The sequence below is a fragment of the Anomalospiza imberbis genome, chromosome 3, assembly GCF_031753505.1.
Source record: "Anomalospiza imberbis isolate Cuckoo-Finch-1a 21T00152 chromosome 3, ASM3175350v1, whole genome shotgun sequence".
Taxonomy (NCBI): Eukaryota; Metazoa; Chordata; class Aves; order Passeriformes; family Viduidae; genus Anomalospiza; species Anomalospiza imberbis.
In genome coordinates this window covers 46,952,996-47,241,353 of record NC_089683.1, presented here as the reverse complement: position 1 = coordinate 47,241,353, position 288,358 = coordinate 46,952,996, and the positions used below count along the sequence as shown (strand labels likewise).

The window sequence follows — 288,358 nt, the reverse complement described above, 5'->3', positions numbered from 1 at the left end:
ATTAAAATATCAAATGTCAGAGCTATTTTAGGACTGATTATTATCACTTTTTTGACTTAGTTATCAAATTCTGGAGGGTAGGCCCATCTTTGGCCATCTATTAGAAAACAAACAATATTTTTGTTCTCACTGCCCCATTTTTTATTCTTTTTCTCCAGATTCCTGTTCCATTACAATTGCAAAAATGCTAGGCATTGGTTTAAGGTAAGCGGGCCTCCCAAGTCATGTCAAATCAATGGGTGAAAATCTTGAACTCGTATTTAAATACTGAGAGTCATGAGATTAATTGTAAATGGTTTCAAGACTTTTGGTGATCTGTGACCATTTGGAAAAGAGAGGAAACACAAAAATACACATTTCAAAAGTGCTTCTGTGCTGATTTGTACATCTGTAGAATTAAAGACATGCTAAATCCCATAGCCACACTTACACTTTTTGCTCTTCTGGGAGAAATCTCTCAAAAACCTCAGTCCCCTTGTCCTTTTAAAAATATCTGATTTTAGGCAGTAATGATGTCCCACGCTTCTCCAGATTTTTTCTGAAACTCTAAATAAAAATGAAGATAGTAGGAAATCATTATTTCAATTACTACTCCTGCTGTGAGTGTAAGGCTCTGTCTGACAAACAGTGCTTGACTTCCATTCACATCAACTTCTCTTGGAGTGAAAAATAATAAATCAATACACATAGAGGCACTTTTGATCATAATTGAAGCAATAAAGTATTAATTACTAATTAAATCTCTTCAGTCTTTCTTACTGTTTTCTCACCCAGATGTGCTATGAACCCAGGTGTGCCATTTGCATTAGGGTAAAAAATAATCAGTTACTTATTTTTTTGCCAAGTGATTTTTCTGCAAGAGCCATACTTGATTCCAGTAACAGTGTGGCTGTACAGATTGTCAAGGATCAACTGCTGGAGCAGTCAAAGGCATGGGAACATGTGCAGTATTGTCACCAAACCCACTGTCATACCCACTGTTATGTCAAATCACAGCCTCGGGCAAAAGGGTGGAAGATCTGATTGGGGACCCGGCTCTCTCTCATCATGGATGAGATTTCCAAGAAGTATGGAGCACACTGCATGACTTCCTCCAGTACCTTTGTGAATTGAACCTAGTATATTCCTTTCATATATGTAATAATGAAAAAGAAATCATGATCAGCTATTTTTGGCTGGGATTTTTTTTTTTTTTTGTTTTTAAATTACATACATTTTGGTCAGTCTTGGCAGATGATTTTCTCACATTTTGTTTCCTTCAGTCACCAAAAATCTTTGTTTATCATATCAAAAATACATGTGAACGCTTCTCTGAAAAATCTCTTTACCTCTGTGGTAGTTCCCACAGCTCATTAATTTTTCTGTGCAAATATGAAGTAGAAACTATTCTCCCCTCCCATAAGTTCTCTTCAGAAAGCAGGGGAGAAGAGACTTACTCTGGAAGGACTCATTGCATGAATGATTGCCCTCTATTTATAGTCTGCAGAAATATAACCTGCATGTTTGTGCTGTCCTCATTCACCTGAGAAACCTTCCTTTGTGCTAATAATTCTGTTGAAGTAATTACTGTTTGAGGAGCGAAAGTGTGTTATGCAGCCAATTCCCTTCACAAGGCATAATGCACAGCTGCAAAGCTCTAGGAGACACCTGAAAGGCATCCTGAAACTTCATGGTAGTGGCAGGAGGGAAAGGGAGGACACCTGGTCCTTCTGGCATTCACCTAGAACTGCACTGTTATGTGCAGAGGGAAAAGGGAGGAGAGAGTCAGTCATAGTCAATCTGGTTATTCTTCCAATTTAATCTTTAATCACCTCAAAGGGTTTTTTGTGATTTGGTAACTTTTTAGTTGTTGGAGATGACAGGGTAGCCAAGAGTTATTTGTTCTCTGGATCCTGTAACGGATGCCACACCACAATTCTGCTTTCCTAGATCCTTCCCAGAGCTTATTCCTGTTCCTTACCCTTTGAAAGGAGACTTCTCTACAAAAGGACCAGTTTATCCAGCTTTTCATAAAGACTGTTCTCATTACCCAAACTAGTTCAGGCAGAGGTAGCTCAGCTGCCCACAGCACACAATGCTGTGATGTGCTGCGGAAATCAATGTTGCTCCCAAAGATCTGAAAGCTATTCATGTATCTTCCTGGCATTCCTAGAACTTTATCCCACAAATGCCTTCTAAAAGAGTCTGTCCACACCAAGGATTACACAGAGTTAGGATAACCTAGCAGAGCAAGCCACACACCTGCAGAGCTCATTACCAGCTTTCCCAACTCGTGACTAGGTAGGACTGCTGTACAATTGCTCCTTAGTCTCTTAAGGACTGTCTGGGAGCACTGCATGCAAGCACAGGCAGGGTCCCTGCTGACACATCCACAGGTTCAGTGCTTCCCAGACATGCTGAAGAAGATGATCCAAGAGCTCTGGTTCAGGTTGTAGAAGACCAGTGATCATAGGGGACAGTCACAGACCTTGCAACTGAAGAGTAAGGGAGGAAAAATATCTCCAGAAGCACAAAGCTAAACATGCAGCTTCAGTTCTGGCCTTCCCTAACATTTTAGTGCATGCCCTTTAAACATAACCATCCTTTTATCTAGTTCATGTACACTTGAAGAAAATGGTTGCAAATAATATGGCAGGGAGGGGAAAGAGGTGTTTAAGCATCTCCTGTCACAGTTTTAAGCAGCATCTCTAAGGAGACAATATAACTGAATCTTACAATAAGCTTTAACTTTCTAACTCCTGAAGTATTGACAGACATATGTAATTCAGTAAGTAAACGGATCTCTGACGAGGCTCTGTCTGTAGCACACACTTTATGGGGAAAACACTTGTAGAAAGACCATTTGACACACTATACACAAAAATACCAATAAACATCAGTCCAGAGACCTCTGCTAAGAAAACAGCATTGACACAATTTCTTAAAAAGCTAGAAGAATCCATGTAGTGAACACATCATTTACATTGATTGATTTAACCATTATCTCACTTGAGAAACAAGGCTCTATCCGGGATGTTTCAATCTCTATTTGACATGAAAGGCAAGAGGCACAAGTTTAAATCTACCAGTGTAAATCTGGAGGGCTTTTTCTTGCTTACTGCTTTAGCAACTAATGGAATACGGTTGTTACTGTGTTCTACAGAGCCCTGGGAAGAGATCAGAGAGCATGTACTGTCCCACCAGTACAGATGTTGTGTTCAGTCAGTGGAAATTCAGTCAAATACTTGTAATTGCTAAAGTAATTAAAGCTCATTACTGAAAGTAAACATAACTGCCAAAGTTAGTGCTCCTGAAGGAGTAAGTGGCATTCCTCATTTATTCGCACTAGAACCAGAGGAGATCATTAGGACACAGATAAACTCTGGGCTGACAGGGGAGGAGTACTTTAATGGGGAAATAGTCACAAGAGATGTTAATATGTTTATATGTGTACATTGTGAATTTTTAAAAAATAATGAGGAGAGGAGAGGAGAGGAGAGAGAGGAGAGGAGAGGAGAGGAGAGGAGAGGAGAGGAGAGGAGAGGAGAGGAGAGGAGAGGAGAGGAGAGGAGAGGAGAGGAGAGGAGAGGAGAGGAGAGGAGAGGAGAGGAGAGGAGAGGAGAGGAGAGGAGAGGAGAGGAGAGGAGAGGAGAGGAGAGGAGAGGAGAGGAGAGGAGAGGAGAGGAGAGGAGAGGAGAGGAGAGGAGAGGAGAGGAGAGGAGAGGAGAGGAGAGGAGAGGAGAGGAGAGTCTTTCATGGCAGCAGAAATTAATTGATATTGTAACGGAATATAAACAGTCCCACTGGACTGCCCATTCATGCTGCACATGTAAAATACTAAAGTGGAGAGCAGGGAGAAAAGTCTGATGGATCTATAAGGCACTGAGCAGCAGGAAGCTGGGCTGCCAATTTCAAAAATGTGCATTGATACAATCCAACATCACAGCTTCCAAACTGATTTCAAAGTAGTTCAACTAGAAATCTTTTTACTTTATTTGTTAAACCACAACTACTAGCTCTTTAGGCAACCCCACTGCTACCAAGTGAGAAAAGGGGGCATTAGATGGGATTTTTTTTCTGTATACCATTGGTTTCATTTGGGAAACTGTGTTTCCATGAAAGCAAAAGAAAACAGCTTTTTAGGTTCAGCATCTGCTCTTGATCAAGTAGCAAAATTTAAGCATCACATTTAGAGGCAAAGCAATACACTATATGTACACCTATATATAGCCCCATATAGGTACACAAATAAGCACCTACAGGTTTGTATAAATGTATATTATCAAACTACATACAGAGGGAAGCCTTCATAGATACACATACACGTCCATCTCTATCTCTAGAATTATACCTCTACGTGCCGATATACACATCTACACTTTATGTTATGTGCATTGATGCCCGTGTGTGAAGGGATGTGTATAGTCAGGAATAAAATGTGAGGTACACTTGTAAGTTCCTGTTGTGGTCACTGGAGTTAGGACAGGTGCCTGAACACAGCTGTCCACAATGAGCTGAGATATCCTCTGCTCTCCAAGGGAGCCACACAGGTTTGGCAGATGTGACACAGATCTGGCAGATTCATGGCTCTGTGAATTGATCCTTCTGGAGGTCGTGGATGATGATTTTGTTGAGTTCCAAATTGTATTGCATGCATATGTTTAGACAACTAAAACCAGCTCCCAGCCAATGCCTTCTCCAATGCTGCTCAGCTGACCCAGAGTGAGCAGCATTTGTTCATCTGAAGAGCTCTTGAATGTCCATTGACTGTCCTGACTAAATTCCCATTGACTGGTAAGGAAGCTTAAGCAGCCAGCACACATATTGACATCTATATGAAAATAGCAACATTTAGCAGTCCTAACCCCAAAAAGAATCCCAGCTGTTAATGCAGATGTATGAATTCTCTCATAAATTTAACTTGGAAAAAGTTGTAGTTGTTCACCCAGCTCATGGCATTGAAAGCACATAGTGGAGTGCATACCACTTCAGCTCTACAAAAACTGTGCCTGCTCCAGCTGTAAGTGGAAAAACAATTTTGGGTATTTTTACATGTTTTTCAGTGATTGACCAGTTGTATACCTTGACTGATTTATGTTTACCTATTGCAACATGCAGGCAAAAGGCAATCATCTTGTCACAGCCAAATTTATCCCACTATTTCCCTGTTCTGGATTACTATTTCTTTCACACTTGAGTACTTCTATTATGCCTCAGAGAAAAGAACCATTTTCATTTCTGAGAGAAAATGAAGTGTTTTCTCAACACTTTGTTTATAGTAGTCTATAACACTGTTGACATTTTTGTATTGAATATTTTATTGTATTTAAATTCCTTCTCAACCTCAGAAAGCTCTCTTTAAAAACAAGGAAAATTCATCTGAAATTGATCCATTCAGACCATTTATCAAATTTACCGCTTAGGATTTTTTGTGCTTAATGCTTTAACATAGTTCAGAAATGTGTTGTCCCTACACAGGCTGGAAATGCTGGGCTCACTTTGGCAGCTGTTCCAGGAGGAAGCAATTTCCAATGCACATGGGGCTGGTCTGATCACAATGGCTGCATAACACACCTCTATTGAGTGGCAGGAATTCCTATTGCTACAATTTCTCTGTTGTATCTCTGCAATAGCTCACACTGTCAGGCTCAGGGAATAAGAATTTTCCTTTCTGTGCACAGTCATTTTCCCACTTTCATGTAAAAAGATCTGCCATCTACTTTATAAAAAAAAAACCTTCAAAAAGTACAAATTCTCCATGAGACTAAGATGAATCTGGCCTTGAACACCTTCAAGGATGGGGCATCCACCGTTTCTCTGGGCAACCTTTTCCAGTGCCTCACAACTCTCAGAGCAAAGAATTTTTTTCCCACTATCTAAACTAAACCTACTCACTTTCAAATAGAAACTATTCCCCATTGCAAGTGACCACCAAAGCACAAGGGAAAAGTGATTAAAAACCATTTAATCAGTTCTTTCAGCATTTTTTCTAAATGCACAGTTCCTCAGAAAACAATTTTTCAAATGAATCATGCTGAATTTAGATATTCTCCAAGAAGAGCAGCAGATGTGAAGGAGGGTGACATAATCTTGTTTTACCACTCAGCCAGGGCCTCTGTGGAAGTGCTGCAGCCAAGGACTGATTGAAACCCAGGTTAGCAAATGGTTTTGGGACTGCAAATGTAACATATGTTGTACTCACAGATCCTGTAAAATCACTTCATGTATGAAGATAGTGTCTGCTCCCTGCCTGTCAGTCCAGCTATCTGGTCATTTTTCATTTGTAACCAAGGATGGCTTTATGAGCCAGTGATTTCAGGTCATTATTCAGAGCACAGATTTTAAAGCATTCAGGTTACTATGCTCAAGAAACAGGCCTTGTTTTAGGAGGAAAATATAGGAAAGGGACAGGAAAGGGTCTCATTCTTGATTTGGTCCTTGCCTTTTAGTCTGACAGGACTTGTAAGAACCTCTTTAGTAAGGTGGCAAGTGTTGAAGTGAAAGCATGGATACCTGCCCCTGCCAAGACTGGTACTCTCTCTCTCCTCTGGTGAGAACATCAACTTGCTTCTCTTTCACTGCTTCATTTCTTTTCTCTGCATCCATTGAAAAGCCTCAAAATATAAAAATCACACCTCATTATTTTTTAATTATTATTTTTCTTTACACCTTTAAAAAATAAAGTTTTAAGAGCTAATTTAGGCTTGGATTCTACTTCTAGCAATACAATAATTCTGTGTAAACATTCTCATGTCCAAACTATGAAAGGGTTGTAAAGTATCATATCTCACTGACTTCAGGAGAAGTTCAGATACCAAATAGCTCCAAAGGTTTGGGGCTTTGTCTCTGCACTCCTTTTATATTTGTCTGCCTCTGCCCTAAAGCTGCTCCAGAAATAGGAAAAGCACTTTCAAGAGGTGGAGAGGCACCTCTGGAGAGACAGGCATTGAGAGAATGCACCATATCCTCAAATCACAGAGCCTAAGCAATGTCCTTGACCCATCTGCACATCTCTCCTTATAAACTTGTTCCCAAGCATCTCCTCTGGGAGCCATACTCCTGCTGGCTGACTTCATTTGCAGCTGCAGAACCTCAACCCTGGGAAGGGTTTTGGTGAGTTACCAGCTGCTGGGCTTTCCTGTTGTTAATTCTCAGGGTAGCCAAGAGACTGTCAACAATGACCTGAGTTGAATAGTCCATAAACATCATCTGTCCTCCATAACAATGTCCTTCTCCAACCTAGAATACCCAGGGATGGACAGATAGGATGGAGCAGTAGGAGGGCTGCTCCAGGAAACCGAGCAGAGGAGAATGGCTCAGTCCCAGGGTAGGTTTGTAAAACTTAGATGGTTGAGTTCCATTCCACATGCCATGCATGTAGGTCTGTGCCTCACACACCAAGCAATCCTGGGGCTTCCCTCAAGATCAATACAGTGTTTGCGATCCCTGGCCCACTTCACTTTGAAGCTGGGGCTCACAGAGCCAGGGGGTCACTGATTTTCAGAGGATCCTACTAAGGAAGACCCACCTCACATCAGGTGACGTTCCACATCCACCCACTTCCACTCTCATATGGCCAGACCTCCTTCTATCTTCCAAAACATATCCTGCCACCACAGTAAGAGGCATAGGAAAAAAGCCTTTGTGTGATCTGCCTGGGAATCAGAATTTTTTTTTTTCACAGAAACAGAGTAAAACAACGATAAAAAATGTGCAGGACTTCTTGTTGCTTGCTGTAGCACACTTAAGATATTTTTAGATGCAACACAGGCCTCAGTGTCCCTGGTTGGTTCATTTGTTTAAAAAATAGAAATAAAAAACCTCATCTGAGAAAAGCAATTTGGCTTAAAAATCTCAGAAAACAGAAGGAGAAGAAAATGCACCAGAACCCTTGTTTCATTTTTGTCCATTGACCTTATTGATTGCAATAAGAATATCTGATTCTAATGCAGAGATTTTTATCTATGAAGTTAAAGCACTTCATGAAAATATAGCCTTACATGAGATGAAAATACCTTTTTCTTTTGGTGGTAGATGGCTTAAAACCTACTTAATTCCTATCCTAGGTCCTATTCCTTAGGAATCATTCTAAGAGAAGTACAATTCAGCCCCACGTCCATGAAGCTGAAAAGATTGCCTAGCTTGGTTTCTACAAGGCTTGTTTCACTCTGCCCCAAGCTGTCAGGCACTGCAGTTGTCTATCATCATCTAACCAGGCAGGATATGCTCAGTTATGCATTTGGAGCATTGTATCTGAATTTCTCTGCATTGAAAACAGACTTTCTCATGATCTGAGGGGCGGAGTGACCCTGAAAGAGTTGGATGATCTTCTTTATTTATATAGAAATGTAGTAAGCTGCTTACCAGATGGACTTGTTCACAAGCTTGCCCACTTCTGACATGAATCAATTAATTTACAAGGACATTTTCTGGAAAGCAGCAAGTCCCCAAAAAAGAAAACCAATGTGATACCAGTACTGCCACCTCGTGTAGGCTCTGACCATTGCAGTTATTTTTTCTACAGGAGCTTTACATTTTAGTAGCACTGAGTGACACAAAAGTTATCAATGGAGCAGATCTTTTACAAAGGATACAAAGGATATTGTTATCCTGTTACCCTTCCAGATCCCATCCTTCAAAGTCAACATCTACAGCAACAAAAAGTACTCTTGGATCTGATTCATAAGTGGACTTCCATATCATGTACTGTAACTTGAATGGTTAATCATGATTCCTTACTGGAAGTTAAGAAATTAAAGGAAACACTGCAGAAAAGTGGCGAAGACAATGTGCTTTATGGAATGATTCTTTCCACCTGAGGAGATTGACCAAGGGAAAAGGAGTCAAAAGGTAAAGCAACAGGCAAGATCACCAGGCGAATATAAAAGAAAGATTGGCAAGTTAAAAACGAAAAAAATATTGTAGAAAAGAGAAATGAAAAAAAGCTTGAAAATTGCTTTACGTTACTTTTTGCCAACTTGGCAGTCAACCTAGGCATTTTTTTCTGAACTCAAGTAACACCCCTAATTTTTTTTTGCATCATCTCCAAAAGAGGAGATGGTCATCGGCAGACTGTTGAACTTCCAGTTGTAATGCCTGCAGGTTGTTTGTAGGGCTGAGTGCTGCTGAGGGAGACAAGAGGGCTGTGTCAGTGTGTGACCAAGGACGCCCCACAGCAGTGTAAAGGTCTGGAACATTCCCACCCTCTCCCTGCCATCTTTGCCCACCTCACATGCACCCAGAGTGGAGAGAACCATAAGAACACTGAAGCAAGGCCTGCTGCCAGTGTGGAGCTCTCCGGAATGTAATCCTCTGTTTTGGACATATGTCACCAAAAATAAAGCAATAACCAATTCAAGAACTAGGGAACATCAGACCATGTTAGTAGGATTGGTGAAAAGAGTAGCCAAGAAACAGGAGAGCAAAGAATCACTCTGCCAAAGAATGTTCAAAGTTTACAGGAGCTCAAGGGCAGATGGCAAAAGAAATCCCCAGAAATGACCAGAGACACACAAAATAAGTAAGACATAGCTAACTCAGCAAAGCAAGTAATTCCACATTCTCCATGTCACCCAGTCAGCAGTCAGACACCCTGACTCCAGAATTGTACAGGTGCCTTAAAGAGAACTCCCAGAAATCCTAGCAGAAACTAGAAAGCAGAATAAAGCTAGTCAGTCCTCTAAAAAATTATTATAAATTTAAATTTCATTTGACTTAACAGAGGCATGCTTTGTTCATGGGATAACCTTTCCCATAACATAACCACAGTATTAGAAGGACTTCTTTTTTCACTATGCTGACAAATACTATGTGTGAACAGAAATGGTGATTGATTTTTTTTTTTAAGTGAACACTTTACCACAATTTCACAAAGCCTGGTTTAGGTAAGGTTTCCCAAAACTTTATAAGAATTGTGCCTGGAACCATCTTATTGTCCTTCCTCCAAGGAAAATGCCATGCACATAACATCCCTTGTTCACCTTTCCATCCACCAGTCAAACCTGAGTGGCAGAGTTGGGTCAGAAATTGACTTTCACTGCAGTGACACATGTAGTGCAATTCTCCTGCTCACTATAAGAATGACAACATAGAAAGAAAGAGTGAGACCCATGACACCTGCAGTCATACAAAATGCTCAGACACTCAACAGTCACTATTCTGCATGTCCATGGATAACTGCAAAAAAGCTCAGGCTCAGCTTTCAAGCCTGCTTTTCATCTTGTCATTATGGAATAAATTCCTTTCTCTTTCACAAAGGGTCTTTTCTTTTTTTTTTTTTTTTTTTTTTTTTTTTTTTTTTTTTTTTCTTACTGCATCCAGCATAATAATCAACCCCATCACTTCAGTTTTGATTGATTGATGTTTCTATATCATAGTGAGGAATTTAATTTAAACAAAGTTGTCGCATTTTGTTTGTCTGTTTAGAAAATGGGACAAGACTAACTGTCTGGAAAGCCTTAAACTTTTTTAAAAATTTTGGTTGATTATACATTTCTGTGGAAAGCAACAGAAATATTTTATCAGATAATTTATGGAAAATAGAATCTTGGATAGACAGAAAAACAGACACACTTATTAAATATCATATGGCTTTTATCTCAGTCCTTAATTATGTTTTTCTCCCTTATCTATATACCTGTAATTTCTGTTTGAGAATAAAAGAAAAAACTCTTCCGTAAAATATGAAAAATCACACTCCAGACACAAATTGTACTTGATAAACATGAAAGTGCTGTCCTGGGATACATGTTTGAATGACTCTTTAAAATTAGAGAATTATGGAAATTGACATATTTGCTGCAAATGCGTATTTGTTGAGGACTATTTGACATGTAGAATTATAGTTCACATCAATTTGTTCAGTGTCACTAATGTGTCCTGTATATACATTACCTGCAGAGCTTTTAGATCCCTATAACATGGCTGCATCAGTGGGCAGTGGTTTAAGGAAATAAGATTAGATGGATTCTAAGTCCCAGTGTCTAAATAAATGACTTCAGCTTCAAGACATGAGATGAGATGACATCCCAGACAAAATACATCATATTAAAGTATCTGGCAAGCTTTTTATTGTAGGATACAAAATGAAATAGACAAATATAGTAATGCAATCTAAAAATCTCCGAACATTTACTTTTGAAAAATTGAATTAGTTTCTCATTCTCGCATTAATCAGTAGACCACATCTCTTTCTGATCCTATAAATCCAATGTAGAGTGAGACACATTTCCAGATGTCTCTAGCACAAACACCTTATTCTGTGGAAATTGCAGAAATACTTTTCTCTCCATGACAGTCTCCATTTAGAAATACCCTTACACCATGTGGAGTTACTTTTATTTAAAATAGATGTGCCAGTGCAGGGAAATACAAACACTACAAGCATTCCCTGTGTAGCAACTAAATCTGATAGAACCATCATGATCAAAATGAGAAAGTCATTCTCTGCAGATCTCCATAATGTAAATCAAAAACATATTTAGGGGCATGGCTTAAAGCGAGAGCTTCACACAGACTGTGCAGACTGAACATAATATATAAGATTTCTCCTCTATTCTTTGTTGTTTCATCCAAAGAGTTAAGGTTACTGAGAGAAGAGGTAAAATTCAATCATTACAGTACCATATTTGCATTATCCTTTCATCTCTCTGTCTCCAGTTCTCAGACACCTTTTGTGCCTCCTGATGCAATTTAAAACCCTATTAACACAAACAATTGCTGCAGCTTTATCGGGGGGGTGGTGGTGTGTGCCTGTGAACCCGCTGCTGCACCTGTATTATAATCAGCAAGCCAGCAGGCTGTGTCTAAAGCCAGTCCCCTGAGAAAGGGGCCTGAATGTGGGTCCATAGCCCAGAGCTTCCAGCAGGAACAACTGGAGCTCTGTGCCTGTGCAGCCAGGGCTGAAGAACACCCTGAGTTCCCCTGCTCTTGCCCAATATATATTGTTGTGAAGGAAGTCATTCAGATTGAAGTTACTCTCCCAGATTTCTTTTATAACTAGCGGGGGTTCTTTTATAACCATTAAAGGATGCCTCACCTCACCCTAAAGTGCAGGCCTGCAGTAGGTGTCATCAAAAGCTCTTCAGTTACTAATCTGACAACAGGAGAAGATGAAGTCATTGCCTCTAACTCCTAAGAGATAAGGGGATGAGAAAAACTTTCTTTCCCCTTAATAACTGTCCCCAGCACCTGCTTCTCATGAACAGAAAAATTATTTACAAAGCAAAATTATCTACAAAGTAGACTAAAAATAATTACAACCATGCTAGAACTGCAGAGACATATAGCTTCCATCAGAAATGTTTTACTGATTTCCTCTAGCTAAGCTTGGTGGTATGTGCTTGACTGAGGTATGGCACTGCATCACACGACTGCTTAAAAATGATCACAGTATTTATCTGTCAATCTGCCATTTGGTTCCCTTTGGAATTGTTCATTTATTTATGCACTGTAATACTCTGTACAATGGATGGAAATAAAAACTCCCATTCCAATCCTCCAAAACATCCCAATAGTTGTAGATTCCCAAAGTATTGTAGCCACACCTGTGTTGTTCTACACCAAATTGACTTTCTCCATGGAAGAGCAGGGCTTATTAGTGGAGTCATAATGCTAGTCAGAAACAATGACTTTATATTTTGGATTAAGATGACATGTCTTTGTCTTGCACTGGATGGTTGAACACATGCTTCATATTAGGTCTGGTATGAATATGTTTTGATTTTTTATAAGATGCAGATTTGTCCACTGAAAGACAATGTTTCCTCAGGAAAAAACACAACAAATCAGAACTTGAGGCCAAGAATTGCCATATTTTTGCATCTCTCTTCTCTAGGAGCACAGACAAGAAAATAATGAAATTGTGAAGAAGGGAACAGAAGAATTTTTGCGCCTCACAGGAAACAATTTTAGGGTTCAGTCATCCCACTGAGTTTAAGCATGTGCTTTGATTTTTAACAGTTATGAAAGTTATGCAAAACTGAATGTAAATTAATGGCAGGAGAACAAGATTAATATTAATACAAGAGGGCAGAGAGGCAAAGGAGAGGACAGGGAAGCAGCGCATTATGGCAGGTCAAAGGCACTGCTCTGTTAGCCAGCTGCCAAAAGGGTAAAGTGGGGACATGCTGTTTCTGGCCCATCAAACCACCAAGAAAAAGCATGCCTGTGTAAGACAAGTGCAAAAAAATCTGATGCTATAGGCACATTGTTAAAGTGTTATTAACTAACATGTCCACTGTTAAATCCACATAATCTGAAAAGGGGAACAAAAACTCTAATTTGTGTCCTGTGAAGATAGCTAGTGACAACTACATAACTCTTTCTCCTTATTCAGCCCTTTTCCAGGCTGCACTGGATTTGTTGTTGTGATTGAGCAAATGCAGGGCCAGTGGCAAATAAATATAATCAATAGGTGAAGTCTTGAAAAATCAACATCAGAAGTTGACATTTGGAGTTAGAACCTGTGTTTATATGTGACAGCCTTGAGACAGTAATGTCTATAGTTTAACACAAAGGATTCAGCATAGACCTCCCAAGGCATTTAATCATTTACATCCTCCTATCATTCAAAATTCCAGATTCAACCCTCTACTCATCTGCTGTACCAAACCCAGCACCATCCTGTATGGACATACTATGGGAGAGCAAAGGCTCAGACTCCCTTGGCATAACATGGAACAGTTTATGAGAATATAGAATTTAAAAAATACTAGAGAAAGGCTTCAAGAGGTAATTTGGCTCACAGAGCAAATCTATTTGCCTTCTGGACTATATGTTTCACAAACTTGTCAGCCTGTCCACAAGATTTGAAAACACAGCCATTGATTTTGTAAGCTGCTTCTGGCACTTGCACAAATATTGGAGTAGCTTTTCAAAAAGTTGAGCATCTTGTAGTCAAAAGAACAGTTTCTAAGTGAACTTATCTGCTCTTACTAAATCTGCTTTGCTGAAATAATCATGGTTATTCCAGGAATGGTAGCTACATACTGATCTACTGAATCAGGTCTTTCTGTTTGAGATTTAGGTCAGAGATAGCATATGTTGCATTTTATTCATGTGGCAGCATGATATTGTGGAAGACCTATTAATATTACTATTTGGTATAATTCATATAGAGATTGTAAGTCATGATATTAGGGCATAATCAATGCCCTTACAGGGTTGTCCAAGCCCTTGGCACACAAATTTGAAATTCACCTCTACATCCCACACAACATCCTACATGATGTTGGTGCATCTAACAGATGTTAAGCTATTAAAGAGTTGACATGGTTAGTTACATCGCACAAGATTGATAATTATTGCTTGCTCTGTCAGTGAAATACAAGGGAGAGGAAATGACAAATTCGAATTCAAATATCATGTGCATTATACGTGTCTGGGAAGGAGTCAGAGCAAATTCCCCTTCAGGCAGGGATGCTGCTCAGGTTCTGTTATTTAGATTGTGTTACCTCTTAATCTCAGCAGAACAATCCTTCTGTGTCAGATTATTTTAAAAATATTTAAAAAAATATTTTTAACTTCTTTTGGCTCTTGACCCTCCTCTTCACCTTTGTTTCCATCCATTATTGAATAAGCATATCTGAGCTACAATTGTCCTGGATATGACAACAGGGAGAAACACAGCAGACTGGAGAGATGCTGTCCTGGTGGGAATAGGGCTGTGCCAGCCTGTAGACCATCACACATGGCTCTGGCTGACAGGAATTACACAGTCACAGTAACATAGGTGCTAAAAAGGAATTGTTTTGGCCTCTAAACCCACAGGTTAAAATAAAACAAAAACATTTAGCCACCAATATTCCAAGGACAAAGAACATTTACTCCAGTGCATTTTGGGAAATATTGAGAGAATTAAGCTTCCATAAGACAGGTTAGAATCATCAATGAATTAACATATGACAGTGATGCAGTCACTCCTCCCACCAAGAATATTTACAAGACCATTATTTCAGCATTATTTCACAGAGACTGAGCAAAACCCAAATTCAGATCCACACATTGCTTGACTACCTAAAGCCTACAAGAGCATGTTGGAGGTCCAAGATTAGAGACCTAAATAACTTTGCAGATTCAACTTTTCATCTTGTTCTCTAACTTTCCTTTTCCTTTGTAGATTTTGATTGAGGATATCATGTATATATTGACTGTTGTTTTTTCTTTGGTGCAAGAGAGTGTGTGATATCTAGATTCAGATATCTAGAAAATGCAGTATTTTGATCATTGTCTAAATATCATAGGTGAAAATTTGCTTTTGTTCTCACTACAGGACCACAGTGAAAAAATGTCCTTGGAAGAGATGTAATTCCAGAAGCACTTAGACTGCTTTCCTAAAATAACTAAAAATGCATCTATGGGCATCCCAGAATTATAAACTAGTAATAATACATGAGTTACTTTTTTGTAGTAGGTGCAAATACACACTACATTTATATCCATGAAATCCAGCAAAATGTATGTTCCTTGTCTGGATATTCATGCTGAAGAAATAAAAAAGGGCTTTTACATAGCCTGCAGCCTGCTGAATCAAATTCTTACTTTTTTCCTTAAAGAAAGGATATTCCTTGAATATCTTGATTTTGCTGTGAACAAGTGTCTTTCACACCTGCTCTGAAAAAGAGCCCATACACTGCACAGTTTAAAAGTAATTTCTCACCTTGAACTGCGGTGACATTTTTGGAGAATTGAGAGAAGTTCTTTTTGGGCCTTTCTCCAGAGTTCAGCAGCTCCCAGGTTTTTTACCAAGTTCATCCCAGAACCCACAGTCATTTTTACCTCATTTTTTTACCCCGTCTTAGCAGAAGCTGTGGCTCTTAGCTCCTGAACAGCTTTCTCTGAACTTCCTGGTGAAAGCACACAGTTAGGGGCAGAATAATGCCATTGCTTGCATTGTAGAATACAGATAATTCTGGAATATAGGTTGTTATTGCATGAAGCCATCTTGTCTTCTCAAATGTGCCTTATTTCTGTTTTTCAGGATGCAGAGAGCTCTCAGTTGTCTAAAGGTGACAACAGGTAGAATCAGGTACTTCTAGTGGATATTTGTGAAGGAGTATTAGGTTTAGTAGCAAGATGAGAGGGTTCAGAGGCATTGCAGGGGATTTCTGTGGGTTCCAGGAATACACAAGCAGAAATTGCTCCATGTGCATGCAGCAGTTCTCTCTCACTCATCTATGCATGTCAAACTGCAATGCTGTGCACAAGAGAAGAGGGAACTCATGAGTATTTCGGCTGAAAGAAAATTCAAATTGACCTAGACCTGCACGATTGTGAGCAGGATGGTGATACTTATGTGTGTTTACTTTGTCTGACAACACTTTGTTAGTTACAGAGTTCATGGGCAGCTCAGTCAAGAAGAAATTAAGCACTATTTTAAAAAGAAAATAAATCTGCAAGCAATATTGACTCTGGATGTTAGTAGTATTTCTCAAGTTCATATTATGTTTAGAGTGTATTGTCCAAACCTACATAAATTATGTTTTGATAGTGGTAATGGGAGAAATATTGAATGAGTTTTGAATTAATGTCTGTGTATTAATTGCTAAATGCGTCAGGCTTCTAGTTTCCCTAGCTATAAATTTTTATATGGTTGAGAGAGTACAGATTGGTTATTTTTTTTAGTGTAGTGTTGATGACTAAGATGGACTGGAAACATATAATTTTTTATATCTGTATGTATTTGTAAAATTAAAAAGAAAAACTGATGCTTCTTTTGGCACATTTGTTTCCCTTAATGGTTTGAGTATTACTCAGAAATAGTTTAATTATGTGACCTCATATTATGTTTGAATTACCTTTCCTCTGCTGATTAATCAAGCTCCATGATGACAAACAAAGCCCAGTACCATTCATATCTCCTGTTATCAAGGAAAAAGAAAGAGAATAGTGACAAATTAAATATCAGTTTTTATCAGTGAGAGACTTATATTTGCCATCAATAGAGGTGAATGTATCAGTCTACATGATCCTGTGAGTTTTTCCCTATGATTTTATCCCCATGAATCTTTATTGCTATTGATAGAAAATAGGAGCTCACATCCTGATTCACAGATCCTGATTTAACAGAGCTAGTAAACACTTCAGGTAATTGGATAAAGTCTCTCTTATACATGGTCCATGGCTGAAAAGTAGGGGCTTATATCATATGGTAAGCAGCAAGGCTGAATGTTCAAAATCAGATTTTTTCAACAAAGTGCAACCAAACAGATAAACTAGTGCCAAAGATTACAAAGATTAAAGCCTTTTTTTTTTTTTTCCAGGTTTCCATGGCACATGAAATTCAGTACCCTAAATGACAGGGGAGAGTAAGGGTTACTACACAACTGAACAGTTGCTCCAATCCATTTAAAAAAACACTTAGATGTCAGTGTAATTTTTCAAACACAACTGATTTTCATGCTCTTATTTTTATGTAGCATAGAGAACTAATATTTTATCTAAAACATTTCTCTTTCTTCAAGTCCCAAAAAATCTTCAGTGAAAGTAAGCAGTACAGAATGAAAAATTACTCTTTTTCTGAAAACATTCAATCCCAACTTTTGTAGATGCTGGTACAGTACTGTTACAAGGTGTTGCCTTCTCTTCATTTTCTCTTCTAAAGTCCTATTCTGGAACTGCTTTCCAAACCTAAAGATATGACACGTTCCTTAGTAATTTTAAGAGTGATTGGAAGGGAATGAGGATTATAAAGGGTGCACTGATTTCATATAAGTATTGTTGTATGTGTTTATACTGGATATATTAATCACTCCAGGTTGTAGATAGATTAAATATTACTTAAATAATAAAAGCATGTGTAAATTTCATTTTAGGAAATATAAATTAGTAATAGATTGGGCTAAAATTGCAAAGCTTAAGAGTATTAATAAAAGGAAGGGTGATACCCACACTTCCTCCCAGTTCACGAATCATTCCGAGTTTATTTCTAACTCAGGCATGTGGAGCCATACACTAGGGCTCACTGAGTTCACTGAGTAGTTTGAGTGGTTGTTTGTCAGACAGCAGCACAGCAGGAGTGGTGGTGCTTGAGGAATGCTCTGTGTTCCTCAGCTGGAAAACTGATGTAGTAATGGGAGAGAGGAATAGCAAAGAAACTCATAAATTTAGCCACTGCACCTCAATGGATCAAATAGGGACCTCTTATAGGGTTCAGTGCTGCTGGACTTGAGCATCCGTCATTCACCCTGTTCTGATCTCATCAGATTATATGAGGTAGGAAAATGTGTACAGGGAGAAAAATGATTTCTCATGCTGGATTCCACAAATGTAACACACTGCACCCTAGTAATGAAAAATAGATAAAAATCTCACTCACATCCTAGGAAAACTTTGTCAGTAAAGTTGGTGGAACATTTTGACTTATGAGAGAGTTATGACACAGGCTCACAGTAGCTTGAAGGAGAGCTCAGATGCACACAATGAATCAAGCACCACAGAGTCCTCCCCTGCTCAATGCAAGGTGATAGATCCGAGTAGTACCTTGATCCTTTCAATCCCATCATGATTTGCCATTGAAAAGACTTCCTTGTAGAGAGCTGACAGAAGTCCAGCTTTGTATGCAGGGGGAGCTGCAAGGACCGAGTCATTATATTTCTGTCATTGTCTAAGAAGCCTCTGTGTGCCAGTAGATATTTATAATCTGGTATGCTTTTTAATAAATGTGTTATCTCCCAGAGAACAGCATGTTTGATATAATTCTAGTGGGATATATTAAACACAAGTTTCGTGTGAATGATGGAGCTTCCAAGGGAGGTATGTGACAAGCTGCATTTGCAAGGCTCTGTCCTCTCAGGAACACACTAGAAAAAACAACCAAGCTACCACTTTGATTGGATCTCTTCCTGCTAATAAATTAAACAAATAAAGATGAGAACTTTAAATAAAGATTTCTGGATGGCATTAATTGAGAGAGGACCAGTGCACCTGTACATGAAAATGAGTGTTTGCAGTAGAAAAATCAAGGCAGTTTAGTCAGGGCAGCAACACTTGCCCTACACAAATTTAATTTGGTCCAACTCATATAACACATAGAGCTACCAAGCATAAAAAGATCCCTTTGCAGAAATTTTCTTACGGCTTTGCACATGCAGTGCCACAATCTTACTCGGTGTAAAATATCACACAAAAGCAGGGGATAAAATTACCTGAACATTTCTAACAAAATTGAAGGAACTATAAACCTTGTAAAGAGGAAATACTTCTCATTTTCTTCCTTACCCCTTCCCCCAAACCTCTGGCTTTTCATGACATAATATATATGTAAGGCTTTTGTTTGAAAAGCCATATTTATACTTCCTCCAATAAACAAATATGAGATCATGCTGTGTTGCTGGAAACATGATAATTAGCTTTGCTGCAATATGAGAGCCTGAGGTGATTTAGTGGTAGATTAGGGCACACAAACCATATCTCTAAGCATTTTTCAGCAATCAGATGAGGAAATTATGAGATTTACAATTGGAACAGCTACAGAAATAAAATATCTCTTTATAGCTCTCTAATTACAACTAGAGCTCTGTGTGTTTTACTGTATAGTGATGCTAGATTTCCTTATTCATGTTACTAAAACAACGGGTAGGTCATTGATCCTGCATTTGGAGAGTATTCTTGAAATGTTTCTCTTTCAGTTAAAGCCCATACGTACTTTCAGGTAAAGAGGAATAGACACAGCAGCGAGCATCAGCTGAATATTTGAGCTGCATGTCAAAGCAACAGAATTAAATCAGTATCACTTTTTTTGCAGGTCAGCATAAGAACCAAAGACAAATACAGCACTGAATTGAAAGATAAAGTTCAGACCAGCTGGATGATTCAAAAATTAAAACACAGAAATCAGCATGATGAGACATTTTTCCATTTAACTTTGTTAGCGAAAGGAATGATCTACCCTGCCATAGTTTTGTGGCTTCTGAAAAACTTGTTTATTAAAACACACAACAGTGAAGAGGTATTGACTAATATTTTCTTTAAAGGTTTTGTAAGAATCCCATTAAGATATAACATAACATCAAAGAGACTTTTCAAAGGGTAGATGGAGTAAGTCAAATTTTGCCCAACAAAACTAATGGTATCATACTATAGTCCAGCTACTGGGACTGTAAACTGCATAGGTCCATGATGATAATTTTGTTGTAAAACAGCAGTATTTCCTAGCAATCTTATATGGATATGAATAAAATTACCTTCAGTAAATACTAAGCTTCATGATACCTTTTCATCTGGTGCCCAGGTAACTGAAAAGATAACAGTCTGTGCAGCTATGAAGGAGATACAGAAACTGTTGGCTAATGCAGAAGAGTTGAGTATTTCAGAGCACATTCTCAGGAAATATTCCTCAGATTTGAGAGCAGGTCTTGACTCTTCAGAGGAGTAAAAAGCCTTTCTGGTGACACTTAAGTAAAATAAGATCCAGCTGAGATAAAACCAGAGGTATAGTCACCACATTTCACTGGCTTCCTAAAATGAAATATTTTGCTCAACTACTCCATTCTTCTGTGGAAGTGTTTCCTCCTCCAAGAATGACTAATAACATTTTTCTGTCTGCTCCAGGGAGATTTTACTCGTTGAGTGTAGGATGAAAACCAACTAAGCCTGGTCATTTTATTGTCTAAGGAGTAGGTATGGTTTGACTCAGTGGTCTTCAAAGAGCTGTTTTTATACCTTTCAGAACAGTTAGATTACAGGTCCATGAAAAGCAAATAAAAAAATTAAGCTTGCTCTAAATGGAATCTATTTGGTTACCAACTCTAATAAAAAGTTTCTTAAAATAAATGAAAATAAAAGAAAAAAATTAAATTCACAATTTTCTGTTTGGTTGGTTTTTTTTAAAAAGGTTTGCTAACATAATTAGTATCACATTATTATTCCAGAGCTATCCAAAGGCACATCAACACACATCAACTTCAGCTCTGCTCCCTGTGTTTCCTTACAAGATTTTGGCAACAGGACCTGTCTGACTACCCAACAGGAGCCCACTTTCTCAAGTGGGGCTCCTCCTGCCACTGCTGTGGCCTGTGGGAAGAGAGGAGTGCCAGGGGGCAGCAGGCAGATCTTTTTCCTCTGGGATGGGGATACACATGATGGAGTATAGAATGGTGAGGAGAGCTCTGAAGCTGCCAGCAACCTCCATCATGTCTGCACACAGTGGCAGAAAGGGGCAAGAAATGCACCCCTTCTATTCCCAGCCACCACCATACAGGGTGACAGGGACACTAGCAGCTCCCGCTCCTGCTGACTTCTCCCTACCATAAGCTGGAGCACATACACTCACTGAACACATCACCACCATCTGCTCAAGGACAGGAATGGGACATGTTGTTCAAACAATCTCCTTTGATGAGGCAATTTTTGTTTTCCTGCTTGCTTTATTTTTAAATAGGCTTTTTGGTGGTGAGAACTGGAAGAGATTGGAAATACTCATCATTTCTGATTTCACAAACCTGTAGGAACCAACAGTTGGCGTTTGAGAGACAGAGAAAGAAGGCACCAAGACAACACAACATTACAAGACAACATCTTTATAGCCTTTTTTCCATGTTCACTACTCTTTCCTACTAAATCCTGCTCATTGCTCTCCCAGCTAGAGGCCCCATGGAAAGCCTTCTATGCTAGTCAGCTGGAAGATGTGCTCAAAAGCTTTTTCCTTCCCTGCAGAGAAAGCACCCTAGGCATCAGTTTGGAGAGGGGAGGAGGTGACAAATGAGGCAGAAATAGCTCAGCTGCTCTTCCATGGCTCACGAAGAAGAAATCATTTTCTCCTTGTCCAGCAGAGATCCCTTCCTGCTCTGAGTGGATGAAGGACAGTCTGTTTTCCCTTGGGAAAGGGGAAAAGGCTGGGCACTGTACCTCTACACTTGTGTAGATTCTAAACTTTGTTAATGCAGTTACTGCTTTGCTGCCAATCTCTGCAGCAATCTATGCTGGCCTAAAGAATGGATCACAGATACAAAACATATTTTCCAACTTCAGTGGTAAAAGGTAAAAATATTTACATGCAGTAGGTGTCCACATACATAAAAAACAATAAAAGCCAAACTTTGGCCTGCAGGAAGGAAAGAGTTATAGCACCACTATAGGAAACGGGTGGCCATGGCTTGTATCCAAGCTTGGCCAGTGTCATTTTCCTCAGCTCGCTACTTCAGTTGAACTGTGTCTTGTCAAGAGCTGAGGAAAATAGGGACAAAGTTTATCCATTTCAAAACATGAAAAATAAGATGTGGTTAAAGCATGTATTTTGAACTGATTTAAATTCCTATTAAACATCTTTTATTTACATACATCTTATTTAAAGCAATGTAAACTTGGAAATAGCAATTTTGTTATAGAAAATAAGCATAACCTAAAAGAGTAGTTTCATCTGCCTTTTCTGTTTCCACTTTCTGTCAAAACCATTTCCTTTTATTCCTTATCTTACACTACTAAAATCTAAACAGGGATGAAATACCCAGTGCTGGAGCTTGGAAGACACAAGGGCAAACAAAGTCCACTCCACAAAGGTGTACCCAGCCTGGCTACTCCTGGCTTCAATCCAGGCTCAGCTGTGCAGGGCAGTTAAAGCAGTTGTGCCTTCAGAGTCATACAGCTACATCCCAGGCTCCCATACTGAGGGACTGGCTCCTCATCTTTGCTTGGACTGAAGGCTCACATCTCATTTGTTTCTTTCCCCTACCATAACTACTCCAGGACAGGACAGGACAGGTATTCCAAGCAGATCTCTTAACACAAGAAGACCAAAAGTGTGTTTTCCCATCTCAATCAGGAAATGGCCTACCCTCCTCCATATGCCCCCCACCTCTTCCCCATCCACTCAGTTGCTCCCACGTCCATCCCATTTAATTTCCAACTGGAAAAGTGCTGGTCAGTGTCTTTTCCAAAAGGGATCACACAACATCCCTTTGGCAATGGCACCGATGAGTGTGAAGGAAAGTAATATAAGGAACAAGGTACATAGAGCCTAAATTCTTCTAAGGTAATTTGGAGCTGGAAATGATGAAACAAGCCTGATTGAAGTTTGCTGCCAGCTGTTCATGAACCAGCAGCCAGGGCTCCCAGGAGCTTTGCTCAGGAACTGGTGTCCAAAGGACAGGAGATGGAAGGAGAGAGATGGCAAGGGCTTTGGAAAAGATTACAGTATGCACAGGAACTGACTTTCCAGCCCGAGAGCAACCTTACTGGTGCCAAAGGAAGAAGTAATGAAAGGGATTTGTACTGACACAAAGAGGAAGGAGATGACAAAATGATATTCTGAATCCAACCTCAAGGAAAGCATTTAATAAAAAGAACAAAAATATGTGTTGAGGCCAAAAGGTCAGGAAGCCAAACCAGGAAAGCTGAATGGATCTATCATGTCCAAATCATCAGTACACCCAGACACTTTTGTAATCCTACTTACAAAACCAGAAGACATTAGTACCTTACACAAGACCTCTACAAACATAAATGAATAGAACACAATTGTCTCTATCAGTAACAAGCATACGGATGGAATAAAGATGAGTAAAAAATGTCAGGTTAGAAATAGCTATGCAAATATTGCTACAGTTAGCAGAGAATGGTGCATACAGAAAAGACTGTACCCAGAATTCAGTACCAGGTAGTACCTTGTATTGGTCAGTAATAACTAAAAAGTTAAGTGAGTCTGAACTTGATCACAGAAAGACCCTCAGGTGAAGTAAGCTAGGCCTGGAGACTTGACATCAAAAAGGGTGCTATTTTTATGCACCTTTCCTTTAGGGTGCCAGCACAACGGTGTGCAGAGAATGTGTTGATCCACAGGAAAAAATATTTTGGTAAATGCATTTTTCCAGTGTCTGTAGCCAGCAGAAGTCATGGGCACATATTTTCTCAAATGATCTTTAGGAAAAGACTTCTCTTCAATGGTAGTGTATGGCTTTGGTCAGTAACTACAAGTATTTGTAAAATCGGGTAATTCCCCCTAACAAAATTTTAATATCAGCCAGCTACTGAGAGGTCATTACTCATAATGCTCTGCAGCATTACTCATAATGGCTGTAGCCATGACAAATATTAACATATACACCAGACAAATTTTTCTTTAGATGTTTAGATGTTTTTGTTGCAAGAAAGGCTAAGGCATGCAGTTATTTCCTATGAAACATCACAGTTTTCTGTGGTAAATTATCTGGGTTTCATAGCCAAGGCTTCTGCTTCCAGCATTGAGCAGAAACATTAGAAGTAAAACTTAAAAAAATAGTGGAAATAAATTTTCAGCTGGACTCAATGAGCTTAAAGCCCTTTCCAACCTAAATGTTTCTGCAATTCTGCAATTCTATGACTGATTCTTTGGCTAGCTTTGCTTTTTGTTTGGTGGGTTTTTTTTGTTTTTTTTGGTTTGTTTTTTTTTTTTTTTTTTTCTGGGAGACAGAGGAACTGAAAATATTGATTTCTACTCCTAAACATGTGCTTAGGACAAGGCTGATTTCTGAGGTCTTACTGAGACAAATGAAGTCAGCTTCAATGTGACAGATTTTGAATGGGAAAAGCTGAGTCAAGTCTATAAGTCCATTAACATCTGTATTTTTTCTCTTTTCAAAGTTGGGGAAAAAGTTGATTTTTCCTCTCTGTATGGGATGCTTTCCATGAGATGGGATGGTACATTTAAGATCAGTATAAAATGGTTAGTCAAGTCCAGCACAGAAGCTAGACAACACTCTCTCACTACCCCAAAAGCAGTCTTTGTCCTTTTAAGTCTATTCAGCTTCTTCAGCTTGGCCCCACTTCGATCCATGTACTTTAACACCAGGCTGCTATTGGAGGTCATGCTGCTGCAAGAAACATGACACACAGTAACAAAAAATCCAGAAAAGCAAGATGTTTCTTGGTGGAAAGTTCTGCTTCTTTTATCCTTTTTGCCACTGCCCAAATTGCAGTCCTGAGGCATCTCCCCTAAAAGAGACCAAGGGATCAGTTATAGAAGAAACCTGTGCCATTTCATTACCAAAGTTTCTGTGCAACATTCACCTATTTTTTTTTTCAGAATTCCAATCTCCATTTCACAATTTTCTGTAAATGTACTGATAAGTAATATTAATTCATATGATCTTTTGAGGCAGGGAATTCAGCAGCAGATAGACACTGAGCTCAGAAGTCACCTCACATGAATATGAATTTTTTTCCTTTTTCAATACCTTTTCACAACCAATCACAGTTACTTTAAATCTCTTTGTCATTATTCACGCCTGATGCAACTCAGTTTCATAAATTCCTTGCAGTAGAAACAACAATTTGACATTCATAAGCATCATTATATATATACAGAGAGAGAGAGTGAAAATTAATTTATTATCCTGAAGTAATACAAATGTATGATTGGAAGCAGGATGAGCTGTAATAACTTCTGAATAAAATATTGTAACACTGTGTAGTCCATGTTTGTCAGCTTATATTTGCTCTGCTTGAACTGGATTTTATTAAGGTTAAGTAGCAGCAAGATGGGGATTCATACTTCAGAATTTTGTGCCATTCTCCCACATGAAATCAGAATATAAGTGTATCATTGAAGCTGTTTACTCCCACCACTGCTTTCTGCAGTTTCACTGATTTCCCACCCAGCTGAGAAAACATTTTGCTTTGAGACATCTGGCTATGGAACGCTCAGAGCTCTGAAAAGGCTGGTGCATCCTCTGAAGTAGACAGCCTTGAAGAAACATAACATTGTTTAAACAATTCCAATAGACTGAAAAAAAAAAAAATATTTAACAAAAGCTCACCAAAGACTATCTGAGATCCCGTAGCTGTTGTCATGGGTTTCTCCGGGTATGTTGCCCTGGCACACGCTGATGTAACTGAGACAGTGAATATATTATGGGCATAAAAGTACAACCCCAGCAGAAAAGTTGTGAGGGAATGCACACTCGAGCAAAGAAGGAATTGTAAAGTAGAAAGAAGTGGAAAATCAAAAGTAAAGAGATCTGTTTTTTCCAGCTTTAAGTTTTTCTCTCATGAGTGATTCTCAGGGATAAGAGCTACCCAACTCTACTGAGGTTACCCCTTCCTGTACATAGTTAGTTTGGCCTGACTGAAAGAGAGCACTCATATTTCCTTGAATTAAAAATTGTTACTCTGGTTGTTACTCAGAAAAAAATGAAGGTTTTCTACCATCATTCTGACACAGCTGTCATTAATATAAAGGACCAACCATTGTAGCAACAGATCCTGCAGAAATATTTGTGGTGCAGGGGAATGATGATACAGAAAAACCACAAAGTAAACAAAAAATTCATAAAACTGTCTTGTGAGGTCTATGAAAGTATAAGTAATGAAGAAAAGGGGTTGAAAAGCAGGGGTCTCCTGGAAAAGGACACCCGCATAAATTACACCGCTGTGAAAGAAAGATATGAAGCTTTGCAAGGAATTATTTTTGCTAAATGAGGTGTCCATGTATCATAAACATCACAGCAAAATATACAGGAAAGAGAAATAGATTATTTAGATTACTAAGGACAAGCTTAAAAGTACAACATGCTGTGCCAAGAGTAACAGGTAGGGGTATGGATAATCTTCCACTAGTGGCTGAATTTATAAATATGTTTATAGAAAAGAGACAATGAAATAATTGATCTACGAGGCAACTGAGATGAAAAGTATTGAGATATTGCTCAAAGAAAGTATGAAAGTCATATCTAAAATGGCATGTCTTGACACACTGTCATCATAAATAATTTTAAAGAGCAGCTTTGTTGAATCACCAAGTCATTTGCAGTTACATTTTAAAAGGCATGGGAAAAGGTGAAAAGTCTGAAGAGGGCAGGTGTGGCATCTATTTTCAAGGAAGAGGAAAAAAAAGGCATAGGGAACCACATACATACCTACTTTGTTTCATTTTCAAGAGAAGTATTGGAACAGCTAAATGAATAAATTATTACGAGCATATAAATTAAATCAAAGTCATGAATAATAATATATATGGATTTTTCAAGACCAAATTCTGTCAAGTCAATATCAGTATTTTCTCTGACAGGGCAGCAGATCTGGCAAATAAAGGAGATACAATAGATGTGATTTATCTTGACATTAGATTTTGATTAGCTTGACAATGATTTTGACTATTTTATACAATTTTCCCGTAATCAGACAAGGGAAGTATACCTTAAAAGCTCTATTCTGACAGTACTTCCATGCACTGAAAACAAAAAAAATACAGTCAGCCACATTTCATCTATAAAAGTGGTCAAAGATAGAACCCGAGGAAAGAATAGTTTAAAAAAAATAAAAAAACAGATTATGTTTCAAGGCATGTCTAAGCAGAGGGTGATCTCTTTATACTTTTCTTTGTGAATTGTTTGGTTGCCTTTCTGAACCAGCATATTTTTTTCTGCCATCCAAAACATACTGAGGCAAGAAATACTAGGAGCTCTACTTCACAGTACATTACAAACAACATCTAGTGATTTTGAATCTGATTCTTGCGATTTAATTTGATTTTCACTGGTTCTTACTCTGGAAAAGAGAAAAATAAGTCTGTGTTCTCCTTTTCTATGGTACTTGTGATATGACAGACCTCAACTCTAGGCTTTTCCTAGATACACTCATCCTATCATCCCAGTTTCCTAATAGGATTAGTTGATTTTCCCAGAGAAGCTACTTTAGATCATTTTTCCTCAAACTTTTACAGTTGTGCTGTACCTTCATTTTGATGGGCGATTAGACTGCTCTCAGTGCATTGAAGTACTCTTAAAATGTGTGCAGTTCTAAGAAAAGGTTTTGTGTTGTTGTTATTTAGGATCTGAGCATAAGTCAAAAAGAGCATTTTAGTGCAGAAAAAAACAAACCCATATCAATATTGTATTGGTATGGTACCAAAGAGAGATGCTGCCTGAAAATCATTTGAAGTGGTCTATCCATTTACTGATGATATTAGTGATGGAGAAGAACAAGACAAAATATGAACCCTTTGGACAAGAAGAATTCACTAAGAATTATTAGGGACTGCACAAATAAACAACCTAGGAGGCAAGAGTAGGGAAACTGGACTGGGTAATAGTAATAAGCACAATCCAGGTTAGATAGACAAAAATTCCCCCCTTCAAATAGGGGACAGAGTAAAGAACTATTCCTGTGTCTATTTTGTTTCAGGCAGGACAAGAGCTAGTGCCATTGCCAAAGAGCAAGGAGGAGCCCAGGGACACTGTAGGAAAACCTTGTGGGTTGCAAGGTAAATGAAGCATTGGTGCCTGAAGTGGCTGAGCTACTCTATGAAGAAGGACCATAAAATGACCTAGACAGATGTCTGTGGGAATGATAACACCTGGACTGGTGATGGAGAAAATAAACCTCTTTAAATTCCGCCCATCTATGGATTTTTCTGAATCCCTGAAAAGTAGTGAATTTGGAGAACGCCTAATTCTTTAAAGTTCTTTTCTATAAAACATTGCTAGATTACCTTTACATAAAAATTTTCTGTATTTGTTGAGGGTTTATTTTTACCTTAGCAAAGATCACTGAAAAATTCACTGACCTAAATGGACACTTTCCTTATTTTGGATAGCAAAGTCAAATAAAATCTTTTAAGATAAGTACTATTGCTTCACTTAACATTTTCTTTCTTAAATCTTTAATATCTGTTAGATTATACCTTGCTCAGTACTATTTATGGAACTTTGTGTGACTTGTAGTTTCTGCAGATGACAATTGGGACTGATCCAACTCTGATAGCATGTCTTGCAAAGCCACCAGTTTTTGGGGAGAAGGCTCAAAAGCTCATTATCAGATTTCCAGCTCATATCTGCCTCTACTAATGCAAAATTGGTTTTGTTGTTTATCTGCCAAAGAGATAAAGCAGTTTAGAGATGTTTAGTAAATCTGTTCTTATTTTTACTTCTAACTTCCTCTCCTAAATTTGATTTTCCCCGAGGAAATCTGGTACAGGATATGTTTATGCTTGCTTTTCACTTTTCAGGCTGCTCAGCAAATGAATGGGTTTTTTTCTCTTCTACAGGATTTCCCACATTGTATATAGTTCATTAATAACATTTTTCAAGAAACAGAAAAGAAATTTTAAAAATTTCACTCTTAAATTCAGCAGTTGCTAAGAAGCAAGGGTAAAAAATACAACCTGGTTTAACATTTCTTTTTTTAGCACTTACACATCCTTGACTGGAGAAAATTACAGCTTCATCTAGAAAATAAACAATATTCATGGTTATATAATGTTTTAAACATCCAGAATGAAGCAGTATTAAAAGGAAGAACTAGGGGAGGGCACAAAGGTTTAATGGCCTTTCTTGGGAAAAGCACTGCCTTGAGCTTTTCCCACAGTGTTTGCCAGCAGTGACAAATCTGGAGGAAGGGGCCTTCCTGCAGGATGAGGAGAGAGTGGCGAATGTAGACAAGAAGGCAGGAGAAGCGTCAGAAAGGAGTCAGAGGTTTTTCTGGTTTAAGGGGCTGCACGAAAGGCGGTGGGACTGCAAGCAGAGCTGCTCGTGTGTCACACAGCCTTATCTCGGGGGTACAGTACCAGCAGCGCTGAGCAGCAGTGGATGTGCCCTGTCACACCTGCCGCATTAACCCACAGATAGCAAATCTCTGCTTTCAAGCCCCTTATCTGGTTCAGGTTCGCTTCCAAGAATTTCTAAAGTTAGTCATAGTCCCTCCAGGCATATTTTTATCTTCTGAAAAGATGGTAGTGGGGGAGACATTTAACCTCCCTCTTGGGTTTATCATCCTGACAGGCATGTGTCAGTCAGGCGTTTGACTCCGCACCAGCCGCCGCTGTGGGAGCTGCTGCTGCTCTGGAGGTGATCCTCCAAAGGGATCCAAAGGCTTTGCAGTGCTTTCCTCCCCGGGGCCTTGAGCAGCAGGGCACTCGAGGTCAGCGCAGATAAACACTGCCTACTCGCTTTTATGTGTTTGTTTGTTTTATATGTCTGTTGGTTTGTTTGTTTTAATTTTTGTTTTTTTGTTTTTCAGTTGGGAAGGAAGGCTCTACCTCTCCCTCAGCAGACAGCAGCTGATTTGCCTTTATTGATACATACCCATCCCTACACCTGCCCCAAACTGAAGACTGCTCCCATTTCTGATGTCTGTGCCAATAAGTTCTTCATGAGATTTTCTATACTATCTTTACATGATATGCCCACTTTGCTTTGTCAGACAGGCTTAGCCTTCTCTATCCCTAAGGTAGGCTTTTGAGGACATATATTTGTAGGGCTTTCACCCAGAAGCAAGGAAGCTAAAGGAGACATTACCTGCCTATTATTGAATCACACCACATTATTGTGAAACTCACCCATTACACAGCATCCATTCAAAGCATGATTAATTTTCAGCAGCTATTCACTGAACTTCATAAATGTTTGAGCAGTCAAGCAGGCCTTAAAGGGAGAGATGAAGCCTATAAAGCTAATAGCCAGACTTAAAAAACAGCTTACTCTAGAGTGTTTTTTCCAAGTACTAAAGGAAAAAAAGGTCAGCCTCTCAGAATTAGAAGATTATATTTCTGCTTTTCATGGTTAAATTTGAAATTACTTGCTCCAATTAAACATCTGAACTTCATCTGTGTTTGAACTGAAAAAAATTATATGTGTATCCATTTAGGTGATGAAGAACAAGTAAACTGTGCTCTTGCTAAAGGTTATAGGTTTGGATTAATGTCTGAATTTTAAATTATTAGCCTTCAGACTGAAAATAATCTCTTTTGAAAAATTAGCAGTATTTTTCTTTTGATTCTTTCAAGTCACTTTAGTTCTGGTGAAAGCTGCTTGATTGACAGCCCTGGAAACCAACACTCTGAGCTCATAAGCAGTCTGGACAGAGGGATGTAACACGCATAGCAATAGCATGAGTTTCCACAAATTGCTGGTACATCTCAAACATCTGGCTCCATGGGACACGGCCGCACTACCCAGGCAGATGTTGACTTTTTGGGCCTGAAGAGAATGGTGCCCTTCAAGCAAATCCCACTTTGGAGGATTTTTGTGAGAAGTCACATGAAAATACTATTGAGAAATTTGTCCTCCCAGGGATTAGAGATGAAAAAGAAGCAAACCCAGTTCTGAAGAATTTTTCACAAGCTCTCCAAATTCCATTTATTCAAACTAGTGACAACTTTCAGCTCTGTCCACCCACCAGTATTTCCTGTTTGGCAGAAGAGTGGAGGGAAGGATGAGACAGGCAAAGTTTATTTCCCATTTGCATCACTAGTGAATAAATTATCGTGCAGCTTTTATTATTTTCATATGTATGTGCTGTAAATTTCAAAGGCAGATTAATCTCTTCTGAATACATTTAATTTACAAAGTTGCACTGCTTCAACTAATAGGAATGGATGGTCCAATCACACTATAAGGTATTATGTATAATTGCCAAATCTTTCTGAAGAAATTTGCAGTGTCCCAGAGCAGCATTGTGCTGACAAACGCAAAACAGGAAGGAGATTCTTTACATGTCCAAATTTCTATTGCTGTTCCAAAGGTGTATTTGCCTGCACTAGGGCTAATGCCAGTGAATTATTCCACGGGAACTGTGAGCTGGTCTTTATGTCCACAAAGAGCCTTGCAAGCAATGTCAGACGCTGTTGTAGAAAAGAACATGTGAGGGAGTCAAAAGATCTGAAAATGACCCTCTCTTGCCATGAGAGCAGTCACATGTTCACTCTATCAAAAACCCCCTGGTCTATACCAGAAGAGGTTTTTACAGTGAAGTCCAAACCCTTTATATGTTTAGTACTTGAAACACTGCTCAGAGAGCAGGCAAACCCATCCTACCCAACACAACTTTTAAGGTAAGAGGAAAAGCCAGGGCAGAGCCAGGCTCTGTATTCTCTTATCTCCTCCAAATGTCCAGAAATCATGTTATGATGTGAGCAGCTCTTGTAATGCCCTAAGCCCCTTACTTCAAGCCTTTAAGGATGTGATTATAATAATAATAAAACAGAGTATATAATTTTCAAGATTTTATATATATATATATATATATATATATATATATATATACATTTTGTTGCTGGTAAAACTAAATGTACTATTTTGATCTCATACCAATTCACATTTAAAAGCAATAAATGGGAGGAAAAATTCAGTATGAGATTATTAGTTTAAAGTGTTTTGTTTGAAAAATTTCAAAATCAAAATTTTCAAGTATCTTTTCTTTCGAAATTAATCACCAATTTCATGCCAAAGAGACATACATTTGGGAAGCTTGAGTTCCATATTTTTTCCATTTATATTAACAAATATCTTACATTTTTTCTGGATTACACTTGACAGTCAAAGCACATTCTTCAAAAATATCTGTACTCTGGCCCCATCAATGTCCACTTTTATACTAACGCTTAAAGGAAATTGCCAGTTAGGAATAACAAGAATCTTTGGTAAGAATTGTGGAGACTGATGAAATTCTGACCTATTTAAATCAGTGCCAATGCTTTCATTAACTTCAACAGAATTATAATTTCATCCATGACATTTCTCTTGTTTCCAATGCATCAGTCCATGCTTTTATCATTGACTCCCTTCTCACATCACTCACTGCATTGTTTTACTGCTTTTTACCTAGACATGGGTTGTGTGCCAGAAGTGTCTTTAGAGTCTCACTTGAATAGCAGAGGCACCAGAACAGATGAACTTACAGGATGAGTGTTTGACTTGAAAGCGGTCCAGAATAGGAAACCTTTATTTGTTCCTGAACCGCACTCAGCATTAAGGTTGTCAGACCTCATCAGGGCTTGGTTACCACATAAGAAATCATTTAGAAAAGCTGGTTTGAATAGATGAGTAGGGTAACACATAATGCACCATGGGCAGTGTGTTCTAAGAGCAGGGACTTAACAAAAGCAAGTTTATGCCACAAACTTACTGGGTATTCCTCATTCTTGGGGAATAATTTCAATTCCCCAGTCCAAATCACAAATGCACATGGATTTACAATGCATGATGTATTGAGTTTCATTTAATCCAAATGCCCCACAAATTAGACCCTTTGCAGCATAGTAAGCAGCTTGTTACACAAATGGCCTGAATGTTTTTCAATTATGTGTCTGATGTCATTGGAATTTTCCTCCATTAAAATTATTCTTTGATATAATTAAGCACTTTAATTGTCAGAACCAACAAGCAAAAGTAAATAACAGTTCTAGATCTGATAATGCTTAATGCTTTACTTGCTTCTTCTTGTAATGCTTTGCAACTGTCAGCTCTCGTTTTTCACTAGAGGACTACTTAATATAATTGTTTTCCTCTGCAATATTAAGCCTCAGTGTAAAATAACCTGCCATTACTTATGATTTCCACTTGACACCTCAGCTGGCTGCCAGCAGGGCTTGGGTGTCAGGCTGTGTACCAGAGTGAATTTCTGTGGGGACATGGGAGAGCAAATCAGAAATCATCCCTCGTTCCTTTTAGAGTAAACTAGATCAATAGGGTCAGCCATCATTTCAGACTCACCCACCTGAGGCCTGAGGAATTCTGCAGTGAGGAGGGTGCACTTACCACTCTACAAGAAGACAGCTTCACATCTGTTGAACTTTGCTGAGGTTCAGTAGAGAGAAGCTTAATTAGTAGCAGTATCAGGTCATACTACTTTGATCAAGAGCAAATCTTAACAGAAAGACTTCACTGGTTTCAGTGGAATAATTTGTTCCAGTGAGGTGAAAGGGATTTGGCCCCGGAATTGCAAAATAGATTTAGATTGACAGCCACTCCTGTATTTTCTTTCGGCCTTAATGAAAGCTAAATGATACTTTAATGAGATCACGACACAGCAGGTCTAGGAGGACTGGCACGTAGACAGTCAGCACAGTTTATTCATAAGGGTACTTGCCTTCAGGTATCTAAATAACCACCACACATTGTGCAAACAGCCAGAAGTGTTGGCTCCACATGCATTTCCATAGAAGATATTCTCAATTTTCAAAATCCAGGAGGGAAAACAAGCTACTTTGGCCAACAGCTATCCATCCTATGCCCACTTTATTGCAAAAAGACTGGTGTAGTAACTTAATCTGAATGGTTATTTTCTGGGGCCATGCAATTGGCATACCTAGGCTATTACATGGGAAGTTCAGGCATTTTTAGTGAAAAATGAAGAAAGTAGAGGCCTGACTGAGGCCGGGGAAGACTATGAAAACTTGGAGTGGCACATAGAACATAAAAAGCAGCCGGATTCACTATTCACGTATTGTAAAATGCAGGCAAACCCAGTGGGAAGAAATGATGATGTCCAACTCCAGTTCAGAAGGCTGAATGATTTCTTTATCATAACTATGCTATAATACATTAATATACTATATAAAGGAAGATACTAAAACTACATACTTACTTTTCTAACTACCATATCTAACTCTAACAACATGTGACCCTGTTCTCAAGAGTCCAGCCACAGGTGGTTTGGACTGGCCATCAGGCTCAAACAATCCTCACCAGAATCCAATCAAGCAATCACCCCAGGTAAACAATTCACCAAACACATTCCACATAGGAAAAACAAGGAGCAGAAATAGAAACTGTTTTCTCTTTCTTTCTCTCTGTGCACCTCTATGAAAAATCCTGAGAAATGTGCTTGCCACACTCATGCACTGACACGGCATTTTTCTAAGGATCTCATTGGACTGTCTCCTAACAGGTAATGTACCTGAATGTCAGACAGTGTCAGAAACAATGTCTTTAGAAGCAGATTGATAATGCAGTGTAAAATGCTGTGCTACTGCAAAGTAACTGTTTCTTACTAAGCTTGTCATTGCTATGTGCTTTTCCTCAGATACTGCCATGGAAAAGAGGGTTTTCTATCTCAGTTTCATATACCAGCCTAAAATGTGTTGTGAAAGCAAACCTCTTCCCTGACATACTTCCAGGGTTCATTTTCTCACTTGTACAAGTGAATTGAAAAGATAAAATCTGTGAATCAGCAGAACAAATAAGATCTAAAAATCATTAACTAACTAGATTTGAAGTCAAAGATTGGTACAGCATGCTGGTTTGGAGATTAACCAATGCCTCTTTCCACTATAGTCTCATTTTCCCTCTATCAGTCCATGCCAGTGCAAGTTCTCACAAGTTGTCTCTCTCTGAAAAGACAATTTTCTACAGGGAGTGACCCACCTTGGATTATGGTAACGTCTTTAATTCCCTCTGACCTATACCTTTGAGTATTCATTTCCTTCATCTTTGTGTTTGGGTCACAGAATGGGTCAAGTTGGAAGGGACCACAGAAGATGTTCTGGTCCAATCTCCCTGCTCCAGCAGGGTCATCCCAGAGCACAAAACACAGGATTGTGTCCAGGCAAGTCTTCAATATCTCCAGTGAGGGAGACTCCATATCATCTCTGGGCAACCTGTTCCACAAGTCACCTGCACAGTAAAGTTCTTCCTCATATTCAGGTGGAACTATTTTCTTTAGGTCTTCCATGACATGAGTCGTAATGCTGAAAATATCTTGCGTCTTTCAAGGCCTTAAAAAATATCAAGTTCACCACAACAGTTTACTTTCAATACCTCACAAAGAAAGCTCTTTCTCTGCCTACTCATTTTCCCATCAGCTACCATTTCCTTTCCACTTTGCAACCGGCTTCAAATATGTAATTTGCCTCCATACAATTCTTTTTGCTTTCTGACATGACTGTGTGAAATATTTTGCTTGTACCTAGTATAACTCTTCTGTTCCTACAAAACCTTTTTCAGCCCTTCCAGTCTAAAATAGGAATTCCTTTCTCATTTTAGCAGATTTTTTTCATCAAAGTCAAAGAAAATTTTTGAAATTAAAAATGAACCACTTAAAAACCATTGCAAGACAGTAGAAAAAATACATCTCATATTCCCTGTGGGAAAAGTATTTAAAAAGAGAGATAAAGTGAAGCAAGGGATTTTTCCTTTTTTTCATTTTGTACTGGAAAAAGAATTTTAAAATTTCTGTGTCTTCAGAAAAAGGAAGTAAATTTTCTGAAACTAACTTGGATACTCCTTCATTAACTCCTTCATTAACTCCTTCATTAACTCCTTCATTGTGTGGATTTAAAGACTTGATAGTAATCCATATTTTTTTAATAAAAGCAAAAGAATCTTGTATTGCCAAGCCATGGCCATCCCCAACACTCCATTTATAATTGCTGTGGTGAGCAATGGGTGACAGTCCCCATATTCTGCAAGTGCTTTTATCTTCTCACAGCCATCAGTGGGAGCAGCCACACAACTGCACAGACCTTTCTACTCACCTGTATATTTTGTTTTTTCATCCTGTAGTACCAAAGTCTTTTTCAGAAGATGGTGTCTATTTCCCATGCATTTGAACAATGTTTAATGCCTCCAATAAAACACAGTTCGTTAAATTTCATCAGATGATAGGTTAACATGAAAATTTTTGAATTATATGTTTGACTCTAACCCAACAAATTTTTCTGTCTTTGCAAAGATTGATTTTGTCCGAATCCCATGCCCCTTGAGGCAGGCACAGACCAATGAGGAACCTTGCCTCACATCTCACCCCTTCTCTCTCCTATTATTATCACATTGAAATAATGAAGCAATTTTCCCTGCTGTGTAACCTTACAAATTTGTACCTTTCTTACAAACTGAGGGCAAAGGTTCACAGAAAAACCCTCTCAAGCCTTACAGAGTCAGAAATTACACGGTGAGGTGGGGAGGGGTGGTGCAGGAAATGCTGTGCACTCTCACAATGAGTAAAAATGTCTGTGGACCAGCTCACAGTAGTCCCGAACTTAGGTCTTAGTTTCAGTACAGAGCTCACCAACCACTTGAAACTGAGAAGATGGTTTTTGGAAGTTTGGGTGCTCTATCAGCCTCACAGTTCCTTTGTCCCACTACCCAACCCAAAACTCACAGTTCAATTTCCCCATCTTCTGTGAGGAAAACAGTGGGGAAAAAAAAAAAAAAAAAAAAAAAAAAAAAAAAAAAAAAAAAAGGCTGCTATTTCATTCAGAAAATCTGAATCACATCTAAGCCGCAGCAATGCAATGCGATTTATGGGTTAGTCTGTCTGATTGTTATGCTCTGCACTAGCCAACACTGTAGCAACATAGAGCGACAGAATCATTGGCTAATTTACAAGGTTCAGAGCCTTAAGTAGTAAAATTTCCATTGATTATTCAAACATAGTCTCTCTGAAAAAGGACAGAAATGACTTGCAAGGAATTTCTATCCATAGATGGGCCCAGAAATAGACAACATACCTAGTCCAGGAGAAACCACATCCTTACAAGCCTGTAGAACTATTTTCACTTGAACACGTTTTAATAAGTTGAGTTAGCATTTGAGATTGACACATGCTAAATGGCAGGAAGATTTTCACATGACCACAGCTACACACAGCTGCAGTGTGGTCAGGGATGGGCAGTGGTTTGCTCTTCTGTGCTATTCTGTGCCACTGAGTATCACATTGTACAAAATGAAAACATATGTGCTCACTGTTATCAGAGATACTGCACAACAACCAACCTGCTCATATTTAAGATAATGTGCCATGAGCACTGTTAATTAAACAAACACATGCTCTTTACAAGCCACAGCACCACAAAATATTGATGTGCAGATATCAAAGTTTAAGTCTTGTTCAAAAATCCCAAACCCTTTTAGTCATCTTCTTTCTGTCTGTGTACTTTACTTTGATTGCATTTGCTCTGGCATATTTCAACTAATCATTGTGCCTGTATCTGAATGGAATATAAAGTTAAAATTACATTCAAGGATTTTTGACATGAAAAATACTGTATATTTGCTTTCAGCTAATATTTCAGAGAATTCTGCATCTAATTTGTTAGCACTGATATCACTGCAATATCAATATATAAAAAAAGAAAGCACTCAAAAATTACATAGAGTTTGCAGCCACAATTGACAAGGCATATCTTTCAGAGACAGACTGTATCTCTGTTTAAAATATATTCATAACTGTCATGATGTATGCTAGTAAATCAAGCTCATGTGCATGCTAAGATTTGAAATGCTTCCATGAATAAATTTATATTCTGTCTGTCTTACAGTCTAGCTGCCTTAAAAAAAAAACCAAAAAAAACACCCAACCTCAGTGAGCTGAACATATATTCTTAGTATGAATTTGCTGAGGGGATAAACATTTTGGCCTGTGCCTTGCTGTACTGAAACAAGTGGGTACATCCCACACATTCACGAGCAGTGAACGAATGTGTGAAGCTGCCTACTGACAACAAAAACCTGGAAATTTTTCTTTATGCCATTGTTCTCCAGTCCAATCCAGACAGAATGGGAGGTCTGGAAAAAGAGAATTGATGGAGATTTCAAGATGTAAACTTCTGCTTCGTTGCCATGTAAAATCATGTGCATTCAAAGTGTTTAACCTAGTATGTAAACTTTCACTAAGGTCAAAAGTTTCTGCATAGCACATTTTGAGTTTGACCAAAATATGGTTTTTTGCTTCTTTCCATTTACTTAATTCTGGTTAATAATTCACAGCTACAACTGCCTCTAGAATCATGCATATTGAGAGAAATGCTGATTAGTAGACTATCACTGCAACAGAATCCCAAGTGCAGATTTCCTGGTGTGAAAGAGTGTGATTTTGCTCAAACCAAAGCTTGGAGTTGATTTAGTCCTGCAAGCAGAGGAAATGTTCCTCTAAGGGCTGGGGCAAGTTTGGGCTGGGAGTAATGAAAGAGCAGAATAAGAGGTGCTTATTCCTGCCAGTGCCTTAGCCCCAGGGAGCTGGCTTGGTCTGTCCCTGGCCAGCGCTCCTGCACAAGAAATAAAGCAGTGTGAAACAAGCAGAAAACCCCTGAGCCTCAGCAGGGGCAATCTCCCTGCCTCCTCCCCACGGCCTCTCATCCACATTTTGAAGAAACCTGGAGCCACATTTGTGATGTGACAATGGTCATGACAACAGCTGGTCATTTGGATGCATTTACTTCTGAGGAAGCCCTAATGTCCCAAATAATATAGCTCTGTAGTCACTCCTGACTTCCATGTCAAGTCAGCTCAGCTTTCTTCTGGGAATAAATAATCTGTAGCAGTTCTCATCAGCAGGCAGCCAGCCTCTGTCTCAGGAAAAGTCCAATGTCTTTGAGGTTTTGTATCCTGTCAGGCACTAAGGTTGGTTACATTTTGTAGCAGGAGGATGACAACGGTCAGTATAGCACGATTAATTAAAGGGACTTGCAGAAAAACTATCCAGAAGCCAACTTTTAACAGAGCTGGGATTTTTCTGCAAGGGTGAAAGAGGTCATTTTGAGTACAGTTCTGTAAATTCGGAGAGTGATGCCCTCTCTGCAGCTAAATAGGCTCACTGTAGTCATAAGAGGCGGTATAAGATTTAGGAATCGGTTTTGTTAATTTCTTACATTAATTAAACTTCATGAGTTAGGTACTCTGAAGGACAGATGTAGTGCTGGCTGCCACTGCCAGAATTCTTGGGATTGTGTGCAGGGATTCACATTTCCAATATGGACTTAAACATGAAGCTGCACAACCTCAATTTCCAGACATGAGCATACACAAGATGCACTTTAGTTACCTGACAAGTGTCTCCCTTTGTATTTTTCAAGCCAAAACACCCCTAGCCGCTAGTCACCTAGGGAAATGGTATGTCCTGGACCTTCAGGTGGATTGTTGGGCAAATGCCCAAGGAGTGAGGACAGTGTAAACAATTGGCTTAGACAAATAAGCATTAAGGAAAATCTCTTAATGAGGCATCATCACTCACATTAAATTCTAGAATGGTAAAGCACAGCTCAGAAAGATCCACAGTGAATCATGTCTGATGACTTTCATTTCTCTTTTCACATAGCTTCTCCATACAGATCTCCATTTTCTCCACTGTATTTGTTACTTTGAATGGTTTATTTTGTGCCCAATACCTGACACTATAAAGGAGAAATCTCTTCATCATTGTCTTCCTGGGCTCTCTAGTTCAAAGGAAAATATATTTATCCCTAGGTTTTTGGAAACATTGCATTTAATAAATAAGCTCATTTTCCCCAAGTCACATAAGTCACATTTTCCCTATAGTCATGTGAGCATAAAACTTGCTTTCTATGATCATTCATGCTCACAAAATTCAGTCACAAAATGCTTGAAAGCAGAAAATATTAAATGAGTGGAGAAATAGGCCTTACAAACTCTCATTTACTTGCAAACAAATATTGGCAGAAAGGCTTTGTGTTAGAACTTCCATGACAGTATGAATATAAATTACTAGAATTGAACACATTTAATTGAATTTCCTTTTGACCATAAATATGCCTTGTATATTATACTTTCATGAGCCTGTAAAATGATAGTTTGTGTGAGCACAAAAATTCTTCCGTATGTCGTACAAAGCTGAAAGAAAACATTAACATATATGGTAATCATAGAATGAATTGTGTTGGAAGGGACCCTAAAGATCACCTAGTTCCAACCCCTTTGCTATGGACAGGGACACCTTCCACTAGACCAGGTTGCTCAGAGCCCCATCCAACTGGTCTTGAACACTGGCAGGGATGGGGCATCTACAACTTCTCTGTGTGACCTGCTCCAGTTACTCACCCACCTCACAATAAAGAATTTCTTCCTAATATCCTGCATAAACCTAACTCTGTTTGAGTTTAAAGACATCATCCCTTGTCCTACCACATGCCCTTGTAAAAAGTCTCTCTCCAGCTCTCTTGTATGCTCCCTGTAGGTACCAAAAGGTTCTGCAAGGTTTTCCCAGAGCCTTCTCTTGTCCAGGCTGAACAGACCTAGCTCTCCCAGTCTTTCTCCATAGGAGAGGTGCTCCACCCTCTGACCATCTTCATGGCCTCCTCTGAACTCACTTCAGCAGGTCCACATCCTTCCTGTGTTGGGGATCCCAGAGCTGGACACAGCACTCCCAATGGGGTGTCCTGAGGGCAGAGCAGAGGGGGAGGATCATGTCCCTCACTCTCCTGGCCATGCTTCTCTTGATGCAGCCTAGGATATGGTTCACTTTCTGGGCTGCAAGCGCACATTGCAGGGTCACCTCAAGCTTAAGGAACTTAAATAAAGATTTTCAGCTCTTACCTTTACATTTATTTTTTTTTTAACTACTTAGTCCCTATAGAGATAGCAGCTTCCCCAAGACATTAGGCTGTAGTCAAATTCTCATTCATTTAAACCGGAAAACTTTAGGCTCCTGAACCTTGGTTTGGGGATTGAAACAATACAATATTTGACTGCAAGATACACTGCTAATTCTTAAATGTGTATGTCGTAAATTTACTGCTGTTCTGTACTTGTTAATTCAATTCCTACTGAGAAAACAAGAACTCTGCCTCTCTGGCAAATCGCTGCAAGGAATAATCAAATACTTTGCTTATAAAGCCGTATCTCTTATTGATTCCTCTCTGGCCTGGCTTGATCTTATTTCCTGTTCTGTATTCATGTTTAACTGCCTTCACACATTACACATACTTATTAAAAAATGAAGGCTACAGATTTCCCTTATCATTTGTTTGCATTAACTGCACATTAACAGATAAAGAGGAAAATATCCCCCACTCTGCATGCATCTGAGGCAACAACCAATCGTGAGCTGCCTCTGGGCTCAGTGACCTAGAAACCAGCAATAAGACTCATAAAAATCAGATGCTGAAGAACAGCATCAGGGACAGCTTCAGAAAGAGGATGATAAATCATTTGACAAGTCCATAAGATGTAAGTGCTTCTGAAATAATAATAATAATTTTAAAAAATCTTTTAAAAAAACTTAAAGGTAACACCTCAAAAATATTTTCCAGCTCTATATTTTCTCTCATTCTTTGTCTCTTTGAACATTCTCAGAGACCCCATCCTGTGCATAACACCACACTGAATGTCCCTGTTTTTATTACAGAATTAGGCATTCTTCTTTCTTCAATAGAACATGGAATGGTGGTTGTTAAGGTTCAAAATCCATGAACAAATGAAGATTGTGGAAGTACTCAGAAAACACATAGCTGTTTTGATTCAAGACACCATAAGTGGCTCAAAAGTCAGCTTTCAGTCAATGAGAGACCCATGTATGGAAATAAGCATACACCTATCAAAATCCCTGGAAAATAGAGAAAGAAAGTCACTTTAACAGGAACAACTGTATTTTAGCTTTCACATAAAATCCTGTTGCTCTTAATTTGTTTCATCCTCTGACTTGGGTAAATTAGAGACATGGTGTCCATAGCATATGACCTATAGCATCCAAACAGTCATGAATGTCAACTAAAGTAAAAGTGAAAAATTATACAACTTTGGTCCATAATTCAGAATTGGGCATTTCTGCAAATATACAGGAGACCTGAGGAGAGTGATTTGGAGTTATAGGCTGGTTATAACTCTGACAAATACTTACTTCTAAGCTCATCTGGCATTTTTGCAGATGGAAGGTGTTCTATGACTCCAAGATTTTACACAATTTTAGGTGACAAGCAAAGAGACAATGAGGTAAAGGCATTATGTCAATAAATTGTGTGGATACTTACTGATAACGGATTATCTCTACTTTAAATTGCTTAGACCTATTGTGCATAGGTCATTGTTAGTACTATCAAAAACTAAAAAGCAATAGCTGGCAGACAAGACACAGAAATTATGTGGTAATGACAACAACATTACTTGCCAAAGAGAATAGCTAAGCAGACACACATCATAATGTTGTAGATGTTTCACAAGTGATGGTGGTGATGATGCTCATTACCAGAAACCCCAGGTACAGCCCAAGACCCTGCTGCACTGAGTGCTGCACAAGCACAGAATATAGGGAATTAAGACATCACACAGGAGGTGAAACATAGCAAAGCCAGCTTTGTACCAGATTTTAGGCATGCGCATTTCTTTCCACATCTGTGAAAGCAAAAAAAAAAAAAAAATACAGGCAAGAAATATCCAAGGATTTGGTGCTTTCAGTTTTAACAGCTTAACAAGCCAATTAGGTAGGAGCAAACCTCAGGCTTCTGGCACTTTCTCAGTGTGATTTGCATTTCTCACCAGCGTGTGCTGCCCTCAGCCTGAAAGAGTTGAGTGCACTAGACCATTTTTAAAATGCCTTCTTTCCTGCCTGTTTTCCTGTGTGCTTTGTTTCTCTCCTACCCAGAACAAGCTCTGCACCACAGGAGGTAAGCAGATAAAGGCTAAGGCAAGGTACTGGATAAAGGCTCCAGCTGTCCCAGGAGATTTGTTTTCTTCCTCACACACCACCTTCATCTCAAGGAAGGTCTCAAGAGTACAAACACAGCAAGTACATTTCATCCATTTTTTATGATTCACATTTTCATCTGTTTAATAGTTGCATTTTCTTTTCCTGGAATTTTTTTATGTAGACACTACTGTCTGTCAATAGGATGGAGTGGGAAGTCATCCAGCAAGTTGAATTAATGTCGCCTTGCCTTGACTACCTCGAATTTAAAATAGATAAATGCAAATAAGAGGAGATAGGTGTCAAGTGCAATATTTTCTCTTCTTTATTGAAATTTTTGAATAGCAGTTTTTCTATGACCCAGCCTGTCTGAGACCAAGTTCTATGCCAATGGCTGAGAAGGATAATGAAAAATATCTTGTCTGGCTTTCCCAGCCAGTGCAGACAAGGAATAGGCCTCTGGAAAGAAACTCAACATTTCTCTGCTGATGTCTTGTCTTTGTAACTGGTAGTGACATGGATGAAAGAGGGGAAAGCAGGAGGGAGAACTGGAATGAAAGGTCACTTCACTCTTCACTTCCTTTTGCAGCTCCTGGCTTCTGTAACATTACATACAGAAGTGTTTGCATTTCACAGGTGGGTTTTTCATGTGTTAGTTCTGTATTGACCAAAATCAGCAACTTTTCCATTTTCATAAGCAGATTGTTTCAGGTTTTTCAGCTTGTTTTGCAGACAAAAGAATCAAAACCATTTGAAAGGGGGTCAGTAGGAGTTAAGTACATAATCCGTTTAGGATTTAGCAAATCCTACCCAGACCTTTTTGCATTTCTGGGCACCTAACTACTGCTGTAAACTGGACCCTGTATAAATTTCTGAATTTTCAGTGCCTAAGAGAATGAAACCACTAACTTGTCCAAGTTTGTTTTAACATTCCTGCCTCTGCAGACTGGGGTATCTGGTGGGCCCTTATGGGGAAGAGTCAGGGAGACAGAAGAGACCAGGACTCTGGTTGAAGAGACCAGGTTGTTTTTAATGAAGAAGCTGAAGCACCTGTCTCATTCCACACGCATAGGATAGCACAAGCTACAGCAGAGTATCATAATGTAAAAGAAAGAAGGATTTTGTAAGACATGTTTGAGAAATAGGATGTTGTCACCAGTTCTACTAATCTCAATGTGTCCTCAAGTCTTTTTTATAAGGTATGGGACTTACTTGATGCATTTGAAGAAAATGAACATCTGGTCAAAACAGCAGCAGTTTGCTACATTAGAATCACTAAGGCACACTGCTCACAGCTGTTGAATACAGATGGCACTTTTGTAATAGCTATGACAGCATAACAATAAGTTGTGACAGTAGCTCAAACAGCACAACCAGGCAAGCATTTAATCACATTACAGGACATACAGGATGACAAAAGTAATAATTCCAGGCCAAAAGGAAACCATTTCCACATTTTCTAAAAATTAAAAGCACTTGTACCAAGAACTTGGTTATTACAGAGAAGTTATTTTAGTGAAACAGCAGCACTGCCCAAGAGCACTGAGGAAATCACACCCCCTGAGCTAGCACCATGCTGTTGCAGAGGGCCGATGGGATCTGCTCTTGAAGCCACTGGCAGCTCTTTCATTTGGGTGAAAAAAGATTGGCATCATGTTTCCCATTCTGGGTAACCATAGCCCAGACTTCAGAGAGGAAGGCACCCATCTCACCATAGCCCAAGTGAGCAGGCAGGTGTACAGCCAGCTCTTTCTTTTCTCTTAGGGCCATATTCGTGCATGCACTGAGTATCCCCAAGCTGCTCCAAGATGAGAGAAGGGCTCCTTCTAGTAGGTACAGGTGGAACAGAGGAGCAAAAGAGCTGTGGTTACACCTCTTCTGCCAGTCCTCCTGTTCAAGCTTGACAGATATCTTCAGTCCTCCCACAAAGGCTCATGCTTTATCACAGCACAACAAACAAAATCTCTGTAAAGGTTTTTTTAGGATGGAGACTGAGCAGAGCCACAGATCCAAGGCTTGGGTGGGTGAGACACAGCAGCATGGTGAAGGCACACTCATCCAAGATCTTAGCCTGACTACAGCCCTTGTCTCTGAGGAGAAGCTGCAGTTTATAACATGCAAGCAAAATGAGTAATTTGGTACTTTTAGATGGAGGTTACAAAATTATAATGTGCAGCTCCTTTTCTTGAGTGAGATTAAAAGGCAGATTCTGTTGGCGCTCCCATGCTCACACAGTGGAACACCAGTCAGAAGATAAAAATATTGTTAAAATGGTTGTTTCCACTGTACACTTAAGTTACCTTGAAGAGTGATTTATATTTTATTTCAACCTTCCTCCCCCCCAAAAAAAAGAAACCAAGGTTCCGTTATTTAAAACTGCTTTTAACCTTGTACAGTTAATGTACGCATAAAAAGTTTGCCTCGCTTGTTGCTTGGACACTGATAAAGGCATATAACTCAACATACATATGACATTTTTGAATGATGGAAGACAACCCACACAGCTGAAGTGGGTCAGACAGGAATCACAATAAATTGGAGCAGCACCTCCATGGTATTTGATTAAGTGAACATTGCTACTTTGCTAGCTTTGGCAATATATCTTTCTTTGCAATACTATACCCAGAAAAATAATCTGAGCTTTTAGTTGGCCCCATAATACTCTGTAATTGCTTTGGTCAAACAGCAGAAATTAGGACAAATGCAATATGAACAACAGTCTCTAATCTGGCTCAGTTTTTTCTTTTTTACATGGTAACACTGAATATAACTCTGTGACACCTTCTCTGTCATTACTGTCATCCATCCTTAATTACTGCTCTGAAGTGAAAACAGGAGCCACAATGGGAGCATATAGAAATGACCACTGCATTCCAGGGGAAATATCCCACATTTCCTAGAAATGCCAGGGGCTCCAGGCTTTGCTGTGGACCCACAAACTTCACTATGTTCCAATTAAGAGAACAAGATTTTGTCTTTGATAACATTTGTACTGGGTTTCCATGTCAAGGTTTTGGAGGAGGAGGGTACAGGAGTGAAATCTATAAGAAGCTGCTAGAAGCTTCCCCTGTGTCCAGCAGGATCAATGACTCTGAGACTGACCTGCTGCTGGCCAAGGCAGAGCCCATCAATGACTGTGGTAGTGCTTCTGGGATGACATATTTAAGAAGGGGGAAGTTAAACTCTGCAAAACATCAGCAGCTGCCAGAAGAGAGGAGTGAGAATATGTGAGAGAAAAAACACTGTGAACACCAATATCAATGAAGAAGGAAAGGAAGGAGGTGCTCCAGGTGCCAGAGCAGACATTTCCCTAAAGCCTCTGGAGGACCCCATGCCAGACCAGGTGGATGCACCCAAAGGATGTTGTGATCACCTGGAGAGAGGAGCCTATGCTGGAGCAGGTTTGCTGGCAGGATTTGTGACTCCACAGGGGACCCATACTGGGGCAGCCTGTTCCTGTAGGACTGCACCCCATGGAAGGGACACACACTGGAGCAGTTTGTTTAGATCTGCAGCCTGTGGGAAGGACACAGGTTGGACAAGTTCATGAAGGATGGTTTCCCATGGGAGGGACCCCATAGTGGTGAAGAAGAGTGTGAGTAGTCCTGGCTCTGAAGAGGAACGAGTAGCAGAGACAGTATGTGATAAACAGACCTCATTCCCATACCCCTGCACTACTGGGGGGAATGAGGTAGAGAAGTTAGGATTAAAATTAGGCCCATGAAGAAGGGAGGGGTGGGAGAAAGTGTTTTTAAGGTACGGGGTTTTTTTCTATATTACCCTATTCTTGATTGGATTGGCAATAAATTAAATTCATTTCATTGAATCATAAAATTATTTGGGTTGGAAGGGACTTTAAAGGTCATCTATTTCCAACTCCATGCCATGCACAGAGATGGGACCCACTAGACCAGTTTGCTAAAAGCCCCTTTAACATGGCCTTGGACACTGCCAGTGGCGGGGCATCCAAAATTTCTCTGGGCAACCTGGTCCAGTGTGTCACCAACTTCACAATAAAGTATCTCTTTCTAATATCTGATCTAAACCTATCCTCTTTCAGTTTAAAGCCATCCCCCCCTTGTTCTATCACTACATGCCTTTGTAGAATGTCCCTCTCCACCTCTCTTGTAGGCTCCCTGTAGGTACTGAAGGTCTATTAGGGCACCCTGGAGCCTTCTCTTCTGAGGCTGAATAACCTCAATTGTCTCTTCCTGGGAGGGGTGCCCCAGACCTCTTATCATTTTTGTTGCACTCACCTCAACCTGTACTAACAGGTGAGTGAATATTTTTCTTACACAAAAGCAAGCAAGTCCTAATTTAGCCCAAACTTTTTCTGCTTCCAAAGCCCTTCTCAGAGATTTGTGCTGGTCTGCTGGTAACCAGGGTCTGTTGGCCTAGAGGTTCAAATTTCTACAGCATCTACATAGCAATTTGACTTCAAGATGCAGCTGGATATATTTGCATTGAATAGTAAAATAGTTAGCACATGCTTATGTTTTGGACATGCCATTCCTTGAACAAAACCTCTTGATAAATGGATAAAGGGAATTCACACCCAAATGCTGGTGACATTTCTTCTTTTACACATATACTGCATTTACAGCCTAATCAAATTACTTCTCTCAGGCCATGCTTTTTCAACAGCCAGTCCTTCAGAAATAAGATCACTGAAATACAGAAGGAATTACAGCTCACATGCAACACAAGGAGAGATCCTGGTAGAGTGAAAAAAGTTTATCTTCAACAAAGAGAAGAAAGACATAAACACTTCTTTTGCTACCAACAGCTAATCAGATAAATTTTTTAGTGACAGTCTTTGAAAGGAAAGACACTAAGTTTGCTAGAAATCAAGGGCAAGCACAACAGCTAAATTGTCTATCCACCCACATCTTTGCATAAAATTTCTACTTGAACATTATTAATCATTCATGTCATTGTTAACTTCTCTATGGTGTGTTTGCTTTTTCCCTATCAATATATGCATAAATCTATCTAATTAATACTAATATAAATGTTTACTATGGGAAGGCAGAGATTGTCTACACCGAATTTCTACTTCAGCTAAACCAAGTACAGACATCATTCAAAAAGAAAAAAAAATCCAACATTTTAGTCCCCAAAATTTTAGAAATATTTTTAGCAAACCAATTGTGGGATCTTGAGCATTACAATCATGGGGCTACCTAAGTTTTTTGACATCCTTGCTAAACTTTATTCCCTTTCAGATGGATATCAGCAAATACATTTAATCGATAATATAAAAACTTGTAAATGTTTAATGAATTCTTTTAAGACAGAAATAGTATGAATAGGAGAGAACCTCTCTGGGAGCTGAGTTCCATATATACTTCTTCTTTGAAAAGAACAGTAAAAACATATTCCATTTACTTAGATCAGTAATACTTAAAGATATTTTGGTTTTTAATGTAATATTAAAATTTTAGACCATTTAATGGAATAGGAACCCCTACTCAGACTCTAAAGTGCAATGGAGAATTTGTGTCTTTTTACAAATTTTATCTGAAGCTGCAACTTATAGGGGAGCTGCTTTGGCTTGAGGCAATATACAGATATTGCTACTTGCTTACTGCTAGTTGCTGTCCTTCTGCATCCTGCCATAATGATCGTGCTTCCCCTATAAGCAACACAATGCAGCTAGCACTGTGACATTAATCCAAATAGCAGTTTTGCACTGCCTGTAATAAAAAATTAATTATTAAATTTTTTATTGAAAGTGAAAAGTAGTAATTTATAAAATCTCATAAGAAATATTTGTATCTTATCTGAAAAAATAATTGAACTTCTGGCTTAATGGAAAGGAAAATATTTTAGTTTACTCACTAAGAAGATATTCAACAAAAGTATAAAAGTGTTAATTTTTAAGTCTGTGTGTTCAGCATCTGGAGCACATTTCAAGACTGCAATGAGGCTAAGAAAGTGAACAATCTAATTCTTTCTACTATTTTTAATTTAATTATGGATTTAAGAGGAAATAAATATATAGTTCACATAATCTCAGCAAAACTGTTCTTTTCAGCTAGAAAAGAAAGTAATAAAGTTCAGAGTTATTCAGTATAACAATATTGAATAAACATTTTTGCCCAAATAAGGGACAGATTATTCATTATTCACTAAAATGGACATTATGATCACTTTGAAACATTTCTGGTATTATCTGAGATGTATCTATTGCCTGGGAAAGCACATATATTAGTTGCCAGCATCATTAGCTCTTGTCACTGTTTTGATAAAACTTATTAGCATCTAGTTCTTCTGTTGTTCCTCTAATGAACATGAGAGAAAAAATATACTTTCCCTCCCCCTCTTTCCCATGTTTTTGTAGAGGATTTACACTATGTCATGATGTAGGATCCTCTCCACAGGTCACAGTAGAGCTGGGCTATCCCCCCCGCCCAATTTCTTCTCTGAAATCATCACAGCATTCAGCTGCAGCATTTCCTGAGTTTGATCAATCCTCCATGACTTTGGAGGATTAGTTCTATGGCTCAAATGCACAGTTTGGGCTCTGTCTGTTGTCAAAAGCAAGCGTAAGGACACAAGGGGGCAAATACAAGCTCTGGATGTCAAACAGCTTCTTTAGGTGATTGAGCAACATTCTTGAGGTACCTGTAAAGGACCCTGAGAACCTGCACAGGGTGGAAACTCTTGTTTTGGGCTGCTAAAGCTTCCAGCAGCATTTAATCAGGCTGCTCTTCATTCCCTCCCAGCTGCCAGCTCCTACCTAATAGGGCCAGTGGAGCAGCTAGGTCATGTACATGTAAACAGTGTTAACCTAATTCTATGTAAAGTAGAACAGCATTTATGCATTTCTCTAACTTGATGTCTGGTGGGGTTACATGCTACTCTCCAAATGAGTGCAACTGAAAGGCAATAAGGCAATGTATTTGGTATTTTATAATCTTGAAACACATCACTATACCACTTACAAAAACAATAATATTCTGACAGTTCTAGTCATATCAGCCCTGTCGGATCACCATGTGTGGCCACCCTGCACTGCAGTTTCTCATCTAACCAAAGCTTCTCACTCTGCCAAAACCAGGCTTCTGGGGCAAAGAATCTGCTGTGGAGCCCCTCCTATTCTACTGTCATCTCGGGGGTTGTTAACCAGCCCTTGTCCTGCCTGCAGACTTCAAAGTATATATGTGTAGACAGGCCAATATTCAAAGAGAGACCAATAAATAGAGTTCTGTAAGTTAACAATTCTACACCAGATGTTAACTGGTATATATCCAAGGAAGGGGAGTGCAGCCAAGACAGTTGTCTAGAAAGACATTCGCTCTGATGCTGTACCAAAACCTGCAGGGTGGACAAGGATCCAGACTGAGATGTATACCTTAACCACATTATGACCATAGGAAAAGGAATGATCCAGGCAGAGATCAATCTTTTTTCCCTCATTTGCTATCTCCCTAAACTGCTACCATAGCAGGAGCTTGGACACCTGGATTAGAAAGAAATTATGGCACATCCCAGCTCTACTCCCAGTTCAGAGCACCAGGACAGCAGGGTGAGCTGAGGAGGCTGTAACCTAGATTGCAATCTCCTGGGTGCAATCTCCTGGCCACCTCTCAATCACCAGAAAATGACTACTATATTTCAGATAAACAAGCCACCAATCCTGTCCTCAAAATGAAAGTCAGTGAGGGCAGTAGCTTGCATTTTTGGGAGCACTAACATCAAAGTCAAGCAATTGTTTTAACTACCTTGAAGAGAATGTGATAAATTTTCCAGCCCTTCAACTGCTTAACTCAGGAACATGTGTTTTCCTGAATGGGCAGTTCTTGCTCTTGTTCCCAAGTAACATTTTGAGTGAAAATCTATGAACCACACACTGCAAAAAATCATGTCCTGCCTGGCTCTACATTTATAAATTAAAATATAGCTCTAAGGGCTAATGTTCATACTGAGGAAAAGGAGACTGCAGATTTTTAAAGATAAAATAACATTTTTAAGGTTTTGATTTTTTTATCTGCTTTTTGCTTTCTCTCCACCTTCTGAAGTGTCCCAGACTGCTACGTATGGTTCAAGCAGATTATACATTTCATCAGGACAGGTGACAGAAATGAAAAACACACCTAGACACTTCAAGCCGCAGGAAAAATGAAATCAAGCTCTTTCAATAAATTTTACTTCTAGAAGACACCTCTATTAAAATGTAGAAGTGAAGCCATGAAATATTGAGGGAAAGGCAATGAAATGTGGAAATTGTCATAAATCAAGAGACATAAAAATCTTGGAAATACATGGTAAGAACAAAGTTCAAACCTTATTAATGCTTCTATTATGGTTTACTGCAGTCTAATTTGTAACATATACAACTACAGATCTTTTTCTGTCAAGCTTTTGAAGGCTGTCCTGGTAAATAAAATTCTCTACAGCTATAAGATTCTCTAAGTTATAGACAAAATTGTTTTCATAAAAACAAATACATTCTTACAAATATTTAGTCAAACCCTGGTATAAATGTAAAGATAATAAACACATTATGAATTCCTTTGACTGAACATATGGAAGCAAAAACTATTTGAAAGTAATTGTTATTATTTGATTCATTCAGAATAAGTCTTCATTTTAGTACTCCAGTGAATGATAACTATCTGATGACAAAAGTAAATGTTTCAGAAAACATAGATAACAACATAAACACTTGTTGTTTTGTCCACATTCTAGGACTTCACCACAAAGGACAAAAAAACAAACCCAAATAGATCATATTTGTAGAGCTTGTGTTCACAATTCCGTCATCACAATTTCTTCTCTGCAGGTTGCCACAAAGGCTGGTTACATGGGTACCACCCCTGCGAGACTTGTCCCTGACTGACAGTAAAGCACAGAGAACCTCCAGGGGCTCAAAGAGCCTGTGGGAGCTCTACCACTCTTCTTGTCAGGTGCATATGCTCTCCCACCAGCAATCTCATGTGACAATTAGACAGATTGATAACAGGCACTATTACCAGAATGACAGCCAACATCTCCTTTTATAATTACCTTCCATTTGCATTTTGCACTACATCTTTCCTTATATGATCTTAAGTGATTTCCCTGATAAAAACATGGCAAGTCATTGTTCTGAATTAGCCATTGTGCTATAAATCACAGATTTTATAATTTCTGATATTTTGACTACCTGAGTCCTCCCTAAAAAAAAATTGGAGGTTTCTCATCTCCTGCTGACACTTGCTTGTGAAATGCCAGTGCTTTCAGCATTTGATCACATTTGTGAGACGGGTTGTCTTGATAAGCAGTGGAACTCATCAGTCACCGAGGTTGTTGGTAAATGTCTCTTGGTATCATTATTTCTATTTCATCTGAAATTCTGTGGTAATCAGACTTTAAACACTGGCAACAGGGAGGTGAAATAACATCATTTGTGATTTAAAAACCGTGTAAAGTGGGACAAGTTGTAGAGTATTTGAGGAGATATTCTCATCTCAGTGCATAGGGCTAAAGCAGCTCCTGTGTTAGCACAGGGGAATGCAGAACACCCAGGGCTGAAAATGCAGCATTTGCATAATGCAGCTGTTCTCATCTGAAAGCGAAATGGCACCAGAAAGTAGAAGACAGAAACATCCTCAGTGGTGGCACTACTCTGTGTTGCAGTGGTGCCAGATTGTCCTGTCATCAGGGCAAAGGCACAAGCCCACAGAGACCCCAAAGAGCACACGGTAGTGGCCAGTGAGTTGGGCTGTCAATTCCCTCAGCTCCACACTCAGTTCACTGCACTCCACTTCTGGAGGTGTTCAGTGCGGATGGACTGCAAATCTGAAGGGATTTTTGTTGCATCATAATGGCCAGTTTCAACAACAGTAGAACCTGAGCCCATCACAAACCTACTGTTTCCAAATTGTGAAAGTATTTGTTGTCTGTTTTCATGTTCAACAGCTTGCTAACTGAGATGGTCAAAATAGTCATTGTTTGTTAGACATCAAATTAGTAAGGGGGAAAATGTCATCTAAAAGTTCTGGTTTTGATAAAAATGTCAAGACTTAAAATGAAAATTAATATGTGAAATTTCCCAGCCAAAACCAGAGTTTCCAGTCCTAGCTGGTAGTGATTGTATGCATGCAGGATAAATTGTTGTATCGTCTTCAATTAAAATTAAGAAATAAACTGAAAAATTTTTAATTAGCCTTAAATATATTCCACAGATGTCAACTTAGGAATAGCTGTAGTGATGAAGCTAGTAAACACTGTCTGATGGATTCCTTGATTCAAGATGGATTAAATACATTTGTAAAGTGTTCTTGTAAACTGAGATGCACTTTTCTGCAGTGCCTTTTTCTTTGTTTATTTTGAATATTAGAGGAAAAATACATGTGAAATATTCACCTAGACTATGCAGTTAAGGAAATGTTTAATTGTGTAATGGTTTAGTTTGGACTTGCTTTATTGTGTCATTGTTTAAAGCACCATACAACTTACTATTCATTAATATTCATGCATTCTTATCTCTTAAGGCTCATGAATATTTCAGCAATACTCTCTGAATGCCTGTTATGAACTAATTTGATTGTGGGAGAAACATCTGTTCAGTTTTGGATGCCCTTGCTCAAGAAAGATATAGTCAAGATTGAAAACCTCCAAACACACACTTCTATATATTTAAGTTGCAATTACTGAGTCTAAAGAAAAAAAAAAAGTCAAATCTGATCTATAAACAGGTGAATAGTTGACACCCCTCTTCTTCTCTGAGTGGACCTTCAAAACTCTGCCAAAGGCAAAAGAAAGGTAAAAATAAAAATAAAAATAAAAATAAAAATAAAAATAAAAATAAAAATAAAAATAAAAATAAAAGAGAAGGTGCTTGAAAATAGATCAGTGTAAGAAGGAACTATAATGAATGGAGGGCTCCAGCTTGCCAATTCAGGTCCCTCTTGGTGCAAAATTACCCCCCCACACACACCCCTTTAATTTTTTTAACCTATTCATTTTCTATGCAGTAGGACCAGGCAAGACTTTCTTGGAGAAGCAACATAGGCAGGCTAGCAGATCTACTGTCCTGGCTTAACAGTAAATCTACAGAGGTGGGAGCTTTACTTTCCCTGTTTATTTGCTTGTCTCCAGAATAACTATTCATTATAAAAATTAACCAGTGACAAAGTCTAGGAGCATTAGTGTCTACCATTAGTAGACAAATAGCAACCAATAGGAGCATGTTCCAGGAAAAACAGAGAAATTTCACATATTCTTTGGCTCAGTTTGGAAGGAAAAATCGCAGTTTTCTGTGAGGAAAAAATGAGATTCTGGAAAAATGAGATTCTGAAAGAATTTATCTGGCCTGGACGTCACAGAGCAACACACTCAGAGAAAACTGAATCAGAAGAGAAACAGGGCAGGAAAGAAAATGTAGCAGCTTAGCTAAGTGGGAGAAAAATTTGTATTTTCTTCTGTTCCCTAGCTGTATTGCAAGGTTTCAGGCTCTCAGGAGCTCAGTTTCTCTCACTGTAAGATAACCTGTTTTGTGGCACTATCAGTCCAGGTCTTTTCTATTGGTCACTCTGTTTCCAAAGGAGCCTAAGAAAGCAGCCTATCTTACTGGCAAAGGAAGTACATCCCTGTTCAAAGCTTGCAGATGCAGTGTCAGGGGTATTAAAATATGTCAGACAAAGTCCAACCTTGTTGAAATTCTAAGTGGGATAGTCTTGTGACTTTGCAGAAATCTCTCACTGATAGTGTTTTGTTTCTTCAGCATGAGATCTAGTGATCATCTGTTCTGGAAAATTCACAAGGGTGGTGACTAGTGGTGATATGAGGACTACTGAAAGTTAGATATTTTCTTTAATAGCTGCTTTTCTTCTGAGACAAGCTGTAGAAAGATTGCTGTCAAAATTTACCCTTAGTTTCTAAAAAAAGGATGAGGGTCTCTGAGTGCCAATGCTATACATTACAAAATCCTAAGCTAACTCTTTACAGAGAATTTGGAACAGGCATTAGCTGCAGTATCCTTGTTTCCCAAATCAGCTACTCTGACTGATGAGCTGCTTCACCAGTTCACAGATGTGCACGTGTCCCCACAGTGCTTTTGACACTTCCAAGCATCCAAGCCTCTTCTGGAGGAAAGGCATCTAGGGAAAAAGAAAAAAATGCAGTCTTTTTGTTCATTAATCTTTTGTCCTTTCAGAGACGAAAGTCAGAGCCTCTCTCTAAGTGGATGGTCATGACATGGACGTTTGTACCCCAGGAACATTGTCTCAACAGCACCTGGAGGAGCACAGGGTAAGCCTTTGATGCATGCATCTCTTTCTGGAGTGATTCCTCACCCAATTCCCAATCAGCACCCCCTGAACAGACCTATCTGAAAACAGACTTTTCTCCTATTTAGGAGAAATACCCAAAAGAGAGCATATGCTTAAAGAAGCAGGTCCTAAATGAATCTTCTGGTCTTTAACTGAAAGATCCTAAAGAAATATTCTTGCCTTGGAATAGAAAGAACCAAAATATTTTTTACACCTTCTTGTCCAAAATTATTCAGGATAGAGGGCAAAAAATCCATGCTGAATAAAAGAACCGACAAAAAATTGCTACTACTGGATGATTCCACAGACAAATCTTTACATATTGATCATGTCTTTACTTGAAAAAAAGTGATTTTTTCAAGAAGATTAATAAGACACTTGCCGATTTTTTTATTTTCTTAAATAGATTCTGTCAGCATCTCAGTTTATTGAAAAGAAAGATTAGTTTTTCCACAGATATGGCAATTAGATTTTTTTTCCATATTTTAGAATTTTCCATTTTTGGTATTTAGAAGTGCCATATTAACAAAATGTCTGTCTTTTATTTGAAGGGAGAGAATATTCAATCCAAGCAAAGATAACAAGATCATTCTTTCATTTGAATTCCAAATGACAAAAGGCTGATGTTACCTGTGACTCACCCAGGTGCAAAATTAGTAATAAACAGCAGAGACAACCTCTTGTACTATCCCATCATTTCCGTCACTTCATGATCCATTTCAAATATGTCATTCTGAAACAAATAGCACATGGCATATTTGCTGAGGTATTTTGGAAAGTAGCACTAGGGTAGTAACTTAGCAGATTCAGGAAATCCCCTGGAATTTGAATATTGAGACCATGTTTGGGCATTGCCTAACACTAGTTTTCCAACTGCAACTTCAAATATTGTTTTTTATCTAATAATGCTCCAAGCAATTTTCAATGAGACATTGGAAAATACCATGACTGTATAAGAGTACAGTTCAAGAGTTGGCATCTCTTTGGGTTCACAGCATCACAAAATGGTTGAGTGAGAAGGGACCTCTGGAAGTCATCTGGTCCGACCACTTTGCTCAAGCAGGGCTACCTACAGCTGGTTACCAAGGACTGTGTTCAGACAGATTTTGAAGATCTCCAGGGATGGAGACTTCTCAACTTGTACCAATGCTCACTCACCCTCCACTGAAAAATTGTTTCCTGATGTTCTGAATCTCCAGTGTTTCAATTTGTGCCCATTGCCTGGACCATTTCATCTGGGCACCACTGAAAAAAGGCTGGCTCCATCCTCTTTGTACCATTCCTTTAGGTATTTATATACATTGGAAATGTTCCCCTGAGTCCTCTCCAGGCTGAATAGTCCCAGCTCTCTCAATCTCTTCTCACAGGACATGTGATCCAACTCTTTCATCATCTTAGTGACACTGCACTAGGCTCTTCTTAAAAGCTCTATAATTAAACATTTTGGTTAAAAACAATGTTTTCCACTTAAAACTATAATTTGCAGAATTTTTTCCTTGTTTTCCCACTTGTTGTTACCAAAGCAGTCCTCTGTTGGCATTCAAGAAAATTCTGTTTCCTTCTTTTCCCCCCCATCTTCCTTTTTCTCCTATATTATTGTCCCTTACACCAGATCAAACTGATGAAACACATCACAACTTGGTAAGGAAATTTTCATTTAATGCCATCATTATTTCTGTGCCAAATATTAGTTCAAATGTCACAAAGCACCAAGAACAATCCCTCTAACATTCACCCAAAAACATAACTATGAGGATATATGGAAAAAAATCAATTTGACATGAAAATTGCCTAGATTTTGAAGCAGAAAAGCAATTAAGAACATGAATCATGATGTGGAAGATAAAAACATGGGTGAAAACAGAAATACCCTGGGACTGGCTTCTGCTGAAAGCTGCAATCTGTCTGTATGTAGGAGGCCTTTGGAATCTCTTTCTAGTGCTAAAGCTGCTTAAATCTGGGGGCAGGCTGATTCAGCAGTCTTTATCCACCTAGCAAAAGTGATGCCTCAGAGTGCACTGGTTCACAGAAGTGTCCTCCTCTCCTCCACATGGAGCCAGGGAGTGGGGGGTGCCCTCCAGTGTAATCTCACCGGCTCTGGACAATTACCGCTGGGAACAGGAGCGTGCAGCAGAGATAATTGATGTCATGCACTGCCATCTGCTGTGTCTCTTCTCACACTACCACACGAAACTCAAGCCTGGAAGATAAGGAGCTTGAAACAAAACTATTACTGCACGTCATTCTCATTGAGTTTCAAGAAGGGGTAGCCTAAGGGTATGGATGCAATGCACTAATGGATACAAAAGGCATATATGTCCTCTAAAGGTCTCAAGTTTTGCATAGCAAAGGAGACTGTCCATATCCTTCCTTTTTGAAAATAGGCATTTGATGTGTACTAGCACATTAATGAGTGAAAGCATATATAAACTAGAACAATCATCAGTGTTGTAAGATGCTTTAAGAATATTTGGATGTTCTGCTGACTTTTATCCTATCTGAAAATTTATGTTAACCCCCAAGAGTGAGGCTCAGAAAACCTGTCAAATCTATTTGCATATATTCCAGCTCAGAATCTCCCCAGGACAGTAGCTACACTCTATTTATAGATAAAAAGCTAGTTGAGGGAGCAGCTGGCCTTTTGAAGTGCTAAGAGCAGACCACAAAGTGTTACATGGCAATTGCAGAGTGAGAAAAGACATAGACTCAGGACAGTGCAGGACTTTGTGAAGAAAACAGGAGTTTCATCATGGAAAAGCTGGGAATATTGGCACCCATACCATACTTCTGCCAACTTTAATAGGAAAAGTCATGGCATCACATTCTTCTCTCTGTGAAATGGGTATAATCCCATGGTACCTTGGTGCATTACACTGCAGCTCTCCTTTTTCCCAAAAAAGGTATAACATTTGTTCATTTAAAACCTATTCCTGCTTTCTATCCAGGTCCTGTAACTTCTCCATACATACTACCATGGATCTATCCCATAACATATTTTGTAGTCCCACCTGTTTATTTTATTGTCTTCATTGTATTTTTCTCTAACTGAACATTGTAATGATATACAAAGCAGGAGAATTCCTATTGGAAAAGCAAAATTTCCTTACCTACACCTTTGCTTTCCTACTTACCTTACACAAAAATAAGATTGAAGTCTAGGGGAACCAACCACTTCAATCTTACTTTTGCATCAGAGTAGTGGAGGTTAAGTGATGAAAGTTTGGTCAGCATGTACTAAGAACAAGTGATAATTTTAAAGCTATCTTATTTTCATTATTCTTTCTAATATTTCTCTGTTATGCCTTGGTACCTTAATGCCTGAAATCTTCTACAGTCTGAAATTATTTGCCATTTTTACCAGGGTTTACACAGTTGGGTTTGTTTCCTCAGTCAAACACCAATGACTCTGTGTGGACAATAACAGCTCCTATGATGTTGGTACCATTTTCAGTTTGTGGGACATGGCATTATCACACCTAAATATTAACCTAAATATATATGAACTACAAGAAACTCTTATCCAAGGGTATAGAATGGCCTGGCAGACCACACCAGGGGAGTTATGTGCAGCTTTTATCAGAGTGGAGCTATGTATCATGTATAGTCCCACAGGGTATACGTGGAGTGCATCGCAACACAGTATTGTCATGACTGCTCTGGGATTATCACATTTGCAGATATGGAAACATATTGAAGGGCTGATATAGAACTCAAAATGATCATGATAAATCAGAGGCACAGTCCAACAGAAATAAAATATTCAAAGGAGACTTGCAGAATTTACTGTAGTTAGATAAGGACTGTCAGCTGCTCAGGTGCTGGATGGCAGATGACTAATCAGCTCTGAAAAAAAGGAGCTGGCAGTTACTATGGATCACAAGCTGAACATGAGTCAATAACATCATGCTACTACAAAAAAAGAGAAACATCACACTGAGGTGAAAAAATAGAAAATTAGTCTGCAGCACTGGCAGGATCATCTCTTCATCCTACACAGCACTGGCCAGACTTCAGCTGGGGAACTGCATTGAGTGATGCTCATAAAGAAAACTTTCAACTTCTGGGCAAGAGTCCCCAGAAGACTGCTGATTGAACGAGGTCTGGAACATAATCTGTGAAGAAGAAAAGATGATATTTGACCTGTTCATCCATAGCAGAAAAGAGTCAAAAGGAACATGAGAACACAACAACAGATTCTCAACAAAACTATAAAAATTGCTGTCTTTGAGGACTGGCAAAACCTGATTGAATGAGGTGTGATTCAGCCTGCAGTCCTAGCAACTTGAAAGTCGTGTAGGATAGGAACACCTCTACTGTGAAGACATGCTGAGAAATTAAGGGATATTCAGCCTGGAGAAGAGAAGGTTGTGAGACCTCACAGAAACCTTCCAATACCTTAAGGGGTACAAGGAAGAGAAAGAGAACCAGAAAGGAACATTTTATCAGCAACTGTAGTGATAAGACAAGGAGCAATGAGTTCAAACTGAAATAGGGGAAATTCAGGTTCGGTATACAGCAAAAATTCTTTACAGTGAGGATGCTGAACACTGGAACAGGTTACCCAGAGAAGTTGCGGATGCCCCATCCCTGGAAGTGTTGAAGGCCGGGTTGGATGGGGCTCTGAGCAACCGGGGCCCCATCTCATAGCAGGGGGGCTGGAATTATATCATCTTTTATGTCACTTCCAACCCAAACTATTATATGATTCTATGGCATTGGGAGGAAGGGCTCCATGTCTTTGAGTTTTCAGGTTGGGAATGTTTAGTTTAGTTTGGTTTTGCAGGGTAGAGGTCTGTTTGGATTTTGACTGCTGAAAAAAAGTCTCTGGTGGCAAGAACTCCCTTCCCACACAGAGGTATTTGCAATAGAGATTTATACCAAATTGCATAGAGTGAAATCTATGCAAACACCAGCTGCAGACACCCCCCAGAGAGGAGTTTTATTGAAAGTGCTGACTGCAATGCACATTAAATACTCCTTTGTTTCTACCTCAGTTTGTAACCAAACTTAGCAGTAATGGAACTTCTACTCTGATCTGTAGGCCATAGCCCTAGAAAGAATTCACCACACTGGGTTTTCCATTCGTTTCCCTTTTTTTTTCCTCAGGGTAAAAGCTCTATTTTATCTTGTTTACTGCTTATCATAACCTTTATCTTTAAATAAATCTGTTTCTTATAGTTAGGGTATTTATTTCTATTGTGTGTGTGTGCCACACACACAGTTGTTAAAAGTCTCTTTAAGAACCCAGTGGCTGGCATTGATTTTTTGTTGTTGTTGTTGGTTTTTTAAGATCATTACAAAAATATTTCTTTGAGGGCTGGGGAGTGAACATATGTAAAAATTTAAACTTTAGAAAACAATAAACTTTAGAAAAATATCCAAGAGCAGTGGTCACCCAGTGCTGGCATAATGCCAGCTTTGACACTATCTCTAACTCACTGGCAAGCTGTTTGCAAGGATATTTCTGATATAATTTCCTTACATCCATTGCAAATTTCTTTTTTATAAGGTGTTAGGTTCTATACTACAGCTCTGGGAGCTATATTAAAGGATCTTATTATAGGACAGAAACAACAAGATATCTAGAAAGCTGGAGTGGAAACTAAATATTTGTAGGAAATCCAAAGGGATTCCACAGATTGCCTTTCAGTGGTTTCATGTATTATGCATGTTAAAAAAAACCATCTGGAATCCCAATAAGCATACCAAATAATATAACAGAATTTGGTTAAATTAGAAAACCCCCAAGCGTACAGGGCAAATTCCTCTGTATAAAGATCCCTCTTGTCTTCAACAAGTCAACATCAAATACCATCCTAGCCCTCATTTGTTTTTGCCTAGATTTGTCTCTCTTACCAGAGACAGGTACACAGTCACCACAGAGTTGCTTAATAGGGATGGAAGGAGAAAGGCAACAAAACATGAACATTTTTTTCCAAATGGGATGAAGATGTGCATTTTCCTAGGTCACGTATAGAAAGATCTAAGAAAGACACTAAGCTCCTGCTCTAACAGTTGAATTCCATGCCTAGAGGTGGAGAGAATACATGCAGCCAACAGGGCTATCTACAACATGTGGAGCAGCCTTTAAAGAGGGTGGAGGTTTCACGCCTCACTTAATGCAGACTCTTGCAAAAGCCAAGCTCTCACCTAGGTTTTAATGGAACCTGAAGGAAGCAGATTAAGTCTTTAAGCCTGTGTAAATTCGTGACAGAGAAAATGAGAAACACATATTTTGGTTAACATAAGTAAAGCAACCTCCCATGCACCCACAAAAGATACAGACAGATATTGCTATAGATTCAAAACAAAATGCAAAGTGAAGTGTTTGCCTCTGGGTTGCCAGCATCCTTCTTCTGCTGTCCAGTTGTTTCATATCTGAATAAGAAAACCTCCATTTATTTATGTAGTCACACTGACACCAGGGCTTTCTACAAAATCTCTCCTCATGTTGCCTCTGCGTTCCACCTGGTTCCACTTAAGCTCATTAGTGAGGAATGATCCCCACAGGGTGGTTCCCAGCAGTGCTGGTCCTTTGCTCACAGAGCAGGGCCAGCTGCTCTCCTGCATCCTGCCATGTCAGGGCAGGCTGTTGCATGAGGTTGTGGTGCTGGACTCTGACAATAGGCAGGAACTACAGCTCATAGTTTTGCCACTGGCCTAATTTCAAACATCCTCAGTATGGACAGAGTAACCTGGCTGTTTACCTCTCTGAGGTAAAAAAGTTGCTTCCAACTTACCTAAACTTGTTTGGTGATGTTGAACTAATAAAACAAACCCTGAATACCCTATTTTTCAACACTGTTCATGTCTCTGTATGATGTAAATACTGTGATGTTTACTGCAGGGAAGCTGAAATTATGGAGACACCATCAGAAAAAATGAAAGGAAAATATCAAAGCATGCATTAAAAATATCCACTTGACATGTTTGCAAATAGACTTTCAAAACTTTTCAAACTTTTTGTTGCTGAAATTATGGTTGTTGATTATTATCAGCCAGCACATGTTTATCATAAGCAGTAAGATCAGAACAAAATAAGGCAGTTCCTAGAAAAGAAAATTAAATGTGACGACAAAATACACTAAGAGAGGTTGATCCTCTTTTCAGTGAGTGGTTTCTAAGAGTAAGGGCAATAATTTGCAACTGATTTTTCTTGTACATGCTCATCACCAGAGGGAAACTGTTATCTGATGGTTGGTCTGCAATGGAAGACAAAGGCAAGGCATAGACAAAGGGCACAGCTGGACAGGCACCACCCTTGCTCAGGTCAAGGCATTAGCCTGTGAGTGTGGGTCAACAAGGTGCAAGACCAGGTACAGGCACAAGTTTAATCCTACTCAGGCGAGGACCAGCTCAAACAGAGCTTCCAAAACAAGATGGGGGAAGCTGCAAATGAGAGTTGTCTTGAATGAAGCTGGACCATGTCCCCTGCAGCTGCCAGGCAGGATGCACACCATGAAAACCTGATGCAACTGCTGAAACCTCTGCTGTCGTGGCACACAGGGGTAGATTTTAGGGTGGAGCATTGTGTATTGTTAGCATTGAAGAAGCAACATGAGACGTAGCTCACAGGCTTCCTGGTGGCCAAACCTTCTCAACTTTTTTTTTTTTTTTAATCAAAAATACAGATATTTTGCATATGTCTGAGCTAGCATTCTTTTCCCTAGTTTCTCAAGCTTCAGCAAGAAATTCAAGTGTTCTAAGATACTGCAAGGAAAACTGCTCTTGTGCTTTGACAGCTGTGAAATATATCATGCTGTTTTCACAAATGGCTTGTCACAGCCTTTGCTCAGAAGATCTCCCAGCTAAATTTTGCAGACTCATGGGTACTTTGGTAGGTATCAAATTACATAAGAGCTTATCCCGAAGGAGTAGATGAGCCCTTTGATATCAGTGAGTTTATTACCTGATGCAGGATTTATTGAGTGCTTCCACAAGAGTTCTCCACCCCTCCTTACTCTCAGTGCATTTATATACATTTTAATATATAAAAACTGGAACATACTGCATACAAAGCGTTTGGCTGCTCCATTCTAGAGAAAAATTTTTACTCTTCCAGGAATCCTTCTGTCTATCCTTCATCTCTATCAAAAGCAAACAAACTTCCATAGTGACTGCTGCCCACCAGGAATCAAGTAGTTGCCTCCTTTTGTGTATAAACAACAGTCAACTTTAATCAGCCCTGAATCTGTCAGTAGCCTTTTGGTAAGAAAACTACCCATTTATACTTCATTAATCATATTTCAGCAGAGCAGGCCAGGATCTGCTAATTCTGTGAGCAGAAACAGACTCTCTTGGGGGTTTTGGTTTGGGGTGTTTTTTCAAGGCCACAAGGAAAAAGCATGAGTAGTGTATGAACATGTGAGTGTGTCAGTGAGTTCCATAGGAGTTTGCCAGCTGGAGGAGAGGCATTAATCTGCATTGCATGATATCAATGAGCAGATATTGGGAAGTACCACAGCTATTTTTTCTTAACCCTGCATTACATCTCTTCAGGCTGCACTGGACTTTACACTTTCAGAAAACCTCAAGACACAGAAACAGAACAAGAAAATAGAAAAGCTTTCAAGAACAAGTTTTAGAAAATTGATACATTGCCTATTCTCATGCCTGTCCAGTTAATGCTCCTACTTTGCTTTTAGGGACCTTAACATTTTGGGAAAAGGGAGTTTTAGTTGCTTCAAAAGACAGACATTACATTAGATAGCTAAGTTAAAACTGTTATTTAAAAGGCCAGGTGAAATTTTTCTACTAGCTTCTGATCATCTCAGTTTTTTACATTCATACCTAAAAATAGCCTGATCTCATTGAACACACGTATTGTAATCAGTGCAAAGTGCATGATTATCACAAGTATGTGTAATAACAAACCAGAAGGATCAAAAGGTGACACAGAAGATTAATTAAGAAGAGCAAATCTCTTGAAAGTTTATTAAACAAAAAAACAAACAAACAAAAAGCTAAAAAAAAATCTGGGCTTCTCTTCTCTCTTTTGATGTTCCACAGCTTCCACAAGAGCAAAACGAAGATTTACATGTAAGTACTGTTGTAGGTGACTTTTGAATTTTGGAAATACATTAAGTGTTCCTCATGCTTTTAGCTTGGTTTGTTCAGAAACACTGATGAGTCTTTCCCGAATTCCCACTTTTCACTTTTGTCTTGCTCTAGAAGCAAGTGTCACACAGCTCAGTAATCCTGTCTTTCTTTGTCTTTGCCTAGATAGAGCAGTAGCAGGCTGGGTAAACTGCAACAAATCTCATGTTGTTTTTTAAGATGCTGAGAGGTACCACTTTGGTGCCTGTGCCTGATTAACTGTAGACTTGGAGTCAACAGAGGAGAAAAATCTCATAAAACAGAGTGATGTATTTCACTGGAATCTGAAATAGCTACAGCAACAGGATGCAGACAGACTCAACAGGTCATTTCCACAGGTGGGTGGGAGGCAGGTTTCCTCCCTCTGAACACAGAGCGTACCAACATCAATGACAGGGATGCTCAATAAGACTCACACCCTGAAAAATACCTGTGTGCCTGCCAGAGAGGAACTCACCTGAATCAATTTACATGCTGGCCTTAGGATGAGATGACTCACTGCAGTTCAACAAGGTAAGTCCCACTTGGTACACCTGAAAACTTGTACTCTTTCCCCTGCAGGAATGCAGCTCCCTGTGAGCTGGTGGAGGATCCTAAGAACCCTTGAACCACCCCAGCCAGACCACTGTTTGACATGCAAATAGCACTTGACACATCACAAACACCTTCCCCTGTTTCTCTCACTGCCAGACAGAATCTAAGCTTGACAAAGGAGCGACAGAAGTGGAATCATCTCTAACCATGCCATCCCTGGCTATCAAAAGCATTCACTTCCCCTCTCCCTAGCAGCGAAGCCCTTCAAAACAAAGGCTCATCCACAGCCAACTCAATAGGCAGTCCTTTAAGTTGCAGGAATCATCAAAATCGTATTTGCAGAAGTCATGTCTCTGTGCTAGCTGTCCACAGGGTCCAGTTCAGAGGGATAGTCACCATTCTGGTGACTTCCTTGCAGGCAGTTTTGACAGTCCATCTCACTGCAGTTTCCCTGCCAGCACCGAAAGCTGTCAGCCCTCAGGGAGGTGAAGGATGGCAGCACTTTCAGGCTCAGGCTGCACAGGAGGAGCTCACTTTCAGGCATGCATGGCCTCATGCCTGGATGCCCTTGCAGCAGCATCAATCTCTCATCCCCAGTGTCACAACCCCCCTGCTCTTTTAATCTAAATGTTCACATCCTCACTCCCAAGAGTGGGAAACCGCTTATGCCTGGGAATCAGCAATTGAAATCACAGGACATTTCTCATCTGATGATTAATTCTGTTCCCAGCAAGATCCCTTCTTTTCCTCAAGCCCCCTACCCAGTCACCAACTCGGCAGGCACCGCTTACCTCTCGTTTTCCTCCAGAAAGGCAGGATCAGACCTCAAGGCCCTGCTGCCTCAGCCTTCCACCCCAAGCTCAGCCCTGGCATCCCCTAACCCTGCTCAGGCAGCCCAGCTCCAGCCTCCTCCCTTGTGCTGGTGACAGTGCAGAGGTAGAGCCCAAACACCCTGCTGGAACAAGCTGTGCTAGTGGCCTGTATCACAATCTAGCCATCAGTACCTGCTAGTGCTTGCCACTCACTTTCAGGCATCATTTCACATTAATTACTACTCTCTTATTTCATTAACAGCAGTAAAACACTTTGACACAAGTCTTTTCACACTGTGTCTCCATTTAAATTCACCACTAGTACTTCTGAGATGAACAGCTCAGAGTTTGCAGCAATGGGTCAGTGAGAGCTATAGACCTACAGATAGTAACATATTAATTTTGCATTATGGGAAATGGTGAAAAAGCTCTGACATTTGCTACTACTACATCTAAGAAAATATGTAAACTGATGGAAAGCCAAAGGAAACACAGATGGGTTCTGTTTAATATGATGCCATATTGCAATTTTAAAAGGTCTTGTGCTGTGCTGTCTGACATGCTTCACTTGGAAATGAAAACTTCTGGATTTCTCTCATTTCCTCTCCCTTAAGCTAACGGCACTGAACATTTGAAGCAATTGCTCCCCCTAAGCTTCACTCTCTACTAAATTACAGACAATTTACAATGCAGGTCAGAGCCATGAAAAGCTGTTTCCATGTAGATGTTCGGTCTGGCACCCTGCTGAAGTTAATGAATCAATAAAATTTTGTAAAATTTCCTTTTTTCTAGAGGAAAATAGGCTAAGTATCTGGAGATACTTTTCAAAGGGACTAAACCCTTGCTAAAATCATTCTGAGCTGTGTGAAAAAGAACAGAACAAACTTTCTAATAGGTATTTCAGAAGTGGTCAAAACACAAGAGCATTTGCCATGTTTAGAGATCTATTTCCTGTGTTCTGTGCAAACTATGCATGCTATTTCTCCTGATCTTAGGCAGGATGCACAAGGCAGATTAAAATCCTAATGATGTTTTAGTTGTCCATATCCAAGAATTCATAGTTACACTTATGTACTGCATAATCATCAAGATACTGAAACTGCCTTCTCAAAACAATTCCTAGTCAACACCTACCATGAAGTTTTTTTCATGGAGGATACATGCCTGGCTCTCACTGATGCTGTTTTTTGTAATTGAGTCTCAAAATATTTTCAGTGTTGGTGACCCCTCTTCTCTTTCCTGGGGTCCAACCTGCAGAGCACTTCCAGAGTTTGAGCAGTCACTTCAGACATGCCCAGATCACACAGCAGGTGCTGTAGACCATTATTTCCCCTGAGCACTGCTGTTGACACAGTACTGACATGTGTCAAGCAAAGCTCTAATGACTGTTTTGCAGAAGGGATTTTGATTAACAGCTCTGTCTCTCCATGGTATTTTCCACACAGCTCGTTATCTACCAGGTGTCTCATCGCCAGCCAGCCACCTGCACAATAGGTTAGCACTGACATTCATTGTCCAGATCTGCTGATAGCTGCAGCACTGAGATGTACTGAGTCGGCAGAGCTGACTCTAAGTAAGAGGTCACTTTCTAACAAATTTTATTAAGACTCCCTGAAGGACAACAATCACATTTGTGGATTTGTGTGAGTTTTGCAGGAAAATTGAGATGCTGGTATATCCAGACATTTATAAAAGGTCATTAAGAGTTTCCATTAGTGAGAAGTAATTTGATTATAAAAGTTTGAGGGCATTTCATGAGAGGCAAATAAAGAAGGAATATTTAATATCAGATTAAAATAATATGAGACCATTTTATACCACATGGTTAACACTTGACTGCACTCCTAAAGCATTGTTGCAGTCAGTTTACCTGTGAAGAATGTCCATAAACCCTAATTCCCTGAAAAAAACTCTATGCTGCTGAAAGAAAAGAATGGAATTTCACTCAGAAATGAGAATTATATGAGCAGCACCTCACAATGAGGAAAAGATAGCCCAACACAGAGCAAATGATACTGTAAAAATGGCACATTCGGAAAATATTGGAGGCAGAGAAGGGAAGGGTTACAATGGATTACATATGATAAATCAGAACAAACTGAATGACCTGGTCCTTTGCTAAATAAAATTAAAAAAAAAAGTGGTAGCAGATGGCTTTTGCAAGGGCAATTCATTTAATACCTTATTTTTTTCTCTATCTTTCTGCTTCTATCTTCATTAAGAAAGTAAACTGGGCTCAGGTGGCTGACACAATTAACATCAGTGATAAGGTGGTAACAGTTCAGGCTAGAACAAAGACAAGCTGGAGATTACTTACCTATGATACACAAACACTTAATCCCACTTCCACCATCTATAACAAACTCAGGGACCTGAATGAACTAATCTTTACACCTTTCAAAATTCATGGTGAAAAAGAGAAGTACCAGAACAACGCAAAACCCATTATAGTGCCTACATCTGAGAACGGAGAAAGGATGCAAAAAAAAAGTTATTGTAGAATGACTGACTTAAGTGTAATGCAAAGATAAATCCTGGAAAATTTTAACAAGATTTTTGAGACAATAGGGAGATAATCATCAAACTGATATAAATTCTTTCAAGCCCAAATTGTGAAAAATAATGGAACATGAATTCTCAATATGAAACTGGCAAAAGGAATGGATCTGATTCTTGTGATCCCTTTGTGTAAAGAGAGCAGTGAAAAATGTAGTAATGCTACCAACTGAAACAGCGAGATTTCATTTCCCATCATGAAACCATGAAATGAAATCTCAAAAGCAGGGAATGAAGTGAAATGAACAGACTATACATGACATGTGCTGAAATAAAATGCAATTGAAACGAATAAAGAAAATTTGAAAATGGAGTGCATACAATTAATTGTAATGGGATAACATAAAGTGCAGTGAAAAGTACCAAAGCATGCCAAAATGAGACTCACTGAAATCTTGAAATCTGGGAAAGAATTGAAACAAACAGGCAGGAGAAGACATATGATGAAAAAAATGCAACTATTAAAAACAAGAAACGAAAATTCAAAATTTAAAAAGTGAATACCATTACATGGAATGGGATGACAGGAACTATAGTGAAATGGACCTCCGAAATGGAAATTTGCCAAAATTATATTCATTTAAATTGCAAGATTTCAGTTTCTTTCATGAAAGGAATATTCATTAAAGGAGAGGAAATCTCGAAATCAGCTAATGAAGTGAAATGAACACAGGGAAGAGGAATTATAATGAAATGGAATACAATCAAAAATAAAAGAAAATTCTGAACTGGAGTAAAAACTATTCAGTTAAATGGGATGTCCTCTTCAAGTCACATACAGACTGCTCAGCCATTGTCAGCCTGAGTTGGTTTTGGATTGATAATCTGAATGTTCAGGGTGTCTGTCAAAGCTCATCATCAGTCTTCATTGTCCCTAAGAGAGATGCATGATCTAAGAGTTGTAAAGACACCAAACACAGTGGGTGGAGCTTGTAGGTATAGGAGGTCAATGTTTTATTCCTAGTTCAGACTTCATTGTGTGCAGACAGAAAGTAATACATGGAGAAAGCAAGTAGCAAATTCTGAACCATAATAGTGATTTCCACATTTTTAATTAGTGTTAATAAGGTAATTATAAATGTATTAGAGTGAAATTATGCCATTTGCATTAGGAGTTATGTAATGTTAGTTTTATGACTGATGTAAAACAGTCAGAGAACTGACTCGAAGTTTTCCATGTGGAAGGGTAATTGTTCTGCCCTGTTGTTACTGGTTATCTCTAGTAGTTACATGATCATTTACCCTGAAGTGCTAGCACTTCAGCATGGTGAAAAGGATTATTTTGCTAAATTCAAATTCCAATTAGAAACTGTGAGTGGTTTTATTCCCTTTCCACCCCTTTTCACAACAATCTCATTTCTTGGTCCACCCTACAGCTGGAACATATCTGTATGTCAGCAATGGGAGTTTGGCTTTATAAATTATTCTTTCCAGGCCCACTGCCTTACCAAAGCACCCTGGTACCTCTGACAATTGACATGGCTGTCAAGGAAAAGACCATGTTTCATTGCACCATAGAAAATAAACAAAGCATGCTGTTAATTTTTGGTTTATAGGTATTTTAGTAAGCAATTATATTTGTAGACCACTTCCTTGCTTCAGAGTTTGATGAGAGGAACATAACCTAATCCAGCATACAGGGTAATGCAGACAGAGCCTTAGCTCTGTCTAGAATTGGAGAAGCACACAAATAAGAAAGCTTATTTTCAGCAGGTTTTCCATTCTGCACAGACTAAAAACTTCTCTAATGGCTCTTCTCTAATGGCTCCTTCCAGCATGTTGTTGGACCAGTTGCTTTATCTTTTTCTAAAGCTGTTAAGAGTCATACCCATTTCTAGAAAAGAGTTTCCACCAAGTCCCCCATGTAAAGTGATTTATTTTCATATTAATACTGTTATATCTATCTAGTCAAAAGAGAAGGATACATGTCAGACCTTATATGTGACCCATAACCTTGAACCAAGGAGAAGAGGTGGTGACAGCGAGGCCTCAGCTGAGCATTTTTCTGTTTTGTCTCTCCACTCATTCATTCCTTTTGTGAAACCAATAAAATGCTTTAACCTGTCTTTCAAATTGCTTTTTCACACAGCTGAGAGGATGCTGTGGAAGCATTGCTAATGATGTGACTTGCCTGAAATTGCCTGAACAGATGATATATCATTTGGGGTAGTCTCAGATGAAGTAATATCAAAGATGATTCCTTAAATTGCAGTGAGAGAGAGAAATGTATTAACCCTTTGACACACTCCAGTAAACCTCCTTCTACAGGATTTTTGTTTAAAAATAGGGAAGCAGATTTAAGGGTGAGAGAGCAGGTGGTAGGGCAGGAGTTTGGGACTAAATGGGATACAAGCAAAAAAACTCTGGAGGATTAATTCTGACCTGGGAAAGAGCTACTGAAATCCAGTTGTAATAAGGAGAGCACACTAAGTAGAAAAAGGCACAAATTGAGAGTTAATAAAAATCTTAAGAATAGTCATGCTACAAAAATGTCACATGACACAGAAAGAGAGACAAAGTTCTTTTTCTAACTTAACCATTATCGCTTGGACATTCCCCTTGTCCAGAGCTGCCCATCTCCTCTTTCAAGGAAAATCTATAGGTATAAATTCAGAAACACACACAGAAATAACAGCTCAGCAGGAAAAAAAATGGTATTCCATTATTCACTTGGTTGGGTTACTCACTGGATCAGAAAACAAAAGAGAAAATATTTTTTAAACCCATATAACAAATTAAACAAATAAAAAATCCATTAATATTTGGTGGTTTTCAATTGAAATTCTTCACAGTTACAGAAGCAGTTTAAGGGGTTTAAAGAAGCTACAGTGCAAAGAAATTTTTGACAGGTCCATATCTGGGAGTTTTAAATAAAAATTCAGCCCTCAATAGCATAGAAATTTAAACATGCCAGCTGTTACAGGGATTTGACATAGTTCAATGAGGGTAAAGTTACAAGTTTATTAACTACAGCAGCTGGTATTGAAGGATTTGCAATTTTTTTATATAACATATATTTGGTGCATGCAAGCACACAGGAGACATGGAAAAATGTTGTGAAAGCCCAACAAAACGAGAACTCATTAAAAATTTGGAAAAAAATGTGAAGTGTAAGGGGGTGTAATAAATTAAACGAACAGCAGAGGTCCTTGTTAAACAGCCTGCAGCCATACAAAGATGAAGAGATGCAATAAAGGTTCATTTATATATTTTGCCAGCAAGGATTTTTAAGAGCTTTTCTGAGCTACAAAATCTTTTCAAATTATGCCATTTGTAATTAAATCCATCTCCTTTGAACTCAATAGAATATGGGCCCTGTAGAGCTGTCCCCAGCTCACACATCTCCACAGCAGAGGTCCTGCAATGAGTCTGAGCTGGAATCTGGCAGCACTGGGGAATGACTGCTCTCCAGACATGCTAGTGAGCCCATCCTGAAACCTATGAAGAAAACATTTACAAGGGTGATTAACTTATATTCAAGCAATTGTATTAATTAACAGGGCGGTTATAGAGGAGTTACATCTTTAGATTTCACAGCGATGTTTATCTAAAATAAAACCAAAATGCCTCATGACACCTATTAGTTTCTTTTTTTTTTCTTGAGCACTTGAGAAAAGGGGTAAGTAGAGTGGTTTTGTTTCAGAGTAGGCAGAGTTTTTCTATTAATAGCTTTTAGGAACAGCAGGCCTTGCTGAGGCATACTACTGTGCAGATGGTAGCATTCAAAATGCAATTTAACTTAAATGTAAAGGCAAAAAAGAAGAGCATGGGTTTGTTGATACTACATAAACTACATTGTATTCCATCTGTCTGCATTGCAGATAGATCACTTTTTCATGGAAAATTATATATAGATAAATACATTCCTGGCATAAAGACATCTAAAAGTAGCAAAGTACAGCAAATACATGAAAATAACATAGTAGAAGTGTGTAACAAAACTACATCAGCAGGCTGGAAGCCCAGACTGCTACCAGCTTAAGCTTCAAGTTCTGCAGACTGCATTTCATTTTATGGCATTCCCAAGCCATCACCGTTTGAGGTTCAAATTATACACACTTTAGGATTTATCCCTCCCAGCCTTTTACCAGCTCAAGAGGAGAAACAAATAATACTCAGTTCTGGTAAATTCTGGCAACATTTTCTTCAAAATCTGGAAGTTTAGAGCACACATGTCATAGACAGCAGTGATAGTGCAGCTTGTCTGTTAGTAATTGTTTTTCCTGCCCAGTGAAAATCTGACCAAATTCAGTCAAGTTACAGAACCTTCAAAAGTTCAGTTTGTGCATGTTCAACAGAAGCCATGTTTACCTTTGCAGCTGAAGAATCTGAAGACCACACAGTGAGGCATAAAACTGCACTATTGAGCTGCTCTAGGGTTGGTCCAGGAACCTCACCTGAGAGGCATATTTCTATATGTTTTCATTGGTCCTCCTACTGGCTCTACGTAGAGCAGGAGAAAATGCTTGACTCCATGATGCAAAGAGAGATTGGTACTATCCGTGTCTGACCAGCCACTCAGAATCACTGGCATTTCCAGCTCAGCCTCTGTAGCTGTTTCGCATTTACAGAGCTGGTTCATCTAGACAAGTTGTTACAAAAACACAGTCACTAACTCTGAAAAACCCAGATTCTTGAGTAATGAGTGTTACAGAAAGCCCTGGAGAAATAAAATGCTTCATAAACCTACAGCATGAACTTCAAAGGTGTAGGATTGCGTGTAGTGACTTCTATTAATGGTGGTGCTAAGTACCTATGGCTAAGTAGGTGCAGAGCTGCATTGTGCTGAGTTCTACGAGTGAGGTCCCCCCTCCCAGCTAGAGGTATCCATATGTCAATTTATAAACTGCTCATCATCCTGATTCCCTGAGAAAACACTGTCCCAGTCCATTCAGACAAATTTATGCCTACTTAGGAAATTATGCAAACTCAGTCCTGAAAAGTACAGTTCCACATATGAATTTGTTTTCAGGCACAGGTTCCATGACTAGACACTTCTGAATCACAAGCAATGATTATACCAAACTTTGCAGCAGCTTTTAATAGTCAAACAAACTCAGGAAACCACCTTTAGAAAAGGTGCTTTTGTGTACTAAATAGGAATATGAAATAGTTACAAATCAGTTTAGCTTTCTTTTTGTTTCATATCACTGTAGACAGAGAGAGAAGAGGCGTGTTAGAGTTGGAGTGGCATTACAAAGCTTTTAGAAAAAGTGTCTGTGACATTCTCAACTATCTCATTTACCATGTCTAAGTCTGCAGAGTGTTTTACATTCACCCACAGTGTGTGCTTTCCAGCATAGGAGTTGAAATGAGCTGTCTCTCTGAAGCACCAGCCTCATTGATTACCCAGTCAAATGAGGTTTAATTCAGCACATCTCCAGTATAACTGCATCTCTAGTAAACAAAAATATGTAATGATACTCCATCTTTCCACTCAGTTTGCATATGCTAAGCACTGCCATTTTTTATTCATTTTTATTTTCTGTTTCCAAAAATTCTGTCACTCTGCCCTTATATTAAAACCCCATTTAGAAGATTTCTCAAGCTTCAGAGTCCTCCCCTGACAATATGCAAATATAGAATTACCACATGAGAGCACTGCCAGTGAGTTTAGCCAGGAATACTTCAAACAGGATGCAGAGCATATACCTGAAAACAATCTCCCATCTATCAATGTTTTATTTAACCAAACAATCCACTGATTTTCCAGCGAGAAGCTAAAGACCAGTGAGTGAAGTTATGACCTTTGCTCCATATGCCATGCCTTTAGCAGTGACTTACCACCCCTATAACTGTGCATGCTCTGCCAACTAATCACTCAGTGATTTTTGGTTGCTACACTTAAATCTTGGAACCCTGCCACATATGTCCAGAAATTACATAGGAAATTACAAACAGCTTCCCATATACATTAGTGTCTATTCTCCCAAGTAGTTTGAGATTCTTGAGTTTGGAGAAAGCTGAAAAATTCCCAATTATCTCCATACACTAAGACCTTGCAGAAAAATTTCATTTGCAAGAAATAGCTTTTCTTTTGGATTTCAATATTGTCTAGCAGTGACACATTTCTGCGCAATACCATTTTCTGTATCCTTATTTATTTCTGAATGTTAAACATCACTCTAGCACCTCCCTCACTTAATGCGGTGTCACTTTTCCTGTTTCCAGGGTGACTGCTGGAATTTTCCCACAGCTGGACCAAGCGGAGGTGAGGCATGCACCCTTCCGGGAATTGAATTCCATCCTCCGAAACATTTGCTGCTCTTTGCTCTATATGTATGGCATCCTCCAGCCAAGGCTCTCTCCTGTAACTATATAACTGCCTCACAAATCAAGACATGAAGGTCTTCATTCAAGAGACTATATTTGCTGACAAGGAGGATCCCACACAAAGGCAGACAATTTAACTTGGCTTCTTTTGGTTTTGTTTTTTTCTTTTTAACCAGGTTAAAAAGCCACAGACATCAACAGCAAGAGCTGGATCAGAATTTCTCCTCTCTGTGTCATTTTCACCCTTAAAAAATATTAATCTGGTGCAGGAGTTCAACAAGAACAGAATTTAATTGTGCCAGAGGAATGATGGGAGACTATAATGTTTAACTAAACCCCAGATAATTAAGGGGGGAAGCTCTATTTTATCAAATAGCACCTCTCTCTTTCAAGCAACTGGGCATTTATTGGTATGGCTTCTTTTCCTGAACTTAATTAAATCAACAAGATCCCATATAAGCTTACACAGCTGTATTGCCTTCCTGCAGTTTCAAATATTTTTACAATCTTGGGTGGAGCGTGAGATACCAGGTGCTTCAGCACTAACTCTGAAAACAGAGTTAACAGATGTTATACTCCCAAAGTGGAAATAAACATCTCTGCATTCCCATGACTAAAGAATCCTCTTTTATTCTTTACCAAGCAGCAATCAGAATACAGATTATTAACAAAATAAAACAAAATGCACTGCAGGGTAGGATAAGGAATTTTTAATGTTTCCTGGAAATAAAGAAGATAACACTTCTTCCTTTCTTTTCCCTATCTGAATAAAAAGAATGCTGAAATAAAAAGTTTTAACATACAGCAGCTTCTCCCTCGATGTTAAGAAGTGACATAGGCCTTGTAAAGCAAGTAAATATGCTATTATTTTTAAGTAGATCACTCTTTGAAGTACTCAGTATTTTGGGAAGGGAGAGGAGGAGAAACAGTTGAAAGATTAGGGAAACGTTAAATTATTTTCAAGCTGTTTAAACCTAAAGGTTAATCACATATACCCAGATGGGTTGTAAAACCAGATAATACAATGGTAAAGCACCTCTAGAACTTTTTTTCACTTCTTGTTATTTTCTCAACAATCTAACACTAAATATAAATGAGTAGCCAAAAGTGAACGAAAAGAACTGCTAGGTACGAAGTAGCTTTCTGCACAGTGTGTGGTAAAATGGGTTTACTGCAATGATTGAAGAGCAGATGAAACCTTAGGTAACTACAACAAATCTCTGTTGTGAGTTAGTGCCTGTTTGCTACAGGTTTGATTCCCCCCTCAGCCAGGTATGAGACCATGCTGCCAGGGACCCCCACAGTGCAACATGTGACCTTGTGCCTAAGAATGCCCCTTCTGAGCAATTTCTAGCAACCCAAATATGCCCAAAGCTCAGCTACTAAAAGCTGGTCCTAAAGTGTCATGCTGGGACAACAACAGAGTCCTCAATAATTTATTTTCATATTATTCTTATCATCCATCTTTGACATTTTCTCTCTCAATGTCAAGAAAGATCTCTCATGACAAGAACACTCACCATTGCAATCAGAAGCAAGCTGCAGGTGAAAAAGGAGGCATTTCCTGCCCATGGGGGAGCAGGATAATGGACTGTTCCTGCAAGCTGGATTTGAGGATCAGCAGCCTGTTCTGGCTCCATGGCTTCACTCTCACATGCTGCAGGAAGCCAGAACGTTTGTATAAGCTATGGCTGTGCACCCCCAGGCCAGCCTTAGAGGGTTTTATAGTCTCATTTGAAGAAGCCACCAGTCACTGGCGATTCCAAGTTCTGCAGCTGCCATCAGCCCTCAGCCTTCCTCCACCTCCAAATACCCACAGAAAAATTAGTACTAAAGCACTGCCAAAACCAAATCCTCACTGACTGCTGCCATCAAAGCCAAGCAGTGGAAACTGCTGAGGGAGGCAACACTCTACATGTTTTGGTGCCAAAATTCAAGTATGTAATAACTAGGATTGGGAATGTAGTCTCCTTTTTCTACCACCTCTCAGAATTGGGCATCTCAGAAGAGCAACCCCAAGCACCTACCTACCCCTGGCTGGAGAGGATGCCTACCCAAGGACTGTAGTTTGCATTCCATTATCTCATTTTAGGTGAACAAAGAGACGAGGGGAAGGAGAAGATATGACCACATAAAAAACAGACAAGCAGATTTCCTTTCCCACTGGGCCCCCAAAGTTATACACTGCCAGGGATTTCTCCTTTTGGCGTCATGCACCCTCTCTTTCCTTCTGTAATGCAGAGCATCAGATGTACAGCTCAGCTCTGGAATGCCATGCACCAAAAATGCCACACATCAGAAATGCCACAGTATGGATAGAGGATACTTGGATAGAGGATACTTGGATAGAGGACTACTTGTGCTGCACTTCACTTTTGCCTCCCTCATGAGGCATGAGCAGAAGATTGCACCTCCTGCAAGAAAGAGGCTACAGGGCAATGGCTATTTGTATTAACAGCTAAAAAAACAACCTCGTGAGACTTTGCTTTGGCTCATATCGGGTTTTCCTCAGTGTGTTCCCTTCAGAAGGTCAGCTTCTGCAACCAAGAAATTAGCTATACCACATTTTCAGCTCCAGGTTGTGGCCTGAGAGTAACCACTGTAATTACTTCGGCTGTGATATCTTCTATTCTTCAGTTCTGCCATTCCAGACTTATGGCTGGCACATCTTTCTATGCCTGTGCTGGAAAGTAATGTCCACAAATAGTTTTATATCCAGAAAACTTGAAACTATTTAATTTTATCACAGTTTATATTTACTTAAGCTTGCTTCACCCACTCACTTTTTTATCTTTATAATTCCTTGGATTTTTTAAATTTTAAATTCAGAAACAGTTGTTTCCCATAACTTTTTCAGCATCGCAGCAGACCATGATGGAATATTTCTTAGTTGCCACAGGATATTAATTATAAGGCACAGGATTATTAAATTTTCACCTGCCTATGCATTTAGATTCCACCTTCACTAGCACTAACTCCCACTGCTATTCTTTTGCCAGGTCCTCTGGACACTGGTGAGACAGGAATACCCTGCTGTAACCACAGGAAAGCAAGATTTGGGGAAGAAAAAGGCAATCGTTCAAACCTTACCAGGAGGCTTATGTCAGCTCTAAACCAGAGGTAAAACAGCTGACAGAGCAAGGAGTGTTTAGTTTAGAAATCTACTTAGTTGTCTCCTGGATCTGTTCACTTCTAGTTCTTTGCTAAGACTGCTGGACAGCTGGCATCAGTATTTGACTCTTTCCCCAGTATTCACAAATAGATACATAAAAGTCAGAGGATGATGCTTTCAGAGATGTTTCTAAATCCCTTCTTTTTTGTATTTACCAGCCTGGACATCTTGCAAACATGTTTCCTTGTATAAAACAAAATTTAGTTGTATATGGGAGCTGATAGGCTATGAACAACTTGGTGTAACTGAAAAGCAGCTGGTTTTCATTACCAAGATAAGCCTGATAAACACTCCAGCTAAACCTAGCACATATGATATCTACAGGTCACAGTAGTCACCAGTAGTCTTTTTCATTTACAGAAATTATATTTGCACTGGCCTACCCATAATGCAATGGATAGGTTGGGAAATTAAATCCTCAGGAAAAAAAACCTGAGCTGCTGCTCTCAAAACTGAATCTCTTGTGTGTTTTAGAACTTAAAAAAAAAAAAAAGGAAAAATATAATACTCATTTGTAATGAATAGCTGTATCACTTTAAGTAAAAGGTGTTATCTCAGAGATGGGACATGAAAATGCACAAGCTACACTGAAACAATCCTTTAAGACAGCAAAGTCAAACGTGAGTCACTTGAATTTGGCACATTTCTGCACATCAATTAAGACACTGCTCCTAATTACAGAAATGGGTAACAAGCTTGTCTGTGCTTATCCAGTACACTAGAGGATCGCATTCATTTAATAAGCATCCCACTGATAATTTGTTTTCTTCTCATTATTCACTATCTGGGCCTCAGACTTATGTACAGCATGCTGTTCAGTTGTTCATTTTCCCAATGGGTTTTTCCACAGGCTTGGCACAGCATCAGAGTGATTCATAAGTGGCATCCTTACATGTTGTGAGAACGTGGCTGTATTTTACAAACAGGAATCTGAAACAGAGAGATATCTGCAGGAAAAGTGCACACTGATTTTGCAACACTTGTGATTGGAAAGTAGTTGTACGAATAAATTCTTGAGGAAGAAATACCCTAAGAATCAGGAGGTATCAAATGTCCCTGGCTGGTGGCAGCAGTCACTTGGAACAGGGCACTGGGGAAGCAAATAAGTGAGGCAAGTTCAAAATTTGACCAGAAAAACACAAGGAAAAAAAATCAGTTGAGGATTATATGATATAAAGATAACAACACTGGCTGCTGAACAGAAGACTGTTCAGCACTAATTTTTGGAGTCAAGAAAAATACCAGAGAGAAGTATTACTATGTGACACTCTTGTTCCTGTATGCTTTCCAGCAAGCCTGCTCTTGGCCACTGCCAAAGACAGGATGCAGGGGGAGATGGATTATTGGTCCTGGTCTGGCACAGCCGCTCCTATCTCTGCTATTAAACAAAACCTGGCTAAACAACACTTCTGGCTTTGGCCTGAGACTCCACATGGCTCCATAGAGCTTTATCAACTATTAGGATGTTTTTAGTATACCCAGTAGCAATATGTTTGTCAGAAGGCGGCTGGTGTATTTTAAGATCTTACTGGAATTCAAAGAGGCAACCAAATATTTCTGGTTGATAAGGTCTTGGCCTAAGTGATGCATGTGGTTAAGAGACTTTGGCTTTCAGAGCTCAGTTCTCTCAGTGACACCTCTGATCTTGAAAATATTGGCCTTTGGCTTCCTACAAAGTCCCATGAAAATGCAGTTACTTTTGATCACATAACTGGACAGTGAAATAAGAAAAGGTATACATTAAATCTTTGCACTTTTCATGCAACCTGACACATCTATTCAGTACTCCTAACAACAGAAAATTAATGGAGTTAATATATGCAACTTCTTTTAGGCAGGCCATGTATTCCTCTCAGAAGTCACTAGATTTTTCATATTGTTATATTTTATTTCTTACCTGGTATGCAGCAAAAATTTGACATCTAACTATCTTCATGAATCACACAAAGAACTGAGAATCCATCACCACATACTGGCAGAGGTATCTGTCGGCATTTTCTTGGAATGTCAGTCTGTCACCTTGTGTTTAGGGAAAGATGATTTTGATGCTATATCTCCTGTTCCACTCTAAAGCATATTTACTTAGGAAAAGTATTTTTGCCTTTCTTTGTCATACATTCTAAGAGCCTTTGGAAAACAGGAACATCAGCAAAATTTTCTACATTTAGTTCTCCACTCCCTGCAGATCTGTAAGTACAATGCAATAAAAGTCCAACCTTGGAGGGATTTTCTAATGAGTCAATGCTTTTTCTTTCATTGCTGAGAAATATTATTGTCAAAAACAAGTTGATGTAAGGATTTGTTTTGAAAAAAGGTAAGTCAGAAAAGGTTTATAAGACTCAGAATCAGATTTTAGGTATGAGAAGTCTCCATTCCAGAATAATACTCTTTTGGGAGTGAGGAAAGGACAGTAAGGAGTAACATGAAGGGTTCCACAGCTTGGGTAAGACCTTGAATGTGACTACTGCCTATGAATCCTTCTCTCCATACAGCAGCTCCATATTGTAGAAATCATAAAATATGCATGAGGCTGAGGAGGCAAACAGACTTTACACCTTGCTGGTCCCAACTTGGAGAACCCATAGCAAGTCCTATTTCCTTATCACAAAGGGAAAGATAGAAAGGTTCTAAACCCGGCATTTTGATGTTCCAGATGAGTGTCCTGACCAACAAACTGTTGTTGCCTTGGGTTGATCTAGTAAGGCAGAGAGGCTTTTTGGAAAGGGGCTTGGGAAGAGTTGATTTCTTCTAACTTTTGAAAACCTCTGAATAGTATCTGTTTCAATTTTCCTCTGAAAGGCAAAAGTTCAGAAACCACAGTAAGTCCTGCAAGACAAAAGAAGTGTCCCCCTTCTGCCAAATTTCCCCTTCTCTCCTGGGGTCCTGCATGGCAGCTCCATGCAGGTTTCTACCTACAGAAACATTTTCTTGCCTGGAGTTCAAATGCATGGGTACACACACTCCTTCCAGGTCAGATTTTGAAATAACACATAACTCAGCCCAGTATCTTCCACGCGATTTCTGCCTGAAAGGATTGAGACACCCCTTTCTCCATGAGTAGGAAGTCTCACTTTCTCATGTTGCAGCCAGCAACTGTTTCATGTATGGGGCTCTGGGACAAAGGCAAGAAGCCAGGTCTCTTCAGCTGGGAACACCATCCCCTAAGGACTCATATGTACAGGTAAAGCACATAGGGCAGCCTGTGTACCCAGCCTCTGTAGCTGATCATTCATTTTCTTAAATTATCATCACAGTTCATGGCCCAGTTTTGGCTCTTCTTGCCATGGTTTGGAGAATAGCACAGGATATATGTGGATATGACAGTATGGTCAGAGACAGAGAAAGCTAGATAAGCTTTCCCATTAATTGGTCAGGGAAGTTTTAGGGAGCTGAAGAGAAAGAATTGTAAACTATCTACAGGGGGTGTTTGTAATAAGTTGTTTTTCTCATAAGATGTTTATCCCAAAGGGTGTCTTCTTAATTAGCTAATCATGTGAAATGTGTTGATTAAATGACCAATCAGGTCCACCCGTGTCGACCAGGGTATAAAAGAAGGGGTTCCAATAAAGTCAGGGCTTCTAGTCTCTTAGCCTTCTGACCTAGAGTTTGTGTTATTCTTGACTCAATAGTGACTAATATAGACTTATTTCAACTAGGGTTTATGCCATTTTCTTATTTAAAGAGAAAATATAAGTCCATGAATACAAATCTCTTATTTTTCTTTTTTTTTCCTTTTTTTTTTCTTTTTTTCTTTCTTTTTTGTTTTTTTTTTTTTTTTTTTTTTTGCTAGATATAGGCCTTGACCAGTGTGATTTGGGATGGGGACAACAGTTGACCTACAAGGCACTAAACTCTCTGCACCATCTGATAATTAAGGCATTCTCCCACAAAATGACACTTTCAGATATGAATCCCATCAGGCACAGGAAAGATTTGAGCTTGGATCTGCTATAAAGACAAATTCACTTACCAGGGAGCCTGGGCACATACAGAGAGTGGCTTCATTTCAAATGTCCTGCAGGCACAACATTTGCATTGGATTGTGCCATGTTGAGCCTGAATGCAAAGGGATTTGACAAGTGCTCCTTCCCAGAGCAGGCAGCATGGATTAGTGCACACAGAGCTGGCACGAAGACAAGTCTAAGTCCAAGTACGCAAATCCCCAGGGACTCATCTGTACCAGTAAAGCAAGCAGGGCATGGACCCAGCCTCTGGAGCTGGATCATTCATTCTCATTATTAATATAATTATATTGCTATAGTGGTTACTGGTTCAATATAAATATGTTAATGCCACACTTTTACTGTCTAGGACAGTGAATATTTACTGCTGCTAGAGCCCAGTGCTGTACATTATGACCAGACAGCATCAGACAACCATTTAATTTTCTGCCCACATTAGAAACCAGAATGGATTCCTAAAATGGTGTATGTTGCAGCTCTGCTTATGAGTCCTGTAGTCATTCTTCCTCATCTTATCCTGGCACTTGAACATAGACTGAATAACCCATTACTTCTGAAATATAGCATGAATAATCTGAAGAGCCAAACTGAAAGCATAATTCCCCCATCTTCAATGCTTCCATACACGTGTTGGAGAAAAGCTTTCTTTGTGTTGGTACAATAATCCACTTCACGATTACCAACAGCACAGCAGGCTTGCATAATTGAAGAGATAATGTCAGTGGAATGCTTTCCTGCTGTAAAATATTGTAAACAGAACTGTGGAGAGAAAAATAGTCATTTTGACATTTTTTTAGGGGCAAGGTTCAATTTGAATAACTCATTGTTGCACGAAAGCATCAGCATAAAGAAACAAAGAGCAGATGATACTTGTTTCTTTTACAAATTAACAATTTGATGAAACGATGAATCTCTAAAAAAATATAACCAAATTGTGTCTCATGGTGTCCCTATCTCTCATATATTTCACCTGGAGCAATAAAAATTCAGCAAAATAAGACCTGGATCCTGCAGAGCTTAAATACATACACTTACCTTACTTCTTTGTTTTCAGTAGTGCTATTGAAATCAATAGCCATTAAGCTGAGCCCAGGCAAAAGCTTTTTCAGGGTTGAGAACAAAGTACAATTTAACATAGCTAGCAGTAGCAGTCTGATTCTGAAAGAACAAATGTCATCATTTTTTGTAAAGCCTCAGCAAATTGCCTCTCTGACATTTTTGGAAGTTATCATGACAATCTTCTCCTTAATTTCTGAATTATGTCAAGCTTGTGGAAACACACCATGATGCCATCACTTTATGAAATTTTGTCTTCCTGTGAAAGGCTCATGTAATCCTATTTTTACATATTACTCACTGCATTTCAAAAATAAATCAAGTTAATTCTACACCACAAAGGTGTGGATGTAAGCATCTGAAGCCCAAAATTCAGACAGCCTTCATTGCTGCAAAGACTGAATCATTATCAACATTTTGTATATCAGAACCCCAAGGTCTTTCACTGCTAAGCTGCTTTCCAGACAATAAGCTTCAATCCCATCTCCTTGCAGCTCCCTGAGGAGCTCAGCGTCGCTTGATGCTGATGGAGGTTTGAGTGACAGGCTCAAGGAGCAGGGTCAAGCTGAAAGACGTGTTTCCCTTCTCTCTGCACCATAAACAATATCACAGGAGAACCCAGGAAAAATTACTTACTCTGTAGATCTCTCTAGTTAACAGGGAAAGATGGAAATCCATGGGAAGAATTGGTAAAAAGATTTCCTTTCAAGTTGTCACCTGGCCATCTGTGCAAGCTTGGGAATAGACAGGAAAACCCAGTGTGTGGGCCTGTGGATTTGCTGCTTGCATGTGTACTTGCCATGCTAAACACAAGAAGGAAATAAAACTGAGGAAGATTTTGCTAAGTTATCCAGTCTGCCAGGGAAGGACCCTGCTATCCCCAAGGTAAGAGCCATACAGCTTTCCCAGCCTAAGGCATAATTCATTTCAACCTGCTCATACTTGCAATAATCAAAGAAATGTTACTGCACCAAAAAGGACAAAAGACACAAGTGATACAACTCATCTGAAGCCAAACAAAACCAGAAAGGACAAAAAGAGAACCAGTATGGTTGTACTAACAACATCTTTCCTCTCAGATCTTTCCTTTCACTTCTCTTCCACCAAGAAGAGAAGTGCCTCTTCTCTGTTTCATCACTTTTGTTTCTCAGGCAAAATAGTTGTATATGCTGATGGAAAAGTCAAGGAGATTTTGCCTTTTTTTTTCCTCACTAACATTCTTTGATCTTTTTCACCAGAAATAATAAAACTAAAACTCTCCTCTCATATCTGCCTCCAAACCTGGACAAGTTGAATTCAAATTGCGACTTGTAATGTTCCCAGCTTAATGCAGATCCTATTTCCATTCCTCTCTTTCTGTATAAAATCAATCTCTTTATAGCTTTTGACTTCTGTGCAACTTGAATTATCATCACTAACCAAGTACTGCAAATTTTAGAGTTGAAAGACACACAAAATGCTTCACAATATTCATTTCATTGCAGCTTTGATATTGTCTGATCCATTGAGCACTCACTTTCCTCAACAGAATATTAAAACATAAAGTTCCCAAAGCTGCTTTCTAGAGTTTATAACAAAATAAATAATGAAGGAGGGAAGTCTGAAGAACAAACAAGTCAGCTAGAGTATCTCTTAGAGCTTTTCTAAGTCTTGAATTCCCCTTGCAGGTCAGTAGACCAGAAATGCTGACCAATTATGACACTAACATCACTAGTTCAGAATCAACTGTTTCCAACTGCCTCAGAATGCTCATATACAGAGTAAGGGCTATTCCTCAGTAGTATCATTGTACTTAAGCTTAGTTTGTACTTCCAGAAAGCTTCCCAAGTTATAATAAGTTGCTAAAAACAAGGCACTAAATTTCTTTTCAAGTACTAGGTAGAGAGCTTTTGAGACATTCAAGAACAGAACCTATTTTGTTCCACATCTATGCATACACACCCCTCCGTGTCAGAGACCAGGATGTCTGACATCTGGCTGCCACAGAGCCAGGACTGAGCCCTTGGTGCTGTGGCTGAAGTCCTCTCAGGCTGTCTGGTGTGGTGGCAGGGTCAGCTTGTCTGCACACACTCAGCAGCAATGAAGGGAAGGTATCCTGGTGATCATTCACAGAGGTATGTTTCTCACAGGGACAGAGCAGGGTGCTACAGAGGCTGCTGCACAGTGCAGCAGGATCCTTGGCCAGTCAGTCACCCTGGCTGTTGCACTACCAAGTCACTTTTGCAGCACAAACATCTCACCTGAGCACCTTGGGCACCTCTCAGCAGCTGCCTGCAAGCACGCCTGCAAGACCAGTGCAGTCTTTGAATACTATATTTCTTGGTAGACAAACACAAGCAAAACCACAAAGAGGAAGCTTTCAGTTTATTGGAAAGTATTTGCCCTTTGACTAGGAGCACATCACATCCACAAAAGGAATGTACCCTTTGCCTGTCCGGGTGTGACCTCTGCCCATCCCCTTCATGGCTCCTCCCCACGCCCTGCAGAGGCAGGCAGCCCTTCCTCTGGGAGCAGAAAGGCATCTCAGTGCTGAAGTCTCCCTGTTTTGTGAAGCTAATGAAGTCCCTGTTCAGGTAATCTCTGGGGTCTGAATACCTGCCAAATGAGCAAGGAGCTTACTACTAACATAGAAAGAGAAGGGAGGAGCCTACATGAAGTCTGCTCACCTAAAAAAGGGAGACATACATTTAGCCTGAGAATACCTTTGTCACTACCTTTGGAGGAACAAGGGAAAGTGCAGATGCTCAGAGTTCATCCTCATGCATTTCTCCAGTTGAGAAAGTGTTACAAAAGCAGCAGTGTGCTGGTTAAGAAAGTGATTCAGCCTCCAAATATTTCATGGCCAGGCAGGAAGTAGTCTTTAGCCAAGGAAACTGAAGAGAGAGCACTTTATACAGACTTCATTTGTGACGGCAGTTTTGTTTTTTTTTTTTTTTCCGAAGGTGATACTGTGCTGCTTCTATATTCAAATAAAACTCTTTATATATATATATATATATATATATATATATATATATATATATATATATATATATACAGCGTGGTTTTGTGATTTAGGCAGACTCTGTATAAAATCAGGGAAACTTGCAAGTTAAGGGTAATCAGTAGCCATGGGGCTATTCTGGATAAAGTCTAAAATGGATGTAGTTTCCATTTTAGGAGTAAACACAAAATATCCTATACCAAACTCCTGATGCTGCTAGCACTTTCTACTGTCAGCATTAGACAAAGCAATAACATCTGCATTATACAAGGAAATAAACTTGTGAGTCCATGCTACCTTTGTTTGTGTGTGAGCCTTGGTTCCCTGCCTGTTTATCTCAGGAATGAAGCAAAGTATTCTAGCAAAGATTTACTCAAGAGATGTCTACAGTCAGTATATTTTGGTACAAAGATTCCAAAGTTGGCTTCTTACATGGCAAACCAACCCCCTTTTGTATCCTTTATTAGGATATATAAACAAACATATTAGAGAATACTATAAGTTTATAGTGGTTTTTCTCTCCCTCAGAATGCAAAGTAAATACTTAAGAAAATAGTTGTCAACACTTCCCTCATTTTGCTCTTCTTACTTTAGACCATTTGAAAGGAGGTTCTTGTAAAGGGTATTAAGAGACATTTGACAAGGAGAAACAAGAAAGAGGCAAACCACACTCGGTATCTAAAGGTCAAATTGGAATTGCATCTTCTTGGAGGCCAAAAATATTTACATTACCTACAATGCAATCACTTACAGATTATTTTAAAGCACTGGTATTTCTGTGAATCTAAGTCTTTCCCATGACTCAGGGTGTGTGATGGAATTAGTTTTGCTTGAGAGATGTAGGATAGATCTTTCCAGTCAGTTACTGCTGCTCATTACTGCTGAAAAGCATTCCAGCTCCTGTGACTGCAGTGAAGTCCCATATCCCAGGATCCCATGTACATTTGATGATGGTCATTGAGGAGAAGACCATCACTAAATGGTGGAAAATTCCAGTTTCTTGTCATACCTACTTTCTCCAAATTCATCAGGAACTAGAGAGAAGTAGCAGGAAAAAGCTAACAATGAAGCTGTCACTGCACTTGAAAATGCATTCCAATTCCAAGCCATAACATGGTCCCCCTTAAAAAACTTTGGCGATTGTTTCTAAGGTCTTCATACAAGCATAATTTTGGCCTTGAAAGAGCTATTGTGCTCCCAGACATGTGAAGTCTCTTTCTAGACCTAAATGAAACCCGTAACATTTTTACGTGTTGACATTTTCCTCTTCTTCTTCTTCCTCCTTCTCTTCATTTCCACTTTTTTCTTTTGTAAGAGAATTAAGTTGCAATACTGCTGAAAGGAAATTAATGCATTCAGGGGCAGGGGGTGGGGGAGGCCCAGAAGATGTAATCACAGTTCTCCATGATTCTGTACAAGAAAAACAGCTGCCAAACACTAGGCTTTTTAAAACAGCAGTGTTGTGCATTGGCACAGTCTCTGGAGCAGATTAATACAGGTTGAGCACCAACAATACACTCTGCTAAATACAGCCAGTGTTTAAAACCATCTTTTTCTTTTCTTTCTGTTGTTTTTCTTTTTAATATAATCAATCACATTTGCTGAGGCTCAGTTATGCTCTGGCTTTCAGTCTTGACTGCCAAGCTGCTCTGAATCTTCTTTTTATTCCACGTTGAAGCTTTGACCTTTGAGAATTTTTTTCCCAGATTAAGTGCTGAGAAACATTACTCATATTCAAATTGACATAGTTGTGTTGAAAAGGTTGTTTTTCCTCTGCCCAAAAAACTCAGTGCTGTGTCAGACTAACAGCCTGACCTTGACAGTGTTCTATCAGAGAAAGGGATCAGCTACAATATCTACTTGTCTCTGTCAGACAGTAGATATTGTCTGTTGTCTTGTAATCTCCTCAAACATTTTTGAATCTTTCAGTGATTTTTTTCAAATAAATGTAAGAATACAGGAATGCAAATTCTGGTCTTAGTCATCTGTATTGTGTTTTATCCCAACAAATCATCTGGTAAAGTGTTTCACTCATACAGACAATTATTTTAGTAGGTAAGAAGTAACATTCATTAAAATATTTTTATTAAGACCTATTAAAGTTAAACGAGTGTTTCCCAAAGCATTCCTTTCCTCCTAAACATCAACTGTTTTCTTGGACTACAGTAGCAGTGATCAACATGTATATATTTAGTGTCTTCTGATTTTAATTTAGAAGTTTAAGCCCTTTTTTTTTTAAATCCACATTTTTTTCTGCATCTGTGAGCCCCTTTTATACAGATATATTTGTATACTTAACTATGTGGCCACTGTAAATGCAGAGAGAGTAAATTCTGGTCTTCTGCTTTATGTTGTAAGAAAAAATCTTTGCAGTCAAATCCTGGTTCAAGTAAATAAAAAAATTCCTATGGATTCCAGAAGGGTCAAGACATCACCTTCTGTATGGAATTGGCAGAACTATTAAATGATCCACATGACCTGGTTAAAAGATTGCAGTCTTGTTATATTTTTTTTTAAATTTACTTACATTTTTTTACTGATATGTGGTTATCCATTAAGTCAGTTCAGCTACTTGGTTTGCATTTTATTTTATCAAAGTGTGTCTTAATGAGGCCAAACAAACTCTGCATTTGGGAAAAAGATAAGCAAGTTATTTGAGTAAAGAAATTGATGAATCCTGACCAATGTTTCTGAATAATCCCTTCATTTAGAAGCTGGGGATCAGGTAAGGTTTAGGATACCCTGCTCCTGAAATATATATTTTTTTGCCTAAACTATTCATTAAACTTGCACTAGCAGTAGTGCTTGCTGATCTCTTAGCAACCAAGTTCAGGGAGCCATACGGACTGAAAACAATTTGTGTGCTTTGCAGGGTTAGTCTTCTTTCCTCTTCAGCTTCCTGAACCAGCTCACTACAGCATCAGAAAAAGGCCAGTGCTAGCACATGGACTTAGAACAGCATAAATTCTCGGGGAGTTTGAAAATAAGGCTTAAAGGCAGTTAGGTAGAAAAGTGAGAGCAGCACAGCAAGAATCCGACTAAATTGACATTTGATTACTGCATTCAGTATATTCTGCTTATCACATTCATCATGCTGAACAGATCTATTGGACTAAAACACCATGAAATTGTCAGCAGATCTGTGTAAATATGTAGCAAGTTTTTTTTCAGAAACTACTTGTGAAAAGACCTGAAAGAACAAATTCCTTTTGTTTTCAAATTCTGGGGCTTTTATTATCCCATCCAATTCTATAAAAGAGGAACAGTTATATAAATAATGTTTAAGAAGTTCTACTAGGAAACCTATGGAAAGAGTCTTCTTTCATGACACAATTTTCTATTCCTGATAGCAATATTAAAGATGCATGGCAAATTTGTAATGAAAGTTTAAAACCCAGTTGTTTGTATTTTACTTGTTTTTTTCTCTTCTGACAAGAGCAATAAATTTAGGTTACCACAAGCAAATCCAGGTTAGCCTAAATTCACCATTAACCAACAACAGGTAGGCAACAAGACAGAGGTTCCAGAGTTGAAATTTCAGTGCAAATGCACAAGTCCAAGAACTGTGAAATCTAGCCTAAAGCATATAGCTTCAAAATGTAACCCCAAAAATTGGACATCTCATGCCAGATAATGGAAGTCAAAACTTCCTGCTCTTAAAATCTTTATTTAAACTTTCTGGTTTTGTTGCATCAAAGCTAACTAAGGGAGCATCTGAGCACAGAACATCCTCAGATCAAAGCAGTCACATGGTGATCCAGGAGAGGGTGTGAACCACTGACATAATAAGAAGGTAAAAGAATCAAAAAAGGAAAGGATATCTTGTATGATAAACAATGTTAAAATCAACTGCTCCAAGAGACGACTCAGGCTGGAGTGTCTCATGGAAACTGGCAAACAAAAGACTTTTAGATATCTTGATTTGATCCACAGGAAAACCTGGCTCTGTCCCAGCAAGCACGGAGAAATCACAGTATGAGGCCCGCAGCAATTATTTTGCCTTTCTGCAAATGCAGTCAAAATGGGAAGTTTCCTTTGTTAAATTTGATGGCCTGCATGAACAATCCAGTCTTTCATGCAAATCATAGGATTTGCATGAAAACACAGAGTTCATTTCTAAAGTAGCCAAGTGTGATGTTGGCTGCTATGGACACAATAACTGCAGCTACTTCAGCAGCCATGAATATTTCTGTCATACCAGTAAAATTTAAGAAACCACTCTATTGTCTGTTTCAAGCACTTGCAAACCCTGAAAAGATCTGGAGCTAGAGAAAGATCATGAGAGATTGTCACAGAAACAGAAAGCAATCTAAAGCTCTACCTGCACTCGTCAACTAAAAAACACAAAGAATAAGAAATAGAAATTTAAAGACAGCTTTTTGCACCTGCAAGAAAGAATAAAACCTAAGTGAGAATAAAGAAAACTTTTTTGGCAGCTAGAAGTAATTTCTCAGCTATGGAAACTAATGATAGTCACTAAAGAAAGTGTTGTTTTCCATGAAAACCACAATGGGAATGGCATCAAAGTGCTAGTGGGTTTACTGTTGTCTCCATACCAGGAATTTTGACAAGTGTATTAGATTTGTTGTAAGCAAAAATATATATTGTTTTGTATTCTGTAGCTTTGTCAGGAGTTATCAGAATGATGCTGGCTACACAAGCCTCATTTGAACTTTCCATCAATTATGAGGATAATGGCTGATGTTATGGAGATACAGAATGTGTGATGAAATGATGCAGTAGACACTGAATCAGGAGGACTAGGACACATCTACTGGTGTTGCTTTTAAAATCAATATAAAACCTGAAAAGTCTGGCTATACCACGTGGTGCAGAATGGAATCACTGGTGAAATTACTTCATTCTGTGCGGGTGAGTCTTCTGCTCCACACTACAGATGGTAGCTTGACTGGATTGCTCTGTTCACACAGCACATGGCAAAGAGCTCTATGGGGAGCAGAAGGGGAGCACTGAAACTGGAAAGCAAGTGGCATCCATCCACACTCATCAGAGGTTAAAGGCCGTTATTCCAGCTGGCCTGATAGCCTGCACTTACAGACTGGTTTAGAGTACAGACCCAATACAGACAAGGATGAGCCATTTATTAGACTTGTTAAATACTTTCAGCTCAGAAATTAGGTCTTGTCACATCCTTCACCTTTATTATGAAGAGCAGTTTCTCAAAAAGGTGTTGTCAGCCCAGCCCAGGAGAAGCACCTGAGCTCAGTGTAAAGCTTAGAGAAATCCAAAGAAATATTTTCAAAGGTATCTAAACCGTCCAGTGTTTCTCAAAATGTCAGATATCTAGCTGTGAGACCTTCCCAGCATGCCTAAACTTCCCATGCACTATTGAGGAGACAGGACAAATTGATCAAAAGGGCAGTTTCCCCCAAAAACAATAGCTTGTACCTTCATCAGTGTGTAGCAGATTTGCATTTAAAACTCACCACATCATGTTTGTAATCACCCTGGTTTAAGTTAATAACTTAGAAAAAGCCACAAAGTAAAACGTCTGATTCTTGTGAAAGGAAAACGATTTTCCTGTTACAGAGAAAATCTGCCTAAGCCACCAGAGGAGAATCAGCTGCCCCTGGTCATGTACACAGCCTGTGTACCTAAGGGCAGTTCCCTTGCAGCGCTGATCTGCTTGGAGGTTTACACAATGCCTATCCACATGCATATACATTCAGATCTCCAATAGCTTAATAAAAGTGGACAAAGCAACATGGATTTCCTCACAGCTATGAAAGCAAGTATCTAAAACTGAAGGGACTTACTTAATCTTGGAGCTGCCTGACTGCAATTGGCAATTAGGGAGCTACCAGGATTCGCTTGTACGTGTGGGTAAGCAACTAAATCAGCCAATTTTCAACATGCATGCACACTGCTGTCTGTTGGCTCCATCGTGGCTGGCTGCTGTCATAGCAAAGCACTCTGTGCCAGCTGAAAGGTGCTGGTGTCTCCTAAACCCTTTTTCATTCTGCTTTACCAGAAAATGCAGATTTGGTTGATTTCATTATGGCACCAAGCAAAGTCACTACGGGCAGAGCATGACCCACACATGTGAAGGAAACTTTCTGTGGTGCTGGGTCTCTCTCAAAACAGCCGACATCCCAAAGCTGCTGTTCTTTTTCCTCAGATCTGGACAGATCTGGGTAGTACTTACGCAATTCATTAGCCATCAAAACTTGCTATGGAGCCAGTTAGCAGCTGAAATGGTGTAGCTGTTGCTGTCAGCATTTCCTGGCAGTGGGACAGGGGACAGCTGCTCAGCCAGCTCTGTTGCTAACAGACAAGTTGGGTGAGCCGGTATTGTGCTTCCTGTCAAAGGGAATTGTTTTGTTACTCTATTGAATTTGTCAGTTGGCCAGGGTGAAAATAACAATAAAATACAAACAACTTTTTAAAAAATCTGAAAAACAGTATTTTACTGTACATGAAAATAGCTTTCATCACCCTTGCTTTTAAGAGAAAATATGAAATTCCTGCAAAACGTTGTGAAAATGTTTTGGGGGTTTTATTGTAGGTCTTAGTTTCAAACAAATACTTTCAGCTTATTATGCAAATTAAAACTGTTTTTGATTGCAGTGAAATCAGGAGTACAGTTATGTTCACTTGTGGTTGAGACTTAAATGTCAAGGCCAAATGGGAAGTATAATAAACACAACAATTAAAAAAAATCTAATTAACTGCCTTAGTTCTTTGCCTTTCTCATGTAGAGAGCTTCTATTATTCTGATGCCTTTGATTAAGCTCTTTCAGAAAAACTCAGAGAGCTCCAGCTGTCCATCATAATTGGTGAGCTCAGCTAATTGCATCATACTAGCCAGTGCCCTTCATCAGATAGTCAAGACTTTCATGCACATTCATTTAGTGCCAGCAGACCTGACATTAACAAATTAAGCTGTCAGGAGTACAGGTGGCAGAGTGCAATCAAAATTTATTCCTCCTCCTTGCTTACTGGACCATTCAGGGGAAGTAATTTTAGCATCTAAAACCAATAATCTAAGACAAAGCACTTTCACAGGTCCCTCCACTTAAAAAAAATCAGAACTAGAGAAACAAGGATTTTAAAACAGCCCCATCAGATTACACTGACAGGTAATAGGTGTGATACAACAATCAAGACATATAAGTCTGGATCTGCCTTGCTTAACTGTCCATGTTATAAGGAAACATTTCCTTTTCCCATCACAGTAAAAAAGTTTTTTTTTTGACTGCATTTTAGGCTTGGTATGCAAGGCAACTAAGGCTGATTTTCAGGCACTGCTGGCACAGAGCAATTTAAAAACCAGTGCAATGCTTAAAAAGGGAATGACTGAGCACACCCAGCTGGCTGGTGTTGGGATGCCCTCCTATGGGACATGCCAGGTTGGAAAAGAATGTTCTCGCGAGTCCGCTATCTCTCTGCTACATCTAGCACAAAGGGACATGTCAGGGGAAATTCAGAGTTTTGAAGAGGCTTTAAAACCCTCCAAACTTGCCAGAAAACAAGCTACACCAAGAGCTTTGCTGGCCAAGTTAAGCTGTTGGTGATGTCAGTATTGCTTCAGTTCTCTGTTAGATCATATTTTTGCCATCAGCTGCAGGCAACATACTCCTTTTTAGCCACCAGCATATCCTTGGAGTAAAGAGGATAAACTTGAAGGGATCTGAGACAATCTCTTCTTTGTGCTGACCTAGGAGGATCCATGGGAAGTATTTTGGCAGTGAGCCAGAATATGTACTCTTGTATGACTTCATATGCAAGACTAAGTTAAGCACTGTTGGATTTGGGACAGTTGTTAGCCACTTTTCCAGGATCTGGGCTTTTGGGTGGGGCTTATTTTTCAGTTTTGAAAAGCTGTTTTATGGGCACTTCTACAGGGGTTGTAAAGTTCAGTGTGGATTTTTATGCAATGATTTTCTTTTGCCAGTGTTCCATTATGATGATCAAACAACTGATGAGGAAGGGTGGAGAAGCTTCCCAGGAGGGAGAATGAATTAAAAAAAAAAAAAAAAAAAAAAAAAAAAAAGTAGTGATATGCAGCTTGAATTAGACATACAATTTGGGAGAGAAAGGGAAATGTTTAAAGACTCCAGACAGAGAGGAAAGAGGCCAGCTTAGGTCAAAGCATAATGCATGAGGAAACGCTGCACTGTGAAGGAGTGCACTCTGGCAGTTAATCAGAGTATGAGTACTACAAACCAGTTGAGAATATCTGCTTGTAAGTAAGATTATATAAAGTAAGTAGGGTTTTTTTTTTTTGCTTTAATCTTTTTTGGTCTTGTTGTTGTCAGAGTAAACCCTTCCTGTCTTGACCAGGAAGAGCAGCTAGCCCCTTGTGTCCAAGGTTTCAGTGAAGGAGACAAGACACAGTCAACAGGAGGAACCGTTGAACCAAGAGCAGCCTCACAAAGGAACTGCTGTAGATTTGGGGACACTCCAATAAATTCTCAGAAGCAGTAAGGACACGAGTGGCATCATGAAGAATTAAAAAGTTAAGAAGTACCTTCCTGAAGATTTGGAAAATATTTACAAGAGGAGCAAAAGGAAAAAATATAAGGAAATCTGAGTTTGGGACTTCCCTTTAAGAGAAGGATTTGTCTTAGCGGGATCATTGTTAGTCATGGACACCTATTCTCTTTTGTATGATGCGATGTGTTGCTTTTATCTATAAAATCTGTCAACAACTCAAATAAACTACACGCTATGCTAAAATGCCACTCTTTCTCCATCAATGTATCTACTGATACTGATATTTATACTGATATTAAGCATTGTCATTATCCACAAGCAAAATATACTTGTCCTATTCCTCCTAATCAAACTTCCCCCAGACTCATACAAACCTACAAGCATATTTGATAAAATTAGGGACAATTCTATTGTAAAAATAGGGTTTTTTTAAAAAAACCCTCTCATATAACATTTTGGTTTGTTCTACCAAAGGTATCACTTTACTGGCTATAGCAGACTGAATTGACTTTCTTGGCTAATTTTATCTTAACAGATGAGCAGACATGTCCAGAACTTATATGAGAGACCATCTGGAAATATTAGGTTCTGAATGTGCAAGCCAAAGTGTCAGAGATACTGGGACAAGAAACTGAATGATTGGAAGATTACAATGGTTCTCTTGCCACTGCAAGATGGCATGAGAATTGTAACAGGAAATGAAAAGATTCAACTGTTTATCTGCAAAAGACAAGAAGCATGGCTTCCATCCCTGCAAATAGCACCTTCATCTCACCAGCCTCACCTCTTCTAGCTCACTCTTTAACATCTGAGTGTCTTTGCTACTTATGCAACACTACGTATGATGGTGGTTTCTTTTCTCATGCACCCTCCTATAACTGAAGTTAGGCTAACACCTCTAACTAACCTCCAAGCAATTTGCTGGAAAAGCTGTCTCAGAAGTATACAGAATATTAGAATTCGTAAGGAATTAAGTAGATATTATCATTAATGGTAGCATAGCACATCTATAGTTCAGGCCATTCAACATGAATAATGATATAGCAAGAGTACCAGGTGGTTCAGATAAGACTGTTAAAAATTACCAGAAGTACTAAAAGACTTTCATATTGAAAAACTGTGAAAATATTATTATTACTTATTGGTTACCTCTGGGGAGAGGACACTGGATTGGGAAAACACTACTCTAAATCTGACTGATTTCTAACAACCAGTGTAGGTTGGGTTTTTCAAGTTATCCAGTATTACATATGTTGTGGTTCATTCCTAATCTTGCAAGGTCCATACAGTTCCCAAGGAGAAGGCTTTTAGCAAGAGAGAGAGGCAGCTCGTATCCTGCTACGCTCTGGAGATGGAAACCTTCAGACATCTTTCTTGGTAAACAAGGTTGTCTTTAATACTGTAGTACTAAGGAATTTAGTACTACATTTCCACCAGATTAGGAAGATTTTGGCATGCTTAACTGAAGATTTACAGTGGAGAAATTGGGCAGTGACAAGCATCATGGCACAGAAACACTACGAGGTTGGTTGTAAGCTATGTGGAATGAGCCACATCCCAGTGTTGCCAGTAATTAATAACACGAGGCATAAGAACTGTTGGCTTTAAAATGTCTTCATGTGGGAAAATAATTAGTTGATGCCCTTAAATAGTATGGCAAAGAAACAAAGAACATGCTTATGTCTCCCTGCACCAGGTGTACCGCTTGAAGTCTGACAGTATGACATCTTTGAACCCTACAGCATAAATTCTACCTTCTACCTGTCGTTGAGGCAGGATGGGAACAGAAGAACTCCAAGATCAAAAGGCAAAAGAGAACTCTTACTGATTTATTTCAAATGCACCACTCTATTTATAGAGAACATCGTGCAAACTAATTTCATTGGTCTAAAAGTAAAAACATCTCACACCATTGGTGTGCAGTGAATGACGCACAGTGCCAGAACCTATCTATAAACAATGTGAACAACAAGAGAGATAGAGAATTATTTACATTCTTTTCCAACTCTTTCCCAGGCTCTAGCCTGGTAGAAACTTTTCCTTTCTCTCTGACTGAACTGAGAATACTCATATCTACCTGCAAACTGAGACTTCTCCTAGTATGACATAATCCAAAACACATGAAATAAGTTTTAAAAAGTGATGTTTTGTTTGCATAGCTACAATTCTATTAGTATCTCTCTCTGGCACAAGTTGTGACAAAGAAATTCTTGCTTGATGCCCCTTGTTTGCCACAGGTTTCTGACTGTAGATAACTCATTTGATGATACAAAGATATGCTGCCAACACCTTCTAACCTTTAGAAAGGCACTTTGAACACTGGTTCCGAAATATTTTGGATGGCAAACATCACTCAACTGTCAACATTTCCATTGGACCACCATGCAACATTCTCAAATGTTCAACTGGTAACTTTTGGCACTAGAGTTCAACAGGCTGCTTGCAGATGTCCCACTGGGAACTGACAAACCACCAGTGGCCCACACACAAAAGCTTGAGATTGGTTAATTTGGAATATGTTGTTTGTAATAAGCCTTCCGCTGGATTCTTTCTATTGTCTTTCACCAGTTCTACTGTCTATCACAGTGAATCAAAACCAAATGTTAAAGATGGGGGAAAGAACTCATAAAAAGAACAGAAGATGATACAGTGAAACCAGAAGAAGAAACTCCTGTCTCTTCACCCTGCCATACTGAAGAAGTCCTGTGTCCTGTTCCAAATCTCAGGCTGCTTACGTAACACAGCCGCATCATCTCAGCCAAAGATTAAGAAACTGGAAGTCTATCACAGCATAAATTTATATTTAAAGGTTTATATTTCATAGGAACTCTATGCATATTTGTAACCTTTTTTTCAATTTTTACACAAATCTGCACTTCTTTTAAAAGGAATACAGTCTTGTAAGTATTTAAAATTAAATTAAGAAAACTGCTTTTTTTAAGCAGTTGGTTTTTAGCAAGCTATTCCACTGTATAGTGATATTTAGGGGAATATGTAATATTTTCTGCTCAAAAGACTTTGGTCAAATTTTTTATTGTATGGGATTAATATACCCGGGGAGACAGATCTTGTGAGCTGTGTTCTATTTTTTGTATATATTTAGAATAAATTATTCCCTATTTAATAATTCCACCATTTGAAGTTATCTGTATTTCCTTTGTTATATAGAATCACAACATGAAATTTTTCAAATTTTTAATGCCTTAGGCCAGTCTGGGATTTTACAAAGATATTAAGTAGACATCTTCCTCCTTTTAGGATTTTGATGCTGAGAATAATTACAGCATTTCCTCTCTCAAACTGCTGTAAATTAGCATGGTGAATTCTTCTACAGGGATATGAAAGTATTTGTTCAGATTTTACATAAGGAAATATTATGGGTTACAATTTTTGTTTACTTGGTAACTTCTGCCCATTTCAAGAATATATTTTCTCTTTTCTGTAAATGTATTTCCGGAATTTTGCATTATTATTAACCTACTAGGTGAGACACCTTCATCATACTCTGAAGTTCATTTGGTTACTTGCCGAGTGTGTGCAAAAAACACCAGACTTTATTTGAAGAATTTGTAATCTTAGCATCCTTAATAACATTTCTGATGGTATTTCTTGCTCTGGTGAAGATGAATACAGATGCAGATGATGAGGAGTGTCCCTCAATGGAATGTGCAGAGTGCAGATGATCAGTTGCCTGCACTGAGCAAGGCCCAGGATGCTGCTTCTTCCTGACCACGTGGCCTCTAGAAAACACCCACAACAGTGCCACTGAAGTAAATTCTTACTCGTAAGCTCTTGATTCATTCTTCCTCCACTCCTAGGCAGAGCTCCATCCATTCAATTTTCTCTCTCACATAAACAGCAATTCCACCACCTCACCTTGCAGGCCTGTCTTTCATTAAAATACATGCTCAGCCATGACAGCACTCCAGTCATGTGAGCTATCCCACTACGTCTCTAACTGCACCAAAGTCGTGGCCCTGCAAGTGCTCAAAGACCTCTAATTCCTCGTGTTTATTCCCCATGTTCTGTGCCTTGGTGCACAGGCATTTCAGAGAGGTAATGGACCATGCCAGTTTCCCAGGAGGAGTGCAGGAGGTATACACACACTCTGGTGGTTGGCCTTTTGGTTCTCAGCTTGAGAGGCAGCTAAGGAAAATTTGCCGCTGCTGTGGCTGGCCTGCTTATTCCCACCTGGATGTGATGCTGTGAGCACTGCCACTTTGGACATAATCCCCCAGGTCTTTCAGTTTAAAGCCTGTCTTATCAAGCTGGCCAGCCTGCTGCCAAATGCCTGGGAGCAGACATAGAAGATTGGTTGGTGGTTGGTTTTTCAAAAACCAAAAAATATCCAAAAAGTTTTCTCACATGTATTATGGCAATTTGCTGCACAATTCACTGGGTAGTTAAAAATCTCGACTGACACCATGTGGATTGTGATTCTATAATTTATTTTCAAGATGTTTTGTTCTCTTTCTTAGCCCTGCTTTAATGTTATCTTTACATCTCGAGGTTTCCCCTGTAGCAGGATGCCTAATGGGATACTCATGGAGTCCTTGCCTGGAGACTCCCTGGTCTTCTGCTTCCTGCTTCAGACCTGTTACAGGCCATTTCCTGGACTGCCATTACCAGAAAGAATTAGAAAAGTCCTGGCAGCCATGATATCTCACCCTCAGGCTCTGGGAGGACTATGTTCTTGCCACCAGGTCAGGTTCAGCTAGCAGAGAGATGCTTCTCTTCCTCTCAGAATGGAATAATCCTCAGCTGCCATTTATATCCTTTATTTCCTCCTCCTAACCTTGGTCCTGAACCTCACACCCTCGTGTCACACAGCATTTTCTTTTCTGCTGGGGGAATACTTTGTTCCACAAGCTTGAGTGGCCTTGCCTGCTCAGCTGCACCATTTCTGAATCAGGCAGGGTTTCTTCAGTGAACCTCCTTATGTCCCTCTGTACAGCATTTATGGGTCCAAAACTGTGCCTACAAGTGTATGGAAGTTAACAGATCACCAAAAGTCTTCATTTTAACCTTAAATCTCTACTGGCTGCTTCCTTGGTCGATAATACCTTCAGCCAGAAAGGAAAGGGTGAAGGGAGGGAAAAAGAAGGAATCCACTCTCAAAATGAAGCCTGGCAAGCCAATTTCTGCGAAGATTTAAGAAAGAAGCCTGACTGGTCAATGGTGCTACCACTCCCTGCATTCAGGACCACTGATGGACAGGGTGCTGACCTCTTGACTAGAGCAGTGCACATTAGTATAATTATACCCTGACTTCATCCCAAAACCTAGCAAGGATTACTGTCTTGTCTTTTTGAGATCGTAGTCACAAAATGAAGTGAGCTGTGGGCAACATATTCAGCTCACTTTCACATACACACTGCAAGCCTTGTTACCAGGGCCTCACAAAGCATCTCTTGAAAAAGGAATACAAGATGCTCTTTGTAAATAAAAGTTCATGAGTCTGAGGAATGAAGTCATTTTCCAAAATCGCAGTGAACGATATTCTTTTTCACGAGCCAGCAAGAAGCTGAGAACTGGGCTTGAGGGAAAGGAGCTGAATGAAGCATGTTAGAGAAACCACTTAGCCCTATTAGCCCATGGCACAGCCAGGCTGTCTCCCTCCTCCTCTTCCTCCTCCTCCTCCTCCTCCCGCCCACAGCCTCCCCTCCCCCATGACATAAGAAATGGCTAGTCTAGCGGGTTTTTATTTAATAAATTTGGCACCTTTCTGCCTTCCACTGAATAAACTGGAGATGTTAAAAAATAAACAGTCAGGAGAGTCAATGATTTGTTTGGAGCAGTCAGATGGAGTTGTGGGGGGTTGGCGTGGAAAGGGAGGAAAGGGTGACCTCACTTTCTGAACAGTAAAGTTTGAGTGGGAGGGTCTCCACACGAAAGGTAAAAGAAGGAATGATGTGAACATGTGAAGGAAGCCAGAGCACTGAACGGAGCGTCAGTCTGTATCCTGACAGGGGGAGATAAGGTGGCTGGAGAGCTAGCGGTGCTTTCCTGGAATACAATCTCTGTTTGACACTCTGCTTAAGCACTGCCCATCTGTATGTTATTGTGCTGGAGCCTCTGGGGAAAAAGAGGAGCCACAGGCACGGAGAGAGAACGAGGGAGGCAGCAAAAGCGTTTTTCTTTCTTTCTTTTCCTTTTTCTTTTTTTTTTTTTCTTGTTTTTTTTTTTCCCTCTTTTAAATCGGGATCCGGTTAGACTGCCTTGAAGTGCCACATCTGGAAACTGAATGCTGAAAGAAAGTTAAAATAACTGAGGCACCACTAAGCCAAGGGGGGCTGATTGCAGAAGAGGGTAAACAATTACTGAGACGCTAGAAGACCACTGCTGGATGTAAGGGGAGGAAATGGCTTTGATCTCCGCCTGGCCCCTCGTTTCTCCTGTATTTTTCTTTTTGAGATGCTTCTCCTCCAGCGCAGCCTCGAGTGAGGGAAGCGTTTTTCAGTTTGACATTGAAGGTAGCTCAGCGGTCAGCACGCAAGAAGCCGCTGTTATCAGAGGGCAGCAGCAGGCAGTAGCTACTGGAAGTTGGGTGCCTTTTGCTGAGGTACAGTAATTCCCTTCTCTCTCTAGTGTCTGCAATTTTCTGTTTTCACCTGTCTGTGTCAAAGCTCCCATCTGGTAAATGTTAGCTTAATCATTTGAGCCTTACAGCGATACAGGAGGATTTGGGGGTGAGGGGGGAGATGGTCTGAGACATTGCATTTCGGGACTAGAGAGATACAGTTCAGACTTCAAAATGTACACATGCCCTGCCTGCTGTGAGCAGACAGCTGCTGTACTTTGCAGTGAAGCTGGCTTAGCGTGTCTCTGACTTTCCTGCCAACATAACTAAACAGGCCTGTCCAAACAGAGCTATTTTACAAGAGTTAATTGTCACAACACTTTTCTGCTTGCCTTGTAATTCCTGCAATTGTAATTCACTGAAATGTCCCGAAAGAATCTATCTTTTGATGGCAAACTCTGTCCTGTAGAAGTTTGTGCTTTTGCCTCTGAATGCCATTCACCTCCAAAATCTGAAGTTTGTTTTCACAGTGAAAGCAGGGGATGATAAATCAAATGCATCTAGGAAACTGCCTGCAGAGAACACACCTGCAGAGATTTCAAGTTCCAAAAATTATGTGGTTGGGATTAGTGACAAATGAAATTACAGAGATCTGAGAAGCAATTTGACAATGGAAAATTTCTTCTGTTATTTTGGGGTTGATTTATACTCTTTATTTTAGCAACAGTGCATCAGGAATGGGCTACTCAAAAATGCATCTTGAGGAAATAATAAATTACTCCAGCATACACGGGGGGTGGGGTAAGGTTGGAAGGGGAATGGTGGACACAGCACAGTAATATCTCATGCGTGAGAGATACAAAGGAGGAGGGTAATTGAGTTCCATAGGGTCATGGGAAGGGAAAGAGTAGTTCTAGCATAACATCCAAAAATGAGGTGAGATTAGCACAGCTGTGTCACTGTGACAATATTAAGATCGCAATCTCCAATATCACACGGCTGATTTTCCACCTATCCTCCACTTTCCAGAATTAACAGCCATAGAAATAAATGTATAAAGCCTTCACATGTCCAGGGTTGCTGCTGCAGGGCAGGGCAGAGCTCATTCCCCTGCTCCAAGCAGCTGGACAGCCTCAGGAAACGCCTGCCCACACTGCCAGAGAGTCTGCATGAAACATGACCTGTGTGAGAAAACTTAAGGTTGAACCTCGCATTGCTCAGCATAAGGACTCTCAGGAGCCATCCCAGTTTTTGGACAGGCTTCGTGATGTGGGATGTACAGATTTTCTCCTCTGGCCTCGGATCAGCCCCAGGAAACTGCATTGCCACCTGTTGCTTACAACATGGAAAGTCCCTCAATTAAATGCCTGACTTAAGAGCTGGATGGGTTTTGTAGCTGCTTTTCATGGGATAATGAGCATAAGTGATTGTTAGTCTTTCTTGTTATGATAGTATAGTATGGTTTTCCCAAAGAAACAGTTCACATTTCTTCATGTAAATATATTAGATTTTACCTTGGGAAAGCACTGTGAGATATTTTGGACACTGCAGGGGAATGACACTTTAATTTCCTTCAACCATTTCAATCCTCTCTAAATTTTTGCTCAGGCCAACATAATAGACTCAATTATTGGTTTTTCCTCTGGTAGTTTACTTAAGCCTATGCAATGGCAGCACTTAGACTCTGGATCCCATATTACAACTTGATGACTGTGCTTGGTATCATCAGCCAAGGCCCTTGGCTGCAGAATGCTATGGTTTCGGGAAGAAGAAGCAGGGACGTCAGGACCCCTTGCTAGCTGCATATTTCAGCACCTGAAAATTGCCACCTCCATGGCAATTTTCGAGGAGGCCCAGTAGGATGGGTTTTTTTGGGACAGGACAGATAGCTTTGTAAGAGTGAGAACCCGCTCATTGATCCATGTGTGTGGTTGGTAACAGGATTTGAGGAACAGGCTTTAAGCCTGGAGGTTGATGTAGGGGGCGGAGAATGACGCTTTGGTAGTCTCTCAACCAAGGAAGGAATGTTACTTTTGGTCCTCAAAGAGCTTCTCCCTCCCACAGCTCACCTCCCCTTCCTCAGCCTCAGGAACAGGGTTATCCCAGTAGGTTTGAATTAGCCTCTTTAGAAGCACGAGTGCTTAACCCACAGCTCACAGCAAACCGCAGAGTAAACTCCCTTACACAGCGCGGTTTGATTCAGCTCCTTCGTCTAAATATTGACTCAGGCCTACAGCTCCCCCGAGCAGACAGAGGCTGTTAGTCATGTCAAATAGTGCCAAATTATACAAAGGGGGCAGTTTCATATGGCAGAGTTACAAAGCCGCAGATGGGGCTTCATTGTGGTCTGTGGTGACAGTCAGCTGCAACATGGAACGCGCCAGTGGGAGTTTCCAGGATGTAACTGGTGGGATGCTCTTAAATCCTGGTAAGAGTTTGATATTATGAACCTATAGAAGAGCAGGACATCTCAATTATGTAAATACATATTAGTGAATGTTTCTCAGCTTTCCAATCTTCTTCCTTTACCATGTGTGGCAGCCCTAAATTGAGAGGAACTGGGAGAAGGGGTTTAAAAAATCAGAATTAAAGTTAATGAGGAGCTTTGCCAGTCCAGCTTTGCCAGGAGCTTTTCCCTCACGGGATTAGGATGAAAACCTCTCAAGAGAAGAGAACTAACTACATTCTTAATGCTATGCTGATATGCTGTATCCATGCACAGAGAGTACCATGGGTCTGAGTTGGACTTCAGGTGACATCAGCTACCTTGGTGCCCTCATTCTGAATCATTATGTGATCTAGAACACCTAAATTACGCATATAAATTGTTCCTAGACCTTTCAATCAGAATCATGGGCTGTCTTCAGGTACAAATCCAAATTCCCCATACTGTAGCGGAGACAGCAGATTCTTTAAACCTCTAAATCCTACCGGTGTTTTCTGGAAAGGCTCAAAGAAGTCTCTTCCTCTTGAAAGACTTTGTTGGATGCTTGCTTCAGGACAGCTTTATGAATCAGCTAAATTAGATGTTTAAATTAAACTGACTAGATTCCACACCATGAAATGTTGTGTTCCCTACATAAGGAGCATTGTTAATGACCACCATGGAATAAGATATCTGCCTCTTGTTTAAAAAAAATAAATGCTTATAAATTGATTTAAATTATTCAGAAAGGTATAATGAGAAGGATTACAGTGTTAGGAATTTGAAGATAGCTGAGAGAGTCTGCAATCCAATTTGCCAACTCAGAGGGAGGTTAAGAAAAAAAATTGAACTTACTGTGTAATTACATACAGAAGAAAAAAAAAATAGGCTTGTTAGTCTAATAAATTAAGGTATTGGTATATGCAACAATTGGAAACTGAAGATGACTATGTTGAAGCTATAAGTTAGTTAAAAATTCTATTTTCACAAGTGATTAAGCACTGGAGATTTTATTCAGTTGTGTTGATTTGTCCATGAAAAGGCAGATCAATATGAAAAGCCCTCTTAAGTACTCAAAGTACTTGTGTGCAATTTAGGAAAATTAAGTTCCTTGGCTCACAAAGATAATAAGGGGAGGTGGGAGATGTTACAGAGCTGAATCTTGATGTCTATGGGAAGACAGAGAGAAAAAGAGTGAGTGCAGAGCATTGGATTCAGTTCATCAGTGCAACCCAACAGCAGTTGGAGGCGTGAATTATGAGATTGGTTTTCCAAACAAGGATAGATTAAAATATTTTGTAGGATAGATTAAAATATTTTGTAAGGAAAATTTGTGAGAGATGTTAGCAAAAGACTTAAAAGAGGCAGATATCAAATGAAAGCAGATAAGCAAGTGACAAACATCAGAGATGTTTGTTTCAGTATTCCACTCACTAGCTTGGACACAGCAGAAGGAAAGGGAATGGTGAGACACTTCCAGGTTTGGTGAGGCACAACAGTAAAACTGGAAACCAGGAGTTCTGAGAACAGTTATGTCCCACTGTCAAACACGTGCCTCTAAACTAAGAGGCAGGTCATACATTACCATTTGGGTCTGAAGCCTGCCACTGTCAACATTTGTGTTTGTAAATTTCTCTGATATAATGGTTTTAGTTATATAGGTGCAGAGTTTGTTCCCCATTAGGAAGCAAGTTCCTTACAGGACAACAAGAGGCCAGAGACCAGTATAGGAGATGAGTGTGGGAAGGATTAGGGGAAGAAAGGCAAGACAGACATTCTGTAGAGACATCTGCCAAGCCAAAAAAAGATAATCTCAAATGTCCTCCTTGGAAAGAAGAAGTGAAGTAAATAGTGGGAAAGGAAGTAAACTAGAGCAGAAAGACAAAGGAGAGGAAAAAATTAGAGCAAGAATGAGATAATCAAGAGTCTTAAAAGTAAAGAAAAAAAAGAAGTTGGGACAGGGCAGGAATCCAATTCCCAGACTGAAGGAAGGCATGATATTGTTGGACAGATAGAAGAGGAAAACTGTTTCCAGCATCAGTGTTTTTGGCTCAGGGGAAAGGCAGAGAGGCAAAAGTCCTTTAAAGGAAACAATTATCACAGTCAAGTCAAAATTAGCCATTTACTATAAGAGAAAGTAAGAGGCAGAAGTTATCTGATGGAGCTTGTCTGTTAAAATTACATGCTTGACAATCATTTTTTCCCACCTGACTTTTACCAGCAGCTGCTGATAAAACGCAAGAAGCATTATTTGAGATGCTTGCCTTCTGGTTCTCTAAAGTGATAAGCAATGATTAGCATGGGACTTGTGACAAACTTACCTCTCTAAAATGGTTCACATTAAATATATAAACTGACAGCAACCATAAGTCCCAGCCACTTGTTAACAAAGACTCAAAATATCACCAAATTGTCTTCACTCCTTTCCCCCAGAATGGTTGGAACAGAAAATCTTGCAAACTGTTGAGAGAAACCACAATTTGATCCCTGCTTGTAGAATTAATCTGTTCAAAACAAGCTGGTACAACAAGAAGCAGCAGAAGACCTAATCCTGAGGTGCGAGCCAAAAAGCGTTTTAGCTTGACAGGAACCTTTATATTCTTTAAAGCTAATGTGAACTGCATATACTTTTAAAAAGCGGATCTTTAAATTAATTCACTTCAGACCCTTGAGGTTATGTTAGGTTAACTCCTATAATGGGAAATTTGGATTTCTAACTGCTGTTTTTTTCTGATATAACGTTATGTTCTGAGAAACATCTATTAGTGGGGAGGAAGTTTTACTGCAGATGTTTGTGATTCCAACTTAAGTTTCTCATCAAAACTTTAATGAAAATCAGCTGCTTGGAGTAGTGCCACCAGTCTCCAAACCTTTTGAATCATAGGAGGCTGAAGCAAATGGAAGCACAAGACAGAGCAGATGCATAGTTGGAAGTTTTCTTCATTTCAAGAAGATGTATAAAATACTCACCAGAAAACAAAATTTAAACTCCACTGAGTGTATTCCCACAAAGTTTTGGGCAAGTACCAGCAAAGTGACCTAAAGCTTACTCTGAGCTGTGAAAACCAATAAAAGGCATTTTATGCCCACTCTTATTCACAACATGGGAAGCGAGGAAGGAATTAAAAGTCCAGTTTTTCCAGGGGGCATGAGAAAAAAATGAAAGAATTGCTTTCTGAAGGAAAACTTGGCCTGATTTAAACTGATAACAATTAGAGCTTCTAGTGTTCAAGAGCTGTGTAAAAGAGGTCTAGTTTCTGAGTATATAAGCAGCCACTGATAATTTACAACTTGCTTCTGGAGTTAGATTTCAAACACCAAAATATAGATTCTTTGGGGTTTATATTTTAATTGGTCCTCTTGAATGTTTGGATCTGATCCCAGTCCATTTTCACACACCACCATGAGCTGGGGATGTTTGGGTTATGCATCCTAATGCAAGATTCAACAATTGCTGAATAGCATTGTACACAAAGCTGTTAGAGCTGCAAAGTTTTTGAAATCTAATTCTTTGTCATTAAAATCTCAGAGATTTTCCTAACTGTCAGTCAGGATACATAAAGTGTTTATTTGACAATGAAAACAGATTGACTAAAATACAGTAAATATGATCTGGCTTTGTCATTCCTGTTTAGCTGTATTTTGCAACTCTTTATATAGTTATTTTCTTGAAATAAATACTTCATGAATACTAGAACTACTTTTTTTTTTTTCTTGTGACAAACCAGCAAGAAACAGTGCTAAAACCCACAGCATTCAAGAGTCAAAGAATGAAAGAGGGCTGTGAAAAATATTTTAGAAATTACTATTCCAACTTTACAAGACTGTAAGAACAACTATGATGTGTTCAGGTCGTGACATATGGAAGCCAGGGAACATGAGAGTTCCCTCAATTAATTTGAAACACCTCAAATTAATTTGAAATATAATTAATTTGAAACCTAATTTAATAATTACCAGAAAAAAAGACTCTACCTGGATGAACAACTTTCAATATGTTGTGTAAAAATAGACTTTTTAACTAAAACTGTAATAGTCAGAACCACTGTTTGACTCTGCCTACCCAACAAAATGAGTAAAAATTAGCTCATTCAATCTTTGACCATTGCTGCCAGTGTAGCTACAGGAAAAGTGGCTACATAGAACCAGCATCTAAACCAGATGCTTTCTGAGTTGTGTTACCATCCAGTTACCACCCTACAATGCATCTTTTACTCTTTTATGAAAAACCTTCCAAGTGGCGAGAGATTAGCAGACTTTTCTGCCGAGGCTAATGCAATGCCAATATGTCCTATGGTTTCCTACTGTGGTTTTCCACCTCTGAGCCTAGATGGTAGCCCATGGAGAGCCACAGAGAGCCTGCCAGTCGTGACTCCCTTATGCTATGCTCCCCACTCCTGGCTCCAGGGACCCTTCCACAAAAGCACTTTGTGGAAGGAAGCATTTGTCCAGATCCAGTATCCAAAAAAAAGAAAATAATAATAAAAAAAATCTGGCAGGACAAAATATAACATAACCCTCCCTACCCTGGCTATAGAATCCTTCATACCCCAGAAAGGCTAACACAGTCTGGCCCATTGAAGGTTGGCAAGGTCTGCCAGTACCTGGCACCAATCCATCCATTCAGAGGGATGTGGGCAGGTATTGGAGGTCTAGACATGGTGTTAGGTCGGGGAATTTGCATACCCTGCTCAGCCTTTTGCAAGTTTGTGGTTTTCTGTGGCTCTCTACTTCCAGTCAATGGCAAGGATAGTCTGCAGAGGCTCGACAGGGTCTCCAAGGCGTCAGCTAATTCAGGGTGTTTGGTGATGGATTTCTGTGAGGGATGAGAAAAGAAATTGTTTTTCTCTTGATGCATCAATTCTTCCCTTTCTTTGAACCAACAGAAAATTTATTTCTTCATTATCAGACTATGTCTATGATGAAGCAAGCCCAGAGGCATTGAGAGATAGAGGCAGGTTACCCCTTCTCCCCAGCCCTGGCTTTTCCTCTCTCCTTTCAGAGCACAGGCTCTGCCCAGCTTCATCCTGAATGTATGGCATGGAGTAAAAATTAACCATGCTGAGCTGCCTTACTCCCTTCCCACACATTTGCAAAGTGCTAAGACAATCCAGGGGGAAAACCCTGTTTTTGAGAACTGCCCAGAAACCTGGGATCTTCCCATCAGCCATCCCCAGCAGCTGTCTGTCTTGTCCTAGCTTGGCTACTCTTAGGAGGCAGAGATGGATGAAAGCTCTTTCTCTTCATCTTTCAAGATTTTCACATTGACTTGCGTTTCTTTCTAACAGGGTTTTCACTGATGCTATGACTATTGGTCAAGCAGATCACTGCTCTTCTCTGCTGTGATTCCAACATTTCAAAGAGATGCAAAATCAAACCAGGAAATACTAGAAATCTGGAAGTAGGGAAATTGAAGCTTGAGATTTACCATCTCAGTATTAACACTGTCCCACAAGCACATTAGTACTTGCTTTAAAGCCCACTTTTCTTCTTCGTCCCTTGAAAATTTTTGTCTCTATCTATGAATCTCTCAGGGAGTATTGTAGTTCGTCAACTGATTATGTCTCACTTATCTGAGAGACTCAATGACTCAGAATGTACATTTCATGTAAGTGGGGACTGGGTGGAGGGTGGTTCATGAGGAAACAACATAGGTTTATCCCTTTTCCTGTAAATTGAATAAACTTGGCATTTTTTGAAAGAGGAAAATCAACTGGCTATCCTTTCAAGTGCAGATTTTCTATTTCCAACAGCGAGCATCTGTAAGAGTAAGTTTTTCACTCAGTGGCAGTACTAATAAGTAAATTAGAGACTGGTATTAATATCTGATTCTTAGCCAATTTCCAGACAGCTAAAACAGTTTAGCCCTCCCCCTTTTTAGAGAATGCCTTTTAAGCAGAGGCTTTGTCTTTCCCACTGTATATGGAAAAAATGACTGTGCAGTTCTATGGAGAATGCCTAGCTGAGATATGTTTATGTTGGATCCAACCCCATCTCTGTTGCTGAATGGCAGTTTGTTTTCCACTTGAACTGGGAAAGGGATAACAGTCTGGAAACTTTTTCAACACAGGAAATTTTAAAAAAATGTAATACAATTACTTAGTCAAGGTAATAGATAATGTTGTTGTTCTGCATAAAGCCATCTGGCTTTCAGCTATTTCTTGTTTTTGGGAGTCCCCATCAGTCTGTCACTGCTGCAGTGGAGGCACGCTCAAGCCCACCCAAGGAATCAGAAAACAGAGTGACAGTGGGCTGGGGAAAGGGTTCCTTGTCATTTTTTCCTGCATGCCATTCTCTGCTTTGCTTACTGATTTGGAGGTTTCCCCTTGTGCAATTAGCCATATTCACTGTCTCTCTGACTGCCAGCTCTACCATGCCATAGGGAGAAATAAAGGTAATATTTTTTACAGAAAAAATGTCTTCCTGCTAGCCAGATTTTATCAAGAATTGTAGTAACTATTTTCAGTCTTGCTAGTTTTAGTTTTAATCATCTCTGATCTTTGCACTTAAAACTTTTGAGAAGAAGGTTTCCACCAGCTTCATAACCTGTCCTTTATTATCATCCAAAATAAACTTCGCTTTTGGAGGCTGATGAGTTGATAACTCATCAGATAATACATAAATAATCCAAATTGTCATGGATAAGTCAGCAAGTGGAGTTTTCAAGTTAAAAACTTATGAAGTTAGTGTCTTTTCCTGTGTCCCTTAAGGCAACCACAACTTCTCCAGTAAATTCTGAGGAGGGCTCAACCCCTCTGTATATATAAACGATGGAGAACTTCTAGTGTTTAGTCGCTGCTAAACACAGCAGCAGTGGGAAAACCAGACTAAATTCAATCATCAGCACTCTTTAGCAGCTGCAGACTGGCCAGACATGATGTGCCTGGCTCCAGACCAGCCCTGTGCTCTCAGGTGGGAGTATCACTGGGAATGCAGGCAAAAAGGAACAATATTGAGACCCATGCACAGGGAATGGCAGAAAGGACACTGGTAACAGAAAATTATGCTTCATTTGTTTCACCACTTATTAAGCAGTTCATTTACTGAAAAAAGATTGTATGTTCACAACCAGTGTCACTGCTTTATTTATTGTTGTTTTGGTGTCTGAAGATTCAAATTACTCAGATTCACAAAAATACACTGCTGAAGATTTAATGAGCATTTCATATCACTTATCCAGAATACTCCATTAATTTGCCCAGATCTATGGCAAATGCACTCATTGAGGTTTTTTATCAAACCTATCTCATGTGAGAATTTAATTTAAAAATAACAATATGCAAAAATATTAGAGGGCTCTACTGAATGACAATTTAAGCAGGAAAGAATTTGCTTTTACATTTGTAATTTAAATAACAAAACAGAAACCTTGTGTAATAATTACTTTAGTTGTAATAATTACGTTAGTTTGCAGTCTCATTAAATGCAATTAGAACTGAGATACCTGTCAAGATAAGTGGATAAAAAAAACATTGTGCCCAAATCTCTTCACCAACTTCTGGTTAATTTCTAATTTACAACATCAGTGGAATACTGGAAATAATAAACATTTCACAGTTAACAATGTCAGAAATTTAAAAGAACAATATAGGGATTTAATGGACTACACTAGGGTGCCTATTATAAAACTATCATAAACATTGATTTGGAGACTAAGCTAAAAAATGTGTTCCTCTCAGGAATGTTTACAGTTTTAAAAATAAATTTGAAAATGCAAAAGGCTAATTTGCATGAAGCTTCTGCCTTTGAAATGGTAAATACTATAGAGTAGCTTTTTGCATGCAGACAGTTCCCTAACAGCTGTAGTGTCCTATTAAATGGGGTAATTAACTGTCTAGCTGTGATGTCACACACTGAATTCATTTCTTCAGTAATAATAGTTAGAATGTGACCTTTCTTGTTCAGAAGAATTTGATACTGTAGACCAGAGGTAATGAAGGCTTATAGAATTATAAATAGAGCTTGGAGGCCTAGGGGAAGCTGCTAAACAAGCTTGTTTGTTTTTAATTCTCTAGTTTGCAAGGCTTCAAAGCTCAGATAAATTTAGCAAAAAATCAACAGATAATAAATAAAATTGCATAGCAGATGTCCACTTTTGCCTGCACGTTTTGGGGTATCTCATGGTGGAGAGCAGAACTGTCTGTTTCTCTCTCTGATTACTTTGATGGTAGAACTTGTCTGGCCAACAGGTCAGTTTTGAACTTCTGAGGGCCTCATTCTCCAGGGGAAGACAAAGATCCTTCTGAAATGTCACTCAGTAGGGATTTATATGTTCAAGCACAAAGGCAATCTTGAATTTATTACTCATGGTCTGGGAATTTAAAGTCCATTTATTTCTTCAAATGATAACTTAGAGTGAAACATGACAGCTCTGTGAAAGGGCACAATCAGGGCATTTTATTTTTAAAATTAGTTATAGTTTACCTCAGTGGTTGAAAAAACTCAAAGAAATCTCATCCCTAGCCAAAATCTAGTCTAGGAAGATGCATGGAATAAATTAAGAGAAAATAATAGGACAGATAAAGGGGAAGTTACCAGCAGAATTAATGTTCTTTGTACCTTGAGTTAGAGCTCCTGCTCTTAATTTGGCTTTTTTTTACAAGAAAAAAAATGCTTTAATCATTGTAACTAACAGAAACAAATGCCACAGATGATATTTTTAAAAAACAACTATATCAAACAGATTTTTCCATATTCATGTTTCCTTCCTTGTATGAAAAAAAAACAGATTTTCCTTAAATATCTGAAAAGCTCCCTTACAAAGTTAGTTTGAATCTTTCATGGGAAATTTTATCACTGAACTGTAGTTTTTTATTTCTATACTCTTTGACAAATCCTTTTCATATATCTGGCAAGCTCTGGCAGTAAATCATTGCAGGTCACTCATAAAGGTCACTCTCAAAAACAAGAGTGAGGTCTAACCCTAAGAAAGAATGATGGGGAAAATGGGGAAGGCAACACAATGCCAAGCAGTGCTGTTTACATATCAAAATGTCTTCAAACTATGCCTTTTTAGCTGAAGGCCAAAAACATTCTTTCAGCACTGCATTAAGAAAAGTCTTGGGTCCAGAAACAGCTTTACATTCTCTGCAGACAGCTGGAACAAGCAAAACACAACTACCAGAAATGTCTGGTCACATGGGGACATTCAGTATTCCTGGTGGTTCTGAGCAGTTCTCTTAAAAGACATGAAGTTGTTGAGGAGTGTCACTGCAGGGTACACTGGATACATCTAGGACACTGGGATTACATTGTGTGCTCTGCCACGGGTTACACTGGGTACATCTGGATATAGTCCCAGATTATCGGCTCTAGGCAGCCCTGCTTGGACCAGTCTAACCTCCAGAGATCCCTTCCAGCCTCAGCTATTCTGTGATTCTGCATGGCTGTGGTCATTATTCCATTTTACTGATTGAGGTACTGAATGAAAGAGTAATGTTCATTGTCACACAAGACATGAGCAGAAGAATGTATTTTCTTGAGTCCCAGTATTCTTATGAACATAATTAGAGAGAGAGAGCAGTTTGTGCACGGAAACAAGGTAATTCGTTTCTTTGATGTTTAGTGAGAGGGAATATTTTTGTTATGTTAATTTCAAACAGTACAATGAAACTATTGCTTTGGAGGTGTTTATAGATTAGAGGTGAAGCATATGTAATAAAGTGTGTGAGTGGCTGAGACCAGGTGCAGGGATAGGCAGGGATAGCAAAGGTAGGAGAAGAGGAGAAGGAGGACAAATGGAAAGCAGAACAGGGAGGACATACGCATGAATAGTAAACAAGGCAACAACGGAATGGCTGTAGGAGCCAATGGGGGCAGGTGGAGATCCAAACCCCTCAGTGTAATGTTCAGTTGTTCCATTAATAGATACAGCCCAGGAGAAACACCGAGGCCTCCCCCAAGAAGGGCCAATGAACAATCATCTAATCTGGTTGGCATTTACTGTAAGACTGTTTAAATTATATTCAAGCCTCGTTGCCAACAAGAGAGACATATAATATAGACAAGACTAAAAGGTAACCTATAAATAAAAGCTAGGGTGAGCTATAAATACAAACTGAGAAGCCATGGATTTAATCAATGCCTCACAACATACAAACAGACTTATTGGAACATACTCTCTACATCAAACCCCTCATTGCTGCAAGTATTCACTGTGCTTCTGAGGAAATTGTTAACTGCACAAATATCTATCCATAGGAGTATTCTTTCTCCTTTGGCAAATTCAAGTCCATACAAATTTTGGGAAAACAAGGTCTAGAAGAAATTAATAAACAGATGATTGGCAACTACACAGTTACTATTGTAAAAATGTGGCAGCAGTATGAATGACAGTCAGAACAATATCAGAGCTTTCATCAAGTACTTGTATATAAAGAGGCCAAGGACACCTTCTAGAAATACTTTCTCCCTTGTGTCTCAGAACACAACAAAGCAGAGAAAATTTAATTAGAGAAATTCTACCCCGAGTCATACAGTTTAGGATCCCTCAGATCATAGAGTCATGGAATGTTAAGAGTTTGAAGGGGCCTTAAAGATCATATAATCCCAACCCCCCTGCCATGGTTGGCATTGTTGGAGAAGCAATAAAAATCAAAGTGTTTCAATACAGCCATCTGTTATCTCAACCATTTCAGCTATTGAGAGAGAAAGACCACCATCTCAAGCTTCTTTCTTACCAGGTATTATGTGAAAAAATGCAAAGCTTTGCTTTGCATTTTTTGGTTTCACTTTGCTGATGATCTTGTGAACAGTCTGGTGTTCACGTGTCAAACAGATGAGAACAAAAACCGTGAAGAGAAGCAATGCCAAATAACACTCAAAATAGAAAATAATATTACAACCACTGTTTTCATGCAGTTATCTCTGGCGATCCTGCTCTTTTGGAAAATAGCAATCAGGAACCATGAAGAGGCATCTGGAAGCATCTTGTGGTGGTTTCAGTGGTTTGCTGTCTCCTAGTTAAGAAACGTGGTGAGCCAGCCTTTCATGGTTAGCTAGGCTAAATTAGAAAGATGGATTACCTGCAGATGCACACTGCTCAGATATCATACGTGTACCTGTAAAATATGTACTGTCTCCTGGGCACATAAAAACAGCATAGTTCTACCTTTAAATGCATCCCAAAATTTTCTTAGCAGTGTTTCTCAGCTATAGTCAATATTTTGTCTCGAAGCGTTTTCAGCAAGAACTGGTGAGTTGGCACCACTGAGATCTTCATCCAAAACTGTGGAAAAGTCTAGGTGTGAAGAGCACCAAAGCACATTAATTAATACTCACCTTATCAGTCTGGTAAACTCAATCCCTGATGGGCTCAGAGCAGCTGCCTACACATTCAGAAACAGGAGAAATGAGAGCAGGTTTTCCTGTCTGCTGACCCTATGCAGCAAGTGCAGTTCATTTGTTTTCTAGTGAACATGCAAGTCCATCCAGTCCTCTGGGACCAGGGCCAAAACCAGAACAAGTCAGCCAGCAGCAGGGCCCTGCAGAGCAAATATAGGTATATCCTTTTCCCCCACTTAACCCTTGTCCATCCCCTTGTACCCACACGATTTGAAACCCCATGCAGTGAAAAGATACTCCTAAAAACTACACATACTGAATTCTCAACCTAAAATTTAACCTCCAGCAGTTAAGCACCTTTTCTGTGATCAATAAAGTGCATGTTGGCTGTGTAAGATGGCCCAGAAGACCCCAGGGCTCCTGGGTGTGCTGCATACCAGAACAGGGGCTGACACTGAGCTGGACTTGCACACAGTGCTTTCTGTTCATCTGCTGGATTTTATATTTTGGCAACAAATGGAGAGAGGTTTCTTCTGCAGGTCACCAATGGCAGGAGGGTCAGGAGAGTGGGATGCAGTGTTATCACAGCTCTTTCTGTTCGCATAAAGTTCCTCAGCAGGCTGAAGAAGAACTAAATCTTTCTGTCGATGCTTATGAATAACACATCTTTGACCTGAGGAATTTGAAATGTCTATTAGTTTGCTCCTAGGGAGCAAGAAGTGGTCAAATCAGTCTACAACTGGAAGACTGGATTTTAAAATTCCGTGTTTAAATGCACTGGAAGTCAATTATGTCCCAGGCTGAAAAGCAGATGTGAAAGTCACATATCTGTCCTCAGTATCTTTTGGTGAATGAAATACCGGAAGTATATTTGTGTATCTGTCCAAGATAAAGAAGACAGTTTTGTAGTTAATGATTTCCAAGCATGATAAGTCATAGATTTTGTGCCTGCCCAGAGTGGTTTTAAGACAAGATGTCCAAGGATTCAAACACTTAGTTTATTTACATCCCAGTTTGGCAAAGGAGTATGTTTAGTGTGCTTTTTGGAAGGACCCAGAAGGTGTCCTTAGAATAGGATCATTCTTTCTAGTCCAGATCTTCCCTGCACATATGTAGACAATTGGTTGTGTCTGTCAGACATCAAGATTTCCTTTATATCCATCCAATTTCTCTACCTGAACATACTGACTTGTGGAACAGACTCTAAGGAGACTTTGCACTTCTCCAAGGATACAGGGCCCAGCCGTTTGGCCAGATCTCTGGCATAGCTGCTGCAGCCTGGACATTTCTACAAGGCATAGCACATCTGACTTGTGCAATAGGCTTCATCTCACAGACTTTGTATACAGACTGGCACCTACACACAAACTACCCTTCACGTCCCTCTACGCTGTTGGGAGGGAGCAGCAGGCACAGCTGACTACATTAGGTGTGTTTCCGTATACAAGAAATCAAACCATACCACGGGTGTCCAGCTGGCTTCTGGCCAAATGGCATCCCATGTGGAAATGTCCATGGGGATGACTCCCAGCTTGCTGTGGTTTAGTCTTCCTACACAGGCATGCAGCTGCCAAGGCCAGCTCGCCCTCACACCAGCACAGCCACAGCTGTGCTGGCTCAGCGCTGCACCTGGGGCACAGAGCTCCTTGGGGCTTCAGCCTGGGACTGCCTTCAGGGCTCACACAGACATGCTGGGTGAGACCGGCTGAGTGCTGAATGTTTGGCAAGATTTCTGTGAGCTCTTGGCTGAGGACTGAAAGTGAAGTCCTTATTATAGGTGATCAAAACCAGCAATCTCTTTGTAAAAGAGTCCTGCCTGTTCTGAGGAAGCCAGAGGAACTGAAATAACATCATATGTACAGTAGACAACTGCTTTCTCAGGCTTGTTTCTCTAATGTTCTTATTTCTAATAAACAATTACATAAATGAAAGTACTGGGAGATATTCAAGCAGGAAAATATCTTTATTTTTAGGGAGGGCAATAAGCTATGTATCTCAAGTTGGCCTAAGCAAACAAATTTCAAAAAGGCCTCAGAACTGAAGCTGCCAATTTCAAATACTGCTTATAAAGACAAATAAACAAAAGCAAGCATGCTTGAGTTGGGTTTGGAAATGTCCTCAAGGAGCAGAGGGCTGATGTTTCCATGGTAATGCCATGTACTTCCAGCAGACTGGTCTCTGCTTTAGACAGAAAGACTTTAAAATGAATGGAGGTGGTTTGGAGTATTCACTCATCTACATATGATAAAAAATGTAGAGTTTCAGCAACTTGATATAACTTTGATTCCCAAACCTCTGTTTGTCTAAACTGTTCCTTCCAGATGGATAAACATTACACATTGATGTGACGCTGTCAAGAAGGGACATTGCTCCACTCAATTTGTCTGATTGTTTCCATCCATGCATTGAAAACATGAACTTAAATTATCCATGTGTCCCACTTTTACAGGTTTCTATGGCTGATATGATGGCTGTCATATCAGAGAAGCAACATTTTTCTATTTTCTTTTCCCTGTGTTCTGAAGCAAAGCTTCATAATGCTCAAATAGAGTTTGTTTTCTTTTTTTCTTCTTTCCTTTCTTTCATTCCATAAGAGACAATGGGGACTTCTAAGGGTCCTACAGTTCCAAAATTGTTAATCAATCAATGTCGAGTGATAAATATTATTATGCAAATAATTCACAATGTGTGTTGCAGTTGTCCATAAATATTTTGATTGAGAGATAGCCTCTCAGGCCAGATTTCACACTCCTCCAACTATGACTTCCTTAGGTTTATGTCTTTTGACAATATTTTTACCACCTTTACAGAAGAGATCAGGCTGCAGAAAAATGAAAACTGCAATTCACAAGTATATTTTCAAGATTAAACTACATGGCAAATTAAATTTAATCAAGATAAAGCAGGTGAACAAACTGTGGTATGTCAGCTTAACCAGAGATAGCTATGTGTGTACTTGGCCAAAACCAGATGGCAGGTAATGAGAATTATATATTCTCTTCCACTGAAGGCTAAAAGAATATGATCAGGAACAGTTTCTAAGACTTGAATAGCATATCATAAATTATGCTAGAGTCATTTATCTAACCTCTTGGCATATGAAGATGTGTGGAGGCTGCCAGAAACTAAGAAAATGTGCATTTTTTCCTCTTGCCATCAAATATCATCCTTCTACACAAAGCACAGTGTTTGCAATACAGGATAGAACTTATTTGTATTTTTGCAGATAGGTCTGGAATATTATGTTAATTACGTTAATTTTCATTTCATCACGAGCCCGTGAGTTCATCAGGCTCAGCGGTGCCCAGATCACATTCATTTTTACTATCCTGAACAGACCTTTCTCTCTAGTAGTGAGACTCTCTCCCAAGTAATACCATAATGGTTGACCTTTCCCTCATGCCTGAACATCGATGTAGCTCCCTGTGGATCCTTCTCAGACCTGGAAGGAAGCACACCTTTAGATGCTCTCTCTAGCAGCAAAGACCATAACACTGCTGGGAGCTACAAACAAGGCTCTACTGGCACTAAACTTAGCAGTGTCTTGGCAGCTGATGTGCAATGGCAACCACTTTGCATGCTGTTCCTTAGATTCAGTTCCCCACGTGCACCAGCTGTTTCCTCTTTTACAATGGTCCTGGAGGACAGCACCATCTTCTTCTTCTTCTGGGCTTGTTTTGGACCAGATGTGATGGGATTCCTGGTCCAAGACTGAAAATAGTATCATGGACGTAACACAAGCTGAAATGTCCACTAAATGTCTATAAATGCCAACCATTTAGCCCTGAATACACATGCTTTTGTGTACCTCAGCACTTGGGAGGAAACTCTGGAAATAACAAGCACTGGTGTGGATCCAAGGGAGCCTTTTATAGTGGAAGAGATATTTTGTGTGTTTATATACACACAAGTCACAAGTTCCAGTACTAACCAAAGATACATGCCATGTTTTCTTACCATTAGATGAGAGAGTCAATGGCTACATCTGAAGTACAGAATAAAGCAGTGTTGGGACCTCCTAGTCAAACAGGATAACACAGCCTGTGTCCACATGCTGAAATACCCCCCATGTTTGCCCAGAGAAGGGTAGCCCTATAAAAACTGCCTCTTGGGAGCACATCCTAACAGATGCCATGCCCTGATCAAGGCCTGAAACCACACCTTGCCTTTCTTCAGCTGGCCAGTGCAGATGTGACCGCTGAGAATGCTCTGTGTGAGCAACCAGCACAGCACTCTTCTTTTGGGGAAAGCAAACCAGAAGAGGCAGGTTCAGAGCAAAACACCCACCCCAGCACAGCTGCACCCCTCCTGCGAGCTGGCAGCAGGGAAGGAATGGGAGACCTGGTTCTGCACTCAGTTTGCAGATGCAGATCAGGAACAGCTACAATGAAATTTATGGAGCTGCTTGAATATAATATGGGAGTAAATTCATGCTCTGTGTATCTGAATTGTCTTCCACCTTCAGTCCCATCTTGCACTCAGACCAGCAGAAAGGTCTGGGTGCAGAAGAAGCAGAAAATTACTACAGGCTCCCCAGAACTTTCAGCACACAGCTGGTTCTTGTTTTTAAGTAATGTAATCATTAAATCCAGATGCGGGGCGGGAGGGGGGAATTAATGCCCCAGGGGTGCAGGGATTTTCAGGAGATCAGCAAGGCCAAGATTGGATTGGACTTTTCAACTTGAACTGGAACAAACTTTGTCCCTCAGGGAAATAAAATATCTAATAATTGTGAAGATGTAATTGCTAATGCAGACCTAACATTTTGGACTTCTAATTGTCTTCATCATTCAGAAACAGACAGTGGACGGGAATGTTCCTCACTCAATTGCCTACATAACTATTTTGCAGGGAGGGTATTTCCATTTTTTTCCAGTCCCGTTTCTGCTTTGTGTGCAATAATTTTGTGCTCCCAGAACATTCAGCAATTTGAATCCCTCAATTAGCTCAACACTCTGACTCTTCTTTTTTGTAAATATGATGTTGGCTCAAACTCTGGAACCAATCACTCCATTATCACTAGTAGGGCAAGGAGCAACAAAAATATATCAGAATAATTGAGAATGCCAGAGAAAACTTCAGAGCCCAAAGGAAATCTGGATCCCATTTTCCCTTCATTCCCTTGTCCCTCATACCATTGATTGTCAATATCTCATTTCTGGTTTACATTGATGCAAACCATGGTTTAAAGTACTACTTTAAAACAGTGAGCATCAGCACCTTCCAAGTTTTTTGTGATTAATTGAATAACATGGGGGGGAAAGGCTGTGAAAAAATACCCAGATGACTTCCTCACATCTCATTTTGAAGAGGGGCTCTGACAATGAAAATATAGGGACCCAGACTTGAGGCAGATGTCTTAAAGAACTGAGAAGTGTGTCTGCTAATAATGGGAGATAAACTGGTTCCCAGTGGACCTTAGCAAAGTCTGTGCAGCCCTTGCCCTTAACGCTAAAACAACGATGTAGCACTGACCTGCACTAACTTGTTACTGCTTGGTGTGTGGACTAGATAGAAGCTCTCTCATGGCTGCAGTGCATGCATACCATCAGTTGAAGTATAAATGAGATTATCATTACAGCTGACTAAAGGATTTTCATAGACACCTTTACAAGCATTCCTACATTTCCATTGTCTGTATTCACTGTCATAAGTAAAAAATTATTCTGCTTAGACCTGCAAAACCAAGAAAGCTTTTGGGCAGACGCTAGAGGAACACAGCTAGGACCACCCACCAGCTCTGTTCATCAGAGAATATAACAAGCTTTAGATCTGTATGGGTGGAAAGAAATATTGCAAAGGCAGACATTGGGACAAGAATCTGTTTTCAATTTAGAAACTAACTGTCTCCCTTCCACAGTGTGTGGTGTAATCACTGAGCTGCAATCCTTAGTCTGGCGGGAGCCAGTCCTACCGCTGTGTAAAGACTAAACAACTGAAAGAAACAAACAGTAGAAATAGACAGTATTTCTGCCGTCCCAAAGAGTCTGTGGTCTAAAGACTTTGCCGCCTAGGAGCTATTATCAAAGAAAGTGTTTCCAAAACAAACCAGATAAAATTCTGTGCACAAGAATGGTAAAGGCAACTGAGTTTTCCATTTATGTTCATCTCTACTTCTCAGAGCTCTCTGGGATAAGACTGGACTAATGATTCATTTCTAAACCTCACTTTTAAAGCCTCTTGTTAGTCATCTCCTGATATGTTGTTTTCTAAGCGAGCATCTCGTCTGGCTGAACCTAGCCACACTTGGGAATGGAAGTTAACACACAGACGAGACTCAGGATTGCTGGCTCTTGCTACCCAGAGCTCCACAGCTGTAACTACAGCCTGATGCAGACATGCGAGTGCAGGTCCCAGGAGTGGCATGGCCATAGCATGGTGCCAGGGCTGGATAGCCCTGACCACCAGCAGGGACATTTGGCACTACTGCTCAGAGGCCAGTTTCTGTGGGTAGGGGAGATATCACTGTGTGGGTCTGCATTTGGTACTGCATAATACCTGCTGTTCTGCCATGGCTTACGCTGAGCATGAGAAGCTATGGGTGATAAGCTATTTTTCTGCACAGTGCAGAAAAATACCTCATCCTTGGTTTCAGGGCAACCCAGGAAAATAAGGAATAGGAAGATACAAAGGAAAGCTAATCATTTGATCAGTGCAAAACAATAAGAAGCCTCTCAGCTCATACAACTGCAAGAAGACACACACGCTTCTGAGTTACATGAACTTTACACTTTTCCCACTTTTTTCAAGGGTAGGTAACTTCAAGAGTCACAGAATACAAAAAGTTCTGTACAGAGAGCCGCAAAAAATACTTCAGGAAAATCTGGCATACCTTAAGCTCTGATAGCCACCTCAGGGATCCTGTTTGTTAGTGATAGCAGAAACATCACTGTTTCACTGGTAAATCACTGGTGTGGCAAATAATTTTTGGAGTGCTAATGACATGCCAGGGTCTTCATATCAGCTCTGCAACAATATTGCAAGACTTAGACAAGAGTGAAATATTTAGGATCCAAAAATTCATTAATCTAGCACAATACATGTGACACAGGGAGACTGGAGAGGGTGGGCAGGGTGACACAGGGTACCTGAGCTAACAGAGTTTGCTCCTGAGGTCAGCCTGTGTATGTCTCACCAGCTTTGCATAATGAGGGAGAAGTTCCTCAGTGAAGAACAAGAATTTATACACAACACAACAAAAAACTATCCTCTTTAATTTTCTTTTTTTTTTTTTCAGTCTCTGGAGGTCACCTTAATAGCTTTGTGTTTCTGATTCTTTATATTATTGCTTTAATTATTATTCAAAAGAAGGTGATCCAGATATTTACAATTTCTCTTTAATTTTGGTAAGCTATCAAAATTACTAAATTATATACAATGGGCAAAGACACACATTTATTCAAAAGGGCATTGATCTTTGTAGATCTGTTTCTGTTTCCCATAGGTTATTCATCCAAATCTCATCAAAGCTTTGATGTAAAGCACATTTTCTAAAGTTCCTTTTCTTTTCTTTTCTTTTCTTTTCTTTTCTTTTCTTTTCTTTTCTTTTCTTTTCTCTTTTCTTTTCTTTTCTTCTTTCCTTTCCTTTCCTTTCCTTTCCTTTCCTTTCCTTTCCTTTCCTTTCCTTTCCTTTCCTTTCCTTTCCTTTCCTTTCCTTTCCTTTCCTTTCCTTTCCTTTCCTTTCCTTTCCTTTCCTTTCCTTTCCTTTCCTTTCCTTTCCTTTTTCTTTTTCAGTAAAAGCTATTCCTTCCCTATAAATACATCTTCTTTACCGAATAAGGATTATGGTTTCTGGTTAACTCATCCTGTAGTACAACATGCAGTAAGAATCTGCCAGCTCCACACCCATAGCTTGTCAGGGACAGGATGCAGGCAGGAATGCTGACAGCTTTAACACTCTAAGGCAAAAAATCAAGCACCAGGACAGAGAGTGAAAACACAGACTCATGTTCAGCAGTGTGTGTGTGGTCTGCTATGATAGGGTTGTGCAGTGTGCTCTGGGGAGACCTGATGGCTGTAGCCTTGCTTTCCTCTCCTCTCACCAAACCTAACTCTCCAGCTACATATGCATAGGAAATACTTTTTTTCTCATTGCAGGGATGCCAAGAAGGATTTTATCGTACCAGCTCAGGAAAATGCTCTCCTTGCAACTGTAATGGTAATGCAAACAGATGCCTTGATGGATCTGGAATCTGTGTGGTAAGGAATTCCTCTGTTCTCTGATTGTCTGACTTTTAATACCAATGCTCAGTTTCAATATAATGCAAAAGCGGTGTCTGTACTACAGGAGCTTTTTGCTGAAGAAGGAACATAAGTAGGGCCAAGGCCATGAATTATCCTGGCCAAAATTAATTCTCACTTAAATTATCTCTGCAGATTCAAAACACTTCCCTCATGCAGTATTTGTGACAGTAAGCATGTGGAAAATTTTTAGTCCATCACAAATATGGAAAGAGTTTTGTATACCTCTGGAAAAAATATAAATTCAAACACATTTCTTTCTCCCCTTTATGAATACAGTGCTGTGTATAATATAAACAATTTACAGTGGTGAGTGACCCCTGGGAGTGTATATACATGTGTTACCCATAGCAATTCAGCTGTATGCTCCTGCTGCGAAGGAACAACATGAGAAGGTTGAAACAATACACCAGGAGAAGAGTGTGTTGAATTCCAAGGTACTGTTACAATTTCCCATATGCTCAATCTGACTCAAAATCACCTCATACAGAAAGCTGTGTGTTAGTAATAGTAGTCAAACATTTGTAGCTCCAGAGCAAAAATCAGCCCAGTAAAACTAATCCCAAATACTAGCAGGCAATTAGGGCACTAATACACTAAAAAAATGATGGAAGCTAATGTGGTTTAAACCACATAGCAAGAGCTAGGCACTAGTATATTCTTTGCAGGCTTGTAAATAGTCCAGCTTGTAAGAGCCCAGAACCCCTTGCTCTGCCATGTGTTACTTTTGACAAGTCATAAACCTTTGCCCTCACTTTATCTCTTCATAAAATGGACTCATAATATTCACATACTTTGCTTTGTTGCAACCACTATCAAGTTTTCAGTTATTCAAATACATCAAATCAAGTTCCATGGCATATTTCCTACCATTTTTATTTCTGTGGGAAGAAGACTGTGCAGCTGTTCAGCAGAGGAAAAGTTACTATGGCTTGGCCATTGTACTGTGCTTAGAATTGGCTGGTTTCTACAGAACACATATTGGCTTCATTTTTAATATTAAATTTTCAAAAGTGGTTTTAGACTGCCAGGCATTCCCAGGTATTCTCTTTCACATGCACAAGGGTTTGGCTCATAGGATCATTGTCCCTTTAGTGTCAAGTTGCAGTGATGCCAAGGGGAAACTTCTGATGGAAGACTTGGGAACAAGATAGAGAGCTTGTCACAGGTCTGCTTCTGATGACTGGTTGCCAGAGAGCTTCTGGAGTAGAATATATGAATTTGGAAGTGATTATATCCTCCCTCAGGTTATGAACACAACAGAAGACCTGTTTCCTGTCTTCTACAAAAATATGGCTAAAGTCAAGGGTTCAAGACAAACAAACAAACAAAACCAGAAAATTTACAGTATCAGGAAGAAATTATCTGAAAGTAAATGTACATTCCTGATTGGTGTTTCTTCTCTTGGAACCAGCTAGGTAATAAGGAATAAAACTAAAAGCTAAACCGTAGTTTACTGGTTGAGGTTAAATTGCCCTTTGATAGCTTATTGGGAGGATTTTAAAAGCCATTAAGCTCAGGTCATTTACTTCTGAATAAAAGGAACAGTGAAAATGCTGAAGTGAAATAAAAGTGAAAGGTAGAGGAAAAGTGCAGAATTAAAAGGAGATTTAAAGGTTTGATAGCATAAACTAGAACCAGAGATGCCCATGGGGACTGCAATAACAGGACCTTCCTGAAGATTCAGAAATTTCCAGAGAAGTTTGAAAGACTAATAAAATTGGTTAACAGCAAAACATGACTGAGAAATCCTGGGAGAAGAAAAGCTTAGAGAGAGAAAGATATAACTTGAATTACAGAAGAAGCACGTTAGCTGAATGAATTAATTCAATTTAGGAAAAGGTGACTTGATGGTTGGTAATGTGACTTGTATTAGAATCAGTGGAAAAAGCAACCTTCCCTAAGAGCTGGAGAAGGCCATGTACAGATCTGGCCAAAGCCTGCTGGGGCAGAAATGAGTCAATATCTCTCTGTCTGGGAGTTCCTGTGAAGAGCTAGGACCATGTGGTATGGAGAGCTCACCATTCTCCCTTATCTCAAATTTTTAGGCCACCTACTCCAATAAGTCTTTCAGTGGAAATCACCACACCTGATAGCTAGACAAGATTTTCTGCACTCAGTTAGTTTTTAATGAGCTGTTAAAAATAAAATTTATCCCACATTATTATTGTTGTCATCCTTTATTTCCATGATTATGAACTTGCTATCTCCCTGCTTCCAAGATGCAACAGCATTCCAAAGTTTTATCACTTACGGATTCTCCACCATAACCACCTCTTACCTTAACCTTGAGCTATAGATACAAAACATCTTTAGCAGCAGATCTTTAGAAGAACTGATCTTCCCCAAAGTCAAAGTTTTCTATATCTGCATGTTTATCAACATAATGGAATGATTTAAACATTTAAAAAGCCATCACTTTTTAAAGTTAACTCTGCTAACAATGCTGGAAGCTATAATAACGTGAAAATAATAATAACACTGTGTTTGGTTGGTAGATTTTTTTTTATAGTCTAAGTAATAACTACGCTATAAGACCTGAATAAATAGACAAGACAGTATAAAAAGGAAAAAGTACTCTGCTTCAAAAGGGATGAAAAGAAAGGGTTGGGCCCCATATGATGCTCTGAGGCCATCATATTATGCAAATCCCTCAAATCAGTTTGGCAAATGTAGTTCCCACAGCATGCAAATTAATGAAATTTTCATTGGCCTATGCCCTGAATTCAAAATCAAATAACATTAAACCCTTTTAAATGATGCCTTAAGGTAGAGTGCTCTTATCTTTAATTTCTGCTGACATATATATCTTGAGGTTCTGTTTCAAAACTTCTCTCAGCTTATTTATAGAGTGCAAATCAAATCCACGAGTCATTAAAAGCTTATTGAATGACACAGCCAATGAATCAACAATCTCCTTAGGTAACCAAACAGAAGAAATTATTGCAGACAGAGCCTTTCTTGCATAGATGTCCACATAAAACCAATACAGATATCAGTCACATGATCCTGTGACTAAAACTGAAGAGACACACAGTCCATTCTGTTAAAATCACCCAAGTGTTAGAAGAAGAATAGCCAGCACAGAGTAAGCTCTACTAATGATATATTAAGAGAGATGTCAAATAATGCTTCATTTCAAAGACACTATCTGGTGATGCATGTAGGGCCAGTAGGGGAAGAAACACCAATTCATTGTGCTGATCTTGGACTTTTGATTTTTAACATAATTTTCTCAATCCTGGCTACAAGAAGAAAATGAAGTCTCTTTTCAGGCTCTAGCTTTTGATTTTGGAAACATGCATATATGTGATGTTAACTGGGTGAAACTGCAAGAGATTCAAGTGGCCATCTGCAGACCCAGGGATGTGCATTTCCCCTGCATAAAGCCCATCACATTTTGCTGCTGGTAAGACAGGAAGATATGAAAGGAATATTTTACCTCCTGCAGCATCCCCCAGACCGCACCCCACCAGCAACCTACAGCTGACCTATTTCTTTAGAGCACCTCCACTGAGGGCTCAACATTTCAAAATTCAGACATGGGAGTGGTCTTCAAATGAATGATCATGAGAGGGACTGTGATGGTCACATCTGAAAAGAGTGGCATATGGAGGTGCAACAGCTTTTCTAAAGCAATGAACTGTCACACTTGCATAGGATTGTGCAAGCTGTACAATTCACAGGGCTTTACCATACTTCAAAATTTGATTGCACAGTCTAGGGAAGCAAGTTGTGTGAGGTGACTGCAATATATTATGGCAACGACTCCAAAAGAACACAGCAAAATGGATTGAAAGTTTCAAAGTTCTTTAAAAATACCAAGCTGTTTATCCAGGCAAAATTTTTGTTAGACTGAGTTATCAGTGTCTTACATGAGGTGTCTACTGTAAATGGAGATTAGATCTTCCTTGATGCAAGAAAACACAGAACAAAAGAGGTCTGAAGAAAGCATTATAGCAGAAGGTGAAGGTAAATTTCTTGTTCTCTCCCTAGAAATCGCTAAGTTGTTTGTTATCATTTCAATTCCATATATTTGATTGGTCTTTGTATAAGGCATCCAAACGCTCATAAGGAAATAAATAAATAAATAAATGTGACCATTTTGGAGCAAGAAAGACCAAATGATCTTAACAGTGGAGAGGATAAATCCACCGGTATCCTTTCCAGCCTTTTATGGAACTTTTTACAATAGAGCATATTGTCGTGTAAGTGATTTGTGTTTAAGCATTTGGGTTTACAGCTGAGTGGAAAGGTTGGAACAGATTTGGCAGTTCTGCCCAAGAGGATAATATGTTCCACATGGTTGCCAAGGCTGGTCTGGAGAACTGCCAGTGGATCTACAACCATCGATCAAGCATGAGCAAAAAGCAGTAGGGAGCTAGCAAAACTCCCCAGCTCGTTAGGTACCTCTGCCTTCACAAAGAGCCTTGCTGCTTATAGCTCACTGCTTCTTTCTGTAAAGATGGGCTGCAGATATCTATCCAGCCTTGTTGACATATGTTTGAAAATCTAACCAGAACACAGTATTAGAATGCAGAGACTGTCAAAAACATTAGTGTTAGTCAACATATTTTCTCAGGTATTTCCCTCCCTATTAGCTATGTTTAAACTTAAAACTTTAAATTTGTTGTCCTACTCAGTTGACAGTTGAAAATGTGCAACAGTGACCCCCAATGCGTGAGCATTTTGTTTCCACTCCTGCAAAGCCAGTGTAAGAGGCATGAAGGAAATCAGGCCAGGACTGCAAGGAGGGGCTGCTGCTGCTGCTCTCCCACCTGCTCAGCCGCAGTTAGCTACACCAAGTGATGGGATGAGAAAGTAGCGGGCCAGGTGCATTTGGCAAGGCATCAGCTCCCACTTCACTAATACAGGACAAGGTCTATAAATTAAAACATTGGTATTTAGGGGGTATTTTTACCCAAACTACATCAGGAAATTAGTTTTGTAGTTTCTTTTTTTTTTTCTTACTTAGGTGTCATTATGTTAGTGAAAAATTGCACAATACTTTATGTTTGCTTTAAGTGCCTCAGCTCCTTCTTCCATATGAAATTCTGAAAACTAATACTGCATCTCGCCCACAACAGCTGGAGAGAGAACACTTGAAACCCTAAACCTCATAGATGGAAAAGATAAAACACATACAACTCTTGGCTTTCAAGTCATTATGATGCGCTCTGGTTTTTATTACTATTATTTTTGGGATAGCAACAAATTCTGGTGTGCTGGGATGGGCAATGCTGTGCAGTTCTGTAACCTCAGATGTGACAGCATATATGAGGAGAAGTCCAGATCTACCTCCAGATACAGACTGCACAGCCATGTAAGCCACCTGCATCTCTTTACCTATATAAATTATGTATCCTTGTGCAATCTTCTGCATTAAAAGTTGTTAAAAGACTATCTCGCAGAAGGACAAGTAAAAAGGGAGAAAAAAGGTAAACAAAGAGACAATTCCTAATACATTGCAACAATAATTGTTTTCATCTCCAAAGTAGTAAGACTGTCAAAGTTGGAGGACCCTTCCAGATTTCCCAGACAATATTTAAGACCCTGTTACTTTGGGGGATTTTATTTGTGGTTTTGGAGAGGTGGGGGGATTGTTATTGTACTAACTTACAAGAGGCAAGACTGAGTATTAACTTTTGATTGGCCCTGGAGTGTCTCCATGCCATCAAGCATTAGGTATCTAACAGGTGCTCTGCACCACTCTGTGGCAGGTCCTGTCTTTCTTCAACTTTAAAGGATACACAGAAAACCAATTTGCTACCTATTGCCTATGGAGAAGGTCCAGACTACCTAAATTGCACTTTTTTATCCCTCAGATGAAGTAATTTCCCTAAAACTGCATAAATGGCAAATTTAATGAAGCTGGTGCCTTTGAAGACTGTCAGAAGGAACCCTTTTCTTGCAAGTTCAGGTTCCTAAATTAAGTTGGGGCAGATTCATGTCCCTGTTTTTCAGTTACATTAATTTACACAAACATGCTTGTCTTGTGCTGGGGAACTCCTCCTAGTACTATTGCCTGAAGAGAATCAACTAACTTTTCATTATTTTTTTCTGCACAAGTGTATGTACTGAGAAGAACTACAACACACGAAATGTTCTGTGTTCTCAGAACAGTAGTTCCAGCTTTACTTCCAATCTAATGGGTCTAGGAGCTCAGTGTTGACAATAATTTCAAAGTAACACTGCACACCCCCCACACCCACTCAAAGCACCATTTCATATTCTTTTCATGTGTGCACTAATAGTTACAGTAAAAGCCAGGTAAAAATGCTCATGGTGATTGTTGGCACTGAGTGAGAGTGCCAGAGAGGAGTAGTAGGACCACCTAAGACATTTTCTTACACAGGCAAATACAACCCAGCCACTCTCTCATCAGACAATCTGCTGGTGTACTGAAGGATGAATGATTACATGCTGTAGACTCATATAGAAGCCTTTAGAAGCCAGGCTGCTACTGATCATCCACTCAAAACGATCCATGGAGAAGCAAAGCACTATTCTCAAACTACCATGCCAGTGTCACTCAATGCTGCTAATCATCCACGAGCTGCAGGGAGGGTGTTCTCCCAGCCTTTAGATAGGTCTCTTGGGCTCAATGCACTTAGCATTTTAGTTGTAGATGCAAAATAATGGAATATAAAATATAAGGACACCTTTTCTATCACTGTAAAAATATGGCTCTAAATACAGAATTTCTGTCTTGCTAAATAAGATAAAGTCATTTTTACATAATCACTAACCAGAGAAAAACTACAAAAGTGCACTCAGATAATGGGGCATCTGGGCTAAGAGAGCCCTTTATCACTTCCCTTCAGTTTAGACAGAAAAGTGTAGATTTGAGGAGCAACATTTGCTGTCCTGCTCTGTTCATTGCAGTCATATTTGAGCTTTGGAAACCAGTAGCAGATTTACTCTGTTAATACCCATGTGTTGTGAGCTGAGGACAAACAAGGTGAAGTGAATTGATCAACCACAGTGAAGGCTACAACCAAACAAACCCAAGGCCTCTGCCAGTGCTTCAGACACAGGATGGCTCAAGCACTTCAAGTGCTCAGTGCCCACGCTCTCCTGTCTCTCTGGTGGTACATTAACATCATTTTTTCATTGGGTAATGACAAATGAAAAATATTTTTTAAACTGTATTAGCCTTCCATTAGCCTTCTGGCTCTCACCACGTGCCCTGTGATTAGTACATTTCTTTCCTCCTCCTCCCCTTCCTCCTATTCAAACTTTCTCCTAGTATTCTCTCATTTTAGAGGCTCTTAATTAAAGTAACCTTCTGGTTTTCCATATACTAAATATTTTATTCCTTACAGCAAATATTACTAAGTAAAACCACCTTTAGTTCTAAAACCACTAATGGCTAATTTGTTTAAAGATCAATTGAATAAAAATTGACTTTTTCCCTTTTTCTCATCATATTCTACTTGCTGTAGAGTTCTCTAGCCAAATGACAGCCTTGTACAAAGAATAATTTCTGGGCAATGGGTTCTCTATCACTATAAAATATGCAGGAAGCAAGACAAGCAAAGTCTTCTAGGATCTGAGTCTATAATGAACACCTTCCAGCTTCATATGTCTGTTTTGTCCTGTACAGCACCTTGTCAACCCTTGCTGCTGGTCATTGTAATTATTTATAATATTTTTATTTGCAGCTGTGTCAGCTTGTTTGCCCAAATCTGTCAATACCTTGCAAGGTAAAGGTGTGGCATCCAAGTCTTCAGCTAAGTGATCTCTTTCTGAATTAGGCAACACCTCCATTTAACTTTCACCATTCTGTCTCCTTCCACTGCAGGACTGCCAGAGGAACACAACAGGACAACACTGTGAGCAGTGTCCGGATGGCTTCATTGGTGACGTTGTCAGGGGAGTGCCCACCTTCTGCCAGCCCTGCCCCTGCCCCCTGCCAGAACTTGCCAAGTATGTAAAGAGTATTTACTTCTCTTTGATGTGGCTTGCATTTGGCCCTTTCCAAGGTGGGGCCAGCATCCCTTCCTCAAAGCAGGAGACAAAGGCTGCTGCCCTTGGCAAACACAGGGGTAAATAAGAAGACGACCAACTGCTCATGTTTACAACCACAGGAAACAGCATTTCATTCAGAAGGTGTGAAATATCTTTAAATACTCATACCAGTTCTTACCAAGATGTGGAGGATGGATTGTGAGAGAATAGAGATAGTGCTGAAGGCAACCTCATCCCTGAGGAGTTGCAGCTGTACTAATTACCAAAAAGTAGGAACAGCCTTGCCTTTAGTAGGTCACAGCTGTGTCCAGTAAGGATGGGTGTTATAAAAGAGTGGGTTAGCTGGTTGAGAGGAGAGTTGGAGTCAGTTGGCTGTCTGCTGTGGGGAGCAGGGGTCAGGTGGTTGTGCTAGGGACAGGAAGACATTAGCCACCTATAAGAAGAAAGAGAAAAGGAGTCAGTGTTGAGAGGAGCTGCCCATGACAGCTCACAGAAAGAAGGTATGAAAATCTTACAGTAAGATAATAAACTAATGGTGACAGTCAGTTTCCATCCACCATCAATTGGTGCCAGGCACCAATGCCAATTGATGGTGGCCTGCATGAGGATAAGTTGTGACACCAAGAAGGAGAAGAATGAGCAAGTTCAAATTCACCCTTTTATGTAGAAGAAATTATTCAGTTGTCTGGTTGTTTTTTAAAATCCCTTAAAGAAGAATTCTCAAGAAAGGTGATATCAGATTTATGTGGTTGAGACAGAAAAAAAAATGGAAAGTTCAATCCATATCACCTGAAGAGTGAAACCAACATAAAAAAGCATGATTTTGCAGTCCCCTGAGTCTACAACAGCTGGATCTGGTTAGCAAAGTAACAGTTCAAAGGAAAGTGCTGGAGTATCCTGTGACAGTTTCAGTGCCCCTTCAGCTGATGCCCAGCCACTTTTGGGTAAGAAACTCTGAAGCCTGACAGAAAAACAAGACCAAGTCAAAGAACTCCAGATGTTGTGTGCTTTGTGTCTTCAGAGAAAAAAAAAATACAAGCTGCAACCAGCTGTTAAAAACAATTAGTGGCATGTCAGTGATGCAGCTGAAAGAAATTATCAGCTTCCTCCTGCTCAGATTCATGCTATGGGAGAGAGGTATCTATGCGAATCCCACCACAGGGAGATGCTAGTAAATAGTTGCCAGCAGCCTGATGCTGGTTTTCAGGGAGCTAGCTATTCCTCTTATGTTGTTTCCCATCCTGCTTTCAGCAGGCCGTCACAGCAAAGGGAATTTCATCCTTACTGTATTTGTTTGCTGTTGCTATAGAATTACTCATACAACCTTAAGGTGGGATGAGCTCTGTTTTGCTCAGCTTCTCAGGGCTCAAACTGGCAAAGGAACAAAATCACTCTGGCCAAATTCCTGCAGATCCCTTCTTGGCTTTTGCAAGAGCTTCAGACATGTGAGAAGGTCCATGGGGTGAAGAAATATTGTTGAAAAACTTTAGCTTTGCCTGGATTATAGAGAAAATCCTCCAAAGACAGGGGGAAGAACCTGGCTTTGCTCACATGTAGAAAGGCTTAGGAGTGAGCAAGCTTGCAGATGAAGCCAACTATTCCTTCCAGTTTCAGTAGCAGCTGTAATGCCTGAAAAATTAGAAATACAACAGTCAGGAGTAGTGGTTTTTTCCTTGGCGAAGTGTTTTTTGTCACCTGTTGGGCACAGAGCAGCCACTTTGGTGTAAGAAGCTGTTCTCTGAGCCACAGCATGGGCTGCACATGCCTGAGGCAATACCACATGAGCCTCAGGTTCTACCAAGCAAGGTCAGTCAGGCGAGGTCTGGTCTGTGCTCCCTACAGCTCGACTTGACACAGCGTGACTGGGTCTGCATTCGCCCAGACCCTGCCCTATCCTGCAGCCCAAAGGCTCTGCAGAGGTGCTCCCTGAGAGCAGGGAGTTGGATGGCCCACCAGGCCACTGAGCAGGGCTCAGTGCAGTGGAGCCATCAGGGACTTGGGCTACAGTCCTTCTCTGCCAATGCTGTGGGAGGTGGAAGCAGAGGCCAAGGAGCATTCCCAGTTTCAACGTGCTCCTTAGCTAGGGACATTATATCTCTCCTGTTCCAGACTACTAGGGAAAAGGAAACCCCAAACCCAAAACTCAGCAGCATGGGGTTAGGAAGGGAGAACAAATGTTGCAAGAAACCCGAATGCAGGTTCCTCAATATTAGCAGCAATACATGGCTTGGACTTGATCAGTAAAAATCCACTCTGTTTCCTTGGTTTTCCCTCAGAAAAGTCCTGAAGGTAGTAATTAAAGGAACGCCCCATCCCAAGTTGCCTCATACCCCTATTTAAATAATGTACAGAAATTGCCTGTACAGCTTCTTGCATGAGACAGACCTGACCACAGAAATAGTCTTCAGCTGGGGCTGGAACAGGCAAAAAAAATTGAGCAACATTAAGCTTTACTAAAGCTTAACTAAATTCAAAGAAAAAATGTTTTTTATTAGTTGTTTTTTTTTCAATTTTCCCTCATTAATCCTACTACATATGAAGAGTAAGGCAAAATAATAACTCTACCAGAAGCAGAGAAGCATTAAGTGGCTTAAAAAACATCCAAAGGATGTTGTTTTGTACCCTGTTTTACTTTGGAAATAGAATACTGAATCTGTAAATTGACAGACTCACCAGATTGATATTTTTCACAGGAATTCAGCAGTGCCTCTGGATTTTCTGACCAGGCTGCCTTCATATCTTCTATCCTAGGAACGTTTGTAGTAACTTTTGGACATTACACATGAAGTGTAATGTCATCTTTTTGGAACAAAAAAAGGAGGATGGAGGTTGTTTCACAGTCCAGCAGATGTTGCTTCTTTTCAAACCCAAGGGAATTATAAAGCCTTTTTTCCCCCTAAAAGTTCACAAAAAGTATAAAACTTGTGGAAGATTTCAGTCGTACTTCATAACTTAGATCCACAATGTGGTTTTTGCAACTACGTGAAGGAATTAGACTTTGTTAAAGAAGAGGAAGCCTGCCAAACTATTGTGACTTTCTCAACATGTTCTTGTAAAAGCCACATAGCAGTTAATTTGTAAATTCTGTGAGAAGAATCTCATTTTATGTTCTCTTTGGTTATATCAACTATTTTGAGACAGCAGAGTTCCAGACAGATTTTTTTGCCTCTGGTTGTCCAACCAGTTGAGAAACCCTGGCAGGAACTGAAATTATATGGGAATTCTCATCAGCTTTCAATGCTGTTTGTTCCTGGAACAAGCAGTGCATGGATCATGCACTTTCCCATTGCTCTGAATCTTTTTTCCTGTGCGAAATGGATGCAACCCAGCCACAGCTGCCCAGCACCACATGACTGAGGAGTTGTGTTTTAGCAACCATAGGCCTGCAGCTGGAAACTGCTGCCACTCACTACTCTGGTTGCATTCTAGTGCTGGCAGAAATTTATTCACACCTCTTGCAAACTAACTAGAAACATCTTAGGACTGTATCTTTTTTTTTTCCTGTAAATGTATTTAAGCCATGTCCATCACTGTGTTTGAAATGCATATAAAATTTGCACTTTCCACATCTGGCTACTGCTGTTTCTTGGTCTCATATTTATTTAAACATTTGTTAAATCCTGAAAACAGAAGAAAACAAAGGAATCCATGATTTAGAATCACGGCAGTAAAAATTTCAGCCCAAGCCATTATTGCAGTCAGCATCACTACTTGGCATGTTGGTCTCAGAAGAGGCTGCAGACTCTTTCCAGCTTACTTGGAAAGATGGTAGAGCAGCCCTGATTACTGTAAACTCAGTGATTCTGAACGTGGACAGCATTACTGAGGTCAGTCTTAATCCCTAGGAACTTCCAGATTGGAATTTGAGAAAAATTGTAGGATTTGCACAGGAAATGGGTGCACTGCTGCACCCATTCCAATATCTCAGTTCTTGAAGTGCTCACTGCAGTGTCTTCCACAGACAATATTTTACCCCTTGGGATAATAGACAGGAAACAATTAGGTTCACATGACATACACAATAATCTTAAGTCCCTTGTCTAAAGTGTGTGTATCAAAACCTGCAGATGTGTCTGATCTGCACTGCAAGACAATGACTTTCATACCTATACATCTATATTTACATAGTTCCATAGTTCTGTACACTAATTAGTGCTTCCTAAACTAATTTAAAGTCTAAACAAGGGGTATAATATAAATTGTGTAGGGAGCTGAACACCCATTCAGCAATGAACAACCAAGAGCCAGAGTTCACCCTGACAAATGTCCATACTGTAATGAAGAAACATTCCCAAGTGTCTGTCATTGCCTGGTATTCTAACTATTCATCCTAATGAAATTCCAGCTTTGCAGTCTCCTGTTACAGAAAAAGTGGAAGTGTGCGTTGTGTCTGCAAGGAAAACTATGCAGGACCCAACTGTGAAAGGTAAGAAACTCATAGGATGACTTGCTGGTCAGCAGTATAGAAGTCCAGAATTTTTTCAGGGAATCTTCCCATGCTGGGGAGAAATCTTATGTGCTTGTTTTCATCGGGTAGAATTGTGTCTGTGAAATGATCTTGTTCATTTCCTACTAAAAAGCACTAAAATTTGCTGTGGAGAAGTGTCAGCGTAAGACAGGCATTTACATATGATGTATTTTGATCTAGTTCTTGCACTTTGTGTGCCTTCATGTAGTGATCTTCCTAAAAGGAATGCAATTTAAAAATACAAAATATAAATCCGAAACAGCAGCTGAAGTGAAAAATATCCACCACATTGATGCCTCTTGCAATTCACCCTTCTAAAATATGTAGCAGGTTTCTACCAAATAACTTTTACAAAAGCAAAGGAGAAAATCCACTATCAAGTCAAATTCTTAAAGCAGATGCAGCTTTTTTCAGTTACATATTAAATGCACTTCACAGGCATAATTCAATGAAGTCAAGCAAACAATTATAGGCCAGTGTTGCTTTTCAACTTTCCCTTATCTCGATAAACAATTTCCAGCAAATATTCCCTAAATAAAAAAGGACACAAATAAGTTGAACAATACAGCAGAAATACAACTCCATGTGCTGTAAGAGGCTCTCTTACTTGTTATGAACACACATGGATGATGTTTCAATGAATGTCAGGGGCCTGATTAAAATACAGAAATTGTCTTTGAGCAGCCAATAAATTAAAGCAGCTCTAACACAAAGACTGAGGGATATTGGATGGCTCAGACAATGACTTCCTGAACATCTCATTTTGTTTTCCATTAAAGCCCCTGAAGTATTTAAGTCTTTAGTCAACTGACAATAATGGGCAAGCCTGGAATTTAAGTGATACTTAATGTAACTGTCAGAGAAGGGAGAAAAGGGATGCTTAAGATGCAAAGACAAATCAAAATGAAAAAGATCAGATGAACAACGAGTAAAGGCTTTTCTCCTTACAGATGATGCAAAAACATCAGTCAATTACCTCCACATCACTAACATCATGACAGCAACAGTGAAAGCAGATGGCACAAAAATAAAAAACCCACCCTTGTTTACAGGCCCACGGCTATATTCTTTTGTTCCTTCAAAATGTCAGATTTATACACAAAGGATAATGCAGACAATTAAAAGGTCATTGAGGTTTCTTAATGGTTATTAAAATGTCAACCCAGACTACAAGCAATCTAAATCCTATGAAATGGGCAGCAGTAACACAGAAACAGCAGAAAATAACATCAGCTTTGTTTTCTATTGGCCACTCCCCAGCCTGACACAGTGCATCTGTCTCAAGGAAGGCAAAGCTGTGTCAAAAAAGCTACAGAAAGAAATCAGCCTGTCCTGGTCACTACGTTAAGAGCTTGGCTAATTGCTGGGGTAAGATGCAAGCAGTGACAGACAGGACTTGCTTTCTGGTCCTACTCCCATTTGCATCAGAAATGTCAAAAAGTGCTTCAAAGCTGGATGATGCATTGCTTGCCCCTGCCCACTTGCTAAAGATCAAGTCCCTACTTGGTGCACACCGCTGCTGGGCACTGCCTGAAAAAGGTGGCTTGAATTCACAGGCACCCTAGCTAGAAACTGAGTAAACCAGCTTCCCAAAATGAAATTTAGGAATTAATCATTTTTCTCCTGGACTTCAGCAGTAAGGCATCAGGGTGGTAACTGATGCCATGCAGGTTTCGTTTATGCACAAATGTTAAAAAGAACATCTGACCAAATTACAATTTACCATCCAAAGCAAATAGATGAAAAATGTTCTTTTGGCATTGCCAGAGAATAGGAAGTTAATTTCTTACTCACTAATTACAGGAAGCAGCTATGGCTGCAGAATGAAACAAAGACAACGTTGCAGTTTTATTATGGGAGAGGAAATACACTTTTTTAGCAAAAAAAAAGGGTTATTTATTGATACAATCTAGGAAAAGACATTTACTCCAGGCCTCTTAACTTTTTCAGGCCATAAAGTGCAGGGATGGAGCAGAACATTTCCAGTCAGTGGCCTCTGCTCTTCTCATATCCTATCCACAATTCAAAAGAGTTTAAATGCCTCAGTACTATGAGATGTACTGAGTGGCAAACAGAAGAGTGAAAGTAACACATTTTCATGTCCAAAAGTTTCCTTTTGCTTTAAACAGCTGGTCCAGATGAGAAGTTATGGCTAATAAAAGTGAGTCATAGAAGAGTTTGGGTTGGGAGGGACATTAAAGGTCATCTGGTTCCAATCCCCTGCCATGGGCAGGGGCACCTTCCACTAGATCAGGTTGCTCAGAGCCCCACCCAGCTTGGCCTTGAACACTGCCAGGGATGGGGCATCCACAGCTTCTCTGGACAACTTGTTCTGGTGCCTCGGGTGGTCATAAAAAGCAGCACATGTAAAATATATCAGTGGGGATGTGAGGAAATGTCCTCTACATTCCTAGCAAGTGAACTGAACAGTTTATTTCAGAAAAGAAGGGGGGGGAAATGGCCTTGTCCTGATGAGAGGGCAGACATGGCAGGCCTGGTGGGGAGAGCACGCTGCTGTTGGTAGATGTGGGCAGCGGCGAGCAAAAGGCTGCTCTGACCCCAGCCCTACTCAGTGGCCTCTGTGAACCTGATGGCCACATTAGACAGATCATTTGGAAAATACCTAACTATGGAAAAACAAAAAACTGAAATCACAGAAAATTATAGCAAGACTTCTGGCATGAGTGACTAGTAGCTTTACCCATTGCTGCCTGCTCTAACTCCCATGGGAATGGGGAATGATTCAACCAAATCATAATCATAAATGACACTCTGCACTCAGTCTTGCATCCACAGTTCTTCAGGGGGTGCACAGAACTCTCGGCCACACTTTAATTCTTTACATCTGGGTCACCCAAATGATAAAATCTGCACCAAAGATTCTGGCAGTGTTGCAAAGAGACAGAAAGAGCCTTTGTCATTGACAAAAGCAGTATTTGAGGCAGCCAAATGGTTTATATTAAGATGCTCAAAATTTTATGTGTTTCTACTGTGAGGATTCAGGACTGGAACATGAACAAAGCAGTGTTGAGGAAATTACTCTCTTTATCCAGAAAAAAAAAAAAAAAAAGACCAAAAATATAGGAACAGATCAAAACTTGAACCTTTTATCAGATCTCCCACATTTTCATGGTTCAGACATGGCAGAATCTGATTTTGACTGTGTTCAGGTTTTAGAAGACAACAGATCTTGGTTTAGGTACCCAGCCAGAATCTGTGAAAATTAATCTGAACTGCCTGAAGTGCTCACTCTCCCTACTTACCAACATCAGACAGAAAAAACAGCATCTTAAATACGACTTTGGATGGGAGACAAGGACAACATGGTGATAAAACAGAACGAACTACAATAAATATTCCTTACCTAAATCATTGCAGCAGCTATTCAATCCTCCAATTCCTTCAGCCATCGATTGTTACACTAGCTAGTTATTCCTCTCCTGGCAGGAATTCTTCGTTTCCTGTTTTGTGGTATGAGTCCCTGATCTCTGAGCTCCAGGCACCTGCATCATGGGCATTAGTACTCCATGCCCACCCCAGTACTAGTTCTCCTTGTGTCAGTGGTTGTTTTGCAAAAGCTCCCCTTGCTTGTAGAATTAAGCACATTCCCTGATATCAGCAGAAACATCTTTAACCGAGACTATTTCCTTTCCAAATAACCAAATCTATTACTACCTCTTTGCTTAGGACCACTGATCATCCAGGAGTGTTACATCGTTGGTGTGTCTATACTCTGAAAAATTACCATAATATCAACATGTCTCTCATTTTAAGGTGTAGAAATTTCTCAACTGAAATGCTTTCCCAAATGTAACAAGACATGATAAGATATTTGGACCTATTTCAGGCTTTCACTGGGGTGCCTGGTACCTACCTCCCTCTCTTCCTCTGAAGACCAAGAGTGGAATCCTCCCTAGTGACTGCTCTCAGCCTTTTACCCTCATCTAACAGGATAACATCAAACAGATCTGAAAAATGGAGTCTGGTTCAGGGCCTATTCTGTTTTGCAAAAACCAGAAGCCACCCCAACACCTCACCATAGAAGTATTTCTATAAAACTTTCCTGGTCAGTAGTTTTTATGTACATTTATAATAGAAATAAGGTCCTAACTTCCTCTGAGTTTCAGCATCCTGAAATGCAGCCTCTTACTCCAATTTCCTATATAACACAATATAGTTGGTGAGATACAGAGCTGAAAGAGACCAAAACAAACACTGTAGAGCTGCCTTGCTGCCAAAGCAATTCTGTCACAGATTTTAAAACAATAGGGAGAAAATAATTTCACTGCTAAAGATATGCACAAAAAATAAATTAATGCAGACTGGTATGCTTGAGATATGAGAGGTGTTCCAGAAGGGGAAAATATATAACAGTACTGATTGAGATTAGAGCACAAAGTAGCTTCTGTAGGAGTAAAGCTCCTAATTAGCTCTCTGTCCATTAGAAGCTGCAGACAGTGATCAATTCCTGGTAACATAAATAATGTCAGAGAAAAAAAGGTGTCTCAGATAAGAATGTCATTGTTCGTCATTGCCAGTGTTGCTCTTCCTTTCAGGTGCGCCCCTGGTTACTATGGGAACCCTTTGCTAATTGGAAGCACTTGTAAAAAATGTGACTGCAATGGCAACTCAGACCCAAATCTGATTTTTGAAGACTGTGATGAAGTCACCGGCCAGTGCCGCAACTGCCTGCACCACACCAGCGGGTTCAAGTGTGAGCGATGCGCTCCAGGCTACTATGGGGACGCCAGATTGGCTAAAAACTGCACAGGTATTGTCTGTAGTCTGGTACAGCAGAGCTGAGCAGCACAGCATGGTCTGTGGATGATCTTCCAGAAATCAGAGATGCCTGAACCAGTTGTCAGATGCCTGGGGCTCTGGGAGGCAGGTGATGGGATAATTTGGATGCCTCATTTGGTTCAGTTGAATCATCCCAGGCGCTAGAGAAATATCTCTTTCCATCTCCCATGAGCAAGTCTCAGACCCCAGACTCCAACATCTCTAATGCCTGATCAGGTTTAATGGAGGCACTGTTGTGTTCTCCTGAATCTTGTTTTAAATAAGGTTCTCTTTGGGCAAAGTCTTCACCTTTGTTCTTGTCCACACCATGACCACTCAGGCTGATGGTGCTTAAAGACTTGAAAGTATTTTTTATGGGAACAGGATCATCCTTCCTGTCCTGACCCAATACCCACTCACTTTCTGCTATTTTCCACGTTGGTGATATATTCTGCATTTCCTGTGAGTCTGTGTAATCTTGCTGGTTACTGTACTTTCACACAAGAGGTGACTGCACTTTTGGGGTCAGGTAAAGTGCTACCCAGAGCACCTCCACAAAACATATCTGCACAGAAGGGTCACAAACTTTTGTCTCCTCTAATATGGTCCTAATTTACATGGAATTCAATCCAAACAGGGCTTTGACCTCATACCTTTATCCTTGCTTTGGCTCTGGAAGAGAAGTTTACATCCTCTTTCAAAGGACTTAGGAACAGCCACTGCTAAAGGCAAAATGCAGGTGCTCAGAGCAAGGACCTTGAGGCCCCCTCTCAAACTCTTTGGCAGGGACCAGAACACAAAGGAGGGAGAAAAAGTATTCCTACCTCAGCCTGGCTCAAAGGTAAGACAGTTGAAGCACACACTCAACTGGGACCTCAGAAGTGCTCCAGTGCCTCCAGGTGCAGAGCTACAGGCCTCAGGGACTTAGCAATGTCTTGATCCTTCTTGCAACTCACTGTGTACTTGGACTTTGTTTTTTACTTCCTTATTATAAAGTGTTTTGGGACACACAGGATGGAGGCTGTGAGGATGCTGTGCAATCACATGCCCTTTGTGCTGCTATCTTCAGCTGTAGGGGACCACATATGATGCCATGATGCCACTACTGGTCCTTTCTGGTTTTATATTCCAGTGACAGCTGTAATTTGAGTGTCCATCTCCAGGATGTAACTCACATTGCAAAGTCACATGGCTGAATTCCATTTATGCTGAACAGGAAGAGATGGTGCTCATGTACAGTGATCCCAAAAGACATCAGCTGTGGGATACAGCATGCCCAAAACTGACCTCCTGTCTGGATTTAGGTAGCCAAGATGTTAATGAAATACAGCATGTCTGTGATTTTCAGGTGGCAAAAATAAATCTTGTTTATAAACTTCACTGCCTAATTCACTTCACCTGAGATGATTTAACTGCAATTGTCCAGGAAGGAATAATAGGATCCAGTCTGTGGGTCCTGAATTCCATGAGGCAGGAGGAACACACCCAGCACTTCAACTCTGCAAACCACAGCAGCTGTGCCCTGCCTATGGGCAAAAACTTCAAGCACCTAAGAGTAACTTTGCCAGAAGTCTGAGAGTTACAGGTCATTCCAAGTGTCTGAGCAAGTTACACAATACGTGATTTTGGAAGGCATCTCTGAAAGTTCAGTTTTGAAACTCAAATCAAACTTTCATCACCTTAGCAGAGTTTTTTGTTTGCACTCTTAAGGAGGTACACAGGACTTCTCTATACAGGCTGTTCACACAGTCTTCAAATCAGTGTGGTAATTCTCTTTGTTAGCAGATTTCTTTGAAGTGTTTCATCTTTGCTAAAAATAAAAAGTGCTTAGATGCTTGAATACATTGTGAGAGGTACAGCTTTTCTCTTTTCAGAAGTAAATTTAATTTTGAAGTTCACTCTAGCAAATCCTGATTTTGCAGTATTATGTTTCAGAGAATTGCACACTTCTCGTTTCATCTTCATTTCTGCTGAGCACCACAATGTGCTGTACTTGACAGTACTGTGCAGATTGCAGTACATCAATACATCCATGATATTCAAACTATTTGTGTATTTCACAGGGAAACCTTATCCTTTGTTTGGCTTTGTGGGACAATTAGAAACTATTGCTTAGAACTGATTCTGAAATAAGTCAGATATCTTCTTTAAACTAAAAATAGAGAAACAAAATTGTTGTAAGAATCAAGACAGTCTGCATACATGGTTTCCATGGAGCATCTCAAAGGATATATAAAACAAAAAAAAAAAAACACAAGACTACTAAATTAACAAACAACTCTGTCAATCTAAAATAATCTTTTTTTCTTTTGAGCAGAAGATAAAATCTGGGTAGCTGTGAATGGTAGTTTTTAGCTGCTTTTAATTTTTTTTAACCACATATTCTTTAGCTATAGTTCAAAGCTCTCCACAAATGGCCCTCAGAAATAAAGGTAAATTTAGAAGCTTTCCCCACCAGCAACCTATGGTATCATTGAAAGTATTAATTCCCTACTAAAAATGTGGTACCTCTTAAACCAGTAGTTGAAAAATGGTCCAGACTGCGTTTGGAATTAATTTGCTATAAGATTTTATGTAGCAGACTCACAGGTATTCATTTAAATAAAAAGACAAAATTTTATTTTTCTTGAGCACCAATCTCATCAAAATTTTAACTTTTTAAGTTTAATATTACTACCTGATGATAGCCTAGTCCCCATGATATAGGTAAAGAGAAATCTCTACTTTCAACTGATACTTTTCTTTCACTTCTTAAAAAAAAAAAAAAAAAAAGAAAGAAGAAATTAAAAGTAATCATAGATCCAAAAGCTGGGAGGCACAGATTGTGATAAGGTCAAAATGCTGAATCCATCTGAGAATTCATAACCAATTTCTGTTCTTACATTAGCACAAAAGCTGATTATTTTTACTAACACTGGTCCACTTACACAAAATTATTCTGACATTAGTACAGGATGTTGTCTTTGAAGTTGTTTTATGCATTTTCAGCTGACAAATCCTTGAATGTGCAATGGGAAATGTAAATACAAGAGCAATTCATAGATAAAAATTAATGGGCTGCAATAAAAAGGCAGTAAGATATTTTGTTATATGAGGTTATGCAGAAACGATCAATCACAAGACCAAAATAAATTCCAGATAGATTGCTGCTGTTCTTATGTTCTGCTTGAGTTTTTATTATTACATTGAAGTGTTCCAAGAATATTTTAATCTTTAAAGTAATATATTTTAAAGGGCCAATTAAACCTTGAAAGAGGTTTAGAGATGTTAGATTTAAAATTGGACTTTTTAAAAAGCCACTTGTGCTGGCAATAAAAATGTTGCTTTCTCGAGTTTGAAAAAATATAAAACGTCATTTATTCTTCATTTTAAGTGGTAGGAGATATTTACTTTTTGATATGTTCAAGCTGACAGTGTAACTGGAGTCCACTATCAGTCCCTGATAGCTGCAAAGCCTTTTTAGTGACAGCCTGACAGAGTGCTGATAAATTCCACAGGGCTGTGGAGAGATTTGTAACTAATAATTAACTTTAGTTTCCCCACTTTTCTTAATACTCCTAAATGTCACCCTCTCTAGACATTGATGTACAATGGCCCTTCTGGGCAACTCTGGTTTCGCTGACTTTACTTGCAATCAAGTTTTAAACAAGTAATTTCAGCAGAGGTGTTCTCACTCTGTTTTCCACTTCATATTTCATTTGTTCAAATTTCACCAGTGCAAGAAGCACCTTTTCCAAATACTGAAAAGAAAATCAGTCCAATAAGTTCTTGATATTGGCTTGAATATCCACACACAATCCTAAGCATAATAATTTCACGAGTCTTGTGAGTGGGAGTTGTACATTTTGAAGATTCTTCTTTCAAAAGTTCTTTCTTTTTCCCCAGCATGTAACTGTGGAGACAGAATGTGTGACAGCCAGACTGGAGAATGCCTCGCAGACAGTCCTGAAGTTTCTACTGACACAGACTGCCCAACCATCAGTAAGAACATTATCATGAAAATACCAATAATTACTATTGCTCTTATATTTAGAAGCTTACAAATACTATCTTAAGAGCTTGGTACTCCAGTGGACTCAGGATTTTGACGGTAGTCCCACAGGACACTTAAGTGTGTGAATATACACAATGTTCTGCTGATTGAGTACTTCAGAATGTTCTCACACACTTCTCTGAGTACAGGCATATTTCCAACTCTGTGATGCAGACTGCACATTCAGGTCCAAACTGCCGAGCAGTAGGGAAGTATCACCAAAGCCACTTCCGTAGACCTTGAGACACACTGCCTGAAAAATAATATTCTGGCCCTAAAAACTGTCCTCACAACTTTACCTGTGATATCTTGCATATAATTTATGATTTTCTAGTTTTGGTTTAACTCCATCAACAACACAGCCACTCATTCACCCTAGCAGGAACAGAGAGAGAATCAGAAGGGTAAAAACCAGAAAACTTGTGCACACACAAGCCAAACACACTTCTGCAAACAAAGCAAAGCAATTCATTAATTCACTGCTTCCCATGGGCAGGCAGGCATTCAGCCATCTCCAGGGGAGCAGGACCCTACCACCCATAATATTTACTTGGGAAGACAAATGCCATCACTTCAAATGTCCCCTCCTTCCTCCTTCTTCACCCCACTGTATTTACTGAGCATGATGTCACATGCTCAGTCTGGAATATCCCTTTGGTCAGCTGGGGTCACCTGTCCTGGCTGTGTCTCCTCCTCGTTTCCAGCACATCCCTAGTCTCATCACCAGCATGGCAGTACAAAAAGCAGAAAGGATCTTGGCTCTGTGTAAGCCTGCTCAGCAACAACAAAAACACCTCTACATTATCAACCCTGTGTTCAGCACAAATCAAAAACATGGCCCCATAGTAGCCACTGAAATTACCTGTGCAGAAAATTACCCCAGTGAAAGCCAGTACAACATCTAATATAGATTGCTGCTGTTGACAACTTGGCATATATCCATCAGTCAGTTCCTTTCCCACTATCTCCCATACTCTAATGATAGGAAGACTGGGGAATTTCCAGGAGTACTATGTTGTAGCTATTGGTAACTACATATATTTTTAAATGTTAGTTTATTTATACCTGCATATAATGTGGAGTGTGTAGCATGCATGGGTTCCTGAACCAACTCCCATGAAGAGGGGTCATGTGCCTGGAGAGCAACCAGAAGGAAAACATTCGGGACCCACTAAAATATCAAGCCAAAGTGTCTGTAGGAATCTGTGTTTCACATTCACCTAAATCTCTTGCATTTAGTGCTGGCACCAGTGTCACTATAAATAAGGTGGCATTGCAATCCTGCAGCAAGAACAAGGATATAGTTCTGCAAAAGCACTTTCCAACCACATTATAACTGTGTTTTTAGAAGCTGTCCTCGTAACCAAGTAGGTGGCCAAGAGCCCATGTGCTGGACATCCTTATTTTTCATACTACTAAATTTTAAATATCAAATTTGAGGTTCTGACAAAATGCAGTTGGGTTTTTTTTTTGACCTTCATCCATTGTCCTTCACGCCACAAACATGTAGCGCCTAGGGAATAGCCAGGAAATACCTCTCCCTCGCTCCCAACTGATTACAGAATCCCTGTGTCAGCCTCTTTGAGCAGTCCCATCTGGTGCTGCTCAGCTAGAAATGTCATAACTCTACTGTGGAAGTAACCTTGGAAGTGGGAGGATGAAAGGGAAACAATAATGGGTATCCAGCAGCAAGCATCACTGACAAAGAGAGTGAACACCATGGGTCAAGAGCACTACCCTTGAATTTAAGATATTTGCTGTTAACCGACACAAACACTAAAGAAAAATTTTGCTGTCTTATTTTCTTATCAGGCTGCGATAAATGTATTTGGGATTTGACAGATGACATCCGATTGTCAGTTCTGACTATCGATGAAAGCAAATCCACTTTACTGAGCATTTCTACTGGTGTTGCAGCTCAAAGGCGTTTGAATGACCTGAACCTCACTGCCACACATCTCCAGGTACAAACATTGATGTCATTTCAGTTTTTTCATGTAGTTTGAATATTTTAATTTCCACTCTATTCCTGTAAATTTCAATCCCTGCCCTCACTAGAGAAGGAGTTTGTTTTCAAATGCACTGACTTGTTTTTCCCCACACACAGGAGGCAATGTCCAAAAAAAAGAATCATGCTGTGCTTTGGACCATCCAGGCTGATGATGCTGCAGATGAGATGAATGACCTCCTCAGAGAAGCAGAAACACTTGATGAACAGGTTTGTTTACAGCCTTCTGACAAAGCTCTGAGGGTTTGCACTTTGTCATATTCATATGTTGGTATAAGAGGTGAGTATAGAATAGTCCCAGTTGGAAGGGACCTAAAATGATCATCTGGTCCAACTGTCTGAGCAATACAGGGCCCACCAAAAGTTAATGCCTGTTATTAAGGGCATTGTTCAAATGCCTCTTAAATCCTGACAGACATGGGGCATTGATCATCTCTCTAGGAAACCTGTTCCAGTGTTTGACCCCTCTTCATAAAAAAAACATTTCTTAACATCTACTCTGACACTTTAGGTTCACCAAATAAAGTGGGTGTGCCCTGACAGCTGGAAGAACCTCCTATTTCTACTTCTATTTTGTAACTTTCTACTTTAAATATGAATTAAAAGCATAAATGAATTATCAAGTCAAGTCTTCTCACAGAAAAGGAAGGAGGTAAAAAGTATGTTGAGTGTGGTTGGAGGTTTGTCACCAGTCACAAAAATCTTCCCCTCAGGATCTGAGTTCCCACCTACCCCCTACACAACATGTTTGATCTGGGATAGACACATTGCCTTTCTTATTCACATTTTGATTCTAATTAAGTGAAGTAACCAACACTAAACTAATGCAAATTGACTTTGGGAGCATTTGTACTGTATCTATTTTACATGTATGCTCTCTTAAAATTAAATTAATCCTGATTATACATTTCAAAATACATTTCAAAACTTCCAGTTTAAAAGATTTTTCATGTATCCGCTGAGATGGGAGCTTGGTTAGCACTCAAGATATTCTTAATACAGTTATAATCATAAATGTTGCATCCACATCCAGCTGACAGGGTATAAAATTAAAATCAGCTCTCATCTCCCACAACAGTTTCATTGCATCCTAGAATAATACTGCTATATGTTAAGAGAAGAAATAGGGTTCAAAATTGCTTATCCTCTATTTTAAAAAGATAATATTAAATATCTTTCTGTTGCTGCAATATACATATATTAGTAAAATACATCACTCTATGTTATTATCAAAGATAGCCACAGCTGCCATAGAACTAGATTGTATTTCATGCCTATTGCAAAGTGCCAGACCTTATATTCACTTTACCAATTCCTTCACAAGACAAATTAAAATTATACCTTAAACTAAAACTCAAATATAGGAGCAGGTAGGGGGCAAAAAAGCAATACAAAGGAAAGTGGAAGAGAAAATTTAGGTTTGTGTGGTTTTAATCAAAACTTACTTAGCAGAAAGGGCATATAAGATTTATACAGACTGTGCCTGTGTTCAAGAGAGCTTTGATTAAATCAACTCACACTCACAGCTCTGTACCTGTGAATATCTGTCTGAGCTCACACGCCTCAGTGTCCCTCTCTGTAGCTGGTGGACAGACTGATTAAGGTGTTATGTTTTCTACGAATATTTAGTGAATTTGGATAATAACATTTCATTTGCAGTATTATCTGGGTATTTCTTTCCTCATTCCTTAGTTTTACTGTCCCTGAGCAAATAAATTCAGCATTTCCTCTGGTCTTTTCTCCCTGGTTACTTCTAATGCTAGTTCCACATCAATACTTGTGGTTGCTTGTAAGGCAGGGAAATAATGACCCCAGACTCTGACAGTGGAAGACCACAATAGTAATTCTGAATATATTGAGCTTTATGCTATTTCAGGGTACATTTATGGAAAATGGGTGCTAGGGCCTTGAGTGGGTTTTGCAGAGACACGCAGCATTTTCTGTTCAGAGCATTTTATGTGCAGGTCTCCACGTCTCAGGGGTTGCTGCAGATTCAGATCTAAACCACAAAGGCAGAGTGAATGGACCAACTGTAGGCAAATCTTCTCACAAAATATAACTCCTGTAACTACCTGTAACTCACAAAGTCTGCATGGGATGAGTTTTGAGTAAAACAGCACATAGCTTGATCCTCAATATTTGGAAGATGGGAACCAGAAGCATTTCTGGTTCTACTAACCATTTCACTTGTTCTATCAGTCTCATAACCCTTACAATTTATTTTATCATTATGCCCATCCCTATTAGTGGTGCTGCCCACCCTGGCTCTGCCTTCAAATGCCTCCTGGGGCCTCCACAAACCCTAAGTAAGAGAACACAGTGCAGAGTGCAGCCCCCAACACAATGTAGTACACGACCGTATCTGTGCTCTTCAGAGTATTTTCAATCCTTGGGCTTTTTCTTTTCTTTAACAAGTTGCAGAGCTGGGATATCACTTGAGGGAAACACAAATCTAAAAAGAGTTGGGAGCTTGACACCTTTTTCTTCATTCTGTTCGCTTCTCAGGAAATGCCATACCCAGCAACAAAATGAGCCAAGCCCACTGAATACCTAGGAGACTCAGCAAGATAGAGTTTTACAACTATACCTAATTTATGAAAATTTCATTGCAGCAAATGATGGATAAATATGGAACAAATTTTAATCTCTCACTCTGCAATTCTGAAAACACTGACAAGACAGATCTTCACTTTGAACACCTTTAAATACTACTTCATATGATAAAAAGGACTTCCATGTGCTCACCAGGATAAAGCAAAATGTGTGTTTATACTGCTCATCCTCACATCTGAAAAGAAATTTATTGTTTACCTCTCATGGTTTATTCATAGGGAAAAGAAGCATCCAGCAAAGGCCAGCTGGTACAGAAGGAAACCACGGAGATCAACAACCGTGCTTCTCAGCTTGTACAGCAGCTCAGTGATGTAAGAGATAACATTGAAGGTAAATAGATTCATTTCTGGTTCATCTCAGTGTCAAGAATGTATTAATTAAGCCTTCATGTACTAATGGATCATCAAGAATTTTTACTGTCCTGTATATCAAAGGAAAATCTTCTGATATATAGGACAATATGCAATTTATGGCAACAGTGAACACCCTCTCAAGCACACCTGCACACAGAAAAGATTTCCTAGTCAGAGATAATCATCTTCATCTGGAATATCTATGATATACCATTACCATCCTGAAATATAAAAATGAGATTAAACCGATTGCAGCCTCTTCTTCAGTACCTGCAGAAAGCAATGAAACCCCAAATCAATGTACTCAAAAACACCCCTGTCCCCTGTACACCTGCAACATGAAAGCCTCCATCATGCTGCAGAACAGATTTCCCCCTGTCTTCAGCAAAGCCAACAGCATGCCAAAGCTGTCTATGGCACCAGAATAGAAATGCTGACTGCTAGCTGAGGTTAAACAGCCCTTTTCCAATTGAAAATATTTGATTAACAGACCTGATCAGTTCTATCTTGGCAGTTATTGCATGCCATCTGGCAACTTGTGTAAGGAAGAGTGGTTACATATCAACTGTTATCCTTGCTTATCCTTACCTCCATGGGTGCTTCATTACTTTCTCTCAGGAAACATGGTTAATATGTCCCATCACAAATAAAAGCCAGGCTAAGACCATATAGTATATTTTATTTGTACTGTCTCTTTACACCTCTGATGCCAAAAAACTATTGACTGTCTGTCCATCTATCACATTTCATTTCTACAATTTTTGAGTAAAAGTGTCAGCATGAGCCTCACTGTGTGTCACTAACAACCATGGTTGAGGTCTGTGGATCATCCTTTTGTATCATTAATTGGTTTGGAGCAGGACAGGAACCACATAAGGCAGATATGCATCTAATTTGGCACACAAATAGCACAATCACATTAAGTTGTTATAGAAGAAACAATGTCCATGGCTGTGAATAGAATTAAAACAGTTAGAAACAGGTAAGTGAAAATTATTTCCACCATGCTCAAAACTGTTCTTCTACAGAGGCATCACCCATGTGCACACACACGTGTGCCAGCATAAGAAAAAAGAAATCCATGGAGCCCTGGTCATCACCAGTTTCTGCTCAGTATGAGCCTTTAAAGCTTCACTAATGAGCTCAGGGCCCAGCAAGAGCAGGCATACAGACACTCTGCCAAAGAATCAGTGGTGCCACAATTACACACCTATTTTTTATCAAAATCTTCAATAAGAATAATGCTGGTTTTGCCAACTTTGTTTACCCACAAAGCTAGTGACAAGCGCTAGCCAAAGGCACACACATCACAGGACATAAAAGAGGATGTGATTGGTATTCAAAAGGCCAGGGAGTGAGAAGTGAGCAAACTTTGTAATGATTACATTGGGAATGGGTAAACTCAATTTCAGCTGCAGGGATACAACAATGTTTTTTGAACTGAGACCAAAATCTTGAAATAGTATCTATCTCCAAACCAGCTAGGCAGCATCAGGCCAGAAGCCATCTGTTACCTCCTTAGGGTGCCTCAAACTTCTGCAGATGGAAAATGAGGTTACTTCAATCTCCTTAGCATTGTTATTATTTTATAAACAGCAGCACCTAAAAACCATGATCCTAGATGAAAGCCCCAGCCAGCTACATGCCACAGAATCCAAAATAAAATTATTATCCCAGCCTATAAGAAATGTCAAGCCAAATAATGCACACAACCCACATCTGTTTAATCCCATCCTCTTCTGATGAGACCTCCACATGTGACAGAAAGTGTGAATTATTTACTGGTTTAATATTAAGATTGGATTAAACATAATAATTATCTACTATGGAGTTGAAGATAATTAAAACTTTGTTTTGCCATCAGTATCATCACAATTCACAAAAGTAGAAGTAGTCCACAGTATTTATTTCTGTGTAGTCATACTGAATCAACCATCTGTTCCCTTTTCCCCCTAGAAATCAGCAGCAAGTCAAAATACTATGCAATTCAACAAGAACTGAGCCCTGAAGAAATTGCCCAGAAGCGGAGCGTGGCTGAGGAGATGCTGAAGGAGATCAAACGTCGAAAGCCTTTCACTAATCAGAGGCAACTTGCAGATGAGGAGAAAAATGCAGCAGAGGAGTGTGAGTTTTAAGTCAGTTTTCCTTTCAGCCTTGTGCTGATGCTCAGCTGGCAGGTGTTGGGCAGCTCTAGGTGTACTGCTGGGCCCTTGGGGAGGACCAGCAGGCACTTGGCAAGCACCAGCTGGTGTGCTGGAGATGCTGCTGCTCCCAAATTCCTGCCCCAAGTCCCTGCTGGTGCTCGGTGCTCCTCACAGCCGAATGGAGAGGAAAAGGTCTGTGTGTCTGTGTGTGCCTGTGCACTGCAGCACCTCAACAACAGCTGCTTAGGAATGTTCATGGCAGGGCTGGCATTGCTCATGTGAACATCTTCCCCCCTGCCTATGGGGACAGTGAACACCAGCAGAGAGAGAAAAGCTGCTGGCATGGGAAAAAGTGGGAGCCTAATTCTCACAGCTTAATGAACATGAGTCAGAACATGAGGCATAAAGACTGTCTTCTCCAGAACAGGCTGCCTAGGTTTAACGATGAAAAACAAATGAAAAGCAGGCAAAGACATATCTAGTTTCTTTTAATAAAATATATTTCAGAGGGGGGAGTAATAGGATTAAAATGAAATAGTAAAATGAGAGGCATTTTTCCTTCTCAAAAGAGGAGGGAAAATTAAAATCTAGGTATATAATCCCTCAAATGAGCTTTACAATATGTGTTTTACTGTCGCCTGAGTAAAAGTAAAGAAATTGTTGTATAGGTGAAGTTCTGTCAGAAATCCAAGCTTTGGATTTATTGGCCTCTTATTTTTCTCCCAGTGCTGCAGCAAATTGAAGCATTTCACGAGAAGTACAATGACACCAGGTCCCTGGTAACTGATGTGCTGGAGCAGCTCAGCGAACAGGATGTGAAGCTGTCAGACCTGGAGGAGGCATTAGGCGAGGCACTTGACTATGTTACACAAACGGAGGATATAAACAGGGAAAACACAGCCAGGCTCCAAAGGCAGGAGGTACTGTGCACTACATTTATCATAAGTGTTGACTGTGAACACTCCATCTCTGCCACTGCTTAAAACAGTAGATTATACACAACTTAGATTCAGGAATCACATTGGCTTTACTACTGACAAGGAAAAGAGATCTTTGCACTGTAGATTTAAAAAAACTCCAGAAAAATATAGTCTCCAGATGACTATGAAAAATCCATGTTTCATTTGTCTCTGCTGTGCAATGAATAGTGCTTCATTCCAATAGCATCTTAGGTTGTAACATAAAATGAAATTGATACTTTTTTTAATCATCCAACATTTCTTTCACAAAACAAACAAACAAAAAGTAATTCACATGTAGCAATTGTATGTACAAAAAAAAGTAATTGTATGTAGCAATTAGACATGACTTGGAAAATCAGATTTCCAATATGTCTAAAATCTATTTAGTTCACCACTATCTTTTAATTAACTTCAGCACGTTTAAGAAAAATTATTAACATATCAAAGCACAAATTGTATTGGATGCAATTTATGTTTTGAGCTTTCTTTTTAGAAACAACATGAGAAGACAAAAGAGCAAATGGATGAAGTGAACAGCATTCTGCTCAGTGCTACAACTATTTTGGAAGGACCACAAAAGGTCAATTCTGAGTTAAGTGAAGTAATAAAGGTAAGTGCCTCAGTGGCTTGTTTAAATTATACATCCAGATTTTTTTTAAAATCATATGTTTAGATCACTAGTGGAAAAACTCTTCTTCTTTATACTGCTTCAGTGAAATACTGGTTAATATTCCCTGAAAAAGGAGATGGTTTTCCTGGATGAAAATCTCTGTTATTACAATTTACTGCCTAAAAAAATTAATTCTAGTATAAGGACACATTACTGTAGGCAAAGCTTAATGAAAGATTTTGCTATAGAGTTCTCAATTATTTCATTACAGGCAGCTGCCAAAAGATGTTCTGGTAAAAGACTGCATTATATGCTAAATTCCTTTCCTGGTGCTTATGAGTGAGCATGGAAGAACACTAAAGATCCTGGATATCAGCATTAGAACCGGGCACTGTGTCAAACATATATAACCAAATTGTCATATAGAAATCCTTTTCTGGAACCGTAGACTACCATCCAGTGTTTCGAATCAGACATGGTGCAGAAGGAAATTTGTATAAATTTTTAGGGTTTAGCTCTTCTATGAGAACATGAAGAAAGTAAAACTGGGAATTTGCTAATTAAAATATTTACCAAAGCTGCTTTCTTTCTTCATGACTTATTTTAAAATGTTGAAATAATTGAAGAAAAAATAAAATTTTCCACAAGCATTCATTTTGGTCGCAGTTGCCCACTTCTTGACACAAAAGCATTTACCAAAAGTCATTAATTTTTCTTTGAAAAAATACTTTGAGAAAACAGAATGACAACTTACTTTGTAACTATCCCTGTGTTCAAGCAGTATGTTGGGGTTTTTCTCTGGTGTTTTGTCCAAAACAAATTGCTGCAGTTTATCATTTTGGGTTCCCCATTGAGGATGTTCACACTGCAAGGAAGGAAGCACGATGCAAACATTATACATTGTCCGTCCTCATCAGCAACAAGTATTTTCACATTTCACTCATTCATCCTTTTCCCTCTCTCTGTTTCATGCTTTTTCATGTATTTTGAAACACATTTATAATCACATTTTGCCACATTTCTAATCTTCAAACACATTGGCAAGCTTGTGTACTGAAGAGAAGGTGAATGCAGGCCATTTGGTCTTTCCACAAGTATTTAATAGAAGGAAGAAACATGGCTAAGGCAAAGGGATTCTACTTCTCCTTGCCTATACATACATAGGTAGTATTTAGGTGGACTGATTTACAAATTAGACTAATCCAAGATGTCTTAGCATGAGGAATCTGTCTGTACAAGGAGGCAGGAAGGGGACTTCGCTCTGAAAGACTTGTCTTTGGCACAATTCTGGAGCAAACATACAAGACATATAGTCTTTTACCATATTTTTTATTTTATGCATCTCTCTCCAATGCCTTCTTAAGTGATTTCTGGAATTTTTATTGATTTTCATCTTCCTGCATTTGTCTCTATACTGGCATTCACCATTAGATCTTTCTTCTTTTTCTCTTAGAGATGTAAAATAAAATAACTATAACAGAAATAAAGGAATATTATAATAACAAAAAGGGTAAAAAAACCCATAATAATCAAAATACAGACTTGATTTTTGCAACTTTCATCTTTACTCCCTTCCCTGTTTTTTTTTCAGAATGCTTCAGGGTTCTACGCAGAAATAGATGGAGCAAAAAAGGAACTGCAAGAAAAAATAGCCAACCTGTCCCTGTTTGATGATGATCTGGTAGAAAAGGCTATGCATCATGCACAAAACCTAAGAAGACTTTCTGATGAGCTGGATGGGTAAAATTTCACTTCAGCAGACTCTGTTCATACAAGTGCCACTTACTGAACAGCTGAAAAGACAAGCAGAAGCACAGTGACAATAAATAGGCACAAAACAAATCAGTGTTAAGTCACGTGTAAAAGGACTTGTCATGGTCCACACATAAGAGCTGAAGTTGAGCTAAGCAAAAGCTATGAAACTTTTTAAAGAATAAGTATATATCTTGCATGACATTCTCTCTAGTCTAATTGGGCATGTTCCCTTTCTCTTCCAAAAGAATAGGAAAGGTGGATTAGTGAAAAGTGAAATAATACAAGCAAGATTAAATGTGGTCTGCAGAAACTGCTCATGTCAGTAAGTTCATTTACATTCAAAAATGGTTAGCATTACAGGGTACAAAATGAGCTTTGAGATAATTTTTATCCAACAGTTTTACAGATGGAGCAGTTCTGATGCTCAGTAGGTTGTGTCCCGCTAAAACTGGCTCACAACAACATCAAAAACTTATTGTAAGGCTTTATATTTTGCTGGAAGATACTAAATACATCTACATTGCACCAATTTACTAAAAAAATCACTTCTAAATAAATTTAATGATTTTATTTGCAACTAGGACTATCCATGGAAAAATCACTGCCGTAAATGAATTCTTAAATAAAATGTGTCACCAAAATCTACCTTAAGTAATATCATAGGCATATGCTTTTGGAAGATAAGCTTACAACTACTGTTCAAGTATATTATCTAAATACCAGTTGTTTCTTAATATTTGTATGCCCTAGATAGGAGATTAAAATAGAGGGAAAAAATAACAGATGGTCTTCTTTTATGCAATTGTATAAAGCTGACATCTGAAACTGTTCTATAATGACACACAAACTACAGGAACATAAAAACCAAACAATATGCTCAGTCTGAGATCATCTAACTGGGGACAGCAGACTAACTTGAAAGAAAATACCCCATATAGCTACCCTTCCTCCTTTACCAAAAGAATTTTAAAATTATTATTAAGTCCAACACATTAGGAATTTCACAAAAAGCAAACAAAAGTAATTACAAAATACCCAGATGGAGTAATGCTGACTCTATTATTTGTTGAGAAGATTGTCCTGCAGTGAGACTTTAATCCTTTAAAACATTTAGCCTGTCTTCAAAACATTTTGGTTTTATAGGTTTGCTTTATTAGCCTGTTAGGCTTTTATTTGATAGAGTTTATTGTTTTCCCTTAAGGGAATTTAGCAGAAAATTCTTGCAATAATGCTGAATCTGGAAATTTAATACTCTCTCAGTGTGCAAACACTTTGAAGTGAATGAACACATGCAAATAAATCTATATTTAGAACCTATTTCTAAAATATACTTTGAAATCTGCTTATCACCAGAACATTAAAAAATAATATTTATTCAAAATTGCTAACAGATGAATGTTGAGCTCTGAACTATCTTCTGTTTGGAATCTCCTCTGAAGGCCAGTTATCACCTAACACACAGATCAAAACCATGCCATCAAAGGTTTCTTTCAGTCTATCTTCCTGCAAACTCTCATGGCTAGGAGTAGTTTTTCATCTGATACTCCCCTTTTTCCGTTTACCTTTGGAATATATAAACAGGACAGTGACACATCTGTCCTGGTCACTGGCATACATAGGTCTTTCCATTCATGGATAGGAATTATTCCTAAAGAAGGATTACTGATAGACCTGTTATTCTGTTAGTTTATGGAATATCTAATCTAGAAAAAAAAAGGTAAAAACTGAGTAGTCATTTGTTGCTGCTCACATAAATGTTAAGGGCAAAATTCTCAGAGTTAATGGCAGGGAAGATTCTTCTATCCACACAGTTTTCACCTGCTTCAGATGGGTCAAACACAATGAAGAGAATACCAGTTAGGCCAAGTACGTTTATGTGTGTGATTATGTAGTCAGAAACTACTTTGATTCAGTTTGGTTTCTTTCACCTTTTACTCTCTTTTTAACAGGAATTTGTATGGTGTTGATTCAAATGGTTTGGTACAAAGGGCAATCAATGCTTCAAATGTGTATGAAAACATTGCTGGTTACATCGAAGAAGCCAATGAGGTTGCATTGTTGGCACTGAACACAACAAACCGGGTCAAGGATGTAAGTAATTTTCATAATACCAGCTTTTACTTTACAATGTTTCAGGGACTTCAGGCACCTAAATGTAAAGAAAAAATAACTTTTGTTGTCTAGCAGTATTGAAGTTCACACTGCACAGTTTTTTCCTTTATTATTTCCTGAATTAAATCCCATGTAGTTAATTATTCTTCCAGTCTGAAGTCTCCTGGCATTTGAAAAGACACAAGAGGTTTTTCTGTCCCTATCCCATAGGGTGATGCTGCTCTGTGTTGTCACTCACATTGAGACATTTCTGTGAAATTACAGACAACTCCCTACTCCTGTGTGAACCTGAGCTGGCATTTAGTGCTTGAGTCCCCCTACTTCACTGAGTGCCATGTGGCAGGAAATGTGCTCAGGACAACACTGCATCTCATAGATAATCAGGCTGAAATGGGACAAAGCCCACTCAAACACTCAGTGTAAGGAGTAGGATGCTAATTTTTTCTCTGGTCTTATTGTTCAAGAATACTTCACATGTATTTTTTGTATGCCTGTAGTTACCAGTCTGTATACATGCTATTTACCAGCAATTTATTAGTGGGATAGCAAGATAGTTTGGGTAGATTAAAGGGGTCTGAACTCCAGAGGGCTAAGGGATTTCAAGTCCAGCCCTCTGTTTCCAGCATACTGCTGCAGACTGCAAGGCAGCTCCCCATGAAGTGAAAGCATTTATCACCTATCTGAGATGACAGTAGAAATTAAGAGTCACAGTTCCTAAATAACAGGCAGCATTTAGTCATGTTGACTAAACTGGAGCTGATAAATTTTCTCCATCTTTGTTACTCAGTAGTGTTGTTTGGAAAACCATACACTTCTCTAAAATTTCTTGAAACAGAAAATTTTGCTTTTCACTTTTTTCCAATCCAACTGCCAATCTTAAATATTAACAAAGCAAATGAAACTGCAGTGACTTTGCAGTTGCATTTATATGAAAGTAAAATATTGTCCACAATTAATCTCAATAAAGTGGAATATTTGATAAGGATTATTCTGACTTTCGTTTTTTGGAACATGCTTGTAGGCTGCAGTTGGAATTGATACTCAGGTCATTTACCATAAAGGTAAAAGTGAAGAACTTCTCATCCGAGCCATGCAGCTACAACGGACAGCACATGACAGTAAATATACATCCTTTCTATTTACCCAATCAGCTTTTAGCTTGCACGTTAAAATAAATTTCAGAAGCACATCACTAAGCAGAACTACTGCTGCAATAGAATAGGTTATTGATTGAATGTACCACACAAAGTACTTGAAATGGCCATGGGCACAGTTTGAGTAGCTCGTGTTTTGTCCTCCTACTAGATACTGATAATTTATTTCATTCACGAAAAGTCCATTTCAGATACAACTACCGTTTTAATATGTGACCCTGCAAACTGTTGTTCACTGGTAAATATACTCAATTAAGTAGTTCAATTAAAATCAAATCACAGCAGCTTAAATGTTCAGAAGGCTGGATTTCACCAGTGGAGGGTAATAATAAATGTAAAAGTAGTTTGGCCTTTCTTCACTGCAAATGAAAGAAAGATCTAGAATTACAGGACTACCTTCTAAATTTCTCAGGACCTTTTGAGTTCCTTTAAACTATTCCTGTGTACCAGTTGCAGCTATTCTCAGCACTTTTGGTAAAGAAAGGAGAAAGAGTACTGACTGGAACACAGCTCTCCAGATTTTTGGAAGACACCCTGTGGCAAGCAGGGGTGCTGCAGGGCTGTTTTTTCCTTTAGATTATGTAAAGAGTGCAAGTATGTCCTAAATTAAAAGAGGCCATGGTATACTGTCCATGGTATAGTAAATGCCTAAGGACATACCTCCCCAGCACTGAACTTACCTTTTCAGATGCCACTTGGATGCCCCTCAGCTGTACCTCCCCTTTTCTCCCCACAGGCAGCGGTCACACCATTGCAGACACCAGCTGGCAAGTCAATGGCACTTTTGCCAGAATGAATGCCCTGCGGAGCCAGCTGATGAGAGCCATTGCAAAAATGCAGTCAGCAGAGACAGGTTGGAAGAGGAACTTCGTCTCTATGATGTTTTATCTTTATACATTCAAGAGCACATTTTTATCTTTATGGATATGAAGTTGCTACTAAGAGTTCAGCACTTAAAAGAGTTTGGCTGAAACTACTAGACGTAGATATCAAATATCCAGCTTTAACACTTTCATAATGAAATTAAATGTTTTGTCACTGAAATTATTAACATTCTTATTGAACCCTGTGCTGGTCTTGCCTGTGGTAGAGTTAATTTTCTTCACAGTGGCTAGCATGGGGCTGTGTTTTGGATTTTTTTAAACACAGAATTGATAATACAGAGATGTTTTTGTTGCTACTGAGCAGGGCTTACACAGAGCCAAGGCCTTTTCTGCTTTTCACGCTGGTAAGGAGACTGGGGACGCATGGCAGGCTGAGAAGGAGCACAGCCAGTACAGCTGAAGCCAACTGACCAAAAGAATATTCCATTCCATATGACATCATGCTCAGTGTATATAAACTGGAGGGAAGAAGAGAAAAGGGAAGGGGAATACAGAGAGTGGGGAGGGATGGAACACACAACACACTTGAATATTTGAACAAGTTCATTTCCTATCACTCCCTATTTGTTCTGTAGTGGAGGCCAGAGAGCGTTTGGAGCAAGCTCAGCTGAAGACTGCAGAGGCTGTAAGTGCTACCACAACAGTAACACAGGCTACCACCCCCATGGATGAGAACGTGAGGTTGTGGTCCCAAAACCTGCAAGACTTCCAGCACAATTCGGAGGCATTTGACAGTGCTGTGCATTCAGCTGGGGATGCAGGTATGGTGACCTGAAGTTTGTTATTCCTCAGTGTTAAAAAATCAGGGAATCATTGCAATAACATGTTATATGAATAGTTTGCATTGCATATTAATCACATATAATCTTCTAGTATTTCACCTCCATGAAAATTTTCAAAAATTAGCAGTTGTCTAGGTCTTGGCTATATTTTAAAAACACTGGATGTTCAGGGACTTTCAAAAATTATTTAAACATTTAAGTGCTGAAGACTTACTGAATTCTAATTTGTTTTTATTGGGGTACCAAGACCACACTGAATGGTAAACAGCTTGTTTAAACGCTTCTTGCTATTATGGTTGGTGATTTAGGGTTTTATGTCTGTTTGCTTTTTAACATTGAGAAGCATTTGAAAACAGAGCCCTTTTGTCTTCAGGAGTGCAAACATGGAGAAGAAATGGTCCCTCACTTGATGAGCTTGTAGTCTAAACAAAGGGGTCAAAGAGGATAGAGGAAATAAAATATTTAAGTGGGATGATTTCTGGAGAAGCTTGTAAACATCATGTTAATTCCACTTTTATTATTGGAAACATTGGAAAACATTATGAAAATTTTAAGGCAAATAAAAAGACAAAAGAAAAGCTAAGGCAGACTACAAAATTAAAATGAAGATGATAGGCAAGAGTAGAAAAAGAGACATGAAGAAGAAGCTGAAATAAAGTGACTTTAGAAAGAATGAAAAGAATAATTGGGGAAGAAAATAATCAATTTAGAAACAAAAATATTTGGAATAAAAAATTGATTACAGCATCATTACTTATTGCTCCATGTATTCTTGACACTGTTCAGGAGACTCACTAATCCCAAGATATTTATGGCTAGGGAGGCTGGAAGTCCAGAACAAGTAATTTCCTTAACATGTTTGATGATACCATCAGCTGCAGACCTGTTCAGTGATGTCTTGCCTTCGAAAAGTGCCCCAGAGAAATTCCATAACTTCATTGACTCTGTCTCCAGAAAGTCTGAATCTCAGATCTGCTGCCCTAAATCCCTTCTCCTTCTGTCAGGAAGTTTGCAAGTGTCATTTTACTGCAAACGGTGTTAGGAGCATCAAACCCAACATTGTTTCTAGTGTTCCAAAGTCACAGTCTTCCCTCTCAGCTGGGGAATCACAAGAGTCATGTTATTTTCAGAATTCCATTATCAATAAGACCCTTACCCCTAGTATTTTTGGCTGAGTGCTCCCAAGAACAGGTTTAGAAGTAGTTCCCTTCACAGGAAGAAATTCAGTGCTATTCAATATCCCAATTTCTGGCTCCATAAATTGGCCTCCAGTTCCTCCAGAACTGGAGGAAACTCAGATTTCTCTGAGCTTTTAATCAGAAGGGAACAGTGAACCTCTCCCTCTGGGAATGGGTAAGCTCACTGCTAGTCACTGCACAGAGCTCCATAAGAGTGTAGTTAATATAATAGCACTTGGATTGGATTGCATTGCTGTAAAATGTTTTTGATCACCACAGAGAAGTTTAGGCTATGGGCTCTAATTACCATGTAAAATAATGCAAATGTGGATATGATTGGCCTCCCAGGAGGGAATGGTATGATGAAAAACTTCCAAGAGAAACAGTGTGCTATAGCTTACACATGAAGCTGCTTTTATTCACCTTTACACTTGATTTATATTTAACATTTTCCCTTGCCAGCTTAGTGGGTAGAACAACAACACAGACTGCATTTGGCTCTTCATGCTCAAAAAGCCAGTAGACATTCAGGATTCAAAAAAACTGCTCATACAAGCTCCTATACTGGAGAAAATACTTACAGTGGCATTTGAGGTGCTCTGTAAGAGTGAACAGAGTTAAAATGATCCAGCTCCCTTGGTTATGTTCCCAAAAAGGAACCAGAACAGCTCCTATGTCACGTGCCTGGAAAAAATGTCTTCTCTGTGATGGTGGGTTTGCAGGTCAGAAGTCACCTTGAAAATATTTGTTCATGTCCAAGCTCCTGGAGGGCCTGCTGACCACAAACTACCTGTTGGAGAGATGCTAGTATGCAACCTACAGCTAAATGTGCCCTAGTACACTTGTGGAGGAAGCTTTTCCATGGCATTTTTGTTCTGAAGGCATTTGATTTGTTTGTTTAAAGGTATGATGAGGTGGTTTTGCCAGAAACATGAGGTGGAAATAGCTGAGGAGATCAGTGCTACACAGGAGGCTGGCACAGGTAGTGCTCCAGACAGATGTGATTGTGATTCACAGCCCAGGAAGACAGATGGAGATATGTCAGGCATGGTGGAGTATTCCCAGATCAGCTGTGTATTCTGCCAGGAGAGGTTGATCTGACAGAGCAATGCCCATCCAAGTCCAAAGGAAAGTCACTACAAATGTTCAGACAGGTGTCTGGAACACCAAAACACCCGCTCTTCATGCCAATAACCTACCAGAGGAGCTGAAGCCTCTAAGCTGGCATGTCTGCACTGCCCTTGAATAAAGCATGCACTTGGTGTTTGGAAGGGGGAGAGCTATCTTGGCTGTGCAGTTTGTCCGAGAATAGCCCACGTTGCCATTGTACAGAAAACTGGTAGGCTTCAGCAGAGAGTGTGACAGACAGTTTGGGAAGGAAAACATAAAAGGGGAAAGTGTCTGGAAGGTTACAGTCAGGGTATTTCCTCCTTGACAATTTCCCTTGTATTCTTTTTTATATTTTATCACTGGGTAGGACTAGTTTTCCACTCTCACCTTCATCACAAAGACAAAAATCAAAATCAGTGTTCTTCTGTGTTGGAGAACACCATTATAAAGGCCAAGAGGAAGAGATTTATATTGAGATTTCACAATAGTTCTAGTAGTTACAGGTTTTAGTTTTGTGTTTCCATGTTATAGTAGCATTTCAAGTTTAATACATCAAATTTCAAACAGAAAAGCCAGGTTTTAAGACAGTGAATCAAATACAATTCCAATTCAGTTGCAGATTATTAAAAACAAATGGCTGCAATTTGCTAAACAATTTTTTGAGATTGCAGTATTTTTGCCTTAAAAATGGAAAATAGTAAAGGAAGCTTCCTGATTTGGATTTTGTTGGGGCTTTTTAAGCATAAAATTTAACACATTTTGGCATCATCAAAATTTACTGTAATTCTTTGAGGATTCATTAAAATAATGATATTTTAACATAGAGTAAGTTTTATATAGAACAGCTGATTACTAATTCCCACTACGTAAGGCCTTGCGGGACTAAATGGAAAAAAATTGAGGGTTTAAAGTTCTATATGACCCACTCCTAGACTGAACTTGGAAAGTAAAACACAAATGAACACAGCCAAGCAGAGACAGGGCAGGACTGGCAAATACAGATTTTTCACTCTTTCCAAAAACAAGCAGACTTGTATGACTCCATGGAATATTCTCCTAGTCTGGGTTGATATGAATTAGGCTGAGGCTTATTCAGTGCAGACTGGAAGCACAGAAAAGTGATTGGAGTCTGCTCCTCCTCCCCTGTTTTTTATACAGTCTCCTATATCGGATGATTAGCCCCTTTACTTGCCTCCCTGCAGTCTTCATCAGAGATGTTCAAGGCCAGGTTGGGTAGGGCACTCAGCAATGTGGTCCAGTGCAAGGTATCCCTGCCCACAGCAGGGTGCTTGGAACTAGGTGATCTTTAAGGTCCCTTCCAACACAAGCCCTTCTATGAGTCCCAGCCAAAGGTAAAAATATGACGGGAAGAACACAAGAGCAGGTGGATGTAAGTTGGCAGCCCCTAAAATATAACTTTAAACCCTACAAATGTGACCTTAACCTTTACAGTGAATCCATGTCATTAAAATTAACTCTGAATGCTGGATCTTTCTTATATGCATGTAGCTTGCAGCTAAAATCACATTTCATTATACTCAGCTTCTTGTACCTACATTTAATTAAAGATGAAAAATGATGTGATGTGTAAATATCCTTCAAAGGGCAGCATGTCATTGGAATCTGATGTGATAAAATTGGATTATAATTAAGGGTAGTTATTTTTCCTTCTTGATAACTTTTCTGCTTATCTTCCTGGGAAAGGACTTCTCTCACTTTGAACACAACAGAGCCCCTGCATTTCCCTTCAATAGCAATGACATTTGCACATGTACCACCAGAGGACACAGCAGCAAAAGACCAAAGGTCCAGGACTCTAATTCATGACCCCTGGCAGATGCAGGCAGGAAAGTTAAAGAGGTTACCAACCACAAGGGCTGGGGCAGGTACTAAGCAAGTTTAGGTGCACATGCATCATCATCATCATCATCATCATCTTCATCATCGGCTTTCTATTGTTGTACACCACAGGCCTGTCACCACAGCATGAAATTGGCAGTGTTTCTGTCATGTGTCATGACTGTGAGCCACAAGCAAACACATCTCCTGTGCAGAGATGTTGCTGTCTGGGTGATGACCTCTGGGAGGCACACATAGCTGAAAGCTGAAGAAAACAGCCTATACATCTGCCCTACAGTGAATTTGAAGAGTTCATGAACCATAACTTTTAGATGCAGTTCCCAGGTCAGCCACAGATATCCAGTGAGATGCTGGACATATAATCGTTCTGCCCTAGTTGACGTAGATGTAAAATTAGGCCTAACATTCATTTGTCTTGAAGGAAGATTAAAAGGTTAAAACTATTAATGTTTGCAGAGCTCCTTGAGGAAAATATTACAGAGTTAACACACTACAGTATTACCTACGAGTCCTAAGAAAACATAGTGTCCTTTGTGCAAACTTTTTTCCAAAAACTTTAGCAATACCAAATTCTTAGAAATTACTACCCTTTCTGAAATCTCTGCGTCTCGCACATCACAGTTACGACTTGGTCAGAAAGCAGGAGACAGGTGACCTAACCTCAGAGGATAGGGTGGAATATTCCTAATGCAAAACCAGTCTTTCAGAGAAGAAAATAATCTGTCTCTTCTTTTCTAACTGCAGTGAAGAAACTTACAGAAGTTTTCCCTCAACTCCTGGACAAAATGCGCAGAGTAGAACAGAAGGCACCAGCAAACAATATTTCTTCCAGCATTCAGCGGATCAGAGAGTTAATTGCTCAAACCAGGAGTGTAGCAAGCAAGGTAAAACTTTTGGACTTTTGGGGATTTCGGTTACTAGTGCTAATAATCAAATCTTACTATAACCTCAGTTTTCTGGGGCTATGCTAGAAGCCCAAATCTGGACAATGTCACCTCACCAAAACCAAATGAACAAAGCACATTGGAGGTCATTAAAATCTTTACAACTACTATTTGCAAGCTTTTGACATTATCATAGTATTTGTGGTAGACTATTGTTACTGCAGTGGCAATTTGACAATAAAGATTTGGGAACAATGTATAAGACGGCCAGAACAACAAAACGTAATTACCTATAATTTGTAGGCAAATTATCTACAAAGTTAATTACCATGAGTAATAATTACAGCAATTTAATGTAAGCTTTTCTGAGATGACAGCATTTTTTTTCCTTTCTTTTGAATTAATTTTCTGCAGGGTAAGAGAATCCTTGGCTCACACATATTTAATAGAGAAAAAACCACTTTCATTATCATACATAAATAATGAGGGTTTTTTCTCTAACGAGAAAACCAAGGTCAAGTATATTTGAATTCATTCACAGAAATAAAAAATTCAATGCATTATTGTATGTTCACAGTGCTGAAATATAACTTGGAAAAATCATTTTGTATGTAGTGCTTGACTGTTCTTTAAAATGTATTTTGTGATTCAGGTATACTGGGTTTAAACTTGAAAACATTACTTTGGTTATGTTGAAAGCATTTTGAACTAAAATGAACAGTTTTACAATTTTTTTAGCATCTCATAAATATCACTGTAGACTCAATGATATAACAGGATTACTCATGAACAGAAAATGGCTGCACTACTCCCAAAGCAAAGAAATAAATTACGAGCAGAAGTTTTATAGCTGTGTAAGAATTTCATTATGTGCCATACATAGCAATGTAGCTCTGATTCAACTATGCACACATCTCCCACTGAAATGTAATTTACTTTATGAATATGCTTAAGCAGAATTCATTAGGACCTTTAATTAATTTTAAGATAACTTTCTCCATAATCTTTACAGCATCTTTCAGGAAAGATTGTTACAAACATACAATTTTACATTCCAATATATAGGTGCCAACTCCACTCTTGGAGTAAGCAAGGCTGCTGGCACAATATTGTTACACACTTACCTTAAGTAACGACCCCAGGCAACGACATGTGTCTCACTTTATCCATTTGCAACTGCAGGTCCAAGTCTCTATGATGTTTGAAGGCCAATCATCTGTTGAAGTCAATCCAAAGATCAATGTGGAAGAACTGAAATCTTTCACTTCCATGAGCTTGTACATAAAGCTCCACAAAGACAACCCACAACTGGCAGCCACTCCGGACAGATTCATTTTGTACCTCGGAAACAAAAATGTAAGCAAATAGCCCAGTTAACTTTTATTCATATATTTAAAAAAAAATTAAATCAGTTTAAAATTTATTTGCCCTCAGTTTTTCCTCTCACTGTTTCTTTGTGTATCAGAACTAAATGTGTCTATTCTATGACCATCACTGATTTTGTGACAAGCAAAGTGCAAGGGTTCCTGAGACCCCTGTCCTTGAGACTTGTCACCCCAAACAATGAAGGATGCTCTCTAAAGCAAATTAGACTGCCTGGAAGTGTACTGCTTTGATTGTCACTGCAGCAAGCCACACTTGCTATCTCCTCTGCCAATACCGAGGTGCTCTGAAGCAGTTAATGTCACCTGCCTGGCTTCTGTGAGATATGCTTTAATCAGTTTATGCTGTTGACAGTGTCAATTCCAAATCTTTGAGGTCACAGGCCCACAAGATAAGCAGACTTCTCTATCTGTGGCTTGTGCTGCTGTTGTACACTCTGTACACTCTCAATCACTACTGTGAAATAACTGTTCTTTAAACTGTGGTTCTGAAAAGAAAAAAAAATCTCAACTCACAAGCCAGGTATCATTCTGGCCATCTGTCACTTAGGAAGGTAAAGAGCCAGGCTTTTATTTTTAAGCTTTCCTAAAAAGAATGTCTACTGAATATAAATCAAGTGAAACAACTCTTGGCAGAATATTTAATTGCAGCATAATACTTAGGTTTTAGTCTATTTCCTGCACATGGCGCTGCACACTAAATAATGATGAACAGCTTCCCATTGAACATGACTAATTCATGGTCAGCAGAGACCTCACGACCTTGAATTTACCTCAGTCAAAATGGATATAAAGTAAAATATCAGAGACTTTTTTCTGTACAGTTTTATGTGATGAAAGTAACCAATTAGAGAATGAAGGTTTTGTTCCTATTTAAATAGCTTTCAGTAATATTTAAAGGTGTCACTCAGTTTATCAAAGCTTACCTTTACTTATGTCCTGCATTAAATCTCTTTCAATGTTGTATCTCTAACATGTCTCTCCATTGATATTTTAGGCAAAACATTACATTGGTCTTGCAATTAAAAATGACAACCTTGTGTACATTTATAATCTGGGGGGCCAAGACGTGGAGATACCTCTGGATGCCAAGCCAGTCAGCACCTGGCCTTCTCACTTCAGCATCATCAAAATTGAGAGGTAAAGTGATATGTATTTCCCCTGAATCAAACAGTTAATAGGAAAAATCAAGCAGAAAAGGCAGTGTCAGAACTGCCGATCAGGAATGTTCAGTGTCTGGTTCTACTCCTACTGAAATAAATGGAAATTCTTCCAGCTTTTGAAGAGCCAAGACCCAAGGGGCCACAGGGAGGAAGAGATAGTGTCTGTCATCCCTCCCTTTTTCTACCTCCTGATTACTAGTCTTCTCCAAGGATATAAAACCCTTCTTGTTTTAAGTTACCCCCTGAGTTGGAGGCTTGTTTGTTCTTTTGTAAGTCTGACCAACATGAAATTCTCTTCTCTTACAATTCTTTTCTGCAGGATCGGAAGACATGGCAAAATGTTTTTAACTGTGCCCAGTCTTAGCAGCACAGCTGAAGAAAAATTCATCAAAAAGGGAGAGGTTCTTGGTCCCGGCTCCCTTCTTAATTTGGAACCTGAAAATGCTGTTTTCTATGTTGGTGGAGTGCCTCCAGGCTTCAAGGTTGGTCAGATAAATATTCTCTATTCAAAATGAAATCGTGCAAACTAACCTTGCTGGACTTTCATTTAAACACAGAAATGGTAGATAAAGTCCTTATTTAGTCATTTATCATTTTAGAACTCTATCTTTTAGCCATGGTGCAGAAGTTTTGCCTAGCATATTTTGTCATACAAGTATGATGATCAGGTTTCTGTGAGCTGCTGTTCAGGTTTCCTGAAAAGTACTAAAAGGAAGGCTTGCTAGCTGTTAAATAGCATGCATTAACAAAGGCCTATTAGTCCAACCTAACTTGCAGGCTACCAGTATTTTTCAATGCTAGTGAGTTCTTGGTACTTAGAATTTCTCTTTTACAACTGTCACAAAAATGAAAAGTAATGTATTGTTAATATTAGGATCTTGTGGGAAACGAAAAAGATAGTAATTTCTTTGAATTTAAATTTTCACTGGTTTAAATCCAGACTTATAACAGCATGAAAAGTTGCCTGAGCAAAATGTGTCTGAAGGCCTGTTTGAGACAGTAGCATCAGTCTAGTTCCCAATAGTCAGTATAAACTAGCACCTCACTCACCTGCTTCTGCGAACATATCAGTTCCTCTTTTGGGATTTAAAATTTGCTATGAATGACCTTGGCTGTGAAAATTGCATGGCTGGATAAAAGCACACCTAGAAAGACTTCAGAGAATCCTAAATTCTTTAAGCTAACTGTAGCAGGTTCTAAAAATATCCTAATACTGATCCACAGTCAGCTCTCCTAAAAACATAAAAACAAAGAAAGAGTGAATCAAAACACTTATGCATTCCTGAGCTTGGCATCATTATGACTACTAGACACATGCCATGGCAGGAATTTTGGATTGCTGAGTCCGGGATGCAAACTGCCTGGGAATAGGACTGAAGACTGAATAACAGTTTTATACACACATGCACATACAAAAAGTCATCCAGCAAATGAACCCTCTAAGTCTGTTCCAGAGCATAGCAGAGGAAAAAGAAAAGAGGAGAGTGAAGCAAAGTGGAAAGGGAAATAGGAAGAAAAGGATTCATGGTATTGTTTGATAGGTATATGGGACCCTTCCCTCTTAGAAATGACACCTCACATTTTTATTTGTTAACACAGAGTTTGCTTTGTTAAAAGCTTTTTCCTTCCCTGTTACACACTTTGCAAATATGAAATGCACCACTTAACCACTAGAACTCTCATGTTTAACATAATTTCAAAGACTAGAAGAAGCAAAGGAAAACAAGAAAAAACATAATAATTTACCAAATATATCTGTGCTGCAGATAAGAGTGTAATTTTACAGCTACTTATATTCTGTATTGCTGTATTACTATACTATTGTATCATAAGAAAATGAAAATAATGAGAAGATGAAGAAAAGCTACTCACAGTGATCAAAATCTGAAGTACAAGAGGTGTTATCACACCTGTTCCACAAGGCAAAAATATTTTAATATAAAAAGAATGGTATAGGTCTGTTAGCTTTATTCTTTTGTATTTTCCCCCTCACCAGTGTGGCTGTTTAAATTCCATTAGCAGTGACCTTTGTTAAAAGAAGTCTCTACATCCCTGCTAGCTGCTCAAAATAATACCTACTGAGGATTACCCACTGGCACAGATTTTGAATCCCTGTCTCCCGGGTTTAAAAAGCTCTCTCATTTCTCTCTCTTTAATTATGGTATGGAGTTCTTTTTCTAGCTGTGAAGGATATCTATGCATTCAATATGAAATATCCACTGAGTTGTTCAAATACATTGAATAAGCTCTGTTATTAGTCAAATCTTAGCCTTTTTCCCTGTTTCCAAGCATGCTCCCATCAAAACTACAAAAGAAGTTTTTGTTTGCAGTTGCCTTACCCAGCCTAATTCTCTCACTGTGAGACCATTTATGTGCTCCCTTTTTCCTTACAGCCCAAAGGCCATATCATGGTAAGGACTGTGAAGACTATTCTCAGCGGTATCAACCTTTTCTTTTGAAAATACGAATTGCACAGGGACAAAACTGACCCCAGGCACAAATGCTCTCACAACACCCAACTAAAGAGTGCCACCTTTCTCCATTTAACTCTTCCTTGTCCTCTGCACAGCTCCCTCCTAGCCTAAACCTACCTGGCTTCATCGGCTGCCTGGAACTGGCTACCCTGAACGACGATGTGATCAGCCTGTACAACTTCAAGCACGTCTATAACATCGACACCACCACATCGCCACCTTGTGCCAGGTAGGGGACAGTCCCATCCTCACTCCACCGCTCCCGTTTCTTACAAGTGCTGCTCATTCCTGCTTCAGATTAAAAACCTGAAAGTGGTATGGAGCTGTCCCAGGAGGAACTTGGTCGCTCTTTGCTTCTAATTTTATCAACAAGTTTAATTTTTTAAAATTTATTTATTTATAAATACATGTATGTTTGGAAGTTTGACTCCTTATGAGTCCCTTTTAGCATGTGATATTCTATTTGAGATTTTCCTGCTGTCTCCACTAGCTAGCTCACAATCTTGTTCATGCATTCATAAAGGAAACTTCCACATTAGCTGGGGCTTGTTCCAGGCTCCCTCCTTACCCCACTGTCTTGCCTAGGACTGAGCTTCTCCTGGCTCGAATCACATTGCTCCAAATGACACAGCCACAGCCAGTCAGGTCTAGTAGGTCTGATAACCTTTAGTGAAGTCCCACCCCCAGCTAGGAAAGCTTATACAGAACTTTCTTCCTGCCATACATTTCAAGCCACCCCAGATATTCCTTAGATGAGCCATTCACAAACTGGGAAAGGCAGCTCCTAAAGTAGAAGTTGTAGCATTTGTTTAGCATAGACACAGCAAGCATTTTGCTCACACTACAGGCAGCAGCAGTGCAACAGAGGCAAGCCCACTCTGGAAAGAAAAGGAGAGTAATTTGCAGCATGCACTGGGAAGAAATGCAGGAAGTATTAGGATAGAGAAAATGAGTTTCCCACACCATTCCCACCGGGAGTGCAAGCTGCTGCTCTTCAGAACAGAGCACAGCAGAGTCAGCTAAAGTTCTTGGAGAATTCAAATGGATTTCTGCACAAGCTGGGAAAGCTCTTAATAGACATATCTGAGTATCCTTATAATGAGGAAGTGCTGTGGGCCTATCACTTTACAAGGATGAGCAAAGAATTTTCCTGAGCTCTACATATAGCACAGGATAAAAGCACAGTGTAATCATGAAGGAGTTAGATGCACCTTCAAAGTTACATATTATTTCTCAGGAAAAAAATTCCCAGAAAAAAACTGAAAGGAAGTCATCAGTCTCACCATGCCAGGCAGAAGCAGAGGTTCAGAACAATTATTTCAATAAAGTATGTAAATGCATTTAAGTTCCCCTAAATTAAAATGGGTACATGTCCACTAATCCTTCCCTGCCTGTTTTTTCCATAGAGATAAGCTGGCTTTCACACAGAGCCGGGCTGTGAGCTATTTCTTTGATGGCTCTGGCTATGCCTTGGCCAGGAACATTGAGAGAAGAGGAAAATTCAGCCAGGTGACTCGATTTGACATCGAAGTTCGAACACCTACAGACAATGGATTGATCCTGCTGATGATTAATGGGGTGAGTTCCAAGTCCTGCTGGTACCCTTTATCCATTGGCACCACAAGTTGCCCAGTACCTAGAATATCTTGGAAAATCCAAAATGTTAACGTCCTCACATTTAACTTCTGGGAAGAGGAAATACTTTGTGTTTGTCTGGTGCATGTATACATTAGGAGGGAACTGGAACTTGCTCTGCAAAGGCCTCAGGAAGCCAAGGCCCTGAGTTGGACTCTGCTTCTATCCAGAGACAGTCAGGACTTCAAACTGGTCATATCCTAGTGATGATACTTCAAGATGGACTCCAGTTAAGCCCAGTTGTTGTACCTTTATTTAAATGTGAATGCTCAACCAAAGCTATGGGAAATTTCTGTGAAGTAACTCCCAAAAAGCAGCCACTTTGTGGTAGCTGCCACTTTATAACTGTACCTCAGGGTGTACTAGAGTTAAATATTTAAGTTACTGAAAATAGAAAGCAAAAATAGAAAGCAGTCCAAATAAAAAGGCTTGATCCAAATGTCAGGAGCTTTTCTGAAGTGTGAGAGTGATGCAATCTCTATAAGTTTGAAGACATGAAAATATCCTCTGAAGACAAACATAAATTTTTGGTTTGGTGTTTTTTTGTTTGTTTGGTTTTTTTTTTTTTTGTTTGTTTGGTTGGGGTTTTTTTTTGTCTTTCAGCATTTCCATATCAAGCTCACGAGTTCTGTGTGGATTACAACCTAGAAAAGCCACAGAAAACATTTTTCTATGCAGATGCAGTCCACAGACAGACACTTGTCTAGACACCTACATGTAATACTGCTTTAAGCATTTAGAAGAAAAAAAAATCCCCTGTTATTAGAAGAGCTACTTTCTAGTTTGTCTTTAGAGTAACTTCCAGAAGAGGGTTGTGGGAAGCAATTTGCTCTGCAGCATAGCAAGCTACCACTAACCTTCATTCTTACGAGGTTTTGGCTAAGCAGCTGCTGTTAAAAGTTTAAGAGCCTTTATTGCAGAGCACTTATTTTCTTCAAAGCAAAAGCACCTAGAGGTTTCTTGGAGATACATGCATTTTGTATTTGTCAGTGGAAACTGCAATCAAGTTGGATATCAGCTGTGGGAGACCATGTCTGCTCACAAGCACTTTTAGAAAGTCTGGTGGTCCATTATTCAATTCTGCAAAGACAGCTCATAAATATTCTGAATGTAATCCTTGCTTCATTTTCAAGTTTATGCTGTTCAGAACAAACCCAAGCTGCAGTTTCATTTAGGAGTGCTAGATTAAAACCTACTCTTACTTCTTTAAGTAGTGACTTCTGAAAGCAGGCTTATTTATGTGAAAGACAACAGTTCTTGGCCTGCAGTAGTGTTTTGAGAATTACTGTTCTCACGTTTTCATTAGCCATGAACACTAGGAGAGAAGACAAAACTTTGGCATTGAAAGCATTAACCCAGATGCACATTTGCAGTAAACTTTTGTTTCTGTTTCTTTATGTTTAGTTGTGGAACAAGACTAATTCTAGGGTGAAGATCTTAATTTCAAGTACTCCCTAAAGATTTTCTAAAGTACAGCTCCTGTTTATAAAATTTAGGTCACCCAGCCACAGAACAGAAACTAAATCATAAAGCAGGAACAGCCAGAAATTCTAGAAACCAAATACATAGTAAATACACTCTAGCTATTGCTATTATTTCAGTAAATACATCAGTGCTGATCAGGGCTGTGAAAAGACAAAATCCTGAGCGATTACCAACATTGTGATAGAACCTGCTAATGCAGACACAGCCATTTGAGCACAACGTTGCTTTTACCAGTATAATACCTTTCATTTAGGGCATGTGGTATTATTTTAACAGTGAATAGGTGTGTTTACATCAGGAATACCTTACTGTTAAAGAATAATGATATCACTGTGCTTCCAAATGCTATTTCTATAAGGAAATGGTTCACCAAGTCTTTCAAAAAGTGCCACTTATAAAGCAATTATGTATGCATGTGCATATATACACATATATTATAAATATAAGCATATAGAAAATGTGTTACAATTTTGCAAATAAAGATTTATTTCCCAGCATGCTTTTCCCAATGTCAGTCTCACAACATTGTTTATTAACTTTTTGTAATTGCTGCCACATAGTCCTTTTCTGACTGCTGTTTTGTTTTACACAGAGCATGTTCTTCAGCCTAGAGATGCACAATGGTTTCTTGTACCTCCGCTATGACTTTGGTTTCAGCAATGGCCCCATACTTCTCGAGGACTCCATGAAGAAGGCTAGGATTAACGATGCTAAATTTCATGAGGTACAAATGTGGTTACTATCACAGCCATTTGACCAAGTATCCCAGAGGCTCCAAGCAGAAATAGTTGCTCCAATGCCCATGAAAGGTGCAAAAGGATGAGGGGCAGGTGGTGATATGGTAGAACAGGCGGAAGAGTAGAGTGCATGCAAGTCCTACCAGTATCAAGCACAGGCAAGGGAAGACTGTCCTTGCCTCCTCATAAATCAGTGCTTGTAGACAGATTGTATGTATTACTAGCCAAGGACAGGACCGTTCACATGGGAAAAAGTTTTATTAATTCCATAGGAAATTATATCAAGGACAGTTCTCTACATCAAATATAAAACTTTCCTCAAGTAAAACCATGTCATTATGCTAACTTGACCACCTCAGTTGTTATGAACTGCATTACAAGAATTATGGCATTTCCCATTTCATTTGAAAAGAGAGTTGATTTGGTAGCAACCTTTTTTATATGCACAGTATTTTAGGGACTTTGGCAGATGTAAAATATCTACTTGTATTTAGTTTCAGGGAACTTGCTGTAAGCCAATGTAACTGTGATAGTAGTAAATCCTCCCGTAGTGAGTTGCTTCTCCTGCCTCTTACCTTATGTCCATTCAAAGTCTGATTTGTGACCAAAACTACAGCTATAGGTCTGTTCATGTTCAAGCAGAAAATAATTAAACTTTCTAAGCTTTGATAATGAAATAAGTTTTTTTTTTAAGTATGCCCTAACTTTTGGATAAATCAAGAAAGAATTCTGAAGGTTACAGAGCTTATCTGTTTGCCACAGTGTAGAATTTGAAACATTTTCTTTATTCTTAATTGAAATATCCTGAGAATTCAGTCAACAGAAAAATAGTGACATCAAAATAAACTTCCTACTAGTAATCATTGTCAGCCTCTCCCAACTTACAAACAAATTCTCTGTTAAATGGGAGGAACTTTTCAAACAGAAGGTATAAAGATGCAATCAATTTTGCAAGATCACCATATAAATGTCATAAAAGATGACATTTTTAAGCACATGCTTTTCTTTTCAGATTTCTATTATATATCACAATTCCAAGAAGATGATCTTGGTAGTAGACAGAAGACACATAAAAAGTGTGGACAATGAAAGAACAGCAATGCCGTTCACAGATATTTACATTGGAGGAGCCCCTGCTGACATCTTGCACTCCAGGTTGGTTTACAAATGGGATCCAATCAGTATTTTCAATTAATCACCATATGTACGTTAAGTTGTATAGCCTGTCCTTAAGGGGTAACAATAAAACAATTTCTTTGGCATCAACATCATATGGAACAGCCCTTCAGACACTCTTCTAAGTGTCTCTCAGAGCTCTCAAGTACTGAAGACTAGGCTTGATCCAGCATAGTTAAATTTTACTGACACTAGCCCAGTTTTAGTAAGGGTAACAGAAACAGTTGTGTTATTCAAACAAAAAGGCATTTTCAAAGAACATATTAACATATAAAATTGGTATTGCTTCTTGCTCTGCAAAAAGTGACCAAGACCCTCTACCAATCACATTTTCAAATCTAAAGATGACCTTTTTCCCATTAAGCATTTCAGTTCTGATTCGTCTCAGGCTCTCTTGGATCTAAGTCATCTGGCTCTGTGTAGGTGTGGGAAGAAAAGGTCTCATTTTCCTACTGTACCATTTGACAGAAATGCAGTTTAATCTCAGTAGACTGTGTAACTCTCATTTCCTGCCATAGGAATCTGCCGGACCCCAGGGTCACACTCTGAGAGCAGACTGGCTGCTTGAAGAAGAGCATGCTCTTCTGATAGGGAGTATTTTTATGAAGCAAGGCCAGAATTTTCAAAAGGGCTCCAGCTGCTATTTCAAGTGTCACAACTGCTTACAGGAATACCCTCCATGTTAAAAAAAAAAAAAAAAAAGGCAAATGTTGCACAACAGCTTCTGGAATTTAGTGGTAAATCTCGTGAAATTTTATTCTTTATTTTGTTGTTAGAAGAAACTGCTATTGAAAATATAACTATTGAAAAATAACTATTGAAAAATAACATCTGAGATACAAAATACTTAATCTTTAACCTTTTAATACAGTAACAAACTTCACATAAAGAAAAATTATGCCTTTCAATCCCATGTAGTTATTTGAACATGCAGGCAAAGTAATGGGCAAGGGAGAAACAGAGTACAACTCACCTGTCCTTTCAAATAGTTTTTTACAAAGGTCTTTCATAAGGGGCTATTAAGAAAGCTAGTGGAGTGAAGAGAGAAAATGCTGCAGTGTATTGGAAAAGCAGCTGGGAAAAAGAAAATGGGACACAGTAGTAACTTTTCAGTTTTCACAGTATAAAAAGTCTATGGCACATGCTCAAAGGATCTCTCTCAGGGCTAGTATTAAATACATTAATGATCTAGAAAGAATGTGCAGAAGGATGGTGAAAATTACTTTCATTAATCAAGCCTAAAGAACACTGAAAAAGCCCAGAAGGACCTTGAAATCTAGGCAATTGAGCAGCTCAATGGCAGATGAGACTTGTTCACAAATATAGGATAAAAGACGAATCACATGAATTATGCATGCAGTTTTCCAAGCAGATTGTGGTTATTCTGAAAAACACCTGGAAGGTACTGTCAAAGCAGGAAAAATAACATCTCAATTAACAAGCAGTATTAAAAAAAAAAGACTATAGGCATTGTAAAAATATTATCAATTATAATGTTAAAAAATATATACAGAAATTATTCAAGCAGAGCTGCAACTTTGTCTCTGATATGGTACTCAGCTTTCATTCTCTTGACAACAGTAGACAGCACAAAGTATGGGCCAAATGTGGTGGCATCGTTCTATTTTCATCAGGAGCATAAGTTATTATCCTACTGATGATGTACTACTCTTTCTCTACTGCTACTACTATCTACTACTGATATTTATGCTTCCTCTTTGCAGACAGACTCACATTTAACCAACTTTGCAGGGCAGCAGCAGCATGGGGAAACTAGCTCTAGTCTTAGAGTAGTCTAACAGTCTTATAAAGCAGTGTATTATTCAGTTCAAATGCACTTTTCTCTGTCAATTGCCTTTTTTCTCCAAATAAATGAATCTGGAAGTACCACCATACATTATTTTGGTCCCACCTCACTCACTGCATAAAGCAGAAAGCTAAGGGTAGGTAGGAGCACTGGGAACTTAACTTTTAACTGAATTAAGAAATTAATTCAAAGCCTTTATTTAAGTGAAAGCCTTTCTTTTATTGCTTGTTTCTAGAAAATGTTGTAGCATTTAACACAAAGGCATATTTGTCACATCCAGCCAGTCTGAGAGTCAATCAGAGTAAAGATTATAGTGGTTAATTGATACTCCACACTTTGGTCCAAATCCCAGTAAGGATGACAGAAGCCTTCCTGTTGGTTTTGCCTTCCTGCTGATTTCACTGAGGAGCAAATTAAGCCCCTACAGCACCCCTTCTCTCACCATATTTCAGACATGTATATGTACATCTGCATTACTTCCTCTGATGGTCTGGTTTTGCCAATGCAAAAAAATAGGCATTTCCAGCTCTTGATTCTTCTGCCATGCTCCCAATATCTGCCTTACAATGAGATAGCTCACAGACAGCGAGCGCAGGTAGCAGATGTCAACAGTATCATGTCATGTGAGGTGAAGAGAGTCCCACTGCTAAGGTACATCTTGCTTAAAGGACAGAGACTGCTTCCAGGCAGCTAGGTCAAAACTCTGGATTTCACACCCACTCCTTCAGTGTATTTGTTCCCTAGTTATCGCCTGGACTGGTACGCAGTTGCTCCCATGTAATTTCCTTGCCCCTGTCACAGACTTACTGTGATTTTACACAAATTACTTCTTCATGCACCTTGAGAATTGTGAGGATAAATTCAATTATAATCACCCTGTGCTGTAATGTTGTGGTATCTTGGTAAGATGTGGAGTTGAAAAACTGAGACTAATGAGTAGGAGCAGTTGGGATGCACTTCTGTGCTATCTACCTCAAGTCTGACACAAAAAGCATACTGAAAGCCCACTCACTGCTCTCATTTAAAATTATGTAAACCCACACATCAGCAAGTAGAATTTACTCTTACTTCCCTGACCTCTGTTAGTAATTTTCATAAGAAATAGAGACCCATTTGCTTGCAAAGGCAATAATGGAGCTTGCTAGTAAAAGCAAGACAGGAAACCTAAATCAGAACTTCTCTTCAAAGCTAAAAAAATTGAGATAAAAATCCATTTATTTTTACCATAAGTAGTTATAAATACATAATATTTACTACAATTGGTGCATCTTGATTTTACAAAACATAGTGTGCGGCTCATTAGTTATTTTATAAAAAGATGTAAGAATTGGGCACTAGTGAGGCAAATGACTGAAGTTCTTTGAGGCCTTTTAGAACATCTTGGCAACAAAATCCTGTTCAGAAAGGCAAGGGCTATCTAACTGCAGTTTGGCATTGTTGTCCAACAGCATTAGTTCACATCTGGCAGGAACTATCGGCTTTAAAGGCTGCATGAAGGGTTTCCAGTTCCAAAAGAAGGATTTCAACTTGTTGGAAGAACCAGGAACCCTGGGAATCAGCTATGGGTGCCCAGAGGATTCACTGGTAAGCATAACACCATTTGTGACATAACAGCAAATTTTGACAATGGATATAGCTGGGAGCTTCAGTTTTACTCCAAACAATGGAAAGACAGTCTTCCACCAAGGAAATGACCACGCACTCATTGACTGGCAGAGGTGGGGGGTTTGTGTGTGTCTGTAAAGCCTGCTGACATAATACCCAATTTTCACTCTGAACAAGAGCACAAGGTGTTTCACTTAAAATTCTTCTCATATGTAAAATTGCAATGTGAAAGCTCAATCTGAAATAAATTATGTTCTGTATTCTGAATGGAAATATTCCAATGTAATTAATTTTTTTTCTTAAAGATAAGAGGAGAATCATCCTTACATTCATCCTAATACAGATGTGTGAAATGGAAAAGACAGCAAAATATTCACCCTTCAAATGAGTTCTCCCCTTAAGCCAGATCAGTTCTTCCTCTATGACACACACACTAACTGCACCAGCATTAGTGTTGTTTTGGTTTTTTTAGAGTTTTAAAGTTCTTCTAAAAGTTTTTTATACTTTCTGATGTTTACATATTTCTACAGAATTTTCTCACACTGTTCTTGTAAATAATGATTGTTTTGCATTCTTCTTTGTAGGTAGAAAGAATTAATGGACTGTTGGTTTGACCAGTGTGGTTGGAGAGGCGGCAATTTCACCCTCCAATCCACTGTCACTTTTAAGTTACTATATATAGTAGAGTCAGAAAATAAAACATCTTTTTTAGTTCTTTTCTTCCCCTCTTTTACATCTAGCATCTGTGTGTAAGTTATTTTATGTCATAGTGTGACACATTAGCTCTGAGAAAATTGCCATTTAGCTTCTGGTCCCTTCTATCATTCATCATTTGTCCACTACAATGCAAGCTGGCAAATCCAGACAGTGTTTGGGGTCTTCATCCTGTGGCCATGTCTATCAAAAGTCATGCTGCAAACCTGTGAAGAGGAAGGATTGCTTGTCGAACTCATCACACCACCTCACCCTCTGTCAACATGGAAGCTATATGCAATTTGTCCTGCCTTGGACTAGCTTAGCTCGCGAGACTCAGAGGGTTATAGAGCACCATGTCCAACACCCTCCACCCTACCCCAGTACCCAGCACAGCACACAAAGTAATATGTCATGTGTTGGAACTGTGACTCAGTGCCACACAGCTCAGACAGGGGCATGAGAACCTCTGCTTCTACTTGTCATGCTCTTTAACAACAGCAGACTTAGGATGGGGTCAAGATCCCAGGGAGCTGGGAATAATTTGACTTAATCTAAAATTGCTTCACTTTCTCAAGATTTTCCCATGATGTGAGAGAAAGCCTATATAAAGTAGGGTAAGATATGCAGGAAAAATTGTTTTTTAGAACTGAACTGGCTGCAACTGTTAAAAAAATTAGAAAGAAATAGCCTCATTCTTTGTATTATTGGAATGGCTTTTGAGCTGTACTTTTAATTTTGTTTTATTTAATACATAGATGTCCCGCAATGCATATTTCAATGGTGAGAGCTTCATTGCATCAAGTCAAAAAGTGTCCCTCTTTACTGAGTTTGAAGGAGGCTTTAATTTCCGGACATTGCAGCCCAGCGGGCTGTTGTTTTACTATTCTGAAGGAGTAAGTATCTATTTTTTTACTGTTTGTTTTGTTTTACCTTTTCATTTTTTCCCAGGAGAATACAAGGGGAATAATACAATTTCTCACTTTATGGCTTCATGATAGAGAAAGCAGTCTGCAATATAAAAGCATTCACTGGCGGCCTCATTTTTACAGTTTGCATTTGATCTACAGATGAAAACCAGTAAGGCTTCGACATTATTTTGATGCTGAGAAGAGAACTGGATCATATGCCTAGAATTAACATGCATTCACTTGTGCTGGCTGAAGTCCTTAGGGCAGAAATGCACAGAGCACCTTGCTGTGCTCAGCAGCAGTGCAATCCCTGTTTGGACCTGCAGGTGCTACCAAAGTACAAATAATATGAAGGACCTGACATTTGCCACCCAGACAATCACCAAGAAGCAAAGTTTGTTTGAATTAGTGGCACGGCATTTTGAGCATTGCTGAGCTGACAGAAATCAGTCACAAACCTGCCAATATTCCCAGATGGCACTCAGACCTCCATGTGTGACTGGGAAAAGCTGCATTTGAGAATGGCTCCTTGCAGCTATGGGAAGCCAGGCTGCTCTAAATTCCCCCTCAGAAGTGTGCCACGGGCAGAAATATGGACTTGCACTCACAAAATGTAGTGTGAGACAAAGCGATCCCAAGATGCTGCAGGCTCAGACTGACATCTGCAGCGAGCATGAGCTCAGACGACAGAACATTTGCAACCACCCGCAAATGTCTGTTCTGCTACGCTTGCAGAGTATCAGCAGCAGCGCAGCAGAGGAGGCTGCGTGACACCGATAACCACTTCCAAACTCTCCCGTGTGCAGCCTGGAGCATTACCTTCAACTGAGATCAGTAACCGTGTCAGCTCCCCACACCGTTTGCATAAATGAGGCCTCGCACACACCACTTCAGGTTTTTAACTCGACAGCTCTAATCCTAAGAGGTGCCAAGTGCCCTACTTAACAAACAGAAGTTCAGCTATTTAGCGCTTGGCAGAATGGGACACAATGATTCCTACCAGTGCACAGCGGCGGTGCCTGCTCTGACGGAACTGAGAGTATTCCTGCTAGTGGCACAGCGATCCCGTACGCCTGACCCAGATAGCACATCTTATCTCTGAGATAATTTTGAGTGATTGAACGGGTCCGATCACAGGGAATTAGAAAAAGAAAAAAAAGTCTTGGTCTTATGACAGGAATCTCGCAGCAACAGCTGCTCAGTAGAGTACAGCTGCTCAGTACAGTACCATACAGATGAAATGTAAACATTATACATTTGTGCAACATGGAAGGAGCTCATGTGACAGGTACATGAGACATAATCAGCACCAGAATTCTCAGATTTCAGGCTTTAAAACTGGCAAGAATATAAATTCTAATGATGTCATCTCTTGTTTTGCTTCTCAGAGTACATCTTTGTGCAAATTAAGCACAAATGTGGAACACAGACAGAAGAAAAATAAATACAACAGGAAAATTCACAGAACTGTTAATTTTTCTGTGTAATGCTTGCTTATGAAGATGCTTTTGTCTGTATTTCAGTCAGATGTATTATCCATCTCTATGGAGAGAGGTGCTGTGGTTTTAAATGCAAGTGGAACCAAAATTCAGTCACCAGACCGAAATTACAATGACGGAAAAACCCATTTCATCATTACTTCTGTCACCCCAGAAAGGTAAAGCTGTACAGCATCTTTTATTCTCTACCTTTAGAACACAAATACTTCTTGTAAAGCACATTATGATTTAACACTCATTTTTAAAGTGATACTTGAGTGGGGCTTTTTTAAGTGACTCATTTTAAAATGTGATTGAAAACTGACCAGCTTGGGCCTGAGTTCAAGATGATGGGAGGTTTTATTAAAATGAAAATAATAGTTTTCCTGAAAGCTTAGTCCTCTTTTGTTCTCAGGTAAGAAAACAGTTTAATAACATTTAAGGTTAGCATGAGATTAATTCTTTAACAGGACTGATTCTTCTAATTTGTTAAAACAATTCCCAGTTAACCCTAAAGTAATTGAGGCAGCTTCACATAAAGCATTCATCTGGGATGTACACAGTGAAACATGTTAAAAATATTTTTAGCACTGGCAGCCACAAATGTGACTAAATACAGCAGTAGGGAATAAGTCTCTCTCTGTGCTCCTTGAAAGTCTTGAAAGCTTTGGTTTTATTGGTATGTTTTACTATTGTTTTTATGTTTAAATTTTTTTTAGAAGGTCACATAATCAAAGCAACTTTCTTTAAGAGTCTTACCTATGAGATACAAGCATTCTTACTTTCCTAATGGAAATGACGGTTTGTACCTATGACTTCTGGCATCCAATAATCACGGTTTGAAAAGCCGAAGGTGTGAAAAGGTGGCTTGGAATAACTTTGGGGATTGTCATGTTTTCCTGAATTTGCAAAACAAAATCAGTGTCTGATACTTTAGTATACTCAGTTCTTTATAAAGCCAGAGAATCATTCCTGACTTCTGCGCCAATTAGTGTGTTGCAAAATCAGATTAGGTAAAAAGCATTGTATAAGGTCAAACACCAATGCACTGTGATGAAAGAGAAGGAAAAAGGGATAGGGGCATAAACAATTAGCATGTGCTTGGATCTTATTTTACCCAAAAGGTGGCTCCATCCCTTCATCAGCAACCCCCTAGTTTATCTTTCTTCACTGTACAGTTTTGGACTTCACAATTAACTGCAGGGTAATATTAAATCCATGGGCCTCTGTACACAGTTTTGCCAATGCACTGCTACTTGTTGCACAGCTGAAATCAAGGTTCTCACATGTCTTTGAGCAGTACCACTGAGTGATGCATGCACTGAGTGGAGTGGTTTGGGTGCGTGTACTGTGCTGTCTGACCACTGGCACTGATGTTTCCAAAGCTAGCCTGCAAAATGGATGCTTTGCCTTTTGCAGGTATGAGCTGACTGTTGATGACAAGAAACAGAGCAAGAAGAACCCAGCAAAGGACAGAGCAGGGAAAAGCCCAGACAGCATCAAGAAGTTTTATTTTGGTGGCTCTCCCCTCAGAACACAGCAAGCCAACTTCACTGGCTGCATAAGCAATGCCTACTTCACTAGGTGAGTAATATCCTCCCAAACACATTAACAGGCAGCCACTGCCCTGCCTGACAGCTTGAATAGTAGCTCATGAGAAGTGATTTATTGTCACAATAAAAATTCCTCTCTCATTCTGTGAGGCTAGACAGCATGTGTGAATAAGATTCTTACCTTATTTGCCATGGAATCTGTTGGCACAGATCTGCTAGGTTAAGATATTGTTAAGGTGGGAATAACTTGATGAAATAAGCTTTCAGTACTGCACCTGCTAATGCTGTGGGTGCAATGAATAATTTGCATAGCTGTAATTTACATTTATATTATGTAGCTCTCAGGTCTGCCTTTGAAACAAAATTATATTAAGGCATCTCACAGAAGCTGGAGAGGTTAGGACTTTGCTCATGTAAAAAATTGTCAGAATCTGTTGATCTTAATTGCTTTAAGAAATGTTCTTATATAGATTTAAAAGTTGAATTTGATGCTGCAGATTGACACTCTCTGTTTATGCCAGCATGTATACAACAGGCAGATGTAGTATAGGCTGTCCTCATTACCCATACATCGATTGATTAATCTGTACTTTCATCCATGATCAAAGAATGAACAACTGCCCATTCAATATAAACTATAAATTTAAAATTCTGAGATTTTTATGCAGACAATTCTAACACTTGACAAAAAAAAAAAGCTGTTCTTGTCATCTCCTCTTTGAAACACAGGCTGGATCAAGAGGTTGAAGTAGAAGATTTCCAGAAGTACTCTGAGAAAGTTCAGGCATCTTTGTATGGATGCCCTGTTGAATCTCCTCCAGTTGCTCTTCTCTATAAGAAAGGAAAAAACTCATCAAAAGCCAAAGGAAACCGTAATAAAAAGGTCTGCTACAAATTGCTCCAGTACCACTCTAGAGTTTTCCAAAATTCTCAGAATTATGGATCTAAAATGCATAAAGACAATGTCACATATTCTATCACTGGAAATTATTGCCCTGACACAATCTATCTGGCCTACACTTGCATCACTCTCTTTTGCTAAAACTCTAAAAGAAAATACCTGGCTTCTGCAAAACAGTACTTCAGAAACAAGCCTTTTTGATTTCTTCTGTACTCTAAAGGCTCTAAAAAACTTGCTTCTGTTCTCATCTGCTTCTGTATGGCTCTCTATTGGGTACAATTAGCACATGTTAATATAAATGAGGAAAAAACCTCCCTCAAGCATGCAGAATTTTTAGTCTAAGCATATCCTCTCATGCCTATAAAATAGGTGACATCACCAAAAGCAGAGAGAAAAATATTTAATTAGGAAAACTGAAAAAAATTTAATTGTAATTATGTTAGCTACACAGGTATTTTGTTTATCCCTTGTTCTGTCCTAAATCAGCATTATAGTAGATCTGTTCAAGGAAAACTTGACTCAGAAATAATCCTGGTATTTTTGTAGGGAAACTATATATTACTAGTTCATATATAAAAGATACTATTATTTTATTATGTCCAACCTTAGCTAAAAATTCTGATTAACAGTTCTTTTTCTATGAAGGTGGGAAGAGATAAAGACAAGATTTCACAGCCCTCATCTGGCCTTAAAAAATTCTATCAAGTGAATTTGCAAAGAGAGCCTCAGTGCCACTTGCCTGTGAATCCCAAGGCAACTGAACATGCCTATCAATTTGGAGGAACAGCAAACAGCCGGCAAGAATTTCATCACATACCAAAGGATTTCAGTCAAAGGTAAAGTGACTTTATAAATAAAAATAAAATATGCTGGGGAGGAGAAAGATGTATTTCAATTTTTTTTTTTAAGAGACACATTTCTGCTGTTACCCTGGATTTTTTCCTTTATATCTTAGGCTAAATTTTGTGTCGAGCCTACTGTTAGGTTATCTTAAAAGGTGCTTCTGTTGAGTAAGAGAAAAACATAGACTGTGTTTCCACTTACATCCCTTTTGTGGAATCTTCATCTGCATTGCATATTAACAGAATGTGTCTCCTTGCCTATTTGTGTGAAGCTTTTGAGGATGTTAGTTCTATACAAGCAATGCACAATAATCAGTCTTTTTACACAAGAAGTAAAGGCATTAAAGCAGAAAGGAAGCAGTAACATGCTGAGTGAACCTTGTCAGGAGTTTAATCTTCACAGTGCAGTAAGACATAAAGATATGAAAACCTGTTCCAATTCAAGCCATAATGGAAATCTAAGTAATAATGAGTCCAGATACTGTTGAAATTGAATATTCATGCTCCCACAAAATATGTCATGCAATATTCAAAATCCAATAAGGATTTTGATTTAATACTTTCCATTAAAGACTATAAATTCAACAACACAGAACTTCCTGGAAGCATACCAGACCACTAACTCAAAATAAAGAGTGTTCTTTCCTGATTTAAATTAAAAAATCATTATGTTCATTTTAATTCAATACCCTTTAACTTAGGGCAGTTCTGATGGCACCCATGTGAAGGAAAACCCAATCTCTAATATCTTCATCCCACCTTCATTCCCATATGAAGGAAAACCCCATCTCTAATATCTTCATCCCACCTTCATTCCTAAAATACATATTTATTTGCCAAATGTTATTAAAGCTTCATTTTTGTAATGTTCATTTCTAAAAAGTTGTGTCATTTAAAACAACTAATATTGGCAAGGGACTGAGTATCTGTGGAATGTACACACACATGCCATCAGGAATGTATAGGTGCTTGAGACAATATGAAGAATGGAAACTAGGTTAGACCTGACATCAGAAGGAGGAATCAGTTCTGGCACTGTCCTACACCAATACAGCTTTGCCATGTTTTAGATCATAAGTAATAATAGCGATCACTCAAGAAATTTTTACTGTGACAATGTCAAACCAATAATGGTATGACCTCCTATGCTGTCTTGGACTTCACAAGGACTTCACTGTCTTGGACTTCACAAGAAAGGGAAAGCTTCAATCAAGTCTGGAATAATATTAAACATTAGGCCTCTGTGCCATCACACTTAAAAATTCCCCCAACCCTGCTGTTTAATATAAAAGGAAATGCACTGTCAGATTTTGGTGGTCTGCATTGAACTTATTCACTCTAGAGATTTTAATTTTTGAAAACAAGTTCCCCACCAGGCAGTTTCTTCTCCAACTTTGACTTCTGCTCAAAAAAACAGCACAGAATGTTTCTCAGAAATCCCACTTCCATAAAGCAGATGAATATTTTTTTGGATGAAAGGAAAATCTCAGTCTTCCTCTGCCTGATGTTTGATTCAAATCAAAAGTATCTGCTTTAATGTTAATACTGTGTTTTTATGTGCCAGAGCTCAGTTCTCTATCAGTCTGAAAACTCACTCATCTCATGGAATGATTTGCTACGTTTCGGATCAAAAAGAGACCAACTTCATGGCCCTTTTCGTCGCTCATGGCCGACTCATCTTTATGTTTAACGCTGGTCACCAGAAGATAAGGATTAAGAGCCAAGAGAAATACAATGATGGCCTGTGGCACAATGTAAGTAAAAGAAAGCAATCATGATGGCATATATTGTCAAGGCTGCAGTGAAGACACTACTCATGTGACAGCTCAGGGACTTTTCATTCGTGTATTCATAAACACGCTTATATGTTGAGAAACTTCCATCAGTAGTTTTAGATCTTCCTCGGAACATTTTATTAAGTCATTAACTAGGGACAGAAAAGTGAGTCAGTTATAAAAATTCAGCAATTCCTAACACTAAGAGCTGAACAGAAATGAAGGAAACGAGCAGAGCAGTAAGGCAATTAAGAGTTAAATGAGTTATTAAAGGAAAGACTAGAATAATTTTGTTCAGCAAATATCTTTGAAGTGTCTAAGAAAGGAGTACAGCCGTCTGAGGCTACCTCAGTAGCCTGTAAAAATAAAAAGACAATTTTAGGAGTCAAGGTGAATTTCCCCTCTGTAGGTATCTCTCTCTCCTCATTAACTACAGAGGAAGTCTACAGCTACTAAACTACTGACTTGGGCATTTAAGCACTTAAAGCAGGTTGGATAAATCCATACCATAAAAATAACGATGACTGTGGAAATGTTAACAGTGATAGTAGGTAGATCTCAGTAGACCTTATGACACCTTAATTACTGCTGTCTTGTACACCAAAATGTAAGAAAGGCAGCAGTTTTACTATCTAGCCTTCCTGTGAATGTGAAAAAAATGGGTTATCCAGCAAAGAATACTGGCAGTTAGCAAAACAGGCTTGTGGAGTATCTCTCACACACTTTTCTTCTCAAATGTCTCATCCTCTTTCACTGCACAGCAGTGATCCTTAACAAATGAAAGTAATCTTCCACATTTTTTTCTTCCCTTCCTAGGTGATATTTATTAGAGGCAAAAATATTGGTCGCTTGATAATTGATGGTCTCCGAGTACTAGAAGAATCTTTTGATGGGAATGCGAATAGTTGGCAAGTCACTGAACCACTCTATATTGGAGGTGTAGCTCCTGGAAAAGCTGTAAAAAACATCCAGGTAAAGCAGAACTCTGTGTACAGACCCCATACCTTTTTGTAAAGTTAATACAAAAGCTGACTGTAGGGATGAGATCAGACAAAATCTTATTAAGATCTTGACCCTTATTCTGCTAAGGAGCAGACAGCTTAGTTCATGTAGAGAGCAAAGTTTCCACAGGGCTGGGCTGGTGGTAGCTGGGTTAGGCTTCCACAACCTTGCAGCAGCAGCTGGGAAACCAACAGTCCATGAGGAACAGAAAAATCCTAAGAAAAATCAAATCCAAAAATTACATGAGACAAGTAACATTAGGCAAGATCAATTTCATCCCGAGGTCTGAGATACAGAATGAGTTTTGGAGACATTTTGATGTTCTCCTAGTACCTCTGTTTTAAGACAGTACCTAGAGCTCAGGATTGTTCTACAGCTTGGTACTGAAGTATACAGAAAAGAGAGTTAAACCAAAAATGAACATAACAGTCTCTTTCAAGGTAATCTTTAGTGTTATGTGCCTAACAAGATTCATAAACCACTCTGAAAAAGTAGACTCCTCTCTTCCCTTGAGGCTATGAGGTATATGTGTAGCACTGCCTTGGCCTTGTGCTTTGTTTCTCCCAATTCAGTAAGGATTGTTTGAGAAACAGCACAAGCTTGAATTACCTTGAAGTCATCAAAAAGACATGAGAGGTTATGAGAATCATTTTTCCTGCTTCCCTTCTCTGGAAATCGTTTTTCAGTTCAAAACTGATGTACCAGACAATCATAGCCTTACAGCTTATAAACAAGTAAAAATAAGGGCAGAAGAATCTGTTTCCTTTCACAAGCAGTTTATTTACTAATCAAGGCTTTTTTTTTACCCCTCAGATTAACTCTGTCTACAGCTTTAGTGGCTGTCTCAGCAACTTACAGCTCAATGGAAGATCACTTACTTCAGCTGCACAGACATTTAGTGTAACACCTTGCTTTGAAGGCCCATCAGAAGCAGGAACATACTTTTCATCAGAAGGAGGATATGTCGTCCTTGGTAATATACTCCTAACCAAACGTATCCCAAAATAGGACTGTGGTATTCACTGTGCTTCAGAATGGCATTTTTCACTAAAGAGTGTGGTAATTTCCAAGGCTGTAAGCTGTAAGGATTATCAGAAACAGATCACTATTGTGCTAAGCAGATGATATTGACAGGTCACAATGTCATTGTGAAACTTAACACGTTGTTAAATAAATACATCTGTATTCAAATAATAATAATTTTCATAAGGGAACAATTTTAATGTGGGAACAGACCATAATATGCTAAAAATTAGCATAGAAGTCAACATGGCCAAGATCAAGTACACCATTAAATGGTCATCCCTTATTTTTTTAATTAATAAAACAACAAGTAATTGCAGAAAAGCTTTCGGCATATCTTGATACACAACAGCATGACAGAACATATATTTTCTGTCATTTAGGCCTGCTGTGTTCCAGGAAGAGTTTTAGGAGGGTGTTTCAGTCACATAGGCTCTGATCTGAACAAGAAAAGAAACTGCAAAATCCTATTCACTGCCAGCACCAAGAAGAATGAGACAAGTGTTCCTAATTTGCTCCCTGGCCTGTCAACAGTTTGAAAAAGGGAGTTTCTCCTACGCAATTATCAAAGCTCAAGTGAACTCCCACTCACTCAGTAATGACTGCTGAGTGTCTAGGAATTCGCACAATAAGAAACTGCCAAAAGATACAGATAATTTACTTTCTGCTGTCCATTTCATTGCTAAGAAATATTTTTAAACAAAATACATTTTTAAAATAATGAGAACAGTAAATAAACCTTTATTAGTACTCCAAGCAAACACAATCAAAACAAAAGTTGAAATGGGTCATTGACAGCACATCACATTTCAATAGTTTTAAGAACAAATAAAATCCACCCTTTGATGTTCTACTTTGACTTTGAATAAAGGTCCAATTTCATCACTAACTCAGTATAAAAAGAATGTTATTCTTACTACTTCACAGATGAATCCTTCAGTTTAGGCCTGAAATTTGAAGTTGTTTTTGAAATACGTCCCCGAAGCAGCTCAGGAATCCTACTGCATGGTCACAGCGTGAATGGAGAGTACCTGAATATGCACATGAGAAATGGACAGGTATAAAGAAGGTCACATCTCCTCCACTGCCTTGACTGGTTTCTCTTCCACCTACTTAGGCTTTGCTACCTGCAGATTTTCTCTTACAAATTTGCCATTAACTGATTCTTGTTTCTCCCCTAAATATAATAACAGCTGAGATTAGCCAAACCAAATATTTATTTTAAAATACTAAAAATAACACCTGTGACAAGTTCAGATCACTTTACTAATACAAGCCATACATATTTTGTTATCAGCTGAAAAGAAGCAAAAGCACTGATTATTTGGCACTGCTCTTTCACCCACACATTAAAAATGTATCACGGTTATAAGTAAGGTAACTATCAATAAATTTTTATTTCTTAAAAGATGAGTCTGAGTTAAACTCAGACTCTTCTTTCTTTACCAGAGATATGTGTGATAGAAAGAGAAAGGAAAAGTTCTGATTGTGTGTTGGCCTGGTTTCTACAGGCTCTAGATTTCAAAAGAAGGAGAATGGTTTGAAATTAACTCACCAGACAGTTGTTGCTATTGCTATTTTTTCTTGTGTTCATTGATAAAATCTGGATCTCTTCATGCTACACTCTGCACACATGCAGTAATAAATTTCAGTCTTAAGTGAACAACAGAAGCAAAGAATTAGAGCATAGAAAATCTTGGCAGTTTGGGGATCTTTCCTGAAGAGGAGAAACTCACGACACAGTCAAGAGAATAAGTATTGTGGATATTCTTCAATCACTGATACACAGCTGTCAATCAAAGTGGAAGGGTATTTAAGTGGGGCTGACTGTACCTCAGTTAGAGATGCAACATCTGAGGACACTCTCACCTCTTCTCCAAGAGCAGGTACCTACAGCAGAGTGACTGAGTAAACAGTTTAACATTCATCCTATCCTAAAGCAAGTGTCTAATTAGGTGACTAAATAAGCTGTTATTCAGAGAATTTATTTTTCTATGTTGGCTACAGAGAGAACAGGTGCTTCAGTTAGGCATAGGTGCTTCAGTTTTGACAGCTGATTAGGTAATATGAAGCCCATTCTTACCCCTGTATCTAATCCTTGGTGAACTAACAGAGAAATTCTTAAGTACATTGTACTGATGTGTATCATGCCACACCTAAAAGCTGAGCCTGTATGGAACCGGTCCAGTATAGCACTTCTTATGTAAAGTTCTAACCAAAGTTCTGCATGTCCAATAATTTGTCTGGTTTTCCCAACTATTTGTCTGGTTTTTCTTTTGTTCTAACAAAAGGAGCTGCTTCGCTTACTGCTTCACACCTCACTTCCTGTATAATGCATATGCAAGTCATAAACAAAATTCATCCTGGAAAAGCAGCTTTCCCCTGCTTGTCACTGCAGCAGTTCAATACCACCTTAGTAAGAATCTGTGTTTCTTTAGCATTAACTATCTGCTCTCTTTGAATGCATTACAAAAGACCTGTTTTGTGAAAATAATTTTGCTGAACAAATAAGATCAACAACTATAATTCACGTTTTAAATGTAAGCATCTCTATCAGTACAGCTTGTCTGGATGATTTATTAAGGAGTCATTTTCTCCTGTGATTCTTTATTTGCTTTAATCTGTACATTTTATCCAAGAGTGGATAAAATAGAACATGAGGATCATTTTAATTGTGTTTGTCAGTGCCCTTCTGAAAAAAAAATAATCTCTCTCTGTTACAACTGTATCAAAACCCGCTAGAATTAAATATAAGTTGTTTCCTTGAGAGAGACTATTTACAAGGGCATGCAGTGACAGGACAAGGGGGAATGGCTTCAAACTGACAGTAGATTTAGATCAGATATTAGGAGAAAATTCTTTGCTGTGAGGGTGGAGAGGCTGGAACAGGTTGCCCAGAAAACCTGTGGATGCTTCATCCCATTAAATGTTGAAGGCCAGGTTGGATGTGACTGAGCAACCCGATCTTATGAAAGGTGTTCTTGTCCATGGCAGGGGGATTGGAACAAGATAATTTTTAGGGCCCCTTCTAATCCTACCCATTCTATGATTCTGTGATTTTCAGTCAACATAGTGTCAGCATAATCAGGGACAATTTCAACATTTGAAAAGCCTGAGTGGTTGGACTCAGAGTCTGGAGTTCTCTGGCAATAACCACCAGGAATCTCATGTCCCACAACAGGGGCACAACATGGTTTTGCTGCTGCTGGAACATTTCCATGAAAAAATATATTAATCCATTAACTAAAGAAGAGGTGCAAAATTCATAATTACATTCACTTTCTAGCTCTGCCAGAGACTTACTGGTAAGCTTGAACAAGTAACTTAAAAGCCATTCTTAATTTTGCTATCTATTCCTTTCTCATACATTTTCTGTTTGTTTATACCTGGGTTTTCATTACTCTTTTCCTTGTTAAGTGGCTAGCAAGATGCCAAAAACATCATCTGATGCATCTAAACACTGATTTATCACACAGGAAATTACAGAGTAGGGGTACTAGTAAATGAGTAATATTAGCTCTTACTTTTAAATCTTTTCTTGAACTGTTCCTTGAGATACTTAGGAATGTCTCAGAACTATTGAAGCTGAAATATTAAAAAAAAAAAAACTGAATTTGGATTTAAAAGGTACTTTATTTTGAAGAATTTAATGAAGCCATATTTTCCTTTCTCTCGGATACCTGACATGTTTTGAGTGGGGAATACAACATTATTACAACAGAAGGTAAAAGGAGGAAAGGAGGGGGTTTACACTGATGATTACATTATTTTCCCTCAGGTTACTGTGAAACTGAATAACGGAATCAGGGATTTTTCAACTTCGGTTACACTGAAACAGAGTCTCTGCGACGGCAGGTGGCATCGAATTGCAGGTCAGTAAAAGGTGATCATCCCCTAATTAAGGTAACAAAGCCCATCTCTTGCTCCCCAGATATCCATCTCCATGGGCTAGAGCACTAGCAATGCAGCAGTATTTTCATTTCTTCTTTTTCACCTGCCAAGACCCAAGTTTGTGTGAAAGAGAGTCTTATTCATCCCTCAGACATAGAACAGAAGAGCTTCCTGGGAAGAAAGGAACAGGTTCCCGTGGCTGCCCGCTCTGTGATGACTCTCTGCCTGCTCCGCAGCCTTGCGCTGGCCGTGGCCCCACGTTGGGCGCCACTCATGGCTGCCCATTACTTTTCTCTGCCCCTGTCAGCTCTCGAACGCCCAGCTTGGGCGTCTCAGCTTTTCGTCGGGGCCGGGGCTCACCGCAGTTCCCGGGCGCTTTTGCTGCCGCGCTCCGGGGTGGGCTGTTGGCCGCGCTTCACTGTTGGCACGAAGGAAGAAACAAAGAGGCAGGGAATTCGTCCAAATCCGTCCGCATGGCGGCTGGATGCTTTATTGGCTGCGAGAGCTGCGGTGGAAAAGCAGCAGCCGCTCCCAGCTTCGCACAGACGCAAATGGCCTCAAGCATGCCGAGGAGTGGGATGAAATAGGGAAGGGATGGGGCGGACGGGGAGTCCTCCCGCCCAATGGGTACAGACATCGTGGTGATGACGTGTACTACAGCGACCAATGGGAACACGGCAGGGGCAGACACTGGACTTTGGGGTGAGTGGGACCGCGAGAACGGGGAGACGGGCATGGAAATCACAGGAGTAGGGGAAAACCCAGGGGATGCACGAGGGTACAGAGAACTGGAAAACTAACAAAGAAAAAACCCATAATTTGAACCCAAACCCAGGATGCAACAGGTTCCTACAAAGATAGGAAAAACAAACAAAGATGGAAACTCCGTGTTCAAAGAACAGAAAGCAGCCTAGCTGAAATTCTGGCTACATTTCCTAATTTATATACCCTATTATATTCTTCCTTCCCCAATTAAGAGGTTAAATAAACTGATAGAATGCAGTAGGTACAAGTATATGCTGCCCTTAAAAGTTAAACAAGACAGATGTGGGGAACCTTTTACTCACAATAGGGAGATGTCTACATCGGGGATTTTGCCTCTGTGCCAGACAGTCATCCTTCTTTCCTGGTTTTGAAAGTCAAAAAGTACTTCCTGGGTACTTTGAACCACCTCATCTTTCTGTCTAGATGCTGACTTAGGATGTCTTCCACTATCACTGCAGAAGTGATCTGAGTCTGCACCCTTTCCACAAGCATTCTGGTTTCCTTCTGAAGGAAATCCAGGCACACGGGCAAGGGAGAAGCCTCACTGCATTCTAATACATCCCCAGTTGGGAGTGATTGGGCAACAGTTTTTTTAAGCCACAAGCCATTGTATGCTCATAACCTGGAGCCTAAACACTGCCACCAGTGATCAAGAGCCCCACTCAAAAGCACCCTTGCTCCCACTGTATCTACCATCGGCCCTGCTCTATTCCAGAATCCGCTCAAAAACTGTCACTGATGGCTCACACCCAATCTAGCAAACACTAAATCAACAACTCACACCAAACAGATAACTCCTGTCTGTCATAAAAGACTCATGTGCTACTTCTTGCTGATCCCTGTTCCTTCTCCTTTCAGTTATTAGAGATGCAAATGTGGTGCAGCTGGATGTAGACTCTGAAGTCAATCATGTGGTAGGGCCGCTAAATCCAAAGGCAATTGACCACAGGGAGCCAGTGTTTATTGGAGGTGTACCAGGTATGTTTTTGGTATCTTTGTGGTACATTGTTCTGAGATTTCAGCCCTGTTTCCAGAGAAAGCATAAAGACTAAGTTTTCAGCTCAAAAAAGAAAAAAATATGTGAACAACCTGGTAAAATTCAAATGCTCAAGAGCTGATCATAAATGTTCTGCCTCTAGTTCTCAAAGAAAAAGATGTGCTACTTCATTGAAATTAAAACATTCACAACTGCTGGAGGGCAAGATATGGATTCAGCAGAGAAGTCAGCCAACTACAAACTTTTTTTTTTCCTATTTTTCCTTCCCATGTGGGCTTACTGTTTTTTAAGAAGTGATTTATTTATTTATGGGATTGGAAACTCGCTGTCACTGTAACTGGAGTCCCAAGGTTTAGTTGCTTGTAGGCTTCTTTCCTCTTCTTCAAGCAATGGCATCTTTGAACACAAGATAAAACATGGAGATTCTTTTTCTTATTAGGGAGTTCTGTTAGACAGATTTCTGCTCCTGTGTATCTGTGACTCACAGACCACCTGTGTAGCATGGCCCAAGATTACTACATTTCCTTCCCTTATTCAACAGACAGAGCTACTCTGTTGGGGTTCATATACAAACTGTAATCAACACTACGTGATTCAATTTTTAAGTCAACTTCTGTACATTTCTCATTGAAAATATGCAGCATTATTTCTCTGAGCCTTGCATGTCAATCATTAACAGCTCTAACTACAAAATTCATTATAATGATTATCTTGGATTACTGGCTTGAGTGTGCAGTGTTCATATCCATCCCATGCTACCAGGAGGTAAAATGAGCCTAAACGGAATAATAAAATCTATGCACAGATGCCTGCTCACTCTTTAAATACAAACTGGAATTTTATTAGGACAGAACTCTTCCCAGAGAGGTAATATAAAGGGGTAATTGTAAATGCTGTTCTGCTTCATAGTAGAGCCTTCTATTTCTACATTAATTATAGAATACTAAAGCAATGTCATACATTGGCTCAATAATGCTATTATCAGCCTGGCACAGGAAAGTCTTACACAGAACTTCACAACAACAAATAAGATACAATACTAAATAATGCCATGCAGATACAACCAACTGAATGCAAACTAACAAATCAGACAGAGATGACAATATATGTGATGTTAAATTACAAAAACAGACACTGGGACTCATCTACTCTGTTACCTAAAAGAAAATGTAGTTATAAAAAACTGCAAAGTTGTGTCTCAATTGATAATATAGTATCAAGAGTTTCACATAACTGTAGATAGCTAACCATACTTTAATGGCCTCTAGGACACTGGCAGGAGGTCAAACACTTTAAAAGAAGCACTTTTAAAAAAAGAAGCACTTTTGCACTTAGTAGCAAAGTTAAAAGGTTCTGCCACCAAACTGATTATTTTGCCCATCATGAGCTCTAAACTTTTGTTTATTTAATTTTTTTTAATCTTCTCTTTCCAGAGTCTCTGCTAACATCAAGCCTGACTACACGCAATTCCTTCATTGGCTGCATTCGTAACTTCATGATTGATGAAAAGCCAGTGAGTTTTAGTAAAGCAGCTTTAGTTAGTGGCGCTGTAAGCATTAATACCTGTCCAGCAGCCTGATAGTGCATTGCATCAATTCTGAAAAGTTCCTTAGACCACAGAAAAAAAAAATAGAACAAAACAAACCATGTCCAGCAAGACAAGAAGAATGAAAATATCACACATCTACAGAAAGCAGGAAGGGGAAGTCACGTCTAATATTTACACACAAACAAAAATCACTGAAGAATAAAAGCTGTTGCTTCTGCACTTCTCTTAACATACCACAAGAGTGAGCTTTACCATTTCTTAGAGTGTATGTGTGGCCAGTCTGTTACATGAAAATATGAGATTATAAAATAAATTAAAATTATATTAAATATGTTACTTTCAAAATAGATCCTCTACATAATCTCTTTTCATATCTTAGTCACCCTTTGTTCCACAGAAAAAGATCTGCTAATGCACATTAAAGAATAAAGCTAGATAATAGATTTACATTGCAAATACTGTATAAAGATCTTACTGTATATTTTTCATTTTCCATTCAACTCATTTATATATTCCTCAAATAAAATGGGAGGAAGAGAGTATATAATTATGTAAGCTTACAAACAATGAAAAATTAAAATTTTTATTCCACTTCTAGACTTCATGCATATGTTCTAGCACAATATGAAGAGAGGATATATATCTTTTAAGACAGATGCTTTATATATAGACTCATTTACCTAAACTAGGTAATTTTAGAGTAATGCTTGCCTTAGAGACAATTTTAAATCTCAAGTTTTTCCTCTGAACTTTTAAATGCACTTACATACAAACACAGCAAGAAATTCACAATCTCATTGTGATCTCATTTGCACTAATGTTACACAAGTAAACATGAAGTGTAGAAAGCAGAATCAGTCACAGTTTCAAGTGACTCCCTTATCATACATGACTTACGTAAAAACATCACTTCCCTGTGAGAGTCCAGCAGGATTTCAGTTTACAGCAGTAATACTCAAACAAGGAACGTGCTCCTTCAGAAGATATGCTGCTGCAGAGGAACCAAGAGTGAAACAGGAAAATGTAAACAGAAGGCAAAGGGCTGCAAATCTGAGCTATGTTATAACCATAGAAGGTAGATGGCAGTTAATGGTGTCACAGTAGGCTTGCACACCAAATACACAAGTCACTTGCAAAACTTAGTCCCTTCAATCATCACCTACAAGGAATCAAAGCTTTCTTTTCTTTTTAAGAATAAAGTAATGTAATAAAGAATAAAGTAATGAAAGTTTTATGGTTGCTGAGCAAATTATTGTTGGAACCAACTCAAAATATGACCAGCTGCAAAGCACGAAACTATGAAATGTAAAAATAAAGGATAACACCCTAGAGACGAAAAATTAATCAGAATTCATCTGGAAAACACACAAATGAAAACTGTAATCCAAAGATCTTGAAAGCACAGACAGATGGAAGAAACACCAGAATAAGATACATATGTATGCACTAATCAGCAGCTTCCCTACTACTCTCAGTAGGGTGAAAAAAAGGGTTTTTTCACCACTGCAGCAGACTTGGCTTTCCCTGGATAAAGAGCTGCAACCTCTGGATACACAGGCACAGGAACTCTCCAGCAGCTGGGACCCCATCACAGACCCTCCACTTGCCTCTATTGTCCAGTGTTGGGTGGTAAATGAACACAGTGTGGCTCCAGTAGTCACTGCCACTCCTTTAACCAGCCTTGTCAGCTCTGCTCATACTTTCAGCCCCATTCCTGTTCTACCTGCCTTCTCCTGAACACATCTCCTTTTCTCTTCCCCGTAGCTCTCAGGCAATATGCTCCAAGGACTGATTCCCCTTCCAACTCCGAGCTTACAGACACCTTCACAGTGGAGTGATATATAGACCCTTCTTTCCATCACTCCAAAGCCCACTGTTCATATTTGAGAAGCAAGAAGTAAGAGTATCCCTCTGCAGTCTCTCTGGATCAGGCATGGATCCCTAAATCCAGTTGCCTTCAAATGCCATCTTTGTCTCAGGCACCAAAACCAGTATGCTTGCTCAGCTTTTTCCTGCTCCCAGCTACTACCCAGAAATGGAACAGAAAATTTAGGGCTTTTGGTTCAGGAATATTTTATTATTAGTGTTGAGGGTGAATGTCCTCAGATCAGTGAGCTGGGTTCCCAGTGGTTACAGAGGCCATGGATGGTATCAGAGCTGTACAGCTGGGAGCAGGGGTAAAAAAGGAAGTCTCTTTCCTCCCAGTGCCAGTGAGTTGTTAGATTGGCTCAAAAAAAGCTCATGACACCACAACCTGAGCTAAGCTTCCCCAGACCCTTGTCTCCAGGACCTTATTGCTGGAGAGAAAAGAACAGCAGATTCCCTGTTTAGATAGGCTAGTTACAAGGATTACTGAAATTCCTTTTGAGTTGCCTGCAGCTGCTCAGCAGAGATAGCCAGGAATGGCAAATGCTTGTGGCCCCTAGGAGCATCAGAGTTTAGTGAAGGCTGGTATTAAGTGGAGCATTGTATGTTAACTGGTACACACATGCTGAAATGTTTTTCTGTCTCACACCTACTTCAAACCAAAGCGTATTTTCTCATATCCACATCCAAGCTCTGTGAATAAACAATATTTCTCTTAGCCATATTTGCTGCAATGTGATTTGGTTTTGTTCTATGGATTTACATTTAAGAATGACTTTTCTGATTTAATCAGTCCTTTGCATACTTTATATATGGAAAACTAAAAATATACTAAAAACAGTATGTGAATAAAAACCAATTAAAATTCATAAACTGCTACTATTCAATTTCCTTCTCTTATTACTATATCACCGGCTAATCAAACACAGCACTGTTTTGGAGAATGTCTTCCTCAATTTTCCCTTCTAGGCTTCAAAGGTGTGGGTTTTCCCTCTGCAGAACAGGATTTCCAAAGAAAAACACTATAAACCAGAGGATACTTGCAGACTCGAGAGAGAGAAGAAAATAATGCAAATTTCCCTGCCCCCGACATCAACACAGACCTTAAAATTACCATTTCATATGTGCCGAAGAAAGGCAGTATGCGATGCATTATATTGCACATACCTCTGCACTAATTTCAAGGCTGCTGGTGTCTAAGAGAAAGCAACTGCCTAAGCAGAAATCTTCTCAGAATTCAATTTGTCCTCTGTACCTATCTTAAAAATTATACCTTCGAAGTACAAAACCCTTCATCTACAAAGATTTGTGAAAAAACTTCAAGTTCTGAGCTACATTGTCAGATTGTCCATTTCCATTTTTAACATGACTATAATTGTCTAAATTCTGCAGAAAGCCTACAAGAAATGAGCACTGACTCTAAATCATAACTTTTCTCTGGCACCTTCAAGGTTTAATAAGTGTTGTTATAGCCATTATCTGAATCAGGGCTGCAATTACGCTGTTACTCTATCCCAAAATATTCTGAGATTGGACATTTGAATGACTATGTAATAAAGAAACCAATTTCAAGATCAAATGCTCAGGAAACTGCTTCAAAATAGAGGATTTAAATGGGATCTCGCCCCCTCTATCTCTTACATCTCAAGATCTGTAGACAATACCCTTCTCCTCAAGAATCCAGGGTATGGACAACAGTCTGACCAGAAAAATTAAAGATGAAGTGTTACAAGCCTGACTTTAATTTCCCAAAATACAACAATTCTAAATTAAAAAAGGCTAAACTCAAACAAACAAAAAATAGAAAAAAAATCAAAATTACAAACCAACAAACCTTCATATGTGAAGTAAGTCATGATATTAGTCAAATGATAACATTAATTCAAATTCCAGTGTATTCTCCCCACAGCAGCAAGTGGTCTAAATAGTCAAATGACTATTATTAAAAAGATGCTGAAAGCATAGCACAAATATTTAACTTGTGATGCACTTTTGGCTCTTGTTACAGCATGGGATTTAAGGGTTATTCACAGATTCACAGTGGTCCATGGCAATTCTTTTCCACTAAATAACATAGTAAGTTATTCATACAATTATTCAATTTGTGTTCAAAAGCTGTGGAACACCATTCCTCTATAACACATCAGCAAAATGTTACTGAGAAACTAAGGGTAAGAAACACATATTACCATAAGTCTGTTGATTAAATGATTAATATAGACAAAAGTGCCTCCAAGGGGACCTATATCAATTCATGCATTTTATACTATGTAGATAAGTGGAGCTTCGTCTACAAGAAAACAGAAAGTCAAGTGTGTGATTATTTCTTTCACAGAGTTGAGCTGACTGTTTCATTAAACACCTGAGCATATGCACCAAGCCAAGCTGGCTACTACACATTAACTTCCTGCCCTTGGACCTCCTTTGGCAGCTAAAAAATACCCCCACATTAAAATGAATCTCAATTGCATCTCCAATTCACAGTGTTTCCAAGTTCAAAAAGAATAATCACTTTACATTTGCCTTCACAGACCACTTAAAGAACACTGGATGCCGAAGCTCAGAGTGTCTTGCTGCAACATCATGTTCAATAGAGTGAATCTGACTAAGCTGGATTTTCATGGGACATAGAACACAAAAACTGCAACTAACTTTAAAAAAAAGAAGAAAGTGGAGCTAATTACACAAGAAGAAAGAGAGATACAGTAATATTAAGAGATTCTGTAGAATTTAAATTAAGCATTAGAATGCTTATAAGCAATGTTGTACTGCTTTTAACCTTAATTAAGGCTAAGAAGACATGTGAAGAGAAGACTTTAAGGACATGTCAGTAAGTAAGAAGTATAGAGGCAATTTGACATCTAAGAGCAAGAACAGAGCACAGCCTACAAGTTTGGACCACTTCAAAAAACCACAGGGAACAAAATGAAGTTATAGGTTACATCTAGTCTGTCCAGAGACAAATGACTACCTACTTTCCTGTTTAATATGCATGTGGTTTTACACTGGGGATTAGTTTATGGCAAAGACATGTTTGAGGCAGTATGACTCTATTCATGCTAAACATGCCTATAACACTACAGCCATTGGTCCTTTCCCCATGACACTGGAGTAAACTTGGGCCGCTCAGTACTTTTTCTAAAGAACAATATGATTTCATTTAAGTTTTACAAATTCTGTCTGCGTATCTATTTCTTGTATATAATGCATTCTTATATTGTATTGTACAATATTTTATTTGCTGCAATACATATATAATCTTTCCAGGAAAGATTGCATATGTTTGGGGTTTTTTTAAATAGTTTGGGTTTTGGGGTTTTGTTTGTTTGTTTGTTTTGGTTTTTTTGTTGTTTGTTTTGTTTTAAATAGTTTGTTTGTTATTTTTTTAAATAGTCATTTACTATAAATTTATTTTTCTGTGGACCGACAATTAATGTCTACCAAGTCATGTCTAGGAGCAAAAAAAAGGATGAAAAATTTTATTTAACAATTTTTTTGTAGACCAGCACTACAAACAATCTATTTGGAAAAAACAGTATTTTGTTGGAAGGTATTAGCCATAAAACTTAATGGACTGGGTTGCATGGAATTGCTTTTTTCCTCCCACAGGAAGCAGAAATGCCATCTGTGTCACAAGACAGCTTTCTGCAAGCTTTGCATGTCCCACATTCTTTACTGTTTTCATCCAGGACTTGGCAGTGCTGGATTAACAGTTGGACTTGACGGTCTTAATGGTCTTTTCCAACCTAAAGGATTCTATGATTTTGCAGCTGAGCTGTGTTGCGGACCAGTCTTTCCATGCTGAGACAACAGCATCTCTACACTCCTCGTTTTTTCCCTGTGGACAATTATATGCACAATATGAAACCGAGCTTAACATGCAAGCCTGCAGGGAGGGTACATTACAGCATTTCCAAACGGCCGCTTTCTCATTTAATTTTTAGTTTGTATTTTCATACCGCTTCGCACATTTCACACCATCTCCCTGAATTACGTATTTGGGGAAAATAAAGCGCTGCCTTATCGCAACGTTTCGTCCATAAAGGATAATGAACTGTGGTGTATGGAAATACTTTTGTTCTCCCGTGCAGGGGCTTTATTTTAGTTCTTTGTCAGGCCTCCCGCATCTGGGCCTCAGCCGAGACCCCGCAGCCCTTACCGGGTCGCCCGGGTGTCTGAAAAGCTCCCAACTCCCCCGTGCTGTCCCGCCCTCTCCCCCCCGCTCCCGAATGGCACGTTCCACTCGCGGCGGGCGGGCGGCGAGCGCCCGCAGCTGAGGCGACGGTTGGGACGTTCCACCGCGGGAACTCAGGGGGCGCGGCTTCCGGGCGCCGATTTCGAAAGAGGCGTGCGCCGCCGGCTCGGCCATGACCCAGTCGGTGGTGGTGCAGGGTAAGGGGGTCGTGGCGCCCAGGCCCCCCGCCGCCCCCTCCCTGTGCCTGAGCCGTGTCTCTCCCCTTTGCAGTGGGACAGTGCGGGAACCAGGTGGGATGCCGTTTCTGGGACCTGGCGCTGCGGGAACACGCCGCCGTCAACAAGGTAAGGGCGTGGCAGCCCCGCTGGCCCGGGGCGAGCCGCCCCCGCTGCCTTCCGCGTCTGTCGCTGTGACTGCCGAGCCCCGTGGTTGTTTGCTTAAACCGAGGGCGCTTCACTGTGAGCACAACCATGCCCAGCTTCTTGTGCCGTTTAGCTAATCACGAAAACAAAACGTAAGGCTAGCTGTCAAGAGACCCTGTTAAATCAGAGTGTGGGCAGGCAGCAGCCGTGTGTAGTTTAACGCGGATTAGCGCATCCTGCACGTGGGATGGGACAACGCTGGATGTACGGACAGGCTGGGGAATGAGATGCTGGAAAGCAGCACCATGGACCTGAGGGTCCTGGTCGATGGCAAGCGGAACATGAATCAGCAGTGCCCTGGCAGCCAGGACCAGTGGTGTCCTGGGAGGCATCAGGCACAGCATCGCCAGCCAGGCAAGGGAGGGGATTGTCCTGCTCTGCTCTGCACTGGGGCAGCCTCATCTCTAGTCCTGTGTGCAGTTTTGGGTGCCACAATATAAAAAAACACATTAAGCTGTTAGAGAACGTCCAAAGAAGGAACACGAGGATAGTGAAGGGCCTTGAGATGAAGCCATATGAGGAGCAGCTGAGGTTACTTGGTCTCTTCAGCCTGGAGGAGACTGGGGGTCTCATTACAGTCTGCAACGTTCTCCTCGGGGGAAGAGGAGGGGCAGACACTGATCTCTCCTCTGTCATGACCAGTGACAGGACCCAAAGGAATGGCCTGAAGTTGTGTCAGGAAACATTTAACTTATGTATTAGAAAAAGGTTCTTCACCCAGAGAGTGGTTGGGCACTGGAGCAGACTCCCCAGCACCGAGCCTGTCAGAGCCCAAGAAGCATTTGGACAACACTCCCAGGCACATGGTGTGACTCTTGGGGTGTCTTTTGAAGGGCTAAGAGTTGGACTCTATGTTCCTTCTGGGTCCCTTCCAACTCAAAATATTCTGTGATCACTAATTCTGGCCAGCTTTCTCCAGCATTTCACCCTGAAAAGCTCAGTGTGTCTCCCTACAACCAGGCATTAGTAGGTCTGAGGCAGTTAACACGGTGAGGGCTGTTCAGTGCTGGTGGTTTGCCACTGGCAGTAAAGCAAAAGAGGACACCCCTAGAGCCCACCACTGTTTTCCACGTTAGCTCATGCCATGACTTGCTGTACAGTTTTAATGACCAAAATAGCAACATGAGGAGAACATAGGACTGTGCTGAGTACCCTGAACAAAATCACACTTTTCTTGCTGTGACTATAAAGTGCTTAAGGTATTTAAGCTTGTCAGATCTCTTTAGTTTTATGTTGGGTAACTGCCATGCTATCCCTTGGCAGGGATTTCAAGAATCAGTGTGATTGTGCTGTCCTTTTTGCAGAAGTCCATGGGCATTAGTATCACAAGCATTGGAATCTATGATGAACTGAGAGCTGTATCAGTGATGAACTGAGTCATTTGAAGAGCAGCTCTTCAATTTAATAGTTGCATTGGGATCTTCAGTAAACTACTACAGTTGCTTAATCTTGTGCTGAAAAATTAATTTCCTAGTTACATTCTCCTCTCAGTTTTTAATAACAAGCTGATGTTTCAATGAAGTGTTCTTTTTAGAGATGACTAGAACTAGCTGGATTCAACAGAGATGTTCACTCGGCTTCAGGAAGTAAAGTTTGACAGATATCCTTCAGTGGTTCCTTCCAACTTAAATTATTCCATGAAAAAGCACTGAGAATTTTTGACATTACACATAATTTTGTGTTGTTTCCTTTTAGAAAGGAATTTATGATGAAGCCTTAAGCAGTTTCTTTAGGAATGTTGGTACAAGGTAAGTTTTTATCAAGCAGTTCATGAGTTAACATGGTAGATCAGCCCTTGTAGTATCTTCTTTTAACCTAAGTTATAGTTTTCTTTAAGACATATTTAGCTTGTACTAGAGAAAGATTTTGCTTTTTTGTATTCTCCTCAAAACCTTATCTTTGCATTTCCATTCTATCTATATATACTTCAGTAGTTAAATGTGTTGAAAGTGTGTGTTTGTTTTCTTTTCCTTTTGTACCAAACGTGGACAGTCAGGATCTGATAGCTTCTGCCACTGCAAATAACAATCAGATTGTGTGCCCTCTGAATACTAACTGAGCAGCATTTCTTGAAGAGTTGTAAGAGGAATTGTATATAAGATAGTCAGAAAAAACTGATAATTTTTAAAGTCTTATGTATCTATTTTGTTACCCTGAGTAGTGTCTATAATTTGTTTTTTATTAGTTAACCAATTCATACCTTAAAACCATTTGGTTATCTCTTATCTTTCCAGTTATAAAAATCCATGCAGTTTGCAAGAAGAAAATGTGTACTTGGGATAGCCTGTTGCATTTTAATTAGTAAAAAAACATTTGACCAACCTCTGTTTCCTTCCATTGTATGAAAATGTTGCAGTACAGCAATGTGATTTTAATTAGAACAGCACTGAAATCCAAATTGCTTTGTCTCAAATTTTACCTCTTTGAAAGAACATTGCAAATGTATTGAAGTTTGTTTTTGTCATTCCATATGGGTATTTCCAAGATTCTTTTTTTTAATTAAGAAAATTAAATCATAAAAAGTGTCTGTTTCTGTATGTGCCAGATGAAACCACCAAATTTGTAATTGACAGGAAGGCTGTAATAGAAACACCTGTTTTCTCCCTGAGCCACCTGGTCTAGTGGAAGGTGTCCCTGCCCATGGCAGGGTGGTTGGAACTGGACAATCTTTAGGGTCCCTTCCAACCCAAGCCATCCCATGGTTCGAGGAATCTTGGGATTTTTTTTTTTTCAGCAATTGAATCCAAGTGGTTTGAAATTGAATTGAAACCAAGAAGGTTTGATCTGGCAAGAAAGACCATAAAGCCAACAGTAAGAAACATAAAGGTTGGTTTTATTTCCTCTTTGAATTTTGTTAGTCCCTAAAGAGAAATTCTGTAGGAGGATTTACTGGTGCTATAGTGTACTCCTACAGGTGTTGTGTAGGCTTGAGGAATCATCAGTATTGGAGGCTGTTGTGAGGTGCTCACCTAATGAGAAGTGTCTAGAGACCATCTTTGATTGACAAGTTGTAAAATTCTTGAGTAATCCAGTGTATCCCTGTACTCTTTTCCCCTTGTTCCTGATGGGATTCAATAGGCTCAGAACATCGGTGCTGTAGTGAAATTTAGCTGATGTTTTGTGAATATAATGGTGGTTAAATGTAGAATGGTCCTAAGACATACTTTAAATTTAGGCTTGGCCAGCTCCCAGATGAGGTAAATAATGGAAGAGGAAATAAGATCAGTCTTCCAGTATCCCTGCCTTTTTTTTCCCACCTTGTACTGAATCTAGTTTGGCCAGACCATAGTATCTCATCATTTGAGTGGGAAAAAATGTAACATAATATACAGTCTGCTATGTTGACTCAATACAACCAGTCCTGGGAAAGAAGGAAGATTTACCTATGTCAGCCCAGCAGGATTTCTGAACTGGTAAATCATAATAAGCAGAATAAGTCAAGCACAGCACTGTGCTGGTACAGTTACAGAGCTTTCACACCTCAAGCACAGTGCTGTACTACCCCCACTGAAAAGCTCATGAGGAGCTTTTTTCCATTGTTTGATGTGGATACATGTATCACGTGCTGATAAAAGATAATCCTTTCCAGTTTTGGCAGCGCTTGTAGAATTGCTACAGATCAGAGGCTGTATCTGAGAGTAAACTTCTATGCTTATCTTTCAGCTTCTTGAAGTAATATTTAGGATAATTCTTATTGAGATCATGTCCTGTATTATGAGGTCTTAGCAGCATGTTCAGGGTGTTTCTGTTTGTTTGCGTTGTCATAGTCCTCCAAACACAATATATAAGAGATAAAATTTTATTGTAGTACTTATTTTTTGCTGCAAATATGATCTTAGAGTTTTCTGTTATTGTTTTTTTTTTTTCAGAAGTGGTGATAATGGTCCTGATATTTACAAAGGAAAAATCTGCTCTTTAAAAGCACGAGTAAGGCAAGCTATAAAAGTAACTGTTTTTACATTGAATATTTATGTCCAACTGTGTGGGAATTTTCATGAAGTTCTTAAAATTGCATATAGGTTTAAGTACTGCTTTGAAAGTAAAATTTCTAATATTAACTTTTATTAATGCAGTAATACAGCTTGCTGCCAGTCTTGTTGAGTAACTTGTTGGAATTTTTATAAAATGATTGCAGATATTATTAACTAAGGATTGGGTTTCTTTGAGCCACTTTAAATGATTAAGGATCAAGGAAACTTGAAACATTAAAATGTTTTAATTGTTTTATTCCTAAGTAGTGGGGTAAAACATTATAAAATTTTAACAGAGTTTCATCTGAAATGCAGTCCTATCAAACAACTAGCAAATCAGCTAAGGAGAAGCTAGTTGGTCTCCTAGTTAGTTAACAGCTGGGGTGGGGAAAGGTTTCTCTGGAGCAGAGCAGAAACAGGATTCCTTTCATATTGTCAATAATTTCATATTTCTTTGTGTGATTATTTCAAGGGTGGTTTGCTTACTGACTGAATTTAAATTCTTTCCATTCTCAAAGGCACTGTTGATTGACATGGAGGAGGGTGTGGTAAATGAAATTCTACAGGGACCGCTGAGGGATGTGTTTGATAGCAAGCAGCTTATCACAGATGTTTCTGGTTCAGGAAACAACTGGTGAGAACCTCTTTAGAACACATTTCTTAGCAGCTAATTAGATGGCATTTGAAAGGGGAAATGATAACCATAGCTTTCTGTGTTGTTCTGCACCTGGAGAGCTGCAGCATTTTACCAGCAAACATGGAGTCACTGTTGCCTGGAGGAAGGCTTTGAAAAGGCTTTTACAGAAGAATAATTTTGCTGATATATCATTTTGTCTCTTTTTTCCTTATTTTTTGATTTTCTTTACAAAAGATCATGCTTTTTATTTTTGTTTCTTTGGCATTCAGCTGCTATCATTGCTTAGTTGAAGCCATAATCTAGTTTGAGACTGTGCAGCAACTGTGAAAATGAGATATATGAACAAATGCACTTTTGATTTCTAAACAGAGTCTGACTTTGTGCATATAAACTACATTACCAAAATAAAAATTTAGAAAAAGATTGATTACTATAATGAATTCCAAATTTTCACAGAGACCTTAAGGTACTCTAATAATATTCAGTGCACTACAGACTGGAAAGCAAATCACCAGCAAATGTACCAAAAGAGAGTGCAATAAGGAGAGTAAAACAGTCTTTACCATGTAGCAGACAAGTGTGTTGAAAATGAGCTGTTTGGGGTTTTTTTGTTGCTAGTAGCAACTGACTTGCATAGTACTCAAAAGATTATCTGTACACTTATTTCATAGGGATATCTTTATTGCTAAGTACTATGTAGCTTTCATTTCATTACTACAATTGGATCATCCGGTGTGGGAGTTTATTTCCTTTTCAGTACAGAATAATAAGTTCATACTCCAAAGTTGTGAATTTAGACCTGTTTGCATCCTCCAAGTTAAAGCCATGTCCTAACTCCCATATGCTCATATGTAGTCACAACTTAGAAACTCTCACAGATGAGGTGTTGCACCCAGTTTTGGACTCTGAACTCTAAAATGTCACTTAAAAGGATTTCAAATTAAAATTTTAAAGTTTGATTTTTTTGGGCAGAGGTTTTAAAGTACTTTTCATATCCTTAGGGCTGTAGGTCATAAGATATATGGCTGTCAGTACCGGGAAAACATAGTGGAAAAGCTGAGAAAAACTGCTGAACATTGTGACTGTCTACAGTGTTTCTTTATAATTCATTCCATGGGAGGTGGTAAGTAATCTTTTTATGGGGAGTATGACTGCAGTAGCCACAGATGAAAAAAAAAAAAAAAAAACATGGATTGTGAAAAGAAAATCAGTATAATAATCTACATCATTCAGAATGCAGATTTAGAAAATTAACATAGTACAATTAAGTGGACCTGTAATTATTTATCACTGATTTTATAAGAGCACTGAGGAGCTCTGATATGCTACCCAGAACAAAAATGCAGCTAAAATTCTAAAGATGAGGCAGTGAGTGGATCCAGATAGGTACCAAAGACAAACACTGAGGTGTTACTGATCAGAAGAAGGGTCGGTGACCTCTGAACACTGACAGCATTGTCATAATCATTTTAGTTGTGGGGAAAGAGTTTTCCAGAAGGCTTTGAAGGAGACTTCTAATGTTGCATAACTTCAGAAAAACTTTATTTTTCTGTTTTCCTTCCTCATAATTCTCTTGAATCTGATCTAGTTAGTTAATAAGCCAAAAGGGAGAATCCTTTGCAGTGACAATTTTGTCATTATTGCATTGCCATTAAGCCTTCCTACCCCAGAAATAGGAGAGTAGCATGTATTAAAACTGGTTATGATGTGGAAAAAGACACCGAAAATAGTTCTAAATATGAAGCAAGGATTTTGTCAAGGGCCTTTTTGTGGCCATTTGCTTAATTTCAGAGACCCTGGAGGTAGTTTCTGTTATTGTGAAAACTGCTGTCTTGTTCACAGATTAAATTGTCTGCCACTGAGAATGTAGCTGAATATTCAGAAAAAGACCACAGTTCATTTCTCTGTTTTGAACTCAGGGCTGTGTGCATACTGTTAATGAGGAAAAAAGCCTGTGTGCTGGGGGGAAGGGGCAGTTCTGTTTTTACTGAAGAATGAGAAAATTTCATAAAGAAACCCCAAAAGGAAAATAGTATTGTTTGGGGCAGTTGAATGCTTTTAAGAAAATGTTGTGTTTCATAATTCAAATTAAAGAACTGAAAATAAAGAATTAGAAAGACTAGGTCAGAAAAATGTTTGTTACATAACAGGACTTTTTGGTTTGCAGAAATTTTTGAGAATGTATACTTCATTTTGACTGACATACTGTGGGAAATAATTTTATTACTTAATTATTTTCCTGTCTGGGACAAACCTTCCTGCCTTAATTACATTTGAGTAATGTCTACTGTCAGCCAAATGCTTCAGAAAATATTTGTTAACATATATAATTGAAAAGTTGTTTGTCTCCTACATGAGTCGTAGAGCCTAAGATAATGTGAGGAACCTGTCTTCTCTCATTCTGTCTTCATTCATAATTAGGGACAGGATCTGGTCTTGGAACTTTTGTACTAAATTTGCTTGAGGAGGAGTTCCCAGAAGTATATAGATTTGTTACTTCAGTTTATCCCTCTGGTGAAGATGATGTTATTACTTCTCCATATAACAGTGTTCTGGCTATGAAGGAGCTTAATGAACATGCGGACTGTGTGCTACCAATAGAGAATGAAGTAAGAAATAATATTCTATTTCTGTAATTTTTTTTATTAGAATGTGGAAATGGCTCTTCCTTTTCAGTACTGATTTGCATACCAAATCTCCGGAAGTATAATTTCACGTTTTAAAGTAATAATTGAACTTCTAAGTCACTGGTAAGCTTTAGAAATGAATGTGGACATCACTAAAAAGTCGCTCTGCTTCTTTAAACTAAGGTAGAGTGAATTTTTTCATGTCTATTTCAAGATAAGCAGTGAAAACCTATTTACTGAGATAGTGTCTTTTCTTCTTCTAGCAATCAATTTTACTTAGTATTAGTAGGGTCCTGCAAGGACTGCTGGCCTCTCCAGATTCCAACAAGCTTAACTGTGCTGATTAGTGATATGTAAATCACTGACCTTGCAAAGTGCTAGACTCATTTGAATCTAGCTTCAGTGGCTGTCTTGCTGTTTGTTTGTGAAAAAAGCAAGAGAAAGTAAAATTTAGTCAGAGACTATATTTTTTGCTTCACAGGTGTTATCTTCTAAAACTGCTTTTTAAATTTTCATAAGCATTTTGAATAGTTGATTAAAATTCAAACTTCTGAGTCAAGCCGTGTATATATTTGTGATGTGTAAGGCACAGACTTAGGAACACTTCAGTCAACTGGAATTGCTCAAAAGTTGGACTTAGATGTGTCAAGGTATAATCTTTAACCTAACAGTACAATGTCTGAGCTTTCAAGATTATTAGAAATGAAAAAGTGTGGTACCGAATTTCAAAGTTCTATACTCAAGACTACTTCTGTGCTTTTTTTTCCCTCTCTCTCAAAGTCTCTGTTTGAGATAGTTAATAAAATTCATCAGATGATCAATTCTGGGAAGTTAGGATCAACTGTGAAGCAAAACAGCTTGGTAACATCAAGTGCAGGCCGTGCAAAAACACTACAAGAGAAGCCATTTGATGCAATGAATAATATTGTAGCCAACTTGCTGCTGAACCTGACAAGGTAAAGTTACGGGTTATTCCTGTGTAACAAAGTAGGATTTCTGGAGGTGGTGTGTGCTGTAAATATGCAGGCCTGCATCAACTTGAGTAATATTATTTGGTTTTAATTCTATATGAGTCTTCTCTTTTTAAGAACTGGTTACTAAATGCTTAAGTATTTTAGCATTTAGCACTAAATGCTAAAGTATTCAGATTGTTGTGGTGTTGCTTTAGCCATGACAGTTTTAAAACTGCGGTAAGTTTAAAGGCAGAAGTATATTGTCATTCACTAGTGCCTAATGGAGCCCATGGCGGTTTGCCTTTCTAGGCCAGTTGCATTATTTTGTAAATATTGTGAGATCATTTTTGCTCATGAACTGTCTATTGCTGCAAAAAACATACTTCTGGAGTACTGGCCTGTTTTTCTTTTAAACAGATTAATGCTGAGTAACATGTGTTTTATTATAGCCTGTTTAGTAAAAGTGGTATTAATTAACCAGTATTAAGTGGTATTAAATATTATTAATGATAAATCAGTGCTAAAGACTACAATTGGGAAACAAGGAATTGTTCTTGGTAACTTACTGTTTTTAATGGGAAGTATAAGTAAATAAGACATAGCACTGTTACTGCCAGATGTGAAAGTTTTGTAGTTATACTTGAACACTTGCTTGAATGCAGTGTTGTTTTACAGTTTTATTGTACACAACAGCTGAAAAATAGATTTAATGGATGTTTACCTTATGGAAGTGATTTACTTAGGTTTGTAGCAGTTTCATAACAGTTTGTTAATTTTTCAGCTCTGCTAGATTTGAGGGTTCCCTAAATATGGATCTTAATGAAATCAGCATGAATTTGGTTCCATTTCCTCGACTTCATTATTTGGTTTCAAGCTTGACTCCTCTGTATACACTGGCAGATGTTAATGTTCCTTCTAGAAGGTAAGAAAAAATATTATTGGAGTTTCACATTTAAAGCTTAATTTGTGATTTTCCATAGTTTACATCTAAAAATTCCATTCTACAGCAAAACTAAGGATGAAAGTTCTAAAACTTGTATATCTGCCACATTTTCAAATTCATCCTGCTGATTTATGGAACATCTATTGTCCCTTTCCTCTGTTGAGCCGGTAAACTTGACATCCTTTTAATCTCTGCTGGAAGTGTTTCTGTTGGGAAAATGTATTACTTAGAACCCACACCACAAGTTCTTTTGAGTAACAGCTTACACTTGACTGACAAAATACTCTAAAGACGAACAAGGGATTAACTAGGCTCTTTGGGGAAATAATGGTGTCTTACTTCAGTCTGGAGAAGCAGTGAGCCTATTTAATGTCTTCCTGTAATGATAAGCTGATGTGTCAAATTTTGTGAGATATTTATCCTGCTGACAAAGCAAAAAAATTACCAGTTAAAATATATTTTACTGTGTTTGGTGGATTATGTTGAGTCCGCAAGAGTGAGATAGAGAAATAGTGGTAGAGACAGCTGAGGGTAGGTGATGGAAATATGCAAAGTGGAGAAGAGGGCAGGACCACACTTATTTTCCAATAGCAAGTTGTGACAGTCAGATCTGTTGAGAACATACCTTGAGGATACAGTATACAGGGCTGGGGGAAAGGTAGCAGACTATGAGGAGACGGTCAGTCAAAGATGTTTCAGAATGAAGTGGGAACAGTAACATTTTTGTCTCCTTTATTTTGTTGTAATAGGCAGATTGTGGCAGAGGTGATGTAAGAAAAAATAAATAGAGATTATAAATGTACAGTATTTGGAACAAATGGAAAGAATATCTTAGATGTTGTGGGTCCATAGAATACCATCTTCGGTATCCCACAGTACAGTGATACTTGGTTAAGGAAGTGAAGAGAGAAAGAATATGATCTGCAGTGTCATCTTTTAAAGCAGTCATGTGTGATAAAATTAGAAGACTAGAGAAGTATGTATAGCCTGTCTTTTCCCAAATCATTAATCAAAATTAATACAGTTCTCTGACTCATTGATCCTTTTAAATAATGAAGTGTAACAGGCAGATAATCAGTTCTGTAAGGGTCAACACTTTGATATTCCTTGTCAGATCCTTCCGAGTGAGATTGTCTACTCAAATTGCTACATAACCAGAACCCCAAGTAGTTAAATCCTTTTACATAATTTTAAGACTTTGTAACCACTGGTATCAAATTGCCTTTATAAAGGCAACTTCTCTGATTCAACAGTGGCTTGTAACTTGAGGGTGAGGAAAAAAATGGGTCCAGTGTGTTTTTAAAAACTTCTAATGCGAACATATGTACATATAAAGGTTTGAATCTTTTCTATCATTTATGGTCCTAGATTAAATGTACCTTCATCCAGAATTTAATGAACTTTTAAACCCTGAAGGTGGGCGTTCTGATGAATTTTTGTCCTACTTTAGTAAGGGTAGATAACTGTTTTCTTTTCACCCAGGCTGGATCAGATGTTCTCAGATGCGTTTAGCAGAGATCATCAACTAATTCAAGCAGATCCAAAGCACAGCCTCTACCTGGCCTGTGCACTTCTTGTTCGAGGAAATGTGCAGGTTTCAGACCTTCGCAGAAATATTGAAAGGTTTGTAATACCACACAGAGTAGTCATGGGATTTGTACAGAAACTGGCATATTGTCCAGAGCATTCCAACTTCTCATTTGAACAGTTTCAGTACCAAATCAGTTTACTCCAGCCTCCTTTTCTTAATTTTAGAAGGGAAGAAAACATAATTAACTGATGTAATGAGTGAAAATAAGTCGTATTATTCCTGGATTTCCAAATAAAAGGAAGTGCTACTCCTCTCCATCTCCAAATTGCAAAAAAAAAAAGCAAAGCCCAGCTTTCCAGGGGTCTCCCAACAGCAAAGGATGTTGGCATAATGAGTTCTGTAGTAGAAGTTTGTTTTTGCTGAACAGAAGGCTCTTCTCTTTCCATGGTTACTTTCATGTTGGTAGGAAATCATCTTTATTTTAACTGTCTTGTTAGCACCTATTTTCTACCTTGAATAGTATTGAGCTACATAGATGTAACAGGAAAGGCAGGCAAAATGGAATTTATAGGCAGACAGGGGTGCATGGGGAAAATTCTGGGAATCTGAAGTATTTTACTTATTTCAAAACTATAGGTAGACTGATTGCCCTCACACAGTGTTGATCTGCCCCTTTACTAAATCTCAGAGTGCTTCCAGTCCCTTTTATAGAAACGGGTACTTGTAACTTCACTTTTCAAATCCTGATGCATTGAATTAACAAAACAATTGATGTTTGCAATTTAAATTTAACATAGAGACACAGTGGTTTAGTCTGAAGTCTAAAATATCTTATTCACAGTGACAGTTATAACTGTCCTCCTTAATCCTGAGTGCTTAAATGTTGACATTTTCAGACTCTTAGTTGAAACTGTTAGTAGTTAGCCTTTGTGTTCTTTATATTCCTTAGTTAACTAAATTTTTGTATCACAGGTTGAAGCCTTCTCTGCACTTTGTCTCCTGGAACCAAGAGGGCTGGAAAACTGGTTTGTGTTCAGTGCCTCCTGTGGGCCATTCCCATTCCCTTCTGGCTTTAGCAAACAACACCTGTGTAAAACCAACTTTCATTGAACTCAAAGACAGATTTATGAAGCTCTACAAGAAAAAGGTGCAACTCTTATCATTATAATATCTATAGTCACTAATCATTAGTATCTTGCATTATTGAAACCCAGATCTTGGTGTCATGAAAGGACTGTTTATAATTAACAGCCCAAGGGTTTTATTTGTGTGACCAGGTGACTCAAAGCCCCATCCAATCTGGCCAAGAGCACTTGCAGGGATGGAGCATCCACAGGTTCTCTGGACAACCTGTTCCAGTGCACAGTAAAGAATTTCTTCCTAATATCTAATCTAAACCTTGGAGTCCACCAAGCTTTCTCTCACTTCGCTTCCTCAGCAGGACAGGAGAGAAGTACCGTGAAAAACTTTTGGGTCAAGATAAAGACAGGGAGAACAACCACCAGTTATTGTCATGGGCTAAACAGACTTGGCACTTGGAAAATTAATATAATTTATTGCCAGTAATAGTAGAGTAGGATGGCAAGAAATAAAAACAAAGCTGAAAACACCTTCACCCCCCCACTCCACTGCCTTCTTCCCAGCCTCAGAATTCCACTTCTGTTCCTTCTTCACTCATCTTAGTGTCTGCAGGGCTGTTTCTCTCACATTTTCTTGTGTCTTCTCTGTCACAGCTGTTGTGCAGCATTTTTACCTCTTGGTAAATACATTGTCACAGAAGCATTACCAGCATCACTAATGGGCTCAGCTGTGGCCAGTGGCAGGTCCTTACTGGAGCTGGCTGGGATTGTTCTGTTCAGCATGACGGCAGCCACCCCTGCAGCCCTGCATTCTCCCTGCTGCCAAAACCCTGCCATGTAAACCCAATCCACAGCTGATCTGGTGTACCCAAGAACACAATATGAAAAGATGGGTTTTTAAGAAGTCAGTAATATCGACTGATTCACTTGGGGATTGTTACCAAACTTGCCAAGTGTTTAAACAAGGGATGTCATGATATAAGTCTCTAAGTGCCATTTCCACAATGCTTGCACTCCCCCCTTCAGTACAGGCTAACTGGTATTTACTGAGCCAAAGCAATCAAATACCAAGAAAAGGCTAACACTGAACTTTTGTTTTTATTCTCTTAGGCTCACCTTCACCATTATCTGCAAATAGATGGGATGGAGCAAAGCTGTTTTACGGAAGCTATATCCTCTTTGTCTGACCTAATAGATGAGTACAATGAATTGGATGCTACAAAAGGTGGGCCTAGACTAGATCCTTCAAGACTGAAGATAGCTGTTTAAAGAAGGAAGAACTGATTTTTAAAACAACAACAACAAAAAAACACTTTCCCTAAACATGCAGCCACTTCAGTTAACCAGAATGACTTGCAGCATGCCTGGTTATTGTAATTCCAAAGTGGGACCAGCACAACAGCTTCCTTACCTCACTAGTTGTCATTAAGTGGTGAGCCATGCCTGTAAGAAAGATTTGAAGGCACCTAATTGTGGCTGGTATCAATAAGGACAGTAATCCTACCTGTGGAGTAAATTGCTACACCATATGCTGTGAAGAAAAGGAGGAGAGGTTGTCTGTAGCAGCCAAAAATGTAATTCTTTTCTCAGACTTTCAACTTACAGTAAACTAAAGGTTGGTCTTGCTTCAAAGAAGGATCACCGTTGCTAGATTTAGTTTTTAACAAGCGACTATGAAGAGAAGAAAATCCCATGTAGTCTTTTCAAAGATGAAAGCAAGTCTCTAATGAAACTGCTTTCTTACACTTTGTAGTAGACATTTCAGAATGCTCTAAGCTATGTTCCTCATTTTTATATTTCTGCTCCTATGTTGTACTTAACTATTTTAGAGGATTCTCAGTTAATACCAAAATTGGCAATAACAGAAAATTTTTTAAAAAATTGTTTCAAGTGTTATGCTTGGAATATTAATGAATATTTTAATGATTCATATCCATGAATGCTGAGTTGCACTTGATAATGAGATAATACAGAATACCTCTGAGCAAAACCTGTACTTATGATGAAGTTATTATGACCATTTGGAGAAAAACGCTTATAGTCTCAAAAGAATGCAAGTAAAATAGATATTTTAATATTTATAATTATCAGGATAAGCAGCTTTTTTATATTACAGTAAGAACTTTTACAAAACAGAATGTACAGCTATTTCCAGTTGCTTGCCAATGAACTGTTACAGATCAGAATGGATTGATACAATGATTTCTTGAAATTTGAAGTCCTTCTAGCACAGCTGGAGTGGATATGTAAGTAAGGACAATTTTGAATGTATAAGCCCAGAAGTATTCAATAAAGTATTGTGATAACATTTGTTGAGAGCATTTTTAAAGAAAATTTTCTAAAAATAGCAATTTTCTTATGTCTTGCATCTATTATCCGCAGTTGCCCACTTGTTCCTTTGCACATCCGGTGTTTATATCCATAACACTAGAGAAAGACCATCTGTTGCAAAAAGCAGTCTGACTTCAAAGTTGACAACTTCTGTTTCAAAACAGCATTGATGTGTTTTACTATTTCAGATATATAGCTGAAAAGGTTAATTTAAGAATGAAGAATGATAGTTGAAGTATTACAGAGCAATTTTTTTCCTATCAGGTTGGAGCATCTATTTGTATTTGTGGGCAAAAACTTGTTACAGTGGGGTATGAAGCTCTCTTGTTGTACCTTTCTTAGTTACCAAATATTCTTGTTTGAGCACTGCTGGTGTTAGATTCTGGAGAAGGATGTATCTCTCCGTGTAAAAACAGTTACATTTAAAAAGATGCCCTCTGGTGTTTTACAGGTGCTATTTAATAAATGAGTGAATATTCATGTGTGTAGTTTCATTACAAACACTGCTGTGGCAGGGGGTTATGCTGACTCTTCGGGCTGTGGCTGCATTGTTGCACGCCATGTGTTATAGTCAATGGTGTAATTTGTCATAGGAGTTTGAGTTGGGAAAATATATCTCCTGGAGCACTGCAAATCCTCTGACACACACACGATGTTATCCACATCATCTTCCACCTGAAGAAGCCTTCATTGGGACACTCAAACTGTACAGTGATAATTTTGGACTTATTAGGAATGCAGCACCTCTTGTCCAAGCACACTCCACAGAAAGTTAGTTTGTATCTTTGAGTAGTTGAGCATCCGGAAAAAGCTAGCTTCTCTGCTGTTGGAAGCTGGAAAGTTGGTTGACATGTTTTTCCCTTTGGAATCTTTAATATTAAAACAAAAAAAAAAAAAAACCCGAACATTAATAGCAGATCATGTAAGAAAAAGTTGCAACATTTACTTAGAAATACCTTGAAAGTTGCTCAATCTGAAAGCTGCCTGATTTTTTTCTTTTGTCAGTCAACAAACAGGAGATATTTTCAGAATGACTGTACATCAGGACAGCATTAGCAGCACTTATATTTCAGGACATTACATTCTTTTGTTTGAAATTGCACATCTGTAATTTGCTATTGAAACATGAACATTAATGGTAGAAAACATAGAAGAGTTATTTTAAAACCAGTAAAAAAGAAGTAAGTGTTTTATTAGTACTTGCTAATACATCCATTTTTCCATTAGTTCCAATATTTTAATTTTCTATTAGGAACTAATTTTATGCTAGAAAATACCTTTATTTTCTTCAGCGTATTGTTCAGACAAGGCTGGATGAAGCATAATCTCTTTTCTTTTTTCATTTCACATTTTCTGTTGTCATTGGTCACTCTGCTGGATATGCCTATGCCACAGGTCCTGGAACAGGGGGTCCAGGGAGTTGCCTGTATGAGGCACTTTTTCTTCAAAACTAGTGGTAAGCTTCTGTAAGCTAAGACAGCAATATTTTATTTATGCAGACCCAAAAGGATGAATTGAAAATGCAAGGATAAGAATTTGATTTCTGTTCATGAAGGTACTTCTGTAGGTTAACCTAAAAATGATACATAAATAACATTTATACAAAATTCAACTGAGCTGCAGTTAAGCTTTGGTGATACTGGATACTCAGATCCTACCAAGGACTATGAAATTGCATGTATTATATGACCTTCCAGTCTTATGTGATGGAAATGTTGTGTGAAAAGAGCTAATTGTGGATTTTTTATGAAATATCCAGATTTTTCTTTTATTTTAGCATAGTTTATAAAGGCTGCTGATAACATTAATATTTGTGTCTTTGTAGATATTTATAACACTTTAGGTTTTTTATTGAGGAATAAAAGTATCCAATCACTTTTAGATACCACTAAAATACCTGAGGGCTGGATTCAGTGGAGTATACTTAAAAAATGAAACAAAATTGTCATGAAAAAGTTGTACAAAAAAATATGTGGAATCTGTGCATTTATGTAAGACCACGTGCAGAATTACCTGGAATTACCAGAACTGCTGTCTACTTAGAAAGTAGACAGCAATTTAAAGATCTCATTGAAGCAAGCAGTTTAAAAGCCTGACACAGATCTGCAACAAATAAAAGGAAGTTAAATGGTTGTTTATACTTGATACATTTTTTAAAGTATGACCTAGTTACATTTCTGTGTATCTGAATTAGGTAAATCAAATAGAAATGGAAAGCCAGAAAACAAAGCAAGAGGAGTAAAATTAAACTTAGCACTTATTATCCACTCTAACAGAAAAGGGACTTTTCAAAATACATATTAGCCCATTGAGCCATCCATGGAATTCATGGACAAGTTGACAAGATACTTCTGTTGGACTGGGAAATGGGAGGGGGAAGACTTTTCTTGCATAAAAAACTTTCCAGGTGTTTTTCTTCAGAAGATTCCCAAAGAACAGCATTCTACAGCATGTACAGCCACCACAGGGACAGGGTGTTGGGTCCCTGAACCAAGCCAAATAGAAAGTGTGCTTTGCCAGCTGGGGGTCTGCTCTCAAGGCAGATGATCTATGCAGCTGATCCAAATTCCAGAATAAATGATGTGTTACAGTCAGTGAAGGAGTTACTGAAGGTTGGGCTTTAGCTTTTGAATTTGCTTAAGGGCTACAAAGTAAATGGCTTAATGCTGTTCTCCAGATAGCTGAAATATGGTTTGGGTTGAGATATATTTCAGAGGCTCACATGGTTTGGTTGCCATTGTTTTCAATACATTATGGTCTCTCTTCAATCAGATTAGCACTGTTCTTTAGAAATTAAATCTCTCTTCACTTGAAGTCAGTTGCTTTACCAAGTACTTGTTTATACAACAGCATTAAGTGTATTTCTGTTAAAAGGCTTTGATACTAGATACAGGTATTTATATAATTTGAAGTAAGGATGAACTTTTTTTTATTTTGGCTTACTTGTGTGACCACTGCTTACATGTGAGAAGTTGTCCAAACTGGACTTCAGATTTTGTAAGCAGATTGATTAATGTGAATCTACTCAGCAGTCTTTGATAAAATTTTTCTGATAAGCATTGCAATCCTTTTATTTTATTGATCCATGATGGTGATTCAATCTGCCACCAAAAAAATGGTTCTGCTTTCTGGTACCCGCATTAGCTGTAACAAAGATAACTTTCACCGTGGAAAGTCGCACATGCACAGGGAAGGAGATGGCACAAGCATAGTAGCTGTGGCCAGGGAAGGGCTGGTGTAGCTGCTTCTGGCAATGGCGCTTCCTTAGAGTGAAAAAGAGAACTAGTGTTAGCAGCAGAGCAGGAATGGAGTTAAAGGGACCTGGCAGTTAAACTCTGACCTGGCAGAGTTGCATGGACAAGCTGATGAATGCTTTTGATCAGACTGAATAAAGAACTGGGGGGAGTATTGTTCTTGCAGTGACCAACATTTGTGAATGTGGGAAAGCCAGTAAGGCAATTTTTATGATTTTCTGCTTTCTATTGAAAGAAGGGACCTGTGTCGTGTTAATATATGTATGTGAAAGCTAAGACTGCCTAACACCACAAAGCAGGAAAAAGTGGGGCAGTTCCCAGGCTGCAAAATGGCTGTCCAGCAGCACCCCTAATTGGGCTGATCCGATGAGCAGCAAACCTCTGCAGAAAGACGCTTTGGCCAATTCCCTGGTGACAGAAGCCAAAAGCCTTTTTGCTTTTCACGTTTATTAGGTTTAGAGAAATAAGTGACCTGAGAGTGAGGGGTAAGTGGGACACAGCAGTCACCCTGGCAAAGGCCTTTGAGCAAGAATTGGGCAAGTGCCAGTGTGCTGCCTGCCTGGCTGCTGGAGCCAGGGACATTAAATGCAGAAAGGCTCATGTACAGAGAAGATTACCAGTGTAGTCAGGCTCACCTGACATCAGTCTGTAGTTGGTTGATTGAAGTTGCTTGTGCTGTCCTAGGCCACAGATGGATTGTCCTGCCCTCTTCGTGCCTGGGACCCTGGCGCAGGGGCTTCCTGCTAATCTTGGTGTGAATACAGGGGTACATCCGATTGTACCACTGACACACAGGCACTTATAAAGCCGGTTGGGCTGAAAGGTCTGCCCGTTGGCATAATAAACTCCATTGAGCTCACATCCTACAGCTACCAGATCTGAAAATGGTGAACAACAGTTACTAACACATGGGTCTTGCTAAACAGAGTGCTAAAAGTGTCAGTCTTTATGACATCCACAGCTTTGCAAATCAGGCATCAATATGTCTGTCAATAACAGGCTTGTGCACAATGAACTGGTTTCACTAACGCAGGTAAGTTTAAATATAGTCCCAACCCTACTCTCAGATTCTCTGACTGAGCAGTTGGAGGACTAAATTAGGGTAAATTCTTTAGTACAGAGCTTTGCAGCACATGCAAGCAGAGCTTTCCTCCAAAACCATTCGCCTGGTGGTCCCCACCCTCTTGTATTTCAAGAAGGGAACATGAAAGAGCAACTTACATGTACACACGCCTGTTTCATACCTAGGCTCATCTTCCGAGTAGTCGCAGTAGAGCCCTTTGTGGGGATCACAGACATCTGCTTCATTGCAGGGCTCTCCTGCCTGCTTGGCACAGACCTTACAGCAGCCACAGCCATCCTTCACCAGGCTGACCCCGGGGGTGCAGGCTGGCACCGGCGGGCATCGGCATGGCCAGTGGCAAACCTCCTTGCGCTGGACTTCACCAGTTTCTGAAGGTTTATCTCCAGGCTGCTCTGGTGGGCTGTGGAAAAACTTATACATGGTGGGCTATTTTGAGCACTGAATGCACTATGGGTAGCTGGAATAGCATAAAATTAAGATGGAAAAAACTGACAAGTTGCATGAAAATACGCAACATTTCTCATTTCACGAGATCAAAAAGTGAGAGAGGCTGTGAGGACTAGGTAGAAGGCAGAGGACCATTTTCATCAGTGCCATCCACTGAGGTGTTCCACCAGTGAGCCTGGCTTACTGCTTGTACAAAACACAATTCACTGGTCTTTCTTTTGCCTTCTATAGAACAAAACTGAACAGAAGTTTAAAAAAAGTATTTTAAAGTAGATGGTGGTTTTATTGGAAGTATTTCTTCCTAGAAACCTTCTATCAAATTAATTAGCTTTTGATTCTCTATCAAATTAATTACCTTTTGATTCTTCACATTGTTTTATAACCAGCCACAGTCCTGTGTGCCAGTTCTGATGGCAAGACCCTTTTAAAAAAGGGAACCTCTTCTGAATGTTACTTTTGCTCCAAAATTTCAGTAAATGCTTGGAAGGAGCATTATAATATTTACAAATGCTCTTGTGCTAGATGCAAAAAATTAATCCCAGTAAGGGAGGCTAGTAGCTGTACTGAGTTTAATAGGTCACTTTCTAAGAGTGCATTTATTTGCATGACTAAGCCTTCATTAAATCCAGGGCTTATGGAGCAAAGACACATCTCATTTAAGAGATTTGTATCAGCAACAGGAAGTCAAGGTCTAGCCAGAATTTACTTGTTTACACATTCTGTCTCAGAATTCATGTATTTTTTTTTCTTTTTCTTCTTTTTTTTATTCTTTTTTTTTCAAGTAAAGGAAGGATGAACCAATTCTTGATGAGCTTATTTTTCTGAGGCATGGGAGCAGATTAACTCAGCACAGTGTGAAAGGATCTATTTGAGATAGCTATAGTCCATCTGCATTTTTTAAGAACTACAACTAAAACTTAGCAGTTTAGATCTTAGCATTAAATCTTTTCCTGCTTCTGATTTCAGCAGAAATGCAGATCATGGTATAGTTATTCTCCATGGATGACTGGTTCTGTAGATAAGTGGAGGCATGCGCAGCACTTGGTCACTATACAACACAGGGCCTGGAAGCCACTCTCATCACACAACTCTGACTGCCCAAAGAACAAAAGGGAAAGAAGACCCAGCCCCTCATCAGGTGCTAGTATCACCCTCAAGCTTGCAGAAAAAAAACCCCAAAATATATAACCTGTCTTTTTTTTTCTGGGCATGTGAAGCCCAGCCTATCAGTTTCTGTCTGTTCCTCCAAGCTGTAAGGATCTACTGGTGTAGAAATCACCTCCAGCAGAGATGCTGAGGGAAAGGGGTCATTCAGCTGGGGCTCCTTGCTGCTTAATTTTCAAACTGGAAGTATCTGCAGAGTTCAGCATTTCATGTGTCATAGCCCAGGAAAGGTCTTGCAGCATAATTGAGCTGGCTTAATTGAATGCAGTAGTAAATGACCTTTTAAAAGCATTTTTTCTACTTCTAATTTCCATTTGTCATGGTCATTTACAACTATACTTATGATATCTTAATCTGCAGCTACTAATGAAGCTCCAAAGTAGTAGCTTTCAAGTTCGTTTGGCTGAATGATTTTTAAGCTAGATATTAATTTCCATAAGCAATTCATATAGTAAATGGATGTTAAACAATGTGATGGGGTATTCCATGCAGTATGAAGAAGATCATTTCATAAATGTGTCATTTGTTAAAGGATTTCTTCTAATCCTTTTTACCTAAATTCAACAATTATACAGAAACAATTAACTCAAGTATACTTTTTAAGTCAGCTAAGCCTTTCCTATAAACCATAGTGTTAATTTGATGAATGTGTGCATTGGAATATAAAGGTTCTTAAAGGATTCTTGTGGAAACAAGACAAGCAGGTGTTCCTATACATTTAGCAGTGTTTAAGACAATACAGTTGCTTTAGGAAACAGTTCCTTGCTGCTTCTTTCTTTAGAAGCAGAATACTATTATTATTATCATCATCATCATCATCATCATCAGGAATATGGCCATATGCCAGCAATATGAGGTTATGTGGCTTGAATCAGATATCATGTTTCAAATGGGTTTGTGTAGCAAGAAGTAATCTTATGTGCTTCAACCAATATGTTTAATTTGTATTACAAATTGAAACCTACTTTAAACTACAAACTTCTACTTAGGGAGTTTTCTCTCCTTTTTTTAGGGAAAGATGTCAGCTGAAAGGTGGGAGACTAAAAAGTTCTTACAAAGTAAGAAGAACACCATCAGGCAAATATCTGACAGTTTTAACTGCGGAATTACTGAGAACTTCAGCTTACATGAAAAATCGACATATCTGTTAAGTCACAATGAAAATGTAAAGTTTGCTTGTATAGTTTACAGGTCAAATGTTTTTCTAATTTGTGCTTCCCCAAGTTTCTATACCAAAGCTATTCACATCACACAAGCCCCTTGCATACTTTTCCTGATCCTATGGGCAGATCAGAAAATGAGACCATTGTGTCAGAACCCTTCATGTGCTGTTTGTTTTCCTATGTTTTTAAGATTGAACAAGGTCAGTATGGCATAAATAAGCAAATAGCAAAATAGGTAATGTATTATCACTAGTGTTTGGTTATCTTAGTCTGGCTTTAAATAGGCAGAAAGGGGAGAGAGACAGCCATTTGAAAATTCTGTTGACATTCATCTTAATTGTAAAGGAAAAATACACTGTATACACAAAGTGGATTTTCAAAATTAGGTAAATAAGTCATGAAATTGGCCTTTGACACAAATACATTTAGAAAAAGCTATCACTTAAAATTCTCATAAGAGACAAAGTATAACACAGCCCAGGTGCCTTTGTCATTTGTAAAACTAGCCTGAAGCTAGACTGCTGCATATATACATGTATATATGGAATATATACACGGATAAGATGTTTACTTTCTTACTGCATCAGATATTAATTTTTGCTTATATTAAAAAAAAAAAAAAAAAAAAAAAGAAAAGAAAAAAAAGCAAGGTCAGTGACAATTTAATCTTCCCTAACACTTTTTTCTTCCCACCAAGTCATATTAATGTACAGAGAGGAAAAAAATTACCAAAACATGATTGATGCAGTAAATAAGCTGCGAATGAAATTTACTCAGGAGTAGGGAATGGCTCCTTATTATTTATGAGGGATTTACTGCTCTGAAATTTAATTCATCATAAAACAAATAAAAACTTTTAACCAGGACAAGGTGAAGAAGGGGAAAATCTTTTTCTTCTTTTTAATGAACTTACCTGTTGAGTATAAGGGATGATGAAGATGGTGGGAACAAGGAGCCACCGCATGTTCCTGCACATTCAGAAGTGAAACTGGGAGATAGGGAACAGGCTGAGCTGTGTCAGAGGAAGCACTGAACACAAAGCTCTCCTCTGTCTCCCTTGCCAACCCAACTTTCCCCAGCACATGCACGAACACATACACACATTCACACTTGAAATTCTCCTCTTCATACTGAACCAGCTTCACACTGAAATGTCCAACTGGCCTTCTTTTCTCTGCCCACTGCTAGAATACAGATTTTCACATCCTGTTTGATCCCATCCAGCTGATTCAGCCAGATTTAATTGAGGTTGGGTAGGGTGACATCTGATTCTTTGTCTTGCTGCTGGAAATGCAGTATTATTTTTAACTTGTCTTTAAATCTATATTGCAGGAATTTCTGAAATCTGAAGGGCAGAGCCCCAAATACATGTACTTTTTGAGATGGAGAAAGCAGAGTTCTTCAAAATTTCTAATGTATTGTGCCTACCAAATCACTGCATAAAAATTCAGTCAGTACATGCTCTCTAAAGAGGGAAGGAGATGCTACACGGTGTTAAAATGCTGCTACATATTCAACACTGTTTCTTTCCATGGAACCCTAATGGGGAAACCCAAACTATAATGTACTTTTCCCTGAAGTATGCACCTTGTCTTATTGCTGTGTCACCGCAAGATTGTTCAAATCTCCTAATTCCCTCCCCATTAACACTATCAAGGTGATGTGTTTGATTTTTAGGCTAACAAGTGAGGGTCTCCAGGGTAAGACAAAAGCTCCAGCCCTGCAGCAGTGGTGTTGGTGGTGCCCTGGTAAATGTTTCTCTTTCACATTTGTCCTTGCTTAGGCACCTCCTGAAGCCCACAAGTTACTAGGGGAGGCTGCCAAAGACCACACTGACACAGCAGCTGTGCATGGACAGAGGCAGTAGTGGGAGTAGGGAATCAAATCCAGTCCAAGCACTTCTGTTTGACTCCTAGACTTGGAGCACCACATGCTCTCTGTGGTTACAAATGCACCCTGAACTGCCCCTCCAAACTCTTAAGCATTTAGCTCTAAAACACTGAAAAACTGCTTTTCTTTAATACAGTCAGTTTGTCACATAACTTGAGATGAAGTCCAGGCAGTACCTGGGTGACAAGTGGATGCAGCAGATCATTTCATTATGTTACTCTGGTGTGTAGCAGTGCAGACTGAAGCTTGTGTTTCCCCTTGAAAGCTTATGAACATAGCACACAGGTTTCTCTAAAGTCTCTTCTGTATACTATCAAAACATAGCTTCTTTCCTAGAATCAGAAGATGGTTGAGGCTGGAAGAGGGCCCAGGGGGTCTCTAGTCCAAGCCCAGCTCAAGCACGGTTCTCTCTGAGATCAGACTGCTCTACTCATGGCTCTGTCTATTTGGATCTGGAAAACCTCCAAGGGTGGAGGCTGCTAAACCTCTCCTGGCAGCCTTTCAGAGGGATAATAATGAGCTATGCCAGCTGTCTGAGGAGATTCCAGGTTCACTTTTCTCTTGCAGCCCCAAAGACACCCCTTTCACTCTCCAGCCTGTAAGAAGTGAGGAAAGCCAGAGGACTAGCAAATCCATTCTTCTTCTAGTACTGCAAGGGGAGCACACAGCATTTGAAATGTGTATTTTCTCTTTGCATTGCAGAGATAAAGAATGTGACCAGTGCAGTACTGGGAATGCTCTGTGTGAGCTGGCAAAGACTGGTCTGATGTTAATAATTGCCCCCAGTCTTGGGAAATAGGAGAGAGATATTTCTGTAGGATTATCCATTGGTTTTATATGGTGTATTTTGCTGGAATCACCTGGAGAACATGTTATCTGAGCTTTAGAGAGTGAGACTTCAAAACTGTGGTTAGAGTATAATTAAGCTGATTGATTGAAAATATTGGGTTTTGAAGGAGTGGGAGGAATGCTCCTCCCTGAGGAAGACATTTTGGTGATATAACACATTAAAATGTGATCTTAGGCAGCTGGATGAATGCTCGTGTGTGTGCAAATCAATCAGCATACCTCTTCAGCCTGAGAAGGGCCTGCTGCTAGGAGCACCACTCCTGCTATAGTAGGACTCAGCTCTCCAGAACAACGATGAGCCTTCACTGCCTTTCCCTAACAAATGCACTTAAGTGAGGCTGGACCTTGCAGTATCTGCAGTCCTGATCCCTGCATGCATAAGTAGCCATAAGACCACAAAGACAGCAACACTTACTCCTGTGCATAAATAGTGCACCAGGGCTTTGACTATTGAGTATGGGAGTCTGTGTCTCTGCTAGTATTAGCTCTGATTTCAATAAATGGAGGTGATCTGCCCTTTTCATCTCCTGCAGGTTTTTACTGATCCCCCACAACTTAAGAACTAATGTTTTTAATGCCATGTCCAGACTCAGCAATAGTTTGTATGCATCCTCTAAATCTCCCTTGCAGATTTGATTACACAAAGCATCATTCATTTCCTGAACTAAACCTGCTCTGCTATCTGGTGCCATTCTAATACCACCCTGAATGGAAATGTAATTTAGCTGTATATTCAGTGACCTCTACATACTGCATACATCTCTTTGGTGAAAAAAAATCATCTTCCCATCTGTGAAATATGCCATGTAAACCCATTGTTTTAAGAGATAGAAAAGTATGAGTTATAAACCCATAAATTGATATAACCATGCATTCTAACTGGATACAAGGTCTTTGACAAAATGCCAGAGGTATTAGTTATTCATACTTCTTGTGGGCCAGGATTTTCAATACTCCCAAATGGGCTTGGTGGAGTTACTGCAATAAAATCCATCAAAGCCGGGGTTGGGTTTGGTCGTTCCTAATAACTGGGTGTTAGTTACAGACCCACACCAGAGCTGGGGGTTCACCTTTTGGCAGGAAGGTTTTTGCATGTTGTCCTGTTTTGTTGTTCTTGGGCAGAGACTCCTCTGTTTCAGTCAAACCTACAGTTTGTGTCTCTTCATTCAAATAAATAAATAGATGGGTAAAAAGTAATAGGAACACTATATGACAACATATTGCCCTTGGCTCTCCCTGTCTCACATGCTGTTTGCTCACTTGGGCTTTGGAAGGAAGCTGCCTTTTTCAAAAAACAGTGCTCCAAAAAACACTGATGGATTTTGCTAGGAGGTCTGCTTGCTATTGTTGGCAACTTGGGCACGTTGAGGCACAGACATCTCCCTGCTGGGAGTGGCAGGTTTGTTGCCAAGCAGCATGGCATGCACCAGGTCATGGGATTAGCCATGCTCAAAGATATGGCTTCCTCAGCTGGAAGCCTGAGGCCAGGAGCTGTGATGGTCCTTGCAGAGGAATCACCCACCCACCACCAATGCACTGTTGTAAGGTTCCTCTCTTCTCTGCTGGTCAGCTACTCAGCTTTTGTAAATTTGGGCCATCTCTGCTTCTCTTCAAATTGAGTTTCAAACAAAAGTTGCCCTCAAAAATGTTCCATACCTCTCCTCCTGGAGCACCACCAACAACAGCACATTCTCAACAAGCTGACTAAGGAATTTCTCCCAGGATGATGGGGGTATTTCCAGTGGGACAGAAATTCATCTTATCCTGCATCTTATCCAGCATATCCTGCATATCACTTCAACAACAGCATGTGCAACACCAAGGTTGCTGTTGCAGGGGTAGAAATGCTTTGTACAAGGGCAGCTATACCATGCTCCCCACAGTGTGCCACTGTTTCTGTTTCAGCTGTGCTCTGCTTCCAAACTAATTCATAAAGTTTCTCTGAGCTATAACAGGCAACCTCATATATGAAGATATTTACATGCAGATTTAAGACTAGGTCCCATTTTCAAAACTGATTTATGCAGGTAGTTGTCTGTATCTTATTTTCTTCTAACAGGCCTTAAACACAAAAAATATGCCATAAAGTGCTTGTATTCCAAAGCACACATCTCTGAAATGTGAAACTAGGAATTCTCAGAATTTTTTAAGTTGAATTTGTCTTTGTCATCAAAGACAGCCTGACTTTCCATGTCTCTGGTCAACAGATTGTGGTAGTCTGTTATTTTACAGTTGGTTCTTCTGTGGTAGGTTTTAATATTCCTTGTTATAAGTTTGTAATGTTTCAGTACCCCATTCAGCTTCCCTAATGGTCCAGTCCTGAGTTGTTTGCCACAGTTCTCCTGGCCAAAATGTACGTCAATCCACATGTCAATCCACTTGTATACCTCCCTGTTCCCTTGTCTCACCCCTGTCTGTGAAAGATAGCGCGCTTCTTTGGTTCTAGAGTGTGCCCTGTCTTTCATCCCTTCCTCAGGGCAGAACTGGGTTGTGGGGCTTGCTCCCTCCCCATGTTGGCTTCTACTGGGGAGCCCTGGCCCTGCACCCCTCCCCTGATGCCCTCCTATTGGTCAAAGGTTGTGTCCTCCCCGTGTTCCCTCTATCCTATAAAGTAGCCCCTTCAGGTTCAGATTTGGTTCACTTGCTCTGCCCCGACTTTGACATTAAATGTTTGAAGATTCAGACAAGTGTCCTTCCCTTATTCCTCTGCCTCGGTTTCCTCGTGCTCTGTGCCTCTGCTGTGCTACCCACGCCGCAGCAATCACCGCCACCCGCGACAGTATTGGCAGAGACTTGGGGGCGGCCACACGTGTGCCTGCCCTGCGGCCACAAGCGGGACAGCGAGCCGGCCAACCTCCATCCCATGGCCACCGAGAGCCAGGCACAACAGATCATTTGAAAATATCTCTACACACTGAACAGGATCAGTCTGTGCTCTGTCTAGCTCTGTAGGGCAGGCTCTGTGCAATCAATCCAGAAAGGCACAGGCTGCAAAAAGCAAGCCATAGTGAAGGAATAAAAATGAAGACAAATTGGGACCCACTGAGCAAGGCAAAGAAGCTCAACTGCACTGAGCTAACCTATTACACGCTGGAATTGGCCGGTTCTGCACACAGTGCGGCGGCTCTGCTTTTTTCAGTTTGATGCTGAATTCACTGTGGCAGAATAAACTCAGATCAGCCCAAACCGTATTTGCAGATCAGCTTTTCTCTTCAGAGCCCAGCTCTGTGGGCACCCCAGTGCTGGCAGCTCCAGCCTCCCCTACCTTTCTCCCCCACAGCTGGGCTGCTTTGCAGAGCAGGCAGACAGCTGCTCCTCAGGGAGAAGCGCCGTCAGGATAAATATTTGAGCAGGGCGGCTAATCCTGCCTGTCAGGAGACATGTGAATGTCCACTGAGGCTTGTACAGTTCTCAAAGGGTTTCCATTGTTAGTTATAGGAGGAAATAGTAAAGCAGCTTCCCAAACTCCTGAACTATTTACACATGTAGTTTGTGTGCCAGCTGAAAAACATTCCTGATGGAAATGAAAATAAGGTCCTAGTCAATGTCCTACCCAAACCTTCCTTGAAGGTAAGGCATGGGAGAGACACAAAAAAAGAGTTGTATTTTTTCCCAAGCCATCAGTTGGGGCTTTTTTAAATTTTTATTTTATTCTCAGTACATGCTTTATTAACATTAAAAAAAAAAATCCCACATAAATACTAATGCATTCACATTGCTATGTCCGGATTTATTTTGGCACTGAAATGTAAACTCATCTCTTTGGTCTACAGGAAAAGTATATTATGCTCTCTACAGACCCAGAAACACATGTAAGTTGTAGGGCACTGGCCAGATCTGGTGCCCATTTTTCATGCCAGCTGTCTCAGGAAGTGAAACAGCTTAGAGAGGGGAAGGAAGGCTGTGCCTGCTCTTCTCCCTGCTGGTGGCATCATCTCCACTTCTTTCTCCTCATGAATGAAGAAGGTCACCACCACATCCCTCCTCCTGCACACAAGGAAGCTGCTCCAAGTTTCCGGGCTGAAAGGATTTATTCCTTCATTTGACAGGTACATTAAAAATAGCAGAAGCTGGGGAACTAGTGGTGGAAAGTCCAAAGAGCAAATGCTGGGTGGGCACAGCAGATCTGGCCAGGGTCCAGAGTTCACAAAGATGGTAACAGCCCATGTTCAGATGCTTGAATGGGAAGATTTTGGAAAGGGCATAAGAGAGTTCTTGTCCCAGCCCACAGGCTATGTCTTTCAGGGTCTACAAAGCAATGAATTATCCAAGAGAAAAAAACCTCATACCTCTTTATGACAAGGGCATGGAAATGAAGGGTATGAAATTTCTTTCTTTTTCTACTTAAGAATCTCACCTCAGTGTATCTGTATCAAAGTGCAAAACATATGGGAAACTCAGTTTAAGCATTCACACTTCTTTTTTTCTTCATTTTCCTCTAGAGAAAAAACATCAAAATCTACAAACATCCCATCAAAACCCCACATCAACTCAAAAGAGGGATTGCAGTCTTGCCCAACTTGCAGGAAAATGCAGCTGAGTTGTGTTGGGTTGGCCCCCTCAACAATTCAGTTGTATAGTTATCATTCCTCTTGCATGCCTACTGCAGAATTCCCTGTAAATCATCAGGGGAAAAGCAAACAAACACCTCTGTTGCACAACTATGTCCATTTATTTTATCCCAATGCTTTGGTCCAAATAACATGCTCACCATCACCACCAGGATGAAAGAGAAGAGATGCCAGGAAGGAATCAGCAGGTGACTTGCCCAAGTCTCCTTTGCCATGTGGGTGGGAGGGGAAGGATAGGAAAAAAAAACAGGAAGGGGTTAAGGCAGAAGTCTCCTGGTGAATGATTGCATCTGAATCAGGCATTTCCAATCCAGAAAAGCCCACAGGACAGTTCAAACAAGAGAATTATGTGTCTGGGATCCAAGGTTGTCAATACTGTTTTGCTTAAAGGATTATTTCATTTTTACTTTCTATAAATGTGTCCTATTGATAGCTACAAAACTCTCCATATCTATTCTGCAAAAGTTGCACCTCAAAGATGTCACCTTATGTTTTTTTGCCTCATTAAAATTCTGTTTCCTCACATGGTGGGGGACATGGTGCTGACTCCAAGTGGGAGAATGCAGTGGCAGAAAGCAAAACTAGGGAAATCTAAATGGAAGAGAGAAACAGAATGTTTAGTGCTGCTGGAGCCAGATCATTCATGAGACAGGTGTCCTGTCATTACTGCTCCGGTGTCCTGCCTAGGAGACTTCAGCTATGGCTGAGGGGTGCAGGCACTGTACCTAATACCTCATCCTACCATTCCTGCTGACCAGTTACCAGAGGAAGGATACCCTGGAGTACCTGGGCAGACACCCAGGAGGCTTCTGAATAAACCACGCATGGCTAATTAGGAAAAAGGAAGAAATCCTTCCCAATGTAATTTAAAGCAAGAAAGATATTAGGGTTTTCTTTTATATATTCTCAATAATGCATCTATGCATCTAACCCTCGCCTTTTTAGATCTCATTCGGACCATCTTAAATTCACTGGAGAAATGCTCAGTCTTGCATTAGGTACAGCCCTGCCATCTGTCAGATTTTTTTTTTAATTAAACACTTGTTTAATATCAGGGGGGGGAAATTGCAGCAGTGGCTTGGTTATTTATTTCAGTCAAATACATGCTTGCTCTCCTAAATGACTTCAGAAACAAGCAGTAACCGACATTTCCTGGGGAATCCATTTCTTCTGGGACCTTATCCAGACATCCCAAGGTTGGACTCCTGCCTCAGAGCCTGTCTCACCAAGAGTGTAAACCAGCTTGAGTGATAGCAACATCCCCCTTCTGTGGGCATCTTCATGCATGAAAAGGAAAAGGTTAATTTTAAGGGAAAAAGGTTGGGATTTTTTCTCATAATACTAACAGGTCATGTATGTTTATCTATGCTCCAGAGAGACTCTCTGAGGAAAGACTACCAAGGTACCAAAAGTCCCTTTAACTAAAGAAAGAGAGGGATAAGAAGACACAACAATGGGAACCTCAAGCCAGACAAATTCTTGTATTTAACAGAATGAAATACAATGCAATATATGGAGGCATGTGGCAGTTCTCTGCCTTTTTTTAGGTGAGATTCCCTTAAGTGTCCTCCAATGGGGACAGGTACGTGTCAGCTAGGAGACCTTTCTGTTTCTGGAGAACCACAGGTACTTTCATGATGCAGATCATTTCTTCAAATGGACACTTCATCTTCAGGCTGAAATGAATTGCATCTGTTTGAGTATCTCTGTACCTTTTTGTCTCTGGTGACCATGCTGGGATCTTGGGGTGACATCTGATGAGACAAGTGTGAGTTTTCTGTCTAGGCATCTCTCTGGCACAACTACTTGAATGAAAGAAGTAATTGTTCCCAAAGCTTAGGTGACCAGGTACGGAGTAAAATTTGATGCTTAGACACACTCAGATGACCCCACAGTCCCTTCTGGCCTTCTCTCTGAGTTTCTGGGACTGGCACCACAGGAGAGCCATTAACATGGCCTAGGCAGTCAGGACCAGCCCATGATCCAGATGACTTTGAAAAGCTTTTGGTTCCCTGCATCATATGAGGGTCAATGAGAGAGGATGGCCCTTTGGCAGTGCCCAGAGTGAGGAAGAAGAAATCAGAAGAAATCAGCCACCAGCAAGCATCGACCTGGCAGGTCTGCCCAGCATAGCACCCTCAACCAGCTTCTTCCTTTCAATATGAAGAGGGCTTCAACAAAAAAAAAAAAAAAAAAAATTAAAAGAGACTCACTAGAGCACCTCTGAGCATGGAGGATTCATTCATTGTCACTGCTCTGATTCACTGTTCTGAAGATGTTGAATATGCTCACATTGCTCATTCACTCTGAACAGAAGAAACGAATGCTCTGGCTTCTGTTTCCACATACTTAAGCTACATTCAACAGAAAAGAAGCCCCAAGTGGTTTTTGTCGAGAGACCCAGGTAAGGTTAGAGAAACTTGCAACTGGATTTTTTTTCTTATGAAAATATGAAAGGTGGTATTTACTAACTGCTTATTTGAGATGCTGTTGCAACTGCAGACAATGGCAGATGTTCCCTGAAGTATGCTGTTTGGAAGTAGGATATTTAGAACAGTTGCTGTATTCGTGGTAGGGAGCTTGCATTCTTCCTCCAATAGTCTTGTCCAGTTTCACACAGTAACTCTTACTGCTGTGTCAAAACACAGGCAAATTTCCCCTCTGAAAGCCATCAGGCAGATAAAGGAAATGACTGCAAATAATGACACAGAAACACAACAGGAAAAAGCTCATATCTTATCTATACTTGTGAGGTTTTCCTACCCTCCAGAAGTTCTTCCCCACAATGGACTCAGACTAACTCAAAACCTTTCAGACGACTTAGTCCTGCCCCAACTGCAGCTGGATCCTGACAAAAACAATGGAGAACCGAGGCAAAAATGCTTCCCTAAGTCATGTATCCTTTTCAAGGCAAGGTCACAGTGTGCTGGGAGACAGCCCGGGGTGCACACGCATGGATGAGCGGCACTGTCTGACACCCAGCCTGTGTTACGGCAGCAGCGGGAAGGTGACATTAAGTGCACTGCAGAACCCACGCTCCAGACCTTTGCCATGGGCAAATGCACTCCCACAGACATGGCCCAGAGGATGTAATTGCAGTGGTACAGAAGGGTAAAGCTCAGCTGTCAATTAAAATCTCAGCAAAGTCTCACTTAGCATCCACGTTGCTCATACACATGTATGGGCAGCCTGAAGTTCGCCCAGATGGAGAGAAGGCTGGAGGGGAGGACAAAAAGACACACTTCTTCAGGCAGGGTGGTCGCACCATCTAAATTAGCAGCTCGTGTATGGATTGTAACACCTCAGCCCCATGCACAGCCCACATAGTCTTCAGGCATCTTCAAAGCAATGAACCAAGCTTAACTTTTCCTCAGTGATGCTGGACCTCCAGCTGCTCACACTGTCCCAGACAGTCAGGGCTCAGCATAGGTCTGGCACCCTTTGCAGTAGTAAGGGCACAGACACTGATCCAGTTTTGGGGGGAAGTGAATTTACTAGTACAGATATGAGCAGTGCTGTGCCTGCAGCCCTCAGGGCCAGGTAATGATCTCTGCTCTGTTTTATTATTAGTGGAGAGACAGCCTCTGGGTCTAAAATGTACCTGGTCATTTTTCCATGTACCTTCCGCTAACAGGATCCAGAATGCAGTTGCCTATTATGCATTAAATCAGGAAATTACTATCATTAAAATTCACTTTATTCAATCAGTTTTATAGTCATCTGGCAGTTGCCAACTTTTGTCTTCAACTGCACACTGAGACTGTGTCTACATGACTGTCAGCCCTTTGTAGGTCTCTTGAAAATACCAAGTACACCTTCAAAATGTCTACGTGGAGTCCTACAGACAGAGTTGCCATGGCATGGAAATCTGGACCAGCAGAATATCTTTGCTTGCCTTTCCAAAGGTGACAAACCATTCAGAACATCCAACGGATACTTCTTTAAAACAAACTGGGCTTAAAGAAAACCTGGTTTGTCCCTCTCTCTTAAAACAACAACTTGAGACCTAAAATAAGTAGTCACATAAGAAAAGGGCATAAATTGAACAAAGTGATTTTTAATGATAGTAATTTCCTGATTTAATGCATAATAGGCAACTGCATTCTGGATCCTTTTAGCAGAAGGTACATGGAAAAATGCCAGGTACATTTTAGACCCAGTGGCATGAGAGGCCTGATAGGATCCAAAACCAGTGTAAGCCTGTCCTGAAATCAGAGCAAATCCCCAGCAACCAGTGTTGCTGTTGGTAGCTAGAGCAGTCCTCAGCACAGCAGTGCCTCAGCTCTCCCTTTGCCTTCTGCAGATGTCTCTCACAGTAGTGATTACTGATGTTGAAAATACCTGCCTTTATTCTCCTTCCTTCCTTCCTACCTTCCTTTCCTTCTGACAGCATAAACTACTGCACTCGGAAAGTAAACAGCTTTTGCAGTTCTCCTGAATATCAGTGCTGCTATAAAATGTTTAGAAAAAATGCACACAATGCAGAAAATAGTAGTGAACAGCAGTTGTTAGTATTTTCATCATGCCACAGGAGTGCCTAATATTTAACTGGTATTACAAGCTGAGAGTACCTTCCCTCCAGGACCCCAGGCCTCAGTTCTTCAAAGAGTTCGGGATGTGCTTTCATCTGACCAGTGCAGTTGCACAGAGGGACTATTTGATGTGCATAAAGGTTTGTGCCTAAGTATTTAGGGCTGGAGCCTGACCTGATGAGCACAGAAAATTGGAGAAAACTACAAGGAGTAGCAGATCAGTTCAGTCTTGATTGGACAAAATCAAAGCTGAGGCACTCAGCAGTGCCAAATGCCATTTAGGACGGGTAACTTCAAACCCTTTGAGAGAGCAATGCAGAAGTTCTTCTTAAATGCTTGGACTAAGTGAGTCCCATCAAGGCCTGAGGCATACAAACATCCTCAGCTCCATCAAGTTGCTCACATTATGTGCCCAGCTGTACAATGATGAACAATGGGAGGTAACAAAGGGAATCCCTCCTGATTTAGACCCTTTCACTTGACCTATAATTTAAAATCTCTAAGATCTTTATATTCAACCTTACCCAACACTGAGCTTTATTTTGAGCCAGATAGCTCCAGGACTGAGTGCAGAAGCTTCCTACTGACCTACAGAATTTCTGTCTGCAGACTGTCCAGTCTGGATTTGAGGAACTTCTTCTTCTGTGTAAACAAGTCCAATGCATATCCCCAGCCTGCCTGAATCTGAAGTTCAACTGCTTGACTACCTTGTTCCTTTTAAATAATGACCCTTTAAGTCTTCTCTGAATGTATCCCAGACATTTATTTGTAGGCTATAAGGAACTCCCACTTTCATCTTCTCTTGTTCAGGCTATAGGACTTGTTGTATCTTCTGTATTTGCATTCTCCTTTTCTCTATCAGCTTTTTTATCTTCTTTTTGTACTTTGGCTCACACTCAATCTCTGATGGAGCTCCTGCTAGTATGAGTTCCAGGGAACAACACTGTGCAGGGTGAGGGGCTCCCTTTGGTCCAGGTTCCCTCAGCCACCAATATTCACAAGTGACTCCTTGTTCCCAGCATGGATCATGCACATCAGCAGCACAACAAAATAAGGGATCAACTAATCTGCAGCTTATCTCCAGGTGCTGTGCTTTTTCCTCTAAGTGATCTCTTTCCTTATAAAGGGTTGGAGGTAAGAAAGGAGGAATAGAAGCATATCTGGGTCATATCTTCTTTGTTTGGGTTTTTGTTGCTCCTCCTTTTACTTAGGACATGTCAGTAATTTAGAAACCCTCTAGTGGAATGCTCTTGTTCACAGTCAGAGTCAGAGCAACACGTATTGGAAAAACCATAACAGAACAAAAGCTTATACAGATTTTTCTATGAACTCAGCTGCCATCCCCAGCCAAGACTAGCTGCTACCCAGCAGCCCAAAGCAGAAGTACCCCATCGGATGGCCTGAGTGCCTCCAACCCCATTGTCACCTCCTGCCACCCTCAGCACAGGTTGGCCTTGGCCAGAGACAGTGCTTACAAAGAAGCTGGTCGCTGCTTCGTGGGTTGAGTTTTTTTCGGCTTACTGTTGATTAGGCAAGCCAGTCTTTCTTGAAATTGAGGGAGGAATTGCAGGTTTAAAAAAAGAAAAGAAGGAGAAGCGATGAACCCGGCCAGTGTGGGTACCCGCATGCCCAGCAGCCACAAGGGAGGCTGTTCAGGGGTGTCTCTCCACTGGCCATTGCCACTGGGAGATCGGGGCTTTGACCTGATTGTCTCCTGGTTTTGCCCAGGCTCTTGTAGACAGCTGCCTTGGTGAGGCTGGCAGGAGACTAAAAGCCCTTGTTCCTGAGGCTGTCTGCTTTGTCTAAGTGTGGGTGGCAACACACACTCTTTCACAATCATTATTCTCCTTTACAGAGGGAGAGGAGGGGAGTTTGGGCTGAATTTTGTAGTGGGGAAAGACTGAATGTTCATTGTCCCCTTTGTGTCCTGCCAAGGTCTTATACATCAAAGAAATACTTATTTCTGCAGAAAGTAGACTATCTGGTGGGAGATAGGATAGAGTAATTGCCCCACACCCAGAAGCAAGTCCAGCAGATCCTGCATTCCTCACCACTTGGGTTATTAGTGACGTTTTGGAAGTGTCAAGCTGTGGAGAAGCCTATATCCCCATAATCAGGAAAAAAAACCCATAGAAAATGTGAAAGTGGCTTTGCTGTGATATTCCTGGACGGCTACAGCTCTGGGAGGCAGCCACTGACGATTTCTTTTTATAGCAACAACAGTTCTAGTGTCACCTAATGGGGACTGAGAATTTGGGTCATAAGCAGGAGCTTTTGCAAAGGGACTTTTCCAAAAGTAGCTCTGCTCTGCGCAATGCCGCACGCTGAGCATCGGCAGGTGGAAGAGGAAAAGGCAGCGCTGGGCCAGGTAAACCCTGCCCTTCCCGCCTGCCCTCTCTAAAGCACGGTGTCTCAGCAGCCAAAACTCCCAGAGGGACGATTTTTCCATCGCACCGCGAGGCGTCACACGGGGAGTATGAGCAGCACTCGGCCGGGAAGGTTAGCAGCAGGATTTGCAGGGAGAGCACGCATTCCCCGCCTAATGAAGAAGGACAGGGCGGCTGGCGCGGACGGTCGCTGGTGCGCTCCCCGCGGCGGAGGAAGCCTCGCTGGGAACACTTTCTGCCTAGGGAAAAGCGATTTGGCTGCTGCCTGAGCAACTGTTGGTTCACCCCGTGAATGACGGGGGGTGAAAATGTGCTTTTTCCAAGGGTAATGGTGGGAGTGTGCCAGCTCACAGGCTATAAGTGCCGGGCTATGCGCTGCCCTTTCTCTGCCCACCTCCAGGCAGCCTGTAGCTGCGCAGAAAGGCCGGGAAAAGGCGTGGAGCCGCAGCGCCGGAGGAGAGGGGAGGCAGCTGCGGGGCTCCGGGCGGGCAGTGCTGCAGTGTCCACACGGAGGGTGCCGGGACACAAACCAGGGCTTGAGACAGCTGCCAGTGCCAAGCAGCAGCCAGGGCAATTGATAGAAAAGAAGTATATGCTACCCTTGATTTAACAGTTTACTTTGTACTGTCAGAGGGAAGCAGGGAATTATTATGGTATTTGCCCCAGAGACATTTTTCAAAAGCTGAGTAAGTAAAGAGGAAGGCGTAAGCAAAATGTGTTGTGAGACAAGAAATATTAATAATGAATGAACGCTTTCCAGAGTGGAAATAGGTTACTAAAACAGGCTGCTCCTCTGACCAGTGGCGATTTGGGAAAAGATTTAGACAGCCACGTGTTCATTTGGCTAAGAATAGAAATACATTTAATTTAAACACAGCTGTAATGTTCCACAGAAGCTACAGATGGGTCTCTACAGTGGCCATCACTGGGATTTCAAAAGAAAAAAGTTTTGAGACTTAGGAGATATTTTCTGATATAACACTTGGTTATCCCTGTGGGCTTTTGGGGGAGAGTCCTCTGTCCTCCCTCTTCCCAACAGCTGGACAGAAAAGTTTTGGGTTCTGCAGCAACAGCTGCCTTTCAGAAATCACATCAAACAGCACAGTGTTGCAGAAAAAAAATATACAGTAAAAAAAGCCCAATTTCTTTCATCTGAAAAGCTATCCAAATTTCACTCCATAACAATGCTGGGCCAAGGCATTACCTCTGATCAAAATGAATAGGCAGCAGCTGGGTAGACAGCCCAACCCACCTTTTCATCTGGGGTTGCAGGACACAAGCTCTCAGCCACAAAAGAACAACAAAACTCCACAATTTGCCTGGAAAAACTAAAGATTTGGGCCCAGGGCCATAATTTCTCAGATGATCAACTGAGTACCCATAGCTTTCCCCAGCACAATGAGTGATGCCATGTTGACACACAAGGAAGAAAGAGCTCATCCTCCCCAATGTGAACTGATACTCCTAAATTAACACACCCAGCAATCATGCTACAAACCTCAAAACTCATAAAGTTGTTTTGAAAAGCACATGATTTTTAAAAATGAACATTTTTATTATTTTTCTGTTTACTCAGTCTCTAGACTTTTGGTCCCTGAGGTTAGTTCTGCAGCCAAAGGGCTACAAACTTTTTCCAAAACTGAAAGCCAAGTTTGCCAAGGAGTTGTTTAGTCACACAAACTGAGACTGTAAGGAAAAAAACACCAAAGATCACAAGACTCCTGAAAATTTTCTGGACTTGACATCACACATGATTTGTCATGTAAGCTTGTGGAGAATGATGGTTTCAAAATCCTCTGAAATGCTCTGGTTTTATAGAAACACTTGAAGAACTAAATACTGGATTTCCTTTTTAACTTTTTCTTTTATTTTTCCTTTTTTCTTTTGTTTTTGGGTTGTTGGTTCGGGGTTTTTTGGGTTTTTTTTTTTTTTGGGGGGGGGGGAGAATGGTTTTTTTTGTTTGGTGGTGGGTATTTTTGGGGGGTTTTGGGAGAGGCTTTTTTGGTGTGGGCTTTTTTTTTGACTAGTGTAGTACCCTGAAGTACTTTGTTTTTATACTTAATATTTCAGAATCTATGTAAGGGAGCATTCAGAAAGGATCAGATTCCTGTCCATCCAGCTGGATTCAGCTGGGAAACATTCACTCCTCTCTTCAGCATATTCCCTAGTTCAGATTTTCTAATAAGAGAAGAGAGAAGTAAATACTAAATTGGCTTCTTTTATTGAGCAACACGATGGACAGAAATGGAAATAAATGCATAATATATGAAAAATGAGTTTGTGAAATAGGTTAAAAGAAATTTTTGTCAGATTTTATAATTTATAATCCCACACACAGTTCTGTTAACCTGCCAGTGGGTTAACAGTTACTTTAATAAAAAATGGGAAGCAAAACATTTTATTACTTTGTCTTTTGTCTGTTTGTACTGTCGGTAAGATAGCAAGGAGGAGTAGCTAGCTATCAGAATTAAACACCCTCTTTTCCAAAATCTGATCATGTACAAATATATGGTGCCAGGCACGAAAAAAGGGATTTTTACAGCTATGGAGTTTCTGTGTCTGTCCCCACAAGGCCCTTCTTGCTGGGGTGTGCTGAGAGAAAGGCTAAAGGATCCCAATGCCTTTCTGTATCCTGAAATTTCTGCCTGCAACCAGTGCCACTGCCCTGTAACCTCAATAAAGCCACGACCACACCAGGCCTCTCCTCTCCTGCTTCCTTCCAAGTTTAATAAATAAACTTCCTGCAGCACTGGCTAAAGTACAAACACTTCTCAGCAACATGACTGTGAAAGCTGCAGTCCCTCTTCTACTCACCTGTCTGTGTGTAAGGACACTCAGTTAATGTGCCAGCCTTAGCACTAAAATGAAATTCTGATTTTATCATAACACACTAGCTTGACAGTCACTCACTAAAAGAATGCAAAGCTCCACAATACCTGTTCTGCCAACCTCACATGGTGCTTCCTCAAGGTTAAATAGCTCACACTGCACTGCTGTCTCCACTACTTGCATGTAATTATATTTTCTACATAAGTTTGTGTGTGTGTTCCTCATCTCACAGCAATTTATACAGACACACTCAGGTGTCATACTCTTGTGGCAGCCTTTGGAAATTGTCTGTTTTCTGTGAGATTAAGTTCTTCCCTCCTAATTAAAGGAATTGCTCAAATTTGGCAAAATTAATTGAATATACTATTAGCTAATTTATTTTTAGTTAGACCTAAGGGAAAATCCAATTATAGGTGACAAAGTTCTACAGTGGATCTCCATCTCCTTTCCCCTCAAGAAACTCTTTCTGATGAGCCAAATCCTCCTAACATTTCCTGCCTCCAGTACACCACTACCACTGCAGGCTGTCTGGAGAGCTACATGTGACCAGGCTACACATCAGGGTGACCCCAAGAACCTGAAGTCTGAGTGCAAGAAGTGGCTCTGAGTGATGGCAGCTCCCCCCACCAGTTTGCACTTTGTAGAAAACCAGGCAGTACTCACTTTCTGTAGCTGCAGTGTCTGCTGCTGCTGGTGCCCAGATATGAATTTAAAAGAATTCCCTGATGGCTTAATTGAATATTTGCTCAGGAAAAATGTCTTTGAGGGTAAACATTTCTTTGAAGACTGAAGGGTATTGCAATTCTTCAGCCCGATGTTTCATAGTTATGCACCTCAATGGCTTTTAGACACCCTGGTATTCCTTAGCTGAAGCTCTCCTGATGGTGCACTTTCCCCAGCCAGAGCTTTTGTCTCTGTAGAAAAGAGCAATACTGCAGCACTGGCTGCCGGCTCTGGTGGGAGTGCTCTGAGGAGCACAGTGGATGGACTGCGTGCACACAGACTGAAACTGTCCTGCTGAAAGACCACCACAGCACCATTTTACCAGCTGGCAGCTGATAAGCAGGGACATGATTCTCCCCTCACAAATAAGAAGGTGAAATAAACAAAGAGTTCTGTGTTAACATTCACCTGAGAAGCATCTGGCATTCAGGTCCAAGCCAGTACGTGAACTCTGGATTTAGGAAGACCTGTCAGGACCACCTTCTTCCCAAATGCAGGATGTTTTATAAAAAAGGTCACTGCTTCCCTCCTGGATGTCAGGGATTTGAGACATTCAGGCATGTGGAGATAAGGAATGCTCTTCAACTTGAGAGACTCCTGCTCCTGCCTGAATTTGGCTTGGATTATCAGCAATGCAGCTTCTTCTGCTGTTTCTCCTCTTGTTGGATTCAGCGGGAGGGAGGGAGGGAGGGAGGGAGGGAGGGAGGGAGGGAGGGAGGGAGGGAGGGAGGGAGGGAGGGAGGAAGGAAGGAAGGAAGGAAGGAAGGAAGGAAGGAAGGAAGGAAGGAAGGAAGGAAGGAAGGAAGGAAGGAAGGAAGGAAGGAAGGAAGGAAGGAAGGAAGGAAGGAAGGAAGGAAGGAAGGAAGGAAGGAAGGAAGGAAGGAAGGAAGGAAGGAAGGAAGGAAGGAAGGAAGGAAGGAAGGAAGGAAGGAAGGAAGGAAGGAAGGAAGGAAGGAAGGAAGGAAGGAAGGAAGGAAGGAAGGAAGGAAGGAAGGAAGGAAGGAAGGAAGGAAGGAAGGAAGGAAGGAAGGAAGGAAGGAAGGAAGGAAGGAAGGAAGGAAGGAAGGAAGGAAGGAAGGAAGGAAGGAAGGAAGGAAGGAAGGAAGGAAGGAAGGAAGGAAGGAAGGAAGGAAGGAAGGAAGGAAGGAAGGAAGGAAGGAAGGAAGGAAGGAAGGAAGGAAGGAAGGAAGGAAGGAAGGAAGGAAGGAAGGAAGGAAGGAAGGAAGGAAGGAAGGAAGGAAGGAAGGAAGGAAGGAAGGAAGGAAGGAAGGAAGGAAGGAAGGAAGGAAGGAAGGAAGGAAGGAAGGAAGGAAGGAAGGAAGGAAGGAAGGAAGGAAGGAAGGAAGGAAGGAAGGAAGGAAGGAAGGAAGGAAGGAAGGAAGGAAGGAAGGAAGGAAGGAAGGAAGGAAGGAAGGAAGGAAGGAAGGAAGGAAGGAAGGAAGGAAGGAAGGAAGGAAGGAAGGAAGGAAGGAAGGAAGGAAGGAAGGAAGGAAGGAAGGAAGGAAGGAAGGAAGGAAGGAAGGAAGGAAGGAAGGAAGGAAGGAAGGAAGGAAGGAAGGAAGGAAGGAAGGTCTTCCAGTGTCACAGTTTTCATGCACAGCTTAAGACAGCAGTAAAAGGTGTGTTCCCAAAGGAGGCTAACTAACCACACCAGAAACAGAAGATTTCTCTGTGCACACATATGCACAACACTACTATGGATGTGTTGCACAGTATAGCTAAATTGGTAGTAGATATTATATAGCTATAATAATAGTAGCTAATGCTCAGGTGAACAAAGAGGAGAAAAGGAGGGGGGGAAAAAAAGAAAACAGTGAGAAAAAGAAATCAGGTTGTTCTCCCAAAGTACACATAATAGTTTGCTGTGTTTTGCAGCTGGCTGTTTGCTGTGTGCTCCTCTACAGCCTCTAGGCCAACTTCATTGCCTCTCCAGAGGCAGGAAATGCCAGTGACTATCAGGAAGGTTGCCATTCTGCTGTGAGAAGTTTCTGTGTCCAGACTGAATATGTTATATTCGGTAGCCTGCATGAAAACTGGATACTGCTGCTTTCATCTGGCCACTCTCAGAACTCGGTTTTCAGACCACATTTGCATTTCCTTCACTGTAGGGCAAACCAGACGCTCCCACCACTTAAGCATGATAGCAAGTGACCTCAGGGCTCTACAAACCCCTCAGGGCTGGTGAGAGCAGCCCAGTTACCCCAAGGGTGGCACCAGCATCCACCTCCGCCTGCAGTCAGTCCTTGCTGAGGCTGTGCAGCAGGAAGCCAGAGCCTGGCCCCAGGGAATGGCACCATCTGCCACTGGCACCCCTACGAGGAGGCTGCCTAGAGTAGCTCTTGACACTGCTCCTTCAACAGGCCATGCTCCTCTCAGACACCAGCAGTGTGTGTCATCACCTGGGTGCAGGTACCTGTGGTGTCAGCAGCCAAATCACTCATGCCAGGCAGAAAGGTTGGGGTTTGGTTTGGGGGGGCTGTACTGTTGCATCCCAGGTGGGTTCAGTTAGGGAATTTAATAAATGTTAGTTAGGTCGGTTCTATGTACCCCTATTTTTCCCTTAAAATGGTCCGCTCCAAGCTGCCTGCTATAGGAACTTTCATATGTCAATCTTGTAACCATTCCCCTTCCCCTCGGAAAGTTCTGTATCAATCACCCCACCTCTGTAATCCCATTTGTCCCAGAACCCTGTACACACCCCTGTTATGTTCCCATAGGTTGCCGTGGTCCGTGTCACTCCCCTGTTTTCTGTCCCCATGGGCAAGGGGGGCTTCCGCCCCTCTCAGCCCGCCCCCTATTTAATCCCAGGTTCCCTCTGCCCCAGTGCCATTTTGCCCATGCTGGCTTGAGAGCAGGTGCATTATCCACCACTGCAGCCATGCGGGAATAAAGAGCTCTCAACCACGTGAGCAGGGTGTGCCATTCTCTCACCCTTAGTCTCGCCTCAGCGTCTGGCTATGGTGCGGCAGACCCACGCAGAGGCACAGCCCTAGAGCTCCGCATACACACGGCGGCCCCGGTCCAGCCCAAAAGCAGCGCGCTAGACGGACACCCCCGCTGCCCAGGACTGGGGGGAAGAAAAGCCGAATGCCGCACTGTACTCAGTGGAAATGGCCTCACAAAGCACTGTAGGGTGAGGTTTGTTGCCTATTGAAGGGCGACCTGCAGTTCTGGATCAGCATGGACTGTTGCAGGCACAGCCTTTGCCAACCAGTTCCCCACAGCCAGCTCACCAGCTCCCAGCTCCCAGCTGAATGCACCAGCCACTGCTCCGAGGCCTGGAAGCAAAATTCCTCAAAGACTTAGTGATGCTCTCAGCAACATTGCACAACTGTTGAGTGCCTGGCACTGGGGAGAGATGGTTTGCAGCTAAATGCTCTGCTGGTGCCTGCAGGGCAGTGGTGACCCATTGGAGCTACTGCTGAACCATTTCCTCTGACCCGACTGTGGGGTTTTATCTTCGTGTACCACTGCAGTGACCAACAGATCTTGCCTGCTGCAACTTGGCTTCTCCACTGGGAAGGCTCGGGGCTGTAATTTGTCAGACCAGATGCAGCTGACTGTAGGGGTTTTTTTGGGGTTTTTTGCAGGTCTTCAATTGCAAACAAGGCACATGCTGTTCCAAATACACATCTAAGGATATCCACCCTTCGTTTGTCCTCAGTGGATAAAAACTATTCTTCGGGTGCATCTTGTTTTCTCAGAAAGAGGCGTCTAAGCAAGTCAAATGACTCATATGCAAGAAGGATCTACTGTCATTCAGCTGGAAGGGACACATAGGGTGCCCAGGGGAGCAGTGGGCACCAGCAGTGTGCAAGCAGCAGAGATGCTCCCCAGTACCCCTCCTGACTTCCAGGGAACCCCACCTTGAAACTGCACAGAGATCTGCTTTCAACCAGCAGCTTTTCCTCCTGTGAGCACCCTCACAAAGCACAGAGCACAAAGAATCCTGAGGCTAGAAACAAAAGTGTGTATTTTTGTTATGAAATTGGTGGATATAGTAAAGGTGAAACATGCATCACCTTTTTATGCATATCTCTTTCCTGGCAGTTCTTCATCAAATACCATGTCTGCCCGGGTAAGACGCTGTCACTCCTCTACTACAAAGGGATGCATCTCTCACCATCTGAGCTCTCATTTTCCCTTCATGCCCAGAAGATCTCACCTAGCATGAAGAATAGCCAGATATCTGTGCTGTGTGCAGGGTAACAAGTGTCCTCTGTTTTCTCCCATAAGAATAAGACTTTCACTGGATGTACTCAGAAAGAGCAGACCTCTTGCTCTGCTATCAGATGTTCTCCCTTATGGAAAATTCAAGCCCCAGGAAATAGTTATGGCTCTACATCATTTCAGACAGGGCCTGGCCCCAGCCAGATTTTCAAAGCCCTGTTAAAAATAGATTTTCACTTCCCAGTTTCCTTTTCTATCCAATTTTCTCTCAGTGCTGCACCACGCCCACACTATTTCTCCTTAAACTGAAATGCTTCCCACCACTGCTTCCTTTCAACACCCCTTGCCAGGCTTGTCATTTACTGTACATCTGCATTTTGCAAGCCACAGCCAGCAACCAAAAGGACAGAGCCTTTCATGTTTTGCTTAGCACAAGAGAGGGAGAAAGCAACATGTTAAAAGGAGACGATCACAGCTGACAAGGCACCCCAAAATGGGACAGGTGTGAGGCTGAAGGAGCAGTGTGGGAATGTCTGGTGGCTCTACAGTACTCAAGTATGGAAGACACTGGGGCAGTCTGACACATGAAGGTTATTTAGGGTTAAGAGCCTTCTTGAGGTAAATGTTCTTCTGCAGTCACCAAAGAGAGAGAACAATGTTCACAGTCAAGTCAGTATTGCAGTTTGTAGAAGAGCTTTAAAATACAGCATGAGCTAGATAAGTTGCAGAAATAGAGTGCGATGAAACTGAGATTTAAGAAGACAAATGTGAATTGCTTCCTATCTAAGGGAAACATCAATTGCATAAACACAGAAAGTAGGGATGCTGTTTTGCACAGCCCAGCCCAGCCTCAGATGAGAGAGGATCCTGAGCCATACAGGAGCTCTGCATGTGCATCCCAAGCAGGAACATTGCTCATGCCTAAAACTAGTGGGGCCTTTTCCTGAGGTAGACTGCCACAAGTGTGAGCACAGCATTTATCTGTGGGGCATCCTTCTGTCACAACTGACACAAAAAAAAAAAAAAAAAAAAAAAAAAAAAAAAAAAAGCTGGAGGAAATCCAGAGAGAGAAATGAAAAAAAGGCATTTAAAATAATCTGACAATTGAAGGAGGTGAAACTGTGTTCAAAAGAGGTAGCAAGATACCCAAAGAAATCAGTGAGGTGTAGAAGATTGCACAGTCCACACCTCCATCCATTTATTGAGGACAAAATAACAAGCAGAGCAAAAACAGAGAAAGCAAAGATGAAATTACATGTACTTTTAAGAAACCATGCATTATTTCCACAACTGATGGAAATAGATGGGACATGCTGTATTGTCCAAGCAAGTCTGGCCTCCTGGCTGCAGCTACTGTGGGCACACCACAGTTTCATGCAGCAGCACAGCCCTGACAGCTCCTGCAGCTTGTGCTAACCAGGCTCCCTCCTCCTCCCACCCACAGGAACTTTGCCCCATTGCCCCTCTGATAACACTTCCCACACTTCATTCAGTGTAATTATCTTAATGAGCATTTTCAACACATGTATCCTTAGAAGGATTTTCTTGCTCAGAACTATAGGCACTTTAAAATGTTACTCATCTTGCTCATAGAAGCGTTATTTTTTCCTTTGTTTATATTACAGCTAATGTGTTGAAAATTATGTAAATTTATTTTGGGTGGATATCCAAAGTAATACATCAGCAAAGAGAGGTGCAGAGGGACCTTCCCACAATGTGACACTTTTGAATGTCCCCCTGTCCTCTGCTGGAGCTGGACACTGCCTCCTGCAGAAATGGTGAGTTGTTTTGAAATGCTGAGGAGAAATTAGTAATCCTTTTCCTAAATTCAGGGCTTCAATTTTTTTCCCAAATGGTGTACTGTGGATGTTCTGAAAGATTTATTCTGGTCTTCAGGGGGAAGGCTGTGCTATGCTGTAGCCTCCTCCCACAGCTGTCTCCTGCAGATGCTGAGGACCAGAAAGCCCCTTGGAACTCCCCAATGCCCCAATGCTCCCCAAAGCCACTGGGCTTGCATGGCAAAAGCAGATGGGTTCATTCACTGGAGCAAGAGGTCTGCAGGGAAGTGTCTCATGGGCTCAGTGAACAAGAACACAGGAGGACTAAACTGTTTATGACTTCAGCTGCCAAATTCTATGTCTGTTTCTCTGTAGTGAGGGTCACGCTGCTCTTGTCTTTCATCAGGCACTTTGCTGTTTAATTTAGCCAGCACAATTAGGAACCCCTGGGCACACGTACAGGCCTAGGTTGTCTCACTTGGAGGCAGGGGACACCACAGCAAGGCGTGGTAGATGCCCATCAAATTTTATATATCTGGCTACACTAATGCACAAAAGACCCTTCTTCTGTACAATGATGATGAGAGGACTGAACACACAGTGTGGCAGCAGGAGGTGTCCCAGAATCCCAACAGATTCCCTCCAACATCTTCTCTAGAATAGAATTTTCTTTTGCTTTTAATATTTTTTTTTTTAGTTTGAAAAGAAGAAAACAAGCACAACCATAGGGTACAGTAAACTGCTCAGAAGGGCAATGATCTGAAATTTTAGAAATCACCACAGTGCTGCGTTAGGACACTGGGAATTCAAAATGTTCAACAATAAAAGGACACCTCGCATTCAAAAGTGACATTCAAAGCAATTCAAAAGGCATAATAAAGCAGTATGTAATGAGGTACACAATTCGTATCAAAGGTCCTCTTATTAAAGGGCTGCTGAGTGTGCTGTGCAAAAGGATTTAAAATAGACATTTCTGGTTAAACAAGGTCTCTTTCTAACATATCTTCCTTTTTGACTGTTCCTGTAGTCAGGGAGGTCATATCATAAGGCTAAATTTGTGACGACATAGCTGTTTCCATGGTAGCTAACTATTGTCATAAACACTGAGCTTTATGATTTCACAGCTGGATTAAGAAAAAAAGAGAATTGGGCTGGAAAGGGAGGAAGTTTTTTATTACAATGAGAGTTAGGGGAATACAGAAGATTGCAGGCAAAGAAAATTGCTTTTTACGTAAATGTTCTTTTTTAAGTTTACCCCGGTGTGAAAGTCCTTTTTAAGGGATGTAATTTGGGTAACGATCCCTCTCCTATTTAAATGCTCACAAGGCTAATGAGCAAGCTTGTCTATTTTTGGAACACTTCAGCAGTAAGGCTGGATGTTTTGCAGCAGGAAGCCAACAGTATTAAAATGTGTTTTCTTCACTTCCCTGAAAGCTCCTGACCCCTTCCTCCATGATTTTCTGTAACTTCACCATCTAGGAAGCAATGTACAGGTGAGGTTAGGTTATTTATGATGGTAAATAAACCCCACCAGCCACCCTTCACCTCCTCATTACTTGAATTATGGCTTCTTTTTATCAATTATATTGAAACATCTGTGACTACTAAATGGAAACGCCTGTCAAAGTGGGTAGATTGAAATAAAATTGTGTTTTTAGGAAGAGTTGTTTTCCTGACATGGTGATTTATGTCCTTAAGTTAAATTAGTATTGATAATTATCAATAGTCCTTGCATATGAAAATGCAGTCAAAGATATTTGACTGTGGGAGACCAGAAGTGGCCTGTGGTGCCAGACCACCAGAAGGTGAAATATAACATCACACCTTGGATGACAGGACTCATTTTGCCTGGGGCAAATCTCAGGACAACTTTGTTGGCATGAGTCCATTCCTGCCTCCCCAACCTCATATCCCAGCCCCTCTATGGGCAAGGGGGAAGCCTGGAGAGATCCCTGGTGCCCATCATTTGCCATGGGCAAGCAGCATCCAGTTCTGCCTCCAGGGGAAATAAGGCTGAGGTGTCTGTAGGTTTCTCCAGGGAGAGGAATAAAAGATTCAGTTCTTTGGCAGCACTCAGTGGTCCCTGGAGGGATGTCTGGCATGTAACTGGCTTGTGTGAGAGGGCTCCCTTCATGCAGCTACAGTGGAACAGGGCAACCTCCATCCTCACTGTCTGGGAAGAAGCAGCATCACACAATGAAATCCACAGTATTCCTATAGGAATACAAATGGTGAAACATCCTGTGTTGGCCTCCATCAAAGACAGAGCTCAAAGCTAGAGGGAGATTATTGCAGTGTGTCCTAGTGATTCCCCTGGAATTTCTACAGCAGAAACAAATTAAATGTAATTCATCTTACAAATAATTAGCACATTTCATTTCAAGAAATCCCAGCTGACTTTACCTACTAGGCACTAGATTAGTGTGTCCTGCCCTAAAATGCATCTGACATTTAGCTTTCTAACAAAGAAAATTCATGTGCAGGTAATTTACCTTGTCAAAATATAAAAATAACAGCACAGGCAGTGCTACAGGCTGCAGAATTGCTTCCTGAGCCACTCCAAATTGAAAATGTTTTAGGGCATGAAGGCTGGGCAGCCACAGATCCAGCATGCTGATGTAGCCTGACTTTATTGACTACTAAAGTCTCAAGGGAGTGTTGTTTTTTTTTTTATTATTTTCTTTGAAAGAAATCCAAAATAAACAGAAAGGTCACTTTGTAAGGCTGCTTCCTTCCAGAGATGGAAAATGGCCTTGCCCTGCAAGCTGGTGTTGCTAGGTCGGGATACTGAGAGCTGTACGCTAGAGGTCACTGCTATAATAAAGGAAAGAGCTGTCTAGCAGCTAAGGCACCCTATTTATTATAAGGTGACTCACTATAAAAAGCAACAGCTCATTGAATTATACTGTATCAAGTGCAAAGAATCACTGAATAATGCCTATTCAGCTATGGATGAAAACTGAAATACATTGAGATTTTTAGAGAAAGGGGATAAAGGCACATATAAGGCCCTTTATTTTGAAACACCAGTTCACTTTTATCCGTTTCTATTGCTTTAATTGGAACTTGATAGTTATGTCAGCCTGTGAGATTTCTGTCACACTGGTCCTCTTCCTTTTTTTTTTTTTTCTTTTCTCTGAAATGGGTACTACTGGGTTGGCTCATCTTGACCAAAAACCCCAGTGCTGCCTTTATCTCCAACATTGAAGTTCTGCTAATCTATACTAATAATAAAGGGACAAAAGGAATTTTAATATGAATCAGAGATGCAAACAAGTGGGTAATTAGTTGAGGATTACAGATGGGATGCCAGTGAAATAGTTTCCTGTGGAGAGATTGTCATTGCTTACTCTGCACAAGTCAACTTATCCCGAAGCTTCCCAAGTCTCCAAGCATGCTTGCCTCCTTGGTATCTGTTTCTATATCCTCTTAATTAGTGTCTGGGACTGTTTGTTTAATGAGGCATCCCACACTGTGGCAGTGTAACTTCTCTCTCACACGCATCTTGTGGCTGAGCACAGATGATCAGCCTCAATTTTCAGCCTGTATTTCCCAAGCTTGTGTCATAATGTTATGGTGCTAATTAAGTCTCTTTTTTTCCCAACCTTGCTGAATTATTAATTTCGTTAAGGATCAAGCCATGTAACCTGTCCACAGCCTGTTTGCTGATGATTCATGACATTTCCTGTTTTGTTTCCTTTATAGGAACCATGGTTCCTGATGATTTTGCACATCTTCATGTGGCACATCCTGTGCAGGGAACTTCTTATCACAGTAGACAACAACATATTTTGTCAGCTGTTTCTCCTTATTCAGTCTTAGTTCCAGCATTTCACATCCTTCTGGCATTATTTTATCCCATGCACTTAATTTTCACAATCTCATTCTTCTCCTGCATCAAATGGCATGTCGAGCAGGAACATGACAGAAAAAGGTACTTTTGTAGTGGGCAGCTGTGATGTGAGGTCGGCTCATCTCCCAGTCCTGGCCCATGCCCATACTCACTTCTTTTAAGATATCTCATGTTTCATCTTGGTCAGGTGTCAGACACCAAGAGACAAACTCATCATGACTACAGAAGCCACCTAAGGCCTAATCAGCTTCTGCACAGATCACTCCATCTCTATAAAGCATTCTGCCAAAACATTCTTCATGAAAGTCAGTTTATATATTTCTTTTGTAGCTATCATCTTGCTTATCCCTGAATAGTCTTCCTTTTTCCTTGCTTGTTTTCTGTAGCTAAGGAATAGTCAAAGAATAACTTCTCAGTTCCTCTGACAATATTCAAATATCTGCAAATTATTTTTTCCCTTCTGAAATCTGATCTGCTGTTATGCTTTTTAGGCTTCACATCTGCAACTGAAACTTAGAGACAGTTTTGTAAAGATGTTTTATACTACAGGTTCAGGTCCAGTTCAACCTTGTCTAGCCTGTCTGTTATTTCTCCTATGCCTTTTTCAGCGTGATCATTTCTCAGGTTTCCTACATCTTCTTGAGAATCCATTTTCACTTTGTATGCACTAGAAACTGTTTCCAACATTCATCTCATTGCTGAATCTCTACCCACCCAAGAAAAAGTTATTGGAAAAAAAATTATTAGGGTTTATTTTGGTCTGATAATTTTAATTTAAAGTAGCATGTGTTATATAAAGTAGGTAGTGTGCTAGAGCAAATTTTGGGAAGTGGCAACCTGGACCTATGAGTACTGGTAGTGTTTTATAAGACTGCTTTCTAGCAAAATGTCCCTGGTCGCGTCCATTACCTCTCTTCTTTGTAATTGAAAACAACCTTGCTGTGAAGCTGTTGAAATGCAGAAGAGCTAGGGAAAAAAAAAGACTAATTCTTTTCTGGGCCCTGAATTGAATAAGCAAACTGAAATATGTTGGTCATTTGGAGGAATTCCTGTCATAGCATAATTTCCCCGGTGTTGCTCAATAATTGCAAAGCTCTTCTAGCAAATACGTAAATTTTTCCTGCCCTGCCATACATCTGCTGTGAAAGGAAGTGCCCACAAAAGCCCCTGAGCAACCCAGGATGTCCTTCTCTGCTGCTCCCTCGAGCACCCTCTGCCACAGTGCCTGTCCCCCAGGCCTCAGGAACCTGAGCCTACCAGTCCTGCTGCAGCCACCGAGCTTCTTCCTCCCTTCTTTGTCATCGGCTGCCAGGCACCCTGCTGGCACCCAGCCCTGCAGCATCTCTCTATGCCTCCCTGCAGTACTAATAAATAATAAGCAAGGGGGTTGCCTCAGAGCTGCTGGCCAGACGGTGTTTTCAGGTCAACAGTTCCCTCTCTTGGAGCCATGAGCTTGGAAGCACTCATGCCAGTGCCACTGCCATTTGAGGCCACGACAGAACAAGGTCATGAGAAGAAAAGTTTAAAACTCAGTGCTTCAGACTGTTCATTTTTCTCAAATGGGGCTTTCTTTCAAATGTTTTTAGAGAGTATCGCTTACACCAACCTTTCCAATGTGTCATAAGAAATAGGGGAGGCTGCATTCAGGTTGGGTGTATTTTGATGCTGTTACATGCAATAAATCCAGAAGCTGATTACATTTCTAGGCTGGCCTGCTGTACATGCTCTGAATCTACACACACTCTCCATTCTTTCTCCTTGGGTCTAAACATGTGTGCACACATGGTTTATTCAGTTTATACCCCTACTCCTATTCTTTATTTGAAGGTACCTTGGGACCTTGAGATCTCCAGGAGATTTTGCACATGAACATCAGCATTGTCTGGAAAGCTTTTTGGTGATGTGCACATGAGACCTGGGGAGAGCAGAACATTTGTCAGAAGACCACAACCGGAATTATTCTGAAATTTAGTCACAAAATAGAAGCAGGCTATGTAGCTGGCACCTTCATCCATTTTTCTAATTCATACAAATTCATTCTGCAAAGGAGTGATTTGGAAGACTCTGGTAAGCCTAGACTATAACCTAACCTACATTAAATTCCATCTCCACATTTTATATAATACTTTTGTTGAGTGTCTATTTCCCTTTTGCAGTAACAGATATTCTGAGCTTGTATATAAAGAGAAGAATAAGTGGGTCATAAGGTGTGTTGCTTTCATCACTTATTTACCTGGAATGCATGAAGATACATGGTTGCAAATACAAGAAGCAATTTTAATGTCAGATCTAAATGTTTCCAAAACAGGGGTGGAAGAAGGACAAATGCCCTAGTTAGCTTGAAGATGGAACTGGGATGAGATTTGGGACACAACTTCCTGCAAGCACAAGGACTTGACTGTAGTGGCCTCCCAAGTCCGTTCCAGGCCTGGATTTCCACATCTGCTTTATCCAAGTTCCCCAGAGGGTCAGTCTGATCGCAGTGCACTTCTCCCCGAGCGAGTTCATGCTCTCACATGGTATTTGTATGGATGAAGTTTTCATTGTTTTCAAGTGTTGTCAAGGAGTAGGATTGCAACTGTACACATGAAATTTCATCATATCACTTGGCTGAATGCTCCTTGGGGCTGGGATGGAAGCATATGATGAATTTTTGGATACTAAACAAATCACTATTACTATTTAGCAAGTTGTACTCCTGAGTCATGGAAATCTGTGTGTAGAATTTCATTGTATGAATGGTTTTGGCTTTATTTTTTTCCTGGGTATACACTTGAAAATGCTAAAGTCCTGGCATCAGCCTCTTCTTGCTGTATTCCAAGGATGTTTTTGGAAAGTTCTTGGAGACTAATACCAGACTGCGCAGACAGACTCAGAAACCACAGAGTTCAGCCATTTGAGACACTCTCAAGCTTTTGGGACAGGAAGCTCTAAAACACTTTGATTCCCCCACAATTTAGGTTGTTTAGGGGAACAATGTTTGTCCATGTTATAAAAATAACCATGTGGCCCCAGAGTGCTGCCCCTTTGAGTAGCACATGCTGGCCATCACTGTACAAGACATCTTTACTGGGAACAGCAAGCATGGCTTGCTGTTGAGCCTTTGGAAAGGTCTGAGATGACTAGAGAGGCCCTCTGAGAAGTTAGTCTTCTCAGAGGGGCTTTTACAAACCATTTTCAAAACTCTCTATGTTCACAGACTGGTGGCTAACATAGGGTTAAGCTGTGGAGGCTCCTGAGCCTCTGTGACTGTGGAGGGAAGGTTCTCCCTGGTTTGCAAAGGATCAGTGGTAGGCAGGCTGCTGTTCAGCCAAGACATGCAGATGCTTCACATTATAAAGGAACGATCACATCTCCTCATGAAGAGGTGCTTTTGTTTGGTGCTCACCTGCTATTCCTCCTTTCCCATCCCATTTTTTCCCAACCAAAATAGGAGTGCATTGATTGTGAGCATATTGCCATCCTTTGTGTGTGGAAAACATGTCAAAACAAAAGCAAGATATCTGGAAAGAGTAATATTAACAATGTCTCTCTGCCTCAGAGAATCCTAGAGAAACTCATTAATTTTTTTGCAAGATGTTCTGACTGGAGTAAGGATCCTGTAATTAAATTCCACTTACTCATTGTCAATGCCTTTATGTGCTCTAAGTAAGAAAACAAAGGAAAACACAAACATGCAAAGGTACTCAATTTCAAATAAGACACACAAGAGACTCTTGCGCTTACAGAGAGGATTCTTTTTTCTCAGGCTTTCATAGCCCAGATTACTTTCCACAGACGTGACATTTCCTAAACTGCATCTCCGTGACTATAGGGATGTGGAATTTCTGGAGACAGCGCAAGGTGACACGTGCCATCCTCTCCTCCCTGCTTGTGTAACTTCTCCTTAATAGATGACTACCTATCGCCATGCCACCCTGGCAGAACATTGCCTCATCCCCCAGCTGCAGCCAGACACCCTTGCTGCAGGAGACTTCCACCGTGCCCTATCTCACTCTGGCAGACCCTTACCTCAGAAAGGCTCTGATAATTAATTACTAGAGCATCACCAAGAAGTTTGCAGAGACAAGGGCAGGAGGAGCACACCCCTGCCATCTCAAGGCTAGGAAGAAGCATTACACAAGCAAGGGGGGGAAGGAAAGTCTGATGGCAAGATCCTGGACTCCCTGCCTGCAGCAGGGGATGTGCTTCTGGGACGACAAGTATACATGTACAACCAGAGAACTAGTTCATCAAGTCATTTAAGAGATGCACAGGGATAAAAGATACAACATCTTGGTCACTAATCTGAAGAACTTTCATTTTAGCAGAGCTGCTGAGGCAAAGTCTTCAGAAGACTGTTAATGAAAACCATTAGCTACGATTACCATCACCATTGACCCCTGTGTGAATCTGCATTTCTGTGAAGTCTGGATCAAAACAATTTTTTTTTTTTTTATCAGAAGAAAGACATTTTTACTACTTCTTTCACACAGAACAGTGCAAGGTTACCTGCAGACTTTAAGTGGAAAGCACTGTAAAAAAATTAGCTCAGTGGAAGGTGCTAATGGGGCTGATCTTTACAGCATCTGAAGGAGATAAACAGTCTGCAATCTCAAACCAAACTAATTATTTTAAATGTTTCAGGGAAGAAGGTGAAGGAACACACCACAAAGCACAGCCCTTTCATGGCAAGTCCAGAGAAGCACACAGCTTGAACTTCTTTGATTCCTTTGCTTATAAGAAATACATGTCTACATAAAAACTATGTCTTAGTGGCTCTATACTGGGTATTGCTGTACCCACCGCTGCCATTCAGACTGGACAAGGAGCTAGCAGACAACTATTTTCCAATTTGACTGAAAGAAGTAATCCCAGAAGAGTATTTTTGTCCTAATAGCTATGCAAGAAAAATGGATATGTCAACACAGAGGAACAGAGAGAGTCAGATCATCAGCTCTGGTAAAATTAGAAAGAAGCACAATGGAATCTATTAATGCTACTTACAAGCAATAGGGACTGTAACATAAAACTGAAGAAACATAAAAAGCTTGATCATCCACAAAGATTATAACAAGTTAATTAGAAATAACAGCAGCAGGGGACTTCCTATGCCAAGAACAGACTGCATTTTCTTGAATATCATGCTTACAATGAACTATTCTGGACAATAAGCTGCAATGTGAGCATGAGGGTTCTGGAAAGTTAGAGAGCAGACCCATTTATTTTTTTAGTTAGTTTTGGTTCAGAAAGAAAGATAACAGAAAGGGATACACCCCTCAGTTTGTGGGTACATGAAGGATACCCACCTACAAGCAAATCTGTAGTTCCTGAGGATTGCTCTTGCTAGGACAAGGCAACACTGAAGGCACTGCCTGTGATGATGCCATCAAGAAAAGAGACCACTAATCTTCTAATGATCCTCACCATCCCTGAAGATAATCCAACACAGACCTACAGCCAACAAGCACCATCAGCAGTAGGTACTTCTTGCAAGGACAACAGTAGTACTTTGACCAAACACGAGAAAAGATTCAAGCTCAGAGGCTAAAGGGGTCACCTGGTGGTGCTGCTTGACAAGAATGTCAGTGATTGCATCTTGTTGTGGTTTCACCCCATCCAGCAGCCAAGCCCCACACAGCTGCTCGCTCACTGCCCCGCCAGCAGGATCAGGGAGAGAGTCAGAAGGATAAAAGCTGGGAAACTCACGGGTTGAGATGAAAGCAGTTTAATAAAGAAAGCAAAAGCTCTGCATGCCACCAAAGCAAAACAAGGGATTAATTCACTTCTTCCCATGGACAGGCAGGTGTTCAGCCATGTCCTGGAGAGCAGGGCCCCATCACACGTACCAGTGATGTGGCAAGACATCATCACTTCAAATGTCCCCCTCTTCTTCTTTATTCCCTCCATTTTATATAATTATTATTTATGTAATAAATAATAATTCATATGTGTAATGAACATGATGTCATATGGTCTGGAATATCCCTTTGTTTGGTTGGGGTCCCTGTCCTAGCTGTGTCTCCCAACCTCCCATTCACTCCCAACTTCCATGCCAGCATGGCTGCAAGAAGAGCAAAAAAGGCTTTGGCTCTCTGTAACCCTGCTCAGCAAAAACAAAAACATCTCTGTATTATCAAGCCTGTGTTCAGCACAAATCCAAAACACAGCCCCATACTGTGGAGAAAGTTAACTCTACCCCAGCCATAATCAGCACACTTCCCCAGTCTTCTGCTTTGTAAAGTAAAAAAGGAGTAAAAGAAGTCATAAGGATTTGAGATTTTTTTTAATTTAAAAAAAAAATATTTGGCTATTCTTCCTTCAAAATAGCACAAACTTAAAACTTCATGGCTGCTCTACATATGTGTGTGTGCATGCTGAGCCATGAGAAGCAAAATGTGCTAGGAAACCAGAATAGTAAATTGTAATTTAATTTACCTTACCCAATGTAGAAAAGGGACCTAGCTGTTTCCTCACTGCTTATGCAATCTTTCTCATTGAACACTACCTCACAGGTCATACACCTCCTTTCCAAACATAACACTGCCTCATAATAAAACTTAGGAAAACATTAAAAGGTCAAAATAACAGTAACAAGTCATAAAACTATTTTACTTATTCAAGGTTTCTATTTCCAATATCCTCTCTTTAATCTTCCACTTTCAGTATTTACATACACTTTTGCAAACTTTATTAGGGTGATATTTTGAGTTTGGGTGGACAGTGTTAAAGTGTTAATCCCTGAATGCATTTAAACACCCCCAACCAGACTGTGTAACTAAAATATTTAATTTTTCTGCGTGTCTCTCTCTCCACTTTCTTGCGAGCAGTTTTCCTTAAACTAATCCTGAAAGCCCTAGCAGAAGCTCACTTTTCTGTTGTGATGTTCTGCCAGCATCAGTAGGTATTTTAGTCTCATTAGAAAGAGGCTAAGCTGGGGTTGATCCAGATGATGGAAAGCTCAGCAGAGCAAGCAGTCTCATCCTTCTAACATGAAGTATTCCTTCCCATGGAAACCAAATCATGGAGAGCAAAAAGGGAATTACCTGTGTTCAGCGTTGCTGGTGATCTGTGGGGCTGCTGCATTTGTTGTGTGCAATATTCACAGAGCACATGCGTTTCTCAAACTGCTTATCACCTGTTTCCACACTGTTTGCCACCACCTCTCTGTCCCTGGCTACCTCCTGCCATAACAAAGCAAGCAGAGTAGAACACACATCTTTCAGTCCCCTGCAGCAGTTCAGGCTTCATCACTGGATGTTGCATTGAGAGAGATCAGGATTGCTGCATATGTCCCTGACTTGTCCCACCTGTCAGGCAAATTGCTCCCAAAAATCAGGTGATAGAACATGACTGGGGTTAGCATGTAAGAGGAAAATTGCAGCAGTCTTACACTTCCATATGTTTTACTATGACAATATCTGAGGGCAGGGGGCAGATGACAACCTCAGCCTTGCCCAAAGGCAGAGTAATCCTGCTTTAGGTTAAACCTCAGTGAAGCTTGGTACAGCAATGTTACCTTGTGCTGGGGAAGGTTATGAATGGCACATTGACAGCTTGGCTAACAGGCAGGTGTAAAATGAATTTGTGCTAACATGATTGTGTGCTGTCTCTTCCTTCACATCCGAACAATATTTCTTGTGGTATCATGTGAAATGATGGTGTCTTAATTGAACCTAAAAGCTCTGAGTCCTTGATGGAGCCTGAGGCTTCTGTGACAACAAAATTGGGTAATGATTCCAATATGAATGAAAAATTTCAAATACTAAAGCTTCTACTACAATTACTCTGTTCTTTGCTGTCTCTCTTATCCCAGTTTTAAAGCTTTTTCTGACTCTGGTAAGGAATGCAAAGCCCTGCAGGATTTTTGCTGCAGTCTTCAAACTTGTGTGGCTATTGTAAGTTGAGAGTGCTGGTGGATAAGAAGGATCATTCATTTTCTGAGTACTACACCAGCTGCTGCATATCCTGTCTTATATCCTACTGCTCTGCCTGAGCTACAAGTGGAGTTACACATATGCTTTGGCTGTGGCTCCAGCATCTTCAATGAAATAATTAACACTTTCAATTGTGCACATTTGGGATGCAAACTGAACTCCAGTAGCTTCAGTTTACTCTTTTGGACTACAGGCTTAACCACAGCGATGTTACTACAGGAAACCTTTGCACCTTTGCATACAGGACATTACTTTTATCTGCAGGAGTAAAGGAAGTCACAGTTTCCCCCGTACATGTGCCGTGCTTCATCTGCTCTCACCGGTGCTTCAGTACATGGAACACGACTTATTTTCATCAAAGGGTCCAGGCTGAGGCACTCCTGTAGGCATCCACGTTGTCCTGTGGCACTGGCAGGCGGTGGCAGCCCAAGGCAGAGGAAGGTGAAGGTGCTGAGGCTCTGCCCGGGCGTCAGAGGCACCAACACCATGGGGAAGCTCACACCGACGCCCTGGGGAAGTCACACGGCGCGACTGGCTGCTCACAGGCAGAGCCTCCGGCCACTCCCACAGCACAAAACTCCCCCCTCCCCCCCCACGTCTTCTTAGCACGAACAAGGTCCTGTCACCTGTGTTTAGGAAGAAGGGAGAAAGACCGGGAAGAGATGGAGCCTCGCAGACTGCTCCCCGGAGACTGCGCCTCGCCTCGGCTTCCGCTGCACGCTTCGGACGTGATGGATGGAGGGCTCGGTACTTGGAGACCGGATGAATCACGTTTTCCGCGTTCAGCTGTAATCATTGTAATTTCTTTATCACAGGGCAAAATGCAATCAAGCCAGGCAGCTGCAGCGCTCTGTGGGCTGCATTCCGGTTTCCTCTGCCGTCAGGACACGGTGCCATCCAGCTTGCCCAATCCCCGGCATTCTTCAGGGCACTCACCTCTTGGCAGCTGTCTTTCTTCTTTCCCTCTGGTGCAGAAGGGCTCAGAGGTGCTGAGGGATGGTAACTCTTGCTCAGTCGCTCACCTTTGTGCCCCGGTAACATGAATCAGCTTGGAAAAGGGCACAGAGAGCAAAGTGCTTCTCTCATCTGCAGCCCTGCAGCATATTTAGCTTCTCCTCACCTCGCCTTTCCTTCAGGAGGTTTTGGTTCCTCCTGCTGAACGTTGCTGCAGAAGAAGATGGACCATGTAAACAGGGAGCTGGAGTTGTGTGATGTTCCCTGCTCAGCTACTCCTACCTGCTGTAGCTGTGGAGGCAAGAAGTGGCTGTACCTCTGAACCAAGCACGAAGCTTCCGCTCCTGAGCATATTGCCAGGAAATGCTTGCAATGTGTCTGTCAGCCTCACCAGGGCCCAGAATAGCTGTGCTCTCTGCCTGCCCCAGATCTTCACCACCCGTGTGGATTTGCTTTTTTAATTCTGTCACAGCCATCACATGAGCTGCCCAACTTAAAGCAAATTTCTTAGTCACCTCTCTATCTACCAGACATAATGTCACACCGGTCACTGTGCCTTTCCATGTCATGAGGTCCTGGTTTTGACTCTCTAGCTACATCTCCACTAGTAAACAATGCTGTGTCATGGATCTCCTCCTGGGGTTTTTCCACACTGTTAAACTATCCCTGTGGTTATCTTGCATGATTCAGGCCAACACCCCACAGCACTGTCTCAGATAGTGCCCAGGACCAGTTTAGGGTTAACAGGGACAGGTGCCATCCTTAACAGAGAGGGTTGGTGCAATTACCCTGACCTGGAGGGTGAAATGTACTACTCTAAGAACAAAGCCCGTGCTGTGCCCCAGTGACAACAAACAGTCCATTTTGTGGATGGGGATAAGAGCAGGAGAGCCAAACTTCTTTCTCTGCAGAGTTACCACCCTTTGACCATCAAGGGATGCGCACTCCTAGGTGGGCTTCACCTCATCAGCCTTTGGCTGTTTAAATCTAATCATCCACTAGTTTCCCTCTTAGTAAAGGAACAGAAACAGGAACCTCTAATGGGCAACCTAAAATAGATGGAGTGAGTCACCAACAGGAGACATCTGTTACTATCCACTAATTAAAGATGGAGCCAAGAGAACTAACTCAGACAACTTTCTTCACCCAGCTAAGCTTGGGTGACATGAATCTTCCTTTATGTGGTTTTGCCTCTACCTAGCCTACTGAGTCCTAGGACAAGGCATTGCCATATGCATGTTTAACAGATACACTTGTACAAATGCACGAATGCAGAGTTTCCTATGGCTTTTTGAACTGATCGTTCCTGACTTCTGAATAACTATTTCTGCAGAATTAACATTCTGAACATTTGCTTTCCAGAGGAATATATGTCATGCCATACAATCTGTAATGTGCAAGATTCTAGATTCACATAATAAATTAATTTCAGATATATTTTTAACCAATATATTTGTTCCCTGAGTTATACCACATGGCAGAAGGAAAACACACACTTCTGTTCATCAGGTCCCACAGCTCAAGCAGCAATGTATCAGTAGTAGTGACTCTGACCACCATATGTAAGAATATGTTAGCAGCACCATCATTTCATACCCACTGAAAGTGGCATTTATGACAGCAGGAATAAGTGAGAAGCTAAAAAGTGGTTCTGCCCAAGTCCCATTCTTTTCCACTTTTCCATTGTTGCAGCAGAGATGAGACAGGAGTATCAAAAGAATGCATGTTTCATTCTCCAAAATACTGGTATGACAATTCTCTTTGAAACAGGGAATAAAACTCATTTTTCCTCATCTCCATGTGCTCACAAGTGTGTGAATAAACATGAGCTGACACAGGATTTGTAAGAGTGTGATACTGTGAAGCACCATTTTATTTTGCACTGGCAATCTTTTGGCACATCTCATGAGAAAGGAAAGGTTCGCAAACCATGCAAGTCTCCCTAAAACACACATCATAAAACCTCTGGTGTGTTCCTAGCCACTGTACATGCTGTTTGTTCCACTTACTCCCTTCCAGTGCTAATCTTTGCCTTTCAAAATCCTCCGATTTCCCCCCTCTCATTGAATAACATTAGTTACTATGGAAACTGATCTGTGGATATGGAACTTGGTGACATCCACATGGAAGGGATGCTTCCCAGGAACCTAAATGTCGACTGGATGGTTATATGCCAACACTGCATATGGCTTGGATTTTGAAAAAACCCACAGAAGGTCACTGAGGGAAAAGAGGTATCAGCTGAGGTTATGATGAAAGAAACCCCAAATCCACCCACTGGTATGTTTGGCAGTCCCATGACCTTCCTGGTGACACAGCCCTGTGACTCAGAGGGAAAAGAACCAGAGACAGGCTGTACTAAACCAATGGACTGTGGATTCCTCCCAGGAACTGCTCTGTATTGAGAGAAACACGCAGGGTCACAAGGTAACTACAGCTTTTGTGGTGAGCTTTAGTGATGCTTACCAGAGAACTGTTAGCTAAAGTTAAAAGTAATTCAAGAAAAAAAAAAAAAAAAGCCATACACAGCACACCAAACATTTGTGACCTAGCTGTTTCAGAGAGGTCCTTTCTCATAACACAGAAATTCACCTTTTGCAAAAAAATCCTTTGTGAAGATACACTTGGCTGGGTGATACTTTGCTGTATCACTACAAAGGGAAAAACTTCTTAAAGGGACTAGGTCCACCAGAAAACAACTGCAGAAAAGAGAAGAGGGCCCTGCTCTCGAGTAGGCAGCACTCAGCAGAGGACTAGGAGCAGGCAGGTACCAACCCTTTTGTAGATGTCATCCCACACTTCACTGGAAATGACAGCCCCACCTGGCCACGGGGGGATGCCTTTTGGCCTCATTGCTCATTAAAAGCTGTTTTCTGTTCTTGCTAATAAACTTAATAGATACCACCTCCCTCCATGCAGGCCAGAGGCCAGGCAGAGGCAGTGGGGGGACGACAACTCCCTTTCCTTCTGGACTGAGCGAAACATGTGGGGCAGGCAGGAGGGAGGTGGCACTGCAGGCAACAGGGCAGAAGTCTGGGATGAGAGGACTGGACATAGCATGATCTCAGCCCAGATTTATGGATTCCCAGCCCTTGTTTTTGATAAAAATGTGAATCCTTTTCTAGAACAGAGGCACATAGGCTAACTTGGGGCATCATGCTGCAACCAAAGGTAGATGTTTTAGAGCAGCAGTTGTTCATATAGATTCTTTTTATGTGTTTCTAGATGAATAGGAGACATCTCCAAGCATCTCCCAGTGTTTATCAGCACAAGTCACTGTCAGGGCAAATTCTGCCAAATTAGTATTGTAGGGGGATAAAATCCTTAGAATGGAGGGACTGTTTGACTTGCTTTGGGTTGGGTTGCTTTTTTATTTATTATGAAATGCCAGCAGTATTTCCATTCACCTACAAAGCAGGTCTGCTGGCTGCCCTAAAGTATTGAAAATCCTATTTATTTACCTGGATGCATAAGGAGCAGGTCAGAGGTGTGGGTTCCCTCTTCATCCATTGCTCCTTACCCCACAGCCCTGAGTGTGGATCACTCCCCTTGCCCTTTCTCCCCTTAAGTAGCTGAAGAGAAAAAAGGCTACAGTAGTGATCAATGGCTGAGAATGAAATCTGACCCAATTTCAAGCTCCTCGTGAAAGATTTTTTTTGAAAAAGACGTTCAGTACTTTTTGGAGGCTGCTGCCATTGCAGCAGTAGCAGACCTAGTATGGGCAGTAAGGTAAAGAGGTACACATTGCATATTTTAAGTGGAACTATCCTCAAAAACAACCAAGTAATTTAACACTTTGCCGTGTGCTGTCACATTCTTATTTAGCATCTACATGAAAAGTCATCATGTCCCATTTTTAGACGGCCACCTCCCTGTTCACACTGATCTGTATAACAAGCACACAAATGCCCGCCTATATTTAAAGGGGGATTTTTGCAGAACCCTAGAAATTTCAGAGGGACAGAGATTTTAGGCTGAATACAGACAAGCACATAAAGTGATGAGTTTTGCACAGTTTACCTAAACTTTCAGGACCTGTTCTCTCTCACCAGGCAACCCTCTGGCACTGTCCCTATCTTCCACTTCTCTACTCTCCCAGGGCATTAGCAGAACACAGGCTACCTTAGAGAGGGGAGTGGCTGTAACACACTCCCCTGTCATTTCCCAGGGCATCAACTGTAGGGATTTTCCAGAGGGCTTTTTTAGATCCACCTGTTGTTTGTTCAGCCAGCCCCACAGAAACATATAAACCTGTTTTACTTGAAAAGGGAAAGCAGACAAACCTCTCTGTGCAATTAGATTGAGCTGTCTGTCTGCTTTCAGCCAAGAAAGAGCTGCCAACCATGTTGAAGGAGCAATTTACCTGACTGACATCTGAAGAGGAACAGAGTGAGTCCCCTAAATGAAACTTTCTCTTCAGACTCAGGAAAAAAAATCTATTCTATTCCCACGGTTTTGGCTGATCCCCTCTGAGTCTGTGTGAGGCATGATGTCTATGAACTGTTCTTACTTGAAATAAACTGGCTGGCCATCCCTAACCAAAAACAGTATTTAAAATGTGACAGAGGAGCAGTTGTCCAAAAATTAACAACAAGCTGATGACCTAGATGTAGAAATTAACTGCCAAAGGCTCAGGTTCTAGAATACATATATTCAAAATTAAAATTAAATAAATATTGCTAGATACCAATAAATAAGCCACAGAAATAAGATCAATCTACTTCTGGCACTGTAGGAATCTTGTGTGCTACATACACTTTAAAAAAAATGGAAGTGAAGCAATAGCAAAAAAAGCAAAAATTGCACTTGGGAATTCAACTGGCTGAAATCCATGCTGGTCAGAAAGAGAATGACTACATGTTATATTAAGTTGTGCTGAGGAATAATTGAGTGGAGAAACTGAAAGAAAATTGAGCAGCAACCTCTCCCTGTCTTTTCTAACAAGAAGATGTCTCAAAACTTAGTGACACTTTTGCGATGGTAAAAAGTAGCTTCAAATCAATCAGCAGGAGAGCTGACACCCAGAGCTGCAGAGTTCCAGACAGAGTGGAAAAAATTATGCTGAATCTGATTGCTAACATACTCTGTCCCTATACAAGCAATGCCACAGGAAAAGGCAGTGGAAATTCCAGAGCCAAGACTTGCAATAAGGTCAAAAATGAAAGCCAAGACAGGAAAAAGATTAATAGAAGGGCAGCACCATCCTCTGCTCACCTGCATTAACCAGCAAGACCTCTCCCTTATTTGCATTTGTTTTTACATACTGATGTGAGCTCTAGAGTTGGAGCCAAGGGACTGAATTTTTTTTAGGCATGGGCTGTCACAGCACAGACAGCGGCAGCGTAGCAAGGCTTGAACAGCCTCAGTTTAGCTAAGCGGGACTGCGGCTGCTCTCTAGAAATACACGTGCAGGGGTAAGCGCCAGGGGGAGGGGAGATCTATTTCTGATGAGAGAGATTTCCCCAGGACAGCAAATGGCTGTAAAGGGAGGGCAAAAGCCCTGCCTGCAGAGGGGACAGGCTCTGCCACTGTGGCCGCCCTGCTGGGCATTGCCTGGGCTCAGGGCAGTCCATGGGGAGCAGCAGGTGGGCTGGCGTGTGCCCTGATGCAGAGGATGGGCACTGATGCGAAGCAATTCAAAGCCCCTGGGCTTGCCAAGGTGTGTCACAGGACTCAGGGCAGCATCCCTCTGCATGCCAGGGACAGCAAGGCTCCCAGCACGGGGGCATTGTCACACACTGGCACCCTGGTCTCGTGTGCCTCTCCAGCAGCATCCATGTCTCAGGTCCGTGTGGGACTGCCACACATTCAGTAGAACTTTCCTAAAGTCTATTTCTGGAAAGCCCAGATTTCAAAACAGTGAATGGGATGTCTCTATGCTGCCAGCAGCAGTGACCGTGAAATGAATACTAAAAATTAAATAAACACTAAAAAATACTCAGGGAAGAACTGCAGTGTAATTCTTCACTGCTGGGCTCAGAAGCACTCAGTACACAGCTGGACAAAGGTTCTGCTTGAACAGTGAATTATCGGACTTGAATAATCTCCATGTTTCTGTTTCCATGAGAGACACAGAGCAGAACAGTTAAAGAGGGAAAGCTCCACCATAAAGGGTGGCAAAGAAAGTAATAAAAGGGACACATGACAGGGGAGATCCTAATGTGCCTTTAGCCCAGGGCTCTGGAGAGGCAGAATGGTGCGGGATGGGGCCTTGACAGAGAACCACACATCCCTTCTGCTCCACCAGCTTGTCCCTGGGCCGCAGGGCGTGCTGGGCCCAGGTGCAGCTGGCCTGTCATGCTCTCAGCCCTGCTGCTGGACCCCAACAGGAGGGCAAACTGGCGGCCACAGACCCACAGTCCTCATGCAGGGCAGTCCCTAAGTATCTGCTTGCAGCACAGGGGTTTTCTCTCATCAGTGCTAGGCAGTTATCATTATATTTAAAAGGCTACTGTCAGCTTACAGACAGCCTGCTTTTTTTTTTTTTTCTCTTTTCTTTACTTTTTGCCAGAACTTGAAGTAAATAGGAAAGATTTGAAAGGTTTGCTGGGGAGGGGGGCTCTGTTCCAGTAAAAACAGCTGGTTCAGATAAATAAATATTATGTTACTATGTAGTAGCCATACCACAAGCAAGACAGCGCTAGGAACCTAACAGCAAAAATACCCAAATTAAAAACTGCATTTCATTCCCCAAGCTAAGAAAAAAACACAGAATGTAAAGGAAGATTTTTTTTAATCATCTCAAACGTGATAAGTACTGGTATTTCTGGCAGCAGTAGTAAAGAAATATGTTTTTAAAATATAAATTTTCAATACTCAAAGCAAGGTTGTAGACTATACAGCATAGAAGTTTCCCCCCAAAAAATTCTTCCTTTTCAAAACTAAAAGATATCAGAATAAATCTGATAAACACTGGACTCTTGAGGCCTAGTATAAAGTATTTGTGCAGAGCAGGGAAATAATTCTGTGAGAAATAGTGATCTCTAGGTTGAATCCTTATGTTGGTTTTTATCCAAATTCACTTAATTCTTATTTGTCAAGATCACATCAGAATGCAGGTCTGTGGCTTGCAATCATGGCTCAGCAGCAGCAGGATTGCAAGATGCAAAATCAAGCTGCCACCAGACCTATCTTAATTCCCATTGCAGTTATGGAAGTTCACCTTAATGAACTAAACCTTAATGGTTTAATCACATTCTGACTGTACAATCCAATCACTGTAGGATTTAGAGCCCACTCAGAAGGGTGATTTGGAGACCTCCAGCACTGAAGGTGTTCAAACAAGCAAATAAATGGTCCTTGTTTGTTGTGGATTTGTCTGTATTTGGTATCCATCTGCTTTCCTGACAAGACCATCAATGACATAATTTGTAAACTGCTTAGTTTTATTACTCCTGCCTGGAAATTACCTGACCTAAAAAGTTTCAGCTGATTGGTTTGAAGTACTGCAAAATACTCTTCTTCAACCATGTAATCTAGAGCAAACCCAGAGTTTATCAGCCTCCTTATCTGATTTCCTACATCCCGTGTCAAAGCCTTTCACTTCTCTGGTGATGCTTTCAAATAAACATAAGAGGCTTTTCCTAAATTTATTCAGCAGGTTACACTGGGATCTCATTCATAAGATAAACCATGCTGTAAAGGAGATGAAAAAGAGAAAAGAGATAAACAGCTTTCCAGCTGGGTACCCTCAGCTGGATGATACAACTTTAGAAAATGCTGCTGGACTGAAGGAGAGCTTGGTAAACACCAGCCCAGTTCACCTGGACAACACATCTGTGTAAGTGAGGTCTACAACTGGCTGGGAGGAGTTTTGCTGCTACTCACAGCAGAAATCAGCTGTTCCCCTCAAATTTTGGCAATCTCACCCATTCCTTCTTAACATGCTGCTTTTTGAAGCTCTGTCTACCAGAGTTTCGAGGAAAAGCCTCAGAATAACTAAGCATTTCCCCTTTTTATCTGGAGCTGGCCCCTCGATGAAGTTCACCCAAAATCAGCCTTAGCCAGGGTAATTTGAAAAGCTGATCCAAGCTGTCAGCTTCCTGTGCCTTCTAACCTACCACCCTCCTTTCTCACCCCTCAGGACACTGATGTTTATTGTCACAGCTGATTTTGATGGCTGTGTGGGGACTTGTGTTCTTTCTTTTAGTTGATGTACTGCAGAGGTCCTGCTGGGAGCAATAAACATCCCCAGCCATTCACAGGGACCAAAACCCAACCTGAGGTGATATTTTGGGAGTGTAAACAATCAACTTCAATGGAAAATTGACCAGAAAAACTATTTCCGAGCAGCACTGCTGATTCCAAACATGTAGAGAGGAGTTCAGCTGTGTTAAAATGATCCCAAGAAAACACTTTAATAAATCATTCAAAGGGAAGAGTAGCCCCATATTCCTCATATCTGTCTTGCAGCGGAGAGCTTGGCATTGATGTGCCTCCTGCCCCACTGCGTCCAAACAGATCCAGACTTATCGATGCTCATGAGGGGATTATGAAATCTGCAGCCAACATGCATTCAAGGGCCACCTTGGCTCCATCAGCCCCGGCAGAGACATCGTGCGTGTGCCGTGGGACTGCGCCACGCGTGGGCTCCTCATCCCCGGCAGCTGGCTTGCCCAGGCAGCAGGGGGTGCACTGAGCTGTCACACCCACCTGTGCTGAGACATAAACCACTGCTCTGGCACAGATGTGGCCCAGGGCTGGGGCCTCTCAGCACTCTGCCAGGGGAGTGTGGGTGCCAAGGAGTACTTCTCCAATGCGCTTTGGATGGGGACTCACATTTGGCTAGCAGGAAAATTTACCCACCCCTACAAGTCATGCTGCCTTGTTTTACTCATTTGCAAGTAAAGCCAAAGAGCAGCTAGGAGTCAATCCTGCATTCTAGACACTTCTTCAAAACTTGCACAAAGAGATATGGAATTACAGCAGTATATATATACAGCAGTATATTATTGTATATTAATTTTAAGATTGTCTTGTCCCTCTCATAGGAGAGTGGCAGTCCTTCATTTTAATAGGAGGGAAATAGTCACATTCCTAAACATGGACGATTGAACCTCTCCCAGTGACTGTTCCTACCATGTGATCTAAAATTCCTGTTTTCCTTTCCCCAAGCTTGCAGCAAACAAAAGCATTTGTTTGGGGGAAGTTTGTCTAGAACTATGCAGTTCTAAATAGAGTCCCATGGAGAAGAGAGAGGAAGAAAACATGGCTTAGGTAGGAGAGGTGGAAGGCTAGAAGGTTTACTCCAGACTTTCACAAGAGATTATGAATATGAAAAGCTGTATGCAGCAAAAAGTTTAGCAGCTCCATCACAGATGGTCTCCTTCTAGCTCATCTTTTGCCTCATGGGTAGCCATGATCTAAATATAAATCCAAGGTACAGCTGCATGAGGAATACACTGCCCATTTTTTAGCAACACCAAGCCTGTGTCAGTGTATGCAAACCTAGAGAGGGAGTAAAAGTTAGTGGAAGTCATGCCTGTGTGTGACTGAGTGGAATAGCAAGATGAGCAATGCTGGAATGAGATGTGACTCCACTAAGGTCACAAGGGCTTCTGACTGCCCCCAGTCGGCTCCAGCCTCAGACCTGGGAGGATCTGGCTTATATGAAAATAGGGTGTGGAAACAACCTTATCTTTTTAGCTGCTTTCCTGTTTTACATTTGCTGCATGCTTTAAGCCACATCCCAGGGGCTGGTAGGGTTAGTGCAGAGCTGTTATGCCAACTCATTCTTGACCCCCTGATGAGAGAATTCCCTGCCTTGCCTTTTGTAGTGTCCAAGTGCTGCCAAGGGATCATCACAGGGCTTAGCAAAGAACTCATGTTGCTGTCTCACTGTATATTGTACTGTGCTGTTATTCCTTCACTTTTCTGCCTAAGCAACAGCTGCAGTAATTTTCCATCCCCAGGCTAACTCACCAATTAATCCAAACTGGGATTTCTATGAGGTGGCACACACCTGTATCTGGCCATATTTTCTTTGTTTGCCTCATTTAGTGCAGGCAAGAGAGGGGGAAGTCTGACCAGTGAGTAAATCTACCCCAGCCTTTTGCTATCAGCTGGCAGTCAGCAGACAGGCTCTGGGCACGGGGGTAACGTGTCCAGATGTGTCACTGCCAAACTGCCTGGTGCCAGAGAAATATCCTTTGTCATAACAGGTTTTTTTAAACTTCTCTCCACAGATCAAAATCCCTGTAGCCAAACTAATGTCGTTTGCCTCGTAACTGTTTCCATCAGAGGAAAGAAGAGTGGACCTGCTTGGGGACATCAGTTGTACACAGCTACTTCAGGCAAAACAAAGGGAGCTGCAAATAGAGGAGCCTGCATCCCAAGACTGGCTGCCAGAGTAACAAGTCATATATTTCCCTTTTTCACTTTCCTCTCCTTTCAGGAGGCCTCTTTGGTCTCAAGTGTTGACATAACTATACAGAGAAGGGAGAAGAAAAGTTGGATTTTACACTGTTGGTACTAACCCTGGGAGAGGTCCTCAGACACATCCCTCCTCATCATCAGCTAAAGAGCCTCATCAGATTTACACTGACTTTTTATGGAGTCTCACTGTTAGTGCCCCAACTACAGGGGTCATTTCTGTTTAAGGGTGCCATGGGAGTCACGTAAGGCTGAATTGCCTTGCAGCCCATGCAGTTAATGGGGAAAAACAACCAAAGCCCACCTAAAGCCCACAAGAGGGTCATAGGCACTGTGCACAAGCTGGTGGGAAAAAGCAGGATGGAGACCAGTAGCATTGAGTAGTTCTGGTTTTTGTGTGTGTGTGTGTGATCCAGCTACAGCAAGAGCCTGGGATGAATCCCCTGAGGAAGGAGGGATCTCCCTGAGGAAGGGTTTCTAAAAGAAGCTTGGTCTCTGAAGCCAGTTACTACACAAAACTTGGTAACTTGCAGCACAAGCCCTTTTGAAGGCTTTTTCCCCCCTTCTTTCCCTGCCCTTACCACAGAATGTATATCATGCCCAGGACCCCAGAGAGCAATCAGGGCAGGAAAACAGTTTGACTAGGAAATCTTTCCAATGTCAACATCCTCTATCCCGGGGCCTTGCTTTCCGTGAAAAAATGGACTTTATGTACACATTTGTGTGGACTGGGCTTAAAGGCAAAGACCCATCCTGTGGGTTCAAAAAAAAACCTTAAAAGATATTCTATGGCCTAAAGTGATTGTGCTCCCTGAGTACTCCAGTGATGTGTTTAGCAACATTTAGCAACATATTTATTTAAACTGAGCAAAACCTTGGGCATTTCAATGTAGAGACGTCCTGGGGCCACAGGGTTCTGTATCAGACCTTATCCATCAACACTGTAAACTGTTGCTCCAGTCCTCAGCAAAAGTTATGGAGTGATTTAGGGACTCCCAGGCTATTCAGACTCCCATGATCTGAGCTAGAACATCCATAGCTAAACAGATCCCTAAGGCTTTTATGTCATCACCCTTAATTTCTACTGGAGCAGGAAAACCCTGGCTTGATCAGTGCTGTGACTTCTCCACGTAGCCAGCCCAGCTAGGGCAGAGATAAGCAACTGAACCAGTGCATTAAGGCTGAAAGTCAGACTGGTGGTGGCTGGTCCTGAAGCGACCCAGCAGGATCTGCTGAGCTGCACCAGTCAGTTGAACCACTGGTTAGGGATTGCCACAGCATCACTGTCTCTTCCATGCCTCATCCTTCCTCAGTCTCAAGGCTGATGAAAGGTAATCCTTGATGCAAAGCTACCCAAACAATGCTTCCCTTAGGGACACATATCCCTGCCAAGAGAATCCATAAATCAGTTATATTTCAGCATGGTTCACAACCACCATGCTGAAATATTGCCATTTCAATAGAAATACTATTAATTCTGCAAGGCAGGAAGGCATGAGCATTTTGAGAATGCATAACACCAAGAAGCAGCTTACTTCACAAGACTGACATGCGTATTATTTTGAGGAAGTTGTATCCATGACTGAAAATAAACCTATGCCATTTCCCTGCTTGAATTTCCTGTAGATCTTTAAAGAGTACAGAGACCTAACCAAGTCATTCTCTTTGAAGGAAACATTTGAGATCATTAGCAACTTGCCTGCTGGGAGGTTCTCAAATCCAGATGTCTTTGTGGTAAATTTGCACAGAGCGTTTGATACCTATTTATCCCCTCATTTACAAACCACGTGCAACTCATAAAGTCAGCTCTACACTAAGAGAGGCATGACTGGTGATTGCTATGCTTGCAACAGACAGACCACGGATTAAAATGAGGTTTCGTTGTTAAGTGAAAAGTGAACTTCCAGGCACAGTTCTTAATTTAAAACATCTGAAAAATTAACATTCTCATTTGGGCAGTTTTCCAGGTCAGATGGTAGTGCCTGGATATTCTCTATCTCATCCACAGTAAGTGTCTAAACATTTGGCTCACTTCTCTAATATATGTAAGTGAAGGATTTTGTTGTTTTTATTAATCACCCCAGAATAAATTAATCATCCCTCATTACAGGTTCCATTACTGTGTTTGGCTCACCAAAAGCAGAGCACATGTTACGCCCTCTGACAGTCCCCACACACTTTGGCAGTTTCATATTTGGGTGACTCCAGTTGCTTTCATTTTGGATAATTTATTGAATCCTTTCAGCACATGTCAGCTCTAGACCTTAAATATGCTATTTGTCGGGAGCGGGGGGGAGGTTTGTGAGGTTTTGTTGTTTTTTTGGTTAGTTGGTCTGGGGTTTTTGGGTTTTGGGGGTTTTGGGGGGTTTTGTGGGTTGGTAATTTTTTTTGTTTGGGTTTTTTCCTACAAGTTAAAATCTCTTAACTCATTTATATTCCATGATTCCAAGCAGATTTAAAACACAAAGGGACTGTCCACGCAGTGCATCCTACAATGGGTCCCCACTCCTTTGGTTTGCTTTCCAGGCTCTTCTTCTTACATCTTCAAATAACACCTCTGTTCATGGTCATTGTAAGCTTGCACAGCCCTTTGAAGGAAGAGACTTGCATCTCAGCTTGGTGGAAACTTGGGTTTACAAGACTGAAGAAGGTTACATGGGGTCTAATAGGCTCCAGTAAGCCACGCAGAAGAACTTTCATTAAAACATGTAAAATAATCTTCATGTTCTATTTGGTGCTTCCTTCTAATATCTCTGATGGAAAATATCAACCATTTTGGGGTACCATCCTTCAAAAAAGTGAGAAATAAAAAAATGAGGGTGTAGGAAAAATGAACTGCTAGGAAGGGTTGAAGCTGATTGGTCTGGCAGGAAAAGAAAAACTTAAGGAGAGACATTAAGAGCCTTTAAGGAAAAGAGAGATGCAAAAAGGGAGAAAAGAAATTATTAATATGTTCTTTGGAGATAGGACAAGTGTAATGTATTTTGATTGCACCAAGAGAGACCAAGGGTTGGTGCGAGAGACAGCTTCCTCTAGTGATAAGGACAGTAAACAGTGGAAAAGATTGCCTAGGGAGGTTGTGGAATATCCATCACTCTTAGCTTCTAAAAGCAAATGTGACAGATGTGAGTTGGAATCATTCTGGTATAGCTGGACCTGCTTTGGGCAAGGACTGTGGACAAGTTTATTCCTTGAGGCAGTCTACCAGAGCTATTTTTTTAATACTTGGTGATAATGTGCCTCATAGGCAGAAAGGATTAAATCTGTAATAAAAAAAAAATCTCAAGAAAAGAAGGAAGATAAAAAGGACTTGGACATCACGAAGTTTTGGGGAGCTAAAAGGTATGCTTTAGTCTTCAAAGAGTCTTCTGTTTTTGTTTTTGCATAAAGTTAATATAAAATATAACTTTGTCGGCAGCATTACAAAGCCTGCTGACTTCAGAAAGGTCACTTGAGGGGGATAAGCTGGGTAGGTACTGGAGCCATTTCAGATACCTCATCGAGTTTCTTATATTCATCCCAGTGGTGGGCCTCATGAGAGGAAGTGTACGTATTGCCTGGCCAAGAAAAGATTTGTGCTATAAAGTTCAGAATACTTTTGGAAGAGATTCAAAGTTAACATTTTTTTTTTAATAAAGAAAAAAAATGGGAGGGAAACTGAACTGAAGTTTAATGACCACATACAGAAAGGAAGAGAGAATTAAGCTGGCCATAAATGTTTATGATGAAAATATTAGAGATCTGCTCACAGTGCATGTCATGGAGTCTTGGTTTACCATACTTCATACTATGTACAAGGATTACAGATATCCAGGTGGAGGAGGAGGTTGCTGGGATGTTTCTCTTCCCACAGAAGAAACAAGAAGAGTGTGTGTTTCACAAAGCCAACAGGACCATCTTTCAGAATTCCAGTTAACTTCCTCTTCTCCAAATCATCCAGTACACTTATATAAGCCTCCTAAATCTTCTTCACAGTTACTTCAGTAAAATCCAAAACCACATCCATCATATTAAGGTGCCTTCCCCAATAGAACTTATTGATAGATCTTCCAAATTCTGACTTCACTGACAGTATTTAATGAACAGTTGAGATTCAAATCAGAATTCAAATGATGGGGAAATTGAGGTCTAAAACAGCAAAGACATAAGATGACATATTTCCAAGAGCTTCACAGCCTTTGTTTCTGTGAATATTCTCATCTGTGCTAGTATAAACTGGGAGCAACTCTACTAAATGCGGCAAAATCTCCCAATAATTGCACATCAGCAGTCCCACTGTGACATCATGATCAGTCCTGAAAGTGCTCTCATGAATTACCATTTAGATCTTACCTTTTTTGAAAGCCTTTAGCAATAACAGAGAAGAAAACATCTTCAATAAAAGCACCTCATAGTTCTCCTCACCGCATAATGACATTTGATAAAAAGAGAAAATCCATATTATTTTTTGTTTATGAAGCTGATGTGCTTTCCAAATGCATACAGCAAAGTCAAAATATTTAAACCAAAAAGAGCATTTCCAAGGTAAATGTTGCTAGTTTAAGGATATTTTATGAAAATTATATGAAAAAATGGCATTTGAGAGGTTATGGGTACATTAGAGACAAAGAAGAAAAAGACTGCTTAAAATTACATACAGGCTGTTTTGATAGTCAAGATTTTCAAGCTATGGGAAGTGGACTTGTAACAGCAATTAATGCTTCCTTTTCCTTTCCAAAACACTAAGACCTGTGACAAACACCAAAGTTCATTCAGAAGCAAAAATCCTCGGAGAACCCCCCTCTATCCTGATACAAGTGTAAACTTTAAATTCACATCTGGCTAACTGGAACAGTCTGTACTTCTTTGAATAACTTTAAATTAGGAAACTTTTGATCATGATTTGTGGACCACTTAAGTCTCATAAACAATATGCAACTTAGTAATATTTTTTTTCAGCTGGAAAGTTGGAGAGGACAGTTTTCAACAAGTGTTAATTTCTTTTTCTAATGGAAAAAAAATTATTTTTTTTTTCCATTCTGTACAAAGCAAAAGCATAATCCTCAAACATACCTAATACATAGCCTAAATCTGCCAAGTTTACATAACAAAAAAAAAGAGGTGGGGGAGGGAGTGGGGGAGAGTGGGAGAAAGATAATTACTTTAGAGCTAAATGACAGCAGTTGGTGAAGGTGAATGAAGAAAATTGAAATCTGTGTGTTTGTATTGTGTGGATTAATTTATGGAGCCTGAATGTCTTTGAATGCTCTTACTATACATATGAATACGTTTGATCAAGAAAAACACCCTTGGTGAAGAATAAAGAAATTACTAGATTTCAATACTTCTAAACTCTGTATGAAAAGCCCATGCTGAATTAGAACAAAGATTACAGATTCTTTTAAACAAGTACAATTAGTCACAGTTATGTAAGTTATGTAAACATGAGTATATATTCAATTTGTAAGCACATATTAAAAGGAAATAAGTTAAAAAACATTTTTAGAATAAGACATAATATACTGAAGAAAATCACAGCACAAATAGGGAATTTCTTTCCCAGGAGAAAGTCATTACAATAGAGGACCCCAGGGCTGCCAGAATGGACTGTATTGGACTGAGGGCTCACCACAAAGCCACATTTCTCTTTCTTGGCCACTTCAGGATGCTAATACTGACATCCTTTTCTCTGGCACCAGTCCCACTTGTGTAGAAGTGTGGATAGCTAATTCCCTATATGCTTACTCTTAGGGTTTTGTTTTGGTTTTTTCTTTATTTGGCCCTGTGAAGCACAGTTCAGGTGGCCAGGACAGCTCACTCACATGTATTTTAACACTGAACAGAGGATGTTCAGGTAATGAGGTTTCGATAAGGCAAGGTTTCCTTGGTCCCTTACTTCTTTTATTTGCTATCCATCACGTTTCCTGGGGTCCTCTAAATTTGTACCTAGGCCTCATATTACTATTCTAGGTTACAAATTGGTCAAGTTGCTCACAGCTACTTTCTCCACTCCCTTTGCTCTTATGTGAATGTTCTGGTACAAAATGAAAATGTTTTTTCTGGATATGATACAACCTCAAGTGGTACTTATCAGACATTTTTGAACATCTCACCTAACTTTTGACTAACCAAACCCTCTTGAAAACCGTTTCCAGCATTACATTTGTAACTTCATGCAGCTATTAATTAAAAAGAAAATCCATACTACAACACTTTTGCTTCCTTTCTTGCAAACTTGACACTGTTCTGCAATTGTCCTAGCATAGATCATATCACTGTTAATAGCTGATCCTTAGACTGGAAAATGCAACATTAACTATGCAGTCTAATGCCAGCTATCACATTTGTTGACTGCAGTTCCAAGACGACTTTGTTCTTTGATGTATGAGTTGGTGTGATTGCCAGTAAGGCTAGAGGGGTTTGTGATTCTACAAAGGCTCCTCTTTGCCAGCAGTGTGAGTATGGAGTAAGCCCGGTGACCATGCTGGAGTGAGGGCTACCACAGGAATACCACATGGCTCTGGAGGCATGAAAGAGCTTCTGGAGGAATGGTAGGTACCTCTTCTTCTCTGCTTCTTCCCTTTTTAGTTTTACCTAGGCCAGCTCTCCAGTCTTAGTTTCTACCTTTCTTTCTCAAGAGGATCCTTTTTAGCAGCTCTACTTGGTTTTACAGGTGGATCTACTCCGAAGACCATACAGTTAAAATGCCTGAGCTCGCCAAAAGTTGTGATCAGAATTGCACGCCATGAGGCATACAAAGCACCTAGCAGAAATCTTCACCTTGGTTCCCAAAGCATGCATAAAATTACCAAATTTGTTGGGAAAACAGGCAGCACAATGGTGTCTTCCTGGTCCAGAAGAGCTTATGTGGTGCTAACTGGTGGGGCTCTGCAGTGTGCTGCACTGCACAGTGCTAAGTGATAATGCCCTTAGTTTCATATGGTCATTAAAGCTGATTAGATCTTAAGTGTCTGCACTTAAAAAAGATTTGGGACAGGACTAAAGTACTGTGCCAGCAACAGCTCAAAACAATAGCTCAGACCAGAACAAGGGGGAGAAGCCATAGATTGCTGATTTTCTGGGCATTTGGGATTGTTTATGGAGCGTTTCCCAGCTCTAGTTTTTTCAGTGATAGTATTTAACAATACCTGTTTTGCAGAGAAAACCAACCACAGCAATTTGTGAGAAGACTGTGAGTAAAGTACACGCCATACATGTTGTGATATAAAATACCAGTTTTAGCCAACTGATACTGTTTTATTATTTCCATGAGACATGCTCATAGTGAAGTCCATTGTTTTCTCACTGTGCTGACCTAAGAATTCCCTTAAAATTCCCTGGGTAATTACAACGAGTTTTCGTAAAGATGAGAATCTGGCCCATCTGACTCCAAGCATCTGTGAAGTGTGAAGCACAAACCTCTGAAAATTAGATTGTTTTGTCAAAAAAATCATCTTAAACTTTAAATATTCCAGAAGCAAGAGATGTCAAAATAAATTTTGCACATCTCAGAGCAGAACAAAGTAACAGGCCCCAAAGAGTAAAGGGAGATTCCTGGCTTGTGATTTCAGTGCTCCCTTCTCTAATTTTAAATAAAAATATTTTTCAAAGTATGAATCTCTTCGGCACTGTCATATTATGTCACCAAATAATTCATTAAGGAATGTTAGCTCTACCTCTGCTGTTTGAAGTGCCAGAGGTTTCTTTGCCTGAAATGGCCTGGTATTCCCAAGGATGGAGGGAAGAAGAGAGTTCTCTTCATATTTCTTTTTCCGACCATGATGGATTAAAAACAAAACAGAGAAATCCTAAATAATGAAATAGTGAGGAAACTCATTCTAAAGGATTCTAGAGTACTGTAGTAGTACATCACCTTCCATAGTAGGACAAGGCTCTGTTCCCTCTCTGTGCACAAATTGCTTGATTGCTTTCACTGCCACAGTTTGCTTCCTAATATTTGGCATGACATTTCCTGTTTCTAGCCTTGGGCTTATATGGGTTTGATCCAGCTTGCCCTGAAATTCATGGAAAGACTTCTATGTACTTCAGTGTCCCCTCTTCCTCTTGCTGGAGCCTGTTGGCTGCTCCAATGATTTCTCTCACTTTCATTTTGGCTGGCTTTCAAGTCCTTCCAAAACATCATGCCTCTTGTTCTGTACATGCACACAGACAGAAAGAGGGAGAGACAAGATAAAAATCCCTTTGCCCTGTGTGGTGGCCAAGAGGCATGGAATGGTTCACGTGGCAGCAGTGTAGGGAGCAAACTGGGCCTCCTGTCCCTGGCAGCCCTTGGCAGGTGCCCCAGCCTTCCCCCACTACTCCCACTCTACTGCAACTGCCAGCACCAGCAGAGCCAAGAGTTGCTGCAAATCTCTACCTTTGTCAAACACTACATGTTGAGCTTTTGAGGTGCCTAGACACAATCCCATACCTAATCTTGGTATAATGCCTCCCACTTGGGTGATTTGTCTTTAAATTGGTCACAAAAAATGAGACTGAATACTCCTCCTTGTTCACATGTTAAGATAGCAATTATCTCTAGAGATAATCTCTCTTTGAGTCATCTGCTTGTTTGACTGCAAACACCCTGGGTTTGTAAGGCATTGTAAAGAGCCAGGTGCATACTTTCTAGGTGCTCAGTAGCAAAATATATATCAAGCTATTCTCCCACTGAGACCGACAGCCTTGCACTTCTGGTGGTGGGGTATTTAGTAATTGTGGGCTGATATTTTCTCATCCAGCTTTATCAATTTGATGTTAAGTTCTTGGAGGATTGTAGTTTGCCCACAGTGGTAGGCTTTGGCCCATAAGTATTTCCCTTTGATCCTATTTCTTGGTCTTACTACCGCTTCTGTTCAATGAGGTAAAGTACCAAAGGTACATATTCATCTTGACAGCAAGCATTTTCACCAAGCTGCAGTTAACACATTCTGCAGGGAATGTCACTATATTGAGGAATGGCTTGGCATATATTTTCTCTTTAGCAGCTTGCTTTTATAGGTCTGTGGCACTTTGACGAAGGGATTAAGCTTTATCATTGTAAAATGATGGTGACGTAGGACTCCTCTTCCAAGGTAAATCATCTGAACAGAATGGCCTGAGTCAGGGCTACTATCTGAAAGCACGAGGCTGAGGGTACCAGGCCTGCTGAAATGATTCCTGCTGTGGTCACTGCAGTGTCTGACAGTCATCTGCTTCCTGTCAGACTGAAAGACAGTCCGCAGTGTGTGCACAGACAGGGAGCGATGGGCAGCCAAGGCAATTTCAGGATTTCAGGTAGGTCAGCTCAGTCAGGCAGTTGTGAAAAATATCTGTGGTGTGGGTGGGAGGGCACCTTTTTCTGAGGCACCTCTATCTATCTATGTCTACACCATTGAATAAGGAAGGATCACGGACTAATTCCTGGTCCCAATTTTCAAATGGAACACACTAGATCATGCCTACTAATCTGCAGGGTAGTTGTTTGAAGAAACCTAAGTTTGAATCATCTAAGAGAAGCCAGGAATGATAATTAAACAGTGTGGACAATGTTCTGATACTGAAGTTCATTCCCATGCTCTCTCTTATGTAGAGCATAGACAAACTAAATGTTATGTACATTTCATCAGCTTTGGGTTGGTTTGGCACATACCCACATGAACCCCAACTGTTTACCAGGTCTTTGATATCCCTGGCCATGTCTGCCAAACAGTGACATCTCCAGGTTTTTGAAGACATGCTTCAGTTTCAGAAGGTGCTCTGAGGAAGCGTCTGTAATCTGAATGCTGTGAGCCAAATGCCTTTATCTATGATGCTCTATCTTGTATGCCCAGACTGCCTCAAAAATTCAAGTACTCTGTGCATGTGGGTGGGAGTTCTCCTTTGGCATATGCCCAGTTCCACAAAATTATAGATATGAGCACTTGTTTCATATGGTTTGTTGTCAGCTTCCTTTCAGATGCTTCCTTGACAATGGTAAATAATTGGCTTGATTGCTTTCTGTGCCTTTCTCTTACCCATTTTTCTAGAAATTTGAGGATCGCACATCTTGGTTCATCTGCTGTACTTTCATGATCAGAAAATTAAGTCAGCTATGTATATCTAATTCCCTCGTTTTGTTGTGTACCTCAAAGTTGTAGCATTGCAGTTTCAGCATCATAAAGAGTTACAAACAATAACTCTTTTAAAATGCTCTCTAGTGATTTAGTGTCATTTTCTACTTCAGTTGCTTTACACCCTCAATCTTAATGGTGAAAAGACTCACATCAAACATGACTGCTAGACATTTCTTCTTCCTTTGGGTGTCTTTTGGCTCTGTGGTGACAATTAACTCAGACAAAAAGCCACCAGCTGTCTTCTGCTGTAGGAATTGGTACTCCAAAATACAACTCACTAACATCACATAGTGTTGTCGCCTTTTCAGTCATACATCCCTATTTTGGGAGAGGATAAATGGTTGTCTGTTTTCTGGTGGTATGCAATGGTTATATGTGATAACCATGCTTGTGCTTTTTTTTTTTTTTTTTTTTTTTTTTTTTTTTTTTTCTTTTTTTCAGAATTCAATATCTGTTTGATGGTGGGAAAATAGTACAAATAATGCCTGCTAATTTGAAAAGCTATTATTAAAGGCATTTAGAAATTATCTTTAGGTGCAGCTTTGTGGCTTTTACATCTTTGGCACATAATCCTAAGGAGGTCAGCAAATGCATGTGAATGACATGGCAGAAAAGTACATTTTACTGTGGTTACAGTAAAATTTTATTCCACTTACTGAACTCTATCAAACCAGATTGTGGCCAGCAAAAGGTTTTAGATACATGCTGATCCCAGGAAATTCAGCTAATTCCATTTATGCTGTTGACAGGGATTACTTACTTCTGCAGATAAGAGCCTAAATGCCGCTGCCAACTTTCTCTATCTAGATGAGGTCCATAATCTTGCAGAGGAGCAATTTGACTTACCTGGGTGCTTTTAACATTACCTTTGGCCATGAAGCACTGGGAATCATCCTGCTTCTCCAAAGCAAGTAATGCTCATCCAGAAAGGTATTTAGTCATGAACTGCAGCTGTCCTGTCCTGGCTGCTGTGCTTGCTGAACTTTTTTCTCATCCAGTCACAGCATGGGGAAAGTGGAAGCACACTTACATACATGCTTCAGGGACACCCAAAAGGCACTTCTGGGAAAAGGGAGCTTGATTACCAACCAATCCTTCTTAGTTCTCAAATGAAATAAACATTGAAGTGAAGGGAAGCATGGGCATGTGAAAATAAATAACATCCTGCTGGTGCTGGTAGGAAAAGTGTTGTAAGAGAAGGGTGCAGCAAATCACTCATGCACAGAGTCATTGTGGTCTGTGTCACAGAAGATGCGTATCCCGCCTGAGTTGGTACAGTCATTGACACAGTGACAGCCCTGTTGACCTCACCTTCAAGGGACTCAGAGTAATGCTGGCAGCTTGAATTTTATACAATCCTACCACCATTATAGGACTTTGGTTGACTGAGTTTTTCTCTCAGACAAGAGTGAAATCTTATTGCTTCACATATTTCCTACTGTCCTACTGCTTCTTTTGCATTTGATTTCCTGAGAGGTGCTTTTTTGGTTTGCATCGTGGGGTTTTATCTCGAAACAGATTTTTTGATGCTACCCTGTACTGATATCATTAGGTTTTCTGAGGTTTACAGCATCATTCCTGTTTCCATGCCCTTGCACCACATTAATAATACGTGTCTGCAAAATCTGACTCTTGGTCTCACTTCCTGCCTGCTTGACAATGTTATTTTGTATTATTGCTTTTATCAGTGCATTTAATCTCAATGACTTCTCTTTCCATGAATACTGTATACAAAGTCTTTGTGCAGGGAGACCTTTATTATTCTTCAGATTATTCATTTTTCCTTTTAAATTTTGTTTGTCTAGATTTTGCCTCTGTGCATTTGGGTTTTGCATTCATATGGGTACATTTCTGTGCTTTCTCTCCTCTACTAGTGGATTAACAATTCTGGGTCTAGTTCATTTTAAATCTTGCATTTATACGGGACACTGCTCCTCACCCTTGCATGCAGCTCCAGCTTTGGGAGGCTTGTTGAGGAACAATCTCATATCTAGGTACTTTAAGATTTAATAATCAAAGGAGCTTTGAATAGTTCAGCAAAATGGTCATCTGTTCCAGACTGATCAGATACCCTTTTTGGGTAGAAACAGCCTTAGAAAGTTTTTAGTTCTGTCTTCACTTTGGTGAAGACAGTTTAGTGGCTGTACATCTCAGAGAGCAGTGCAGCCACATTTATTTCATTCCTCCTTCTGCCTGGCTTCACTACATCCTATATCTGTTTTCCAGTGCAGCTAGGGAATGTCCAAATGATAAGCATGGTCATCTGTATACAGGCAGCTATGGCACAGTGCCATGATAATTGGTTTTTCTTTAGCTGAAGGATCCAGAATTCATCCTTAATGACAGATGCAATTGCAATTGCCAAGCAATAAAGACTCCCAGTTAGAAAATAAGCCCATGAGGGCACAGGTTCACTTTGACATTGTCAACAAAATAGTCTGTTCAAAAATACTACAGGAGGTGAGAATGATGTAGAAGGAGGGCAGCGGCATTACTGCAGCTCCACAACAGCATTCAATGGTGCTGCCAATGTGATGACAGCAAGGTGAAGGCTGCTTTGTGGGAGGTTCACACTGAATTGCATCCATTTGCAGGTGCCAGCAGACACAGTGTGGGTAAAGAGCAAGATGAGCACACTGCTGGCTAGGATGTGTTTTCCTTGGAGATAACACCAGCGGAAGAGGCTCTGATTAATAAGCTGAAAGCAAATGCAAATCTTATTAATGCTTACTTGGAATCCAATCCACAAGTCAGCATCTCGTTAGAAAAGAGAGTTACTGTCAGTAAAACAGTGCATCAAGGCTGTTGGTGTGTGATAGGGACAAACAGATGGGGCACTAGAGAGAACACAGCCTCTATGAGCATGAGTAGCAAGGGGCACATTTGGGAAAGAAGGCATGTTAGACAATCTATGAGAAGCTCAGCCCCTACCCCAAACTGTGGGATCACCCACCAGCACTCCACTGTCAGCAGATAGCTGGAAACTCTCTGCTCATACATATACTTTGTACCTTCCTAATAATTTTCACAGGCAGACAAGGACAGCCCACTGTCCTCACAGCTTCTGAGTGGTATCCTCCAGGAGGAGGAGTGCAGGCAGCCAAAGGACTCTCCCAACCCTCTAATAAGCTCATTAGCATATGTCTTTGCAAACGATACACATGGAACCAGTCTACTTCCAGCTGACAGATCTCTGGGTTATTTTACCATCAGGAAAAAAAAAAAAAAAAAAAAAAAAAAAGAAAGAAAAAAAAGCAAACTGGGAAATCACACCCAAAAATAGATTAAAAGAACATGAGAAGTGGAAGGTCAAGAGTTCAACAGTTGGGTAGTGCCAGAACTGGGACAGTTTACATAACCTTGCTGTAGCCTCCCTGAGTGCATGCAGCAGTTAGTCACAGGAACATGAATTGGTTTTTTTGAGAGGATCCTGACTCATTTGGTGACGTAATGGCCAAAAGGATTAGAGAGAAAATAGAAATATGCCTCTCCTCACATTCAGGAGGTGGCACTGTGTAAAAATTCAGCCCCACAATGGAAAGAGTATTACTAATTTTCTTCATGCTTCTGCAGTACAGCCTGCCTAGAATATTTATATTTTTTCACAAATAGTAATTAATCTTCAGGCTGCACAATAAGAAGATATTTTCGTCCATTTTGTGTGTTGGGAACAGAAGTACTATGGTCAAAGTACTCCCTCGGATAATCTGAGTATCCTCATGGAGTCAGTTCTTAGCACATGCTGACATTTTAGACCTGAAGATTGCTGTGTTAGTTCTGTTACAGAGTGTGGCTTGGAGACAGTGGCAGACAAGAAACTGTTTACTTGTATTTTTTGGCATTTAGAGGTAATTCTTTGAAAACTGGATCCTGCTGGAAATCACAAAGCCCTATGTGGGACTATTTCCTGGAAATATATCTGCACTTTATCAGTGCATCTACTATGGTGTTGGTGTCTACCAATAAAGGAAGAAAGTAGTATTTAAGAATAAACTTGGGCTTTATTCTGCTATAGGAAGCCAGCATTCCTCTGATGCTCAGCAGAGGGCTAATGCTGACAGCAGAAGCAGGACAATGGCACATCTTCACGTATATTATCTGTTCTTCATCTCTACAAAATTATGTGATGTAATGTACACATTGCCTCCTGTATCTTTGAAAATATCCTATCCCAAGAAAAGAACTGCTATATTCCTTGGCTGGATTATAAATACAACAAATTACTGTTCTTATCGCACAGGCTCCTCACTGTCATTTAAAAAATATTTTTACGAAAATCAATGCCTTTTACCAGCTTTCAGAGAATTTTGAATGTTTATTTGAGTACATAAAATAAGAGTAAGAAATTTTTTTCTGAGCTGAGTAGGATGTGACTTCTAATAAATCTGGAAGTTATGAAAAATGGCTTTAATATTTTTATGCTATTTCTGGATTTCCTAAGGTTGTCCCACGTCTATTTTTTCCCTCGTGTCAATGTGTAGCCACAGAGAGTGCAAACACATCTGGAAATTATAAACACAGAAATTTAACTTTTAGAAAATGCATGATGCCATTTAAAGATGGTATTCTTACAGTTTAACACCTGACTTGCTGGTTTTGGAAATCATCTGCATAGTGTCTGAGGAAACATCTCTTCCAATTTTTGTTTTTGGAATATTCTAAGACAGTTAGAAAAACAGGCTTGTATGAATGTAAATGTTTGAGATTAGACCCTCGACAGCAATAAGGAAGGCCTCTTCTGATGATGTTTCTTCTATCCACTTGCTCCCACAAATGACCTACCCAATACACAAATGCCAAAGTGCTCTTTTCCTATCCCTGCCAATACCCTTCCTTCAGCTTCTATGTATTAGTGTGACTATTGCTGATGAGCATGATGAAAAGCTCAGTTCAGACCTTCCCTTCTGCTTCCAGGTTGCTGTTCACACCTCAAAGATGTTGTCCCCAGGGAGGCAGACCTCTCACCTCAGCATTCCCTGGCAGTAATCACCTATGAGTCAGCAAGACCCATTTAGCACTCCCCAGTTGAAGCACCTCCTGAAAATACAGTGGGATGTTTGAGGCAAATACTGTCAGCCTCCTAAAATACTGTAGGCAAGTTCAGATCCCTTTCCCCCCACCCCACTACTCTGTAATTATTTATAATATGCTATACATGACAGGCTGGTAAAATACACCCAGCCAAAACCAAAACAAATGGAAGTGTTGCCAAGTTAGCAATGTAAAAAGGAAGAGGTGTAAGACAGAAGATAAAACGGTGAGGCAGATTAGTGACCTATCAGTCTGTGACTAGTGTATTGGTTTGAGTGAAGAATTTAAGCATTACATTTGTTTATCCTTATGAAAGGTAATCTCAAGAATAACATTTGTTATTAATTAAATAAAAAGAAAAAATAAAGACACTATAACATTTAATACTTTGGGGATCTTTTAAAATACAAGTTCCTTAGGATCTGACTTTTACAAATTACGGCTCAGAAGAATCCAGCAAATAATTCTGATGGTTATTCCTGAGAGTCAGTCTGGTTTTACCAAGAGTGGTTTGACACAACCAAGGAAACTGATGTTCTGCCCTGTTCTACAAAAGAGCTGCTTTTACATCTCCTTGCTATTACAGCTGTGAATATGTTTAGCTGCTCAAAATATTACCTTTCATTGAAAACTGTGGATATTATTTATTCAACATACATTCATGATAGCTGTCACTGACTTCTTTCCCACTGACAAGTCCAAAAGACACTTGTGTGCAATTTTGTGACTGCTACCCTGTATTTCCAGATGTTAAAATATTAATACAAAATAAATCCTAACTAGACTCTGTAATTTTCATATTGCTATGAGAAGCCATGTATCTCTGTAGGAAGATAGGAGCAGGGAATAGGAAGGAGAGGAGAAAATCTTGACACCACATTGTTCAGTACATGTGGCTGCACATTTAAGGTTTTGACAGTATTTCCATGAAAATGACTGATGGAGAAGCAGGATTTCAATGGACATTATTTCAATATTTTAATGAATAAGTGTTTTAAAGTGAGGTTGGAGAAAGGAGAAAATAGTTTGGCATGAAGAGGAAGGCTACACAGATGAAGGTGGGAAAAAACAGTGTCATGAACTTAAGGTTAAGGTATTTAGAAAGGTTGAGAGAACAAGAGGAGAGTATAAAGAACTGTTCTTGTGTTATGTAGGTAAATCTAATTATTTCTTCTGTTTAACTGGGAGGTTAACTGTCAGGTTTTCTGGGTGATTCCTGAAGGCAAATATCGATACAGTCAAACCATGGTGCTGAGTACTAAAGAGCAAGACTTGTGTGAGGAGGAGCTGCTGTGGGGACACGTGGGCTCGACTCCCACAGAGGGAACACTCCAGCACGTCTCGCCCCTGCCACTGGGGCTGCAGGAGCTTTGTGATCCTAAGGGAAGTACAGGTACCCTAAAGGGGAAACCCAAGGCTTCATCCTATGCTTCCCATGCAACTACCAGCACTTGATGGCTCCACACCTTGCTCCTCCAGCTATATAAGCTCAGAATCAGACTTTTGATGACATGCTGCTAAGCCAGTTTGTCTGCCCAGACTTACAGCAGTTCTGAGGCTGATGTGTGATGTTGTTTTGGTCTGCTTTCATTGATTAGGTGGTTACTTTCTAGTATGGCTCAAAAAAGAGTGTCAAGTAGGTTTTTGTCCATCTTTTTTTCCTTCTTTGTGTCATTCTAGTTTTCATTCAGAGCAAGAACATTCAAATTTCAGACAAAGATTCTTTATTCATGCCTTTTTTATTATAAAACTAAGTGCATTTCTGTCCTGTAGCTTTTGCAGAAAGAATACATGGTTGTTTGATTAATTTCCAAGGTGCTTAAGGTCCCTAAGAAACCTCTATTGACTTGTGGGGAGGTGAGATTATGTATAAAACCATAAAAAAGGCAAAGAAGGCATGCAAAAATGCCCCTTTCCCTAGAACCACATGCTGGCTTTCTGCTGAGGAGCCTGGAATATTAAGACACCATTTGCAGTCATGACGGTCTCCAAGCTGGAAGTCCATAAATCTGCTCTGCCTCCAAACTGCTCTGGGCCAGCTGAAGCTCTGTTCTGCATGAACAGGTACCTGCTGCCTGCTGCTGGCCCAATGGCTGCAGCCTGAACTCCTCAAAGTCTACAGCATCAGGATCCCAATGGGTGTTTCTGGGACAGGCATAATCAGACCTCTCCACCGAGCTGCAGTTTTCATTCCACAGGAAGAAAATGGAAAGTTGGTTTCAAAACTCTGTTTCATCCTGAAATGCAATGATCAAGAGTCACCTACACATAACCTACACAGTCACCCAGAAAGAGAAGGGAAAATCTCTCCTGCTCTGAACACTCAGCTGTAGACATCTAAGATAAGAAACAAGTTTATATTTGAACTTGTAAAACTGTAATTTCATCAGGAAATCAAATTGCCAAGATGAGATAATTCTCTGGTTAAATACCAGCATACAAAAATGAAATCCAGAGAGAAGTGGGAGAAAAATGTAAACCTCATTTATTGAAAACTTGTGTTATAGTTCTCTTTGCTATTTCAACATACTTAATTAAGTTTCTCTCCCTCTGCTTTTGTATTTTGTATGTCTCTTCTTTTCTTGTTGAAGCCTAAACTGCAATTTCTTCAGTCCTAAGGCAAAAGAGCTTTCCAAGCCTAGGAGACAAGTGACAGTGAGATGTGCCAATCTGTCAGTATGGGAGCACTCAAGGTCACAGACAGGGCGGTGCTGGGGAGAGGACCTGAAGCTGGAGCATGTGGTGCTTTCAATGGGCGTTGGAGGTGGATGCAACACCTTGAGAAACGCCGGGAGCATTTATGGCTGAGAACCCGAAGCGAACAAAGCGTACAGAGAACTTTTCCAATCAGCGGCCTGTGGAGCAGGGTGCCCCGTGACTGGAGGACAGGGCTGCCCGCACATCTTTGACTACAGTGCAAGACTGAAACCCCTGCCGTGCTGTGGGGACAGCAGGTACACCCCTGAAGGACCAACTTCGTGGGGCTGACGCTCCTCCCAAAACGGCTCGCTGAATACTCCGCGATTAAATGTGGCAAACGGAATAAAACTCTGGAAAACCTCCGCGTATTTAATTACGGCCGTTGCCTTACCACCCACTATTGCCAATTTCAAGAATTACGGATAAAAAACCTCATCATAGTAAAACAAGCCGTCGTCTTTCACAAAGACGCATGATCTGTTTAGGATTGTTCTCCCATTCATCGGGGATGTTGAGACGTTCAGCTCACTCCTCCCTCCTCCTCCCGAGGCGCCCCAGCGGCGCGCGGAGCATCGCGAACCGCTCCGGCGTTGGCAGCTGCCGGTCGCGAACCCCGACACAGAGCGACAACCCCTCCTCCCCTTCCTTCTCCCTCCTCTTCGTCCCCGGTCCCCTTCCTTTCCCAGCCCGCGCCCGCCTCCGTCACGGCCGCGCCGGGCGCCCGGAGCGGCGGCCGCTGCCCGGGGGCGTCGATGGGCGCTGCCCGCCCGCGGCCGCGCGCCCCGCCTCCCCCGCTACCCGCCAATCAGAGCGGCGGCTGCTGCGGGCCGCGCCTCGCCATTGGCCGCCGCCGCTGTCAGTCAGGGGCCGCCCCCGCGGAGGGGCGAGGCGGACGGGGGGGCAGCCG

At 40.1% G+C, this 288,358-nt stretch overlaps 3 protein-coding genes and 3 long non-coding RNA genes across 11 annotated transcripts; 3 read left to right on the top strand and 3 right to left on the bottom strand.

The window, feature by feature from the left end:
* Nucleotides 1–38,800: 38,800 nt before the first annotated feature.
* On the top strand, nucleotides 38,801–45,192 carry LOC137469897 (uncharacterized). The gene is made up of 3 exons (XR_010996768.1): nucleotides 38,801–39,008; nucleotides 42,982–43,125; nucleotides 45,007–45,192. It is a non-coding gene; the product is annotated as an uncharacterized lncRNA (long non-coding RNA).
* Nucleotides 45,193–70,270: 25,078 nt separating this feature from the next.
* Nucleotides 70,271–98,416, bottom strand: LOC137469896 (uncharacterized). Of its 2 annotated transcripts, none has more exons than XR_010996767.1 (4): nucleotides 98,061–98,416; nucleotides 90,551–90,674; nucleotides 72,593–72,724; nucleotides 70,271–71,719 (listed from the first exon to the last, which is right to left on the bottom strand). It is a non-coding gene; the product is annotated as an uncharacterized lncRNA (long non-coding RNA). The 2 variants fall into 2 exon arrangements; XR_010996766.1 differs by having other exon boundaries at nucleotides 98,180–98,415.
* Nucleotides 98,417–100,057: 1,641 nt separating this feature from the next.
* Nucleotides 100,058–197,896, top strand: LAMA4 (laminin subunit alpha 4). Of its 2 annotated transcripts, XR_010997203.1 has the most exons (39): nucleotides 100,058–100,746; nucleotides 122,510–122,611; nucleotides 130,458–130,582; nucleotides 134,970–135,050; nucleotides 139,649–139,863; nucleotides 143,757–143,852; nucleotides 145,717–145,868; nucleotides 146,012–146,122; nucleotides 148,744–148,855; nucleotides 150,835–151,002; nucleotides 151,749–151,942; nucleotides 152,478–152,594; nucleotides 154,186–154,334; nucleotides 156,299–156,440; nucleotides 157,483–157,579; nucleotides 158,352–158,468; nucleotides 159,075–159,260; nucleotides 164,174–164,313; nucleotides 165,496–165,669; nucleotides 166,693–166,835; nucleotides 167,178–167,340; nucleotides 169,428–169,561; nucleotides 170,739–170,910; nucleotides 173,045–173,176; nucleotides 174,202–174,344; nucleotides 177,621–177,756; nucleotides 179,229–179,366; nucleotides 180,905–181,038; nucleotides 182,279–182,443; nucleotides 183,142–183,295; nucleotides 183,959–184,149; nucleotides 185,720–185,909; nucleotides 186,747–186,902; nucleotides 187,746–187,905; nucleotides 188,883–189,013; nucleotides 191,734–191,827; nucleotides 193,470–193,589; nucleotides 195,042–196,786; nucleotides 196,922–197,896. XR_010997203.1 is itself a non-coding variant. In XM_068184280.1 (38 exons), the coding sequence occupies exons 1-38, from the start codon at nucleotides 100,546–100,548 to the stop codon at nucleotides 195,185–195,187; spliced, it is 5,481 nt and encodes a 1,826-aa protein (XP_068040381.1). In that variant the 5' UTR covers nucleotides 100,058–100,545; the 3' UTR covers nucleotides 195,188–197,896. The 2 variants fall into 2 exon arrangements, 1 of the variants encoding a protein (XP_068040381.1); XM_068184280.1 differs by having other exon boundaries at nucleotides 195,042–197,896.
* LOC137470688 (uncharacterized) lies at nucleotides 154,207–158,900 on the bottom strand. Of its 2 annotated transcripts, XR_010997205.1 has the most exons (3): nucleotides 158,681–158,900; nucleotides 156,278–156,498; nucleotides 154,207–154,387 (listed from the first exon to the last, which is right to left on the bottom strand). It is a non-coding gene; the product is annotated as an uncharacterized lncRNA (long non-coding RNA). The 2 variants fall into 2 exon arrangements; XR_010997204.1 differs by lacking the exon at nucleotides 154,207–154,387 and having other exon boundaries at nucleotides 154,943–156,498.
* Nucleotides 197,897–201,335: 3,439 nt separating the features above from the next.
* TUBE1 (tubulin epsilon 1) lies at nucleotides 201,336–215,689 on the top strand. Of its 3 annotated transcripts, XM_068184276.1 has the most exons (12): nucleotides 201,336–201,415; nucleotides 201,489–201,562; nucleotides 203,336–203,388; nucleotides 205,510–205,567; nucleotides 206,130–206,245; nucleotides 207,250–207,371; nucleotides 208,670–208,857; nucleotides 209,656–209,831; nucleotides 210,610–210,750; nucleotides 212,254–212,394; nucleotides 213,275–213,449; nucleotides 214,492–215,689. In XM_068184276.1, the coding sequence occupies exons 1-12, from the start codon at nucleotides 201,391–201,393 to the stop codon at nucleotides 214,648–214,650; spliced, it is 1,428 nt and encodes a 475-aa protein (XP_068040377.1). In that variant the 5' UTR covers nucleotides 201,336–201,390; the 3' UTR covers nucleotides 214,651–215,689. The 3 variants fall into 3 exon arrangements, with proteins under 3 accessions (XP_068040377.1, XP_068040378.1, XP_068040379.1); XM_068184277.1 differs by lacking the exons at nucleotides 201,336–201,415; nucleotides 203,336–203,388 and having other exon boundaries at nucleotides 201,492–201,562; XM_068184278.1 differs by lacking the exons at nucleotides 201,336–201,415; nucleotides 203,336–203,388 and having other exon boundaries at nucleotides 201,502–201,562; nucleotides 205,510–205,659.
* A 184-nt stretch (nucleotides 215,690–215,873) lies between these two features.
* CCN6 (cellular communication network factor 6) lies at nucleotides 215,874–223,800 on the bottom strand. Its single transcript, XM_068184279.1, has 5 exons — nucleotides 223,738–223,800; nucleotides 220,188–220,461; nucleotides 219,602–219,844; nucleotides 216,990–217,183; nucleotides 215,874–216,581 (listed from the first exon to the last, which is right to left on the bottom strand). The coding sequence occupies exons 1-5, from the start codon at nucleotides 223,798–223,800 to the stop codon at nucleotides 216,300–216,302; spliced, it is 1,056 nt and encodes a 351-aa protein (XP_068040380.1). The 3' UTR covers nucleotides 215,874–216,299.
* Between the last annotated feature and the right edge of the window lie 64,558 nt (nucleotides 223,801–288,358).

Bases quoted from the DNA above. Each gene is read 5' to 3' on its own strand.
- CCN6 (XM_068184279.1), bottom strand. From the start codon at position 223,800: ATGTGCAGGAACATGCGGTGGCTCCTTGTTCCCACCATCTTCATCATC. The intron at 217,184-219,601 runs GTGAGCCTGACT...TTGCTGTCTTAG, and splicing joins CAACTACAGACTGATGTCAG to CTTACAGAAGCTTACCACTA. The intron at 216,582-216,989 runs GTATTTTCTAGC...TTAATATTAAAG, and splicing joins ATACGCTGAAGAAAATAAAG to ATTCCAAAGGGAAAAACATG.
- LAMA4 (XM_068184280.1), top strand. From the start codon at position 100,546: ATGGCTTTGATCTCCGCCTGGCCCCTCGTTTCTCCTGTATTTTTCTTT. The intron at 146,123-148,743 runs GTTTGTTTACAG...GTTTATTCATAG, and splicing joins CAGAAACACTTGATGAACAG to GGAAAAGAAGCATCCAGCAA. The intron at 165,670-166,692 runs GTAAGCAAATAG...TTGATATTTTAG, and splicing joins TGTACCTCGGAAACAAAAAT to GCAAAACATTACATTGGTCT.
- TUBE1 (XM_068184276.1), top strand. From the start codon at position 201,391: ATGACCCAGTCGGTGGTGGTGCAGG. The intron at 201,416-201,488 runs GTAAGGGGGTCG...TCCCCTTTGCAG, and splicing joins CCAGTCGGTGGTGGTGCAGG to TGGGACAGTGCGGGAACCAG. The intron at 213,450-214,491 runs GTGCAACTCTTA...TTATTCTCTTAG, and splicing joins TGAAGCTCTACAAGAAAAAG to GCTCACCTTCACCATTATCT.